At 43.1% G+C, this 227,598-nt stretch overlaps 7 protein-coding genes and 2 long non-coding RNA genes across 13 annotated transcripts in view; 6 read left to right on the forward strand and 3 right to left on the reverse strand.

Annotated features, from left to right (window-relative positions):
* Positions 1 to 41,751, forward strand: part of LOC115113619 (CUGBP Elav-like family member 3-B) — a 239,356-nt gene extending 197,605 nt beyond the window's left edge. The window contains exons 5-13 of the mRNA XM_065013070.1: positions 2,216 to 2,295; positions 11,048 to 11,191; positions 11,742 to 11,889; positions 16,228 to 16,410; positions 17,047 to 17,109; positions 17,647 to 17,727; positions 19,012 to 19,155; positions 25,384 to 25,533; positions 35,895 to 41,751. Of these exons, the coding sequence (XP_064869142.1) occupies positions 2,216 to 2,295; positions 11,048 to 11,191; positions 11,742 to 11,889; positions 16,228 to 16,410; positions 17,047 to 17,109; positions 17,647 to 17,727; positions 19,012 to 19,155; positions 25,384 to 25,511 (971 nt within the window). The 3' untranslated portion in view covers positions 25,512 to 25,533; positions 35,895 to 41,751. The remainder of the gene's footprint in view (positions 1 to 2,215; positions 2,296 to 11,047; positions 11,192 to 11,741; positions 11,890 to 16,227; positions 16,411 to 17,046; positions 17,110 to 17,646; positions 17,728 to 19,011; positions 19,156 to 25,383; positions 25,534 to 35,894) is intronic.
* A 39,463-nt stretch (positions 41,752 to 81,214) lies between these two features.
* Positions 81,215 to 83,616, forward strand: LOC115112813 (ribonuclease P protein subunit p25-like). The gene has a single exon (XM_029639812.2). It carries the CDS (start codon positions 81,918 to 81,920, stop codon positions 82,773 to 82,775), a length of 858 nt encoding a protein of 285 aa, XP_029495672.1. The 5' UTR covers positions 81,215 to 81,917; the 3' UTR covers positions 82,776 to 83,616.
* Positions 83,617 to 91,702: 8,086 nt separating this feature from the next.
* Positions 91,703 to 96,608, reverse strand: LOC115112814 (uncharacterized). Of its 2 annotated transcripts, XR_003861034.2 has the most exons (6): positions 93,235 to 96,601; positions 92,953 to 93,055; positions 92,732 to 92,844; positions 92,506 to 92,589; positions 92,217 to 92,324; positions 91,703 to 92,072 (listed from the first exon to the last, which is right to left on the reverse strand). It is a non-coding gene; the product is annotated as an uncharacterized LOC115112814 (long non-coding RNA). The 2 variants fall into 2 exon arrangements; XR_003861033.2 differs by having other exon boundaries at positions 92,217 to 92,589; positions 93,235 to 96,608.
* Positions 96,609 to 102,287: 5,679 nt separating this feature from the next.
* LOC115113623 (cytochrome c oxidase subunit 5A, mitochondrial-like) lies at positions 102,288 to 108,235 on the forward strand. Its single transcript, XM_029641478.2, has 5 exons — positions 102,288 to 102,433; positions 103,417 to 103,533; positions 103,690 to 103,811; positions 106,924 to 107,048; positions 108,102 to 108,235. The coding sequence occupies exons 1-4, from the start codon at positions 102,361 to 102,363 to the stop codon at positions 107,035 to 107,037; spliced, it is 426 nt and encodes a 141-aa protein (XP_029497338.2). The 5' UTR covers positions 102,288 to 102,360; the 3' UTR covers positions 107,038 to 107,048; positions 108,102 to 108,235.
* Positions 107,441 to 109,232, reverse strand: LOC115113624 (uncharacterized). The gene is made up of 2 exons (XR_003861122.2): positions 109,145 to 109,232; positions 107,441 to 108,189 (listed from the first exon to the last, which is right to left on the reverse strand). It is a non-coding gene; the product is annotated as an uncharacterized LOC115113624 (long non-coding RNA).
* Positions 109,233 to 109,336: 104 nt separating this feature from the next.
* Positions 109,337 to 117,569, forward strand: fam219b (family with sequence similarity 219 member B). The gene is made up of 6 exons (XM_029641477.2): positions 109,337 to 109,421; positions 114,187 to 114,301; positions 114,432 to 114,525; positions 114,630 to 114,707; positions 115,335 to 115,386; positions 115,691 to 117,569. Exons 1-6 carry the CDS (start codon positions 109,347 to 109,349, stop codon positions 115,838 to 115,840), a joined length of 564 nt encoding a protein of 187 aa, XP_029497337.1. The 5' UTR covers positions 109,337 to 109,346; the 3' UTR covers positions 115,841 to 117,569.
* Positions 117,570 to 117,641: 72 nt separating this feature from the next.
* LOC115113620 (AT-rich interactive domain-containing protein 3B-like) lies at positions 117,642 to 183,734 on the forward strand. Of its 3 annotated transcripts, none has more exons than XM_029641473.2 (10): positions 117,642 to 118,866; positions 120,128 to 120,766; positions 154,503 to 154,580; positions 154,905 to 154,977; positions 173,897 to 174,080; positions 176,941 to 177,194; positions 178,672 to 178,944; positions 179,609 to 179,650; positions 179,752 to 179,844; positions 179,940 to 183,734. In XM_029641473.2, exons 1-10 carry the CDS (start codon positions 118,831 to 118,833, stop codon positions 180,122 to 180,124), a joined length of 1,857 nt encoding a protein of 618 aa, XP_029497333.1. In that variant the 5' UTR covers positions 117,642 to 118,830; the 3' UTR covers positions 180,125 to 183,734. The 3 variants fall into 3 exon arrangements, with proteins under 3 accessions (XP_029497333.1, XP_029497334.1, XP_029497335.1); XM_029641474.2 differs by having other exon boundaries at positions 178,675 to 178,944; XM_029641475.2 differs by lacking the exon at positions 179,609 to 179,650.
* Positions 183,735 to 185,902: 2,168 nt separating this feature from the next.
* LOC115113625 (semaphorin-7A-like) lies at positions 185,903 to 203,365 on the reverse strand. 2 transcript variants are annotated; one of them, XM_029641482.2, is made up of 14 exons: positions 203,180 to 203,365; positions 198,514 to 198,659; positions 197,947 to 197,994; positions 197,736 to 197,837; positions 197,549 to 197,642; positions 197,352 to 197,459; positions 197,097 to 197,239; positions 196,505 to 196,683; positions 195,999 to 196,107; positions 195,700 to 195,871; positions 194,706 to 194,821; positions 194,281 to 194,426; positions 193,466 to 193,542; positions 185,903 to 190,255 (listed from the first exon to the last, which is right to left on the reverse strand). In XM_029641482.2, the coding sequence occupies exons 1-14, from the start codon at positions 203,280 to 203,282 to the stop codon at positions 190,191 to 190,193; spliced, it is 1,608 nt and encodes a 535-aa protein (XP_029497342.1). In that variant the 5' UTR covers positions 203,283 to 203,365; the 3' UTR covers positions 185,903 to 190,190. The 2 variants fall into 2 exon arrangements, with proteins under 2 accessions (XP_029497342.1, XP_064869136.1); XM_065013064.1 differs by lacking the exon at positions 185,903 to 190,255 and adding an exon at positions 192,806 to 193,334 and having other exon boundaries at positions 203,180 to 203,353.
* Positions 203,366 to 215,794: 12,429 nt separating this feature from the next.
* On the forward strand, positions 215,795 to 222,416 carry LOC115112815 (synaptotagmin-5-like). Its single transcript, XM_029639813.2, has 5 exons — positions 215,795 to 215,891; positions 217,540 to 218,558; positions 219,860 to 220,034; positions 220,365 to 220,531; positions 220,785 to 222,416. The coding sequence occupies exons 1-5, from the start codon at positions 215,870 to 215,872 to the stop codon at positions 220,932 to 220,934; spliced, it is 1,533 nt and encodes a 510-aa protein (XP_029495673.1). The 5' UTR covers positions 215,795 to 215,869; the 3' UTR covers positions 220,935 to 222,416.
* Positions 222,417 to 227,598: the final 5,182 nt, after the last annotated feature.

Raw genomic sequence — 227,598 nt, forward strand, 5'->3', positions numbered from 1 at the left:
CTAACTTACCCACGCAGCCGAGTTCCCATTTACGTTTAGAAAACGTTATATTACATTAGAATCACATTTTCACATGTCTACATACAACATTGATCATGTTGATGGAGCACAGATTGCCAAGGTGACAGGGGGAAATTGTTTAGGGGGAAACTCCATTCATGGCCACATTTGATTTGGTTGAGGAAATGATCCATTTGTCTACACAGGGATGCTGGATGGCTGTTTTAGAATGCCTAAGTGAATGGGCCAGTGTTTCTCTTGGGTGTAGCTATCAGCCATTGTAATTTAAATGAATCATCTGTGCCCCTGCGGGGAATTGATGATGAATAAATGTATATAAACACTTCTAATTGGATTGTTGAAAGCTTTCTAAACGGGTATCAGCTGTTTTTTAAAAGCTTGAAAAACGCTGTCTGTCTTACACACTGGTCCTGCTCCGGTAAGAAAGGTCCACATGAATCCAGATGAGTTAATTACCTATGTAGTTAATTAGCTATCTAGTAACCAGACACGAGCTGCCTCCAGAAGACAGTGATAAGAAGGAGTCTAAACTAGAAGAAATCGTTTTGCAAAATATGACTGGGATGAAGCATGCAGTAAAATGCACCTATGGAATTTAAAGTGCTCAATTTAAATATACAGTACAACGCTTTTATACAGTACAACACTTTTTTACAGTATACCGCTTTTATGCAGTATAACACTTTCAAAGAGTACAACACTTTATACAGTACAACACTTTTAAACAGTACAACACTTTTATACAGTACAACACTTTTAAACAGTACAACACTTTCAAACAGTACAACACTTTCAAAGAGTACAACACTTTATACAGTACAACACTTTTAAACAGTACAACACTTTCAAACAGTACAACACTTTCAAAGAGTACAACACTTTATACAGTACAACACTTTTAAACAGTACAACACTTTCAAACACTACAACACTTTCAAAGAGTACAACACTTTATACAATACAACACTTTTAAACGGTACAACACTTTCAAACAGTACAACACTTAAACAGTACAACACTTTATACAGTACAACACTTTTATACAGTACAACACTTTTATACAGTACAACACTTTTATACAGTACAACACTTTCAAACAGTACAACACTTATACAGTACAACACTTTTATACAGTACAACACTTTTATACAGTATAACACTTTTATACAGTACAACACTTTTATACAGTATAACACTTTTATACAGTACAACACTTTTATACAGTACAACACTTTTAGACAGTACAACACCTTTATACAGTTCAACACTTTTATACAGTTCAACACTTTTATACAGTATAACACTTAAACAGTACAACACTTTATACAGTTCAACACTTTTAAACAGTACAGCACTTTTATACAGTTCAACACTTTTATACAGTATAACACTTAAACAGTACAACACATTTATACAGTACACCACTTAAACAGTACAGCACTTTCTTTATTGTGCATAGTCTTTCTCTGTTTTATTATCTCTCCCTCAATAAACATGTATATTCTGATAGATCAGAATATGTTAAGACAATTTATTCCTTGGAATAGCTACACATTTGTGTGTTTCTTTTTAACCATGTGCATACATTTTTATACGTTAAATCTTGTTTAACATATTATGGTGATCGAAATCAGAAGATAATTATTTGAAACCCCAAGAATGTTACCTTCAGTTTTTTTTGTCTGTTCCTGTAGATTTTTGCATAAACCAGGCAACAGATTTAAGATGATTTGAATGCCTCTTGAGCAAAGCCCTTAGTAGAAAAATATACACAAGCAAAGATACTGGCAGATAGGCAGATTATAATACTCTGCCTTTGTCATCATAATCTGTTTTATGATAGACTGCACACAGATCACAATGTGTAAATATTAAACAGATGAATAATCACAACCAAGGCTCGGTGGTAGATGCTGTTGCTCCTGTGCTCTGGCGTAGAGGGGTGGAATTAGAAATGGGCGAGGGACAGGATGTTCCATGCAGCTAATACCTTCACTACAATTAGAATGATTTATTCAGAGTTATGCACTGAAAACACAAATGGCAGAATACATTAACAAACTAGATAACATGAAAATAATGGTAATGAATGTTTTTGCCTTACTCAAGGCCAGCTCTCTGATGCTGCATCTCTCTCTCTCTCTCTCTCTCTCTCCCTCCCCCTGTCTATCGGTGTGGGCGCGTGTGTGTGCAGGCTGTGCCTTTGTCAAGTTCTCCAGCCACGCAGAAGCACAGGCGGCCATCAACAGCCTGCACGGCGGACAGACCATGCCAGTGAGTATAACCGTGTTACACACACACACACACACACGCACACAGCTTCGATAAGATTCTAGTACTCATATAGTATACAGAATGGGAATTCACACATGCTGTATAGAACAATGACGGCATAGCCCTTCCTAAAGCATTCAGATAACACATTCACACATACATTCACACATAAAACATTCACCTAGACTTTCTTAGCATTTATTAACGTTCACAAAATAATCACACAGTCAGCATCCAACGTTTCACATTGCACAACTGTATGTATGTGCAGCAAAGATGTCTTGTCATTGAATATACTGTATATATTATTGGATCAGATGTCGGATAGTAATCTGCTCATCCTGTTGCAGGAAATGTCATGCACAGCAGGAAATGTCATGCACAGCAGGAAATGTCATGCACAGCAGGAAATGTCATGCACAGCAGGAAATGTCATGCACAGCAGGAAATGTCATGCACAGCAGGAAATGCAAACTTGCTGTGTGTTCAAGGTTTAAAAAGTGTCTGACTTGATTTGTCCTAACTAACAATTTATGAACCCCTACAAAACTGTCAGTTTGTTATAATCCACACAATAATTCACATTTCCTGTTGCTGCAGGATTACTCCTGCTGTGAGAAACTGGTCAAATTAAGATCCTACACCTGTATATCTCCTCTCATATCTATTATTCCTTTTAACCAGTCTGTATCTATGGAAATCATTTTGTAATGATATATGAATACTATACATTGTGTGTCCTAGAATATATATGCAATAGAAATGATTCAGCTTTGCAAGATCAATATTATTTCACGTTCAAATATGGAAATCGTCCCTGAAAAATATCTGAAATCAAAAATGTAATAATCGATTTAGTGCACACTCATTGGGAGGTACTTTTCCGTAGAGGAAAATAATCAATCATGGAAATAATGAATTCTCCTTCAGTCTAAAAACACAACATTCACACAGAGCTTATCTTTCAGCGTATTTAATTGGAAAATGCAATATACTAGCACAACTTACGAGTCTTAGGAGACTAGTTATTACATTTATAGTCGTAGGTTTTGTAGCAATCCTGCTTGGACGATTCATTTGAGACCACGATAGTAGAGAATAAACCGTGGAACCAAAGTGTTTTACAGTAGCATGCTGTATTTCTCTAAACACAAACATCTCCTCCTACCCAACATGCTGGGAATCATCCTAACTATTGGATATCCTGCAACTCCTGTCAAACTGCAGTAATTACAAATTGGGGTTGTTATGCTTGTTATCTGGCATGTAACGGCCATCATTAAACATGTTTTACTAAGGGAAGATGATGAATAACACAGAATCTCCATGCATATTTTAGATTCACAGTCCCTGGCAGACACCTTAAGTTCATACACTCCATTGATGTTTTGCTGTAAATATTTACTTCAGCTCTCTGGCAACAGGATAGTGTCCTGGAAGCCAGATGTCATTGACACATATTTCCCTTACTGATGCTGTCTGACACGTTTTGCAATAGCATTAGAAGTCACAAGCTTAAGGAGGGGTAAAAAAACAACTTTGAGTTTGTATGTCTGTTGCTGCGCTGAGCCCCCTGCCCTGCCCAGCCTGCAGTAACACAGGGTCAGTACCAAAGCCAGCTAAACCACTTGAGAGCTGCAGATGAACTGTCCAAGGCGACATATGGAGCCCCAAACAGACCCGGAGTTGTATCCAGAGCCATCCAAAAGCTCAATAATAATCTATATTATCCATATCTCGCCCTCAACCCCCTGCACCTGTTACTTCTATATCCTACGTCCAAGTCCCAGTCAGATTAATAGGCAAGGTGGCCTTTAGTACCGAGCTAAGGCTTTGATACCGAGGGGGATGCAGTTCATTTGGATAATATCAGTGCCACATCTCGTCAACAACCGACTAACAGGAGGCAGGATCCAGAGAGGCTCTCTAACCTACTGCCAGCTGTGGGGTCTGGACCAGTCTCGCACAAAGAGCTCTCTCTTAATGTTCAACTCTAGAGCATCTGTGTTAGCTGGCAGCCACACCCGGCCGTAAATAATACCTGCACAGACCAAAATACATTGGCGAAGGGCAGCGGCTGATAGATCAGGTCTTTAATTGATGCAGATTGCAGGTGCCCCTAATTGAACTTAAAAGGTAATCAGGCTCCAAACAGGCCGACGCTCTCTTGGTTCAGCTGTTGAATTAAGGCCATGGAGAGGGATGGAGGGAGGGCGGGAGGGAGGGAGGGAGGGAGGGAGGGAGGGAAGGAGGGAGGGAGGGGGAGAGAGAGAGAAAAGTGGGAGACACAGGTGGCAGGGCTTCAAATGGCAGAGCCGGGGGCAGACAGCACCCAGCAAATTGCAGACATGGCCGTGTTCTGTGTCGCACCGGCGGTGACAGGGTCTGCTGAGCTCACTAGTGTTGGCAGGAGTGAGACAGTGTGTGAGAGGAGGGAAGGGAGAGAAAGAGAGGTAGTGGGTAGCCAGATTAATGAGAGATAACACAAAGCTAAAGAGCATGACACATAATACTCTCTCTCTCTCTCTCTCTCTCTCTCTCTCTCTCTCTCTCTCTCTCTCTCTCTGTCTCTCTCACTCAACACAATTCAGTTCAAGGGGTTTTATTGTCATGGGAAACATGTGTTAACATTGCCAAAGCAAGTGAGGTAGATAATATACAAAAGTGAAATAAACAATAAACATTAACCGTAAACATTACACATACAGAAGTTTCAAAACAATAAAGACATTACAAATGTCATATTACGTATATACAGTGCCTTGCGAAAGTATTCGGCCCCCTTGAACTTTGCGACCTTTTGCCACATTTCAGGCTTCAAACATAAAGATATAAAACTGTATTTTTTTGTGAAGAATCAACAACAAGTGGGACACAATCATGAAGTGGAACGACATTTATTGGATATTTCAAACTTTTTTAACAAATCAAAAACTGAAAAATTGGGCGTGCAAAATTATTCAGCCCCTTTACTTTCAGTGCAGCAAACTCTCTCCAGAAGTTCAGTGAGGATCTCTGAATGATCCAATGTTGACCTAAATGACTAATGATGATAAATACAATCCACCTGTGTGTAATCAAGTCTCCGTATAAATGCACCTGCACTGTGATAGTCTCAGAGGTCCGTTAAAAGCGCAGAGAGCATCATGAAGAACAAGGAACACACCAGGCAGGTCCGAGATACTGTTGTGAAGAAGTTTAAAGCCGGATTTGGATACAAAAAGATTTCCCAAGCTTTAAACATCCCAAGGAGCACTGTGCAAGCGATAATATTGAAATGGAAGGAGTATCAGACCACTGCAAATCTACCAAGACCTGGCCGTCCCTCTAAACTTTCAGCTCATACAAGGAGAAGACTGATCAGAGATGCAGCCAAGAGGCCCATGATCACTCTGGATGAACTGCAGAGATCTACAGCTGAGGTGGGAGACTCTGTCCATAGGGCAACAATCAGTCATATATTGCACAAATCTGGCCTTTATGGAAGAGTGGCAAGAAGAAAGCCATTTCTTAAAGATATCCATAAAAAGTGTTGTTTAAAGTTTGCCACAAGCCACCTGGGAGACACACCAAACATGTGGAAGAAGGTGCTCTGATCAGATGAAACCAAAATTTAACTTTTTGGCAACAATGCAAAACGTTATGTTTGGCGTAAAAGCAACACAGCGTATCACCCTGAACACACCATCCCCACTGTCAAACATGGTGGTGGCAGCATCATGGTTTGGGCCTGCTTTTCTTCAGCAGGGACAGGGAAGGGTTAAAATTGATGGGAAGATGGATGGAGCCAAATACAGGACCATTCTGGAAGAAAACCTGATGGAGTCTGCAAAAGACCTGAGACTGGGACGGAGATTTGTCTTCCAACAAGACAATGATCCAAAAGATAAAGCAAAATCTACAATTGAATGGTTCAAAAATAAACATATCCAGGTGTTAGAATGGCCAAGTCAAAGTCCAGACCTGAATCCAATCGAGAATCTGTGGAAAGAACTGAAAACTGCTGTTCACAAATGCTCTCCATCCAACCTCACTGAGCTCGAGCTGTTTTGCAAGGAGGAATGGGAAAATATTTCAGTCTCTCGATGTGCAAAACTGATAGAGACATACCCCAAGCGACTTACAGCTGTAATCGCAGCAAAAGGTGGCGCTACAAAGTATTAACTTAAGGGGGCTGAATAATTTTGCACGCCCAATTTTTCAGTTTTTGATTTGTTAAAAATCCAATAAATGTCGTTCCACTTCATGATTGTGTCCCACTTGTTGTTGATTCTTCACAAAAAAATACAGTTTTATATCTTTATGTTTGAAGCCTGAAATGTGGCAAAAGGTCGCAAAGTTCAAGGGGGCCGAATACTTTCGCAAGGCACTGTATATACAGTGTCACTCTCTGTCTCTCTCTCCTACGCTGGATGAAAGAATGATCGAATTTCTAACACAGATACTAGTATGAGAAGAAAAACTTGTATTGCTTGAGATTGCTTACACTGTGTGTGTATTTGGCTAGGTATTTACTTCATGTAAATAGTGTTGATATGTTGTGTATTTTAATGGTGTGTTTGTGTGCATTGTTAAAGTGGGTGAGTGTAGTGGGTAGGTCATGTTGCCAGGCCACTGGGTAACAGTATGGACCAATGCAGACAAAAAGACAGACAGACAGACGGAGACACATACCTCCCATCAGGCCCACGGGGATATGTGGAGAGACCGGTTCAACTGGAGTTGAACTGGAGGCCCACATGGAGGCCTCATCCAATTACTGGACAAACTTGTTATCTTCAATTTGATTATCTCATTTATGGCTTTGGGTTTAACCCTTTCAGCAAGGATGGAGCCCAATAATGTCACTGAACCAGGGTTTAGTGCAACAGCTTACAAAGCATTCCCTGTTTTTACGTCATATTGAGGAGACTGGAATTTCTGCTATGTCCATGAAGTATAGAAGTTGAATGATTACAGAACCATTCTACATGGTTGCCATTATGTTAGTAAAGTAGTGGTTTGTCATTAGTATTCTGTTAAGACAGGCTTCCACACATTATTTCCTGTATTGTGTCGTCATAAGCTTCTGCTGAGGATAAAGTCTGAGTGTGTGTTTACATGTCTGTATAGTACCCACTTCACACCAGTGTCTTCATATCAGGGCTATGAGCAGATAAAAACCTAATGCCGTTTCACTCTTGTAGCTTATTTCTAATCCCTCAATTACATTTCCTATTTTTTTCTCTTCACGTTTTGGCCTGTACACAAAATCCAATGTGAGTTTTTCACAAGTCAAGTGTGTTGTTCTCAAAATTAGATTAGTTATTGAACCTGTGACAAATTCCTCAGCTGTAACCATCAAAAGTGAAGGCTCCCTGTTGCCCCTTATCAAATTCACTGAATTAATTTTCTTTCGAGACAGGAGTCAGGCCGTTGGAGGTTATTATTTTTGTTTGTTTGTCAGGTTCTGATTTTCTGCAGGGAGAGAGACAGAGAATAGAGAGAGACAGAGAATAGAGAGAGAGAGAATAGAGAGAGACAGAGAATAGAGAGAGAAAGGAGAGAGAGAGACAGAGAATAGAGAGAGACAGGAGAGAGTGAAAGAAGAGAGAGCGAGAGAGAGAGAGAGAGAGAGAGAGAGAGAGAGAGAGAGAGAGAGAGAGAGATAGAGAGAGAGAGTGAGAGAGAGTGAGAGAGAGAGAGAGAGATAGAGAGAGAGAGTGAGAGAGAGTGAGAGAGAGTGGCTGAATTATTCCCAGTTTTTTTTCAGATGGATGAAGTCCTCTGATCCCCTCCAGTGAATTCTCCCTCTGACGTCCCCTCTCTCTCCTAGAGATTGGGCTGGAGATCCAGTGTATCAGGTAGAATAACAGTAGTAGAAGTAGAAGGTATGAAATCCTTTGTTCTGACACTAGATATGTTTCGATAGGGTGAAGAGGCTCTGACTGAGTCAATTCTGTTTTAGGGAATTCTTTGAGAGTATGAGATGCTAAGCCCAGCACAGTTTGTTCTCTCTCCAGTACCATAGTGAATAGGAGCTGTGGTAGTGTTTCAGTTTTAGTGCTACTTTAGGCTGGCTCTGCAGACTGCTTCTTGCTCCCTGATACTCTACTCTGCTCTGCACTATGCAGGCGGGGAGACACCAGTGAGTCCTGAGTCACAGTGCTTTGAGTAGAGGCTGCCCGGAGCTCTCCCCCTCCCAAGCCTTCTTCTTGCTGCTCACAGTGTGTTCTTCATGAATAAATGAAGAATGGTTAATGAAAAATGGTTATAAATAGATAAAGGAATACACAGCTACATAAAGCAGAAAATGAATGTGATCTAAGTGCCAGCCCCTCGCTCTGTTAAAGGAATGGCAAGTGGGTGCAGAGGCGCTGTGCGGCCGGTCGGAGATGCGCTGGAGGGATGTTTGCTCAGCGCAGACCTCATTAAAACCGACAGCCCCGTCCCTCCACCAGCCCCAGCAGAAGAAAGGGAAAGAACAGTGAAAGGTCAGGAGGTGGGAAGGAAATGAAATTAGAAAGGACAAAACAGTGTACCATTAGAGCGGTACTCCGCCATATTGATTCAGCTAATTGAAATGGCATCTTGGGAACAGAACCAGATGGGTCCCCCTTGGGCTGAGGTGAGGCGCTGGCTGGCAGGTGCAGGACTGAAGAGGGCTGGCTCCTCTGACAGGAAGAATCCAATATGACACACACTGTCCCCCAGGGTGCAGGCTGACACCCCTCCCGACACCCACCCAGCCTCTACAGCACAGTGCAAGAGACACACACACCGCTATTGGTGGACAGGCTCAACACTCACTATTCACATTCACCACGTGAGGGACTTTGTTTGTTTCTTTGTTTGTTGGGGGACTTTGTGTTTGTTCTGTTTTGCTTCCAGCGCCAGAAGTGCCACTGGAACCCACCATAAGCCCTTTTGCTTTTGGGACCCAGTAGCGGTTACATTCTGGCTGTTGAGACACACACACACACACACACACACACACACACACACACACACACACACACACACACACACACACACACACACACACACACACACACACACACACACACACACACACACACACACACACAGGAAGTATTGAAATCAAAATACAAATCAAAGGACACACACACACACACAAAGTCCTGTAGTTTCCATTTCCATTTCTTTTCGATTTATACCGTGCAAGAAAATATTGAAATCAAAATACAAATCAAAGGAGGCATTTGTTTTGACCCTGTCAAGATGACACATTATATGAAAGATACAAGTCATGATAATGGAGTCCTTTTCTCTCCCTGTGTCTTTGCTTTTCTGATCTGACTAATCACATCCTGACTTCCCCCTGGCTGTGTCCTTCTGACCTTTCCTGGGTGCAACCGCAGTAGCAGTTCCTGGGTATCTCTCTCTCTCAGCACAGCGTGCACTGGCTGGAAATAAATAGGATCTGGGCCTCTTGACAATGTCTGAGGCTTTCTGTGTCTATCTCTCTGCCTGTCTGGCAGCCTCCTTCTCCTCTCCTCTCCTCTCCTTTCCTTTCCTTTCCTTTCCTTTCCTCTCCTCTCCTCTCCTCTCCTCTCCTCTCCTCTCCTCTCCCTGGACGTCATATGAAGAACTGACTCTGGTCTCTGTCTCTCAAATGATTTAATTGGATCTAAACTCAGAAGCACAGACATCAATACAGCACTATATCTGCCATAAGGCAGTGTCATTAGTCAATACTTCTCCCTGTGCACGCCAAAGGCTCCAGTCAGACCTCATTATGGAGTATCGTATTCAGTTGAGCGGCAGGAGGGGGACTGGGACTACTCTGGGACCACACTAAGGATCACAGTTCACTCCAATGTACACTGAGTATACCAAACATTAGGAATGCCTTCCTAATGTTGAGTTGCACCCCCTTTGCACTCAGAACAGCCTCAATTCATCGGGGCGTGGACTCTACAAGGTGTATAAAGCGTTCCACAGGGATGCTGGCCCATGTTGACTCCAATGCTTCCCACAGTTGTGTCAAGTTGGCTGGATGTCCTTTGGGTGGTGGACCATTCTTGATACACACAGGAAACTGTTGTGTAAAAAAACCATCAGTGTTGCAGTTTGTGACACAAACCGTTACGCCTGACACTTACTACCATGCCCTTTTTAAAGGCACTTCAATATTTCGTTTTTCCCATTCAACCTCTGAATGACACACATACACAATCCATGTCTCAATTGTCTCAAGACTTTAAAATACTGTTTTAACCTGTCTCCTCCCCTTCATCTACACTGGTTGAAGTGGATTTAACAAGTGACATCAATAAGGGATCATAGCTTTCACCTGGATTCACCTGGTCAGTCTAACTTATGGAAAGAGCAGGTGTTCTTAATGTTTTGTATACTCAGTGTGTACACTAGTAGTCTAAAGTTCACTAAACCCACAGATCACCCACTATTCCCACTGTCTCTACACAGCTCAGATTGGAGTCACTGGTGTTGTGTAGTGTGTGTCTGGTGTTGTGTGTCTGGTGTTGTGTGGTATGTGGCTGGTGTTGTGTGGTCATTGAAGTATGTGTATCACTGAGAGTGGTGTGTGTCTGTCCATTGCTGAGATGAGTGTTGTCTTGACTGAGTGTGGTGTGTGTCTGTCCATTGCTGAGATGAGTGTTGTCTTGACTGAGTGTGGTGTGTGTCTGTCCATTGCTGAGATGAGTGTTGTCTTGACTGATTGTGGTGTGTGTCTGTCCATTGCTGAGATGAGTGTTGTCTTGACTGATTGCAGTGTGCGTATCCCCAGGGGGCGTCCTCCAGCCTGGTGGTGAAGTTTGCTGACACGGACAAGGAGCGGACCCTGCGTAGGATGCATCAGATGGCGGGCCAGCTCGGCATCTTCAGCCCCATGACCATCCAGTTTGGGGCCTATGGCGCCTACTCTCACGCTGTAAGTCTCGGCTCCACGGGGGAGGAGACGGTGAGCTTTTACACTCTGCGCATGCGAGTCACGGCTCCTCCTGATAGCTTGCCATACACACTCTGTCTATCTACGTTCACACCTGAAGTTAACATCTCCTCAAGTTTGGAAACTGTAGAGTTTGCACTCACACTGTAACTAACAGCTCGCCCTGCCAGGTGAGCATCACCCACTCACGCACAGTAAAGCAGGCTGACTGTCTGACTGTCTGCTCTCTAGCTTCATCTGATTATATTGCGTTATCTGTTGTTTGTAATGAGCAGCAGCCCTGTAAAGCAGCAGTGCTGTTAAGTAGCAGGGCTCCGGGGCAACAGAGACCTGTCTATTCAACAACATGGCCAAGCAAACATTGATGTGAGAGTAAACATGCCCCTCGTCCTGCGGCGATTTCACCCTGCCTCTCTCTCTCCCCGTCTCCCTTTCCCCCCTCTCACGGTCTCCCCACCTCTCTCTCCTGCTGCCTCCCTCTCCGTCCTCTTTCCCTCGCCCCCCCTTCCTCTCTCTCTCTTCAATGCCACAGCAGATGATGCAACAGCAAGCAGCGCTAATGGCGGCGACCCAGAACTCGTATCTGAACCCCATGGCAGCCATCGCTGCGGCACAAATGCAGCAAATGGCAGCTTTCAACGTCAACGGTCTGGTGGCTGCCCCAATGACACCCTCCTCAGGTACAAATACACAGCCAGGACTGGACTCCCCATCCTTCCCCAACCCTCCCTCCTACGTGCCTGTAATACTTCACTATATTCATTAGTGAGCTGTGTACAAGCCGTGCTAATATAATGTATTCTGCCCTGGCTGTTAGTACAGTTCTTTAGACATTATCAGGTTTCTTTTCATCTCTGTCTCTTTTAAAAGGGACAAAAATACAGACTGCCTTTTGGTAGTGGAGAAGTCTAGAGAACAAAATAGTGTGCCCTTTTGGTAGTGGTGAAGTTAGAGATGGCATTGCCAGAGTGACAGAGGGCCCTAAAGTAAGATAGAGAAGACATGTCGTGAGTGAGGCATGATGGGTTATGATGTATGACATCCCCCGGCCCTCATTGGCCGCCAATGTCTCTCTCCCTCAATTCAATTTCCATTTCAATTTCAATTTAAGGGGCTTTATTGGTATGGGAAACATATGTTTACATTGGCAAAGCAAGGGAAATAGATAATAAACAAATGTGAAATAAACAATCAAAATTATACTCACAGAAGTTCCAAAAGAATAAAGACATTTCAAATGTCATATTATGTCTATATACAGTGTTGTAATGATGTGCAAATAGTTAAAGTACAAAAGGGAAAATAAATCAACATAAATATGGGTTGTGTTTACAATGGCGTTTGTTTTTCACTGGTTGCTCTTTTCTTGTGGCAACAGGTCACAAATCATGCTGCTGTAATTGCACACTGTGGTATTTTACTGTGTATCTGTGTAATCTGAGGGAAATATGTGTCTCTGATATGGTCATACATTTGACAGGAGGTTAGGAAGTGCAGCTCAGTTTCCACCTAATTTTGTGGGCAGTGTGCACATAACCTGTCTTCTCTTGAGAGCCAGGTCTTCCTTCAGTGGCCTTTCTCAATAGCAAGGCTATGCTCACTGAGTCTGTACATAGTCAAATCTTTCCTTAGTTTTGGTCAGTCACATTGGTCAGGTATTCTGCCGCTGTGTACTCTCTGTGTAGGGCCAAATAGCATTCTAGTTTGCTCTGTTTTTTTGTAAATTCTTTCCAATGTGTCAAGTAATTATATTTTAGATTTCTCATGATTTGGTTGGGTTTAATTGTGTTGCTGTTGCTGTCCTGGGGCTCTGTGGGGTCTTTTTGTGTTTGTGAACAGAGCCCCAGGACCAGCTTGCTTAGGGGACTCTTCTCCAGGTTAATTTCTCTGTAGGTGATGGCTTTGTTATGGAAGGTTTGGGAATCTCTTCCTTTTAGGTGGTTGTAGAATTTAACGGCTCTTTTCTGGATTTGGATCATTTTCGGGTATTGGCCTAATTCTGCACTACATGCATTATTTGGTATTTTACGTTGTACACAGAGTATATTTTTGCAGAATTCTGCATGCAGAGTCTCTCAATTTGGTGTTTGTCCCATTTTGGGAATTCTTGGTTGGTGAGTGGACCACAGACCTCACAACCATGAAGGGCAATGGGTTCTATAACTGCTTCTAATTTGTAGGTCAGATTTTTTTGTTCCTTTTGAATGCATAGAAGGCCCTTCTTGCATTGTCTCTCAGATCATTCATAGCTTTGTGGAAGTTACCTTAGGCCGAGGTATGTATCGTTTTTGTGTACCCCAGGGCTACGGTATCTAGATGGAATTTCTATTCATTGTCCTGGCAACTGGACATTTTTTTGCAGCACCATTATTTTTGTCTTACTGAGATTTACTGTCAGGTCTGACAGAATCTGTGCAGAAGATCTAGGTGCTGCTGTAGAACCTTGGTGGTTGGGGATAGAAGCACCAGATCATCAGCAAATAGTAGACATTTGACTTCAGATTCTAGTAGGGTGAGGCCGGGTGCTGCAAACTGTTCAAATTCCCATTGCCAATTTGTTGATACAGTATATATGTTGAAGAGGGTGGGGCTTAAGCTGCATCCCTGTCTCACTCCCCGACCCTGTGGAAAGAAATGTTTGTGTTTTTTTGCCAATTTTAACCGCACACTTGTTGTTTGTGTACATTAATTTTATAATGTTGTATGTTTTTCCCCCAATACCACTTTCCATCAATTTGTATAGTAGAACCTCATGCCAAATTAAGTCAAAGGGTTTTTCGAAATCAACAAAGCATGAGAAGACTTCGCCTTTGTTTTGGTTTGTTTGTTTGTCAATTAGGATGTACAGGGTGAATACGTGGTCTGTCGTACGGTAATTTGGTAAAATGCCAATTTGACATTTGCTCAGCGCATTGTTTTCACTGAGGAAATGTACGAGTCTGCTGTTAATGATAATGCAGAGGATTTCCCCAAGGTTGCTGTTGACTCATATCCCACAGTAGTTATTGGGGTCAAATTTGTCTACACTTTTGTGGATTGGGGTGATCAGTCCTTGATTCCAAATATTGGGTAAGATGCCAGAGCTGAGGATGATGTTAAAGAGTTTTAGTATAGCCAATTGGAATTTGTGGTCTGTATATTTTATCATTTAATTTGGGTTGGGGGGTTTGTATTTTTTCCTGTAGTTCATTCAGTGTAATTGGATAATCCAGTGGGTTCTGGTAGTATTTAATAGTTTATTCTAAGGTTTGTATTTGATCATGTATATGTTTTTGCTGTTTGTTCTTTGTTATAGAGACAAAAAGATTGGGGAAGTGGTTTATCCACACATCTCCGTTTTGGATAGATAACTCTTTGTGTTGTTTCAAATTTTCCTGGAAGTGGTTAGACTTTATGGATTCTTCAATTACATTGAGTTGATTTCTGTTCCTTCTTTTCACATAGTGTATTTGTGTATTGTTTTAGTGATTCACCATAGTGAAGGAGAGACTTAGGTTTTCTGGGACTCTATGTTTTTGATTGGACAGGTTTCTCAATTTCTTTCTTAGGTTTTTGCATTCTTCATCAAATCATTGTCATTGTTGTTAACTTTCTTAGGTTGTCTGCTTGAATTTTTTAGATTTGATAGGTAAGCTGAGAGGTCAAATATACTGTTTAGGTTTTCTACTGCCCAGTTTACACCTTCACTATTACAGTGAAACATTTTGTCCTGGAAATTGTCTAGAAGGGATTGAATTTGTTGTTGCCTAATTGTTTTTTTTTTTGTAGATTTCCACACTACTTTCCTTCCATCTATAGCATTTCTTAATATTATTCAGTTCCTTTGGCTTTGATGCCTCATGATTGAACATAGCTCTGTTCAAGTAGTGTGATTTTGCTGGGATCTGATAGGGGTGTCAGTGGGACTGACTGTGAAAGCTCAAAGAGATTTTGGGTTGAGGTCAGTGATAAAGTAGTCTACAGTACAACTGCCAAGAGATTACCTATACGTGTACCTACCGTAGGAGTCCCCTCGAAGCCTACCGTTGACTATGTACATACCCAGCGTCCGACAGAGCTGCAGAACTTTTTGTTGGTTATGTTGGTTATGTCGTCATAGTTGTGTCTAAATACTGTCACCTGTAGGTAGGTGTTTGCCCCCCTGTGTGCTGAGAGTGTCAGATTCTTGTCCAGTTCTGACATTTAGGTCACCATAAACTACTACATGTACCTGGGCCTGGAAATGGTTGATCTCATCCCTCTAGGATGGAGAAGATGTCATCGTTAAAGTATGTGGATTCTATTGGGGGGATGTAGGTAGCACACACAAGGAAATGTTTCTCTGTTGAGACCATTTCCTTATTCATTTCTGTAAAATGTTCCTGCTTTGACTAATTTAATAGAGTGGGTTAGGTCTATCTCGCTCTATCTCTCTCCTTCTCTCTCTCTCCCTCCCTCCCTCTCTCTCTATCATGGGCCACTGTTTGTGTGTTTCCGGGAACACGGCCAATCTGATGACTTTGGATGCAAAGTCCTTGACTATACAATATACGAGCAAAGATTTGTGGGAGATAATCCTGGACCTGAGTTTGACCTGTCTCCCTGGCCCTTGTTGTGAAGAGCTTTGATGGCTCGACACTAAGTAGGCAGACTGGCCCAAGACAGGAGCTCCACGCGTCTCTCGAATGAATTAAATAAAGTGGCTCAGTCACCTCTGCATCCATCCGCCATCTGTAATCCATAAAGCCTACATACACCCAGGTAATGCCTTTCAAATTTAATCCTACATTACTTAAATGCCCTTCACCGGGATTAGGGAGAAGAATAATAATCTATCTGGCACCAGACGAGAGAGCATGGACAAGGTGACAAACCTGAAATGTGACCAGGGGGAGAGGCTGAGGCCACAAACAGACAGAGGCCCCAGCCCCAGTGTCCAATTAGACGCTGGTCAGAGAGAGGCTGCATACTGTGGAGTGTGAACCATGTCCACCATGGCCTGTGGTCCCAGTAATGAAACAGGGTTGCTCTATTTACAGGCACCAGCACGCCGCCGGGTATCAATGCCACGGCCTTGCCCAGCCTAGCAGCACCCATGGGTGTCAATGGGTTCGCATCCCTCCCGCCCCAGACCAACGGTCAGCCTAACAATGAGCCAATCTACACCAATGGGATCCACCCCTACCCAGGTGAGACAGCCAATGGGATTCACCTCTACTCAGGTGAGCCAATTTAACAGCAGTTTCATTCATTTGACATGTAACCTTTTCTTAACTAGGATTAAACCATTATATAGCATATTGGGTGACTGCCATACTGCAATCAGAATAGGAGTGTGACAGTGGTTCTGAGAGTCAGTGCATCAAGGGGACTCCTACATCAGTGCATTATGGTTAATATGATGAGCCTCAGAAGCTCTTTCTCAGCTTCTTAATGCTGTATGCTCCTGATGATTCCTGAACAACTAACACATCATCATGCACTTGACTCCTTGATGCATTATGTAAGGCAGTTGCAGTGATAATGAACCACAAAGCAGTTTGTTTGGCATGTTGTTAATATTTGATGCAAACATCTGGGGGGCGAACAGGAATTTTGAAGAACTGTGAAATATGACAACTCGAATCTTTGTATGACTCCATCCTCTCTCTCTCTCTCCCACTCTCCCTCTCTTTCTCTCTCTGCATCTCTCTTTTCTTTCTTTTTCTTTCCCTCTCTCGCTTTATCTCCCTCTCTCTCTCTCTCTCTCTCTCTCTCTCTCTCTCTCTCTCTCTCTCTCTCTCTCTCTCTCTCTCTCTCTCTCTCTCTCTCTCTCTCTCTCTCTCTCTCTCTCTCGCTCTCTCTTTCTCTCTCTGCAGCACAGAGTCCTACAGTGACTGACCCTCTCCAGCAGGCTTACGCCGGTGTGCAGCACTACGCAGGTGACCTGCCTCTCCTCACTCCTCCCCTCTCTCTTCCATCTCTTTCTCTATCGCTCTCACGCTCTCCCTCTCTCCCTCTCTGTCACTCTAGCAGACACTATGGCTGCTACAGATAGCCCAGAGGACTGGAGAATTTTCTCCAGGATTAGGAAACTTTACATTAGGATTTGAACGGATTTCAATTGGACTTGATTATAGACCCACCCAAAAATCTTAATTCCAAAAGTACACGGAGAACTGTGTTCCAGACACCCCTCTACATGATCGTGATATAGATGGACAGACACTAAGACCTCTCCTCTTTAACCATGTATCAGGATAGGAATAGACTCTCCTTCCTGTATTGTATGTGTCCCTGTTTAGACAGTGCATTCCCTTTGTGTAGTGATCCACAATGAAAATGAGCTCGGGCTCCAAGCCGTAATGCAATTTATTTATTCAGTGTCTGTAGGACGTGAACAATAGAATAATGATTTAAGTTGTCGCAAATGGAGATGTAACATCCCACTCTGGCTCTTCTCCTTCTCTTTGCAACAGCAGCCTACCCTGCCGCCTATGCACCAATCAGTCAAGCGTTCCCCCAGCAACCCACCATCATCCCCCAGCAACAGAGAGAAGGTAAGAGCTAGCGGGCGCGCCCACCCAAGATAAAAGGTGATAATTACCATGTTCCATTCTAATGTACGGCTGCGTTGAATTAGCCAGGGAGAGGAAACACTGGGCTGGAAAATGGGAGAAAAAGAGAGCTTCATTTAAAGTAGTTTTAACATTAGCAGGCAGCAAGATGGAAAAGTTACTCTGTCATTATTCAAAAACTGCACTAATTCAAACTCGCAGTGTTCGACTGGTTAATCAGTCCATTACAATGTGTTTAAGTGGTTATGAATATTCATTAGATTAATTAGCTGCATGCATAATCATTTATTAACATTCCTAGTTTAGTGTTAGTACCACAGCATTAAATGTAATAAAGCATAGGATATGCTGTAATGGTAAATCACTCTTCCTGAGACTGTTTGCCAGATATAATTATTCATTTATGTTATTGTACAGTATATGATGGTTATAAATATGATTATTAGTCAACGTGGAAAATCTGAAATGACTCTAAGTGTTCTAACATCGCATAAGGGGGATAATTTTATTGCAGTGTGTTTTGCTAAGCTTTGTGGTCTACCTGCCCCCATCCTTGAGTTAAATGAAGCTTGCATTAGGGTTATGTGACTGCTATACTTTGTGTCTGCTGTGTACATTAAGCCACAGAGCTGCTCCTCCTCCAGACAGTGTGTCAGCTCCACTGGCCTGTCTCTGACTGAGATCTGGATCCTTCCCTCTCTGGCCTGGCTGTTGGCTGGTCTCCCAGTCTGCAGCCTCCAAGAGACTGCAGCCGCAGCAGCCCCCATTTCATGAGACACACCTAAACTAACAAACAGGCAGAATAAAGCCATAAGCTCAGACTGTAAAACCACAGCTCTCTATCATACTGTGTGTGTCCTCTATCTGGGCCAGGGAGAGTCAGTCAGCAGCAGCCCCTTATCAGCCTTCTCACCAGCCACAGACCCATCTCGTCATGCTATCATCCCCGAGCAATGAGACAGGGAACAATCCATGCAGCCACTAGCACAGCCTACCAAGCAGCAAACATCTCTCTCTCTCTCTCTCTCTCTCTCTCTCTCTCTCTCTCTCTCTCTCTCTCTCTCTCTCTAGTCTATTCCTCTCCTCATCAGAAGGCCATGTACTGTATGTGGCACCTGGGTTTGTGTGGAGACTGAAGCGAGATTGGACAGGACAGTCAGCTAGTAATTGGGGCAGACACTGGGCTTATGTCATCATGCTCTGCCTGTCCTCTCCTTCTATTTCCCCATGTAACCTCTATAGTTTGTTGTTGTTATTTCCCACCAGGGCCGGAAGGCTGCAACCTGTTTATTTACCATCTGCCCCAGGAGTTTGGAGACGCAGAATTAATGCAAATGTTCCTGCCTTTCGGCAACGTCATCTCCGCCAAAGTCTTCGTGGACCGGGCGACCAATCAAAGCAAGTGTTTTGGTGAGTCAGTGAGTCAAATCTGTCATCTCTGCTGAGAGAAAAAAAAAAATCGGATGAGAAGTCGACTGTGATGTTCGGCAATCTTCTCATGTCCCACTTTGGATTCTGCATTGAGTTGTGTTTTTCTTTATTCCCTGTGTCTATCCTAATCAAGTTGCAATTAACATTTTAAAAGTGGCGTTACATGCGAGTGAGCAGGGAGGAGAAGAGAGGGGGATGCATGCTTCGCTCCTTAAGTTCAACTCAGCAGCAAATGCTTATGAGATCCTGGGAGCGAGGGAGAGGGGGATGGAGTGGAGGAGGGGCGATATGTTTCTAACTACCCCCAGCTTAAGCCCACAGCTCCCCAAGTTCAAGTACATGCCTATTACCATGTAGCTAGACATGCAGTATAGGGGAATATAGTCCTTCTGGCTATTAGCGTTTCACCTTCAACAAACATACTATAAAACTATGGTTCCCCAGCTTCCATACATAGCCCCTAGAGACCCAGCCTCCAAGCCTCCTTTCCAACACCTTCCTCCCACACAGCCTGTAGGGATGAGACTGGGTGGTGGTGGAGGATGTGCAGGTGGACTGTGTGATCTTCAGGAGATAATAATAGACCTGTTAGAGCCCTAGACAGCAGCACCCACGAGATGAGGAGCTGGACTGCAGAAACGGACCACTGGCCTCCTATATGGGTTGTCTAGGATGAGAATAGCATGTCTATCATTACTCTATGAGGAAGGACAAAGAGGCTGTGACCTCACACATCTCACCATTATTTTCCCATGCAGCTATTAATTAAGATCTTGGCTGAAAAACAATCATTTAACCTCTCATTTTTTCTCCTTCCTTTTTATAGTCTGAGCCCCGGGGCTCTTGTGAGAGACATTAACAAATTAGACAGAAGATGCTATGCATTATGTGAACTAAATCATTACTCTCCTGCAGCAACAGGGGAAGCAATTTGATCCCTCTTCAGTTCAAAATGGGAGATTGAATTCTTCCTATGCACATTAGATGCAACACACACATACACACAATACATGTACACACACATATACACGCATAATACGTGTGGGTGTGTATATGAGTGTGTGCGCACACGCCTTATAATTCTCAGTGATTGACAATAGGCAATGTGCCAATGTCATCATTATGGAATCCAAGGTAGTCATTGACTTACTGAGATGAGGCAAAGTCACAGTTTTAAAAAGTACATTGGCAAAGTGAAAAAGAATGTTTCAACCTTCCAAAACCATTATTACTGTTTCCATGGCAATTGAGGATACCTTGACATCCACTCTAGCAATTGTTAGTTGTTGGTGTTAATTATCAGCTTCAGAATATCAGATGTGCTGCTGAAGAAGGTGGTGGATCCGTCACTGAACTCGGTAGGATGTTGAGTTTCTGGCTGTTTCAAGGTCTTAGTCTGGGGTCTGTTGGGATTCACTCTTATTTTAATCCTCCATGTTTGTTACTCAATATTGACATTTAAGGATGATCAAAGCTCACCTCTCTAAGTGGAAGCAAAATGTGACTTTAAAAGGTCCTCTGAAAACACTGCGTACACACTCGCTTACTAACACCTACCATAGAAATAGATGATCCTCTGTTTTTAGAACAGCAAGCAGCACTCTATTGTTGTGGTTGGCTTAAAGCGGGAGCAGTCTCCTTCACAACGTCCGTCAGCATCTAGCTGTGCAGATCCCTACAGCTTCGACACTAAGTCACCGCACCAGGAGTCATGCAGAGCTGTGGAATGGTGAGGCTGTGGCCTTTGTCAGTACTCCACTCTCACCTGCAAATCAAAACCTTGTCCGTAATACCCGACAATGATTTTACAGAGGAGTGAACATCGTTTTCTCAACTGAAGAGCTGCGAGGGAACCATGAAAGGATGATTCATATATGATAGTATTCAATCTCCTCTCACAAAGGCTGTTTAGGGTGTTTTACATTGTGCTGTGCACTGAATGTGTCCCATTCAAGTGCTGCTTGTCCTTCTGAAGCGTACAGTGCTGTATAAAACATCCTAATAAACCTGGCAGCTGACTGATTTACATGGTGTAAAGGGGGCCAGGATTTAATAACGCTTATAGTCTGCTCTTTTCTTTGTCCTCTCTTTCTTCACCCTCTTCTTCTTCCCCTTTTCCCCCTCCCTGACAATCACCTTTTGGGGTTGGGATGTAAATGCAAGGTTGAGATTGATGAGAGCGGGATGTGAGGGGGATCGCTGCTGTCTGACAGGCCCTTCCCTGCTCAGTTTGTTTAAAGGGTTTGTAAAAGCAGGAGCCTTATCTCTCCCCACCTGACAAAAGCCTGCCCTCTCCCCCCAAATTAAATTGGACCCATAGCGACGTGATCAAATCAACTGGCAAGCGGAAAAATCCGTCCGTCAATCACGGAGGTGTCTGATAAGAGCAGGCAGGAGTCCCAGTGTGGAAAGCTCCGGGCTCATTCCGCCCCAACACCCAGGTGATAACTCAGAGCACATGCAGGGCAGGGGAGAGGAGAGGCTGGCACCTCTATTCACAGGCAGAGGAGAGGAGAGGAGAGGAGAGGAGAGGAGAGGAGAGGAGAGGAGAGGAGAGGAGAGGAGAGGAGAGGAGAGGAGAGGAGAGGAGAGGAGAGGAGAGGAGAGGAGAGGAGAGGAGAGGCAGACACCTCTACTCACAGGCAGGGAAGTGGACAGGAGAGGCAGGCACCTCTACTCACTGGCAGGGGAGAGGAGAGGCAGGCACCTCTACTCACAGACAGGGGAGAGACACCTCTACTCACAGGCAGGGGAGAGACACCTCTACTCACAGGCAGGGGGAGGAGGAGAGGAGGAGAGGAGAGGAGAGGAGAGGAGAGGAGAGGAGAGGAGAGGAGAGGAGAGGGAGAGGAGAGGAGAGGAGAGGAGAGGAGGAGGAGAGGAGAGGAGAGGAGAGGAGAGGAGAGGAGAGGAGAGGAGGCTGACACCTCTACTCACAGGCAGGGGAGAGGAGAGGAGAGGCAGGCACCTCTACTCATAGGCAGAGGAGAGGAGAGGAGAGGAGGAGGGAGAGGAGAGGAGAGGAGAGGAGGAGAGAAGAGGAGAGAGAGAGGAGCGGAGAGGAGAGGAGAGGAGAGGAGAGGGGGGAGAGGAGAGGAGAGGAGAGGAGAGGAGAGACTAACGCCTCTACTCACAGGCAGGGGAGAGGAGAGGCAGGCACCTCTACTCACAGACAGTGGAGAGACTCCTCTACTTACGGCCCCCTCCACCTTCCCACACCTACACCCAGCACGCTCCGCTCCAAGCCTGGCAACATGCTCCAACCCTGCTCTTCTTACTTTACACACACACACACACACACACACACATACACTTTCACCTTGCATTTACATTTACAAATGACTTAAATGTAAATGTAAATGTAAATGCTTTGCTCAGAGACATATAGATAGATGTAGGATCTTCATTTTAGCCAGTTTGCTACAGCAGGAAAATAATCCTGCAGGAAATGTGAATTATTATGTGGATTACAATTAATGAACATTTTTGTAGGGGTTGATATATTTTTCGTAAGGGAATATAATTTCTGAAATTTCAATGTGGAAACTTCAGAAGCCTTTTTAATTAAACCTTAAATACAATTACAAGTTTTAAAATTCCTGCTTCGCACGCTCATACACACAGATATTCTCTGTCAGTTTCTCAAACACGCATGCACAGAAAACAAAATCTCACTCAGTGTGTGACAGTCCTTTTTAAAATCTCATCTTGCTTCTCCTTTGTTCAAATTACACCCTCTGACTTCTAACACTTTTCAATTAGAAGCTTTTTGAAATCTATGTCATGAACCATTTTGTTATTTCGTGTAATCATCTTTTTATTTCAGAGAATTTCAATTTACCTCCTGAGCAGAGAAAATTAAAGCACATTGTTGTTGCATTGTGGAAAGCTAAAAAGGAGGTCTCTCTCTTTCCTCCTCTTTTCATTCTCTCTTTCTCTGCCTCTCCCCATCTCTCCTTCACTCTGTCTCTCTCTCTTTCCTCCTCTTTTCATTCTCTCTTTCTCTGCCTCTCCCCATCTCTCCTTCACTCTCTCTCTCTCTCTCTTTCCTCCTCTTTTCATTCTCTCTTTCTCTGCCTCTCCCCATCTCTCCTTCACTCTGTCTCTCTCTCTCTTTCCTCCTCTTTTCATTCTCTCTTTCTCTGCCTCTCCCCATCTCTCCTTCACTCTCTCTCTCTCTCTCTCTCTCTCTCCTCCTCTTTTCATTCTCTCTTTCTTTGCCTCTCCCCATCTCTCCTTCACTCTGTCTCTCTCTCTTTCCTCCTCTTTTCATTCTGTCTTTCTCTGCCTCTCCCCATCTCTCCTTCACTCTGTCTCTCTCTCTCCTCCTCTTTTCATTCTCTTTCTCTGCCTCTCCCCATCTCTCCTTCACTCTGTCTCTCTCTCTCTCTCTTTCCTCCTCTTTTCATTCTCTCTTTCTCTGCCTCTCCCCATCTCTCCTTCACTCTGTCTCTCTCTCTCTTTCCTCCTCTTTTCATTCCCTCTTTCTCTGCCTCTCCCCATCTCTCCTTCACTCTGTCTCTCTCTCTCTCTCTTTCCTCCTCTTTTCATTCTCTCTTTCTCTGTCTCTCCCCATCTCTCCTTCACTCTCTCTCTCTCTCTCTCTCTCTTTCCTCCTCTTTTCATTCTCTCTTTCTCTGCCTCTCCCCATCTCCCCTTCACTCTGTCTCTCTCTCTCTCTCTCTCTCTCTCTCTCTCTCTTTCCTCCTCTTTTCATTCTCTCTTTCTCTGCCTCTCCCCATCTCTCCTTCTCTCTCTCTCTCTCTCTCTCTCTCTCTCTTTCCTCCTCTTTTCATTCTCTCTTTCTCTGCCTCTCCCCATCTCTCCTTCACTCTGTCTCTCTCTTTCCTCCTCTTTTCATTCTCTCTTTCTCTGCCTCTCCCCATCTCTCCTTCACTCTGTCTCTCTCTCTCCTCCTCTTTTCATTCTCTCTTTCTCTGCCTCTCCCCATCTCTCCTTCACTCTCTCTCTCTCTCTCTTTCCTCCTCTTTTCATTCTCTCTTTCTCTGCCTCTCCCCATCTCTCCTTCACTCTCTCTCTCTCTCTCTCTCTCTCTTTCCTCCTCTTTTCATTGTCTCTTTCTCTGCCTCTCCCCATCTCTCCTTCACTCTCTCTCTCTCTCTCTCTCTCTCTCTCTCTCTCCTCTTTTCATTCTCTCTTTTTCTGCCTCTCCCCATCTCTCCTTCACTCTGTCTCTCTCTCTCTCTCTTTCCTCCTCTTTTCATTCTCTCTTTCTCTGCCTCTCCCCATCTCTCCTTCCTCTCACTCTCTCTCTCTCTCTCTCTCTCTCTCTCTCTCTCTCTCTCTCTCTCTCTCTCTTTCCTCCTCTTTTCATTCTCTCTTTCTCTGCCTCTCCCCATCTCTCCTTCACTCTGTCTCTCTCTCTCTCTTTTTCCTCCTCTTTTCATTCTCTCTTTCTCTGCCTCTCCCCATCTCTCCTTCACTCTGTCTCTCTCTCTCTCTCTTTCCTCCTCTTTTCATTCTCTCTTTCTCTGCCTCTCCCATCTCTCCTTCACTCTGTCTCTCTCTCTCTCTCTTTCCTCCTCTTTTCATTCTCTCTTTCTCTGCCTCTCCCCATCTCTCCTTCACTCTGTCTCTCTCTCTCTCTCCTCCTCTTTTCATTCTCTCTTTTTCTGCCTCTCCCCATCTCTCCTTCACTCTGTCTCTCTCTCTTTCCTCCTCTTTTCATTCTCTCTTTCTCTGCCTCTCCCATCTCTCCTTCACTCTGTCTCTCTCTCTCTCTCTTTCCTCCTCTTTTCATTCTCTCTTTCTCTGCCTCTCCCCATCTCTCCTTCACTCTGTCTCTCTCTCTCTCTCCTCCTCTTTTCATTCTCTCTTTTTCTGCCTCTCCCCATCTCTCCTTCACTCTGTCTCTCTCTCTTTCCTCCTCTTTTCATTCTCTCTTTCTCTGCCTCTCCCCATCTCTCCTTCACTCTGTCTCTCTCTCTCTCTTTTTCCTCCTCTTTTCATTCTCTCTTTCTCTGCCTCTCCCCATCTCTCCTTCACTCTGTCTCTCTCTCTCTTTCCTCCTCTTTTCATTCTCTCTTTCTCTGCCTCTCCCATCTCTCCTTCACTCTGTCTCTCTCTCTCTCTCTTTCCTCCTCTTTTCATTCTCTCTTTCTCTGCCTCTCCCCATCTCTCCGTCACTCTGTGTCTCTCTCTGTCTCCCTCTCTCTCTTTCACTCTCCCTCCTACTTTGTGTCCCAGGCTTTGTGAGCTTCGATAACCCATCCAGTGCCCAGGCGGCTATCCAGGCCATGAATGGTTTTCAGATAGGCATGAAGCGGCTGAAGGTGCAGCTGAAGCGGCCAAAGGATGCCAACCGACCTTACTGACCCCTTTGCCGTCCACATCCAGGTAAGAGCAGACGCCATGCCATGCTCACATTCATGCCCAGAGCCAGGGTTAAATGGCAGACAGCCCCTCAGGGTGCTGGCCAATGAGGAGGGAGTAGGACGGGCAGTGGGCTGACATGACTGACTCCCCCCAGCTAAACTCCACTGGCTACTGCATACCTGAAACATGTTATTTTGGTTGTATACGTGAGACTACACATAATTGCAGCATAAGACCAGTACATGTGCTTCCATTGTATATTTCTATGAACAATTTGCTTGTAAATAATATGTGGACGTTTTACAATGGCCTCATCAAAGTGAAGGGATTGTAATAATGACATATACAGTATAATGTGTAATGGAAATGATAAATGCTACCTTCATTTCTTGTCAGATAGCATTTGAATAAAGGCATGTAGCACTAATTGAATGTCTGAGCAGACTGCCTGAGGAGAGGAGAGGAGCGGAGGAATGACTTTGATGTAACACATGGATGAGGGACAAGTGGAGGATGTCCTGGACAATGATGAGGACAGGCTCGTCATTATGACATCCTCAGTGTGTCTCTAACAACAGCCGTGTGTGTGTGTGTGTGTGTGTGTGTGTGTGTGTGTGTGTGTGTGTGTGTGTGTGTGTGTGTGTGTGTGTGTGTGTGTGTGTGTGTGTGTGTGTGTGTGTGTGCGTGTGATGGTGGGGGGTAAGTCTGTCTGGGTTTGGTCTCCTGCCGTTCTGACTTAAAGCATTTGAAAATGGCTACGGTACTCAATGTACATACCAACATCATTGCATACAATGCAAGGACAAAATCCAATTATTTAGAGTGTGACTGTGTTAGTTTGAGATGTATAACATGCCATTTGGCCTGGTCTTATCTTTGTGAGTACAGTGCAGCACTCTAGTCTTTTACCCTATAAACGTTCTCTCAGAACTGCTTCAAAAAGAAAAAATAAAGGCCATTATTTTAGTTATTTTTGAAGGTTCCATTTTTATCACCATATTTCCAATTGTATTTGTTGATTTGTTGACTTTTTCGTTTTGACAGTAATAACCTCCCTTCATTTGGTTTGTCAGCCAGAGACGTTGAGAGAGAGAGAGAGAGAGAGAGAGAGAGAGAGAGAGAGAGAGAGGCTGGAATAAATGGGAAAGTAAAGTCTACATCATATTTACCACTTGAGAAAAAAATTGGAACTCCACCACTTCTCTTCTTCTTTTGTTTTGCACCCAACCCAACCTGCCAACCGGCCAATCATAACATGAGATGGCCTCTCCATGGTCGTTGTGTAGCCAACCAGTAGCCACCAGTCACGGGGACACATTCCCAGTTCCCACACCTGTAAGTTGAACCCATGGTGTCATTTGATTTCTGATGACGTCATGTTGCAGGACTGTGACTGCGTGAGTTGCATGACGTGGCGTCGAGTCCTTTCTATATCTCTATCTCTATTTTGTATATTTTTGGCAGCTTGTGAAGTGCAGTAAATGGATTAATTTTGATTGCTGCTAGCTGTTAGGTAAATCTGATGTGCTGATTGACTGGTTTGATCATGATCGATAATGACTTGACTTTTGACCCTTTTTGCTGTTCTGACGTGACCTTTTAGTGTTTCCTTTTTTTCTTGTGAACTTCAATGTGTATGGATATTCTGTACCTTTCTCTCTCTCTCTCTCTCTCTCTCTCTCTCTCTCTCTCTCTCTCTCTCTCTCTCAATTCAATTCAATTCAAGGGGCTTTATTTGCATGTGAAACATATGTTAACATTGCCAAAGCAAGTGAAGTAGATAATAAATAAAAGTGAAATAAACAATAAAAATGACCAGTAAACATTACACTCACAGAAGATCCAAAAGAATAAAGACATTTCAAATGTCATATTATGTATATACAGCGGGGAGAATAAGTATCTGATACACTGCCAATTTTGCAGGTTTTCCTACTTACAAAGCATGTAGAGGTCTGTAATTTTTTATCATAGGTACACTTCAACTGTGAGAGACGGAATCTAAAATAAAATCCAGAAAATCAGATTGTATGATTTTTAAGTAATTAATTGGCATTTTATTGCATGACATAAGTATTTGATCACCTACCAACCAGTAAGAATTCCGTCTCTCACAGACCTGTTAGTTTTTCTTTAAGAAGCCCTCCTGTTCTCCACTCATTACCTGTATTAACTGCACCTGTTTGAACTCGTTACCTGTATAAAAGACACCTGTCTACACACTCAATCAAACAGACTCCAACCTCTCCACAATGGCCAAGACCAGAGAGCTGTTTAAGGACATCAGGGATACAATTATAGACCTGCACAAGGCTGGGATGGGCTACAGGACAATAGGCAAGCAGCTTGGTGAGAAGGCAACAACTGTTGGCGCAATTATTAGAAAATGGAAGAAGTTCAAGATGACGGTCAATCACCATTGGTCTGGGGCTCCATGCAAGATATCACCTCGTGGGTCATCAATGATCACGAGGAAGGTGAGGGATCAGCCCAGAAATACACGGCAGGACCTGGTCAATGACCTGAAGAGAGCTGGGACCACAGTCTCAAAGAAAACCATTAGTAACACACTACGCCGTCATGGATTAAAATCCTGCAGCGCACGCAAGGTCCCCCTGCTCAAGCCAGCGCATGTCCAGGCCCGTCTGAAGTTTGTCAATGACCATCTGGATGATCCAGAGGAGGAATGGGAGAAGGTCATGTGGTCTGATGAGACAAAAATAGAGCTTTTTGGTCTAAACTCCACTTGTCGTGTTTGGAGGAAGAATAAGGATGAGTACAACCCAAAGAACACCATCCCAATCGTGAAGCATGGAGGTGGAAACATCATTCTTTGGGGATGTTTTTCTGCAAAGGGGACAGGACGACTGCACCGTATTGAGGGGAGGATGGATGGGGCCATGTATCGCGAGATCTTGGCCAACAACCTCCTTCCCTCAGTAAGAGCATTGAAGATGGGTCGTGGCTGGGTCTTCCAGCATGACAATGACCCGAAACACACAGCCAGGGCAACTAAGGAGTGGCTCCGTAAGAATCATCTCAAGGTCCTGGAGTGGCCTAGCCAGTCTCCAGACCTGAACCCAATAGAAAATCTTTGGAGGGAGCTGTATTGCCCAGCGACAGCCCCGAAACCTGAAGGATCTGGAGAAGGTCTGTATGGAGGAGTGGGCCAAAATCCCTGCTGCAGTGTGTGCAAACCTGGTCAAGAACTACAAGAAACGTATGATCTCTGTAATTGCAAACAAAGTTTCTGTACCAAATATTAAGTTCTGCTTTTCTGATGTATCAAACACTTATGTCATGCAATAAAATGCATATTAATTACTTAAAAATCATACAATGTGATTTTCTGAATTTTTGTTTTACCTTTGTTTGACCTTTTGTGTACCTATGATAAAAATGACAGACCTCTACATGCTTTGTAAGTAGGAAAACCTGCAAAATCGGCAGTGTATCAAATACTTGTTCTCCCCACTGTATACAGTGTTGTAACGATGTGCAAATGATTAAAGTACAAAAGGGAAAATAAATAAACATAAATATGGGTTGTATTTACAATGGTGTGTGTTCTTCACTGGTTGCCCTTTTCTCGTGGCAACAGGTCACAAATATTGCTGTTGTGATGGCACACTGTGGAATTTCATCCAGTAGATATGGGAGTTTATCAAAATTGGATTTGTTTTTTGAATTCTTTGTGGATCTGTGTATTCTGAGGGAAGTGTGTCTCTTTAATATGGTCATACATTTGGCAGGAGGTTAGGAAGTGCAGCTCAGTTTTCACCTCATTTTGTGGGCAGTGTGCACATAGCCTGTCTTCTTTCAAAAGCCAGGTCTGCCTAAAGTGGCCTTTCTCAATAGCAAGGCTGTGCTCACTGAGTCTGTAAATAGTCAAAGCTTTCCTTAAGTTTGGGTCATTCACAGTGGTCTGTTTAGGGCCAAATAGAATAATAGTTTACTCAGTTTTTTTGTGAACAGAGCCCCAGGACCAGCTTGCTTAGGGGCTCTTCTCCAGGTTCATCTCTCTGTAGGTGATGGCTTTGTTATGGAAAGTTTGGGAATCGCTTCCTTTTAGGTGGTTGTTGAATTTAACGTAACTTTTCTGGATTTGGATCATTTTCAGGTATCTGCCTAATTCTGCTCTGCATGCATTATTTGGTGTTTTACATTGTACAGGGGGGATATTTTTGCAGAATTCTACATGCAGAGTCTCAATTTGGTGTTTGATAAATTATGTGAATTCTTGGTTGGTGAGCGGACCCCAGACCTCACAACCATAAAGGGCAATGGGTTCTATAACTGAATCAAGTATTTTTAGCCAAATCCTAATTGGTATGTTGAATTTTATGTTCCTTTTGATGGCATAGAAGACCCTTCTTGCCTTGTCTCTCAGATCGTTCACAGCTTTGTGGAAGTTACCTGTGGCGCTGATGTTTAGGCCAAGGTATGTATCCTTTTTTGTGTGCTCTAGGGCAACAGTGTCTAGATGACATTTGTATTTGTGGTCCTGGCGACTGGAACTTATTTGGAACAATATTATTTTGGTCTTACTGAGATTTACTGTCAGGACCCAGGTCTGACAGAATATGTGCAGAATATCTCCTTGGTTTGTGACAGAAGCACCAGATCATCAGCAAACAGTAGACATTTGACTTCAGATTCTGGTAGGGTCAGGCCGGATGCTGGTATACATGTTGAAGAGGGTGGGGCTTAAGCTGCATCCCTGTCTCACCCGACGGCCCTGTGGAAAGAAATGTGTGTGTTTTTTGCCAATTTTAACCGCGGACTTGTTGTTTGTGTACATGGATTTTATAATGTTGTACGTTTTTCCCCCAACACCACTTTCCATCAATTTGTATAGTAGAACCTCATGCCAAATTGAGTCAAAGGGTTTTTCGAAATCAAAAAAGCACGAAAAGACTTTGCCTTCGTTTTGGATCATTTGTTTTGGTTTGTTTATTTGTCAATTAAGGTGTGCAGGGTGTATATGTGGTCTGTGATATGATAATTTGGTAAAAAGCCAATTTGACATTTGCTCAGTACATTGTTTTCACTGAGGAAATGTACGAGTCTGCTGTTAATGATAATGCAGAGGATTTTCCCAAGGTTGCTGTTGATGCATATCCCACAGTAGTTATTAGGGTCAAATGTGTCTCCACTTTTGTGGATTAGACCAATTCCAAATATTGGGGAAGATGCCAGAGCTAAGGACGATGTTAAAGAGTTTAAGTATAGCCAATTGGAATTTGTTGTCTTGTGTATTTTATAATTTCATTGAGGATACCATCTCTCTCTCTATCTATCTTTCTTTCTTTATTTCTTTATCTCTCTTTCTCTCTCTCTCTCTCTCTCTCTCTAAAACTAAAATGTCTTGAGTCAATAAGTATTCAACCCCTTTGTTATGGCCTAAATATGTTCAGGAGTAAAAAAAAAGTGCTTACAAGTAAAACAAAGTGCTTACAAGTCACATAATACTATGCATGGACTAACTCTGTGTGCAATAATAGTGTTTAACATGAGTTTTGAATGACTACCTTATCTCTGTACCTCACACGTACAATTATCTATGTAAGGTCCCTCAGTCGAGCAGTGAATTTCAAACACAGATTCAACCACAAACACCAGAGAGGTTTTCCAATGTCTCGCAAAGAAGATCTATTGGTAGATGGGTCAAAATTTAAAAAAGCAGAGATTGAATATCTTGTTCAGCATGGTGAAGTTATTAATTACACTTTGACCCAGTCACTACAAAGATACAGGCTTCCTTCCTAGGTCAGTTTCCAGAAAGGAAGGAAACTGCTAAGGGATTTCACCATGAGGCCAATGGTGACTTTAAAACAGTTACGGAGTTTCATGTGATAGGAGAAAACTGAGGACGGATCATTGTTGTTACTCCACAATACTAACATACAGTGCATTCGGAAAGTATTCAGACCCCTTGACTTGTTCCACATGCTGTTACATTACAACCTTTATTCTAAAATGGATTAAATATATTTTCCCTCATCAATCTACACACAATGCCCCATAATGACAAAGCCAAAACATGTTGTTTTGCAAATTTAGTGGAAATAAAAAACAGCAGTACCTTATTTACATAAGTATTCAGACTCTTTGCTATGATATTCTAAATTGAGCTCAGGTACATCCTGTTTCCATTGATCATCCTTGAGATGTTTCTACAATTGATTGAAGTCCACCTGTGGTAAATTCAATTGATTGGACATGATTTGGAAAGGGACACACCTGTCTATATAAGGTCCCACTGTTGACTGTGCATGTCAGAGCAAAAACCAAACAAACAAGTTTCTCTGGTCTGATGAAACCAAGATTGAACTCTTTGGCCTGAATGCCAAGCATCACGTCTGGAGGAAACCAGGCACCATCCCTACAGTGTAGAATGGTGGTGGCAGCATCATGCTGTGGGGATATTTTTCAGTGGCAGGGACTGGGAGAGTAGTCAGGATCGAGGGAAAGATGAATGGAGCAAAGTACAGAGACATCCTTGATGAAAACCTGCTCCAGAGAGCTCAGGACCTCAGACTGGGGCAAAGGTTCACCTTCCAACAGGACAACGACCCTAAGCACACAACCACGACAATGCAGGTGGCCCAGCCAGAGCCCGGACTTGAACCCAATCGAACATCTCTGGAGAGACCTGAAAATGGAGAGACCTGAAAATAGCTGTGCAGCAATGCTCCCCATCCAACCTGACAGAGCTTGAGAGGACCTGCAGAGAAGAATGGCAGAAACTCTCCAAATACAGGTGTGCCAAGCTTGTAGCGTCATAACCAAGAAGACTCGAGGCTGTAGTCGTTACCAAAGGTGCTTCAACAAAGTACTGAGTAAAGGGTCTGAATAGGGTTTGGCAGGTAGGGATGTCCTTGTCTCATCGCGCACCAGCGACTCCTCCAGACGTGATGCTTTTGCCTGTATTTAGCTCTATTCCGCGGGCCGGGCGCAGTGCGTGCTAACCAAGGTTGCCAGGTGCACGGTGTTTCCTCCGACACATTGGTGCGGCTGGCTTCCGGGTTGGATGCGCGCTGTGTTAAGAAGCAGTGTGGCTTGGTTGGGTTGTGTATCGGAGGACGCATGACTTTCAACCTTTGTCTCTCCCGAGCCCGTACGGGAGTTGTAGCGATGAGACAAGATAGTAGCTACTAAAAAACAATTGGATACCACGAAATTGGGGAGAAAAAGGGGTCAAATTCACACAAAAAAATGAAAAAATAAAAATACATGCAAAATCCTAGAGGAAACCCTGGTTCACCTTTCAGCAGGTCAATAACCTAAAACACAAGGCCAAATATACACTGGAGTTGCTTACCAAGATGACATTGAATGTTCCTGAGTGGACTAGTTACAGTTTTGATTTAAATCGTCTTTAAAATCTATTGAATAACTTGAAAATGTCTGTCTAGCAATGATCAACAACCAACTTGACAGAGCTTGAAGAATAAAATTAAAATAAAATAAAAAAAAGTGCAAATATTGTACAATCCAGGTGTGCAAAGTTCTTAGAGACTTACCCAGAAAGACTCACAGCTGTAATCACTACCAACGGTGATTCTAACATATATTGATTCAGGGTTGTGAATACCTACTGTATGCAAATGAGATATTTCTGTATTTCATCTTCAATAAATTTACTAACATGTCTAAAAACATGTTTTCACTTTGTCATTCTGGGTTATTGTGTGAGAGAAAAAAATATTTTCAATCAATTTTGAATTCAGACTAACACGAGAAAATATGGAATAAGTCAAGGGGTATGAATACTTTCTGAAGGCACTGTGTATGCCAACAGTGTTTTTGTAATTATTTATCATTTGTACAAACATTTCTTCACACTGATGCCCACTTTCGTTGTCATAAGACAGATTCTTTGCTTAAATAACCTTTTTTTAAGTCAATCCCCAGCTCTTTAGTTGAGTGATAGACAAGATGACCCTGTGTTTGTGCAGCCAATTAAATCTCCTCCATCCATCTATTCATCCACAAACTGTAAAGAAGCGCAGGAAAATGTTGACTCTCCTCCACTCCTCCCTGCATTTCATCTGCACTTGGAGTACTTGGTGTGATTGTTTTGTTTGCCTAACATGAAGATAACTTCCCATATATTTATTTATGAGGGGGCTAACCAATTACGTTGTGACTGCAGAGCTGCAGGCAGTGGTGTAGCCCCACACACCCCAGCCAAACTCCACCCACATTCACACACAAACACCATAAAAAATAAATCAAAGAAACTAATACCATGAATGGTGCATCCTCTGCTTGTGTTGTTTTAGTCTGGTCTTTTCAGTATTATCATGCCCAACAATTAACTCAATGTGTTTGTAATTATTTTAGCACTGAATAGATTACTGGTGCATGCCATGTATGAGTTACTATTGTCTCATGATTAATCATCTACAAATATTTTTACTCTCTCCAAAATCTGCCAAAAATAAGCCCCATGCGTTTCTATGGGCTTATTTTGGTCCGAAGCTTGTCACCTGCCTTCCTGCCTTTGGGACAACAACTCCCATTGTTAGTGCAGAGACATGAACATCGTGTCATTATATACAGATCTCTGACTTAACTAAGTGCAGCCTGTCAGGACAACCAGCCAGCAGGGCACTGGGTCTCTCTGGGTTCGCCTGTCTCCCCTGTGGATCAGGTTTCTCTGGGTTCGCCTGTCTCCCCTGTGGATCAAGTTTCTCTGGGTTCGCCTGTCTCCCCTGTGGATCAGGTTTCTCTGGGTTCGTCTGTCTCCCCTGTGGATCAGGTTTCTCTGGGTTCGCCTGTCTCCCCTGTGGATCAGGTTTCTCTGGGTTCACCTGTCTCCCATGTGGATCAAGTTTCTCTGGGTTTGCCTGTCTCCCCTGTGGATCAGGTTTCTCTGGGTTCGCCTGTCTCCCCTGTGGATCAGGTTTCTCTGGGTTCGCATGTCTCCCCTGTGGATCAGGTTTCTCTGGGTTCGCCTGTCTCCTCTGTGGATCAGGTTTCTCTGGGTTCGCCTATCTCCCCTGTGGATCAAGTTTCTCTGGGTTCGCCTGTCTCCTCTGTAGATCAGGTCTCTCTGGGTTCGCCAATCTCTCCTGTAACTCAGGTCTCTCTGGGTTCGCCTGTCTCGCCTGTGGCTGTGTCTCTCTTGTGAATCTCTAATTGAGAGCCACTTTAGGGTGTGCGCATTTGTGTGAAAGTAGTAGTTATCCATGTAGATATAAAGATGTTTTTCCAGTAGTTTGGTCTTCATCAGTTGCTTCCACTTAAAACTCCCCTCTGGAAATACAAGCTGTTATGTTTTAAATAGAATGTTTTTTCTTCTTCTATACTGTAACTTCTATGGTAGATGCTTACTTTGAATTACTGGTGTTTTTGTATAAAAGCTGGAACATCTATAATCAGGTATCTTTGTGCAAAGCCTTACCTCTAATGGTCCTGCTTGCCTCCGCAGATATGAAATACGTTACCAGCATCTCATCTCCCACAGTTAAGTAGCTGATCTATTATAAAATGGTAACAAGCTCATTTCTCAGGAGAAAATAACAGAACAAAGACTTGCGCAGCATATGTTCGCTCCACAAAGTCAGGTATTTTTCATGTGGGCTCTGTGAGAGTGATTAGCTGTGATTTGGCTGTCTTTTTGTACCAGGATTCAGGGCCAGTACACATTAAGGATGATTGCATCCAACTGTAACTCCAGCTTATTCAACCATTGCCAAAAAGCACACAAATCCATAAAAAGTATTTATTTCATATCTACTGTTATGGCAATGAAAACATTACAGCTCTGGGTGTATTTTCCAATAGTTTTGAGTATTATTTTTTAATTTGTTCACTACACAAAAAAAGCATGAAAAGATGATCATAAACTTTTCCTCCCCCTGGAGTTTTGTAATAATAATTTTTAACATGATAATATTGTTATTAATGGGCTACTATTTGACTTTCAGTGCATCCCTTCGTCTTTAGCGTCCCCCTTCCCTCACTTGTCATTGGGATTTTTACAATTATTATCACAAATGATCAGCAAATACTATTAACAGAGGAATTAACAGAGATGACAGGCTAACGTTGAGGAAAATCATTTTTTCTGAGTCGAGAGTAAAGTTGTTTTAAATACCTACCGCCTTTGGATTAGAGCTGTCACATCATACATGACTGTTCCTTATGGTAAAACACAACCCCTCCACCTTCAGCCCACTTCTTTCTAGATCTGATTGACATCCTCCTTCTTTTCCTTTGTCTGTTTTCCATTCTGTTAGCTGTGCCTGTCAGTGTGCTAAACAAGGCAGGAGCCAGCACCCTGAACAAGACCCCTGTGCCCTCACCTCACTGAATCTGCTCTCTCTCTCTCTCTCACTCTCTCTCTCTCTCTCTCTCTCTCTCTCTTACAGGATGAAGGGCCACAACACCTTATTTCCACAAGTGCAGTATAAAGTACAAAGACTTCTTGCTCTGCTACATATCATGAAAGAAGGGTGGTCCCTTGATTCTGCTGGAAGAATAGCTGGAGAAGATTGGGTGACTGAGGAGGAGAAGGAACCCGGAGATTCTTTTTTTATTTTTTTTTAGCAAATGCCTCTTTTCCCTGTTTTGCTTTGGCGTCTGTGGAAGAGGATTTTTTGCAGAGACCAACTTTTTGCTGCTGTTTTTTAAACAAGATGGAAAACCTTTATAGACACATTATGCTCAAAGCATGCACACTGACACCGATATATATAGACATGAACACACTCTTACCAAACAAACGTGCATACATACAAGCCAACACACACACACACACACACACACACACACACACACACACACACACACACACACACACACACACACACACACACACATATACACACACATACACACACACACACACACACACACAAATATTCTCTCAGACATCCTACAGTGTACATACCTGTATGTGCATTTGCCAACTTAAACATACACGCGGACAGACAGACACACACATAAACACACACACACACACACACACACACACACACACACCAGCCTGCTGCCATTTTGGTTTTCGTGCCTACACAGGTGATGTGCTCTGTGACAGGGCGAGCTCTTAGAAAAGAAGAAGAGAAATGGAGAATCCAGGAGAATTTACATGCATCATTCCTTAGGAAATAGGGACCAAAGGACTTAACGCTTTTTAAAAGAATATAAATATATATACATATATATATATATATATATTTAAAAAACTCTTACCTTGTAGCTGCAAGTATTACAATTTAATAGTAGTCAAAATAAATCATTAAATCAATATCCAGTGGCCTAAGTAAGAATAAAAAGATAAAGGAAATAATGTATACATTGAAAAAAAGACAAGGAAACGTAGTAAAGGGGCTGATTATTATGTTCTGGTTGCTGTTTTGCCACCAGGTAGTAGATTAGAAAATGTAGAATACTAGAAAAGTAGATTTGCTCTTTTTTGCTGTTGTTTTTTTTAAAGAAAAAAATACTTGAACTTGTAAAGTAAGGGGGGAGGGATGAAAAAGAAAAAAATATTCATTTTGTCTGTCCCGTCCCAGTGGGCTTTTGGGGCATTGGGGTCTCTCTCTTGGATGTTACGGTCGGGCCGCTGGACCTCATCATGGTGTACAACCCACTCACAGCACTATCTGACAGCTATAAAGGAACTGTTTTTGAGAAGAGGGGGAAGAAGAAGAGAAAAGACAGATGAACCTTCCTAGTGTCTGTGCTGGACAGGGTGCAGATATGAGAGGCTTATTTCCCACAAGCCTTTGTGTTCAAGCGACAATCCACTGTAAAAAACCAAGCAAATCGGACATGGTGTGATCTTTTCTTTTGAGCTCTATTATTACGACAGGGAGTGTGCTATTATAAAAGTTATTAAAGAAATGCATAAAGAGAAGCTTCTGAAAATGAGATGGACTAATGGACAAAAATTAAGGCAAGCAGAGAAGAAAATGATTGAGTTGATAGCTACTGAAACTGCCAAAAGAGTGAACTCAACAGTATAACAATGAATTGGCTCTCGTGGCGTTTGAGTAAACGAAAAAAATAGACCCATTAAAAATAACCATGTTTTAGGTAAGAGGGAGAAAGAGAGAGAGGGATAGGGATATTTATGTCCGCTGAAGCCGCTCTAAAGCTCTGGTGAGATTGAGAAACATCGCCTCATCTCCCCGGCTGTAGAACAGACACAAGCAGAACTTGCTCTGAAAGACACACTAGATTTATCGATGGCAAAACAGTGGAAGCTTTTAGAGCTCATTTAACTTTGTCGTATATAATGTACATGTCACTGTTAACATGTCCCATCCCTGACCTGCTTTTTTCCCCAAATATTATATAATGAGACTGTGGAAAAACCTACCTATCCGACTCAACCTAACCTAACACAGTCTGAATTACAGCCATACCACAGCCATCATTCAGCTCCTCCCTGCCAATCCATGCCTAGCAGAACACAGCTCTGAACTCTTAACTTGTCAGGCTTTGACTTAGTGTCCACGAGACCCTTTATTTGGACTATTTTACAGTGGTGGATGCAGCTGGCCCCTCTATGAAAACCAGATCAATATGTTTGCTATGAGTCTCGAGGAAGGATAAGATGGCAAGTCATTCACTGTCCACACTTCCTCAAGTTCTCTCAGTAGAACACCAGCTCTCCCCCCTCCCTCACAACTCCCTGAGAGTTGACTGAAGGCATATGGAGGGGGAGGTAGAGCTGGACATGGAAGAGAAGGGGAGAGGAAAGGAAAGTGGGAGAAGTCAACAGCCAAACCCTGATCTCTGAGCTCTACTCCACGCCAACATGTCCAACCTCGTCTTACTTTATCCTTTAAAGTGATGCTTCTTGGAGTTTTCCCCCAGGGACCGAAGCCACAGCAAGCGCAGCCTCCATGTATCTGTGCTGGCTTGCTCTTGGGGAATGGGATTGAAGGGTTGATAAGGAATCACTTGGCATGTATTAGGTACCTGCTGCCTTCTGTCCAGCCTGTGTCTGTTTACCTCTGGGACTTGCTCTCCAAAGCAGAGCGGACGCATTCCAAGTCACTGACTGAAAGCCCTGCCTGCCTGCCTGCCTGCATCACACAAGAGACATCGAGACACATGACTTTCATTCTCTTTCTCCCGGCTGCTTAAATACAACACAATGCCAATCTTTTCTGTGAGCGAAAAGCTCTTGGATTTGTCTTGATTTGTATCCTTGTTTTTATCATACCACATTACTGTAATGAATGTTAGCTTCTGACTTTGTGTTTGTGTTCCTCTGCTATGAATAGACACTGTTCTGTTCCATCATGCCTTCCAGAACCCCAACCTAGCTGTTCATAGCTGTTCAGCTGTTCCCCTGGAACAATGTTTCAAACCAACCTGCAGTTCAGTGTTTGGCTTCAGTCGCCTTCGATTATCTCTTCCTCCGTATTAGACATGCTATTTCACCTTTCCCTCTAATCACGTTGTAATAGTGAGGCTCTATACATTAACACCAACCAAGTGAAAAGTCATCTGCATAATCACCTGGACCAAATTACAGTGGGGATGGTCCCTTGAATGCTCTGTGATGACAGAAGGTAGATTAGAGAGAATTATGTTTGTAGCGGCTCCCTGGCAAGGATGCCGACAGCTGACCTGGCACCGATATCACCGCAGCCGTATTTATGATGGAGATGAGATGCAGGAAGCATGATGAAACACTCCATGTCAAAGCTACTCTGGGTATTAATGTTGGATATTTGATTGGCGTGGGTATAGATTATGTTGAAGATAAGGCAAAAGAGACCCGGTTTGAAATATTGCTCCAGGCACAAAAGGTACTGAACAATAGCAGGTTGAAATGGTTAGCAGACAACCAACTCTTCCGTTTAAAAACCCTCAGTTCCTCTGTTGCAGCTGCCTGCCGGGTGGCATGTGCTATTGCACTTAATTGTGTCTCAACAATCGCCTCAGAGGCCGCTATTTTCCACAAAACAACCAGCTCTAAAAGTGTTGTCTTTTTCACGGCAGTATTGCAGTCGGGACACCTGCAAAGCACAGAATATTGTTCAGAACTGGAGGAGCACAGTAGTTATTTTGAATCAAAACGATGCCCGTTGAAAAAACTGTGCCAGCTTTGGTCATGGGTTGTCGCGACTTGCCTTCGAAAACAGTAAAAACACTCAACCTTTAGTTGTTATGAAGTCAGCCAAACATGTAGGAACTAGGAAGCCACATGAATTAATGTGAAGTAGGTCAATATGAATGCATGTTCTTCACAGCAGCCCTTTTGTGCTCATTATTTATGTAATGCTGAATTAATCAATAGGAAACCTAATGTTCCGTGAGCGATGAAATCTCCTATGCTTGTCTCTCTGCCGCTTCAAAAGCACCTCCTGCAAGACTAGTCCCATTAGCCTCACCATGAGCCCTCTGATGGCACCTACACCAGATAAATGCTGCATACCCCTACCTTCAACTTAGAGCAAGGTTAGGTTCAGCCTAGGTCCAATCCCCTGCCCAGTCTTATATTCCCTGCTTGGCTAACGTGCTACGCTTGTATAGCCTTTCTGTTGCACCAGGGAGCTGCAGAAACATGCTTGGGAAGGCTAGATTAGACAATGTTAAATCAGGGAGCTGTTTGAACGAGGGTACTCTTATTGCTCTTCTACACAGGGGAGCAAGGTTATTAGTGTGACATGCAGTGAAAACAGAAATAGCTGTAGTGAAGCCAGGCATCAGAAATGAGAAGTGGGTTTTATATCCTTCTTTTACTGACTGCAGAAGGCTGCCAGCTCAGCCCATCTCAGCTCAGATCTGGCCCTGTGACTCGCCTTACGCAGGACTGAAATCCACCCACTCATGTTCAGATGAGAATATTTAGATTGACATTATAGGTTATTGATGTTGTTCGTTCAACTCACTTTATGTCTGTTTGGAAACATAGTACCCGTCAAAAGTTTGGACACGCCTGCTCATTCAAGGGTTTTTCTTTATTTTTACTATATTCTACATTGTAGAATAATAGTGAAGGCATCAAAACTATAAAATAACACATATGGAATCATGTAGTGACCAAAAAAGTATTAAACAAATCAAAATATATTTTAGATTTTAGGTTCTTCAAAGTAGCCACCTATTGCCTTGATGACAGCTTTGCACACTCTTGGCATTCTCTCAACCAGCTTCACCTGGAATGCTTTTCCAACAGTCTTGGAGGAGTTCCCACATATTCTGAGCACTTGTGGGCTGCTTTTCCTTAACTCTGCGGTCCAACTCATCCCAAACCATCTTAATTGGGTTGAGGTTGGGTGATTGTGGAGGCCAGGTCATCTGATGCAGCACCATCACTCTCCTTCTTGGTCAAATAGCCCTTACACAGCCTGGAGGCGTGTTGGGTCATTGTCCTGTTGAAAAACAAATGATAGTCCCAATTAGTGCAAACAAGATGGGGATGGCGTATCGCTGTAGAATACTGTGATAGCCATGCTGGTTAAGTGTGCCTTGAATTCTAAATAAATCCCAGACAGTGTCACCAGTAAAGCACCCCCACACCATCCCACCTCCTCCTCCATGCTTCACGGTGGGAACTACACATGTGGAGATTATCCGTTCACCTACTCTGTGTCTCACAAAGACACGGCGGTTTGAACAAAATCTAAAATTTGGACTCATCAGACCAAACACAGATTTCCACCGGTCTAATGATGATTGCACGTGTTTCTTGGCCCAAGCAAGTCTCTTCTTCTTATTTATGTCCTTTAGTGGTTTCTTTGCAGCAAGGCCTGATTCACACAGTCTCCTCTGAACAGTTGATGTTGAGTTGTGTCTGTTACTTGAACTCTGTGAAGCATTTAATTGGGCTGCAATTTCTGATGCTGGAACTCTAATGAACTTATCCTCTGCAGCAGACGTAACTCTGGGTCTTCATTTTCCTGTGTCTGTCCTCATGAGAGCCAGTTTCATCATAGTGCTTGATGGTTTTTGTAACTGCACTTGAATAAACTTTCAACGCTCTTGAAATGTTCCATGATGACTGACCTTCATGTCTTAAAGTAATGATGGAATCATTTCTCTTTGCTTATTTGAGCTGTTCTTGCCATAAAATGGACTTGGTATTTTACCAAATAGGGCTATCTTCTGTTTACCACCCCTACCTTGTCACAACACAACTGATTGGTTCAAACGCATTAAGAAGGAAAGAAATTCCACAAATTAACTTTTAACAAGGCCCACCTGTTAATTGAAAGGCATTCCAGGTGACTACCTCATGAAGCTGGTTAAGAGAATGCCAAGCACGTGCAAAGCTGTCATCAAGGCAAAAGGTGGCTACTTTGAAGAATCTCAAATATAAATATATTTTGATTTGTTTATCACTTTTTTGGTTACTTAATGATTCCATATGTGTTATTTCATAGTTTTGATGTCTTCACTATTATTCTACATTTTAGATAAAAGTAAAACATAAAGAAAAACCCTTGAATGAGCAGGTGTGTCCAAACTTTTGACTGGTACTGTATGTAAAATATAATATAACAAAAACATATTTCTGGTCATGTCAACGGTCACTGTAATGTCTGACCTTCTCATGGAACATTAGCACCTGTGAGGCAGTTATTCACATTTCTTAACCTCTGGTTATTCTGCCTCCTCTACTGGCTCTAGTTATAATACCTTCCTAGTTTGCATTCCATAAAGTCTGTCCTCATGAGGAGTTAGAAACCTCAGAGCTCCGAGGCTGACAGAGGGGCAGGGTAACCAATCCTAAGAGCCGAATAGGTTGACTAAGAGGCTAGTTAACCAATCATCTGAGCTCTGAAGCTGGATGGGTTGAATAACCAATCCTAGTGAGCAAAGAGAGATCTGCCTAGCATGTCTAGCAGACCCCAGCCCCTGGGTGTAGAGAACACTCACCCTAAAATAGCAGTGATTGTCAAGGAAAGGAAGTGAAATGTAATTGACTGAAAGTGGAGAGATAATTAAAGGAACCTGTTGGACAGAAGGGAGAAATTAATGGCTCTCATTTAATAGCTGCTTTGGGAGAAGAGGAGAGCTTTTCCGTCATCTCGCTTAGGTAACGCAAAAAGGGGTTTTCGCCGTGGAAATGGGATTTTAGCTGAGAGGGGAAGTGAAGTGGGTTTGGAGGGGGGGGTGCGTGCTAAACTGAAACTCCACAAAGTCACTTCGATACTCAGGGCATCAGGCGCTATGATGTCATGATTAGTGGAAACTTTCAGAGCCTTGCCTTCCCCATGGGCCCTGCCTGCCTTGTCAGGCTGGGGAGGAATAAGAGCTGCGTATTTACCCAGAGGCGTAGAGAGTATGGTGGGAGCTGGGGGAGCATGTTGGACCTCTGCCAGGGCAGCTGGAGGAGCCAGAGACAGAATCACACTGTCAGTCAGTCAGGGGGAGTGTTGTCTGTCATTGAAACATTAATGCCTTGGATCCATCAGGTCATCGTGCAATTTTAAAAGACACTAAAAGGAAGACTTTATCATAAACAGCATAAAGAGCAGTCAATCACAGAAAAGTGTGGGATCATGTTTGACAACAAAGCTGGAGATTCGAATCAAAGTGATGGAGACAGAATTTTTTATTCCTTCATGTAAATAATTGAACACAAACAAATGAGTCAGGAAGTAAGAACTGTACAGTAGAGAGATCTGTCTATGGTAGTCACCTGGCTGTGTGGACATTGATGTCACTATAAAACGTATCCACAGCAGTGCAGGGAATCTTTGGAGAGGGTGGGATATTTTAACCTTTTGGCCTTTTGGTTACTGAGAAAATATGAATGAATGTGCACTATACACTCAGCTGAACACCACCCTACATAACAGGGAGAAGATAGTAGAGATCTGATTCTAGATGATTTAGTAGGGCTTCAATTCCAGCCTGGAGCAATCCATTAATTAGGTTTACACTGACACATCATGATATTTCTGACAGTTGAAAGATTGCCTGCGCACTAGCTAATTGGATTAGTCCAATCGGAGCTGATGAGACTGATATATGTGACCTCAAAGACGTGAAGAGTAGGCCCGCCCCTCAGTCTGCTCCGTGCCATGCAGAGGAGCAGGTGATAGTGACAGCAGCCGTTAGTTCGCTAGTTGCTAGCTAGCTAGCTTGCCACCTGGGGCTGGGCGGCGCCCGCCAGTCACCGCTATATTCCACAACTCCACGGGTATGGGCAGAAGGGGGTGAGGGGTTGCCAGATTGGAGCTGAAAACATATTTACACATTATCCAAACACAGAACACAGGTGTATGATGAGAAAAAGAGAGGGCCAGGTGAGCCGGATGCACTGCTACTAGAATGAATGACTACCCTGCAGATCTCCCTGTCTCTGTGGCCTGCCCCTGCCTCTGCTCTCCTTCGGCCCGAGTACACAGCTGCCTGCGGTACTCCTGTACATATTACATAGCTTATTTTTTAATTCTGTTAAGGCTTCTTTATAGACGACCGTACAATAAATCATGTTGAAAAAAAAGAAAGAAATAGTTAATATATTTCACTGACTACGAGAAGGAAACTATGAAATAATTTATCAAAAACAGTAGGGATTTTTTTTTTCTTGTATATTGAAGCGCTGATGTTAAAATGGATTTTATATTAATGTTGGTAAATGGTTCTTTTTTTCCATTCTCTTGTGTTTTCTGTTTTGTTATCTGCTGAAGCTGGGATGGACCCATTGTCTCAAGGTTTATTCTGAAATGCTTTGAAGATACATGTTTAAGGGACTTTTTGCTACACAATCCCGTATGGAATTACTTGTAAATGGGCAAGTTTAAAGACATGCTGTTGACAGAAAGCTCTTACATTCAGTACAAGACTTAGAAACTGGACTGTAAAGATTATAAAAGGTCATGGGGATTCATAAAGATGAATCCATTGCACAACACAATTTCGAGAGGACGCATCGGCTGTAAGTAACGTTCAAAAGGATTTCATTGTCGACCTTCTGTTCTTTTGGAAAACCTCAGAACATTTGTTGTCAGATTTGTTTTGAAAAATAAGCTGTCATTTACCGTGATCATTGTATTTTAGCCATACATTTCTCTTTTGTTTGATCATTTCTTTCATCATCTTGAATTCTTTTTTTTTCTAGAAAAAGAATCAGAGACATCTCTTTTATTGTCATCTTTTCTGTATGCGGGAAGTTTCTCTCAGACATCATTTCTTAAGAGCTATTTCAACATTACTGGACAAACTTGTATATAACAACTGTGGTTGACTCCAACACCACTGAAGAAAATGTGCCACTAACAGATTAAAAGTTCCACAACACTGTTTTGGTCTAGTCAGGTCAACCCGTGGCCTTGACACCAAACTGATCAAAAGAGGGAAGTCTGCCTTAAAACACATTCATTCTCTCTGGCAGTATTACCTTCAAAAACGTATCACATACATTGTATTCTGGGGATGCCAATGCTAGTTCTTTTCCATTGTTCGTAAATATGCTCTGGTTTTTCCTTGCTGAGATGATGAGTTTCTGTTTAATTGAAATGCAGCTGTCAGTTGTAAAGATTGCCTTGTGTCAGTTTTGCCTCAATCCCACTTCTGACACCAATAAGGACGGGGTCATACAGTACAGTTACATTTCCATCGGTTACATGGACCAAATTTTACCACATGAAACCAACAGAGCAGAGTTGCCCTAATCAAACATGAAATGAGAGCCTTTGTGCAACCATTAAGATATAAAGGAAAGCGAAAATCATCCACTGTACTTTGCTTCATGAGACATTACATTCCCAGCTTCTCTCTCGCATTTCATCCACTTGATTTGACTTCTGTCAGACATATAAAACATGTCATTTTATGTATTTTATCATCATTTATTTTAGGTACATATTAGCTGATTTATTTATATTTTAGATATAATTGTATATCTTTTTCATTTTTACTTGAACAAAGTTAGTTGATTATCCCTATTTTCTCAAAACAGAACTGTAATTTGACTTAGTGTTGGCACGGGTCTGTTTTCCCTAATTCGGGGTGGTTTCTCCCATAGTGCTCCTGAACTGTAGTTCTCTAGTTCATTATATTCTGCTTAGACTAAAATAAAGCACAGTCCTGTAGAAGATTGAGCCTGCGTTGTCCTCCTTTTATTGATTCAATCATTTACAGTCAACTAAAGTCTGCTGAACTTGGAAGAGCATGTCATGACATGGCCTTGGTTGGTATAGCTGTAAAACATCTTGTGGTGCCTGCCTTCTGTCATTTGATATATACACAGAATGCATTTAGAATGTGTCATTGTATTAATTGAGATAATAGTGCTAACCATATCTGAATAACAAATTAGATGAGAAGGTTAGTAGAAAATCGTTTAAAAAGGACGAATAATGCATAATAAATGGGACGGAGATTGGGAGTGGGAGGGGAATCATTTGTGAATTGATGAACCTGAAATGGATATTCCATCGACCTCTGAGGTGTAACAGTTGAAACAAACCAAGGTGCACGAGGGATTTTTGTGAGTTGGCATCTGACTAATAAGAAGTAAAAGATCAATAGACGAATCAATGAATTTGATCTCGTAGACCATAATAACAAAGGAAAAGGAAGGAAGGAAATATTTGTAGTGCAGACAGAGGCTTCAGTAACGTTGAGCCTGTCTGTGGTTAACTAGGTGACCTTCTTATGGACCAACTCACCTCCGCTTTCGTTAACCCTAAACAGTGAGGACACCAGCCATGACACATCACACGTCACAGCCCAGTTCAAAGGTTACACTCAGTTGGGCCAAATACGATTTTACTCTTTATTTTGAGTATCTCTGGTTGGACAGCACAACATCCCAGAATAGAGTATGACACCCAAGGGATTTCAATGACCACATAGTCCCCACAGACACTAAAGATGTATCTTCTTTATTTGTCCCCCGGTACAAAGAGAATAGTATCGGTGTGGAAACAGATTTATAGTGGTTAAATCTGCAGACGATAAAAAAGCACAAGGCCCAGTTGGAACAGTAACTCGTAGCCATCACATGGTGACTCCTGGTCTGTGTCCCTGGAGACTTCCTCATTGTGCTGCCGACAGTCCATGATTCCTCATGACAAACTGGATAGGTCCTCGATGTGAGTCTTTGCAGAATTATTTCTGCCTTTTTGATTGTGTCTCTCTCCTACCCCTGAGATTTCACAGTGTTGCCTCTGAGCTATAAGCTTCTGCAGCTAGCTACCACTGTCGATACTCAATCTGTCCTGTTTCCCCTAAAGCCAATGAAACACAGCTAACAGGCTTTTGGTTGTTTGTTTTCGGGGAAGGAGGGGTGTGGGTAAAAGAAGATAGAATACTACAAGAACACTTCCATCTGTACTCTTCAGAGTGTAGAATACCAATTAAAGACTGGTTGAAGATTTTTTTAAATACATTTAAAAAGCTGTTATGGGGGAGATAATAAAAGAGATGGATGTTTTTATGTTTGGTTGTGTACTATTATGAGAAAGGGTCAGATTGTTTCAACAATGTTAATTCGAAATTCCTCTGAATGGTTACCCTCAATTAAGAGATCCCCACTTTTTCAAGCAGGAGAGGTGTGGTGAGTTCTCCAAGTTCTCTCAACCTTACAGCTCTTCAGTTCCCTCTTTTGCATGAGGGTGACACACACCTACTTCTCTGATAAGTGAGAAGTTCACACTTGTTAGGTGCTGTGTGTTGATACAGTCTGGAGTCCCAATTAGAGGTGAGAGAAAAAAAATAGGTAATTGCTCAAATAGTTTAAAAAAAACAACCAGTTGATCCTGCATCCCGCTTACACAGGTATGCTAATAAGGATTTCATACGCTGTAAAAAAAAAAAAAAAAAAGAAATCCTGTTGTTTTTACGATAACTTACAGCCAGGTACCTGTAAGTTACTGTAGAAAAAAAGTACAGTATGTTACCGTACATTCCATAGAAACTACAGTAATGTACTGCTAAACTAAAGTTTATTTGGAACTTACAGTAGCAAACCTTTTTGTACAGTAACTTACAAGTAACTGGCTGACAGTAAGTTACCGTAAAAACAACACTACTTTTTTTTTTTTTACAGTGTAACTACATTGTTTTGGCTACGCCGTAGTATGTTGTAATATTCACCATAATAATATTATTATTGAATAATATTGACATATTATTGGTCATTTCGCATGCATTTAGCATATGATGTTAATGGTCCATCAATGTATCGTTTTCTCCATTAGGGCTCCCAAGCATGCCACCCTGGCAACTTCAACCAGGCCTATTATCATGTCCTTGTAATGGGTAACATGTCGGAAACACTAAGCATAGGCTATGCCACTCAAAAGCCTCTATTTGTTCACAATAGTCTATTCAAGGCTGAGATCCATCTAGAATAACTCCCAGCCCTCTGTAATCCCCTGTAAAGTACTAGTTGCTTTGTGCATCTTCCTGTCCCTGGAGGGGTCTCTAAAATGACAGGAGAAAAGGCTATGCGTTTTCGATTCCATCCCCCTTAACATGTAGATTCTGAAATAACAAAGGCTTATAACTAAATGGAAGTCTAGAGTGGACCCGGGGTAAGCATAGCTGCCCAATCATTTTAATCCTATTTTGTTTTACAAAAGCTTAATCAATATCTAATCAAGGAGAACACAGCGTTGCCGTCTCTTACAGAGCTCTTTGTTGTTAGAGGTGAGGTTTCCATGGTGACTGGCCAGGTGTGGAGAGCTTAGGCCTGTGCTGGTATTGACAAAAAATGAAGAAGCATTGATGAGACTTGACGATGTTGGGATTGAAAGGGGGAGATAATTAAAGAGAAGGATGCAGCAACAGCCAGCGAGGGGCTCGGTATAGATCTAGACGGACAGGTGGACATGCATGCTTAAACCATTATGTCCACTCTGCTTTTCAATAGGATAGAAATAACAACAGACATGAATATGAAAGTACAGGTTTTATACAGAGGAGCTGTTAATTTATGTACAGTAATATCAGGCCAGTCTAGACGATTCTCATTTATTTCGGCATATTCTAAATGGTGAAATTATGGCATGAGTTGTTATTTTATTTCCATAGTAATTTCCTACCGTCCACTACGGGCAACACCACCACCAATTACCATCTTCTCTAGCTAGGGATGGGTTAAACTACAAGCTATAGCTCTGCGGATCGCGGGTTCTATCCCAGTGTTCAATCCCTCTTGTTTCCCTCTTGTTTTTAAATGTTCTGTTTTAACCCTATCCCAAACCTTAACCCTTACCTTAACCACGCCAAATTAATACCTACATTTAACTGTTGAGGTTAACAATATCCCAAACCTTAACCCTTACCTTAACCACTCCGAATTAATACCTACATTTAACTGTTGAGGTTAACAATATCCCAAACCTTAACCCTTACCTTAACCACGCCAAATTAATACCTACATTTAACCGTTGAGGTTAACAATATCCCAAACCTTAACCCTTACCTTAACCACGCCAAATTAATACCTACATTTAACTGTTGAGGTTAACCCTATCCCTATCCCAAACCTTAACCCTTACCTTAACCACGCCAAATTAATACCTACATTTAACCGTTGAGGTTAACGATATCCCAAACCTTAACCCTTACCTTAACCACTCCGAATGAATACCTACATTTAACTGTTGAGGTTAACCCTATCCCTATCCCAAACCTTAACCCTTACCTTAACCACGCCAAATTAATACCTACATTTAACCGTTGAGGTTAACGATATCCCAAACCTTAACCCTTACCTTAACCGCTCTGAATTAATACCTACATTTAACAGTTGAGGTTAACAATGTCCCAAACCTTAACCCTTACCTTATCCACTCCGAATTAATACCTAAGCTTAACCGTCGAGGTTAGTTTGACTGACAGCTTATACTATATGCCATAATTAAAAAGGCAACATATGACATAATCTACAGGCGGCACCACAGGAGGCCCCACATGCCATAATTAAAACGGCCAGCCATGCCATATCTCTGTTGCTGCAGTTATGGAGAAGTATGGTGTTTTCTTTGTATTTCTTAATATGCTTTTATTGTTGCTGAAATTATGTTCACCAAGCAGTCATCAAGATGTAAAACAACTTCTCTCTATCTCCACCTCAATTTGCATTAGATCTCCACCCAATCCTTTTGTGTCAAAGTTTACAGTCTTCTGCAGTGGCAGCCCTCGTCACCTCCTCCAAATGTCACCAATGGCAGTCAGAGCCACTCTGTGTCAAAACTAATTTCTCTATTGTCTCAGGTAATAAAGATGGGGGGGGGGGAGCATGTACTGTATGCATACACACACCCACAGACTCACTATGCCTCTAAGTACCTGTCACTTTCCTTCTCCGTCACTCTCTTTTCATCTCTTTCTTTCTTTGCAACAGGGCTTCAAAAGGAAAACTGTGACTAAATGGGGGTAATACAAATTAGAAATTGATATCCAAGCCCATTTAGTGCTTTTCATCTAGCACTTTTTTCAATTGAAATAATTATACATTAGGGGTCATTTGTCATTTTGGATGAAGAAAATTGTTTGAGCAAATCTGTAAGGTCTGGGGTTTGGATGATCACTAATGACACCATTATTTTTTCACTGCGTTAGCCATACAGCTGAACACATTACGCTTGCTGGTCCATTCCAAATCTTGGTCACTAACTCAGTTTTACACCAGTGGACCTTATTCATAAAATCCCCCCGTCTCTATCCCCTAGGTAATATTTTACAAGGTTCTACATTTCTTTATAATTTATGTGATTTGCAATTGCAGAGTTTCCATAAATACAAGATGAAATGTGCATACAGAGAGACCATGCACCAAACCCCATTTTTATATCTCAATCTTTCTCTCATTTCAGGGTAACTCACAGGGTGGTAAAAACATAACCATGAAATATAAAACAGAGTGAGTGCAAAAGGTTTGAGCACAACCAACCAAGTACATCCGACTCATTAAACCCCCCCCTGACGATGATGTCACTCTCAAGCACAGTGGCGCTCCAGAGGGATGTGGCCATCGTGAACGTCCATGGTCCACGTGCTTCCTGCTTTTATAGCCCTTGAATCATTCAGCCCCAGTAAGTCCAGTGAACATCGGTCCTCTCCTCTCTGGCCGACCGTCTCAGCGAGCCCCGCTGGTCCCAGAGAGAACTGTCTGTCAACAACTGATTAACACTTGAGACAATAGGTCATTAAAGTGCCTCTCCAATCAATGAGTCCAATCGAGTAATCAAGCCGGAGATTGAATGAACCCAGACTAGCCTGAAGCCCGGTGGGAGAACAGGGCCTTTAATCAGTATTGGAGAGGTAAAGCTGCTTTTCTTTCTTCTCTAGATGTAAGCAGAATAAACCAAAACCCAACCACCTGGCCGCATTGGTCCTCTGGCTCGCTACGAAGCCAACACATCCCACTACCCCTCCCTCAGGCCCACCCTGGCCCAGTCCAGTCCCCAACCTCTCACTTGTATTCAGGATAGTCTTTGTTCAAATCTCTCTTGGTATTTGGTGGGTCAGTGTCATTTAACCGGCCACTATTCAGCTGTGACATTGAATCTATTTTCATAAATCACACTGAGGCTTCATTATTCTCTAATTATCCTGCTTTAATCACACAGACTGATTTATACACACACACACACACGCTCATAAACAGTCATACGCTGGGGGAAATTGCAAACGCACACACACAATAGTCCACATGAGGGACAGTGTGTCTTAGGGACTGACAGGACATTTCCACGGCAGGCGGTAGAGTTACTCTGTCTGTCCTCTTGTCTGCCTGTTGCTGGCTGAGCTGAGAGGCCAGAGACGTTACAATGACACAGGACAGAGGGATCAGGCGTTATCATCCAAAACAACCCAAACGCTCCCCCACCGTTGCTTCACAGCTTCCAGCTGCTTGTTTGTTTGTTTGCGGTGTCAGTATGGATGCCGTTTGTCTTTTCAATCAATGCACGTTTTCCTCTGAAAAAAGGCCTCCGCCGTTTGAAGGGCAAGGAGATGGGTAGGGAAGGAAGACCTCGGTGTCAAGTGCGGGGCTATGCGGTCTTAGTCATATATGTCTTTTACAGGGATTATTTTGGAAGTAAGTACACAGATCAGATATCTTTATGTGATTAATCATATCTTTAATATTATCTGCCAAAAAATCTAGGTAGGATCATTGACTATTAATATTATACTTCTAAATTCTGTCTTTCTACTGTGTTACAGTAATTCAAAAGGAATAAAGATATACCAACTACAGTAATACCCCAGTACAGCTCAGACGTGGTCATTTCTCCTTGGATTAGAACTCATGATACAGCGGTTCACAAAGGTCACAGCACTAGAGGAAGTGTGTCTAATTCTGCTTTCTGAGTGGGTCTCATAAGGAGCTAGGCAGACTATGCCTGCTAATAGACCTGCGAAGAGAATGATGCAACTCCGAGGCAATGCTTTACTTTGCCCTTGTATCCACCGTGTGTATCCAGGAACAGGCTTGACTACAGACTACCAAATCATCTGATTGGCCGGTTTACCTTTAGAAACGATCTTACTGGTCTACTGTAGTGCGAGACGGTTGTTAGCCAAAGTAGAAGATTATTAAAGTGTATTTTATATTCATATATCTTTCTAGACCAATGAGAACTAGGAATAATGCACAACACATTATTAATGATGGTCTTAGTTTAACTATTGTTTATTTTCTTGTTGCTGTTACATTTGGTTCAATTCAACCATTTCTTTGTAAATCGGATAGTTCTAATAGGATAGCTCTGCTCTAATGTTTTTGTATTTGTAAATATTTTTTACAGTGTTTAAAGTTCATTCTTCTTCTTATTTGAACATGTTTGCACCTCTGAATGCAATCTGTATCTTAGCAACCTGCACAAAGCAACAGAAGAAGATCAGAGAAGCTACTTATTAACTTGTTGCTATGACTACAGTGGAAGGCAATAACTCACAAGATGCTTTAACCCTTTCTTTCAGGCCTGCCACCCTCTATCATCAGGCCTGACAGATAATGCTCAGAACATTTGGTGAAAGGCAAAATCAAAGCTATCAGAGAGAGAGAGAGAGAGAGAGAGAGAGAGAGAGAGAGTATGTGCATGCTTTGTGTGTGTGTGTGTGTGTGTTCTACATTCATACAAGTGCTTTTGAATTCCCTACAGACTATGTTTGTTCTATATAAAGTACTCATAACTAATAATGAGAAACATGTACAAACAAAAACATTATTTATTTTCTTCCCTTACAATTTCTACTACAAAAGGTCATCTGAATGGATATAGTACATAGGATATAAAAGCTTACCATTCAAATCAATCTGATGTACCCCCATTGTGAACGGGTGCAAGTGTTTTCATTTCTATTTAGATCAGCCTGCTAGGAAAAGGAAACTGAGCGGTGACAAAAGCTTTCCACAGGTTGAAGCAACAGAGTGAACTGATTTGAATTGATGTTATTCCAGTAGAAATCAATGCATTTTTTAACAGCTGCAATTACGCCCCACACGTCAATTCATCAGGAGATTTGCATGAGGTAATTGTGGCAGCACATGTACTGATGCATTTTTATGACATTTCAATTAATAATTGAAACCAATTAGAGAAGCCATTCCATCCCATCCAACAGGGGATCCAATAGAACAGGGGCATCTTCTTCTCCTCCCAACCAAGTCCATGATCAGCCTCATGGGCTGGGAACAACAGGGGGGGACACAGTTACTGTCTCCTGAATAGGAGAGAAATATGCCCATATTCCCTGATTCATATTTTTTAAATGTGTATTTACCCATCGTTGGGTAAATTGTTGGGTAGATTTACAGCAAGTATAATGTAGCATGAGTATTCTATGTACATAATAATTAAATATTTTTACCATGTTTGTTTTTTGGACACAATTGATTGCATGATTCACTAATGTACTTTCTGTAATTGATCCATCTTTACAACTCAACCCACACAAATATTGGTTTGATTTGAAATATTTTGTAACATTTTTTTTTTCATTTATTCTGAGATATACAGTATCTTATTCCATGTTTTCATTATATAGTGGGTGTTCTCTGTTCAGGTTAGCAATGAAAAAAATCAGTTCATTCACACGAGTCACTGCTTATTTCGTCTTTTAAAGAGTAAAATTATTACACTGTTTACTCAATTTTCTCAAGGTTTAGAGAAGTAATTCATCATCTCAACCAACCAAGACTAATATCACGTTCAGTTTTTACATGAAAACTGTACTAAGACAGAAAAACTGCATGCATAATGATGTTCCCCCCCACATCCAGTAAAATAAAGATGCAATTAAAAAATGTTGAACCCAAAATGTACACAAACGTGCCATGTTGTCTATGCTTCTGTTTTTTAAAGGCCCATTGCAGTCAAAAACGTTTGAATCTTAAATAAACATGCCCCATTCAAGAAAATTAGAACCAGGAACAGATATAGCCCTTGGTTCTCCCCAGACCTGACTGCCCTTAACCAACACAAAAACATCCTATGGCGTTCTGCATTAGCATCGAACAGCCCCCGTGATATGCAGCTGTTCAGGGAAGCTAGAAACCGTTATACACAGGCAGTTAGAAAAGCCAAGGCTAGCTTTTTCAAGCAGAAATTTGCTTCCTGCAACACTAACTCTAAAAAGTTCTGGGACACTGTAAAGTCCATGGAGAATAAGAACACCTCCTCCCAGCTGCCCACTGCACTGAAGATAGGAAACACTGTCACCACTGATAAATCCACCATAATTGAGAATTTCAATAAGCATTTTTCTACGGCTGGCCATGCTTTCCACCTGGCAACTCCTACCCCGGTCAACAGCACTGCACCCCCAACAGCAACTCGCCCAAGCCTTCCCCATTTCTCCTTCTCCCAAATCCATTCAGCTGAAGTTCTGAAAGAGCTATCTGGACCCCTACAAATCAGCCGGGCTAGACAATCTGGACCCTTTCTTTCTAAAATTATCTGCCGAAATTGTTGCCACCCCTATTACTAGCCTGTTCAACCTCTCTTTCTTGTCATCTGAGATTCCCAAAGATTGAAAGCAGCTGCGGTCATCCCCCTCTTCAAAGGGGGGACACTCTTGACCCAAACTGCTACAGACCTATATCTATCCTACCATGCCTTTCTAAGGTCTTCGAAAGCCAAGTCAACAAACAGATTACCGACCATTTCGAATCTCACCATACCTTCTCTGCTATGCAATCTGGTTTCAGAGCTGGTCATGGGTGCACCTCAGCCACGCTCAAGGTCCTAAACGATATCTTAACCGCCATCGATAAGAAACATTACTGTGCAGCCGTATTCATTGATCTGGCCAAGGCTTTCGACTCTGTCAACCACCACATCCTTATCGGCAGACTCGACAGCCTTGGTTTCTCAAATGATTGCCTCGCCTGGTTCACCAACTACTTCTGATAGAGTTCAGTGTGTCAAATCGGAGGGTCTGCTGTCCGACCTCTGGCAGTCTCTATGGGGGTGCCACAGGGTTCAATTCTTGGACCGACTCTCTTCTCTGTATACATCAATGATGTTGCTCTTGCTGCTGGTGAGTCTCTGATCCACCTCTACGCAGACGACACCATTCTGTATACTTCCGGCCCTTCTTTGGACACTGTGTTAACAACCCTCCAGGCAAGCTTCAATGCCATACAACTCTCCTTCCGTGGCCTCCAATTGCTCTTAAATACAAGTAAAACTAAATGCATGCTCTTCAACCGATCGCTACCTGCACCTACCCGCCTGTCCAACATCACTACTCTGGACGGCTCTGACTTAGAATACGTGGACAACTACAAATACTTAGGTGTCTGGTTAGACTGTAAACTCTCCTTCCAGACCCATATCAAACATCTCCAATCCAAAGTTAAATCTAGAATTGGCTTCCTATTTCGCAACAAAGCATCCTTCACTCATGCTGCCAAACATACCCTTGTAAAATTGACCATCCTACCAATCCTCGACTTTGGCGATGTCATTTACAAAATAGCCTCCAATACCCTACTCAACAAATTGATGCAGTCTATCACAGTGCTATCCGTTTTGTCACCAAAGCCCCATATACTACCCACCATTGCGACCTGTACGCTCTCGTTGGCTGGCCCTCGCTTCATACTCGTCGCCAAACCCACTGGCTCCATGTCATCTACAAGACCCTGCTAGGTAAAGTCCCCCTTATCTCAGCTCGCTGGTCACCATAGCATCTCCCACCTGTAGCACACGCTCCAGCAGGTATATCTCTAGTCACCCCAAAACCAATTCTTTCTTTGGCCGCCTCTCCTTCCAGTTCTCTGCTGCCAATGACTGGAACGAACTACAAAAATCTCTTAAATTGGAAACACTTATCTCCCTCACTAGCTTTAAACACCAACTGTCAGAGCATCTTACAGATTACTGCACCTGTACATAGCCCACCTATAATTTAGCCCAAACAACTACCTCTTTCCTAACTGTATTTAATTTATTTATTTATTTTGCTCCTTTGCACCCCATTATTTTTATTTCTACTTTGCACATTCTTCCATTGCAATACTACCATTCCAGTGTTTTACTTGCTATATTGTATTTACTTTGCCACCATGGCCTTTTTTGCCTTTACCTCCCTTCTCACCTAATTTGCTCACATTGTATATAGACTTGTTTTTTTTTTTTTTACTGTATTATTGACTGTATGTTTGTTTTACTCCATGTGTAACTCTGTGTCGTTGTATGTGTCGAACTGCTTTGCTTTATCTTGGCCAGGTCGCAATTGTAAATGAGAACTTGTTCTCAACTTGCTTACCTGGTTAAATAAAGGTGAAATAAAAGTCAAAAACGTGATATATATATTTACACACGATGTGGTTGGAATAATACTACGACATTTAAAAAATGACGCTAATACTATTTTTTTGTCGGAGTTATTTGAAAAGACTGCCTGAAATGTAGAGCGTTTTGTTGGTATGGAGTTTTGGCCTGCCTTGTGACATCACCATGTGGTCAATTTGTTAATAGACCAATAACAAAGAGAGTGCCAAACCTCTTTGCCAATAACAGATAGTTTTCAGTTTCCCTCTCCACTCAGACCACTCCCTGACAGTCCAAGCAAAATTTTTGCTTGATAAATTGCTCTTTGCTAAGAAGCTATTTTTGTTTCTTTTTGACCATTTTAATTGAAAACAATTCCAATAAGGTACTTAATTGTTACCTAGGAATGATCTGATATTGAGATAAAACCGCTGCATTGGACCTTTAAGACATAACATATTTGAGTAGAGTTGAAGACTCATTCAGAGTGTTACCTTAGGTTGGCTTTTCATCTTGTGCCATCATATTAACATCCCTTAACATGTCTAAACCCTGTCCTAAAGAGAATAAGGGAGTGTGGTGGTTATGCAGTTTGTGTAAGGCTTAGCTTTGTGGCTTTCATCTCAGCAGGAGCAGAGGCCGGGCGGCCCTGGTGTGAGCATAGTGCTACTGCCCCCTAGAGGGAAGTATAGGGAGGGATGGAGCGAAATACTGGAGCTCCGACTGCAACTTTAATATGCCCTATCAGGGAAAAAGGGAATACCTAGTCAGTTGTACAGCTGAATGCCTTCAACTGAAATGTGTCTTCCGCATTTAACCCAACCCCTCTGAATCAGAGAGGTGCAGGGGACCGCCTTAATCGACATCCACATCTTCGGCGCCCGGGGAACAATGAGCTAACTGCCTTGCAGCTCAGGAATTCAATCAAGCAACCTTTTGGTTACTGGCCCCACGCTCTAACAAAGACTACTAGAGTAACTCCAGGTGTCTTTGTCATGACCGGAGTAACTGGCGCTTCTTCCACAAAGATAATGCAAGACAAATGAAGACACTCACTATCTTGCTTGCCCATCCACATCAAATGCACACGCACACTGTTTTTTCGTGGTTGGATAACTGACTCCACTGTTGCCTCTGGTTCATGTGTATGCAACAAGTATCATAGATATTACTAATAATACAGAGGGTATAACAGTAGGCACACATGTTTTGCATGCTTTTTAAAACTCCCCTGAGTAATGGTGAGACCAATGTCACATCAGTGTTTGTGCAGTTACACTTTAGAAAAACACACATTTATCTTTATACATTTTCTGAAGTGCTGGAGTCTGGATCACTTTCTGAGACTTTGTGTTCCTCGGGTGAAGAAATTAGAGGAAATATCCTTTTAGCAGTACCTGTGGCACACACACACAAACACACACAGACAGAAATAGCAGCGGAGGTTTCTTTCAGTAAATCAAGGTCAGCAGATTGTCCATTTTGATGTTTGACTTTATCCTTTGTGTTTTTCTACAATTCTGTTCTCACACTATCTGGGTTTTCATTGGCAACGGATTTTCATGCGAATTTTCTAAAATCTGCATAAAGAATATATGCGCTTTTTCGCAACAGTGGTGTTTCCACCAAACGTTCATGTTGCGTTAAATAGCAAATCCGCCTGCTCTGGCCTTGGCACCTGCGCTCTAGCCAACAGCTCACAGATACAGTGCGGGCAGGCTGTGCGGGTTGGCTAGCCTACATGATGAGATCATTATGGATAAGATGCAAGAATATTTGTATTTGTCAAAGGGCAGTCAACCGTCGATCATGCCACCATAATAATACCCTCGACATGTATTGTAAAGGAGCATCAACATCACCATGCACTTTCACCACCCTGTGAAGTTCATCATGATTTATTTCCAGCCAGGTCACCCGTGATACAAGTCAGTAATCAAAGTCCAGCCATGTCTGAGGACATCGGTAGATAACGTAGAAAGTGCTATTACCTTCACGTAGACTTCGGTTTTGCTGGGGCGTTGTGGACAGGGATTGCGAATGAGCGTTAGCATCTGCCTTTGATTCCAAAGGTTGCAAGTTTGAATCCAGCTAAAGAAAGTTGTTTTTAATATTTTTGTTTTAAGCCTATCCCAAACCTTAACCATTACCTTAACAATTCGGAGTTAATGCCTGAACTTAACCCTAGCCTTAAACGTTTCAGAATTAATACCTTAACTCAACGTTAAACACTTCGAAATTTTGGCGTTTGAATAACATGGATGAATGTCTTATTCTGATGTAAGACTGTGAGAGCTGGTCGCCCATTCATTTGTAGCCTAAATAACGGCATGACTTCTCCAGTCATAGTGGGAGGACCACAGACCATATCATCTTATGACTCCAGGTTAATTTCAATATGATGGTTATTAGATCAATATTTGCGCTTAAAGGCGTTTCCACTGCCATTTCTCGCATAATTAATATTACAGACATAAAAAGATCCCACCATTATTGTCATGTCTCTTGTCACCAGTCCCTGGTCTCTCTGCCATCATCAAGGACCCTGTGGCCTCCCACGTAGCAGTGATGGTCTGTATCTCGGCAACGCGCCTAGCAACCGCCTCTCGTAACTATGGATTATAACCTGTTGCTAAGGGAGACAGAGCTGGAGAATTGATTTTCAGGGATGAAATTCAAAAATAACTAAATAGATCAAATATGCTTGGAGACAGGATACACTTTAATTTATGAATGATATGTTTATTCATTCATACACTGTTATGCATCTGAAGTATATTTTTGTTCTCTAGTGCCATATCGTTGCAATAGCCTACTTCTTCCTTTGTCTGCTTGCCATTATATTCACTTCGTTTACTGGCGATGTTCTGGTATGTATTTTGGCAAGAACGACTTCCTTTCTCAACTCACATTTTTGATTTGATAAGAAAACATGATAATGTAACACAGATTCCCATTGCCAAGCTCTGTACTAAATAAAACGATGAATGTGTCTGCATTTTGTACATACTAGCAATAAATAACACACCAGACAAATGTCCATACGATTGGTCTTGATAGTGTGTTTATTTGTTATTGGTGAAGATCAACAGATCATTAAGCAGGTCTAATATGATGTTCATTGAATGTAGGAGGAGAATAATAATCAACGATAATCAAAGAACAAACCATTATCAAGCGGTTCTATAATTCAATTACAGGGATCCATGGGGCTTTTCATTCCTTTTCTTGACATGTATGCAGAGAAAACAACAATGTTTTACATCTGGTACTTTAGTCCTGGGTATGAGAGTGAACACCTACAACAAAAAAAGTCTAAACCCCTTTGTCATTCTGTATTTTCTAAATGAACCTGTTTGGTGGCACGGTAATTCAAATATACATTATAATCTTGCGGTAACCGTCTTTGTTTATTCTGTTTTTAGATGTTTTATATGGTGTTTTTGTAGTATTACGTGTTCACAGGGGACTTTTTACAATACTCATTCAAATAAATATATGTAGTGTATATATACATTTACATTTACATTTAAGTCATTTAGCAGACGCTCTTATCCAGAGCGACTTACAAATTGGTGCTTTCACCTTATGACATCCAGTGGAACAGCCACTTTACAATAGTGCATCTAGGTCTTTTAAGGGGGGGGGGTGAGAAGGATTACTTTATCCTATCCTAGGTATAATAGTATATATATATATATATATAATAGTGTTTTATATCATGTTAAACATAATTCATTAAAAAACTCAATTGTACACTTTGTTTCAGTGAGAACAAGGAAATACAAGGCAACATTTTGATAATAAATGTAAATGCGTGGACACACACTGTCTTTTCTCTCTCATCTTCTGTTCCCTCCATCCCCTCGCTCTCTGATGAATGCTTTTCCATGGGCACACAAACACAAACTTACCCCACTATTTTCCATCCTCTGAGCTAAATTACAGCACAAACAGGCTGGCATCCTGTGGACCAGCCCGTGGATATGAAAGCCTGATATTCCCCTGCTGTCACCTCACAAGCACATTAATGATAACCTGCCACTAGAGAGCCAGAGGAATGGGGCTGTAATGTCTTTGGAAAGTGCCGGTTGGTGATCGAACGGCGGTGGAGCACTCTGTTCCATGTCACTTTCTCCCCCAACGCTGCTACCAAACTGGATGTTAGTGGGCTGGGTTCTGGGTATAAGGGCTGGGATTGGAGACTTTGGTGGATTGGGGAGACAGCTGACAGACCAGAGGCCCTGGACTGGTCGTACCCCAGTGCTGTTATCCACATAGAACTGACAACACATGACCTGGCTGCTGGCTCCTATTGTGCTGGCTGGCCAGCAGGGCTGCTGCTACAACAGAATGGATTCACCAAAACTGGAATCTGGAATCTGGACTGTGGTATTAATGATGAGCAAATCTGCTCTTCTTTTTTGGGGTCAAACAAAGATGGGGATATTGAAATTCTTACACCTCTAGCTACTGAGTCAAAGGATGGAGCTGAATTGAAGTCATAAAACACTGATCTGGTGTTTAAACATGTGTAATCAATGAAGAACATTTCTTCTCCATAATTAAATAGTATAAGGATTGTGTAGACAAAGTTGTATCTGCTTTGGAATATTTGCCACACCCCTGAGTAGGCAGTTCTGGTCTGACCTGCATCGACAATGGTTCAAATAAACCAAAGAAGTTCCAACAAGCACAGAAATTGGAGTTCCAAGATGCAGTGTTGTCCACCAGCCTGTGTCATGTACAAGAAGAGCCTAGTGGAAAGCCTGGAAGTCTGTCACAAAAGACTGGTAGACACAAGCAAACCCTGATACAGCAGCACCACCCTGTGGATGTTGAGGGGGCAAAAGTTCATGTCACAGTTTGTATGGAAATTCAACAGAAAAAAGTATTGTCTCGATAAATTGACTTACCTGATTGTTGATTATGCTAAAAACGAGATAATCTAATCCTTCCAATATGGTCTGACTGCGACCCGAGTCCTTCGGGCAAGACAAGGAAAAAAACACTCAGGGAGAGCACCGCCCAGGGAGCACCGCCCAGGGAAACCCCGCCCGCTCCTGGCTACACCCTTGTTCTAGCAGGTTAGGATATTTAACGTGGCTGGTTAGGAGAACTAACATAGCAAGTTAGGATAATTCACGTGGCAGATTAGGATAATGAATGTGGCAGGTAAGGAGAGCTAACGTTACAGGTTAGGAGAATGAGGAAATGGTCAGGGAAAGGGTTATGGTTAGCCAAGAGCCAATAGAAGGGGGGGGGGGGGTTCCCTGGGACGCGGATCGCAGTCAGACCATTCTCGACCCTTCTGAATTCAGGCCTCTACTGTAACTGTATTTCTGATTGCACCAGTAACTTCAAACAATTAATCTAACACTGAAAAATTGACATTTCAGTATCAAATCTACCCTCCATAAGTTAAAAGGAACCAAGTTGAATTGACAAGAAATTGATGATAGACTATTTAAAATAGCTCATTTAGAATTTCTAATTTGATTGTCACTTATTTTGTAACCTCTTAAGATGATAGTCCCTGATTCTGGATAATCACTGACTATATGTTAACATGACATATTTGATTCATTTCCTACCTTTTTATAAGTCAAAACACAAGAAACTAGACAGACAGTAGAACCAAGAAAAAGTGCCCTTTTCACAGCGCATCTCTCCCATTGTTGATACACACTGTTTAAAAATGGCAAAAATGATGATTTAGACCATAACAAATTTCACAGATTTTGACTATCACAAATTTTTGGATAAAGTAATAAAGAAGGTGAAATATTTTGGGTAGACGTTCCTAAAACGGATTGTAACTATATATGGACATATTATATTATTAAGTATGAAAAGGCTTCCCATGTCATGAATTCACTGTGATGTCATCATTTTTGTATATGTTTCATTATACTTTATTGTAACGTAGCCTTCTTTCTAGATTGATGAATACAGCCATAGAAAAACAGTACGAAACGTCTGTCAGCTCAATGGAAATGTCAAGTCATTTGATCCTGTACTTTTATGATTTAAACAGATCTCCATTTTGTCTTCAATGCAACATCATACTTTGTTTTTGAACAATTCCTTGACAGTTTTCCACCAGAGGGCAGTAAAAGCCTTCTAAATCATCCCAGGTTGTGTATGTGTTGAGCTGGGAGCTGTGTACAGCTGAAGTCCTCTCTCTTGGGAACAAAGGTAGTAGTTGGAGGTCCATCAGAGTGAAAAGGATATCCTGTGTAAATCCACTAAATCCAGAATGGGAACGGAAAGCCATGTCACTTTGATTCCACACCCTGGTAGCAGGATAGAACACTACAGATAGTAGGTCAACTGGGTATGCATGACAACCACTAGAACAACATATTAGAAAACGTGTGACCTATTGACACTAAATCAATCAACAGGTAAGAGTGTATTATGGAGAACGATGGATTTGGTTATTACACTGAACAAAAATATAAACGCAACATGTAAAGTGTTGGTCCCATGTTTCATGAGCTGAAATAAAAGATCACTCAAAATGTTCAAGTGCACAAAAAAAGCTTATTTCTCTCAAATATTGAGCACAAATTTGTTTCAAATCAAATCATCCCTGTTATTGAGCCTTTTCTCCTTTGCCAAGATAATCCATCCACCTGACAGGTGTGGTATATCAAGAACCTGATTAAACAGCATGATCATCACACAGGTGCGATGTGTGCTGGGTACAATAAAATAAACAAATCAAATCAAGGTTTATTCGTCACGTGCGACGAATACAACAGTGAAATGCTTACTTACAGGCTCTAACCAATAGTGCAAAAAGGTATTAGGTGAACAAAAGGTAAGTAAAGAAATAAAACAACAGTAAAAAGACAGGCTTTATACAGTAGCGAGGCTATAAAAGTAGCGAGGCTACATAGAGACACCAGTTAGTCACGCTGATTGAGGTAGTATGTACATGTAGATGTGGTTAAAGTGACTATGCGTATATGATGAACAGAGAGTAGCAGTAGCGTAAAAGAGGGGTTGGCGGGTGGCGGGACACAATGCAGATAGCCCGGTTAGCCAATGTGCGGGAGCACTGGTTGATCGGCCCAATTGAGGTAGTATGTACATGAATGTATAGCTAAAGTGACTATGCATATATGACAAACAGAGAGAAGCAGCAACGTGAAAAGAGGGGTTGGGGGGGCACACAATGCACATAGTCCTGGTAGCCATTTGATTACCTGCTCAGGAGTACTCCGGTACCACTTGCCATGTGGTAGTAGAGAGAACAGTCTATGACTGGGGTGGCTGGGGTCTTTGACCATTTTTAAGGCCTTCCTCTGACACCGCCTTGTGTAGAGGTCCTGGATGGCAGGCAGCTTAGCCCCAGTGATGTACTGGGCCGTACGCACTACCCTCTGTAGTACCTTGCGGTCAAAGGCCAAGCAATTGCAGTACCAGGCAGTGATGCAACCTGTCAGGAAACCTATAAAATGTGCAGTTTAGTCAAACAACACAATGCTTCAGAGTTTTGAGGACGTTTTGAGGAAGCGTGCAATTGGCATGCTGACTGCAGGAATGTCCACCAGAGATCCGTACACAATACCTGGAAGCTGAATATGTCCCCGTTCTTCCATGGCCTGCGTACTCACCAGACATGTCACCCATTGAGCATTTTTAGGATGCTCCGGATTTACGTGTACGACAGTGTGTTCCAGTTCCCGTGGGACAATATTCCACAGGCCACAATCAACAGCCTGATCAACTCTATGCGAAGGAACCTTTTTGTTAAGGTATCTGTGACCAACAGATGCACATCTGTATTCCAGTCATGTGAAATCCATAGATTAGAGCCTAATTTATTTATTTCAAATGACTGATTTCCTTGTATGAACTGCAACACAGTAAAATCTTAGATTGTTTGTTGCATGTTGCATTCATATTTTTATTCAGTGTCGAATGTAACAATAGAATTTAACAGTTTATATACCTGGTTACGACCATGTCTATTGTATTCAACAGAACTCCTATTGAAGAGCGAATCTACAGCAGGACCCACAACAACATAGCCACTCGACACATTCCAATTCCAGTCAGGTAGAGCCCATCAGTCAGCTGGGGACAATGAAAGCTATGGCGAGTGAGTTGGTAAATATTTTGAGAGGAGACAGAAACACAATTAAAGAGGCAGTATGTAAATGCTGGATAAATGGAACGTGTGGTGAAGAGGGAGTCTCTTCTGAAGCAGCTAATTGATCAATTAGGTAAACAGAAAGTGCAGTGGGAGACTGAGGGGTGGGTGGGGAGATAGATAAGCCTCAGCAGTAATGACTCAGCTGTGGTTATGGAAGGCTGGAGATCTGGAGATCCTAATCGAGGACAATGGCTTTTGGGAACAGGAACACCTTGTGGACAATCCGTGGAGAACCGTGCCAGGATGAGTATGGAGTAGAGTGTGTGCGTGTGTGGATAATACATATAAGTGTATTTCCCTATGCTCGTGTGTGTGTGTGTGTGTGTGTGTGTGTCTGTGTGCGTGCGTGTGTGTGTGTGTGTATAGAGGCTTGTCTCAAGACTGCATTGTGGAGTGGAGAGCCGTGGGCCATGGGGCTGAACGAGACGGGCCCCAGTGCTGACAGCCCGGCGGACAGGTCTCCACCCTCATTCCCTCCATCTTTCATTTGAATAATTAATGCTAATTACCTACTTACCGTGAGCAGAACTGTCAGGCCGCAGGCCCCAGCAGACAACGTCAAAACACACACACACACACACCTCACAGATCAGCACACTCCCAATGGAAAGTTCAGCGCTGCTGTTGTCACACTAAAGGGAATTTCTTTAACAAAAGCTAGCTGTCAGGTAACAGTGTAAGTTAATGATGGAGTAGACCCCTGCTTCACTAGAATAGCTGAGGATGGTATTTCTATTCTAGACTGAACTGAACTGCAGTGTTTAGTGACATGAAGTCACAGCAAAGAAACTGGGGACAGAATTCAATCATAAAACATTGCATAACACAGAACAGAAATGACCCAGGGTTGTGATAAGAAGCAGTTGAGTTAATGCAGTTGGCACCTCCAATACTACATAATCAACCCGTGAGAAATCACATTGCAGAAAAATTCACGACAATTGAATTTTGGCCTGGATATCCTCTATCGAGTGTGCTATGTACACACTCTCTCTCTCTTGTACACACAGTATTTTTCCATCTGCCTAATAAAGCACTGCAATGAGCACCTTTTCAGACCTCCCCCCCACACACACACTGTTTTCTGCCACTCTGTTTCCGGGAGCTCAGAAGTTTTCATTTAAGGGTTCGTTACACAAAGAAATCCTCACTTGGCCAAACCTGCAATTCCACTGATGAGCTTCCTGGCTGGGTACCCAGCTACCCACTAACTGCTACCCAGGTGATTCTGGACAGCATTGAGTCAGTAAGTAGAGCTGCTCGCCGTGCCGTGCACGATCCTCCAGCTCTAATACCCACAACAAAACCGCTGCAATTTTGGGGCTCATTCTGCCCCGCTTGTCTGTCATTCTCTATATGAAAGCTCCCGTTGGTATGCATGGGACTACTCCCTACTACCAATAACGTCAGACTAAAACCAATGGCTTGCCAGTTGAACAGCCCCTGGGTGGAAACAGGGTTCACCAAATGAGGCAGAGTATTATTGCCAGACAGACAGGACTGCATTTTGGTAAGTTCCCTGCACTAAAAGCACACGTGCGCACACACCAGCACACACACACACACACCAGCACACACACACACTCAAGTTTGACAGATCCTCAGCAGCTGTGGCGGAGGACGCCCATGTGTGTGGGGATGAGGCTGTTGATAGGGACGTCCATTAGCCGCTGAATGACTCATGGACAGCCATAATGGCAGCAGTCTGTCCCTCCAGTCGTCATCACCAGTATAGAGGGTTGCTTCACTTCGCCCTGCTAATGTGTTCTATTCTTTTTGACTGATTCCGCATCATCATTTCTCAGTTGAATCCTCATTAAGATGTCAAATCAGTGGTTAATGTATTTTAGCGTTTCCCTCGTCCGCTAAACTGTTATTTATGACACTTATTAGACAGCGTAACCCAGCCATCAATTAATGTCCTACAGGCATTGCAGGCAATTGGGGCATAGCGACGTTGAATCAAATGTACTGGAACGTCCATTAATACTGCAATTCCCATACAAGTGCTGAGACAGAAATTAACACACGTACGTGGTGAACACTCTCTTTGTGTGTGTGTGTGTGTGTGTGTGTGTGTGTGTGTGTGTGTATCTTGCACACACGCAAACACACTGCATGCCAGTAAGACAAAAGTATATTTTTTCAGGCATAAAGCAAAAACAAGTAATAAGAGTAGGACTAGCCATATCTCATTTTGTGTCGACCATTATTCATTTACTGTGTGCTGCTGTCATTTGCAAATGTTTACTGTCAGTGTAGCTAGAGAGAGAGAGAGAGAGAGAGAGAGAGAGAGAGAGAGAGAGAGAGAGAGAGAGAGAGAGAGAGAGAGAGAGAGAGAGAGTGTGTGTGTGTCTGGGCCCATGGCCTGTAGAGCAGGAGCCTCTGTCAGGCCCATGAGTGAGTGATGAATGTGTGCAGGATGGGGAACCGGGTGCCCACTGCATCAACACTGCTCCGCGGCAGAATGTGTGTGCGTGTGTGTGTGTGTGCGTGCCTGAAAGCACAAGGAGATAATGCTTCTCTCTTTCTCATCTCCCTCATCCTCGCTCATCCTGACACCACCCATGCCCTCTTCGTCACACTCCTGCCTCTCATCACAAACCTAATCGTCTCGCCCCCTCGGCAAGTACGTGCTGCGCAAATTAAAGCGCCTCTTCCCCTTTTCTTTATTCATCTTTGTCCTCGTCCTCCTCCTCTTCTTCCTAGTTTATTTTTTATTTATTTTTACATATACAACTCTCAACAGACAGCAAGTGGCCATGACTGTCTCCATAATGTGTCTACTTGTCAACATTTAGCTGTTGAACTGACATTTTAAATGTATGTTTACAAATGGAAGATATTACTATGTAGATGTGAGGGTGTGTATTCATTGAAATGGGCCATAAAATACTGTAGAAGGAATGACAATGTCCTAGCCTGCCACAACTACACAGTGTGCTGATCATAACAGAAAACACTGAGCATATAGGATGCCATACAGAAAGGCTTGTACAACCACTTTTACATTAGCAGTCTTTGGTCATAAAAAAGACAACTAGTATTTGGATTTTCTCAAATGTTCACATTTAGAATAGTTTCCATTATTTATAGACAAAATAATATATTTTTTCAGTTTGCTGATGCTATTTCATGTTACAGGCACACCGTGCCATTTTATGAGAATACAATAAGACTCAAAGTGAAAGAGTGTGTCATAAATTTGCCATAAGCAAACAACTAGCAGTCCTCTCAGAAGGCTTTTCAATCAGCCAGAAGATTTGATTTAACGGTCATCAAAGAGCAAGAACAGACATACAGCTGAAATCGGAAGTTTACATACACTTAGGTTGAAATCATTCAAACTCGTTTTTCAGCCACAGACTATGGTTTGCAACTGAACATAGGGACAAAGATCATACTTCATGGAGAAATGTCCTCTGGTCTGAGGAAACAAAACATAGAACTGTTTGGCCATAATGACCATCGTTATTTTGGAGGGAAAAGGGGGAGGCTTGCAAGCCGAAGAACACCATCCCAACCTGTGGAGCACGGGGGTGGCAGCATCATGTTGTGGGGGTGCTTTGCTGCAGGAGGGACTGGTGCACTTCACAATATAGATGGCATCATGAGGTAGGAAAATTATGTGGATATATTGAAGCAACATCTCAAGACATCAGTCAGGAAGTAAAAGCTTGGTCGCAAATTGGTGTTCCAAATGGACAATGACCCCAAGCATACTTCCAAAGTTGTGGCAAAGTGGCTTAAGGACATCAAAGTCAAGGTATTGGAGTGGCCATCACCAAAGTCCTGACCTCAATCCTATAGATAATTTGTGGGCAGAACTGAAAAAGCGTGTGCGAGCAAGGAGGCCTATAAACCTGACTCAGTTACACCAGCTCTGTCAGGAGGAATGGGCCAAAATTCACCCAACTTATTGTCGGAAGCTTGTGGAAGGCTACCCGAAACGTTTGAACCAAGTTAAACAATTTAAAGGCAATGCTACCAAATACTAAATGAGTGTATGTAAACGTCTGACCCACTGGGAATGTGATGAAAGAAATAAAATCTGAAATAATTCTCTCTACTATTATTCTGACATTTCACATTCTTAAAAATAAAGTGGTGAACCTAACTGACCTAAGACAGGGAATTTTTTACTAGGATTAAATGTCTGGAATTGTGAAAAACTGAGTTTAAATATATTTGGCTAAGGTGTAAACTTGTAAACGATGTAAACTTCCGACTTCAACTGTATATATTCAGTACATGAAAGAGAAACTTCCAGTTGGTAGGCTGTAATAGCGTGAAGAGTGATCCAGCCTGCCTTTGGACTGGAGAGAGAGAGATCCAGCATGCCTTTGGACTGGAGAGAGAGAGATCCAGCCTGCCTTTGGACTGGAGAGAGAGAGATCCAGCCTGCCTTTGGACTGGAGAGAGAGAGATCCAGCCTGCCTTTAGACTGGAGAGAGAGAGATCCAGCCTGCCTTTGGACTGGAGAGAGAGAGAACCAGCCTGCCTTTGGACTGGAGAGAGAATGGGAGAGAGTGCGAAAGAGAGAGAGAGAGAGAGAGAGAGAGAGAGAGAGAGAAAGAAAGAAAGAAAAAAAACAGAGGTATAATCTATAACTGTAAGGTTGGTAATGTGAAAGGTGGGGGTACAGCAGTCTGTTCACTGTGATAAGATGGGGAACTTCCCTCAGGACTTAAACATCTCTGACCCAACAACAACAAAGGCAACAAATAGCTTTTTACCCCATCCATCTTTCTGTGCTCTGTCCTTCCCTTCCACGCTCTCTCTCTTTGTCTTGTCCCTTATTCTTTCCTAAATTCAGATCCACACACAGCACCGCTGCCATGTAATCGGTTTCATCAGTGTTTCTATTAGCCAAAGAAGAATACATGGTAATTAAAAAGAGAGCAGCCAAGCGTAGCAGAGAGAGGTTTTACGGAGGCGCTCGTGTGGAAAAAGATAGAGAACGAGAGAGAGAGAGAAAGGGGGAAGTGGGGAGAGAGTGAGCGAGAGAGAGAGAGAGAGAGAGAGACAGTGAAAGGGGGTCTTGAAGGAAGTCAGGAAATAAAGGGAAGAGCGTGAGGGTCACAGTGGTTTGGTCCTGCTCTCCAGTGTTCCGAGACAGAACGCTCAGTGAATAGAAATTAGACTAAATGTCCTGTTTATGTGGTCAGTCACACAGCGCCACAATAAGGCCACATTTAACCATGACCAGACCCCAGTGTCCACTCCGTTTATTTAACTAGGAAAGTCAGTTAAGAACAAATTCTTATTTACAACGACAGCCTACCCCGGCCAAACCCGGATGACGCTGGGCCAATTGTGCGCCGCCCTATGGGACTCCCAATCACGGCCGGATGTGATACAGCCTGGAACCAGCCTCTTCCACTGAGATGCAGTGCCTTAGACCGCTGCATGTACTGTGGTGATTTTTCAGAATGGGTACCTCAACACTGCTGGACCACGGCTATTGTTTCCCTGGACATGTCATGTGTTATAGAATCAGAATGGCGACATCAGAGATGTGGAACTCTTGAATAATGCTCCCCCACCACCCCCATTCCCAGCACCTTGGGACTGATTTGCATGATACTTCCCATTCAATGCATTATAAAGTCTTTCGATGTACAAGCAGGGTTCACATTTCAGTCATGGTGTGATCCCCTATAATACGACTGGGCACTACTAACGACGTTACCATGTGCACCCTCATAAGTGTTCAAAAATATCATTGTTGGTCCTGTCCATCATTTTTTATAACATATTCAGAAATGTATATTTATTTCAAACCCTTTCACAAGTGCCACCACCATAACACATTGGTGCTAAATCTGAGGGCAGCTCCATGAATCATCTATTTTCTGTTTATCTCCTCTCTACACAATGTTCATTTCATTCAGCTGTAGTTGCACTAGTCAGTGGACCAGAGACTGAACTCCAATATATTTCCCGAAACACGCCGGCCGTACGTTCCGCTGCCAAGCTGTGCTAACATTCATTTCCTGCTGAAACAGCCACTGGCCTGCGAGAGCAAGTTTGCCCTGAGCCGAAATATCAATTATACTGTTCTCTCCCTAGCGGACAGAGTGTCTTTAATCTTCACACAACCAATCAAAATGTCTTCTGACTGGGTGGGAGAAATGTGGGGCTGAAGTAATGGGAGGGGAAGGAGAGTTTCAGCCACACAGTTAATATTGACACAGGGGGGTTGTGGATTGGTCTCCTGCTGCTGGAATGGGCTCGCTCTCTTTCTCTCTCTTTCTGCTCCCCCCTATTGCTCCGACCGTGGCATGGTAGCTGGCTGGCTGGCTGGTGGGCTGGCTGGCTGGTCGGCTGGTCGGCTGGCTGGCTGGTCGGCTGGCTGGCATGTGAAGAGGCTGTAATTTTCCGCCACAGTTCCCCTGCTGTTTGCTGCCTTTTTCTTGGCCGGGCGCAGAGACAGAGACAGAGACAGAGACAGAGACAGAGACAAAGACAGAGACAGAGGAGACAGAGATAGAGACAGAGACAGAGGGGACAGAGACAGAGACATAGACAGAGACATAGATAGAGACATAGACAGAGACAGAGACAGAGATAGAGACATAGATGGAGACAGAGATAGAGACAGAGACAGAGACAGAGATAGAGATAGAGATAGAGACATAGACAGAGATAGAGATAGAGACATAGATGGAGACAGAGACAGAGACAGAGACAGAGGAGAAAGAGATAGAGACAGAGACAGAGGGGACAGAGACAGAGGGGACAGAGACAGAGACATAGATAGAGACATAGATGGAGACAGAGATAGTGTTGAACAAGGCAAAGGCCCCGCCAGCACTCCTGCCTTCCCGCGATTATTAATGCAGCAGCAGCCACCGTGGCTGCCAGGTTAAACCAGCAATCAGCACTCTCTAAATAACATCATTCACAGCCTCTTTAAAGGGAGGCACTCAGACAGACACAGTCCCAGAGCTCCACACACAGTATATGTACCGGGAATGGAGGTACAGGGAGTAGCGCACATCTACTGACCCTGCTCAATATGCATCTCACTACCTCAAAACACCTCAATATGGATCTTTCAACCACTAGATCAGAGTCCCGGTCTTCTCACTGACCTGTTGACATGGTGTTAGGAGAGGCCCCTCACTCCTCCCTTCATACACACTACCTATCATCACAACAGGACACCTCTCGCAACCTTTCTCATGCAGATATTGATCTTAGAATACCCAAGAACACCTTCATTTCATTATCGACTCAATACTCAATTATCGACTCAATCAATACTATTATAATAACCCCTCCACATACACATGGTCTCATGTATGCACACACACCTGATTTTGCCCACTCTCTAAAACCAACTGAAACCTATTGGGAATGTGTATTTCAGTGGTAAGATTGAAAATCAATGAAAAGGGGCTTGGAGTGTAAACAGATTATTAACTCTGTGTATTGGGGCAAGATCACTGCATTACATACCTCTGTGATTCCCAATAGATGACCTGAAGCACAATAGATTTTCGTGCACTTGCTTCGCAGAAATCCTATCGTAATTTCAACCTGATCAATGATTTGCTCAAGCTGATCATGCTCTCAACCGACAGACATTGTGTTTGATGTGCTGTTCACAATAAACAAAGAGGGACAGAGATGAAGAGAGAAAAATAGAAATTGAGAGAAGAGATTGTGGCAGAGAGAGAAAGAAAGGGGAAGAGTGAAAAGACAAGAAGGGTGATTGCTTTCAGCTTTCAGGGTGAGAGAGTGTGTTTTCCTGGTTGGAGGGGGAGAGAATAGTCTCTCTAGATGGGAGGAAGAGGCCCTGCTCTGGCACTGATAAAGTGACTGAAGCCCACTACTGCCACATTTTGACAATTCCAGCCGCAATCTTCTACTCTCTTTTCTTCTCTGTCCTCCTCTCTCTGCCAGACCCTGCTCTTTGCAGGCATAATAATGGTTGTCTCGGCACCCTTCCTGCCTGCTCCACACACTCCCCTGTAGTGCCAGGGCTCCACAATAGAAGTACATTTGAGGGGTACTTTCATTGTGGTGTAGCCCTGACAGCCTCTCATTAGACCAGGATAGAATTAAAAGGGCTCCTCATTCTTCTTCATCTTCCTCCTCTCCCCTCATTCTAATTTCCTCCTCATCTTCCTCCACCTTCTACTCCCCCTCCCTGCTCAGGTCTGACACAAGGAGGTGTCCCTGGAGTATGTATGGCAGAACCACTCTCCGATCGGCACCAGTCCATTATCACGGAGATCACGGAAATGCCTTCAAAATGTCCTCAGTACGTAGACCAGAAGCTCACACTGCATGTGCCGAGTTTCATTTGAACGTGTCAATATGTTCTGTTGGTTGTAAGAAAGCGGGCCAGGGCATAGTTGATATTGAATAGGCATGTTATGCATGATGTGGCTCCTGGACTACTGCTCCCTATCAAGGCTTTGACAGATTAGAACGTGTGTGTACAGTATATGGATTCAAGGCAAATCATGAGAAATTACTTTTAAATTGTAGCTTAGCCCGTTGACAACAAAAAGGCCCTGTCAATGTTGCTGGGTGGTGCAGAGAGAAAAGCGAGAGATTCAGGGATGACTTTGTTTTGGTTTATTGCTTATTACCATCATAATCATCTGTCCTCTTCCACTCTGCAGTCTGGGCACACCTCTCCGCCTGCCTCGTCTCTGTGTTAGACGGTGATTGCCTTGTATTTAAGGATGCTTCTGCGAGGCTCTGTTCCGACAAATGCTTTTCCAATACCACTCACAGCAGAGCACACCTCATTTAAATCTGTGAAAGGGATTTTGATTCCATCAGCAGAATGCTTTGAGGCGAGAGAAGGTGCAGGCCATTCAATAATGAGTCAGGGATGAGAAAAAGCACAAGAATATTCTTTCTCACCTACTATATACATACAGTATGCTGAAAGAGCTGCCTCTCTTCTCAGACAGTGTTGTTCATTTAATCCTTCTTTTATTCTTAACACAGACCCTCATTTAGCATTACGGCATCACGGCAGCATGAGGAAGTGTAAGCCATGTGCCGAGCAGCTTTCAAACACACTGTGAAACAAAAACATTGGACTGATCATAAGCTTTGATCTGAGAGTTATAGTAGAGACTCACTGTAGGATCTGTGTGTAGACTGTCATGTAACGTATGAAGTCTGCGGTTTATATTTTGTGGCTGTGTGTGTGTGTGTGTGTGTGTGTGTGTGTGTGTGTGTGTAGCTACGTGTTTCTGTTGTGGACCAACTGCTGATATCTTCACTTTTGCAGCTTGTTGACCTTCAACACTTATCAGTGCATATCTTTTGTCTAAGCAATTGCCAGCTTTTCAGTCCGAGAGGGATTGGATAATGCATCCAAATTAAAATCTTGTGTAAATCCCCACGCTTGATTGCTTGAGAGCCGCTGAGAGTTGTTCCAACCTTAATGCTGAAGGACTTCCTGTATCCCAAAGTCATTTTCTTTTTCATTCGTTTATGAACCATTCTTGTTTTCTGCCCAGGGACATCTAGCTTAACAATGAAATGAATTCCCCATCCTCTCAGTTGTGCTGCTATTTATAATAGTAAAATAATATTGTCTGTATATACACTGAGTATACAAAACATTAAGAACACCTGCTCTTTCCATGACATACAGTAGACTGACCAGGTGAATCCAGGTGGAAGCTATGATCCCTTATCAATGTCACTTGTTAAATCCACTTCAATCAGTGTAGATGAAAGGGAGGAGAGGTTAAAGAAGGATGTTTAAGCCTTGAGACAATTGAGACATGGATTGTGTCTGTGTGCCATTCAGAGGGTGAATGGGCAAGACAAAATATTTAAGTGCCTTTGAACGCGGTATGATAGTAGGTGCCAAATGCAACATTGCTGGGCTTGTCACGCTCAACAGTTTCCTGTGTGTATCAAAAATAGTCAACATGGACCAGCATCCCTGTGGAATGCTTTCGAAACCTTGTAGAGTCCATGCCCCAATGAATTGAGGCTGTTCTGAGGGCAAAAAGGAGGCTCCAACTCAATATTAGGAAGGTGTTCTTGATGTTTTGTACAATCAGTGTATCTCAGTTGAGGTAGAACTCATACATTTGGTTAAACTCTCAAATGAGTGAACACTTCATTGTTTACCTATATGGAAACAAGGGTCTAATGCTGTAATCATCCTCATAGCTGAGGCAGTTTGCTAAACACCAAATCAGTGATGGCGGGGGTGCAAAGGCTACAGGGAAATCAAGAGTTGACTCCAGCAGCTGAGAGGGGTACAGGACAAGTGTCACGGGACGCCATACCGCAGAACTAACAATACTAATGGCACTTCTTTTACATTATGATAATTGCCAACACAAAATTGCCACCTAATTTTTCCCTGTTTCTAATTATTGAGCTCTCCAATGCTAGCAGGCACTGAGAGTAGCAGAACATTGGCAGCCAATTCAACTCCTGCAATTATGGTTCCATTGTAACGTGCTGCGGCTTTACAGAGGATTTGTGGGGCAGAGAATGATTGCTCTCCGATGCAATTAAAAACGGGACAAATCTGGTCTGGCCCTGTAAATGTGTCTGCACACGACGGGTCTTTTGAAGCTTACCGCAGTTACACTCTGTAGTCTTTCTAGGGGTTGTGAAACATGTCCCAGAATATTTGGAAGAGGTCACACTGACAGACTCACCAAAGAACCTACTGAAGCAAATCCATTTTAGGATACACACTTGGAACATAGTCGACACGCACGCACACACACCGTTTTCCATCCACAGACACACATTTGCATTTAGAGTTTCCAGAGTGTGGCATGCTGGGTAGGATTAGCCACCCTCCTCTCCTCTGCAGTGCGTAGCGTGTCGGAGGAAGCAGTGACCTGGTGCGAATGTGCTCGGTAGGAAGTGGCAAAGCACCGGACTCGGGCACTATCGGGCCGTGGCCATCTGGAAACAGTGGCAGGAGAGTGTTTATGACTGAGGCAGCCCTCTGGGGAGACTAACGACACCCACAACCTGGGCCGCTACCTTGTCCTGTGCTGCTGCTGTAGACCAGCCATCAAAAGGATAACAACAAACAAGTCATTTTAATGGGAGATTATCTGTAGGGCTCTAATCAGTATCTCTGATGGTGCTCAGTGTTGTGTTAGGACATGCTGTTCTCTGTGACACTACTGCTCTTCATCTGGTTTTAGTTGTGTTGTTGTTTTTTAGCACCGGTACGTCTCTAAATGGAACTCCTGGTATTAGCTCGTAGTCGCTAGGAGCCATTCATTAGCTATTAACATTTGTTATACATGGCATGTTCATTTCCCTTCATTTAATTGATCAAACATTTCCAATAAAATCCATTAGTTGTAGCCTAGGGCTGGAGAGAACAGCATGTGTTTGTGCCTGTGTGTGTTTGCCATTAACAGGTAGACTCTGCCAATTACAGTTAGAGTCCGTGGAGTTAATCAAACACAGTACACAAACGTACCTCAGAGCAGAGAAAAACAGCTCTCAACTCTTCACTCATCTCTTTAAATGTCACATTCAAAATGTCATGGATTAGGAAATGTTTTCTGGGATGACATGCTTGTTAGGAAATAACCTACAATGGCTTCAGAGAATGCATTTATGGAGAAGAAAAAAAACGTTTCCTCATAGCTCCACAGAGATGGTACACTATATGGCCAAAAGTATGTGGACACCTACTCGTCAAACATCTCATTCCAAAATCATGGGCATTAACATTGACTTGGTCTCCCCTTTGCTGCTATAAACAGCCTCCACTCTTTTGGGAAAGCTTTCCACTAGATGTTGGAACATTGCTGAGGGGACTGGCTTCCATTCAACCACAAGAGCATTAGTGAGGTCGGTCACTGATTTTGGGGGATCAGACCTATATAGTGGCTTGCAAAAGTATTCACCCCCCTTAGCATTTTTCCTATTTTGTTGCCTTACAACCTGGAATTAAAATAGATTTTTTGGGGGGTTGTATCATTTGATTTACACAACATGCCTACCACTTTGAAGATGCAAAATATTTTTTCTTGTGAAAAAATAATAATAAGACAAAAAAAAACAGAAAACTTGAGCATGCATAACTATCCCCCCCCAAGTCAATACTTTGTAGAGCCATATTTTGAAGCAATTACAGTTGCAAGTCTCTTCTCTATAAGCTTGGCACATCTAGCCACTGGATTGGTTTGAGGTCTGGGCTTTGACTAGGCCATTCCAAGACATTTAAATGTTTCCCCTTAAACCACTCAAGTGTTGCTTTAGCAGTATGCTTAGGGTCATTGTCCTGCTGGAAGGTGAACCTCTGTCCCAGTCTCAAATCTCTGGAAGACTGAAACAGGTTTCCCTCAATAATTTCCCGGTATTTAGCGTCATCCATCATTCCTTCAATTCTGACCAGTTTCCCAGTCTCTGCCAATTAAAAACATCCCCACAGCATGATGCTGCCATCACCATGCTTCATTGTGGGGATGGGCTTCTCGGGGTGATGTGAGGTGTTGGGTTTGCACCAGACATAGAGTTTTCCTTGATGGCCAAATAGTTCAATTTTAGTCTTGTCTGACCAGAGTACCTTCTTCCATATGTTTGGGGAGTCTTGGTTTTTTGGTGGGCAGAGTTTTGGTGGGCGGCCCTCTCCTGGCAGGTTTGTTGTGGTGCCATATTCGTTCCTTTTTTAAATAATTTAATGGTGCTCCGTGGGATGTTCAAAGTTTCTGATATTTTTTTATAACCCAACCCTGATCTGTACTTCTCCACAACTTTGTCTCTGACCTGTTTGGCACGCTCATTGGTTTTCATAGTGCCACTTGCTTGGTGGTGCCCCTTGCATAGTGGTGTTGCAGACTCTGGGGCCTTTCAGAACAGGTGAATATATACTGAGATCATGTGACAGATCATGTGACACTTAAATAAAGTCCACCCGTGTGCAATCTAACTAATTATGTGACTTCTGAAGGTAATTGGTTGCACCAGATCGTATTTAGGGGCTTCATTTCAAAGTGGGTGAATACATATTCACGCACCATTTTTTATTTTTTTAAACCTGTCATTTTTTTCATTTCCCTTCACCAATTTGGACTTATTAAATCCAAATAAAAATCCATTTAAATTACAGGTTGTAATGCAACAAAATAGGAAAAACACCAAGGGGGATGAATACTTTTGCAAGGCACTGTATATGTATATTATTATTTATTTATTTATTCGGGCAGGTAGCGTTCTCTTGGCAGCCGCCAAACATCAGATTCGCTAGATGGTGAAGTGTGAGTCATCACTCCAGAGAACGCATTTCCACTGCTCCAGAGTCCAATGGTCGGCAAGCTTTACACCACTCTAGCTGACTCTTGGCATTGTGCATGCTGATGTTAGGCTTGATTGCGGCTGATCAGCCATGGAAACCCATTTCATTAACCTCCTGGCGAACAGTTGCTGTGCTGATGTTGCTTCCAGAGGCAGTTTGTACTCAGTAGTGAGTGTTGCAACCGAGAACAGACAATTTTTACCTGCTTCAGTACTTGTGTGGACTACCACTTTGTGGCTGAGCTGGTGTTGATAGTTTCCACTTCACAATAACAGCACTTACAGTTGACAGGGGCAGCTGTAGAACGGCAGAAATTTGACAAACTGACTTGTTGGAAAGGTGGCATCCTATGACAGTGCCACGCTGAAAGTTACTGAGCTCTTCAGTACGGGCCTTTCTACTGCCAATGTTTGTCTATGGAGATTGCATGGCTGGGTGCTCGATTTTAAACACCTGTCAGGAACGGGTGTGGCTGAAATAGCTAAATCAACTAATTTGAAGGGGTGTTTTGGCCATGTAGTGTATAACAGAGGACTTTCAAAGTCCATTTTCATAAATCAAGAGTTTCCCCATCTGTTTTTCTGTGCTATGGTGTTTGTTCACTTTCTCGCCTTCCTTTGTTCTAAGTACTGAAACTTTCTTAATCCTTGCCTACACCCTCTTGGTGGCACTAGATCACCTTCCCTCTGTCAATTCTCTCTCTCTCTCTCTCTCTCTCATACTCTCTCTCTCTCTCTCTCGATCTCTCTCTCTCTCTGAAAGTTTCCTGCCATCATGTGAGGCTCACATCTGCATTGCAGTGCCGAGGAGAAAGCAGTGGCTGCATGAGAGGAGTCGTTGTGCATGTAGAGAGAGAGAGGAAGAGGGAGAGAAGAGGAGAGATGGCCGTGAAGCCACATCATGGAGTCATGGGTGACACCTTGGTATTATTGCCATTTGACACACACTAACACATAGACCAATCAATCTCATCCTGAAGTGATGACAATACTGAGAGGGTCATGTACCCCTCCACCCCCACCTCCCTCAAAGTCTCTTATTAATGGCATCAGCATTTTTCCTGGTCTCTCTCTATTTCCCTCCTGATGGCGGGACCCTGCTTCATTGTGTTCTGCCATGTTCCTGTAATTGCTGAAACGGCCTGCCTTATGCTGAGCATGCACGTGTGTGTGTGTGTGTGTGTGTGTGTGTGTGTGTGTGTGTGTGTGTGTGTGTGTGTGTGTGTGTGTGAGAGAACAACTCTGTGCCCCACCGGGGCCGGCTGGGAGTTTGTGGGGCAGAACGTCAGCAGAGCCGCGGGCGAGCTCCACACTGAGGGAAATGACAGCCTCCAGGCCAGCATTGGTTGATGACCGTGAAACTCTTGCGGTTAACGTAAAGCGAGCGAGAGGCTGCCACAGCGAGAACTGTGAGGCTGTGTGCAGTTCTGCCAGCAACACAAGCCCCTCTCCAACTGCTCTGCAGTACAGAAACAAAACAACAGAGTCCGTGTTACAATTCCTAACACCAGCAGCTATGCCATCCAAGGTAAGCAGAGAGGAGCTAGACAGAACGACTGCTATTTGTCACAGTCTTTAAGAATAAATTGGTTTTGTGCGTGAATAAATGCTGGTATACATGCAGGAGAGAATGAGAAACTATAGGTGGAGTAAAGAGAACAATATTTGGGAGAGATAGAGTGCCTGCCTGCAGTCAGAGCAGAGGTGTCAGGAGAACAGATAAAGGTGTGAGTGTTTGGAGAGGTGTGGGAGCAGAGGGCAGCCGTGGAGGAGGTGTGAGAGGGTGAGTGACCAAGTGTGAGCTGCTACTGCTCTCTCTGTCATTAAACACCACCACCGTTCTAAAAGCTCCCCTCTCTCGAAAAGGTACAAGTCTGATGGAAATGTACCATGTTTTCATGTAGTTATTTACAAAATAGAGGATAGATAATTATTTTTCAAATGCACAGTGAAATGTGCTAAAAACAGGTTGTGAAGTGGGAGTGATTACTGGCAGCTTTTTATCATGTAGTTTAACCTCTGTGCACTTAAATCAGCCCTTTTCTCTCTACCTCTTTCTCTCTCTCTCTCTCTTTCTCTCTCTCTCTCTCTCTCTCTCTCAGTTTATTATGCAGTAACATCACCAGATCTCCTTAGGCAGCTGTGCATCTCCTTATGACTGATGAGGGTAATTTCTCCCAAACAGCAGAATGATCACTTTGGTTTGGTCCCCCAACTCCCTCCTCCTTCTTTATATCCGAGTAGAAAGAAGACAGAGACGTTTGCTGCTATGTCTCCAGCAGTGGGTAGAATGGGTTCAGATGATGAATAGATCTCCAGTCCCATGCATTTGAGATACGCACACATTGGCTATAATAAAGTGGTTGGTGAGAAAATAAACATAATTGTGCACAAACAAAATAAATTGGCAAATGTGTTCTCAGTTTTCATTGGTGAAGAAATGTTGCTTCTCAATCATAGCAACTTGGACTCGAATACAACATTTAATACGGATTTAAATAACACCATGGCATGTGAAAACAGCAAACCTCCTTATTTTCTTTGATTTTCCTTTGGGGATCCAAAATAATACCCACACCAATGTGAATTACCTTCATGGACTAGTCCCAGATATAGCGTGGTTCTTATTCCCGGTGTGTGCCCTCAGAAGAGTGATTGGAGAACAGTTAGGAGTTCTGTGCCTCTCTCCTAGCCTCATAGGTTCAGCCTCAGTGGGCTGTCTTTACCAATTTTCCCATCTGTCAGTCACAGGCCAAAACAAATCCACCTGTCTTCCAGGAGGCTGGGCTCAGAGACGCTGCAGCTGTCTGGGCCGGGACAGGAGAGTGTGACAGCGCCCTCCTCTGGTGATGGAGGGTCCATTAGTCTGCTTATTAGCCCACCTGTCACCACTACGACACCATCTCACCTGGAGGTGCCTCCAGCACACTAATGTGCAGACCTACCCTTGCCCCTTCACAACAATACTTTGGTAATAGAAGTAATGGCTCTATGCTTCTGTGATCCACACGTCCTTGATCATCATGAGGTTGTTTCCAACCTGGTAACAACATAACAACTCATCCATGAGAGACATGCACCTCAGTGGACTCATGATTGCTTGAACAATGAAGCCATTAACACCACATTATGTAAATGGTAATGGACAAAAACATCTAATAGGATAAAGGCTTAAGTACAGTGCAATATAATGCCGCTGACTTTAACTGGCTCTTTGAATGATGTTTTCAATTATAACCTTGCTAATGTAATTCATTGTTTCACAGCCGAAAATACATTTTTAAAGCTTCATTGAGTCTCCATTTCAGAAATCAGGTTTAATCAGTCATGTACATTGAACACATGCACTGGAACGTCCTCTAAAGAGATTGACAAAGTTGCCCGGGATCTGTGCTCGCTACGGCTCTTAAAAGGGACATAACCCCCCTCCCCTCCATGGCAGGTTTCTATTGTGGAGAGAAAGTGTTCATCTGATATTTGAAAGGCCTGTGCCTTTAAGAGGGCTGTCCCCCCCCTTTTCCTAATGCTCCCCCCCCCCCCCAACCACACAGAGTAGACACTCCTCCTGCGAGCATTTGTGAGGCAGCTCCTGTCCCTTACGTCTCTTTGTGGGGAAACAGAGGGCACACTTTCTAGAGCATAACTGGAGACAGAGACACAGAGTTCCAGGCAGGACGCCCCAGGGTTCCAGCCTACAGCCACCCCTGGCCCAGCCCTGCAGGGGACAGCTCCCCCAGAGCACCTTGGCCAAGAGGTCCACGAAAGGAGAAGAGATGCTAATCAACTGGACCGTCCCAGAAAGTGAGATGACATGAATGATATGAATCCAACTGATAAATGCTGGATCTGAACCCTAAGTGAGAGGTGTATTGAGTGTGTTGTCTAAAGTAAACGTTTTCTCTTGAAAAGTTAGACTGAAGCATCGAAGTCTCCAGGTTACAAGGATAAAGGCTCATCGAGAGAAAACAAGAGAAAGGACACTTCAGCTTAGAATTTATGCATTTTCAAGTATTTTTAATTTTTTTACATCTTGAATTGCCCCATTTGTATTCTCAATTCACCACCCAGCGTTTATCTTATTTTTTCAGCTGTCTGTAAAGCAGCATGAAAGACTCCATTGAAAGCACTTTCTGCGAGCCGGGTAATATTCCTGTCTGAAGCCTTGTAACTTTCGCAGACGTCTACAGAAAAAACCTCTAACAAGAATAAGAAAACAATGCTGTGCTGGATCCCATATGAGTAAGGGTCTCTGACTGGACTTTTATGATTGGAGAAGATACAGGAACGAAGAGATGTATTCCGGCTGTGGAGTTGGAGTGGCCAGCATTCAAAGACAGCATCAGGTCAGGGAGTCTGTCAGACCATACACCGGACCTGGAGAGAATACACAGGTCCCAATGGAAACCGGTGTGACCTCAGCTAGGTGCCCAATATATCAGGTTCAGCCTTACAGTGGGCAGCCCTCCTGCACTGTCAACAGTGTTTCCAACACACAGCCCACCCCAGTGCCTACACCTCTAACTCCACCTCCCGCCGCACTCAAACCGGGCCAGGGTGGGTTCAAGAAGGTGTGTCGCACAGAGGAGGACTGCCCGTGCCCCTTCCCAGGATTGGCCTCAGGAGTGCTGGAGATGCGTGTCAAGGAGGGCAGTAAGATCCGTAACCTCATGGGTTTTGCCATGGCTCGCATGCAGGGGGATGTCAGTGGTGTTGGGGTTAGTGGAGGAGGTGGCCTAAGGCAGGTTGTTTTCTCTGGGTCAGGTCGTGCCGTCACCAAGACCATCACATGCGCTGAGATCATGAAGAGAAAAGTGGGGTCTCTGCACCAGCTGACCAAGCTGCGCTACAAGGGTGTAAGGGAGGTGTGGGAGAGCCACGAAGGGGGGGCATCGGAGATGACCGTTCACAGGACCGTCCCCTCCATCAGCATCCTTTTGTCCAAAGACCACCTGGACCCCCAGGAGCCCGGCTACCAGCCCCCTGAGACTCTCAGTGCTCTCTGGGAGGACAGAGACAGTGTGGATGCCCCACAGACAGCCAGCAAGAGACCTCTTGGTCTGTCCCCATACAGCAGTTCCCCTGAATCTAAGAGAGTGTGTCTGGGTCTGGACGAGGGGACTCTGGCTCTGTCCACCCCCCTGGCTAACTGACTGACTGAACTGGTATCAAACAGTCGAGTGGGAAGGATCAGAGGAGTTCATTCTGCACTGCCCTCCACTGAAGCACGGTGCTGAAACAATCAGAACATTCACTCAGACAGAACCGTGCTTTCTGAGGAGAACTGAGCACCCTGCCCACCCCATCCTCCAGAGGTCAGTCAAAATAGGACCTGAACGCTTGTCTCTGTAGATACAGCATTTATTGAACCCATTTCTCAGCACAATCAATCGTTGGCCTTTGTGCCCAGAGATACTTAATATCATCACACTGTATGTCACACTGTAAGAGCTTAGACATGACAGCACACTTATCACATTTTAAAACATCAACACAACACAGAGAGACCAATCACCCAAGATCCCAGATTTCTGCTTTCAGTAGACTGACAATACATTTTGAACATTGTTGTTCTGTTTTCCTAATTATGTCCTACATCTGCAAATCTGTTCAAATGCACAAGGTAGGTCCACGATATTATAATGAATACACAGAATATCTACACTCCCCTATGTATTTATTTGGACAGGGAAGCTAAAATGTTTAATTTGGCTCTATACGCCAGCATTTCGGATTTGAGATCAAATCCAAAATGCGACAGTAGAGAATGTCACCTTTGATTTGAGGGTATTTTCATGCATATCTGTTTACCTGTTTAGAAATGAAAGTACTTTATGTATCTAGTCCCCCATTTGAAGGCACTTATAGTGTATAAAATGTAGACTATTATTACACTATGAGTGAATTTGTCCAAATACTTATGGCACCGTCAAATGGGGGGACAATATACATTAAGCGCATTCATTTCTAAACTATCCATAATATGGCAAATGTATCATGTTTTCAAATATCCAAACATTCAAATAAACTATATGCAGGAAAAGCCTTTTTGTGTATTTTTATCCCTCAGCCTATAGTACTGTACAAAGTCCTGATTGAAAAGGAAATCACAGCATGCTGATGTGTTGATAAGAGTAACGGGAGTGAAATTTGTCTAAGAGACTGATTTAATGACATGGCCCCTGATAAGACGCAGCTCCAGAACCAAGCAGCCTGACAGATGCTGGGGGCTGAAATACAGGGACAGATTATCATTAAGATTACAACACTACATTGTAGCACACTAGAGAAAAGGATCAAAACTAAGGTTGATATAAATTCACACAGTCAGTGTCCCTCCAGAATATGAAACCATAGCAGCAGACTCAACTCCATAGCATTACTACAGTGCTCGGGTTCAAGTAGAGCAGTGGTTCCCTAACCTTTTTTAGTCCGGTACAGTTTCAAACATTCAACCTCCAGCTGCGTACCCCCTCTAGCACCAGGGTCAGCGCACTCTCAAATGTTGTTTTTTTGCCGTCAATGTAAGCCTGCCACACACACACTATACAATACATTTATTAAACATAATAATGAGTGTGAGTTTTTGTAGGACCAGGACCAGGGCACAAATAATAATATAATAATAATCAATCATTTTGCTCTTTATTTAACCATCTTACATATAAAACTTTATTTGTTCATCAAAAATTGTGAATAACACATTAACCACAGGTAAATGAGAAGTGTAACATAACTCTGCAATGCTGGGTTGCATTGGAGAGAGTCTCAGTCTTAAATAATTTTCCACACACAGTCTGTGCCTGTATTTAGTTGTCATGCTAGTGGGGGCTGAGAATCCACTCTCACAAAGGTACATGGTTGCAAAGGGCATCAGTGTCTTAACAGCGTGATTTGCCAAGGCAGGATACTCTGAGCGCAGCCCAATCCAGAAATCTGGCAGTGGCTTCTGATTAAATTAAATTCTCACAGAACCGCTTGTTGCAATTTCAATGGGGCTCTCTTGTTCAGATATCTGTAAGTGGACTGGAGGCAGGACATGAAAGGGATAACAAATCCAGTTGTTTGTGTCATCTGTATTGGGAAAGAGTCCCTGTAATCCTAGATTCAGATCGTTCAGGCGAGAAAAAACGTCACCCAGATAGGCCAGTCATGTGAGAAACTCGTCATCATGCAAGTGGTCAGACGAGTGAAAATGATGGTCAGTAAAGAAAACTTTAAACTCGTCTCTCAATTCAAACAAATGTGTCAATACTTTGCTCCTTGATAACCAGCACACTTCTGTTTGTTGTAAAAGCATTACATGGTCGCTGCCCATATCATTGCATAGTGCAGAAAATACACGAGGGGCCTTACTTTAACAAAGTTAACAATTTTCACTGTATTGTCCAAAACGTCTTTCAAGCTGTCAGGCATTCCTTTGGCAGCAAGAGCCTCTCGGTGGATGCATCAGTGTACCCAAGTGGCATCGGGAGCAACTGCTTGCACGCGCGTAACCACTCCACTATGTCTCCCTGTCATGGCTTTTGCATCATCAGTACAGATACCAACGCATCACCAAAGTCCATTTGATGTAACAAAGCTGTCCAGTACTTTAAAAATATTCTCTCCTGTTGTCCTTGTTTACAGTGGTTTACAGAAGAGGATGTCTTCCTTAATTGACCCCCCCATAAACGTAACGGACATATACCAGGAGCTGTGCCAGGCCCGCCATGTCTGTTGACTCATCCAGCGAAGCAGTAATTGTTTCAAAACATCTCACTGATGCGTCGTGAAACAGTGTTGTTTGATGAAGACATTGTCTGTATCATTTTTTGGGGCCTTTTCCCCCAGCATTGTCCCAGCCATATCCGCAGCAGCAGGAAGAATTAAGTCCTCCACAATTGTATGGGGCTTGCCTGTCCTAGCCACTCGGTAGCTCACCATTTAAGACTCTTCTAGCCCCTTCTTATTAATGGTATCTGTTGCTTTTATTCATGTCTTACTACTTGAAAGTCGTCTTAATTCTCGATCAAAAAACTCCTGTGGCTTATTTTTCAAATTGCCATTTTTTGTTTCTCAATGTCTGCGCAAGAGTGAAGGTTTCATCGAGTTGTGAGATAGTACTTTTGCACATATAGCACACTGTGGCTGAGGAAAGGTACTACTCCCAATATAAGTGAATCCCAAATCAATGTAGTTCTCATCGTGTTTGCGCCTCTTCGATGGTCCAACGTCCCTGTCTGTTGTTCGGTGCTTTCCCGGGTAAGGAGGCAGTAGCTCTTCGGCTGCGTCAGATTCACAACTGTCAGTGTCCATGCTAGCTGGGCTAACAACAAATGTAGAATTACTGATGCTAGCATTGGATGTGCTCGTGGAAGCAGAACAACTTGTGTCGTCGACAGGTGCAGTTGTAGTACTGCTGGTAGTAGCAGTGCTACCAGTAGAGCTGGTATGTGTGTCTATGGACATGGTTAAAATAAGTTAGGTTTCTGCACTATTTATCAATTTTAGAGCAAACGGAATGAGCAGCAGCTACGTTTGGCTACATACGGACCGTTAGTGGAATTCCTGCGAGAAAGTAACGGTTAATGTGATTGGATGTTAATTATTTGACTAGGCTACCTGTATTTGACATTGTGTTGTTATTTTGCTGAACACTAGATGATTTTATTTTATTTTTGGCAGTGAAACAAGGCTACTCAGGCAAGAAAACAACCTCACCCAAATGTATAGAACCGTTCGAAAATATAAATGGACTGTTTTAAAATGTGAATAATTTTTTACATTTAAAAAAAATAAATCAATAAATTAATCACATTTTTATTTGGCGTACCCCCGACTGCATTGCAGGTACCCCTGGGGGGTCATTTAATTTGTAATTTAATTACATTTGTTAGTTGAACTCAATTAAAATCTTGGTAGTGTTTTCAGTAGTTAATTACTTTTTAGATGTGTGGCTAACTGGAACTACACACAAAGAACATATTGGTGAAGTAGGCAAGAATTTCCTTTCTTTCACAGCATCAGACTTGTCTAATTCTAACTTGAAACAGTTTTTGTGTTGAATAGGCTAAATTACACATTCTGTTTAAGGAAACATTTTGCTAAACATTTTGGGACTGTATCAACAGTGGGCTAAGAGAGGTATTTTCCTTTAAATCTGACTCCAGAGTGATATGTTATTGCAATTTGTAGTATATGACATTTCAGATTTAGACATGATAATTTATCATGAAGTAGATTGGATGTTTTTTAAAGTAACTTTAGAGTCATTCCAGCTTTAAAAAGCACAAGAAACACGATTGACAATTCATTTTCATCATGAGCAAAAGTTATTGGTTTTCTACCCAAAGTTCCAAAGAAAATGGTGATATATTTAATAAATACAAGAGACAAGCAAAATGGATTAAAGGGTGTGGTGACAGTAGCAGGAACAGTGGCACCTAGTGGGCAAAATGTGGTACTTTCACACTAACTTACGGTAAATAATGCAAGCGACTTCAATGGCTAATTTCTCTTAACAGGGGGAAAAGACCATCACCAGATTCACATGGAATACATTAATAAGGATGAAGAAGCAATACTCCAAGCAGCAGCTCCATACTACCTGTCAGACAGAGAACTGATATTATATACTGGTTGTTGAGTTGCGGTGTGTGGGTCCGTGGGTGGCTTTTGATCGTTTTATTGGATTCCTCATGTCTAAAAACTATGTTTCTTAAGGGTAGCTTTAGTGTGGCTAAACTTCTTCTAGTGTGAAGTAATTGGTAGCTTGGTAAACTATATTTTCAGAGTACCTTCCACTTCCCTATATTTTAAGGGATATTGTACATCTGACTCAAAAAGGAGTCAAGTAGTCCTTGCTCGATCCGATTTGGACAACTCATTAAAATACTGATAAGTGTAAGAAGGTTTTCCTTTATCAAAAACGATTAGATACTGTCCCAAACCAAGATCACACTTCCCCAGAGGTATTAGTTCTAAATCAGCCATGCCTGCTGAGTATGATAACCTTTTACAAATGGAATTAAGTGTCCTTTCTCTTCATCATAATGAAAATCTGCAAGGACAACAATTGGCCTAATTTACAATCCATTTATCGAAATGGCTTTAGAGCTCTGGAAATAGATTTGTACAATTACGATCATAGTGCAATTTGTCATGAAGTGTGATCCCATGCACTCCTAATATTTTGGCTGAGATGACATCTTTCAAAATATATATATTTTTTAAATCATGAAATACCAAACAGTGCTTTTGTAGCAAATGTCTGCCTGTGTTTCACTGTCTAGAGCGGACACAGTCATTAACCTCCTTCTCAAACCCATTAAATCAATCTGAGCAAAGCCGAGAACCCAAGGTTGAATAAAAAAAATGCTGCGACTGCAATAAAGCCCAAATGGAACAAACCGTGTGTCCTCAAGACTGGAGAAAGGTTATCACTTCAGGTCGCTGTTATCATACAGTTAACAGCTTTCAGTGAGGTGCCTGAGGGACGGCCAGTCAGTGATGCTGGTCACATAGATAGAGGCTCTATAAGTAAATCTCCTATCGACCTGCTGAATCCGTTATCAAGCATGACAAATTCTGGGCCAAGTGTAAAATCCAGAGAGGGTAATTAGGGAGAACTGGATAGTGTATACCTGAGTGAGAGGACAGATAAAAAACTGTGACAAAAGCATTACCCTAGAGCCAAATCACATGTGGCTGGTGAGAAATAGCATATCAGACGAGACAACAAGGTACCATATGAGTGTGTGGTGGACAAAAATACACAAGCTGGAAGTCTATTTCCCCAATGACATTGGTTTTCTATGAAGTACCACAGCTTTTTGTATGGAACACGTCAAGTAGTATTCTCCTAAAACATATAGGCCTACAATTACACTGAACCAAAGTATAAACGCAACATGTAAAGTGTCCCATGTTTCATGAGCTGAAATAAAAGATCCCAGAAATGTTCCATATGCACAAAAAGCTTATTTCTCTCAAATGTTGTGCACAAATGTGTTTACATCCCTGTTAGTGAGCATTTATCCTTTGACAAGATAACCCATCCACCTGACAGGTGTGGAATATCAAGAAGCTGATTAAACAGCATGATCATTACACAGGTACACCTTGTGCTGGGGAAAATAAAACGCCACTTTAAAAGGTGCAGTTTAGTCACACAACACAATGCCACAGATGTCTCAAGTTTTTAGGGAGTGTGCAATTGGCATGCTGACTGTTTCAGCATGATAATGCACGGCCCCATGAAGCAAGGATCTGCACACAATTCCTGGAAGATGACAATGTCCCAGTTCTTCCATGGCCTGCATACTCACCAGACATGTCACCCATTGAGCATGTTAGGGATGCTCTGGATCGACAGCATCATCCAGTTCCCGCCAATATGCAGCAACTTCGCCATTGAAGAGGAGTGGGACAACATTCCACAGGCCACAATCAACAGCCTGATCAACTCTATGTGAAGGAGATGTGTCGTGCTGCACGAGGGAAATGGTGGTCACACCAGATACTCACTGAATTTTCGGATCCAAGACCATTTTTTATGGTATCTGTGACCAACAGATGCATATCTGTATTCCCAGTCATGTGAAATCCATTGATCAGGGCCTAATTTATTTATTTCAATTGACTGATTTCCTTATATGAACTGTAACTCAGTAAAACTTTGAAATTGTTGCATGTTGCGTTTATATTTTTGTTCAGTATACTACTACTACTACTAATAATAATAAATACATTTTAATATTGATTAATAATAACCCTTTTCTGTTTGCCAAAACTTACCAATGACGTGGATGAAGGCAGCCCCCCGCACCTCTCTGATTCAGAGCGGTTGGATTAAATGCTGAAGACACATTTCAGTTGAATGCGCATTTCAGTTGAACTGACCAGGTATACCCGTTTCCTCTTCCTTTCCCACTGCATAAAGAATGAGAATAAATTCATTTTCAACTTGTGATAAAAGTGTGCACTCTATTTCTCCCCCCCCAGATGAGAGCGAGGTCTCTCGGATGGCGTGGGAGTTTGCTATCACCCTGCCTCCAGATGGTTCCATCTTTTCTTATCTAGAAGAATGGGTGCTGCCTCCATTCCCTTATCTGGGAATCCTTTCAATTGAATATTTACTGGGCCTATGTTGCTTTCTGCCTGTGTTAGCCCGACTGAACACACTATTCCTCTTGCTTGGGAAGACAGGCCGAAGGGTTTTTCTCCCCCCCCCCCTCCTCATGCACATTCTCACTCTCCATCTCCCTAGTTAGGGAATGGGACAGTGATTGATTATGTGATTATGCCAGAAAAGAACGTAAGGTTAAGCTGGGAGCAGCACGGAGGTATTAATGAATGACCATACAGGGAATATGTTCAACAATAGAGAGAAGTATGGATTATGACAGGGGGGAATACCTCCTCCATCTTGTGTCAAGAATAGAATAGATGGAGTTAATCACTTTTCCCCCCCCACACTCTTATTTCCTTCTTCACTTTGTACACCACGGATTGAGGCACACTCAAACAGCAATTGAAAGTGTCTTATTGCAATATAACTGGCTGGCTGGGGTCTATCTGCATAAACAAACCAGGGCACAGCTCCTCCCTGGTAAGTGTCTCGAAATGTCTTTGCAAAAAAACACTTTTCTGAAATTCCTCCATGTTGGATTAATCAGTGCAGTTGAGGATGTAATTGCAGTGCTGAAGTCAAAGCTGTAAGTGCAGATAATGAAAACTGAATAAATGACTTCCAGAATTCAAAGTTAAAAAATTATGAGAATTGCAGCGACCATTGTGCCCCTGATATATATGCTCTAAAATCGTAGAGGGCCACAATACAAAATTATGGGATTTTAGTTTGTTTTATATTGATGCAAGAGTAGCAAGGGTTCACGGAATTGGTATAGAACAAATGAATCTATACCGCAAAATTCCATTTCTGATGTGCAAGCTGATGATTGAATGATAAAATTGACAATTGAGAAGAAAAAAATAATTTGGCCTAAATGGTGGTTTTAATTATTTGCCTGTCTTCTGAAGCTTTCTCAAAATTCTCAGAGAATCTCCAATGAAATACTTAGTCCAGGACTAAATTAATCTGTGTCCAGGAAACAGCCCTTCACTGTGTTACATGGGTTATTGTAAAATTGTGAAAGCTGTCCATTTGGATACTTGATCTGGCTGTTGCTGCCCTCTGGTGGAGGTGAAATATTATAGAGGCCTACATTTTGAGAGGACATCAGTAAATAACAGTTATATATGCTTCATGTTCAGGCCGTAAAGGGACTAGATGATGGAAAGAAATGTTTGTTTTGGCACATTTTTTAAAAATGGTTCTGTACATTTATTGATTGATGATCCTCAAGTTATCGTCTAATTTATAGGGCTTGTCATGCCAAATAATGTCCCCCAGTCAAATAGTGTCCCCCTCTAAGCCACAATGGAATTCGACAAACTATTAGCGTCCGTTGCTATATCAACAGTGTGTTGACCTAATGATTAGAATTTTGGAGATCGTTACAGACTAAATTACTTTATTTTCATAATCGCTATGCAAACAAGGCTTATTTCCGCAACAATTTCGCTGTTTAATTAAACAAGTTTTGTTTAGCTAATAAAATGAAAACATTCATTTGAACTACTTTTGGGTACCTTGTTAACATTATAACATGAAATCCATGTCTTAAACGTTAATACGTTTCGGAAATGGCAAAGAAAACGTGTCATCTGCTTGACACATGAAAGTACTTACCTTGCAGATCACGAAGTCAGCTAATTTCCACTCCATTCATATGCAAATCTGTTTGATTCATTCACTGGCTTGTCTGGCTGTCATGTTTTATTTTAACCTGCACTTCCTCTATCTACGCTGAAATAATATCATTTCCGTAGTCCTCTATTATGATCCTTTTCTTCTATCTATCTATTGTAATGTCCTAGGATACAACAATGAATCAGGTAGAACAAATAAATAACATCAAAGGATACCTTACAGCTTACAATAATGAACACCTTGTGAAACAGCGGTGAAAACCAACCTGGCAATATTTAAGATTTGAATACAAACTTTGATCGTTTTTGGTACAGTTGTCTCATTCATTTATTTTCACAGATTATCTGTACACTTACATGGCAATCATAGACTAAAATACTGAATTCTGGTGTGTGGAATTGTCTGTCAGTCACTTGTTCTCAACAGGCAGCCAGTCTCAGAAGGGGGACTTGAAGAGGGAGACGGCAAAGTCCAGGCACTGCTGCTCTCTTTGTTCTGTGTGTTTACAGTGCTAGTGTTTTTAGTTCATCTGTGTATCTCACCTATTATGTGTCCAGTATGATAGAGCAAGGAAACTTTCTTAGCAGATAATGACAACAACAGTGTAGACGATGTAAAGAAAAGTTGGAGGATGGTTGGTAATGGGGGACATCAGGTTGGTCCACGTCTGGGTGTTGGGCAGAACCTCTAGCTGCTGGAGAACAGGAGCAGAGTTAAAAGGAAAAAGGTAGGAGACAGACGTAAACAAGCAAACACATAGGTTACACTTCACTGTGAGAAAATTTGATGGATTAGTGCAGTGTTCAAAACTAAATGAACAGCGGGTAATCATATTTACCTGGTCAAAAACCTCCACTTCCTTCTCAGTCCGTGCCTGAAGGTGGTCCTCGAAGGCCTTCTGATCTGGTTCGACAACTTCCCCCACTTCAGGTGGGGTTTCAGTGGTCTGAAAGATCGTTATACAAAAATAGCAATAGACAAACAACAACACTAAGTCAATCACAAATTTGAAATACTACAGTATATGCAATAATTGTATATACAATTGCATTGTTTACCTCAGTCAACAACTGCGGCTCCCGTCCGTACTCGGCGTAGATGCTGCTGTTGTGTGCAAAGAGAATTACCTTCAGGTTGTTCTCCCACCCTTCCTGGTATCAAGGGGCTTTCCCATGGCAGTCTTGAGGGTCTGGTTGGTCCATTTACCAAACCTGGAGGAGGGGGTAAGAAAGCGATATCTATTGACAATATAAGATATTGAAATATGTCTGATTATGTACCATGGAAAAACAAATTGTAAAAAATAAATAAAACAAACCATTGGTGGCAGAACATAACCTATAACATCCGTACCTTGTTCCACCGTTCATGACCTCAGTCAGGAGACCGAAGTCATGACCTCAGGAGAACCGTGGGTGTTGAAGATAGTCCACCATCGCCTTGGAGGTGGCCTCGCTAGTCTCGTCCTTGATGGGTATCATACAAAACAAACATTTATTTTTGGTTCCAAGCACCATTTTTAATGGGTTACATTAGGGAATGTAGAGTTAAGCACGTACTCTTCCTTTACTGACCTTAATGGGTATCGCCTCCACCCACTTGGTAAAGTGATCGGTCACCGTCAGACACCAGCTGATGCCATTCCTGGATTTCGTGAAGGGTCTGATGAGGTCCACCCTTAACATTTAAAATGTTAGAGAGAAGATGACCTTATTCTTACCCATATCTGTCATACAGTGTGCAGATTTTTGTAACTGTAAGGATACTGACACACACATTCTATGATATTGAACTGCCAAATAAAGTAACCATTACAAAACAACTTATCAGGGCAAATTTTCAATTGGAACACTTACCGATCATGTGCCATGTTGAAACAACTTTGATGGGCTTCAACTCCGGTGCCAGTCTTTGCCTTCTCAAACTTCTGGCATGCTAGACAGGATACTGACCTTTAGGCAAAAAGGGATATATTGAAACATTGTGTGCTCTCTGATGACAATTTTTTAAATGTTTTCGTATACAATCTACAATAACAATCTAAATGGACCAAAAAGAGACTATATAAAAAACTGTCAATGGCAATGTGAGAAAATTATGGTAACTAGTCTGGCCCTAATTCAGTTTCTTTTCTTCTCCATACCCCCTCCATACACAGGCTGTGCTGGCTCACAGAAAGAGTGGGCCATCGTCATTTGTCAGGGCTTTCTATGGCAGGTTCAGCAACTGAGGGAGCTGACTTAAATGAGTAAGCAGCTGATGTGCCAAAAAACTGCAAAACATTATCAGGCAGCTGGTGCTCATAGCAAGCCTCACCAGACAGCTTCTGTCCATATCGAATGTACAGGATGGAGTTAAGGGTCTGCAAGGACATCCGATTTCTAAGTTTGCTTTTTACCACTCATCTGGCTGAATACTCTCTCGACTTCAGCATTCGACTGTGGCAATGACAACACAGACACAGCAGCCATGGCAAGTTCTTGAAACGGGTTGATATCAGCTGCATCCCTGAACTTCCAAATCTCACTCCAGAAGCCCAGTGTGTTTTTGTCTCATTCCATTTACTAAGATGGATGGCACGCCATTGCTGGACAATCTTGTCTATCTCTGTAGGGGAGTAGCTAAGGAGCTTGGCTATTTTTTTCTATTTCTCCAGGGCTCTTATTGTGCTTTAGAGTTTCCTCCACATTGAAAACTGACATGTACTGCAATGCTTCGATATTGTCCGGCAGTCTACTCGCCGCTTTTGGACATTGTTTCATCCTCAGGCGCAAGGTGGAGTTCAGCTGCCTCAGACTCAAAAAGGTAACCAAGGTACGGTTTGGGACTGATGTATCCATCTATTGGCCCTTTGAGTACATCAACATTTGTCAGTGGATTCAGCACCCTGCTGCTCACAGACTTGATCAGGCTAACCAAGCTGTCAAGTTGCTTAAGAGGATCTACTAGCTCTCCCTCAAAAGCCTTGATGGCCAACTGTACCTCACCCAGCACGGACTTCAAAAAAGTCAGATCCAATATGTTTTGAGGATCACTGTACATGGAGTATAAAACCTCAGCCATGTTGCAGTGCTTACTGGACTTGGTGACTGCGAAATGCAGCCTAAGCTCCTCCCACTGGTCCAAAATGCGTGAAACCGCGGGTTCAATGGAGAGCCAACGTGTGGCACACACCTTGGCTATCTGTAAAGGTTTCCCCCAACAGTTGATGGTCTCATATATGGCCTTGTAAGCCTCCCTGCGCTTTGGAGACACTGAAAACCAGTTATAAGTCTCTTGTACCAAGTACTCCACACTACAGGGGATGGTGTCATTGGAAGCATGACTTACAGCAAGCTGCAGAGAGTGGCACACACAGCGAATAAGAACCAGATATTTGAGGCCATACTCCTTTAGCACTTTATGGACCGCATTGTTAATCCCCATCATAACAGAGACATTGTCAGTCCCTATCCCCAGGAGTTTCTCTTTTTTAAGACAACACTTCTCGAGGAAAGCACGGGCATAGTTTTAGGCCACAACAGCACGGGCATAGATTTAGCATCTCCTCCCTCCAACTCAACAAGCCCCAGAAATGTTGATACAATTGTCTGCTTGATGTCACTAAAGTACCTTATCACAACCCCCAGGTACTTAGAAACACTTACTTCCGTGGAGTCATCGAGAAGGAGGCTGAAACGCTGGTCACCCACATCTGCGACCAACTTTTTCAGAAAGTATGGTGCTAGAACACCATTAATCATTTCTGTGCACTTTGTCCTGTGCATTTTGAAGTGGGTAGCAGCAGTGGAGTCTGAGAAAGCAGCTCTACATGCTTCTCCAATGTGATCACATGCCAGCATGGAAGTGTTCAGTGATAGCTAATGTCATGGTGGCCTCAGCCTTTTTTGCAGAGTAATGTTTTTAACCATAAATGGCAGCTTGTTTTGGGTGGAACTGTTATAAGGCTTTGCCTTTATTTGAGTATGTTTTTGAGTTGTCATGTGTTTTTTTTCTTTACATACAAGTTTACAGGCAGTATGCCCGTGTATCATCTCCAATAAACGGCTTCAACCAGCCTTTGAATTCAGGGTTTGATTCCCACTCCTTTCTGTATTTTTGAGTGTACAGTTTAGACTGAGACATGATGAGCTAGCCAGCTAGATGTTTAGAATATGTCACAGAGAGACACACACATAGTAGACAAGGTAAGTGACTGAGGCTGTGTGAGTCAAATGCAGTGATTTATTTTAGACAAAGAACATTTTACATTTACATCAGCCAGCACCGGCTTCCCGCATGCGCGATTCATTTGCAGTCTGGACGTGGAGGGGTGAACATCTCCTGCTCTGACTGCAGCTGGGAGGGACTGCTGTGCGAGGACTGGGCCACCTGTGAGTGCTTTGGGACAGGGGTTGGGCCCACGGCAGCACTCGCTGCTCGTTGAGAAGAGTAAGAACGATGCGTGTGTAACAGTATAACTTTAGACCGTCCCCTCGCCCATACCCGGGCGCGAACCAGGGACCCTCTGCACACATCAACAACAGTCACCCCACGAAGCATCGTTACCCATCGCTCCACAAAAGCCACGGCCCTTGCAGAGCAAGGGGAACTACTACTTCAAGGTCTCAGAGCAAGTGATACGGCCTGGAATTGAACCAGGGTCTATAGTGACGCCTCTAGCACTGAGATGCAGAGCTTTAGATCGTTGCGCCACTCGGGAGTCCCATAGGGGTTTCCTTGTTAAAAAGAGAACTCCACCCAAAAACTGTATCATTAGTCCATTGTTGACAAGCAAAGCATGTTGGGACTCAACAATGGACTAATTATGCATACCAAAATAGTTTTGGGTGGAATTTTCCTTTAATGTTCAGACCTAGCTTCACAACTCCCCCTTGCTTCATCCAATGATTTGTGTGCAATGTAATTTAACCAAGTCATGATTAAGAGCTAACAGGGCCCCATGAACAATCTACCGGTTTTTGGCATGGCAACCATTTGTTTTCTGCCGCTAGTTTCACTCTATTAATCATTCTTTTTGTGTATTAAAGTTACACAGTGCACATGTTTTGGCAATAAGATCTATATTTATATGATAAGTAATGGGTTAAAGCGTACTGTAGTTTAAGGGGTGAAATGGTTATTCTGTCTGTTCAAGCTTTATTTGGTCTCTGTTCAGGCAGGCGGTGTGTCAACCTGGGCTGTTTCCCAAAAGCATCGTAGCCCTAAAATAATCTTTCGTCCATTTGGTTTCTATAGAATTAAGATAAGTGCTACGATGCTTTAGGCAAACCCAGCCTAGAGCTGCGTTCGAATGCCCCAATTATCAGTGGGTAATGTAGCCTAGCTAAAAAGAGAAGTGTTCCCCAGTTTATTTACTGCGTTAGGCAGGTTAACACCACCATAGTAGTGTGTGATTATATGAATGCATTACCTTAAGGTATATGTGCATTGTGGTGGGTGATTGTTCCTGTCTCTGTGTTAGTTTGCACCAGATAGGCTCAGTCACTTTGGTTTTTCTTTTTTCCTTGTTTTGGAAGAGAAGAGAACGTGAGCCGGGTGCGCCATTCTCCTTGCGGAGATGGTGCAAAATCCATCAACACGGTCGGTCCCTGGGATTCAAATCAAATCAAATCAAATTTATTTATATAGCCCTTCGTACATCAGCTGATATCTCAAAGTGCTGTACAGAAACCCAGCCTAAAACCCCAAACAGCAAACAATGCAGGTGTAAAATTGGGCTGGCCAACACGATTCGGTTTGCTTGGAAGGAAAAGGATTTGGAGCCTTTAGGACGGGAAACTTTTGGAAGGACAATCTTGATGGGGATTCTAAAGCTGACGGTGAAGGACGTGTTTTGCTTCCAAGGCAACTCGTTGGAGGGAGCATACGACGTGGCACTAAATACAGAGGAGAAACATGATGATATCCTGAGAAGGGCAAGAGCAGTGGGAGGTGAGAGGCCGATGAGCCACTATGAAATAACAAGCCTGGTGAGGAACAACTTTAGGGTTGTAAACTATCAACATTTACAACCCATACGTTAAGGACGAAGAGGTGAGGGCCTTTCTGGGGAGATACATGGATAACATCTCCTCAGCAAGGCACCTCAAAGACTCCCTTGGGTTTTGGAGTGGGAGGAGAGGCTTCCAGGCCCTCCTCAGGGAGGACCCAAAGGGACATGGTGGCTACCTCCTTCCTCCTGCTATGTTCTCCCTAGGGGCTGACAGGGGGACGTTGTTTTATGCACGTCAGCCCCCATTTTGCAGGCGCTGTATGGCCTACGGCCACATCTTCGCCCCGTGCAGCACAAGAAAATGCAGATTTTGTGGATCTGGGGAGCATGAGGCGAAGGATTGTGACAAGCCTAAGGCGTGCCACGGGTGTGGCTCATCAGCACACCTGTGGCGAGGGTGCCCGGCTCGTCAGAGGTCATACGCGTCTGCGGCTGGGGGGGAGCAGGAGCGGGGGGATGGGGGAAGAAGAGGAGGGGAAGGAAGCACGCCTCATGACCAGAGTACAGGTCCAGAGGGGAAGGCCGCAAGGAAGGAGGAGGAGCAAGAAGTGGCGGATGGAAGAGAGAAGGAAATGGAAGGCACGGGAGTAGGAGAACCAGGAAAAGCGGCGGAAGAAGGCAACCGAGTGGAGGAGCATGAGAGAGAAGAAAGCGAGGGAGGAGTGGTGGAGAAGGAGACGGTGGAAGAGCAAGTGGAGTGGGGGGAAAGTGCCCTGGTGGAAGAGATGAGGGGTATGGTGGAGGAGCTGGCGGGGGGGGAGGGTGGTATCTCTCCACTGCCGCCATCACCAAAGAAGAGAGTGAAGAGGAGGGTGCGATTGGCTGACAGTGAGAGAGAGGGGATGGCCAAGAGAGCGATGGGGGTGGGAGAAACCTCTGGGTTGCTGCTGGTTTCCCCAGGCCCTCAACTTCTGTTGGGTGGGGACCCACCTAACAAGACCCAGGACTGGGTACAGGTGGAGTTGGGGAGTTTTTTGTTTGGGGACTCAGCCTCCCCTATTTTTTTCCAAACCAGCTGCAGCGCTGGGGAGGAGTGTGGAAGTAGACCCAGGGTGCAGGGCACCCCGGAGCCAAACACTATTCCTGCATCCTGGGTTGGCGAGATGGAGGAAGAGACGTCGGGAGTACGGATGGTGTTATCACCGGTAGATATGGAGCAGGGGAGCATCGGGTGAGTCTCCTGTTTTTGTTTTTTTCTGTCTGGGTTTAGTATTTGAGTGTATTACATGTTTTTATTGTATTCTTTCATGGGGTCTAATTTGACTTTTGTTAGTTTAAATGTAAGGGGTTTAAGGGATTTTGTTAAGAGGAGGGCGGTTTTTAGTTATTTGGAGGGTGTGGGGTTTGATTTTTGTTTTTTACAGGAGGTTCACCTGAGGGATGGAGGGGATGTTAGTAGGTTTAAGAAGGAGTGGGACAAGGGGGAGTCGGTTTGGGGTATTGGGGGGTGCACTCATCGGGGTAGGGATTTTGTGTGGGCACAGGGAGGTAAAAGTGGAGGGTTCTTTTGTGGTGATGCAGGGGAGGGTTATAGGGGTGGATGTCACGATAAGGCATTGTAAATTTAGATTAGTGGTGGTGTATGGACCACAGGTGGTGGCAGACAGGAGGGAGATGGTGGACTGTCTGACGCCCCTGTGTGTCACAAATAGGAAATTAGTGATAGGGGGGATTTTAATACAGATTTAGGAATAGGGGGGATAGCAGTGCAGGCGCCATCACCGGGCTAATGGCTTGCCATGGTCTGGTTGATAGTGGCCTGCACACTACTCCGAAAATGGCCGGTCCTACATGGCGCAACTCCAGGGGGGTTGCGCGGAGGCTCGACTATATTTTTGTACCCAGGTCTTTGGGTAAGTTGTCTGGGCGGCTGTTGCCTGTTTTCTTTTCGGATCACGATGGGGTGCTCCTGCAGGTGGGGTCGCCAGTCTGCCTCTTTGGTAGGGGGTACTGGAAGTTAGATCGGGATGTGCTGGAGGAGCAGGCTTTTGTTGACAGGTTTTTTGGTTTCTTTTGGAGGCTTGAAGGCCTCCGGTCCATGTGCGAGGGGGTGTTAGAGTGGTGGGAATTAGTTAAGGTGAGGATTAGGGCTTTTATAATAGGGCATTGCAAGAGGAAAAAAAGGGAGGAGAGGAGGGAGGTGGATCGTATCCAAAGGTTAATTGAACTCTAGTACGAGGCAGGCAACCTCGGCGGGTCGTTTGACTGGGAGAGATCCGCAACCCTAAAGGGAACCTCAGGGAGTTGCAGGAGCAGAAGGCTCGAGCTTTCCTGGAGCGTGCGCATAGTGACTTTCTAGAACACAATGAGACTTGTTCTGCTATGTTCTTTAAGTCGGTTAGGGCCAGACAGAGTAGGAAGGTAATGCATGGCGTTAGGGAAGAAAAAGGTAGTATAGTTAGAGAACCAGAGGATATGGTCAGGGTGACAACTGATCATTTCCAAGGTTTATTTAAGAAAAGGGAAATAGATGTAGAGCAGGGAAATGTGTTTTTAGAACACTTGTCCAGGCGGTTGCCGGAGGACATTAGAGAAGTGATGGAGGCCCAGATCTCACTGGAAGAGGTTGAGAGCGCTCTTAGGAGGATGGGAAAAGGGAAGGTGCCTGGGATGGATGGGCTGCCGGCTGAGTTTTATCTCAAGTTTTGGGGTATACTTGGACCAGTGGTCCTCGAAGTCTTGAAGGCCATCCTTGAGACGGGGGTCCCGGGGGGGATCAATGGATGTTGGTGTGCTGTCACTTTTATATAAGAAGGGGGAAGTAACAGACCTTGGCAACTGGAGGCCGTTGACCATGCTGTGTGTAGATTACAAGCTACTTGCAAAGGTTTTAGCAGACCGGTTGCGCACAGCCCTTCCCTACGTCGTCCATGAGGATCAGACGTGCGGGGTAGAGGGCCGCTCTATTAGATGGAACCTACAGTTAATCAGGGACTCCATCGCTTGGGTTGAAGATAGAGGACTGCCTTTAATGGTAGCAGCGCTAGATCAGGCGAAAGCCTTTGATCGCGTGAATAGATCCTTTTTATTCAGAGTGTTAGGTCGATCAGGATTTGGGGAGAAGTTCATAGGATGGATTCGTACATTATATGTCGGAGCGGGGTGCCGAGTTAGTGTAAATAGTCACTTGGGTGACGTTTTTGACCTCTCGTCTGGGGTCAGGCTGGGGTGCCCACTCTCGGCTCTCCTCTTCGTTCTGTACATGGAGCCTCTGGGGGCTGCCATTAGGGCAGACACAGGGGTGGAAGGCTTGTTGATCCCTGGAAGAGGTGGGCTGCGTGTTAAGATGACGCAGTACGCCGACGACACTTCCTTGCTGCTGTGCAAGGACTCGTGCCTGACAAGGTCCCTTGCCATCTTTGGGGATTTCACCCGAGCGTCGGGAGCGGTTCTGAACCATGCAAAGTCTTCCGTCAAGTTTTTCGGAAGATGGTGCGGTAGAACGGATGTGCCCGGGGGGTTCTCTCTCTGTGAGGGGACCCTGAGGATTCTCGGGGTCCATTTTGAGACCTCCGGCTCAGCGACGCTAAACTGGAACATGCGTATCGCAGTGGTACAGAGGAAGCTAGCAATGTGGAAGGTATTTGTCTTTTATGGGCAAAGTCCTGGTCCTAAAGGTGGATGTGTTGCCGTCTCTTTTGTATTTGGCGTACATCTACCCATTGCCGGCTTGTCTGAGGAGGCCTCTAGTGAGGCTTGTGTTTCAGTTCATGTGGAGTGGCAGGTGCGAGTGGGTCGCCAGGGCACGCATGCTCTGTCCCATCGGGGAGGAAGGTAGGGGGGTACCACATTTCCCCCTCAAGCTGGACGTAATTTTTGTTTCTTGTTAATGGAGCTTGCTCATCCAGTGATACACCTTTCCGGTTACCTCCTGTGGGTGTTCTTCTCGTATCAGGCGAGAAGCGTAATGGTGTGGTCTAACACGGGTCCTCGGGCGGAACAGCTGCCGTGGCACTTGGTTTAGATCACAGGCACCTGTACGAGGAGGTCAGAAAGGCAGGGAGTCCGGCGCCTGTAGTGGGCATCTCGGAAGTGGTCTGGGAGGGAGTGCAGGCGCGGGGTCTGGACAACAGGCTCAAGGACCTGAATTGGTTGAGCCTCCATAAGTGCTTGCCGGTACGTTCCATCATGTACCGGTATAGTTTGGTGCAATACCCCACCTGTCCAAGATCCTCTTGTGGCAGGGAGGAGACTGTACGCCATGTCTTTTGGGACTGTGCCCTTGCCGGAGTAGTATGGGCTATAGGGCACAGGTGTTGTTAGGTTTGGTAAGGGGGGATTTTGTATTGACGTGGGCCAGGTTAGAGAGAGGTGTAGGGAGAGTGAGAGGGACGGATAGGGACAGGTTTCTGCTCTGGCTTCTCATGAGTCTCTTTAAACGGGGGCTGTGGGAAGCCAGGCAGAACATGGTGAAGACAGGGAGAGATTGTGGGGTGGAAGGGATAGTGAGGAGGGTGGAAGGAGATTTGAGGGGGAGGATGAAGAGGGAGGAGATGAAGTGGGGGCAGCATGCTGCTCCGGAGAGGTGGAAGGGGGGTTTAGGGCTGGGTGTCATTTAGATTTGTAAGGGGATAGATTAGGGACGGGGAGATAGGGAAAGGTAATTTGTAGGGTGACGGGGAGGGAAGATGCTCCCCTGAGATTTTGTTTGGGGTTTTTGTTTAGTTAAATTAAAAATACCATTATTGGAGTATGTATGAAAATTATGAGTTGTAAAGAATGAATGGTATTGAAGGTAATAAATTATTTTTTATTAAAAAAATTAAAAAATAAAAAGTGCATTGTATGCATATATTTCCAACTGGCAGTTGTTGATAGATAGACCTTCAAGGTGAGGCTAACAGCCTACCTCACTCGCGTGGTTGTCTCCTAGCACGTAGGCCCTGCGGTTTTGCGCAGACGCAATTGCTTCCCTTTTCGATGTCCCTCTGAATCTGTTCCTTAGCATAACGACACCGCTAGCCACTGATTCTCACCGGTCGGCAAGATGTTCAGAGCCGCTGTTCGACTTTCAACCTCTGGGGTACGGAGTTTAGCGCGGATACGACCATGTTACTCGGGTAAGACTGACGGCAAAGCCTATTAAATTGTCTATTTATTCAATTTGTCTATGTATTCACAATTTATACAATTGTTTGCCTTTCGTGTTAGCCAGTTGTCCATCGCAAATAGCCATAAAGCTAGCTAACGTTAGTCGTAAATTATATGTAACGTTAAGGGAGTCTCACACAACTCGACATAGTTTACACTATTAGGCTAATTCAATGCATTGCGGTAAGTATATTAAGTCACAAACTGTTAAATTGTGTATTGCGGTCCTACACACAGATGGTATTCGCTGTATGTAGCTAGCTTAAAGCTAAGTCAATGGGACTGTTTGCGTCAGGGTGACATTGATTTTCAGTTGATCTAAAGTAACATTTATTGGTGCCCTTAGTGTAGTGTCATCACGTTCATAAATTTGTCATATCCAGTGTAAATGTATAGATTCCATGAGACCGCTAGTAAACTTTAGCATGTGTCCTTGTGATGACCCACGCTTCAGTTTTTCGAGGGAATCACAAGTGCACAACAATGCGCAGCAATTCTAGACCTTGCGGTCAAACCAGTGTATGGTCATGTCCTACACCATCGACTGCTCTTGAGATCTGTACACTCAGTTATGGCTAGATTTGGGCTGTGAAAATAAACTGAGTGTCTTGTCATTGACCTCCTGGCCCAGTTAACCAGATTGCTGTAAATATACATTCCTTCCCTGCAAGCTAAGGGGATATTGCAATTAAGCATTTATATGTCAAAGGTCAGTTTCCCCTAGAATAGATCTTAGTGTAGTACACAGGCAAAGTACTCAAAACATACTGGGCTGCAAAAATCTTATTTGAAATCAGCTGGTAGTGAGATGACATGTCTGACAGAAGGTGTAGGTTATGGCTCACCTGCTTTGTCATGAGAATGGAAGGGTGTGTATTTTTTTTTCAGTCAAGCATCTACGAATAGTCCTTGACCTATAGAAAATAAACTAATTCTAGATTATATGTTGCAGCTCCTTTGGCCTCCCGATGCTACTCCCATGCCAAGGTGGAGACAGATGAGGAGTTCGATGCCCGTTGGGTCACTTATTTCAGCAAGCCAGACATTGATGCCTGGGAGCTGAAGAAAGGTGATCTTCTAAAGATGATTGAAAATAAGTTTGCACTTTTGCCGACCGGTCTGTCATTTTTTTTCTTCAGTCCTTGAGTTGGAGACTAACAGATAGCCGGATAAAAAAGAAAGAAAATGTTAACAGTATGCTTGAATCCCATTCCACATCCCATAGGCATGAACACATTAATTGGCTACGACCTGGTACCTGAACCCAAAATCCTCGACTCAGCTCTTCGTGCTTGCCGAAGGTTGAATGACTTGGCCAGTGCCATCCGCATCCTCGAGGCAGTCAAGGTGAGCTACACAGCTTCCCCTACTGACTTTTAGTGAAGTCATATCTCAATAAAATAAACTATGTATTTTACAGTGCAGTCGGGAAGTGTTCAGACCCCTTGACTTTTCCCACATTGTAATGTTGGACTTATTCTAAAATTGATTAAAATATTTCCCCCCTCAATCTACACACAATAATGACAAAGCAAAAACAGGTTTAAACGTTTCTACAAATGTACTAATAAAACATACCCATTCAGACCCTTTGCTATGAGACTTGAAATTGAGCTCATGTTTCCTTCCAATGATCATCCTTGATGTTTCTATAACTTGATTGGAGTCCACCTGTGGTAAATTCAATTGATTGGACATGATTTGGAAAAGCACACACACCGGCCTATGTAAGGTCCCATAGTTGACAGTGCATGTCAAACCAAGCCATGAGGTCGAAGGAATTGTACTTGGCTTCGGGACAAGTCTCTGAATGTCCTTGAGTGGCCCAGCCAGCGCCCAGACTTGAACCTGTTCGAACATCTCTGTAGAGACCTGAAAGTAGCTGTGCAGCGACGCTCCCCATCCAACCTGACAGAACTCGAGAGGATCTGCAAAGAGGAATGGGAGAAACACCCCAAATACAGGTGTGCCAAGCTTGTCGCTTCATACCCAAGAAGACTCGAGGCTGTAATCACTGCCAAAGGTTTTTCAACAAAGTACTGAGTAAAGGGTCTGAATACTTATGTAAATGTGTGTGTGTGTACACACACACACTTTATATATATATATATATATACACACACACACAGATAAACCCAAACATTTGTAAAAACCTGTTTTTGCTTTGCCATTATGGGGTATTGCATGTAGATTAGGGGGGGTCTTAGAATAAGACTAATGTAATTGAAAAATGTAAAGGGTTCTGAATACTTTCCAACTGCACTGTATTAGGATCCCCATTAGCTGTAGCAGCAGCTACTCTACCTAGGGTCCACACAACATGACACAATACAGAACATTAGTAGTCAAGAACCGCTCAAGGACAGAACTACATAAGTGTGGATATACTCGCTGCTTTTATATCGTATGTCAAAATGGAAAAACTCTTTACATTTCAATTTATGCCATTTGGTTAAAGGAGCTACATGTAGAATTTTTCCATTGTAATTTCTGAAAATGTCAATATACTGAACAAAAATATAAAACGCAACATTCCCTTTGTGGGGGAGAACTCATTCTGATTAGGTGGGCCTATTGCAATTCACCTAGCTTCCACATGGGTGAGACATTCTACATGTTACAGCACCTTTATCTTATTCAGTAGGTGTTTTTGTTCCAGATGGTTAAATTAGACAAATGTACAGATGGCTGAGCATAAATTTAAATGACTTCCATTCAGACAAATCCACCAAAAGCATATATTCCAGTAGCTTTGAAAACTGGTTCCTCTGAAATATGCATACTATTGACTTTTAGGGTTTGGGCTATTTCTTGTATTTGGTGGAAGCAGACTTTAATCTTCACATGAGCCACCTTGCTGTACAAAAAGAACAGTCAAACTCCTTAATTAGTAGGTGTACCAATTCCTCACCCTTTCAACGTAGCCAACTAACCCTAACCCTTTTATTTAACTAGACTAGCTGGAAGACTCACAGCATAATCTATTTTTATGCTATACTTAACGCAACATTTAACGAGTTACAGTTCATATAAGGAAATTAGACCCTAATCTATGGATTTCACATGACTTGGCATGGGCACAATATGGGTGGGCATAGGCCCAGCAAATCAGACTTATTTTATTTTTTTCATACAAAAGGGCTTTATTACAGACAGAAATACTCATCAGGTGGCTGGTCTCAGACAATCCCACAGGTGAAGAAGCTAGATATGCAGGTCCTGGGCTGACGTGGTTACGTGGTTGTGAGGCCGGTTGGACGTACTGCCAAACTCTGAAATGATGTTGGAGGCAGCTTATGGTAGAGAAATTAACATTTGTAAATAAGAAAGCCGCACACTCTAGGAGCTCAGATGCAAAAATGTAATTACCATTACTTCTTCAGGGTATACAGTGGGGCAATAAAAGTATTTAGTCAGCCACCAATTGTACAAGTTCTCTCACTTAAAAAGATGAGGCCTGTAATTTATCAGAGGTACACTTCAACTATGACAGACAAAATGAGAAGAAAAAAAATCCAGAGTGGAGTGGCTTTGTAAGAAGCATTAAGGTCCTGGAGTGGCCTAGCCAGTCTCCAGATCTCAACCCCATAAAATCTTTGGAGGGAGTTGAAAGTCCGTGTTGCCCAGCAACAGCCCCAAAACATCACTGCTCTAGAGGAGATCTGCATGGAGGAATGGGCCAAAATACCAGCAACAGTGTGTGAAGACTTACAGAAAATGTTTGACATCTTATATACCCTTTGTTGGCAATGACAAAGTATTGAGAAACTTTTATTGACCAAATACTTATTTTCCACCATAATTTGCAAATAAATTCATTAAAAATCCTACAATGTGATTTTCTGGATTTTTTTTCTCATTTTGTCTGTCATAGTTGAAGTGTACCTATGATAAATTACAGGCCTCATCCTTTTAAGTGGGAGAACTTGCACAATTGGTGGCCGACTAAATACTTTTTTGCCCCACTGTATATAGAGAAATTAACATGACATTTTCTGGCAACAGCTCTGGTTGACATTCCTGCATTCAGCATGCCAATATCATGCTCCCTCAACTTGACAGTGGCATTGTGTTGTGACAAAACAGCACATTTGAGTGGCCCTTTGTCCCCAGCACAAGGTGCACCTGTGTAACGATCATCTTGGCAAAGGAGAAATGCTCACTAACAAAATGTAAACATTTGAGAAAAATACACTTTGTGCATATGGAACATTTCTGGGATCTTATTTCAGCTCATGGGACCAACACTTCACATAGTGTTTATTTTTGTTCTGTATATGTCACTTTTTTGTGAAATTGGGTTTAACATGTAAAATAATTTTGATTTAATTTCCTTTGAATTTATTCACATAAATATTAGTATTTTAGGAAATGTATAGAATGGTAGACAATATTCAACCTGTATGCCTTTTTTGTAATATTCCCTATGGTGAACTTCATCATCCTCTCTCTGTAACAGGACAAATCTGGCCCCCACAAAGATATCTACCCATACCTGATTCAAGAACTGCAGCCCACTCTGGTTGAGCTGGGTATCTCCACACCTGAGGATCTGGGCATGGACAAATTATAGACATCCTCTGGGTGAGTGCTTACACATTGAAAAGTGAATGCTCTGGGCCCAGTTTCTCAAAAGCATCTTAAGGCTAAGTTCATTGTTACAACCTTTGTAGGAGCATTGTTAAATCTCTGAGCCGTGTCCCAAAACCTTTGTTCCTAAAGTTGCACTTAAACGCATGTTATTTACCAACTGCCTCAGACCATTTGTAGAACAGCGAAGTGCATCGTTAAATATGTTATACAGATCCCCACTAAACATAGAATCAAGATGTTTCAGTCTGTGCCCCCATAACTTCACAACGAAGTTGAATACAAATAAAGTTGTCAATGTCTCTGCAAATATTAAACAAGCAAAGGATGATGACTGCATTAAAAGACAAATAGTCTATCCAAAGTATAGGCTACATAGGCCTATATTTAAATTAGTTATGTTTATTCAATTGAGTTTTATTTAGTCCATTATAGGGTAAGCTGCCTCAATATTAGCAGCCATAGGTGATAATCTCTAGGAGTTTATACAGCATCAGTATTGTGGAATAATTCTAATGTTAAAGGTGCAATGTGCAGAAAAATCGCTCCTCCATTTCCTGGTTCCTAAATTTCTAGTTTGCCTAATTTCAGTTGGATAAAACAAGCAGTCATTGTGTAGAGAATCATTGTACTGCTCTGAAATAACTATTCCATATCAATGTGAAGCTGGTGTACAAAACCAAGACACTAAAACTGAACTTGAGAACTGGAAGCATAGATATAGCGCACATAACAGATCTACCGCATCTTAGGCTTGCTTTCAATGAGTGACAGATCTATAACCCATTTCTATGTGAACTTGGTCTGGTTGCCCAGAAAGTTACATACTGCAGCTTTAAGGTAAGATGACAATGGAGAAAGCTGGCCTGAGAGCAGCGCTGCCTTTCTTTTGATCCGATCAGTATTGACACATGCCTCAACGACACGATAAGCGAATGTTCTCTCTGCATGGTCTTTTGGGAAACGCATGTTGCATCTTCGGGCCCTTCACAGTTCTCTTCATTTTTAAATCAACTAATTAAATGTGTCCTTTTCATTTCCCCTCAGGTCATCTGGTGGCCAATGAGATGAACCACTTCTCTTCAAGTCTCTGCCTTGTCCTGGTGTCTGTATGATGTTGATTTAATCCACTCTCCTGTTGTGTACAAAATTATGGATTTAATAAAGCAATATCTATTGACGCTGCTGTCTCAATGGTAAGCTTGATTTACTGGCGTGTAGTAACCCATTCATTCAAAAGGTGTCAATGTTCAATTTCCAAACAAACTTTTGCTCAATTAAATCAATTATGGTCTTTTCAGACCACTGACATATACAACATAATCTTATGTTTACATGAACATATGGCAGACCCAAACATTTAACCTAACTAGTAGTATGTACTTTGATGCATCTCATAACACTGCTGGGTCGAAACTGATGTAAGATGGTAGTTCAAGAAAGTTGAGGACAAAGGGATTAATTCCAACAATGGGTTTGGTCAGCATTCACTTTGATTCAATGCAGAGGGGTCTTGTAATTCTGTCAGGTTTTGCACAACCTCTCAAACCCTTCTTCCCGTAGTGTAGGGTGTTCAGCGGTTAACTTCGCCCACGGCTGGCTGTTAAACGTCAATGATTGCTTGTGGACCGGTTTTCGAAATATGGCCCTTCTCTCATTTTAGCGAGAAATAATCTTAAAACACTAACATCAACTAGCAGATTTGCAAATAGCCATATGTTGCGTACTTCCTCCGTTAACGTTACACATGCTAGATTGCTAATTAGCACTGGTGGTCGTCTTCCTGAAGTGCTGTGATACGGCCGTTTGGGGACACACCCTAAAGGTGTGTGGTAATTTAACATTTTGTTTTCTCAAAATTCCAAAACTTTACCGCAAGCGATCCGTGTTAACGTTAAGAGCAAGCGTCGGGGCTCTTAACAAAATGGTCCCCGGGAAGAAGTTACCTTCATCAATAGGCGCTAGCCAAAATGTAATTTTGCACTAGCCCTGTTAGGTGGCCCCTTTTGTTGAATATTGCAATAATCAGACAGTATTACCAATATCAAATTCTATCACCAGAAAGTTTGTTACCACTGAAGTTCTCCCACCTTGTGGTTTCTGATGCCATGGGGTAGGGATGAAGGAAGGACGGTGAAAGTAGTCCAAGGCTTCTGTTGACAGGAAGCGGAAGTGGTCCTTAGACTAGCTAGCAGGAGGAAAAGACAGCAGCGATAAGACATCCTTTCATGGATGGTTGGAAATAGTCAACATGCCTGTTTTAGCGTATAAAGCGTGAACATTCCTACCAACATGAACAACATTATGGAGGAACAGGAGAGGGATACTCTCCTTGCTGCTGTGCCCGAATCCCAAGTTTTGACGCCGGTAACTATGTTTTGGCTAGCTAGCTAACCAATAACACGCAATCTGATTTCTGGCAACTCTGTTTTCAAATGACAACCAACCTTGCTACCATTCTATCAGCGTATAACGTTACTTGGCTTGTTATTTACTGTTTACTGCTAACGTTAGCAAAGTTTGTAAGTTAACCATGTTAGCTACAGATTGTACACCAGATATTGAGAACGTTATTTAAATCTGTCATTTAGAAGACGTTTTTAACCATAATTGCTCTGGATAAGTGCCTTGCTCAAGGGCACATCGACATATTTTCCACCTAGTCGCCTCGGGCATTCGAACCAGCGACCTTTTTGTTACTGGCCCAACGCTCTTATCAGCTTGGCTACTTGCCCTATCCAGCAACTTGTTTAGGTTCACTGACAAATATTTTAAAAAAGAGGGTATGTTCAACTGCGTAGAATACACACCAATATGTTTTTTTTTTTTTTTTCAAAACGTCTTGTATAATCTTAACTCTTCCGTTAACCCGTTACACTCGTGGGAATATGCCTATATTGCAACCGAGGTAAAGCAGATTCAGGTTGAATATTCGTCTGTAGTTTTCCTTACCTCCACCAACAGCAGTTAGCAGTCAACAGTGACAAATCTAATTTTCCAAATTTCAATAGCTCTTTAACCATTACTCCTAAAACTTTAAAAACTGGTTCTAGCTAACCCGATGGCATAGACACACATTTTACACGCTTTTGTATTTTTTAATATATATATATATTTTTTCAATAGCTCCTTGGTCATGTGACCAAGTGACTTCAAACAAGGTTCAAAATGTACACTCAGCAGACCTACACATTGCACACACTTTAGTTTGTCCATTTTCATCTCACATGTTTTTACATTCGTTTTTCAAACTTTAAAATTTCAATAGCTCAATAGTAATGTGACACACTGACCGCAAACTACTTGTCCACGGACTGGCGGAGACGGGTGCCGGTAATGGGACCGGTCCCGGAGAAACTGGCGGCATCCCTGGTGAGAGTTCTTTTTTTTTTTGTGAAGGGCAGAGCGCCTGGAATGCGTTCGCCCCGGGAGAGGGACCCACGCCCTGGAAAGCGTTGCGGCGTCTGGTGAGCTCTCCCTGGCCCTTGAAAATCTGGGGGCGAGGGTGTAAATCTCAAAGGTGGGCCCGTACCCATATCCACAGCAGGTCTCAAAGGTGAACATCCTCTGGCATGTTATAACAATGTAGGTAAGGAAAGTTTGCAAAAAAGATCTGTAATTTCGGGGTAAGGATTGGCTCTTAGGGCTGGGTCGGTTGGGCTGGGGTGCGAAGCGGGGCTGGGGTGCGAAGCGGGGCTGGGCTCGAGCCGTGGCTGGGGGAGCAGTCGCTCTGTCGCCCTTTTTTATTTGTATATTTTTATTCCACCTTTATTTAACCAGGTAGGCCAGTTGAGAACAAGTTCTCATTTCCAACTGCGACCTGGCCAAGATAAAGCAAAGCAGTGCGACTAAAACAACAACACAGAGTTACACATAAACAAACATACAGTCAATGACACAATAGAAAAATCTATATACAGTGACTGCAAATGTAGAAGATTAGGGAGGCCCTCCTCTCGCCATCATTGGAAGTTAGTTGTGCAACCCATCTCATGGTTTCTCGTGCGTGGTCTCGCAAGGGGCTGTATGTGGGTGGTGTCCGTTGGCTGGCCGAAGGCGGACCGGTGGGGAGGTTGGGTCCGGCGGTTGGCGGTGGCAACTCTGGACACGATCCGGGACCTTCTCGCAGATCTCGCCAGCTATGGCGCTTGCCGGCCCCATACATTGTAGGTGGGGAGGTCTCCTCTACACTCACTAGACTTGAGGCGGAGACTAAACCCATTGGCCCTGCAGTGATAGGGCATTGCATGGATCTGGCTCATGCCCTACGAAGTGGGGAAAGGTATCTCCAGCTTGTCTGGGGAGGGAGGCCTACATTTGATGTGGGTAGTACCATCCACGGCCATTGATTTGCTGCGGAACAATAAAACAGATGGAAGAAGCTTAGGTTCCCACTGGTGACGGATCACTGAATGGCAACTTGATGAAATTCAAAGGAGCGTACCCAAATGTCGCAGTCGCACTCAAATCACCCATGGAGTGACTGTGACCCCCTCATGTCAAAGTGAGGAATATCGATGAAGCGCTGGTAAAGGTGGTCGATGGTGCCGCTAGATACTGCGAGGGTTATTTGGTTCTCGATTGAGTGTAAAAACCCTATTAAAGTCCGCAGAAGGTTAGTAGCGGCAACTGATGTCCAGTTTGTAAGACAGAAAAGCCTCTGATGATACCACCGGGTTTTACTCGAATGGATGTCATTTTGACGATATCTGACCGTAGCATGCTAGCCTTCGCGGTCGCTCTCAATCCACCTTCAGGGTGGCTGTGACCCCCTCATGTCAAAGTGAGGAAATTCGATGAAGCAGGGACAAAAGGTGGGACATAATTGATATTCTCTTGAGGTAGCCAAATGCATTGTCATCTAATTAGTGACGCGCATGAATGTAGGAACGAGATTCCCACTGTCCCTCCCTATTGTCTAGCAAAACCACAGTCAAGGGAACGGGCTTGGCGGAATCAGCGGGGAAAGAAGACCATGTTGAGCTTGACTCTAGTCTGGCACTGTGAAGAGACATGAGAGGTGTAGAATAAGTGGGAGGCCTTTGCCGCCGGTGAAATACCACTACTCTAGTCGTTTTTTCACTTACTTGGGGAGGCAAGCCCTGGGTGCGACCCGCTCCAGGGACAGTGGCAGGTGGGGAGTTTGACTGGGGCGGTACACCTGTCAAACGGTAACGCAGGTGAGCTTAGGGAGGGCAAAAGCTCGCTTGATCTTGATTTTCAGTATGAAAAGTTCATAGCGATGTCGCTTTTTGATCCTTCGATGTCGGCTCTTCCTATCATTGTGAAGCAGAATTCACCAAGCGTTGGATTGTTCACCCACTAATAGGGAACATGAGCAGAGTTTGGACCATCGTGAGACAGTTTAGTTTTACCCTACTGATGATATGTTGTTGAAATAGTAATCCTGCTCAATACGAGAGGAACCGCAGGTTCAGACATTTGGTGTACGTGCTTTGCTGAGGAGCCAGTGATGCGAAGCTACCATCTGTGGGATTATGACTGAACGCCTCTAAGTCAGAATCCCCCCTAAACGTAACGATACCGTAGCGCCGCAGATCTTCGGTTGGCCCAGGTTAGCCTTCCTCTTTTGACAGGTGAGTAGAGCCGTTCGTCACGAGGTTGGGGTGCAGCCGGATAAGTTGCTGCCCCTCTCCTGATGCGCACCGCATGTTTGTGGGGAACCTGGTGCTAAATCACTCGTAGACGACCTGATTCTGGGTCAGGGTTTCATACGTAGCAGAGCAGCTCACTTACTCAGCACCCGATCCAAGCTTTTGTTCTGGGCCAGAGGCCAGACATAGAGTGTGAGAGAGAACAGGCAGGTGGGTAGAAGGCATAAGACATTGACATTGGGCTCTGGATAGGTAGGGGGCTAGGTGGTGGTCGCCCATCCGCCAGGCCCGTCTTCTGGTGGGATTGTCAGTCAGGTTGGGACTCGCTGTAGAAGTCAAAAGGTCACCAGGTGCACGATGAGGCCTCCCCCAAGGCTGGGGGCACTCAGAGTCCAAGCAGGGACAGCCGGACTCGGGCTGGGGGCATCACTCAGGATGTGGAAGTTGGGTTGGGGACTTTACATTTACATTTAAGTCATTTAGCAGACGCTCTTATCCAGAGCGACTTACAAATTGGTGCGTTCACCTTAAGACATCCAGTGGAACAGCCACTTTACAATAGTGCATCTAAATCTTTTAAGGGGGGGTGAGAAGGATTACTTTATCCTATCCTAGGTATTCCTGAAAGAGGTGGGGTTTCAGGTGTCTCCGGAAGGTGGTGATTGACTCCGCTGTCCTGGCGTCGTGAGGGAGTTATCCACTTTGAGTGGATAAAAGCGGGCAGATTCCAAGCGTTATTATGAGCCGTCCTCTACTCAGCAGCCTCCATTGCTATATGGAAATGGCTAAATTGAAATGTTTCTTGCAGAAGAAATATGAAAAGCATAGCTATGGTAGCAATTGAAACGGAAGAGTTTCACAAAGTTAATGACATGACTGAATCCAAACAGAACACTGGTAATTTTATGATATAACCAAATATTTTGGGTGTCCTTTACTGGACAGCCCTATACAAACCGCCAGCAAACCGCCAGATTTGAACTAACCTGTATTTGATAACACTTTTTATGGTCTTGATTCGGGTGTGACCAGTTGCAGGTGATTCGTTTGAATTTTGAAAATGCTCAGTTATTAAAATAAATGTTTTTCTCCATGAAGTAATCCAACAATGTTTATGCCACCATCTTGTCAATTAAAAACCTTCTCTCATTGAGCGACACTGGTGAGTCCCATCATGACATGCAGCACTTTGGGAAGTGTCATGATCATGATGGCACTCACCTGTGACAAACAATGTGAGAAGATTTTAAATAGACAAAATGGCGGCGTAAACATTGTTGGATTACCTCATAGGAGCAAAACATTTATAAAAAAAATTGATAATTTTCTAAATTGGTAGCAATATACTTGGCTAGTTATCTTTTTGAGTCAAATGAGAGGCTAATGGCAGGGCTAATTTGTAGTTGTGTAGCAGCATTAAGGGCAAGGTTGTTTTCTGTAGTTGTCTTCTAGGGATCCTCTATTTGTAACAGAATCCTCCATGACATTTCATACATTCCTGATTTTCACATGTCAAGGGTCCGGGCAATGGCAGCAGCTCAAGACCAAGGGCTACAGATGGGGGCAACAGACCTTTGGAGAAGAGGGGACCCTACATCATGTCCAAAGCCCCAGCCATTCACATGAAACTACGTAAGCACATCCCTGGCCCTAGATTGACACAATTCCTGTTTAAAGCCTTGTGATGATTCAGTGTTTCAGTGTCATAGCCTATGTTTTTATTTAAAGTGTTCTTCTGCATGTGACTGAATCCTGGCTTTAGAGAAACACCGTGAGATGGCCCGTAAAGCAATGAAGAAAAAAGGCCTTACCTCAGGGGGTCCAGTGATGCAACAGCCCAGGCAAGGAGGAAAGAGGTAAGAGATGTATGTTTGTAGGTGTGTATCATTGGACGCCTACAAACATGGAATTTGAGGTATTCGAGCTGTTACAATTCAAGTTTCTCTTGTTCCTCTTGTAGAAGTGTGAAGTTCAACAAAGGCTATGCTGCTTTGAGTCAGCATGCTGAAGAGACACTGGTAGCATTGGATTCAGACAGGTAAAGGACTACACACATATGGCGCCGAATGTTGATCTGCCAATCGTTCGGCGCGCTGGGATTTAGGGACCACACCCTGGTGGATGTCTGACAGTGTGCAAATTATGGCCTCTGTTCAGAGGTGCTAAGTACTCTCTCTGGCAAACACTATTGGCAAGGCACTACTGACTGCAGACAGGGTCTTTAGAGATTGATTGTTTTTTATTTAACCAGGCAAGTCAGAACAAATTCTTATTAACAATGACGGCCTACCCCGGCCAAACCTGGACGACGCTGGGCCAATTGTGTGCCGCCCTATGGGACTCCCAATCACAGCTGGATGTGATTCAGCCTGGAATCGAATCAGGGTCTGTGGTGATGCCTCTCCACTCAGATGCAGTGCCTTAGACCGCTGTGCCACTCGGGAGCCCGTATAGGGCTGGAATTCACTCCAAGTGCGCCTGGTCAGCAATGCACATTTTAAAAGGCAATTTTCCCACGTTTGCATAGACCACATTTATGGTAAACGCTGCATATGTTGACTCAATCGTAAATGACCTTTAAGTGGCACATTGTCCAAATCTGAGATTGGATTGAATCCCAGCCTAAGAGTTTTCCTAATGACATTATCTTGTCTTGACCTTGCAGTGATGATGAGCTAGATGTCGAGCAGTATTCCTCGGGATATTCTTCAGCTGAGGTGAGTGTGCCCAGTGTGAAAGAGTATACTATACTCAGACCATGCTTCTACATAGAAAGGCTTGTTCGTTGAGCAGCAGTGCTCTCTATCAGGAACAGGGTTCAGTTTTTATATAAAATAGTTGCCCTTATAGTCAACTGCACATCTATTCATATTTAAACAAGATTCAATACAAGTATACACAATGTAAAAAAGAAAATCTGAAATCCACCTACAATTTATATTCTCCTCACACATTTTTCTTACACCTCCTGTCCGCATACCTTTTTTGAATTGTCATTCCACGGCTGACCTCTCTGTGCAGGTACACCCAGACCTGAGCAGGCAGCTGCTGCAGGATGGATACCGGCTGGATGAGATCCCTGACGACGAGGACCTGGACCTCATTCCCCCGAAAGCCATGGGTTCCTCAGCCTGCTGCTGCGCTGAGGCCCCGTCGTGCTCCATGCAGTGAGGAGGGCACTTAGTGCTGTGACCTGGCTGACCCTGCAGCTCTGTGTTTAAAGACTGGACCTCTGTTACCCTGACCTTAGCCACTGTTTAAGTCAAGGAAAGGCCTCCTGTTCCCCAAACCCTACCACTGTCTAAGCATGGAACCCCCTTAACACTTTAAACGCCTAGCCACTGTTTATGCAGTGCTCTCTACACCCTAACTAACCTTAAGCATGGACTGAAGTCATGGGGGCCTTAGCCACTGTCCAAGCGGGCTCTCTGTCACCCCAAAGGTTGACCTCTGTGTTATTTTGGATCTAGATGAAATGCTAACCATGCTGCAGCCCCTCTGAATAGACAGGTGCAGGGTGATTCATCTCTGGACATGCACTATACTCATTCACCTGATGGAGAAGGTCACTGTCTTGTTGTCCTCTTTGGCATATCTCTCCCAGGTCTATTTAAACATAGAAAATTGATATGCATACAGCAAATGTCCTAGAGCGGTTTGAACGCAAAAGTTTTTCCGCAAGCTTGTCTTGCTCCAATTCCCTTTCAAAGTAAGCCCTTTGAAAACAAACCTGAACATTCCCTAACTTTAGATATATTGATTGGCATTTTTAATACATCTTCCTAAAATTCCCTGTTTCTGTTGCAAATCCTTGGTATTAATCTTGGGTCTAACCTCAAACCCTTGTCTGTGGCTTTGACACTACATGGTTTACTTGTATGTGAATTAATGCTTTAAATTGTATAGGGAAACTAGCACTTACTCATGTCAGGCTGCCTTTCAATGTTTTTTCCAAAGAAAAGTGTTATATGTTAAAGGGTTACAAAATGGCACTGTTTTTACTGTAATGTTACAGCAATGAGAACTGGTCAATCTTGTCCTGTGTGTTAGAGGTAACATTACATCCCATGGTGTCACTGAGGTTAACCACTACCTCCTGACAATGCTGTACACAATAACCTACTTGATCCTCTGCCTACTACATATAGTAGTTACTAGAACCTCACAGGGACATGCATGCGATAGGCGATCTGAACAGACAAGTCACCTACCTGTTGTTACATTTTGATCACTCTCACTCGCATGTCACTCAGCAAATTGTCAATTTACCCACCCGTATGTTAGTATTTTGGTATCTTCTGATTTTTAAAGCAAGCAGTACATTGTCAGTACACTAAACATTTTGAAGAATTCTGTCTGTGTTGTCAGGCATTAGAATGGGTGATTCTCATCACTCGAGCCCTTACATGTGTGGCTAAAGATAAGTGTGTTTGCTAGTTGCTGTTTATCAGTGCAGACTTAATGTGGAAGTGTGTGTCAGTCTGGCGGTGTTTACACAAGCGACCCAATTCTGATATTCTTTTCACTAATTGGTCTTTTGACCAATCACATCAGCTTTGAAAAAGAGCTGTGGTGGAAAGTTCTGGCATGATTGGTCCAAAGACCAATTTAGCAGAAAGAATATCAGAATTGGGCTGCCTGTTTAAACGCAGCCATTGAGTGCTTGACCTGTGTGCTAGATAGATAAATATTGCACTCAACACCAACTGGTGCAGTTAGTACACTGCACTCGCCTGTACTATGCAACTAATGGGACAATCTGCTTCTGTATCCTAGTTAAAACAATATACCAAGTGTTACTGAGTGCTAAATGTTTAAAAAAAAAACATATACCTATAGGAAACTATTTTTATTTGATTATAACGATTGTTTTGCTATTTTCAATATAATTCAAAATATGCACACGTCCTGTTGTAATTTTCTTCTGGTTTGCTGGAGGGGATGTTACACCATTGAAAGTTATTTTCACAGAATTCAGAGTACTATCAATCTAATCTCTGTCAAATATTTGTTATGTAGAAGAGCTTGAATGTACAGCATTGAGGATGCAGAATATGTTTATGATGAGTATTCTGGTATATTGGAAAGACATCTTGATAAAAGCAGGTTGGTTATGTTAGATCAGGGGTGTCAAACTGGGCTGTTGGTTTTTGTTTTAACCTTTCAGTTAAGACCTAGACAACCAGGTGAGGGGAGTTCCTTACTAATCAGTGACCTTAATTCCACAATCAAGTACAAGGGAGGAGCGAAAACCAACAGACATTCCGCGCTCCGTGGAATGAGTTTGACACGTGGAATAAATAGATCGTTAACTGAACATGGAGACCACACATACAGTGGGGCCATAATACCAGACCATTTCTTTTTCCATCCATTTGGGGGCAGAATTGAGTTGTCACAATATTATTTCATGGCGAGGGAAGTAGCTAACCGGCTGTCATTACTTGCGTTACGTACATGCATCACTGTATAAATGTGTCTTTGTAGGCTATTTTATAGTTCACCGCTCAGCAGAGTAGTTTTTATCTGGGATTATAAATTGCATTAGTACTGTACCTCAATAGTTATGTAATTATAGCTTTGCATTATCAATGTTTGTCAAAAATGTAGGGCCGGCTAATTATTCAATAGGCAAGTTATCCACATGTTAAATGGAATTGTATTGAGGGAAAACGCCTGTCAGCATAACGGCCACACGCGATCTATTATGTACTATTTAATAGGCTCTAGTTTGCATGGACTGACAATGTTGCCATTCTCATAAAATTGCCATTCTCATGAGATTTGCATACGCATAGTAACTATTCAGCCAACGCTGCGCTGGAACTCTGGAACTTGTTGCTGTCACTGGGCGGGCCCTAATGATGTTGTACGCCTAGACGGGGGGTGTAATTCAAGTGAAGGAAAATCGAGTCAAGGGAGTTACCTCAACGGCTAGTTTTTCGAGATATGAGATCGGGCCATATTTCATGTTCGTCTTTCTCCAAATAAAAAAAAAAAGAAGTGGAGAAAGATACAATTGAGAGTTACACAGCCAACATTCTGCCTATCTGCTGGTGGACAAATTTAACCCCCCCCCCGTGCATGCACAATTCCTCTGTGTTTACAAGTGATTGAAACCGTGCCAGCGAAGAGGGAAAAGGATAACCTAGGAAGGAGGGATGGTGGACAATTCCGGTAGCAGCAAGGCACAAATGGTGAGTTGTTTCCCCCTGTTTGGCGCTGTGCCCTGGCTGGGTCTCGGCTGTGTCATAGCCTATAGGAGCGAGGTAGCGAACATTTATTTGCAGAGCAATATAGTCTCGTGCTTTTAGCCTATCAAAAGTAACGCTTTAAAAAAATGGAAATCCTTATTAATATTTGGTTTTGATAGTTCAGCGTACGTCATTGCCAATGTCCTGTTTTAATTACAGTTAAAAATCCTACTGCAAATAAATAATGTATAGTGCGTAACCCAATAAAATAGATCAAATGCATGCATATTTTTATGCACTTTAATCTGCTTCCCTAATATGATTTAGATAGGGGGGGGAGAGTATATGTGCGTAGCAAGCTACGATACTATACGCTGTTTACTCATGTACGTTTTCTGGAGCCCCGCCATATACATCCGGAAGGCAAATTTTGACTGACTGCACGAATAGAAGAGGCTGCAGGCCTATGTGTTTTGGATAAAATTATATTCGAACTTTAACAATCATCTAACGTTAATTTTGAATGTAGGATACATCTGGGTTGATTTAGTGTTTCGGATTTAAGCTAAATTGACATTTTTTGATGATAAAAAACAACTGTACGAGGCTACATGGTTCACAATTATTTCAAAGTTGTTATTGTTACTGATGTTTATGTTAAAATCCAATGGTTTACATTGTTTTAGCTCATTCTTAAAGTGGTGCATATCTATTTCAATTGAGTGTTATGCGTTAACTCGAATTCATTTTTTTCAAATAAGAAGCATAAATACAATATGCTGTAGATCTCTACAGGACAAAACGTGGTCTTGTAAGAAGAACATAAATACACCTACGTATAAATATGTCCTGCATTTTACTACTGTACTTTTAAATACAATCACGTGTAGCACCAGATATTGCATACCATACAATCCTTTCCATGCAGTACATTTCTTTGTACTTTTTGTTGTTGTTGTTGTTTGTTTATTAACAGTATTTTGCAGTGTCTTCTCCCCTTTCCTCAATGTCAATTAGCCTTTCCCTCATCTATTGTGCTCATGTTGAAACTTACCCATGTTATCCTCATGAAGTGGACGGTTTGTTGTAGCCTACTGTACTAAGTCTAATCCTGACATATGGGACTTCCCTGTTTTTTATGTCTAAATAGTCCACTTTGTGTTATGCGTGTTTTTATTAGAACCTGTAAAGCCAGACATCCAGTGGTAATTTGAGTTGTTGGTTTATGGTTGGCTATTGATGTCTTCCTCACTTCCTCTCCCAGCCCAGCATGTCACAGGAGAGTGGTCTGGGGGGTGTCTATCCTCAGGCAGGCACTGCAGGAGGAATGAAGCTGGAGGCTGTCATGGAGCAGCTGCAGCGCCAGCAGCAGGCCAGGCTGGAGATGGAGTGCAAAGAGAGGCGGCTCCGCGAGGCCCACATCATGTACGCCCAGCAGGTAGCAGCGCAGCAGGCCATCCTGGCCGCGGCCCGGGCCTCTGGAGCTGGCTTCATGGGCAAGGCCCTGGTTGGAGGTGCAGGGATACCCAGAGGAGGCCCACTGTCCCGGGTCTCCAACCAGAGCAGTGTGGACTCAGAGAGAGAGGATGAGGAGGACAGAGGCCGGGATTCAGGGGATGATGAGGAGATGATGGATGGAGACGAGGGGAGCGAGGAGGAAGAGGGAGGGGCTAGTGGTCTTGAGTACCTCCGCAAGCAGACACTGGCTCTACAACAGGGTGCCTCCCGCCTACCAGCGCATCCATTTGGCAGTTACTCTACCTCGGGCCCCCAGCAGGTGCCATTGCCACCTGTCAGGGTGAAGCAGGAGCCTGACGAGAGCCGCTCTCCTGCAGGGCCCCATTCTGCCACCTCCCCCAACGGGCAGGCTGACTGGAATAGCTTTGAGGATCAGTTCAAACAGGTAAGGCCACCTTGGCTTACCGCCATTCTACTCTCCTTATAAATGTATGTCAGTTCTCCTTTCTTAGCTATATTCTCAAAATCCAATCCCAATGTAATTTTATGTCTGCCCTTGACATTAAAGAATAGATTTGTCCACATGAAGAAAGAAGCCACATTTATTTGAATATTTCTCCTCTGCAGCTAATCTGGTATCCAAAGTTGTACTATCTCTTCCCCAAACACAGTGAGTCAACACAAAGCTGTATAATGAACATACAAATGTCCCCCTTGGTAAGTAAGCGTCATATAGGGGGAAAGCCTTTCGCTATTTTCCAGTCTCCTGTTGTGTCTGATTTGTTTCTGCCCTCTCCTGCTGTGAGCGGGTGGGTTAATCTTAGCTTCGACACAGACCTCTCAGCCAGTATCTTTGTGAGACACTTACAATCACTGGGGAGGGCTGAGCCGCTCTATGGCTTTTGTGGCCAAAAATCCTAGAAGTGTGCACTGGCAGAGGGCCAGGCACGTGTGTCGCTCTCACTCACTGCGCTCTCTCTCTCTCTCGCGCGCACTCAGTGATTTCTCTCTTGCGCTCTCCTGGCAGACATGCAGCACACGGGGTGAGAAGGTAGAGGTATCCTAAGGCACAGTAGTGGTGCTACCCATCTGAAGGGTTTCAGCACTGTGCCAAGTGTACTTTTTCCATTGAAGGTAAATATTTCCTCACCGCTTTGTCACGGCGCGACAGAATGCAGAGTGGAATCCAAGCTATCCTTCATGGTTGAGTCAGCACTAGGGAAGTAGCATGTGTTGTGTAACAGCCCACCAGTGGTTGATATAAAAAGCCATGTTGCAGTGGAGTTGACAGATGTAGGAGGCAGAACAGATCTATTGCTGTGACTGACCGTTGCATTGCGTGTGCTGCACTATCATTTTCCAAGGATGTCATTACTGTCTATTTAAAGGGGAAATGGCTTTGGGACTGTCACTCCGTCTATTTCCAAATTTAGCTCCACAGGAGTGATGGTGGAAGGGGAAGTAAATAAATGACAGCAGATTGAGCCCTGGATTACAGGCAGGCAGCAGCAGTGCTATGGTTAGAGTAGGCTACAGTTATCACAAAGAACAGACGGACAGGATAGAGGGTGTAGTAGACTTCTAGCTACCACATTATTAGATCACAGTGGAAACAACCTGAATGAAAAAAAGTTTGACCACATTGTTATGCGACTGTGAACAAAAAAAATGCGTCATTGGCGGCAGTAGGTTAGAGGTGGTCGACATGTCTCTGTTTAGGCCAGTTGTCAGACAGCCACCAGTGATCAGAGCAGGAGAGGTGTCGCAGAGCCCTGGCCTGGCTATCTGTGGCGTGGTTCTTTTATTAGGAGAGGGGATTGAGCCTGGGGGGTTGGAGAGGCATTGTCAAACGAGAATTGGTCTGCGCTTTTTTTGTTTCCTCTCTTTTATCTTTCCTGTCATTATGTCAGCTCTGCAGTATTTAACGACTGCTCATCTCTTGTGGCAGTTTTAGGTTGCACTGCTGAAGGGGGACTTTTTTGATGGTATTGTCTTCAAGAGGCTGGAGAGAAGCCCCAGCAAATGCCACAAATACCATTCTCTGGAGGGAGTGTTGATTAATATTTTCAAAAGCAATGGCACACCATAATCTGGGTGTCACAATAGTTTGAACTAGCCTATTATATTAATTTATATTAAGGTTATAAAAAACAAATAGAACAACCTACCACTGATTTGATATTATGCAATTGTTATATTAGCCAAGAATGGGAAAAGGGGATACCTAGTTAGTTTTACAACCTAATGCATTCAACTGAATGTCCTCTAAGTGTTTCCCAACTCCAGTTCTCCAGAACCCCCAACAGCACACATTTTTATTGTAGCCCTGGACAAGCACACCTGGTTCAACTTGTCAATTAATCATCAAGCCCTCAATGAGTTGAATTAGGTGAGTTTGTCTGGGGCTACAACAAAAATGTGTGCCGTTGGGGGTACAGGAGTTGGGAAACACTGCTCTACGACAGCACTCTGTGTCAAAGGTGCATGGTGTAAAGATCGGGGGTGGAGAGTTTGTGTTTTCTGTCATTGACGCATGTGTCGTGACCTCGCCCTTGCCCTAAACAGCAGAGCAAATAATTGTCAAACGAGAGGATGGACAAAAGCATTGTGTGGAGTGTTGGCCGGGGTGTTATTGGGCCTGGGCAGATCACTCTCTTTCCCCCCGGTCTGGGCTCCGCTGTAGGCCCACTAATTGACCTCTCGTATCCCTCTCCTCATGATAATCTCCCAGTGATTAATAGAGTAATAATCACGCCTGTGGACCGTGCCCTGGTGTGTCGGGCAGTGATAGCTAACTCCCTCCCTAGCAGCTCCATACTGGAGGGGTTGAGCTGAGCATTTTCTAATGATACAACTTGTGGTAGTGGTAGACTAGAGGTAGTTTTGGTTTCGCTGGTTTATCTGCCGTTTCTTCATGTTTACATCTTTGATGTTCCTTTTTTTTCTGGTGTCAAGGGAGACCTAATCAACAAAAGTTAGACTGGGGCTTCATTTGCATTGTAGTGATGACCGAGTCACTGAGCGCTAAGCTGGGTCTAGGAGGGAGTGCTGGGAAGACCACTGGAAATGTGAGAAATGGTTTCTTTGCACTGTGAAATGGTTTCTCAGAGCCTCTCTCTCATCGCATCATTAAACTCCAAGCACTGCTGGTTTCTACTGCTGGCTGCTGCTAGTTACTAGCCAGGCATTAAAACATGTTTGTATTCAACAAATGCTGTTGCATAATTCAGCTGTCGCCCCAGCAACGCATCAGTCAGGAAATGGGGAGCTGGCTGCACAGCTGCAGCTGCCTGCGATGCATTCGATGGAGGTTGTGGGAGCTGCTTTTAGAGCAGGGAGGAGGGGGTGAATGTTAAGCCTCGTTTATGGCGGACATATTTAGCAGATGTATTCCACTATGCATTTTGACAATGAAATGTGGATCAAATGCAGCCTGATGCATCTGCCCAGCAGAGTGCTGGGAAGACCACTGGAAATGTGTGAGAAATTGTTTTTTTTTGCACGGTGACATGGCTTCAGTTCTCAGAGATCGAGGCTGTGGTTGGAATCATGGGGCCTCTCTCCCTCCTTGCCTAGTCTGTGATACAGTACAGGTGTACGGCATCAGTATGACCTTGTTAAAGGCTTCACAATGTTGCCTTGTTTGTATTCACTATCCAATGCCACTTACTACCTGTTTTTCAATTATGTTGTATACTTGTTCAGTTTGAACCCTCCCATCTCCTTTGTCTAGCAACATCCTGTTTGTTTTCTCCTACTGACAGCTACTACTGGGGATCTGTAGCTATTATAAGCCAGATTCTTGCCGTGTTTAGTTAAGTGAACACAGTCTGTTTTTAGTTTATTTTCCTACCTGCCACAGGCTAGAGTTCTTCTCACACAGCCTTTTTTAACCAACAGAATTTCCCGGCCTAGATAATTCTTCACATCTATTTATAGAACCATTGTGCAACACCTATTTGTTGTACAGTTGAAAGCATTAAAAAAACACACACACACAACGGTGTCTCATTAGTTCTACACAGGTTTTCTAATGGTTGTGTTTAAAGACTGGTTGAATAAGTATAACCTAGTCCTGTTGTAGAATGTTTGTACAGTCTTTTGTCCACTCAGATGGATGTCTCTTGTGGAGCTGGCAATACAGTAACTAACTTTACATTTTTCATTTCTGGTGTTCTATTGAGACTGAATCGTTGGTTACATAAGATCCATTACTTTTTTTGTGGACCATCGAGATCGCCAATGTGCTGGAGTTTCTTTTCAATTCAGAATACAGGAACTAACAGAATAAGAACCGATCAAGAACACACATCCTATGATCTGGGCTTTCTTGATGTGTCCTAATGTGATTCATGTGATTGATAGGCTGAGCGCTAAGGAGTTAACATTGCCTAATTTGGCCTGTTAATTTCAGAGCTTGTCTTAAAACAGATTAGACTGCTCAGGGCCTCCATGATTCCAGCTTTAGTTTTAGTTTGTGGTGGACAACTACCCGGTGAGATTGTGGCTGGAGCCAGGATTTATGATAATACAGTTTGAGAAGTTTATGATTATATAAATTAGGATATCCGTAGTTTATGTTGCTCTTGTGTTAGGCTGATTTAAGATGTGGCTTTAACAGTGTGTTTGAACTAAGTGTCCTTGTATACATTTCTATTTTCATGCTTCAGGCAGTCCACATTAATGAATTATGTATGTTGATGTTTTTCTTGTGTATTTTAATCCAGTCTTTATTTTCATAACCTGGGTTTCAATGATGGAGCATTTCTAACTCTTTAAACAGACTCGGCGCTGTGTTTGTACGTTTGCTTCACATGGTGCCTTGCGTCTGTACTGGGATTTTCTGTCTGTTTGTGGCCCAGTGCTTTGTGGGCCTTCGTTGTGCCTCATTAACAAAGGGCCCTGGCTGGGTGGTTTGGGTGTAGGAGGCAACACGCGATTAGCACCGACTCCACCATTCTAATAGCATTCTTTCCATCAGAGAGTAGTCTGTACTAAATGTAACTGTGCTAGTTTGACTTGGTATAGAAACCAATACCGAACCTGTTTAGGTGTCAGATTTACAGAGATTTAGAAGGGAGACGTGAGCCTGAGTAATCTCGTGAGATGATGGAACCATGGGGCTATGGGAAGGCTCCTTTGTGGGAGTTTGCTTGCGGTATCCTGCTCCTAACAGTCAAGTGTGGAATATTCCGCTAACCTAGAAATAGAGGTAGAGAGATGAAGGGGGAGACGTTGTGGGGTCAGGGGGATATTGGTCTGTCTCAACATTGCACTGCCCCACCCAAAGGAAACATTCCAGACGGAATTAAAGAGTTAACTGTTCAAACAGTGAGCATTCTCATTGTGGCTCCTACAAGAGGCTGGGGGGGGTGGGGTAGCGTATCTGTGCTGTTCTGTCAGGGCCGTGATTGGTGATCTTTTAATTTATTTTAGTCATTGTCACAGGGGCTGTAAAAGAAAAAGGAGCGGGAGGGGAGGGCTGGTGCAGGGAAAGACACTTATTTTATTTATCTCCGTCTCAAAGGGCACACCTGCTGCTGCTGGGAGAGAGCCCTCCCGGGGAGGCTGGTCTGGTCTGGTCTGGTCTGGTCTGGGGGAACCCTTATGGCTCCTCTCCACTTCTCTCTCAGACAGACAGACTGACAATGCTGTGCTAAAGATGTGCACCAGCTGACCTGACCAGAGCTTGGCCCACTCAACCTCAGCTTTATTGGCAGTGATGAGTCTACCGACCATGGATTGGCATAGTGATTTTTGTCTGAGGCTACAGGGAAGAAAGGAGTTGTTGAATTTCAAGATCCGTGCTCTTGATTGCAGCTCCAGCACTATGGCCACATGAACCAAAAAGAGGCCAAATATTATTAAAGATGGTGTTTTCTGCCACCATATGTAATAATAATAATTTGGTGGGTGTTTCTATATTTGTCCTATTTTATACATCTACAAGTAGGGCGGGGCGATATGGCCTTAAAATCATACACATGGCCAAAATGATTTGTTGAACGTCTCATTCCAAAATCATGGGCATTAATATGGGAAGGCTTTCCACTAGGTTTTTGAACATTGCTGCGGGGACTTACTTCCATTCAGTCATGAGCATTAGTGAGGTTGGACACTGATGTTCGGCAATTAGGTCTGGCTCGCAGTCCGCTTTCCAATTCATCCCAAAGGTGTTTTGATGGGGTTGAGGTCAGAGCTCTGTACAGGCCAGTCAAGTTCTTCCACACTGATCTCGAAACCATTTCTGTGTGAACCTTGCTTTGTGCATGGGGGCATTGTCATGCTGAAACAGGAAAGGGCCTTCCCCAAACTAGCCCGAACCATTAAAAAAATAGCCCCAGCATTACTCCTCCTCCACCAAACATTACAGTTGGCACTATGCATTGGGGCAGGTAGCATTCTTCTGGCATCTGCCAAACCCAGATTAGTCCGTCAGACTGCCAGCTTTTGTGGCCTACCACATCACGGCTGAGCTCTTGTTGCTCCTAGACGTTTCCACTTCACAATAACAGCATTTACAGTTGACCAGGGCAGGTCAAGCAGGGCAGAAATTTGACCAACTGGAAAGATGGCATCCTATAACGGTGCCATGTTGAAGTCACTGAGCTCTTCAGTGCGGGCCATTCTACTGCCAATGTCTGTCTATGGAGATTGCATGGCTGTGTGCCCGATCTTATACACCTGTCACCAATGTGTGTTGCTGAAATAACCGAATCCACTAGTTGGAAGGGTCCACATACATGTAGTGTATCCCAATTTAATTTTTTTAAATTTATGGGTGATTTAATTATATATCTCGATTAATACAATACATCTCGATTAATAAAAAAAATTCTCTAAAGAAACTTTATTGTACAATTTAAAGGTAAAATACGCTGCATTTCAAACAGTCAGCAATAAGCTATTGAATTCACCGCTTGTGAAATTATACCTAGGCTTTCCACAACCACAAGACCCACTAATAATTTAATTATTGTTCATTTAAGATATGAACACACCCTTCTGTCTGTCTCTGTTTGAACAGCCTGTCCATTTTGTTCAGATGTCAAGCAGCCTACCTTTTTTTTTTTTTTCTCAGAATGAGAACAAGTTGCACATATGTAAAACAGCAACTAGACAGCTAGTATAAGTCTTTGGCTGAAATGCTCCTAGCGGTACGTGGTAGCGCAATGCCACACGTGACAAACTGAGCATTACATTTCCAGAGTCAATGTTCATTGATACAACAACAATGTGAGGAGTTGCGACATGAAAAAGGGTATATTTTAGAAAAGGTTAACTTCCCCTTTTATTACGGTAAAATATTGTCGCAATGTGTTTCGGTGTCCGTATGAGTGATTCTGTTGGACCAAACCTCAAATGCAAATAGCGTGTTGAAACTGCTTGTCAGAGAGGAAGAAGTGATCTCTCATCTTTGTTGTTAGTGGCAGGGGGAGGAGCTTGGTGTGTATGTGTGTAAATGGGAAGACAACGTGAGAACAAGTGGCCATAAACACGCATAATAAATAAATGACCTAGATCTTAATTCGATATATTGCCCAGCCCTATTTACAAGTGTGTATTAATATTCATGTGTGAATTGGAAATGTGTTTTTTGCATATCCCAACTGAGTCACCCTCAGAGTTGGGTCACAGCCCCCCCCCTCCTGTCAGGGATTCAAACTAGCAACCTTTCGGTTAGTGGCCTATCGCTCAAACCACTAGACTACCTGCCACCCTAACCTCAGTGATGTTTCAAATGTACGTTCTTGATAATGACAATAAGAGTATGGCTTGCTTAAATCTGATCTCTATTTCGTATTGGCTGCAATGCTGAGCACAACGTTTACCAAGGCAAAAGTTCTCACATTTTAAATGCAAATGGCACATGCCCTTAGGGCTATCACCCCCCCCGGAGGGAAGGGTGGTCCGGGTCGGGTCTGAGTTTAATCCTGGCGTGTCGAAACCGGGCTGCACTCCCTATTGAAAGCACAGTGTGGAGGTGAGGAGTGAAAGGCGTTTCGCTATTGTTAGTGGCCGTCTCCGAACCCTGGCGGTGGTTTGGCTCAGGTCCAGGCCAGTGGCAGGCGGGCCCTGAGTTGCTAAATGACCCGCTGTGTCAGAGGCCCTGGGTAAACAACACTGCAGCAGCAGCGCAGCTGACTGGAGCCTGGCACCCAGCCAGGCAGAGGAGCAGGAGGTGTGTAGGAGGGAGGCTTTCCTTTCACTGCTGCCTTTCTCTCCGCCCACCTCACCGCAGTCCACCCCCTGCTCTAACAGCATGTGCAGACGACCTGCCTGCCAACCTCCTGTGTAGCGTACAGTATATTACAGCGCAAGTGTGTGGCCAGGTTGTTAATCTGCCAAGTCTTCACAATACAGGCCTCCGTGTAATCGCCCCCGCTTGTCAGCACCAGTCTCTTGCAGAGGAGGGAGAGAGAGAGAATTTGCCACTCGTTTATAGTGGTAAACGAACCAATGTCTGCTTTGCTGTGCCAGCTGATGTTTTCACACATTCGGAAATCTGAGAATTTTCACCATGTTGTGTTTCACCCTATTTCTGAACTAAAAGACAGTGTTGTTGTGAAGCAGTGAAACTTGTATTTTAGAGACATTTCACTTGCAAATCAGGCACATGGGATAGATTGGACTTGCGAAGGTCTTTCTTGAGGCTTGTCTTTCTAGGCTCATTTGAAATCAAAGCAAACTACTTTTGTCTGATGTCCATATCAGTCAGAATATGGTGGACAGTTCCTGGCTCTAGAGATTCAGATTATATTAGATGTGAGATATAGAAATGGGGGTTTGATAGATTAGGAAATACAACCTGTGATTATTTTTTGCTGATCTAGTTAGTAGACAATCACATTCTCAATAGAACTATGAACCATGTCAACTTGAGTCGATCATTTCAAAAGCCGTGTTGGTAAATGATTTAAAAGGTTGGTCCAAAAATGTTAATTATTAACCTCAAGCCTTTGAAGAGAGAGTTGGGACTGCATTGAATGGTAAAGATTATTGTTCAGTATAAAATGGAGGATACTGTGGTATACCTGATAAGGTATGGAATTGAGTAGGAAGATAAGAACATCAACTGAAAAAAAGAGCCTTTGCAAGTTTTGGATCCATGCAGATTTCAGAAATCAGACATTTGCATGGATCTAAATGTGAGGACTGTGGAGGCTGTTGTCTTTCCTCACCTGAATTAGCCTAGATTGGTCCACCATCTGGTCAAACAAAAGACATCCAGTCAGACCTGCCTGACTCAAATAAATGTGTTTTAATCCTCCACGAACAATTAACCTAGAATGGTTGACGCGACTAACGTGACTCACAGTGCAGGGAGAACTGTGACCACACTGGTCTGGAAAGGAGGAGAATTTACATGACACGAATGGAATTCAATGGAAAAGGCTTTGAGAATGTAAAGGTTGCGGTACACTCAGTGCACCGTTGACATTTTAGAGATGCGCTTGTTTTTGAAAAATAACAGGAATTTCACATGAACAGTGGATACCAAAATGTATCTCTATCTTACCTCAATTTTTTTAATGTCCTCTGGATTCGAAAAGAAAAATGACGAGTTCAACAACGGTGGGCCTGACAGTTAGCCTTAATTATCGCACAGCATCTAGCCTAGTTTACACAATGCTTTTTTCCAGAATTTTCTCTGGCCTACATTGATTTTGTCACCCTAATTTTGGCCATCCTACAAGGGTAAAAACCAATAATGAATTATGATAGAGAGATTGGGTTTGGACGATTGGTTTTTATTTGCTTAATATGAAGAAAGTACAACATTTCAGGAGCATTTTTGTCAAACTTGTTTAACTGCATTACTCAAATGTTGAAAGTGTCAGTTTATCGTTCTGTACGCTTTATAGCATCAATATAGTAAATGTCAGTGGGTTGTTTACTCTTATGATTTAACTGCTAAATAAATAGTTATTTCCTTATTTAGCAGGAACTCTATTTTTGAACCACCCAGTAGAGTATGTGAAAGGAAGGCCCGGAAAATGATTCCTGCCACCAAAGCCATAGACTGTTCTTTGCTTCTTCACGGCAAGCGGTACCGAAGCAACAAGTCTGACACCAACGGCTCCTGAACAGCATCTATATCCTCAAGCCTTAAGACTGCTAAATAGCTAACAAAGTGGCGTCACCGGCTTTCTGCTTTGACCCTCTATGGACACTCTACACACACTCTACACACTCATTCACACGGACACTCCAACACACTCCAATGCTTACTTACAAGCCCAAGAATCTAGAGAAATATTTAGTTTTAAATAGAGAAAAATAATAACAAGGAATAAATAGACAGTGGAACACGGGATACCAGTGCAGTCGATTTGCAGGGGTACTAGGTAATTGAGGTTGGTAGATGTATACAGTGCCTTTGGAAAGTATTCAGACCCCTTGGCTTTTCCCACATTTTGTAGTTTGTCTTATTCTAAAATTGATTACGTAGTTTCCCCCCTCAATCTACAAACAATACCGCATAATGACAAAGCTTTTTTAAATAAATTAACACATTTATAAAAATAACACGTCACATTTACGTAAGTATTCAGACCTTTTACTTAGTGCTTTGTAGAAGAACCTTTGGCAGCGATTACAGCAGGGGTGGGCAACTCCAGTCCTCGAGTGCCTGATTGGTGTAACTTTTTCTCCATCCTTAGCAAATAAAGCTGATTATTCAAATTGCATTCTAAACTGAAGATCACGATTTGGTGATTATTGGAGTCGGGTGTGTTAGCTGGAGCAAAACTGTGACACCAATCAGGCTCTCGAGGACTGGAATTGCCCACACCTGGATTACAGCCTCGAGTCTTCTTGGGTATAAACCAGCCCAGTCACGGACCAGGATACCTTGACCCTGGGTCTCGACCCCGCCCTGTGCAACTGGGTACTGGACTTCCTGACGGGCAGCCCCCAGGTGGTGAGGGTAGGTAACAACATCTCCACCCCACTGATCCTCAACACTGGGGCCCCACAAGGGTGCGTTCTGAGCCCTCTCCTGTACTCCCTGTTCACCCACGACTGCGTGGCCATGCACGCCTCCAACTCAATCATCAAGTTTGCGGACGACACAACAGTGGTAGGCTTGATTACCAACAACGACGAGACAGCCTACAGGGAGGAGGTGAGGGCCCTCGGAGTGTGGTGTCAGGAAAATAACCTCACACTCAACGTCAACAAAACTAAGGAGATGATTGTGGACTTCAGGAAACAGCAGAGGGAACACCCCCCTATCCACATCGATGGAACAGTAGTGGAGAGGGTAGTAAGTTTTAAGTTCCTCGGCGTACACATCACAGACAAACTGAATTGGTCCACCCACACAGACAGCATCGTGAAGAAGGCGCAGCAGCGCCTCTTCAACCTCAGGAGGCTGAAGAAATTCGGCTTGTCACCAAAAGCACTCACAAACTTCTACAGATGCACAATCGAGAGCATCCTGTCGGGCTGTATCACCGCCTACTACGGCAACTGCTCCGCCCACAATCGTAAGGCTCTCCAGAGGGTAGTGAGGTCTGCACAACGCATCACCGGGGGCAAACTACCTGCCCTCCAGGACATCTACACCACCCGATGTCACAGGAAGGCCATAAAGATCATCAAGGACAACAACCACCCGAGCCACTGCCTGTTCACCCCGCTATCGTCCAGAAGGCGAGGTCAGTACAGGTGCTTCAAAGCTGGGACCGAGAGACTGAAAAACAGCTTCTATCTCAAGGCCATCAGACTGTTAAACAGCCACCACTAACATTGAGTGGCTGCTGCCAACACACTGAATCAACTCTAGCCACTTTAATAATGGGAATTGATGGGAATTGATGTAAAATGTATCACTAGCCACTTTAAACAATGCTACTTAATATAATGTTTACATACCCTACATTATTTATCTCATATGTATACGTATATACTGTACTCTATATCATCTACTGCATCTTTATGTAATACATGTATCACTAGCCACTTTAAACTATGCCACTTTAAACTATGCCACTTTGTTTACATACTCATCTCATATGTATATACTGTATTCGATACCATCTACTGCATCTTGCCTATGCCGTTCTGTACCATCACTCATTCATATATCTTTATGTACATATTCTTTATCCCTCTACACTTATGTGTATAAGGTAGTAGTTTTGGAATTGTTAGCTAGATTACTCGCTGGTTATTACTGCATTGTCGGAACTAGAAGCACAAGCATTTCGCTACACTCGCATTAACATCTGCTAACCATGTGTATGTGACAAATAAAATTTGATTTGATTTGTATAATGCTACAAGCTTGGCACACCTGTATTTGGGGAGTTTCTCGCAATCTTCTCTGCAGATCCTCTCAAGCTCTGTCAGGTTGGATGGGGAGCATTGCTGCACAGCTATTTTCAGGTCTCTCCAGAGATGTTCAAGTCCGGGCTCTGGCTGGGCCACTCAAGGACATTCAGAGACTTGTCCCGAAGCCACTCCTGCGTTGTCTTGGCTGTGTGCTTAGGATCGTTGTCCTGTTGGAAGGTGAACCTTCGCCCCAGTCTGGTACTGAGCGCTCTGGAGCAGGTTTTCATCAAGGATCTCTATGTACTTTGCTCCATTCATCTTTGCCTCAATCCTGACAAGCCTCCCAGTCCCTAAAAAATATCCCCACAGCAAGATGCTGCCACCACCATGCTTCACCGTAGGGATGGTGGCAGGTTTCCTCCAGACGTGACGCTTGGCATTCATACCAAAGAGTTCAATCTTGGTTTCATCAGACCAGAGAATCTTGTTTCTCATGGTCTGAGAGTCTTTAGGTGCCGTTTGGCAAACTCATAGTGGGCTGTCATGCCTTTTTACTAAGGAGTGGCTTCTGTCTGGCCACTCTACCGTAAAGGCCTAATTGGTGGTGTTCTGCAGAGATGATTGTCCTTCTGGAAGGTTCTCTGATCTCCACAGAGGAACTCTAGAGCTCTGTCAGAGTTACCATCGGGTTCTTGGTCACCTCCCCGACCAAGGCCCTTCTCCCCCGATTGCTCAGTTTTGGCCAGACGACCAGTTCTAGGAAGAGTCTTGGGGTTTCCAAACTTCTTTTCATTTTCAGTATGATGGAGGCCACTGTGCTCTTGGGGACCTTCAATGCTGCAGAAATGTTTTGGTCCTGTCTCGGAGCTCTACGGACTATTCCTTCGACCTCATGGCTTGGTTTTGTGCTCTGATAGGCACTGGCAACCTGTGGGACCTTATATAGATAGGTGTGTCCCTTTCAAAATCATGTCCAATCAGTTGAATTCACCAATCAAGTTGTAGAAACATCTCAAGGATGATCAATGGAAATAGGATGCACCTGAGCTCAATTTCGAGGCTCATAGCAAAGGGTCTGAATGCTTATGTAAGTAACGTATTTCTTTTTTTGTTTTTAATACATTTGCAAATGTCCAGAAACCTGTTTTCACTTTGTCATTATGGGGTATTGTGTGTAGATTGCTGAGGAAATTGTTTTATTTAATACATTTTAGAATAAAATTAACAAAAATGTGGAAAAACTCAAAGGGGTCTGAATAGTTTCCGAAGGCACTGTATTTAGGAATAAAGTGACTAGGCAATAAACAGTTCCAGCAGCGTATGTGATTTATTTAACAAGGCAAGTCAGTTAAGAACAAATTTACAATGACTGCTTACCGGGGAACAGTGGGCTAACTGCCTTGTTCAGGGGCAGAATGACAGATTTCTACCTTGTCAGCTCTGGGATTCAATCCAGCAACCTTTTGGTTACTGGCCCAATGCTCTAACCACTAGGCTACCTGCCGCCCCGATAAGTCAACAGTTGATGTAAAAAGGGTCAATATAGATAGATGCCTGTATTGCAAGAATCAAGTTTTTTTGTGATACCCTTATGTCTCAACTCCTGAAATTGTGTGAAGAGCAGACTACCAAAACGGGAGAGTCAATGAACATTGATTCTGGAAAATAAATGCTCAGTTTCTGTTTTGAGCTGCATTGGGGTACCACTAGCAGCATTTTAGCCAAAGACTGTTATACTAGCTGTCTAATCTGTGTTTTATAAATGTGAAATGAGCATAAAAATCTATTATACAAGGAATTGGCAACTTTTCTCATTCTGAGAAATAAGGTAGGCCACTTCATTTTCATCATCTGAACCAAGTGGACAGGCTAGCATGCTGTTCAAACAGTTAGAGATGGACTAAAGATTATGTCCATAACAATTACACTGTTCTACCTTGTTAGCTAGCAAATAGATTACAAGTTGGCAAAACTTGAAGTATAAAAATTAGCTTGTGTCCTCACTAGCATGTGGGTTTGTGCTTGAGAGAGTGAGACCTACCTGTGTTAATATTCTATGCCTGCTTCCAGAATTTCTCATTGTTAGTGAATGTGCGTTATGTGTGTTTTGTGGTTAAATTTGTTACAAAAATTGTGTTTTATAGATGGACCTGAAAGCCTGATCAGTGATTATTGCAAAAAAAGCATGTTAAACTATTTTGAGTCAATAAATAATGATTTGGTCTTATAATTGTGGAAGTCTAGTATTTAGCCTATGCTATGTATCATTTCACAACCCCTGAATTCATTCGATTATTGCTGACTGTTTTGTAATGCAGTGTATTTTACAACAAAGCTTATTTCGAGAACAGGTTACGAAATCAAGATCTATATTGTGAATCGCCCATAACTTTTAGAAAACAATGGAGACATGATTTTTATTTCCATATCGCCCAGCCTTACTTGGGTGGCTGCAGTCTTTGACAATTTGTACGGCTTTCCTCTGACACGGCCTGGTACAGAGGTCCTGGATGACCGGGAGCTTGGCCTAAGTAATTTACTTGGCCGTACATACTACTCTCTGTATCGCCTTGCCGTTAAATGCCAAGCAGTTACCGTACCAAGCGGTGATGCAGCCAGTCAAGATGCTCTCAATGGTGCAGCTGTAGAACGTTTTTGAGGATCTGAGGGCACATATCCATGCCACAGCTGTGGTTGAACAGAGAGTACAGGAGGAGACTGAGCATGCACCCCTGAGGGGCCCCCGTGTTGAGGGTCAGTGTGGCGTATGTGTTGTTGCCTACCCTTACCACCTGGGGGTGGCCCATCAGGAAGTCCAGGAACCAGTTGCAGCTGTTGTTCAGTACCAGGGTCCTCAGCTTAGTGATGAGCTTGGAGGGCACTATGGTGTTGAATTCTGATCTGTAGTCTTTAAACAGCATTCTCACATAGGTGTTCCTCTTGTCCAGGTGGGAGAGGCTAATGTGGATGCAATAGAGATTGCATCATATGTGGATCTGTTGGGGCGGTAGGTAGGGTGCACACACACATGCACACACATTCATACTGACTCGTGTGTGTGTGTGTATGTATGTATATATATATAATCACCAAATATGCTGCTGCTACTCTGTTTATCATATATCCTGATGCCTAGTCATCTTACCCCTAATCATATCTACCTCTATCACTCCAGTATCCCTGCACATTGTAAATATGGTACTGGAACTGACCCTGTATATAGCTTACTTATTTTCTTGTGGTCTTATTTATATTTATTGTGTTTTTTGTTCTACTTGACTTTTTCATAAAATGTATGATATTGATATTGATCACTGCATTGTTGGGAAAGCGCGAGAATGGCATTTAACTGTACTTGTGCATGTGACAATAAAACTTGAAACATGAAACCTAAAGGGCATGTACAAGTTAAATGCTTCACTTTGGACCTAAATAAATCTTTAGAAATTTGTTTTCAAAGTGACTTCAGTGACTTCTGTTACTCAGTGTTGTAACTAATATTAAACCTCAGGCTATAGGAAAGTAGGACATTTCACTTGACATCCTGATGCCTAGTCATCCAAGTGAATTATTATGTGAGACTTGATGTAACACACTTCCCTTTGCGTACTGTATTAGCCCGCCACATGAAGTGACTTTGTGAGAATGTACAATAGAGCTGCAGCAGCCAGTGAGCAGCAGCTGGACTCCTCTCTGCTGCCTCCCTGGGGCCTGGAGATGAGCTCCAGATGCGTGACGGCTGAGGTCGAGGCCTGGGTGGACGATGCAGGAGCCACGGGGCCGCAGCTCCTCTCAACGCAACACCGGCAGCGGGCCCACAGTAGAACACCAGCCTGGGTCCTCTAGGGAGCCGACCAGACTGTCAGAGGTGGAACACCCCCACACACTTAACACTAGCTGAGACAAAACCGATACCCACAGCCACTGAAAAGGGAAATCAGTCCCTATTGATTAGACCTTGCCACGTTCTGCTCTGCAAAAGGGCTGTGTTTGAATTGGGAAAATTACTTGCGCCATCTGATACTTCAGAATGGGGGAAATTCTTCCTGCTAGCTGCTATGTGACGTTAGGAGTTAAGAAGGAAAGCCTCTGCTCTGAATGAGGCACTCTGTTTTTTTTTTATATCCCCACCAGACAAAGAAGTAATTTTCTCATTTAACAGCCGGGTTTGTGGCCCTGGCCCCATTTCATATGTAATTAGATGTGATGTGGCTTAATAGCAGAAAGGCCTTTGTTTATTTCTGAATGTATTGAATTCCTTTGGCTCTGCAGTATAATGAGAATGGCTATAAAAGCCGACCAGTGACATGTGATGTCTACAGCTACCATTAGCACTGGGGTGAGGTGGATGATTGATGTGAGATATGCAACATATTTTTAGCCAAAGCTTTTAACCCAAGAAAAAAGGCTAATTAATGGCTCTTTTGACCTGAGTAGAGCAGTGTTTGCTTGGAGCAGTCTTGACTTTAATGGTATCAAATAAATGTAGTTTTATTGTACGTATAATGTACTTAGATTCTAGTCTTAAAAGCTCCCACTTGTTTGTTCACTGGATCTGCTTTAGCACGATCTTCTCGCTCCCCCACCTCTGAGAGCACTTCCAATAAAATGGTCACTACACTTCAGAGAACAAAGGTAGCTCCAAATCCAATTATATTAAAGGGGTGTTTTAATTATTTTTTTAATTTGACCTTTATTTAACCAGGCAAGTCAGTTAAGAACACATTCTTATTTTCAATGACTGCCTGGGAACAGTGGGTTAACTGCCTGTTCAGGGGCAGAACGACAGATTTGTACCTTGTCAGCTCGGGGGTTTGAACTCGCAACCTTCCGGTTACTAGTCCAACGCTCTAACCACTAGGCTACCCTTCCGCAAATCTGTGCGTACAGTATTTAGATTTGGAAAAGTCAACCCATTTACAGCTCAGTTCTCAAGGTTCTCAGACATTCACTCCTAAAGCGGCAGTGGTATGGTGCATGTTGAGCCACAGATGGAATTTTATAAGTTTACTCTGGCTCTGAAGGGGTCTTTCAACCAATGAGTGTGAACTTCTGGCCATGCCAGCCTGTAAACTTTTTGCATTTGTGTGAGGCGGGGGAAGGGGGCAGCGGGTGAGAGAGAGTGAGGCAGTGGGGGAGGGGATCTCTCTGCCTGAGGAATGTGGTGTCTAGGTGAAAGGGCTGGAGCTGAACAAATGCAGACAGTTTATTTGATGAACCAGACTTACTGGTCACCAGCAGTAGAAATGTTTACCCAGAATGTTGATACATCCTGGCTTTCTCTAAGACCCTGCTGCCTTTGTCCTCTGAGTTTTAAACCCTTACTTCTAGTGACTTGGAGAGTCTGAAGAAGCCAAGTAGGACAAGGTGAAAAAGTTGGTCAGTCAGTGTCTGGTTTGTCCTCTCTGTCTCTCTCTTTGCTCTGTAATTGGAGTGATTTAATGGAGGATGGTGGTCTGTCCTGGGGCCTACCTGCCTTTCACATGCCTCTTCTCTTTAGAGGTGCAAGACAAAGCGCAGGATGGGCAGGTAGCGACATGCTCTCCCCTCTGGACGTTTGGCCCCTTGTCCTTGGCTCCCCGCCATTCTGTCTGCTGCTCCCCAAAGAAATACATCTCCCTCCAACATGACTGGACATCCAGAGGCAGGCAGGCTCTGATCTGATTCAGAACCCTGCTGCGTTTCATGTGGTGATGTATGAGCTTTTGAATGCGTTGTGGTAGTTCTAAATGTGAACAGAGAGAATCCGGTCGTATGTGTATGGTGGAATTCCTCCACACACATATGTTCCAGCATTGGCAGTGAGATTTACTCCCTGTGCACATGGAATTGTGATTAGTGAGAACCTTTGTGCTAGCATAGCGTATGGCTGGCTCACCATGAGATCCTTTACAGCCCTATCCACTCAGCACCCCCTCCCCCACCACAGCAAGAGGCTCTATAAAGGATTATATGAGTCCCGCAGAGGGATAAAACCCAATTATTTGATTTGGATTAAAGATGGCAGCCCACTGCAATGCCAGTATATTTTTTATTTTTTTTAAGTGTGCTGAAAGGGCAGTATCACTGTCCGACATAGGGAAGTGGATTTGCAGCTGTAGGGAATACCAAGGAGAGTGACAACACAGTATGAGTTCAGTAACACAGAAGGTGCTTGCTGTACACATAATCTGCTTTAATCCAAGGTTTCACTTCCCAACCAGTTTTTTTTTTTCTCACAATGGTGGAATTATAGAAAGACTGGGAAACATTCTATTTGACTAGCTGTAATTTCATTTTGATAACTTACTTTTATAGGCATTTACTTTACTGTGAGACACAACATAAGGAACATTTAACCACTGCATGTTTATTTTAGCACAGGGTCTTTGGACCTCATAGAAAGAACCAGACTTTTAGCATAATTCTATAATTATGATGTAGAGAATTCACTGTATGGAGATGCACATTTGCATGTTTCTTGTCATTTATCTCCAGCGTTTTGGCTGGGTTCCAGAACGGTCTCAGAAGTCTTGTGGTATGCTTAGCCCAGAGACAACCTTGAATATGATTCAATTACCTCCCCTTCCCATGTCTGTTTTAGAGATTTCCCTCAATCTTCCAGTTTGACAGCTAGTCATTTTAGGGAAAAAGATTAGTAAGAGGAGTGTGACCTAGAGAAGGCTGTGAGATGGTGACTGCTCTGCTCCCCCAGTGTTGTGAGATCCCATGACTGTCTGTAGATTTACAGTGGGATGTGAACTGTTGCTCTATTTTAGTAAAGTCTGCCTGCCATTGTTGACTAGGTCAAGCTGGGAGTACAATGGCATTTCTCTAGCCATGATTTACAACCTGCGGTTACCATAGCGATATTGTTTGAACACCTAATCAAATGGCCTCCCAGACTATTTGCTTTGCTCCCCTCCTCCCCCTCTTTTACACCACTGCTACTCTCTGTTGTTATCATCTATGCATAGTCACCTTAACTCTACATATACATACTACCTCAACTAACCGGTGCCCCTGCACATTGACTCTGTACCCCCCTGTATATAGTCTCGCTATTGTTGTTTTACTGCTGCTCTGTAATTACTTGTTACTTTTATCACCTTATTCTTATCTGTATTTTTTTTTTAAAGCTGCAGTGTTGGTTGTTGGTAAGCATTTCACTGTTGTATTCGGCACATGTGACTAACACATTTTGGTGTGTGTGTGTGTGTGTTTTTTTTTTAAAGGATGGTTGTGACTCTTTGCTCCAGCTTGTAGGTGATTATGGGTTTTTATTATTAATTCAGCCAGCTAGGGGACATGAGTTTTTCCAATGGAAATCCCCCTGTCCCAAACTTGAGGCTCTTGCGCAAGGTGATCGGTTGAAGTCACACCAGAGTCGTCACAATGATATTTTCCCCAATCTCAATTTCCCTGGTCATAGCAGTAGTATGAGGATGATGAGTATTGACCCGTGCTGTGAGATTGTGTCCGGGGGGGGGGTTGGGAAGTTCACCATGTTTGCACATCCAGAGCTATTGATCGGGCTTCAGTTCGATCGCTGGCCAGGCCCCCGGGGAAAGAGCCAAGGCCTGTAGCATGAAGCTGTGGGCGGGACTGTGGCATCTAGGTCCAGTGGAGTGGAGAGGTTAGGGGGCTGCAGCAGCTCCGACCTGCCTCCGGTTAAATATGACTCTGATATGTCAGGGACACGCGTGCCTTCGTTGATTAACCCTAGCCTAGCTCCATATGAGCATAATGTAACTCTGGAAACCAGAACTGCAAGCCAGCCAGACACGTGTTTAAACCAGCCAATGAGAAAATGATCTTCCCTGCTCTCCACCCTGTCCCACAAGCATGTTCAGTGTTTATCTGCTAAGTTATCTACAACATGACAATGACCTAGTTCAGTAGGATGTTCTCTTGCAGTATGTGCTGCAGGTTGACCTGCTTTAGTGTGCTTGTGTAGTGTTGCTGTAGAGAGGATTTGTCCAGAGCCAAGGTTTCTCTTTTTCATGTATTTCCCCTTGTAAGCATCACACAGAGCCACACCACATCATGTTGTGAACTAGCTCTGTCCCTCAAAGCCCCTCTGGAGAAATGAAGGAAAATCACAAAGTGATTTTATTGCAAACTAGCCTCTTCATCTAATAACAGCTGCTTATCAAATTGGAGAACTGCTGTCAACATCCTGAGCAATCAATTCTGTCCCCTCCCCCCTTTAAAGCTGCCCAGCGCCTGCCATTAACCCCTCCTGTTCCAACTCGCCTGGCTTCCTCCACCAAAATGGAGGCGTGACTCCAAACATTTGTTTTTAATGGCTGTTTTGTGTTCCCCCTCAGGTATGTGTCGACATTCAACTAGGAGGAGGGATTGTAAACCTGTTTGTGTGTGTGAGATGTTGATTGAAGCATATATGTAAAGAATAGAAACACATTACACACTGCGATACACAATGCTTATTTCCCAGACATGGATTATCCATTTACAGTCAAGTCCATTTCAAGTATTATGTTTACCACTCAAAATAAAACACACTGCATTTGTTTTGCCAGAAATTGGCCTTTTTTTCTCCAAATGATTTGCATTTCTGGCATGGTTCCTCCATCTCAACATAAGTGTGGCTCTTTGAGCTGCTCATCAAGTGTCCTTATGTATGTGTTGTGTATGTATGTATATATGTATGTGTGTGTATGTATGTATATATGTGTGTGTATGTATATATGTATATGTGTGTATTTGTGTGTGTGTGTGTAATCGTCCCCAGGCGTAGTCAGTCCAGTTCTCTTCTCTCTGAGATGTCGTTCTAGCTGTGGCAGACGGACTGCTTGTTTGTTCCCTCCTGGTGACTCACTAACACATGGATGTTCATCTGGATGATTCTCATCCCTTATTTGGTGCTGGGCCAGTCAGACACGTATGGCCATAATGTGATTATCCCTTCCACCGCCTGGCCAGTAAACCTGCTAACAGCATTACGCTGGAAGACTAGAGAGGGAGAGGGAAAGAGAAAAAAGTTTTCAGCCTCAGCAACACACACTCATGTCTCATACATGCGCGTACACCCACACATACACCAGACCCCATCAGAGGTAGTAAGTACCCTGTTATATGTTTTTAGGATGTGGGAGCCTCATGATAAATGTGGAACTTGGGGTGGAGTGTGTACATGTTGATGAAGGGGCAGAGATGGGCAATTTATACAAAGTGGTCCAAAAGGCTGTGCTCCACACTAAACACTAACAACATAGTTTTAACATTCCTGGGCTGACCATTTCCCTACAAGAGCCAACATGTCTGCCCATGAGTAGGAGGTTCCTTTTGTATTGGCCCATATCTGATGTCTATCTGGGATAAAGCCCTACAACTGGGGTGACCAACCCTCCTTCTGGAAAGCTGCCCTTGTGCAGGCTTTTGTTCCAGCCTCAATCTGATTTATACTAATTAATTTTGAATAGTTTACTGAATCAGGTGTGTTTGTAGGCCCGGAGCATAATCACAATTTGACTTGGTGAAGTGGTGCTGTTAGCAATAGACAATATACAGACAGAATATAGACCGAGGAATTTACAGGCCTGTATACCCATTAGCTGTCCATTAGGAGGGGAAGTCCATGGAAGGGGAAATCCTCTGGCCCCTGGAGCAGACAGTTGGTCAGACAGGTAGGCAGTACCCTAGACAGGGGCGTGGGTCAGTGGACAGGTGGGCTGGCCCAGACGCTGGAAGTCTGTCATTTAGCAGTGACATTCTATCACACAGATCGTTGTTCCCTGTGATGCCACACACCTTGACCCCCGCTCTCACAGCGCAGTGCAGCACGGAGTGATGCTTGGGGAGATGTGTACTCTAACAAATGGCGGCCGATAACCCAACTGTCACTGCTCACTGTCAATAGTTACATTATATATTCACCCTATGGAGAGGGAAGGGGCTACTGGTAGTTAAATCTTCAGTGATGAGTCACTCACACATTCAGATTTGGTTCTCTCAAATGTAATTTTTTCCCCCTCGGGTTGAGACCTCGCTCTGTTTGGATTTGAAAATCCAGCCGTTGTAATGGAAGGGGGCGGCTCTAGGAGGGGCTGGGTGTTTGAGTGAGAAAGACAGGAGAGACAACCAGTAAAAGCACAGCCTCCTTCATTATCAAAGCATTGTGCCGATAACATCAAAGAGCCATTCCAGACTCTGAAGTCAGAAGGACTTTGAGAGTTCAGTGTATTCAGTGCCAGACTAGTGAAATGATTGAGTGTGACAGATATAGGTTTATGGCTTTTTACATCACAATGACCTCTGGGCCATGGAAAAGATAACAACAATGTTGTTTATGAGATACAGATCGCAACATTTTGAATGAAAAAGTAAACACAAGTATGTGGGATTCTGCATGGTCATAATATGAATTATCTTATGTTATCATTTCTAATGGTCCAACTTGAACAAAAGCAACCAAATAGTGTGCAAGGGGGGTCAATAAAGATTTCTAAATGTACTATTTTTGCATGTGTACTTTCTTGATGGTCCTGTTGTAATCTTTGTTACTTAAGGCTCGCACACATTGCACCGAATGTGGGTCTAGCGTTCATCTGCCGATTTGTTACGCGCGCTGTGTTTTATGGACCACCCGTTGGTGGGTGTCTGACTGCTGACATTGTCACAGATTCTAAATGTTAAATTGGTGTGCAAATCACAGCCGTCGCTCTGTTCAGAGGTGCAACGTCCAGCCAATGCTATTGGTGTGTCTGAGCCCTTAGTGGAAATTTACACCTAAAGTGTTTGCTAAGGAAAACTATACAAGATTTTTATTGTAAAAAGATATTTGTTTGACCTGTTACTTAGAAACACAAAGAGGGATATTTGGATCAGAACTGGATTGAAATCTATATGTTTTGTAAGCTGATATCAATATCTATTTAAACTGCATGACCATTGGCAACCATTAAAGATATAGATGTTCACATGTCCAGTGAGTGAGCGGGTGAAAATAACTTACTCTCTGGAGCCTTGACAACCTTTGGCCTCCTGCCTCTCGTTTTCAGGAGTTTTCTTCCATACTGACCAATGGGCTTGGGGCTATTAACAGCCCCTCTTCTCTCTCCTGTCCGGATCTTGTTTTGATTCCTGATACTTTTATTGGGTTTGTCTTAAAGGAGAAATTCCTGTTCTGCACATCCTGTTTTACCTTCTACCCCTATGTTCCTTTATCTTCCGTCCTGTGGGGCCACTGAGTGACCCCCCCTCCCCCTTATGACCAGTCCGCCTCTGGTTAGGTCTACTGACCAGCCTGTCTGTCAGCCCTGCTACACCCCATTAACCTGGCCGCCTGCTGCAGCTGCTTTTGGGTTGAGGGATGGGGGGGGCCCCAAGGTATCCAGCTGGGTTGGAAGGCCTGGTGGGGGCAGGTCTGGGTCCGGGCCCAGATGTAGATGGTTTAGGTGAAATTGAGATGTTAGCTAATGGGGGAAGGGCACAGGAGCTTCTGAGGAACACACTAACTCCTCAGGCTTCACTCACAGATCCAAATAAATGCTTTGTGAGTGTTTGTAGGGCTGTCGCGATGACCGTATTACCGCCACACTGGCAGTCATGAGTCATGACCGCAGTCAAATTCCACGTGGCAGTTGAGTCACTGTAATCTCCTCTTATGCACTCTGGGCATGTATTGGTAGTACCTAACTCGCTAACGACCATCAGGTCCTAATGGCTGGTACTCAGGGCTCTATTGTCCCTCTAATCACATTGACATAAATGCAATCAAACATCCATCACTGTATATTACCCACGGAAGAAAAACATTAAAAATAAAAAGATTTAAGATGTCTTTGGTACATAATTGGTCTATCCTATGCTCCAAAATGTAAACAAATTTTAGTAAATGCATTTGAGTGTGGACTGTATTGTTATGCATCGCCTACTGGATGGACTAGTTACCTTATGAAACGCTCCAAACGTTGTATGAGTCTGGGAGAGAACGTATAGGCCTAGGCGATGCTGTTGGTTCACTGAGTTGTGCAGGGCGGCTTACAGAGTTTGCCTACAATTATAGTGAATTTGTATTTTATTTTAAATAGCCTATTAATAGGTGTAGTACTGCACCGCTTTACATTTTTGGCTAATACCGATATACAATATTTTTCTTGCCAAAAAAATCGATACCGATAACCAATATTAAAAATTTTAGCAGCATATTAAAGCATTCTAGTACAGTTAAATAGTTAACACACACATGGACGCAGCGGTCTAAGGCACTGCATCTCAGTGCAAGAGGCGTCACAACAGTCCCTGGTTCATATCCAGGCTGTATCACATCCGGCCGTGATTGGGAGTCCCATAGGGCAGCGCACAATTGGCCCGGCGTCGTCTGGGCCGTCATTGTAAATCAGAATTTGTCTTAACATTTACATTACATTACATTTAAGTCATTTAGCAGACGCTCTTATCCAGAGCGACTTACAAATTGGTGCTTTCACCTTATAGGACTTGCCTAGTAAAATAAAGGCTACACATATACACACCACACTGACCAAAAATATATTTTGTTGGCATTTACGCATGTCCCCCTTACCAGTAAAACAATCAAAACCTATTCAAAACCTATACCGACTTGCTGTACTGTTTCGTTGTTTCATTCTCAACCAGGATTTCTATGGAACACCGTTTGCGTGTCAAAAAAGATACACGTCAAATAACACACTTTGACCAATCAGGACCTGAATGTGACTGCGCGTCAAATAATAATTTAACGCGTTCATACATTTTTACACATAGTGTGTGTGTTAACTATTTCATATGTCACAATGATACGTATGCTATTTGTATTTTTTATTTTACCTTTATTTAACTAGGCAAGTCAGTTAAGAACAAATTCTTATTTTCAATGACGGCCTAGGAACAGTGGGTTAACTGCCTGTTCAGGGGCAGAACGACAGATTTGTACCTTGTCAGCTCGGGGATTACTAGTCCAATGCTCTGCCGCCCCAGCTATAATGCTGGTAAAGTTGTCTCGCGCACCTACAGTGCTGGTCGTAAAAAAGCTAGCTAGCTGATGGATGCAAACAATGTTCTTCCCCAAAAACAAAGCAAAACGACATCTGTTTCAGTAGCTATAGTTAGTGTGACACTTAGTTAGCTAACTAGGTGTCATCGTCTAAAATAACCCTAATTTATAAAACAGTTCTTATTTGATTAATGGTGGTGGGACCATCTATGTGAAGCTAGCCACAATAAGGATTAGCCATAATAGTGGACTTTGCAATTAGCCCTCAAAATAAAATTATGGCATAATTCTACTATTTGTATTAATTTGCGTCAATGACAATTTTAATTTGAAGGCAAACCGCAAATTCCACTATTGTGCCTAATCCTTATTGTGGCTAGCTTCACAACACATAACCCGGTCCGATCAAGCCTCATTAGCCAGATGAAAATTGCTGGCTGCTTAGCTTTGGGTAACAGGGTTAAGTATCTGGCTAGCCATTCAGTTCAATTTCAATAGGCGAACAACAAGTGGCACCCTTAGCTAATGCTTACTCACAAGGATTCCTAAATCATTGTTAAGAATAATGAAAATGACTGCAGTTTCTACTGGTCATTGTTTCCAGGCTGGTTGTATTGGTGCTAGCTAGGTACCAAGCTAAAGCTAGCTACCCCAGAAGTTGCAGTCGAACAAATTATGCTTTATTATCAACACGGTATTGTAGACACATCATTCATGGCAGGTCTTTGCTTGTTTGCAGACTTTTTTGTACAGCTTTGACAGTGCTGTATCTTTTTTGACGCGCAGACTCAAACGGTGTTCCATATAATCTATGTCGTGAAGCTAATAGCAGTGATGGTATTACTGTGTAACTCCGGTAGGGTAGCATCTGAAAAATAGCGCACTTGGTAGTGTGTCCCGGTGCTCGACCAGTCGGCGAAAGCAAACATCACGCACGACAGAGAACTGTTAATTGTCAAGGGTAATGAATTCCGTTATCTTGGCTTCAATGGATTTCGCCTTTTGAATTGTCTCGCTGAAATGTTCTTACTCTTTCAAATGACTGCTTGACTTGTTGACTGCTCGATCCACACAGCAGCCATTGTGAGCTAGGTTAGGAAATCTGTGTTGCACTTGTAGCGCTACATTTTGTGTGGCCTCATTCAGTCCTGTACCTACATTATTATATAAACTCAGCAAAAAAAGAAACGTCCCTTTTTCAGGAACCTGTCTTTCAACGATAATTCGTAAAAATCCAAATAGCTTCACAGATCTTCATTAAACATTAAAAGAAAGATGCCCAAGGATCCCTGCTCATCTGCGTGAACGTGCCTTAGGTATGCTGCAAGGAGGCAGGAGGACTGCAGAAGTGGCCAGGGCAATAAATTGCAATGTCCGTACTGTGAGATGCCTAAGATAGCGCTACAGGGAGCCAGGACAGACTGCTGATCGTCCTCGCAGTGGCAGACCACGTGTAACAACACAGGATCGGTACATCCAAACATCACACCTGCGGGACAGGTACAGTATGGCAACAACAACTGCCCGAGTTACACCAGGAACGCACAATCCCTCCATCAGTGCTCAGACTGTCCGCAATAGGCTGAGAGAGGCTGGACTGAGGGCTTGTAGGCCTGTTGTAAGTCAGGGCCTCACCAGACATCACCGGCAACAACGTCGCCCATGGGCACAAACCCACTGTCGCTGGACCAGACAGGGCTGTCAAAAAGTGCTCTTTACTGACGAGTCGCGGTTTTGTCTCACCAGGGGTGATGGTCGGATTCGTGTTTATCGTCAAAGGAATGAGCGTTACACCGAGGCCTGTACTCTGGAGCGGGATCGATTTGGAGGTGGAGGGTCCATCATGGCCTGGGGCGGTGGGTCACAGCATCATCGGACTGAGCTTGTTGTCATTGCAGGCAATCTCAACACTGTGCGTAACAGGGAAGACATCCTCCTCCCTCATGTGGTACCCTTCCTGCAGGCTCATCCTGACATGACCCTCCAGCATGACAATGCCACCAGCCATACTGCTTGTTCTGTGCGTGATTTACTGCAAGACAGGAATGTCAGTGTTCTGACATGGCCAGCGAGTTTAGGTATGAATGGTAGTTTTGACATCGGTTTTTAACATTGGCGTTAAATTAGACATCAGGCCGATACCGATGTTTGCATTTTTAGTTCATATCAGCCGATTACGATATGTTCACCAATATATCGTGCATCCCTAGTAATAGGCCATTTTGATATTTCCTTAAAGAATATGCTGACACATTACCTTTTTAGCTACAAAATATCTCACCACCGTGCATTTCCTTCTTATCCTCTCGTACTCAGTCCTTTCTGGAGCAGAGATAGAGGCTGTCAACAGTTTATTTAAATTAGTTTCGTTGTGGAAACATGTTGCTATGATGAGAGAACATGGTGTGCAGCCTGAGGCAAGGAACAGAGTGCAATATTGTATTTGCAATATGTTTTCATTTCTAAGGTTTGTATCATTCACAACTAAATTTGCCAAATCTAGCGTATAGGACCTGTTTCAAATGAACACTTTTACGCATTGCCACTGAATATGCACACTCACTCCGGAATGTGAAAAATATCCTTTCTATTTTATTCAGCTAAGTTCGGTTATGTTATTCTTACAATAAAATCATATAAAATAATTGCACGGAGCTTATCAGCATATCTTGTCAGCTAAATTCTTCTATTGTGTTATTGACTGTACGCTTGTTTATGTGTAACTCTGTGTTGTTGTCGCACTGCTTTGCTTTATCTTGGCCAGGTCGCAGTTGGAAATGAGAACTTGTTCTCAACTGGCCTACCTGGTTAAATAAAGGTGAAATCAAATAAAAATGAACTAGCCTATAGCATGGCGCATAGCCAGATAACATACAGTAGGCCAAAATACATTTTCTTCATATCAGGTTTCTTTGCACCTGCCTAAAATGTAAAAAATGGTTTATTGTGAGGGTGTGTATTTAAGCATTAAGGCCCGAGGGGGTGTGGTATATGGCCAATATACTACCGGTAAGGGCTGTTCTTATGCCTGATGCAACGTGGAGTGCCTGGATACAGCCCTTAGCCATGGTATATTGGCCATATGCCACAAACTCCCGAGCTGCCTTATTGCTATTATAAACTGGTTACCAATGTAATTTAAAGCAGTAAAAACAAGTATTCTGTCATACCTAAGGTATACAATATAAACCACCTAGTTTATAATAACCATTTAGACCCCAATAGAATTCTAGGCTGCTGCTGAGATTACTGAGAATTTAAGATGAAGCTAATTTTCTCAAACATAAATAGCTCTAAAACAAAGAACAAATGACAATTAGAAGTTAACTTAGTTTTAAAGATCACATTCATGTCAGTAGGAATAACTCATTTTTGTCTACAATCACTATCAATAAAACACTCAACAAACCCTGGAGTTTAAATTGTAGTTCGTTACTCACTAAATGTACCAAGTATAGCATTATACTTATAAATATTATTTACATATAAATATTTAAAAAATAATCAGAAATGTGACCAGAGAACAATATTCAGAAAGTATTTCAAAATCCACACAAAGTAAGCTATTTGATTAACTACGATTCTTTCTTCTGTAAAAATGTCAAAATGCAAACGACTATTCGGAGACTATTTCAATAAGATTTAGTACAGACTAATAAGCCTGACACAAAATGTAGAAATAGTAGCCTACTTTGACAACAATTCAGTGAATTGGATGTGGTGGCAGACAGGTTGGTGTTAAACAGCAGATGTGAAGAAAAAAGAACAGTCTCCTACAACTCAAAACCCCCCGCCACTGTCACTTTAGTCCCTGGTGGTGTGGTACAAGGGTGAATGGTGGGACTTGGGGCAGAAACACTCCATGGAAATGTAGGCTCCCCTCTTGGGTGTGCTCTCCCTCTGCTTCCTCTTCTCCATATTCCTCTACCTTCCCTCTCCTCTGCCTTCCCTCATCACTCTCCACTCTCTCCCTCATCACTCTCCACTAACTCCCTCCCTCTCCCTCATCACTCTCCTCTCCCTCATCACGCTCCTCTCTCTCCCTCCCTCATCACTCTCCTCACCTTCCTCCCTCATCACTCTCCTCTTCCTCCTCGCTCCACATCTCAATCTCTCCAATCATCTCTTCCTCCCTGCCTTCTGCTGCAGAGCCCTGACTCTCCACATCACTTCCCTCACTTTCACTGACCTGGGAGGGAGGGAAGCAACAAATAGGAAACCATTGTGGTCAGGAACATAATCTCTCTCCCACTCACACTGTCTCTCTCTTCCTTCCTCTCTTTCTCAACCATACACATACTGTCTTCCTAATAATCACCTCTTAGGGGGTTCCATAATAAATTGTGTGGTAGTTACATGCCTCCCATTTGACTTCTACACACTCACACCGTGAACAGTATCATCATGATGCTGTACAGCACTTTAAATCAATCAAAATTATTTTATGTAGCCCTTAGTGGCCAGATTGTTTCTCAGTTCATGGTGTGCATATGTACAGTACCAGTCAAACGTTTTGGACACATCTACTCATTGCAAGGTTTTTCTTTTTGTACTATTTTCTACATTGTAGACTAATAGTGAAGACATCAAAACTTTGAAATAACACATATGGAATCATGTAGGACCCAACATTTTTTTTTTTATCAAAATATATTTTTATTTTTAAGCTGTCATCAAGGCAAAAGGTAGCGATTTGAAGAACCTGAAATATTAAATAATTATGAAATATATATGGATTTGTTTAACACTTTTTTTGGTTACTACATTATTCCGTATGTGTTATTTCATAGTTTTAATGGCTTCACTCTTTATCTACAATGTAGAAATAGTAAAAAAATAAATATATATTTAAAACAATGAGTAGGTTTGAATGAGTAGGTGTGTCCAAACTGTAGACTGGAGCTGTATGTCAGGCTGATAGATAAGCAGACAGGAGTACAGAGACGTTCATGAATATGAATACACAAAGACATTGACGACTATGTTTATAGATAGGTTAGATTATAACAATGAAGACTATATAGGGCACTTCAAGACCCATGGTCAGATTACTTTTCATAGATGGTAAGAAGTCAAAGTACAGTTGAAGTCAGAAGTTTACATACACCTTCGCCAAATATATTTAAACTCAGTTTTTTTTTACAATTTCTGACATTTAAATCTAGTAAAAATTCCCTGTTTTAGGTCAGTTAGGATCATCACTTTATTTTAAGAATATGAAATGTCAGAATAATAGTAGAGAATGATTTCAGCTTTTCTTGCTTTCATCACATTCCCAGTGGGTCAGAAGTTTACATACACTCTATTAGTATTTGGTAGCATTGCCTTTAAATTGCTTAACTTGGGTCAAATGTTTTGGGTAGCCTTCCACAAGCTTCCCACAATAAGTTGGGTGAATTTTGGCCCATTCCTCCTGACAGAGCTGGTGTAAACTGAGTCAGGTTTGTAGGCCTCCTTGCTCGCACACGCTTTTTCAGTTCTGCCCACAAATTATCTATAGGATTGAGGTCAGAGCTTTGTGATGGCCACTCCAATACCTTGACTTTGTTGTCTTTAAGCCATTTTGCCACAACTTTGGAAGTATGCTTGGGGTCATTGTCCATTTGGAAGACCCATTTGCGACCAAGCTTTAGCTTCCTGACGGATGTCTATAGATGTTTCTTCAATATTGTCACATAATATATCCACATTTTCCTTCTTCATGATGCCATCTGTTTTGTGAATTGCACCAGTCCCTCCTGCAGCAAAGCACCCCCACAACATGATGCTGCCACCCCCGTGCTTCACGGTGTTCTTCAGCTTGCAAGCATCCCCCTTTTTCCTCCAAACATAACAATGGTCATTATGGCCAAACAGTTCTATTTTTGTTTCATCAGACCAGAGGACATTTCTCCAAGTAGTACGATCTTTGTCCCCATGTGCAGTTGCAAACCGTAGTTTGGCTTTTTTTATGGTGGTTTTGGAGCGGTGGCTTTTTCCTTGCTGAGCGGCCTTTCAGGTTATGTCGATATACAACTCGTTTTACTGTGGATATAGATGCTTTTGTACCTGTTTCCTCCAGCATCTTCACAAAGTCCTTTGCTGCTGTTCTGGGATTGATTTGCACTTTTCACAACAAAGGATGTTCATCTCTAGGAGACAGAACGCGTCTCCTTCCTGAGCGGTATGACGTCTGCGTGGTCCCATGGTGTTTATTCTTGCGTACTATTGTTTTTACAGATGAACTTGATATCTTCAGGCATTTGGAAATTGCTCCCAAGGATGAGCCAGACTTGTGGAGGTCTCCAATGTTTATTGTGAGGTCTTGGCTGATTTCTTTTGATTTTCCAATGATGTCAAGCAAGGAGGCACTGAGTTTGATGGTAGGCCTTGAAATACAGTGGGGCAAAAAAGTATTTAGTCAGCCACCAATTGTGCAAGTTCTCCCACTTAAAAAAGATGAGAGGCCTGTAACTTTCATCATAGGTATACTTCAACTATGACAGACAAAATGAGAAAAAAAATCCAGAAAATCACATTGTAGGATTTTTTATGAATTTATTTGCAAATTATGGTGGAAAATAAGTATGTGGTCAATAACAAAAGTTTATCTCAATACTTTGTTATATACCCTTTGTTGGCAATGACACCGGTCAAACGTTTTCTGTAAGTCTCCACAAGGTTTTCACACACTGTTGCTGGTATTCTGGCCCATTCCTCCATGCAGATCTCCTCTAGAGCAGTGATGTTTTGGGGCTGTTGCTGGGCAATACGGACTTTCAACTCCCTCCAAAGATTTTCTATGGGGTTGAGATCTGGAGACTGGCTAGGCCACTCCAGGAACTTGAAATGTTTCTTACGAAGCCACTCCTTCGTTGCCCGGGCGGTGTGTTTGGGATCATTGTCATGCTGAAAGACCCAGCCACGTTTAATCTTCAATGCCCTTGCTGATGGAAGGAGGTTTTCACTCAAAATCTCACAATACATGGCCCCATTCATTCTTTCCTTTACACGGATCAGTCGTCCAGGTCCCTTTGCAGAAAAACAGCCCCAAAGCATGATGTTTCCACCCCCATGCTTCACAGTAGGTATGGTGTTCTTTGGATGCAACTCAGCATTCTTTGTCCTCCAAACACGACGAGTTGAGTTTTTACCAAAAAGTTCTATTTTGGTTTCATCTGACCATATGACATTCTCCCAATCTTCTTCTGGATCATCCAAATGCTCTCTAGCAAACTTCAGACGGGCCTGAACATGTACTGGCTTAAGCAGGGGGACACGTCTGGCACTGCAGGATTTGAGTCCCTGGCGGCGTAGTGTGTTACTGATGGTAGGCTTTGTTACTTTGGTCCCAGCTCTCTGCAGGTCATTCACTAGGTCCCCTCGTGTGGTTCTGGGATTTTTGCTCACCGTTCTTGTGATCCTTTTGACCCCACGGGGTGAGATCTTGCGTGGAGCCCCAGATCGAGGGAGATTATCAGTGGTCTTGTATGTCTTCCATTTCCTAATAATTGCTCCCCCAGCTGATTTCTTCAAACCAAGCTGCTTACCTATTGCAGATTCAGTCTTCCCAGCCTGGTGCAGGTCTACAATTTTGTTTCTGGTGTCCTTTGACAGCTCTTTGGTCTTGGCCATAGTGGAGTTTGTAGTGTGACTGTTTGAGGTTGTGGACAGGTGTCTTTTATACTGATAACAAGTTCAAACAGGTGCCGTTAATACAGGTAATGTGTGGAGGACAGAGTAGCCTCTTAAAGAAGAAGTTACAGGTCTGTGAGAGCCAGAAATCTTGCTTGTTTGTAGGTGACCCAATACTTATTTTCCACCATAATTTGCAAATAAATTCATAAAAAATCCTACAATGTGATTTTCTGGATTTCTTTCTTCTAATTTTGTCTGTCATAGTTGAAGTGTACCTATGATGAAAATTACAGGCCTCTCTCATCTTTTTAAGTGGGAGAACTTGCACAATTGGTGGCTGACTAAATACTTTTTTGCCCCGCTGTACATCCATAGGTACACCGCCAATTGACTCAAATGGTGTCCTTTAGCCTATCAGAAGCTTCTAAAGCCATGACATCCTTTTCTGGAATTTTCCAAGCTGTTTAAAAGCACAGTCAACTTAGTGTATGTAAACTTCTGACCCACTGGAATTGTGATACAGTGAATTGTAAGTGAAATAATAGTCTGTTAACAATTGTTAGAAAATTGACTTGTGTCATGCACAAAGTAGATGTCCTAACCTACTTGCCAAAACTATAGTTTGTTAACAATAAATTTGTGGATGGTTGAAAACTGAGTTTTTTAATGACTCTAACCTAAGTGTCTGTAAAATTCTGACCTCAATTGTATGTGGCACAATGGTTTACAGATTCAACACTTCAACTTATTGTTTATTTATTTAGAATGTTGAAAGTAAAAGATTGCAAAGATGACCTTCTGCAATTTAGCCTAACAGGTTTAAAGCAATTTTTTATTTATTTCTATGGGCGTAGTTAGCTGGTTGTCTTTGTAGGGAGGGAGTGAGATGACCAAGTGACAGCGTCGCAAGCAAAGCACAAGGTTGACACAGCCCAAATTTACTGACACACACAACTTTTCTTGCCTAACAGGCTAGCTAGCGAGACACAGATATTTTTGCGGGGGAAAAAGGCAGTTCGCGGGCGCAATAGTAATATAAAGAAAGGTCGTTGACAGCCACTATGGGTTCTAAAAGGGTTAAATAGATTTATTATCCTTTTTTTCAATGTAGATGTTCCATAGGCGCGCATCAGTGGCTTGTATGTGTGGAGTCTTTGAAATGCTAAACCTGTTTTTTAATTTTTAATTTTCAGTAATTTACTGTGACACTGGCAGTCATTTGCATGAAAGAAAATGGTGGACAAAATTTCATGACCGCCACAGCCCTAAGCGTGTGTATGTTTGGGTGTACTGGATGCTAATTCTCTGCGTCATCTCTCTGCAGAATGGGAGTGGTGCTTGGGCAGATGAGAATGACAATGGAAGAGGAGGAAGAGGAGAGGCCTCCAGAGACTTTGCTAAGGTACGTATCTGGTCTGGAGCACATTATGGCTGAACCAGGCTTTGGTTAGCACTCAGAACACAGCTCCAACAGGTCATCAAATACCTATCTAGCCGTAAAGAAAGAATGTTATTAATCTAGTAGAGAAGGTCACAGGTCAGATTTTATATAATGAACCCTTACTATTTATTAGTAGTGATTGCTTGATGATACATCCTGCTTTCCTTTAGTTAGCCAATTGATTAGAAGCAATTCAATAAATACAAATGCATGTTGGACTTAAATGCTTTATTTAAAAGTATCAAAAGATAAGACTGACTGTAACTCGATGGCTTTCACCTTCAGCTGTATGAGCTTGACAGTGACCCCAACAGAAAGGAGTTCCTGGATGACCTGTTCACCTACATGCAGAAACGAGGTAAGAAGGCTGACTTTTAGAAGGCAACTTTCCCCTACTACTTCCATTTAGACAACATTCATTTCCTCTTCTATGTACTATGGTTCACTTGTAGAGATACTGAAATTCTCACAGATTGTGTCTTGCCTGTATGATTCACAACACCATAGTTTTTCTTCCACTTTCAGTCGCATGCAAGCACATGCATGCAAGCACACGCATGCAAGCGCACACACGCACGCACACACACAAAACAAGCCCTTTCTCAGAGAAAGTAGTCAACTAGAAAATAGACTTAAACTATAGAACACTGTAAATCCTGTTTCGCTGTGTTAAAGGTGAGATCAGCCTCTTGGTGTCCCCTCTGGCACACACACACACACACACACACACACACACACACACACACACAAAACAAGCTTTTCCTCTCCTCAGAGGAAAGAGTAGTCAACTAGAAAATAGACTTAAACTATAGAACACTGTAAATCCTGTTTCGCTGTGTTAAAGGTGTTCGAGGGCTTGTCAGGTGAGATCAGTCTCCTGCTGTCCCCTCTGACCCCCCCCCCACCACCACACACACACACACACAAACAAGTCTCAGACCTGAGAGGACCTGTTTAGGCTGTGACTAATTCACTAAGCAAACAGCCTGGAAGGCTCCACAATCTACTTTCTAAACATGGTCACTCAAATGAGAGAGACCACCTCAGACTACAGAACTGCTAAGGGATAAAAGGCTCAGTTCAATCCAACCTGTAATTTGCAGTATTTTCCCAGTATCTTATATGCATAGCTTTTTCCCTGTGGTCATATCACATTTTCAGAATGCTTTTAGGTCATGTTCAATTGCCAGGTCCACCCCTCTCTATATGTATTTGGACAGTGAATCTATATTTTTTTAATTTGTCTCCATACTCCACCATTTTGGATTTGAGATAAAGTGTTTCATATAAGGCAACAGTACAGAATGTCACCTTTTATTAGAGGGCATTTTCATAAATATCTGTTTTACAGTTTAGAAATTAAAGCACTTCATGTAATCTAGTCCCCCTATTTGAGGAAGTCACGTATTTAAACAAATTCACTAAAAGTGTATTAAAGTAGTCAAAACTGTAGTATTTGGTCCCATATTCCTTGCACTCAATGACAACATCAAGCTTGTGACTCTACAAACTCAGATGCATTTGTAGTTTGTTTTGGTTGTTTCTGGTTATATTCTGCCCAATAGGAACTGAATGGTGACCAATGTATTGTCATTTTGGAGCCACTTTTATTGTGAGTGAGAATATGTTTCTGAACACTTCTGCATTCATGTGGATATTACCATGATTATGGATAATCGTGAATTAATTGTGGAAAAGGTTCAGTGAGAAATTTAGAGGCACAAAGAACGTTACTTCCTCCTTTTCACTCTTTAATTTATGTTAGTATTGTGGAGTAATTACAATGTTGTTGACCCATCCACAGTTATCTCCTATCACAGCCATTCAACTCTGTAATGGTTTTAAAATCACCATTGGCCTCATGGTGAAATCCCTGAGCGCTTTCCTTCTTCTCCGGCAACTGAGTTAGGAAGGGAGCCTGTATCTGTGTAGTGACTGGGTGTATACTTTCTCAAGGCACTGCACCATGGTGAATTTAATGAATTGTAAATTATTTAAATAAATAAAACAAATGTAAACACGAATAAGAATTGTATATAAAATTCAATTTTTCAAATGGAAAAGTTTGTATTGCGAAGTGACATGATGAGCATCTCGCATGTGAGTGTTATTTTTCAAAGCCCATGATAATTGGTAATGGTTATATTGGGCTCATTTTTGCGAGTTCAAAGGCAGGCTGCTTGTCTCATAGACTCTGACCAGTAGCAGCAACCTATCCTCCTTATTTATGTTCGGAAAAACCATTTTGAAGGCCAACATGATGTTCACCCAAGATGAAAGGGAGCCATGACTGAAAAAGTTTTTGAAGCCCTGCTCTAGCTATCTAGCTAATGATTAGTACAAATACATATGGGCAACCCCATGTTTCTGCCTATTTATTTATAGCCACTATGCTGCATAATTTGGGCTACAGGTGATAATGCTTATTGCTAAATAACACACCAGCCTGTTAATATGGACCAATATTTTGTTAGGCACATTTTTTCAAGGGGAAATTATATTTTAAAGGTGTCACCATTTTACTTTCATTAATTTTGTTGTAGAAAATTCACCAGGGCTGCGTTTAGTAAAAAAAAAAAAAAAACATAATACAACATTCAATTACATGGAAACGGGGGTGTTCTGAACGACCGGTTGAAAACAGGGAGGGTTTCTGTTGTGGATTCAAAATGCACCGCTTCACTTCAAATATGTCACTCATTGCTTCAAGCCACCCCTCAGCACACCTACCAAACGGAGCAAATGTAGGCTACCTTAGTCTGTTCAAGAAAGTTGAAGAACATTTTGGGGAAGCGTCATTCAGTACAAGCCGTTACGCAACGTAGCAAACATTCAATCAAACCCCAGAACTGACTTTCACAGTCATTCTACCAAGAAATGGTCAAGCATGGTTTCTTTCTTAATTGTTGGAGTTAGACCAACAGTTTAAAGTAATACAGAAATGATTGGTATTTCAGTTGTGGTTGGGATATATTGACCAAATTATCAGGAAAGTTTTGGATGTATTTTCCCTTAAAAATACTCCAGAAACATTTCAAGGCAATTTCTTCTTGTTTTATTATCCTGCCCCATGAAGGGTGTTGAACCCAGAACCCATTGACCCTGACCACCCATAATATGCAACACAAAGTTACGCACTTAGCAAAACCTAACACAAACTGCAAATAAATCTGAGTTTGTAGAGTCAAATGCTTGATGTAATCATTGTGTACTAGGAATATGGGCCAAAATACTCAACTTTTGACTACTTTAACACACTAAGTGAATTTTGTCCAAATACTTCACTTCCTCAAATGGGTGGACTAGATACATAAAGTACTTGCATTTCTAAACGGTAAAACAGATATGTATGAAAATACCCTAAAATAAAAGTTGACATTCTGTACTATCACCTCATGAAACATTTGATCTCAAATTCAAAATGCTGGAGTATAGAGCCAAATGTAAAATGTTAGTTTCATTGTGTGTGTGAACTAAAATACTGTCAAAACATTGTCACGGCGGATGCCATAGACTCCGATCCAGTCAAATGACTTGAGTCCCTGTAGAGAGAGCCTTATGCGTGTCCTCACACGGCCAGTGAAATCAGCGGTAGCTAGTGACTCCCCACCCTGGTCCCTGGGCCTGGCTGGCCTGGCCTAGCACGTGTGTTTTAGATGTCTTGTTGGGGGATAATGTATTAGTTAGAGAGGGAGAGTATCTGTCATTGGCCAATTAGCATGTCACTGCTCTGACAGTGGGGAGTGGAAGGCTGACCCTTGTACTGTGTTGGTCAGATGGGAATCTTCATCAAGCTGACTAAAACTGGATAGATGATGATTTAATCAGTTGTTTTTTGTGGTTTCCTTTTTTATCTTACATATTGCAAGCGTGTTGTTTTCACAACCAGTCAAGTTCAATCTGGTTTCATTCATGATGCATCATTTTGTTCAGAACATGGTGCCAGGATGAGTTTCAAAATCAAATTTGTTGTGTCACATGCTTCGTAAACAACAGGTGTGGACTAACAGTGAAATGCTTACTTACAGGCTCTGCAGCGAGAAAGAAATGGAGAAATAATAGAAAAGTTAAACACATAATAATATTTGTTTTATTTGTTTTATTTCACCTTTATTTAACCAGGTAGGCTAGTTGAGAACAAGTTCTCATTTGCAACTGCGACCTGGCCAAGATAAAGCAAAGCAGTGTGAACAGACAACAACACAGAGTTACACATGGAGTAAACAATAAACAATAAACAAGTCAATAACATAGTAGGGGAAAAAAGAATCTATATACATTGTGTGCAAAAGGCATGAGGTAGGCAATAAATAGGCCATAGGAGTGAATAATTACAATTTAGCAGATTAACACTGGAGTGATAAATGATCAGATGAACATGTGCAGGTAGAGATACTGGTGTGCAAAAGAGCAGAAAAGTAAATCAAATAAAAACAGTATGGGGATGAGGTAGGTAAGTTGGGTGGGCTATATAACGATGAACTATGTACAGCTGCAGCGATCGGTTAGCTGCTCAGATAGCAGATGTTTAAAGTTGGTGAGGGAGATAAGAGTCTCCAACTTCAGAGATTTTTGCAATTCGTTCCAGTCGCAGGCAGCAGAGAACTGGAAGGAAAGGCGGCCAAATGATGTTTTGGCTTTAGGGATGATCAATGAGATACACATGCTGGAGCGCGTGCTACGGGTGGGTGTTGCCATCGTGACCAGTGAAGTGAGATAAGGCAGAGCTTTACCTAGCATAGACTTGTAGATGACCTGGAGCCAGTGGGTCTGGCGACGAACATGTAGCGAGGGCCAGCCGACTAGAGCATACAGGTCGCAGTGGTGGGGGGTATAAGGTGCTTTAGTAACAAAACGGATGGCACTGTGATAAACTGCATCCAGTTTGCTGAGTAGAGTATTGGAAGCTATTTTGTAGATGACATTGCCGAAGTCGAGGATCGGTAGGATAGTCAGTTTTACTAGGGTAAGTTTGGCGGTGTGAGTGAAGGAGACTTTGTTGCGAAATGGAAAGCCGACTCTAGATTTGATTTTGGATTTGAGATGTTTGATATGAGTCTGGAAGGAGGGTTTGCAGTCTAGCCACACACCTAGGTACTTATAGATGTCCACATATTCTAGGTCGGAACCATCCAGGGTGGTGATGCTAGTCGGGCGTGCGGGTGCAGGCAGCGAATGGTTGAAAAGCATGCATTTGGTTTTTACTAGCGTTTAAGAGCAGTTGGAGGCCACGGAAGGAGTGTTGTATGGCATATATACACAATGAGTAAATAACTTGGCTATATACAAGTGGTACCAGTACCAATTTGATATGCAGGGCTACAAGGTAAATGAGTTAGCTAAAGGTGTACAGTACCAGTCAATGTTTTGGACACACCAACTCATTCAAGGGTTTTTATTTTTTACTATTTTCTACATTGTAAAGTAATAGTGAAGACATCAAAACTATGAAAAATCATTTTGAGATGGTTTGGGATAAGTTGGACCGCAGAGTGAAGGAAAAGCAGCCAACAAGTGCTCAGCATATGTGGGAACTCCTTCAAGACTATTGGAAAAGCATTCCTCATGAAGCTGGTTGAGAGAATGCCAAGAGTGTGCAAATCTGTCATCAAGGCAAAGGGTGGCTACTTTGAAGAGTCAAATACAAAATCTATTTTGATTTAACTCTTCTTTTTTTTGGGGGGGGGGGTTACTACATGATTCCATAGTTTTGATGTCTTCACTATTATTCTACAATGTAGAAAATAGTAAGATTAAAGAGTAGGTGTGTCCAAACCTTTGACTGGTACTGTACATATAACTAGGAATAAAGTGACAGATAATACACAGTAGCAGCAGTGATGAGTCAAAGAAGTTATTCAAAAGTAATTCAAGATAATTGTGATGGGTGAGTCCTGATTTATAGCTGTGTTGTGTTTCCAATAAGATTCACTGAGAGAGTGATAACCCCCAGGCTTCTTTATTGATGATATCACAGGATCATTCTAGAACCAGAAGGTCAATGCTTTTAGCGGAGATGTTCTCTATCCTGTCATTACCATGGTGCAGCAAAGAATTTCACCTACGTGGCTACCCTGTCAATACCTCTTTTGTGGCCTGAGAGAGAAAGAACCCCCCTCTCCTTTTTTCTACTTCAATAAGCGGCACTTGGCTGACCTCCGCTGTCTCCTAAATCGGGGCCTTAATCATGGCGAACAAATTGCTTGGCTGTCTTCCCACTCGGCTGTGAGAACAGGGCCGCAGCACAGCACACATTCCCCAGGACTACCGTGAGATGCAGCCCTCAGCCGCTTGCCTCGCAGGCCAGGCCGGTGATCTCTCTGACAAAATGATGTCCGGCCCTGTTATGAGGCACTGTACTCCATTTTTTTGGTTTGTTTTTGTGGCTTCTGCTGCACCATCAAATGAAAATACAGATTTATACTTGGATACTGCATTTCATTTTCAGTTGTTCTTTGAGTGTCAAACATTCTTCTCATTATTACCTTGTTTTGAAGTAGGAGAAAACACTCTAAGCTTATGATATAGAATATATTTGGACAGCTGACGGCTGATCAAAGATGTTAGTTGGAGAAGAGAGTGTGAGTTTCTGAGGAGTGAAAGAAAGAAAAGAGGAAATGGGAAGGTTGAGAGGCCCAAATGGAGGAGCAATTACCCACTTCATGCCCCCCCAAGTCCTTGGGAAGTGGGAAATAACTGAAAGGAAGCTTACGAGAGAATCCCATTTGGCCTTGTGTGCCTAAAAACAGGCGTGTTTGTGTGTTCATTGTTGAGGAATTTCACCAGCTGTCATACACCCAATGAGCCTATGAAGAGGCCCATTGACACGCCCCACATTAGAGTAGCAGCAACAGCAGCAGTGTTTCCTCTTCAATTGGTGGCTGAGGACTTAGGAGTGTTTAGCTGCAGTGTTTTCCTGTAGCCTGATTGTTTGTCATATCCGTTTCACGTCCTGCGTTCTCTCTCATTGGGAACGTGGAGAAAAACTTTGACACTGTTGTGTTGCTATTAACTGTCTTAAAGGCTTCGATTTAAGCAGATGGGTGATTGTTTGTTTTGGTTTGACACCCCTCCCTCACCTCTTGCTCTGAGATGGGCTGGGAGGGAGCAGTAAGGGAGACTTGGAGAAACGGGCACTTAAATTTTTTTTTTTTAAACCGTGCAAAGCAGCCAAATGTCTGTCACCGCTGTCCACTTGAGATGATTAATGGTGCCTAGGTCTGATGGACAGAACGAGTGTGAGAGACTTCTGTTTAGGGAATCACGGGACAGAGAGAGTGGGGTTAAGACAAGTGTTTAACCCCCCCCCACACACACCTCTCCAACAAAAAGATAGACCCCTCCAAACTAGAGAATGGTTTGATCCACCCCAGTTGTCCCTGCTGCCTGTGAAGCAGTGTCCTGTCTTGTCGTATAGTTTAAAAAAAAAAGAAGATATTCATTAACTTTTATTTATTCAGTGGAGACCAGAATCTCATTTTCAATGGTGCCCTGATGACATAAAGATAAACTACAAGATAGAATAACAAGTGCATTACATTAGAACATTACAAACATCACAGCCATTATAAATAAGTTATTAAAGTCAATATATCATAACAGTTGCATACCTTGGTGAACTATTTTCATTTTTATTTCTACTTTGCACATTCTTCCATTGCAAATCTACCATTCCAGTGTTTTACTTGCTGCATTGTATTTACTTTGCCACCATGGCCTTTTTTGTTGTTGTTGCCTTTACCTCCCTTATCTCACCTCATTTGCTCACTTCTACTGTATTATTGACTGTATGTTTGTTTTACTCCATGTGTAACTCTGTGTCGTTGTATCTGTTGAACTGCTTTGCTTTATCTTGGCCAGGTTGCAATTGTAAATGAGAACTTGTTCTCAACTGGCCTACCTGGTTAAATAAAGGTGAAATACAATTTAAAAAATTCTCATCGGGGGTTTAAACTGCTCTAAGGGAACCAGGGAATCCAAATGTAATGTAATGCATGTTCCAAAACATGTGGAACGTTAAAACTAAAAGCGTATTTACTTTGTTCGGAGGAGACCCGAGGAATGTCAAGAGTTAAGCAACCGTGGTAACGGGTTTGGGATCTCATGTTTTTATACTTTAACAACAAAGTTTAGTAATTGGGAAGCTTATATAGTAGAGCTTCTAGTGTAGGGTTGGGCAGTATCCAGACTTTCATACTGTACCACACCGGGGTGGGTGTACGCTATTACCAAAATGTGGCAACAAAAAAAAATATATATGTATGTATATCATATAAAAAAAATATTTTTAAATACACACAAAACAGTTTTGACAAGACCAATCTTGATCCATGAGGTGATTTAATGTCTTTGCTGTAACCATGAAGCTTGATCTTGACATCTAGCCACTTAGCTAGCAGACCAAATGAATAGCTGGAGCCCAGAGCAGGATATCATTCATTTGACACATCTTAGATTTCTTCTATTTATAAGCAGTGGGTGGTGTAGCGTGCAGCCTTGCAGCTGTGCCCCGAATTCCCTATAATTGTATTGAAAATCATACCGTTGGTATTATGAAATACCCTAGTATACGGTGGCGGTGTCAGAAGAAGTCCTGAAAAATGGTCAGACTCCTGTCACTCAAGTCATAAACTGTTGTCTCTGCTACCTTATGGCAAGTGGTACCGGAGGGCCACGTCAAGGTTCAAAAGGCTCCTTAACAGCTTCTACTTCCAAGCCATAAGACTGCTGAACAATTAATCAAATGGCCACCCAGACGATTTGCATAGACCCACCCCTGCCCCCCTCTCGGTTTTACACTGCTGCTACTCACTGTTTATTTTCTATGCATAGTCACTTTACCCCTACCTGCATGTAAAAATGACCTCAACTAGCCTGTACCCCCGCCCATTGACTTGGTAGCCCCTGTATATAGCCTTATTGTTATTTTTTTGTTATAATTTTGTTTTTTACTTTAGTTTATTTAGTAAATAATTTCTTAACTCAATTTTCTTAACTGCATTGATGGTCAAGGGCTTGTAAGTAAGCATTTCACGGTTGTATTCGGTGACAAATAAAATGTGATTTGATTTGATACAGTATAAATGGTAGTCGTCTTCCAGCAGGACAATGACCCCAAACACACTTCAAAAAGCACCCAGGAAAGACTCAAGACAAAACGCTGGACTCTTCTGAAGTGGCCAGCAACGAGTCTAGATCGAAGTCCCATTGAAGACTTGTGGAGAGATCTGAAAACAGCAGTTGGGAGAAGGCACCCTTCTAATCTGGGAGAACTGGAGCAGTTTGACCAAGAGGAGTGGGCCAAACTACCAGTACAGAGGTGCAGGAAGCTCATCGATGGCTATAGGATGCGCTTGATTGCAGTTATTTTGACCAAAGGCTGTGCTACCAAATATAAAGTCTAGTGTCAATAATTTTGTCAACGTCATTTCTGTTGAATGGATATATTAGGTTCTGAATTAAAAACAAAGGTTCTGTAATATTAACAGTGAAATAAAGAATTGTGGAGACCAAATACTTTGTTCAATTTCAACTTATTTTTAGGGGAAATTGTGAGTTACTTGAAAAAAGTGTGAGGGTGCTAATATTTTTGGGCCACGGCTGTATATCGCCCAAACATGGTTTAGTGTCGAGTGTACTGTAGTAAGTTGATGCGTCAAAAAACCTGATGCTGGGGGTTTGTTTGGCTATTGGAGTAAGAGGTTATTATAGGGAAGTCCTCCGTAGTAAAGATTTAGATTGTAATGCTGTAAGCTGGCCTTGTCTGTGCCATTTAACCAGAACAGTCAGGACTGGACTGGAGAGAGGGACAGAAACTGATCTGAGGGTGGTTTTGCATCATGAGTAGCCACCACCAGTCAGCTACTTGTTTCCCCCACTCAACCCAAATGGACACGTATTCTTGTTACTCACTCGTCATTCTATGGACACGTATCCTTGTTACTCACTCGTCATTCTATGGACACGTATTCTTGTTACTCACTCGTCATTCTATGGACACGTATTCTTGTTACTCACTAGTCATTCTATGGACACGTATTCTTGTTACTCACTCGTCATTCTATGGACACGTATTCTTGTTACTCACTCGTCATTCTATGGACACGTATTCTTGTTACTCACTCGTCATTCTATGGACACGTATCCTTGTTACTCACTCGTCATTCTATGGACACGTATTCTTGTTACTCACTCGTCATTCTATGGACACGTATCCTTGTTACTCACTCGTCATTCTATGGACACGTATTCTTGTTACTCACTCGTCATTCTATGGACACGTATCCTTGTTACTCACTCGTCATTCTATGGACACGTATTCTTGTTACTCACTCGTCATTCTATGGACACGTATCCTTGTTACTCACTCGTCATTCTATGGACACGTATTCTTGTTACTCACTCGTCATTCTATGGACACGTATCCTTGTTACTCACTCGTCATTCTATGGACATGTATTCTTGTTACTCACTCGTCATTCTATGGACACGTATCCTTGTTACTCACTCGTCATTCTATGGACACGTATCCTTGTTACTCACTCGTCATTCTATGGACACGTATCCTTGTTACTCACTCGTCATTCTATGGACACGTATCCTTGTTTACGCACATCACCACTTTTAACTGCAGCAGCTGTATAGAATTTAAAACTAGTTGTAAATATACACTGAGTACACCAAATATAAAAGTCACCTTCCTGAAACCGGTGCGCCCGGTACCTACTACCATACTCTGTTCAAAGGCACTTCAATCTTGTGTCTATTCACCCTCATTCACCCCCATTCACCCTCTGAATGACACGCATCCATGTTTTAATTGTCTCAAGACTTAAACATCCTTCTTTAACCTGTCTCCTCCCTTTCATCTACACTGATTTGAAGTGGATTTAACAAGTGACATCAATAAGGGGTCCTAGCTTTCACCAGGATTCAGCTGGTCAGTCTGTCATGGAAATGTTTTGTACACTATATATGTCGTCTTGTGATCTTTTTCTATTCTGTTATTTTACTTAGTATTATTTTATTGTTTCCTTCACTTTTTAACCTGTGTTGTTGGAACTCTGAGCTTAAGAATTTCACTGTACCCTGCAATTACATCTGCGACCCTGTGCATGTGACTAATAAACTCTGAATTGATTTGGATTTGTTGAAGGCAGGCTTCTCTTTGAACTACAGTAGCTCCGCCAGCCGGCTCAGCACAGCCAGGCCTATTAGCTAGTGACTGAATCTCGAGGCTGACAGTAGTTGTGCCCTAATCGTCTTAATGTTACCAGGCTGTCGGTCAGTCAGCTGTGTTTACTGAGGGCCGGGCCACGTTGGCTTGGCGATGTGTTGGCGGCCAGGGCTACGTAGTGTAGCGGCGTGGGAACAGTGGACGCAACGAAGTCCCTAACAGTAACCCAGAGACTGAGTGCTCTGTCCACACCAATTACACCACGAATGGGCTCCAGGGGATCCATGTATGCATTACATTACCACTCTGAGCAGGGCTAACGCTCACGCTACAGAGTCCCCCTCCTCCCCCCCCCCCCCCCCCCCCCCCTCCCCCCATACAGGACAGGGAGGTGCGCTGTGCTGTACGTACACACACACTATAGCAGAGCTACAATGGGAACATTCTGTGGCCTGTTTAATAGGGCTTTATTTTCATTTAACAGTTTCTGGAAATGACTTGCCTGAGAGTTTTACCAGCTCTTTCATATGAGCACATCTGTCCATACTATTATAGTAGGTGTTGTGTGAGCAAAATGGTTTCCAACTGAATCCAAACCTGTTGAATCTAACCTCCCCCGCTGGTCTGAGAGGTGGTAAAACGTCAGGCTACTCATATGGGGCACTGATTTAGAAACCATTTATTTGAATTTCATTCTGGTTTCACTACGCTACTAACTCAAAACCATGAGTGTAGCAACCGTGAGTGTAGCAACACGTTATATAGATGACTAGCTCACAGATTCAGCTCCTTGTGAGAAGTGTGTGAAACATGGCTGTAAAGAACAGTGACTGGGGCCAGAATAGAAATGTGATGGTACTGGAAAATCTCTCCTCTGTCCTCCTCCCTAGTCTCCCCTCACCCCATTTTCCCTCCCTTCTCCCCTCACCCCCTTTTCCCTCTGTTTATTGTGCTACAGTTACAGCCACTGAAACTTGATAAGACCGTGGGGGATAGGGGCTGAGGGTAGTGCGCAGGGCAGGCGGTAGGGGGAGGGGCTGGATTAAGGGGCCTCCTGTCCCGAAGAGAATGATTAATGAGCCCCTAAAACTGGGGTGCCCCGCCTTTTTGATAGGGGGAACACTGACGGACAGCAGACTAGGGAAAGGCCGCCACGTGTCTGGACTGCAAGAGGGATGAAGGTAACCAACAGACAGAGGAGGAACAGGGAAAGGAGAGAGGGGAGAGAGGGTGCCACAACTACAGAGGCATCAGAGGGGAAGTGGAGCGAAGGGAGGCATCAGGCCTGCGTGTTTGGAAACAAGGCCACAGTCTTTCATTTCCCCTGGAAATGGGCGATCCGTCACTGGAGCAGACACTGGGGGTGTGTCCCAAACAGCACCATATTCCCTATATAGTTTACTGCTTTTGACCCGAGCCCTATGAGCACTACTTTTGACCTGTGCCCTGGTTAAATGTTCTGCAATATATGGGGAATATGGTGCTATTTGAGACGCAGTTTGGGTCTGGGGCTGGTCCAGACAGGCAGGAGCTGGGGATGGGCTGGCAGAGTAGAGTGGGCCCCTGAGGGAGGAAAGGGTGGGAACCGCAGGGCCAACCCCAGGCCAGCGCAGTCAGAGCCACTGCTTTATAATAAATGCCTTATAGAATCTTGACAGATGCCAAAAAGGACAAGTATTCTTAGCTGCAGACATTTCTCTCTTTTTTTGATCAAAGCTGTGGTCAGCGTGTTGATATGTTAGAGGTCTGAGATTGTCTTGGGTAATTTTAAAACCCCGCCGGCCCAAATTACAAAGCTGTATTTAGATGCAGGCTCATCCACAGGCAGACCCGTCTGTCCTCTGTTTTTCCCCACTTCAAAACCAAAGGAAATTGGGGTTTTCCTGATGTTAGCTCAATGGGAATCTACTCCATCCTATTTGTTTTTAGTTTCGGTACCATCAGGGGCCCGCCCTTCTTTTATGTTTTAGTGTCTTTCTTTCTTTCTTCCTCTCCCCACCCCCACCTCTTCCTGTCCTTTCCTGAATCAATCTACTTGGTTGTGGGGTGTATTCAGTGATGTAAATGTTGCAGACAGAAACAAAATTAATAGAGCTGTGACGATTCCTTACTCTATTTGACACGGTTTCAATCTGACCGTTGTAACGTTAATGTAACATTTATATTTCTCTCTCTGTATTTCTCTCTCTATAGTTCTCTCTTTGTCCATTTCTACATATGTGTCCTGTTCTGTGTGCACTGGAGTTGGGATTCCTCTCCATCGCAATCCAGTGATGGATGGACTGAAATAGTTAACGGCCCCTGAAGGAGATTTTCACCAGCACAATAGCCCTGCACTGACATACAGTATGGTGTATATAGTACCGTTACATACGACTCAGTAATGTACTGGTACACGTTGGGTTTTCAAGAGAAACAAGGAATGACAGATGTCTGTACTGTCGGGGGATAAAGGATGTCTCAAAAGAGCCTTAGTGCGCGTTGTACTCATTTACGCACACAGTCAGTGGTACAGTATCGATCCTACACCTTTTTATTGCTTTCTCTAGGTTACAATGTCAGCCCACGCTACTACGGTCCACGTATATAGACTGTTCCATTCCAGCTCAATGTTCCAATCAGCAGTTACCATAGAGAGGGTTTTGTATTGAGTTGTGAGGGGTGCCTGGTTTCCTCTCCTCCAGACCCTATGCTATCCCCAGTCCACAGCAGCTGATGCTCCTGTATTAATCATCTCTTGCTGGGCTCCAAATGAGGCTCGCCAGCTGATGGCTTTATCTGTCAATCTGGGTGTCCATTGATTGGGAGCAGTTATCTATGAAATAAAGTGAGGAGTGGGGGGAGCAGAGGTCCACTGAGACCCTGTCAATGGTCCACCTGCCGGGGGAGAGGTTTCTGTCCCCTACCTGCCCTCTAAACCAGCCCTGTTTTAGTTGACCACCTCTGTGCCTCTGTGGTCACTGCTCTATTGTTATTTGAGGAGCAGCTGATTTCAGACCTGTCTCACTTGATTACCTCAGACGAGAATGATGACGTTTCATATTTTGATGGGGAGAGTAAAGGTAGAAGCACAGTGGAGATCAAAAAGCCGTCTAGTAATGTGCTCATCATGTCAAATTTCATCAAGCCAATTTTTGCTTTAAAAAAATAAATAAATTGACAGAGATTTACCCGCCAGTGCAATTTGGTTATTAGACTACTGAAACTGAATACAAATGTAAAAGTGTAGGCTATGGTTGGATCTCCGGTTGAGGTTGAGGGATTTGAGATCAGGGCTAGATCTCTTCTGTCTACCGGGCCATGTTTACCTGCAGGGTGAAATGAAGGTGTAAACACCCCCCCATCACCTCTTTATCTGATGCACTCTTGATTATAGTCCAGTCAGCCAGTAGTCCAAGCCAGACCCCGCTTGGCCTCGAGGGACCAAAGGGATTCGGGTTACAGTCTCACTTTTCACGCTATCCACATTCCGCCCTTTCAATCCCCCTCCCCCAATTCACCAGGTGACCCATCTTTGTGACCCATCTTTATGACCCGAGAGGAGGGAGTCAGGTTTCTCTCTCTCTTGCTCCTTCTCTCACCCCTTTATCGCTGATCTTCTTACTGAACTAATTGTTCCCAAGGAGAGAGAGATTACTGTCCCCATTTTGGACTGCAGCCAGATCACGGTCTACTCTGTGAGTTGTTACTGTTGTTCTTTTATCATTGACGAGACTTGATGTATCAAAGGATTTGTCCTATAAATAAAAAAAGGCTCTCGCTCCCAGGCCTCAATCTAGTGATTTACATGTTGTGTACTGAGTTTAACATATAATGGAAGGTCTCTTTGTAATTTACTCCTCAAATGTTTGTTGTGGGGTTTATTTTTCATGGTTTGTCATGAGACACTACCCCCCCCCAGCTGTGCTTTTATATCCTCGCCTGCCTGGTGTTATTGGCCTCCTACATATATAGGGGGTCATCTTAACTCTCGCTATAGATAGGAGGGCTGGTTGGCTGCTGTGTGTCCACGTACGTGTGCCGTACCACTTGATCTGAATTGGTCAGTCATGTGATGCATATGAATGGCTCTCCCCAGACTAAAGATAGCTGAAGAATTCCATACCGTCGTTGGACTTTACCTTCTATGTCCCTCGGCCCGGCATTAAAAATCAAACAAACACAGCTCCAGCAGCAGCATAGCAGGCCCTGACAATACCAGGCTCGACCATATGAACATGTAAACCAAATGGCCTTGGGTCCCTGGGTAAACTAAACATCCAGCAGGAGCAGTAAGGGCTGCTTGTGGACTGTAGTGGGTCTGAGGCAGAACAAAACAGTGGTGGGGAGCTGCAGGCCCTTGTTTGGTCTAATCTTGGATATTGCTGGTGGTGGGTTGGGATTCAAAGGGGTTTGGGGGGGAGGGTGATCATCTGAAAGGACTCAGACACTGACATGAGGCAGAGGCCATTTGTGGCTGACACCTTTTTTTATAGCAGTAATCCAGGCTTTATCCAGCTGGCTGTCCCATCCACCTCATCCGCTCCTTCCCTCTCTGAGCTTGGGGGGGCGTGTGTATATAGAGAAAGGGGGGGGGGGGGTCCACAGAAAGCAATATATCCTTTAGATAATGATGGGCTTATAAATGCGCTCCTGCCTGTCCTTGTCTCTCTCTCACCTCTCTCCATCCTCTCTTTCCTTCCTCTTTTCCTCCTCCCTCACTTCCGAAGAGGTGGAGCAGGATGGTAGTGAAACCCCACACCTCGTGGCAGCACATTCTGTAAAAAATGCATTTCCTGTCTCTTCTCTGCCCCTGTCAGCTGGAGTGCCAGTAATGTGAAATCAGCTATATATAATTTATTTATTATAGAACTCTTTAATGCAGACAGCTGTTTTACACCATAATTGGTCAGGGATCATCGTGTAATGACGTCGTTTTTTGTCTCACGGAGATGGAACGCATCCTTGGAACTGTAGGGAGCAGTGTGGATGGTCAAGGGGGTTAAACCTATCATGTGACGAGGGGATGCTTCAACACCAGTCTCATTGGTGTGTTTTTTCAATCCTGGAACTGTGACTCACTGATTTGACTGGTTCAGACTGCAGTAGGCTGGTCTCAGTCTCTCTTTCGGTCTTGTTCTCTATCCAGCATAATGTCTTCTAAGCTGCACTGTGCTCACTACAGAAAATAATACCTCAATTACTGTACTTTAACTCCCTCCCAGTGGGGTGCCTCCTGGGGGCCTTTCTCTGTTGGGCCCTGGCCCTGTCTGAACACTGGAAGTACCGCGACTGGAGGAAGGAGTTAGGGAGTGGCTCAGGGAGCCTTCACCACCACAGCACTTCCCACCACCATGACCCCTGACCTCCACAGCCATTAATCACTTGCCTCCTGATGGCCTTGTCCCAGGGGGAAAATCAGTCCAGGGCAAAGGACGATGGGAGGTGAAGCCTGTAGCCAATTACAAATTGTTTCGGTGCTGCTGTGGACAAATCCCTGCTGCCCTTTGAGGGAAAGCAGCCAATAGTGGCCAACATTAACCCTAGCTTGAGCTAATGCCTCAGCTGTTCTGTGGCCTGCTATCATGGCTACTCTGCTCTGCTACTCATTTCTGCATCAACTGACTCGGGGGTTGGGTTTCCCAGATTAAACATGAGGTGTTTAAAGTGATTGTGCCCACAGGCCTAAAAGAGCTGGAGCAGATGTTTCTCACCAAAGACTGGTGGGTTGTTAGTTCTCACTAATGCTTCTCTATCTCCTCCAGTCCAGCTGAAGGGGCTTTGGTTAATTACGTCATTTAATCATATTCGTAAATGGGTTGTTGCAGTTTGCTCACATTTCAGCAGATCCTGTTGAAACGTGTTCATTTGATTCTGTACCGTTAGGTTTATTGTACCGTCAGGTTTATTGTAGTGTTTGTATTTATAACAAATTCAGAGTATAAATCTATTGTCTAAATTTAAAATACTGATTCGCTTCTTGCTATACATCGCTTCCTGATGGTCCTCTTCCTGACATTGATATTACTCTCCTGGAATGGAATAGAGGCATTGGTGTGAATTAAAGCATAAATGCTGGGTTGTCAGTGCAGGTCAGGTCTATTGTGCTTATCTGTTCTGGCCTCATTGTCCAGGGGGACATACGGCTGGCTGTGTATGAAAACGGCTTCCTGCTGACCTGCACTTTAATTCAGACATCAATAACCCCTGGCCAACCTTTGACCCCTGCAGTTGTACTAATTGTTTGATGCAGGATTGATGTCCTTGCAGCGCTGCATTAAATAACTGTGGCCTGACCAGGGCTCAGGCTGGCCTTTTTACACCACATTCCTGCTGCTTTTGATAGGCTGTATGTTCTGGAAGCGCAGGGCTACTGGCTCCTGATCTATCTACCCTCTACCCGGCCTCTCTCTCTGTCTGTGTCTCTCTGTGTCTGTCTCTGTGTCTCTCTGTCTCTCTGTCTGTCTCTCTCTCTGTTCTCTCTTTGTGCTGGGCTGTGTGGTGGCTGGTGGTAGTGACACTATGCTCTCTGTGCTAATCAAACATCCTGCCTGATGTCATCTCATCCACCACACAGAGAGACAGGACTCCGGACACATTACTGGGCTGTTGGCACTTCCTTAATCTTACAGGAAACTGATATTATGTCATAGCGGCCATGTACAATCTGTAGTTAATTTTAAGTTATGTGTATATTGTACCCTAGTTTTGTGAAATGTCTTTCTCCTTTCAGATTTGTTTTTATTTATTATTACTACTACTACTACTTCAACTACTACTACTGTACTATAGAACGTGGCTATTTTGGCAAAAGTACTTTCTGTTTCGGAGTCTGTTAATTGTCTCTTGAAATCAGAATGTGGAATTCCGGGAAAAGCTGAGACTTCCCACTGTCTTGTAGGAATAGGGGATTTTGATTTCCTAGCTTAGCTAGCTGTAGTTACCACTGGCTTTGTTGATGGTCTACTGTATATAGGCTTTAGTCGTAAGGGTCTGCAGTGTTTTCTAACACACGTTCCTCTCTGACATGAGATGAGAGGTAATGCCTCTACAGCTACACCCCGCTTCAGAGTTAGCTAGCAACACTTACACAAGCTAGCCCATGTGTCCTCCAGTCAGAGCCAATGATTCTAATGGTTTAATTAAAGACAACCTGTGCCTCGGAGGACTGGACTGACTGTCTGCTGCTAACTTGAGACATTGAATCAGGACCAGGGCTTATCTCCTCTCCTGGCCTGATCACATTGCTATTTAAAAAAAACATTAATGGGTCTTATTCCAGGTTAGAACTGCTAGCAGCCTGCGGAGGCTGGGAGGATTGGCTGCTATTAACCACCGTGCCACAAAGCTGGCCTGGCTTCAGGCTGTCTGTCCTCTCTGCCCAGCAGCCACTCAGCACCAGGCCCCAGGCAGCACTGGCACAACAGCTAACAGCTAACAGACGAGGGGTGTAGATTTACTCTCCACAATCCTCTAAATAAGCTTCATCATACCGGGCTAACCATGCCCACCACCCCACCCCGCCCAAGGATTAGCAGACCTACAACCCCTATCGGGGCTGGAGAGTAGCACTTTTTTGATGCTGGTGCACACTAGGCCAGGGCTAGGCTGCACCGCCCCTCCCTCTCTCCCTCCCCCCCGACACACACACTTTCTACACGCTTTACTGCAGATAAGCTGTTAACCAGATTAATGCATCTGTATCAAAAGTCTGGAGCAGGTTCACTTTGTTGTTTGCAAATCCCTCTTTCCAGGTCAAGCTGTTTTTGCCTTAACTTGGCTAATATGTTCTCTCTGTCATTTTATACCGATGTGTTTACGTTTCCTAGTCGAATTCAACCGGCTCTCTGAGTTATGGGCCTCTGTCACCGAGGGCAGTAACGATATCACCTGTGTATTTGTTTCAGCAAACCATGGGGGGTGAAAATGTACTTTCATTAACTGTTCGAAGCATGTTACAGTGCTATGACACTATTGAGTTAAAAAAACAAACAGTTTAGGTTGTTTTCAGGTTGTTAAAACGTGCAACAAGCCTCCTCACCCACACCATTCCAGCTCCTTCAGCAACGTAACGTCAACAGGATATTTGGATCCATATTGATGTGTGTGGTTCTACCTTCAGGGACTCCAGTGAACCGCATCCCCATCATGGCCAAGCAGGTTCTGGACCTGTACATGCTTTACAAGCTGGTGACAGAGAAGGGCGGCCTGGTGGAGGTCATCAACAAGAAGATCTGGAGAGAGATCACCAAGGGCCTCAGCCTGCCCACCTCTATCACCTCTGCTGCCTTCACCCTCCGCACACAGTAAGTCTCTCTCTCTACCCCATTCTGCTTAGTCGTGTGCCCCTATGATGTGTGTCTCTTTCTATGACGTCTATGTGTGTGTCTGTTTGCATGTGTCCATTCATCCTGACCGCGTGTGTGTGTGTGTGTGTGTGTGTGTGTGTGTGTGTGTGTGTGTGTGTGTGTGTGTACATCCCTCTTAACTACTCACCTTCTCACTCGCTGCATTCCATCCTCCAGCCATTACATCACACGTGTGAGGAGCCCATTGATCCAGTAGATTTTGTGATGTGATTTGGGTCAGAGTTCACAGCAATTGAGGTGGGCTTTCACTGAGGGGCGAGAGTTCTGCGTTCTGTAAGCCCCTGTGTAGAGCTTTAGCTCTCTATACTACTGACTGTATACCAGAGAGCCTTAATGAACCTTTTATGTATTTTTAATGCTAGCCTACTCAGCCTGCCTGTTCTCTCCAGCAGCAACGGTCCACTGGTCTTATCTAATGGATAGTGCTCTTCACTCTGTATTGATCCTCAGTGTTCTCTCTCTCTCTATTATGCTCTTCGCTTTTATATATTTTTATGGGGTGGAAAAATACCCATGCTGCTGCTGCTACTGCACGCTCACAGGCTGTTACATACCATGGTGTCTGTTAGGTAACACTTTGACCTCTCTGCCACTGCATCTACACTACCTGAACAAAAGTATGTGGACACCTGCTCGTCGAACATCTCATTCCAAAGTCATGAGCATTAACATGGAGATGGTCCCCGCCCTCCACTCTTCTGGGAAGGCTTTCCAGTAGATGTTGGAACACCCTGGATGGTTCCGACCTTGAATATGTGGACATCTATAAGTACCTAGGTGTCTGGCTAGACTGCAAACTCTCCTTCCAGACTCACATCAAACATCTCCAATCGAAAATCAAATCAAGAGTCGGCTTTCTATTCCGCAACAAAGCCTCCTTCACTCACGCCGCCAAGCTTACCCTAGTAAAACTGACTATCCTACCGATCCTCGATTTCGGCGATGTCATCTACAAAATGGCTTCCAACACTCTACTCAGCAAACTGGATGCAGTCTATCATAGTGCCATCCGTTTTGTCACCAAAGCACCTTATACCACCCACCACTGCGACTTGTATGCTCTAGTCGGCTGGCCCTCGCTACATATTCGTCGCCAGACCCACTGGCTCCAGGTCATCTACAAGTCCATGCTAGGTAAAGCTCCGCCTTATCTCAGTTCACTGGTCACGATGGCAACACCCATCCGTTGCACGCGCTCCAGAAGGTGTATCTCACTGATCATCCCTAAAGCCAACACCTCATTTGGCCGCCTTTCGTTCCAGTACTCTGCTGCCTGTGACTGGAACGAACTGCAAAAATCGCTGAAGTTGGAGACTTTTATCTCCCTCACCAACTTCAAACATCAGCTATCCGAGCAGCTAACCGATCGCTGCAGCTGTACATAGTCTATTGGTAAATAGCCCACCCATTTTCACCTACCTCATTCCCATACTGTTTTTATACTGTTTTTTTATTTATTTATTTATTTACTTTTCTGCTCTTTTGCACACCAATATCTCTACCTGTACATGACCATCTGATCATTTATCACCCCAGTGTTAATCTGCAAAATTGTATTATTCGCCTACCTCCTCATGCCTTTTGCACACATTGTATATAGACTGCCCATTTTTTTTTCTACTGTGTTATTGACTTGTTAATTGTTTACTCCATGTGTAACTCTGTGTTGTCTGTTCACACTGCTATGCTTTATCTTGGCCAGGTCGCAGTTGCAAATGAGAACTTGTTCTCAACTAGCCTACCTGGTTAAATAAAGGTGAAATAAAAAAATAAAATAAAAAAATTGCTGCGGGTACTTGCTTCCATTCAGCCACGAGCATTAGTGAGTTCGGGCACTGATGTTGGACGATTAGGCCTGGCTTGCTGTCGGCGTTCGAATTCATCCCAGACGTGTTCAATGGAGTTGAGGTCAGGTCTCTGTGCAGGCCAGTCAAGATCTTCCACACTGATCTTGACAAACCATGTATGTTTTGTGCACAGGGGGATTGTCATGTTGGAACAGGAAAGGGCCTTCCCCAACTGTTACCATAAAGTTGGAAGCACAGAATTGTCTAGATTGTCATTGTATGCTGTAGCGTTAAGATTTCAGACTGCCAGATGGTGAAGCGTGATTCATCACACCAGAGAACACGTTTCCACTGCTCCAGAGTCCATTGGCGGCGAGCTTTACACCACTCCAGCCAATTCTTGGCTTTGCTCATGGTGATCTTAGGCTTGGGTGCGGCTGCTTGGCTATGGAAATCGGTTTAATGAAGCTCCCAACGTTCTTGTGATGACGTTGCTTCCAAAGGCATTTTGCAACTTGGTAGTGAATGTTGCAACCCCACTACGTGCTTCAGCACTCAGCGGACTCTTTCTGTGAGCTTGTGTGGCCTGCCACTTCACGGCTGAGCCGTTGTTGCTCCTAGACGTTTCCGCTTCACAATAACAGCACTTAAAGTTGACTGGGGCAGTTCTAACAGGGCAAAAATTTGACGAACTGACTTGTTGGAAAGGTGGCATCCTATGACGGTGCCACGTTGAAAGTCACTAAGCTCTTCAGTAAGGCCTTTCTACTGCCAATGTTTGTCTATAGAGATTGTGTGGCTGTGTGCTAGATTTTATAGACCTGTCAGCCACGGTTGTGGCTGAAATGGCCAAATCCACTAACTTGAAGGGGTGTCCACATACGTTTGCATATATAATGTGTGTGTGTGTACTCTGATCTGAAGACCCATGTATTCACGCATGACTGTAAGTCGCGTTGGTGTGCTAAATTGCATATCTTATCTTATATCTTAATGTTTGTCTCATTCAGGTACATGAAGTACCTGTATCCCTTTGAGTGTGAGAGGAAAGGTCTAAGTTCACCAGGCGAGCTTCAGGCGGCCATCGACAGTAACCGCCGGGAGGGCCGTCGCCCCAGCTACAGCAGCAGCCTCTTCCGCTTCTCCCCCAGCACAGCCCCTCACATCCTCTCCCCTCCCAAGATGCACCTGTCTGCACTGGGTGCCGGAGCCGCTGGGAGCCTCAACGGCCTGCTGGCCTCACCCGTCCACTCTCTCAAAAAAGGTGAGTATTAAAGGATCAGCAACTTCTCAATAAAAAAACTGGAAATAAAGGATTAAGATTGGAAAATAATTAATTAATTCAAATAAATACTGGAATTAAGATATAGCCTAAACACACAGTAGGCATCTTGACAAAAGGAAAAGAAAGACCATGCTCTCTATTGGGTTCAAATAAGATAGAAGTGAGAGTTGGGCTCCGGGTTTGCGCATCGGACTGATCGGAGCGCAACCCTCAACAAATATCCATAGTGCCTTAGCGCTCTCTGTCGCAATGGTTAGGAACTACAGGATCATTTTCTTTCATTGTCTGGATAGGATTAGACACCACAGCCTACAGACTGTAGAGAGTCAGACATTATGTACAGTACAAGTATTACAAGAAGAAATGCTCTGATTTCTTAATGGCCATTTACAGAAGTATTTTGTACTTTACACACTTTACACTCATTGGCAGGCCTTGTGTTATGTAATATCTGCAGCACAGGAGGTTGGTGACCCCTTAATTGGGGAGGACGGGCTCTTGGAAATGGCTGTAGCGGAATAAGTGAAATGGTATGAAATACATCAAACACATGGTTTCCACCACCCGAGTGATGCAGCGGTCTAAGGCACTGCATTGCGGTGCTTGAGGCGTCACTACAGACCTGGGTTCGATCCCAGGCTGTGTCACAGCCGGCAGTGACTGGGAGACCCATGAGCCGGCATATTGGTGCGCCTGGCAGTCAAGAAGCAGTGCGGCTTGGCAGGGTTGTGTTTCGGAGGACGCATGGCTCTCGGCCTTCGCCTCTCCTGAGTCCATACGGGAGTTGCAGCGATGGGACAAGACTGTAGTTACCAATTGGAGACCACGATATTGGGAATAAAAAGGGGTAAATGTACAGAACATGTGGTTTCCATGTGTTTGATGCCATTCCATTCATTCCAGCCATTATTATGAGCCGTCCTCCCCTCAGCAGCCTCCACTGTTCTCCAGTGTGTATTGTACTGTAGATTGTGTGACGATCAATGTGCTATGCACTCCCTTTGTGATCAAAGCGTCTGAGTGTGACTGAGGGTTTGACCCTGAGCTGTTCACTGTCTCTTAACCATTTACTACTGATTAATACCATGTTTCCCACAGACAGCAGGACACTTTACGGCCAGCCTGGATTACAGCTGTCTGTCCTCATCAATAGGATCTGGCTGGATCACTACCATTACCTGTTTTTCTTATCTGATCTTACCTTTGATGTTATTGGAATGCTGCTCAGTTACAGAAAATACTGCCCACATAATTGCTGTTTTTTTGTGTTTTTTTTTCTCTAAAAGAGGTAGTTATTGTTTCAACAGATCTCCCTCCCTTTCTTTGGCCTCATTTTACCATGTTAAATTGTCATTTTATCAAATATTTTCTTCATATTTGACAATACTGAAATTATTCTCATTTTTGTTTCCATGAAAGTAACATATCCTACCTCTTCTACCCTGCCTCTCTTTAGAAGAGGTCACCCCCTCCGTGATGGCAGCGGCTCGTGGTACCTCCATGTCCCTGTCGCTGGGGCAGCAGCAGGTGGCAGGGCTGGCGCGGGCTGCCACTCTGGAGCAGCTGAGGGAGAAGCTGGAGACTGGCGAGGGCCCTGAGAGGAAGATGGCACGCCTGGCAGAGGAGCAGCAGCAGCGTCTGATGCAGCAGGCCTTCCAACACAACCTGCTTGCCATGGCCTCCCAGGTCCCCATGAACCTGCGCCTGGGCAACAGCACCACCGCTAGAGGTACGTGCCCAGGCTGACTCCCCCTGGGCACTCTATACAGTTACAACATATCATAGTCAGTTTGTATCCGACACATACAGTACATTCCATACGTTTTCGAGATTGGAGTAATTGCCTGATATGCACTAGAAATCATTTTCTCAAGGAAACGCGTACATTTAAGTAGACTAGTGATGTACACTGAAGCTCCCTCAATGCCTGACTCTCTGAGCACCATGAAAAAACGCACAGCCTACACCAGATTCCCTCCGCTCCCCCGTGAGATAGAGGAGGATGACATTTAGAAGCCATTATAAAGGCAACGCAGCGGTCACTGCACAACAGAGATAAAGGCTTTCAGCCCACTCTGCTAGCTGACTCACTGACCTGTGCCTCTTCAGCTCAGCCTCTGGCTGTTTGTATATATGTCATAACACATGTTTGGTGCCTTAATGTTATCACATGCTGGTTATTCCCCATGTCTCTCTCTCTCTCTCACATACACACACACACACACACACACAGTAGAGGTTCAGCCTGTATGGGTGTTGGATGTGTGTGTGCGAGTACAACAATCAATGCATTATGACTGCTACACAAGAAATGCTTTGAGAGGGGAAGTGCAGAATGTTTTCCTGGGTTTTCCTGGGGTCACTGTGACATGATTGTGTTTCTCTCTCCTCAGTGGGTTATGCAGATGTATGCTGCAAGACACCCACAAGGAAATGTTCGTGACACCCAATTCTCACTTACTGCATGCTATTGTACAGTACCTGATTCTGCTTTCTGCCCACACTGTTTACACTTCCTCTTTCTCTTTCTTTCCAGATGAGAAGCAGCAGGACATGGCTCTGAGCATCTCCACCAACGGATCTGCTAGCATCAGTGTGTCTGTGGAGGTCAACGGCACACTCTATTCAGGTGTGTGTGTGTGCGTGCGTGCGTGTAAGAAATAAACGGATTTGGTTGTGTTGTTTATCTTGCTGTAATATTCTGTTTGTCCTTCTGTCCTGTAGGAACCCTGTTTGCACAAAAGTCAGGCGCACCAGGGACTAGCGTGTCCACTGCAGCAACAGTGCCCTCTGCTGGACCCAGCGCTGGGTTTGGGTTCGTCACCTCTGCCCACAGCCACAGTCCCAGCTCTTCCTCTTCTTCCAAGGGGCCTTGCTCAGCCGAGCCCTCCACCAGTGGCTCCCCTTAGCTCAGGCTGCCCTACAACCCACTCTCTAGGCTTTTCATCAACACCGAGGCCTAGCATGAATACAGTACATTGATAAATCGATAAGAAAAAAAGAAACTGGTGCACAACAAATACCTCATTGCTCCTGTCAACCTTGGCTACGCGTTTATGAATACACAATTCACACACACAATTACATCTCAAGAGAACATGAACACACACACACACCTATGCATTTTACACACATGTACACATACACACATGCATTTCACAGACACCCAGCACACAGACACTCTTATCCCAAACACATGCTAAACACAATCGGAGCTCAGCCAAAACCCACTGACAGGTGTTCACAACTGAACTTGAAGAGTTTTATTTTGTTTGTTTGTTGGCTTTTTGTTTTTTTGATTTTAGTTTTTTCGAATTAATATTATTATTATTATTAATACTATTTTTTTAGTTATCTTTTTACATACCTAAAATCAAGTAACCTGCAGTGGTATCTTTACCTCAGGAGCTGTAGTATACTTCACCTGAATTAACTTTATTTTTGTATCCTTTTTGATCTTGTTGAAATCGGGGGAATTTCTGGGAATTTCACAACGGAACCTCACTCACCTCAGCACACCACCTACGCATTCATACAGTAACCCTATCACACCGCTCGAGTTGCCATGACGACGGGTCGTAGCCTTTTTGCTTCTGAGTGCACTACTTTATTGATCCTACAGATCGCCATGTAATACCTCATATACAGTAGTCACTCCCACAATCAATACCAGGGAGTCACCCCCTCATTCAGCCTATTTGGAATGATGTACTTAATCTTCAATCTAACACAAGAAACTGATGGGCAATGTGTCTAAAGGGCTTTGAGGATCAGAATTATCTTTGGATATTTTTTCACACACGGTATGAGGTCATAAGAACTGACTGATCCGTCTATCTGTTTAGGACTAGCAAGCCCCAAGCTCACCACCCCGGATCTATCTAATAATCAGAAAGGTAGTGAAGGTGTTCTAGTCCCTGCTCTGGGATCAGTGTGTGTCCCTAGTTCAATTCAACAGAGAGGAGAGACAAATCACCCATCAATGGTTTTCCTCCAACACTGGCAGACCAGACCTGAAGTGTTCTAACCACATACCTTTTCAAACCTCATATTCACCTCTCCGTGTGGGAGAGGGCCCTTTCTCAGGAAGCACAGTGAAGTCTCTTATTATGGACTCGCTTTGTCATTTAAAAAAGGATTCCACCGAAAGAATGCGCAAGTCTAACAGACTGTCTTCAAAGAATACCTCAGACTCTCTAGAAGGAGACGTACACTACATACCTCATTGCTGCAAAGCCAGCGTGACTTGACCTGGTGGTTTGAGTCCCTGCGACGAGCAACGGTCCACAGGAGTGGACCCCTCCCGAATGCTGGACTACATACGTAGACTTGACTACTGGGTTTTCTTGGGGACACATTATTATACCAAGCTGAACTGGGATGGGCTTGCTCTCCTCCGGTTTTCTCTGTATTTGTTTGGTTTACGTCATACTGCATTTTATGAGACAAAACCTATTTAAGAGTATTGCTCTGCATGTGTACAATCAGGTGGCCAGTATTTTACACCGTAATCCTCTGCTGTGTGGTAGCCTCTGCCCGTTGCACAGCTGAATACCAAAGACTAGCCCTGTCTCCTGCCCAGGCTGTTATGGGCTAGCTGCTGTGGGTTAGCTGAACCACTAGGTAGGATACAGTGGAGTAAAGAATGGGTTCTATGCCCATCTTCTATAGTCCATACTGTTAAAGTTGTCAGCTCTGGTCATGTTGCTTTCCTTAGCTTCTTAATCAGACATTTGCCTACCTGTGATTGAGTCTTGGGCCCGGTATGGTTCTGCCTGGCATGGGCACCCATCACCTGACATACCAGGGATATACCTCAGTGAGTTATGCTGCAGTGAACAGTGCATGACACACAAGGCCCTTTGGCCTAATCTCTACATTGAATAAGACAGAAAGGGTAGCTGTTTTGACAACTGGTTTCTGTCTCAATTCAAAGTTCAGGCCTCCCAAATTTCTTAGACACATCCACAGTTACAGTATTTCCATTCTCAAACTGTTCAGGTAATTACTCTGCATTTTTAATAGAACATGATTTGAATGAAATTAATTTCTAGCATTATCTGTGAGGCATTTAACTGTTTCTAAACCTTTCACCCCTGATCTCCTGTAATCTCTGAGGTGGGCAGCCTTGTTGCTTTTAGTAAGCTGTGTTTTAGCTGTTATTTGTTGGCTTTTGTGGACTTTTTGGATTACAGGACCACCACAACATATATACAATGACTAAAGAGACACCTGCAATCGTGATGAAATATTATGTCCACGTTTAATAAAGGTGAAAGATGTAGTTGCTGCCTTAAAATCAGCTGTGAGAGAACAGTGAACCTTTCAGGACTCTCTGCTAGGAATGACTGTTTTATCTTCAAGCTTAATCCTTTGAAGAGTAAATTATCTTTATGAATTCAGTCAGGCATTAAGGCATTCATAAATCATGTTATTGGTTTCAAAACCAAGGTATGCTATTTATTTGTGTCGATTTTTCTTCTTCTGATGGACCGAATTAGCTTGATCACTTAGGTGGTGTCACAAAAACCCTTTTTTGTTTCTCTCGTTTTGGAAACGGACATTTCTGTTTTCTCCAATCAGTCTAGTCAATGACTGTCTGACAGTGTATCCTTACAGCCTTTGCATGAGAGAGGGGGAGTGTGTGTATGAGTGTGAGAGCAAGTTCAGAATATGCTAGAGGAGGGTGTGTAACAACCATGTAATGCCACGTAGGAGACTGCATGTGGTGCTGTTCTCTAAAACCACACCATGACAAGGGTGGGAAACAAGTTAGAACCACATTTACTGGGAATTCAGTTTACAGCTCAGGCTTATGTGGGCTACAATTGTTGGTGTGTGTGTGAGAGAGCTCTTGAAGACCCCCTACCTCTTACCTCGGGACATTGGGCTGCTGTCATTGTTGCATTTGATATTGAAGTTATGCAATTGGCATGTATACTGAGGGACACATCCAAATCTTGGACGACCCAAAATCTGTCTCTACTGACTTGCTGAATGCTATTTTAGACTGGTTCGGTTCTTGTCGCTTTTTGATTTTTGTCATCAGTTGCAGGCAAGGTCACATCTCTCAAGAAACTGTGAAGTTGAAAGTCTGCAGAACCTTGTCCCTGGATGGTTTGGATTTTATTCGATTTTTTATTATTTAAATCTAACCTGATCTGTGTAATACAAGTGCATATGCAAGTGGTTATTGAATACCTCATTTATCAATTCTATGTTGTTTTTGGCTTGTACAATGCTCCATATATAAATCTGTGAGGTTTGTGCATATTTTTGTACTGTTATTATTATTATTATTATGGACATGGTAATGATATTATAGTTTTCTCTTTTGATTAAAACAAAATTGGGACAACGTAAATACTTGTAAAACTGGTTTGTGCTGATTGTATTTAAAAGAGGAGCACTTTTCCAAAGTGATTTTGACATTCAGTTTTGTTCACATTAGTAATATAAAGATATGGTTCTCAGGGCTTTAAACTTGTATGTCATGATAAAGTTTTACTTTATATCTTATCTGTGTGTGTGGTTTTTGTTAAGTGTGGCTTGAATTTCCTTCCACTTGCCAGTTGGTCAGCGCATGCTCGCAGTACACGTACTGGTAATCCGTCTGGCCCTGTGGCCTTGTGAATGTTGATCTGTTTAAAGGTCTTACTCACATCGGCTGCGGAGAGTGTGATCACACAGTCTTCCGGAACAGCTGGTACTCTCATGCATGTTTCAGAGTTATTTTCCTCGAAGCGAGCATATAAGTCGTTTAGCTCGTCTGGTAGGCTCGTGTCACTCAGCAGCTCTCGGCTGTGCTTCCCTTTGTAGTCTGTAATGGTTTGTAAATCCTGCCACATCTGACAAGCGTTCAATCTTAGTCCTGTATTGATGCTTTGCCTGTTTGATGGTTTGTCGGAGTGCATAGCGGGATTTCTTATAAGCTTCCGGGTTAGAGTCCCGCTCCTTGAAAGAGGCAGCTCTAGCCTTTAGCTCAGTGCGGATGTTGCCTGTAATCCATGGCTTCTGGTTGGGGTATGTATGTACTGTGCTATTGCCTGTGTGAGAGATGATAAAATTCCTAAGAAATCTCCACGTGTCATTACGAAAAGAAACTGGAAGCGGTTTGATATTCAAGGTTTTTTACATGATGTATCTAGCATTGCATTGAATAGACTGGAATTAATCCCTGATGTTCAACTAGCATTTTCTTACTTCCACAACACATTCCAGGATGTATGCAATAGGCATGGCCCTTTTTTTAATATTCATGATTAAGGGCAGAGAGAACCCTTGGTTTACTAAGGAACTTACAAAAATCACAAGGGAACGAAATGCTATGTGGGCTAAAGCAAGAGGGACTGATTTGGCAGATGATAGGATGGCTTTTAAACGTCTTCAAAATATGGGTGTGGCTATGATCCGTAAATTGAAAGCAGACCACTACCTGAAATCTACTTCACATAATTTAAATAATCCATCCAAATTCTGGCAAGTAGTGAAAGGTTTGGAGTGCAAAAAAGATACACAGCTTCCCAAACAATTCTTGTTAGACACACAGATTGTAACTGAGAGAACCTCTGTTCTGAAAGCCTTAAATCAGCATTTTTTAGATGCAGGCAGTTTATTTGAAAAGGTCAAAGGTATAATTGAGCCCCCTATGAATTTACCTGACACCCATCTGCACTCCTTCACCAGGTTCTCCTTTTCATCCTTCTTTGTTTCAGAAGTGTGTCGAGCCCTGAAAGAAATTGATGGAAAGAAATCCCTTGGCCCTGATGAACTAGACCCCCGCTTCCTGCACCTAGCTGCAGACATCATTGCTCCCCCTTAACATGTATTTTTAACCTCATGCTTGATGTTAAGGAAATCCCCAAGTTATGGAAATATATGCTTTTGTACTGCCTCTCCTGAAAGGTGGAGATCCTTCGCTACTGGACAACTATCGACTCATATCAAAATTGTCTGTACTGCCTAAGGTACTGGAGTCCTTAGTAGGCAGCTAAAGGCCTACTTCCAAGAAAACAACATATTAAATGGAATGCAATCAGGCTTTAGGTCTGGACACAGCACTTTCAGCAACATTGAAGGTTTTAAATGACATCCATTGTGCTCTTGTTACATTGTGTATCTGTCTTTATTGATTTGTTGAAGGCTTTTGACACCGTGGACCATGCTGTGTTAGTGCAAAGGTTAAAATATTGTGGAGTTACTGGTCATGCTCTAGATTGGTTTATAAATTACCTATCAAATCGTACACAATGTGTAATGGCAGATGGTTGTAAATCTGAGTCCATAGACGTGTGCTCAGGTGTTCCGCAAGGTTCTGCTATGGGTCCACTGTTGTTAATTTTGTATATCAACAACATTGGGGGATCTTATTGAAACAGCAGATGTTCATTTTTATGCAGATGATACTGTTCTTTATTCAAGTGGTAGTAGTTTATCTTTAGCTTTTGAAAATGCCCAAAGAGCATTTAACATCATACCACATAATCTGAATGATTTATAGATGGTTCTAAATTCGTGTAAAACAAAATGCATGGTATATTCAAATGTCAGGCATGTTACTAATCTAATCATTGCTACGTTGGCTGGACATACTATAGAGTAAGTTAGTGTACAAATGTTTGGGTGTGTGGTTTGATGATAAGCTGAGCTTGACTGTGCATGTAGAGAACTTTATAAGGAAGCTCAGACTGAGAATAGGTTTTTATTACTGGCATAAGGCTTATTTTTCTTTTGAGGCCAGGAAGGAGCTGGTACGATGTACATTACTGGCGGTTTTAGTGATGTTATATATACTGCTCAAAAAAATAAAGGGAACACTAAAATAACACATCCTAGATCTGAATGAATGAAATATTCTTATTAAATACTTTTTTCTTTACATAGTTGAATGTGCTGACAACAAAATCACACAAAAATGATCAATGGAAATCAAATTTATCAACCCATGGAGGTATGGATTTGGAGTCACACTCAAAATTAAAGTGGAAAACCACACTACAGGCTGATCCAACTTTGATGTAATGTCCTTAAAACAAGTCCAAATGAGGCTCAGTAGTGTGTGTGGCCTCCACGTGCCTGTATGACCTCCCTACAATGCCTGGGCATGCTCCTGATGAGGTGGCGGATGGTCTCCTGCGGGATCTCCTCCCAGACCTGGACTAACTCCTGGACAGTCTGTGGTGCAACGTGGCGTTGGTGGATGGAGCGAGACATGATGTCCCAGATGTGCTCAATTGGATTCAGGTCTGGGGAACGGGCGGGCGAGTCCATAGCATCAATGCTTTCCTCTTGCAGGAACTGCTGACACAGCATATGGTCTCACAAGGGATCTGAGGATCTCATCTCGGTACCTAATGGCAGTCAGGCTACCTCTGGCGAGCACATGGAGGGCTGTGCGACCCCCCCAAAGAAATGCCACCCCACACCATGACTGACCCACCGCCAAACCGGTCATGCTGGAGGATGTTGCAGGCAGCAGAACGTTCTCCACGGCGTCTCCAGACTCTGTCACGCCTGTCACATGTGCTCAGTGTGAACCTGCTTTCATCTGTGAAGAGCACAGGGCACCAGTGGCGAATTCGCCAACCTTGGTGTTCTCTGGAAAATGCCAAACGTCCTGCACGATGTTGGGCTGTAAGAACCTCCACCTGTGGACGTCGGGCCCTCATACCACCCTCATGGAGTCTGTTTCTGACCGTTTGAGTAGACACATGCACATTTGTGGCCTGCTGGAGGTCATTTTGCAGGGCTCTGGCAGTGCTCCTCCTTGCACAAAGGCGGAGGTAGCGGTCCTGCAGCTGGGTTGTTGCCCTCCTACGGCCTCCTCCACGTCTCCTGATGTACTGGCCTGTCTCCTGGTAGCGCCTCCATGCTCTGGACACTACGCTGACAGACACAGCAAACCTTCTTGCCACAGCTCGCATTGATGTTCCATCCTGGATGAGCTGCACTACCTGAGCCACTTGTGTGGGTTGTAGACTCCGTCTCATGCTACCACGAGTGAAAGCACCGCCAGCATTCAAAAGTGACCAAAACATCAGCCAGGAAGCATAGGAACTGAGAAGTGGTCTGTGGTCACCACCTGCAGAACCACTCCTTTATTGGGGGTGTCTTGCTAATTTGCCTATAATTTCCACCTGTTGTCTATTCCATTTGCACAACAGCATGTGAAATTTATTGTCAATCAGTGTTGCTTCCTAAGTGGACAGTTTGATTTCACAGAAGTGTGATTGACTTGGAGTTACATTGTGTTGTTTAAGTGTTCCCTTTATTTTTTTGAGCAGTGTATATGCAGGTCTCAACCACTACACGGAGAGCACTTGATTCAGTGTATCATGCAGTCAGTCTTCAGGTTCATTACAAATCAATAACATCTAGCACATCATTGTGATCTCTACAGCGCTGTTGGCTGGTCATCATTGACCTTGCGTAGGCTTAAACACTGGTATACATAGGCAAAATTGGGTAAAATGCCATTTTATCTCTGTTCTTTTTTAGTTAGGTTGGTAAATAAATATCAATTACGGTCCCATGCTCATTTGCTTCTAACAGTACCAAAAAAGTAGAACAGGTCATGGTAGAAATAGTTTTAGATACTTAGCTCCGTGGTCCTGGAATTCTCTCCTGAACATTTTAAAATTTGATGATCTAGTTTTGTTGGTGGAGTTTCAACACTTGATCGATGTATATATCATAGAAGAGTGTAATTGTCTTTAGGACAGTTGTTTTTAGTAAATACTTTCGTGGTTTTTAGGTAAAATGTTTTTGTTGTACCGTTTGTGTGTTTTTAGTTTTGTTTAATGTTGTTAGTGTATGTAAGTTGTTTTGTCTGAAACATTGTTCCCCCTGATGCTATTGGAACAGGTCTCTCTTGGAAAAGAGATGTTATCTCAATGAGAAAAACCTGTATAAATAAAGGTTTAAAGAAAATCAAAATAAATGTACAGTCACTGTGGGGACGACATCATCGATGCACTTATTGATGAAGCCAATGACTGATGTGGTGTACTCCTCAATGCCGTTGGAGGAATCCCGGAACATATTCCAGTCTGTGCTAGTAAAACAGTCCTGTAGCTTAGCATCTGCTTCATCTGACCACTTTGTTATTGATCTAGTCACTGGTGCTTCCTGTTTACATTTTTCAGGAGGATATAATTATGGTCAGATTTGCCAAATGGAGGGCGAGGGAAAGCTTTGTATGCGAGTCTGTGTGTGGAGTAGAGTTTGTTTTCTTCTGGTTGCACATTTAACATGCTGATAGAAATTTAGTATAACGAAGGTTTCCCTGCATTAAAGTTCCTGGCTACTAGGAGCTTAGGATGGAATACAGCTCATTCAATGCTGTCTGGGTGCCAGCCTGTGACTGTGTTGGTATGTAAACAGCTATGACAAATCCAGATAACTCTCTATATAGATAGTGTGGTCTACAGTTTATCATGAGAGACTCTACCTTAGGCGAGCAATAGCTTGAGACTTCCTTAGATATCGTGAAGCATAAGATATCACAGTTTTGAATGTCCCTTTGGTAGTTAAATCTTCCGTGTAGGTAATCTATTTTATTCTCCAAAGATTGCACGTTTGTTAGCAGAATGGAAGGAAGTGGGGGTTTATTCGATCGCCTACGAATTCTCAGAAGGCAGCCCGCCCTCAGGCCCCTTTTCCCCCACCTCCTCTTCACACAAATCAGGGGGATCTGGGCCTGTTCCCGAGAAAGCAGTATATCATTCGTGTCAGGCTCGTCAGACACGTTATAGGAAAAAAAGGATTCTGCCAGTCTGTAATCGCAGTCCTGATGTCCAGAAGTTATTTTCATTCATAAGAGACGGTAACGGCAACATTTTGTACAAAATACGTTTAAAAAATGAGTTACAAACAACGCAAATAGACAAACAAAAAACACAATCAGTTGGGGGCACGTAAAACGTCTGCCTTCTTCTCCAGCTCCATTTAACATGATTTTCATTGGCACATCATTTTCATTTGCACATGAATGATACAGGACTTGGAGCCATGTCTCAGCAGCTGCACCATAGAGATTAGAGTGGGAAAGTGACTCAGGCGCAGGAATGAGGCATGAAAATACTTGATAACATTCTGTCACAGTTTTAAAAAGTTCATGATTACAAACCGCTTCCTCTTCATATGACAGCTGTCACAAGGTCTTTATGGGAAGTTGAGGCCTATTTTTGCTACAGTGGCCTAAGCCTCCTGTTACTCAAGCATGGATTAGGCATACTAATAAGGGGCTCTCACAATGAGGTGTCAGATTTTTTGTATCGTGGATAACCCTAAAACATTTTATGGTATTTTGTAGGTTTCGGAAATGATTCAGCATGCAAAAGCCCCCCACCTCCGGAAGAGCTGACTTTCCATTGTGTGGGGTTCCTGTTAACTACCCACACCTCTCGACTACTCACTCTTCACTCATTGACTCATGTTCACACTTACTCAAACTCAACACAAACTTTCCATCTGATACACAACAGGTCTAAGCATTAGGACCCAATTCCGACCCGAGTTAATACACTTTTCTCAGAGTATTCTGTTTAGCATGATAATAGCATGCTATTCATCCACTATTTGTTTGGAGTGTAGACCGAATAAATGAAGATGTGATCTCGACTTAATTTCCTCATTTTACCACCTTTACTTGTGACGAAACCATAAATAAGGTCTAGTGAACCGACCGGTTCCAGGAATATAAAGCATTACATTTTTCCCCGATAGAATTAACACCGTTCTCCAAGGACTGTAATTTACAACTTGATAAGAGCCATTAATAAGAGATAGGTAAATAAGAAATCCGTTTGGATAAGTTAATTGTAAATATAAATGGCATTTAAAAATATATATTTTACCTTAGAGACAAATGTGAAACCAGTCATATGGCAGCAAACTGAAGCATACAGTATCACATTTCCCACGGTGAAGTTGACGAAATGCTGTGCCGTTATGCAGAATTTAAATTGCAGTCTTTTAACTTGCAGGGATGGGAGCTCTTGAATGTCTTAATTCTTGGCAACCTTGACTTTCTCTGCTTCCTGTTAAATAAAAAAATTAAAAATCTTATTTCTATTGTATAGCCTACATTATCCTGGGGGGCTCTGGTACTGGAACACATTGAGAAAAAAGTGTCAAACACAACGTAGCAGCCAAGTAGCCTACTATCTATGGTGGTGAAACAGCACTCTTCAAGTAGCCTACTATCTATGGTGGTGAAACAGCACTTGCCAAGTAGCCTACTATCTATGGTGGTGAAACAGCACTCTTCAAGTAGCCTACTATCTATGGTGGTGAAACAGCACTCTCCAAGTAGCCTACTATCTATGGTGGTGAAACAGCACTCTTCAAGTAGCCTACTATCTATGGTTTTGAAACAGCACTCTCCAAGTAGCCTACTATCTATGGTGGTGAAACGGACAGCACTCTCCAAGGTGCTAATTATTCAAAGCATTTTAGAATTCACTGATGTGAGTGTAGATGCGGGGCTTACACAAGTCTGAATTTCTTATAGCCTCATCAATGTACAGTAACATTTTTAGACGACACTGGAGAACACCAGACATATGCACACATACTCAGCTGTGGGGCTTTCAAGACCCGAATTTCATATCATTTTCAAGACAATGTAGAAGTAAAACAAATGTCAAAATATCATAATATAACTTTAAATAAATTTAGGCAACAGCAGAACACACATTTGAGAATTTATATGTGATAATATGAGGCTCATATTCAGATTACAAACTTGAAACTATTTTTTTCCCTACCATGTCAACTTCTTGCTCGAAGCCATGAGCAGGCATGTGGCTGTGATGTTTAGCATCCTCCTAAGGCTGTTCTGATGACTCTGGCAGTAGTGTCTACTTTTTATTACATTTTGGAGTGTTAACCTGGGTGTCCTCTACAAGGCTTGCTGTTGTTGTTTTTTTTTTTTTTTTTTTTTTTTTACATCTGATGCATAGGATGTTAATTTACCGTACATTCCACCCACTCTTTTGCTAGTTTAATCCCTCCAGTTATTTCTAGACCGAAGCTCCCTACCTTTTTGCATGTTGTAAAGCCCAACTTTGAATTCTGCTACGTTTGCTTGATCTTGAACTGCAAATTGCACCTGCTCCCGGAATATTTACATTTTGGAGAATCTCTTATAAAATGGGTTAAAGTTATGTATAGTAACCCTAGGTGTAAAATAGTCAATAATGGCTACATCTCAGAAAGAACATCTCAGAACTGGCAAATCTGGTGCAGTCCATGAGGAGATGCACTGCAGTACTTAATGCAGCTGGTGGCCACACCAGATACTGACTGTTACTTTTGATTTTAACCCCCCCTTTGTTCAGGGACACATTATTCAATTTCTGTTAGTCACATGTCTGTGGAACTTGTTCAGGTTATGTGTTCTTGTTGAATGTTATGTTCATACCAATATTTACACATGTTAAGTTTGCTGAAAATAAATGCAGTTGACAGTGAGAGGATGTTTCTTTTTTTGCTGAGTTTATTTGTTTTACACTTTTTAGGTTACTACATAATTCAAAATGTGTCATTTCATAGTTTTGATGTTTTCACTATTATTGTACAATGTAGAAAATAGTGAAAATAAAGAAAAACCCTTGAATGAGTAGGTGTGTCCTAACTTTTGACTGGTACTGTATATATTTACAACCATCATGCTGTTAGCAAGAAAGTTAGGAGTTAATTAAAACATTGATTTCTAAAATGTAACACATTTAAGTCTGTTTTTGCTATATATACTGTACATTCAGATTTTCACATTAAATATTTTAAACCCCTGAAAAGTTCCATATTGGATAACGTAGCATGATTATAAAATGCATAAAGCCAATAAATCCTTAACTCCGCAAAAGTGCAGTAGCTTTAACTTCTACAGCGTTCTGTTTTTTACCAATTGATTGTGCAAGTAACAAAGGAAACGGCTCAGCGAAATGGCTCGGACATTGACTGTCATGAACTATTCTTGAGGTAGCGTGGGTGTAAGGAAGACCAAAGTACAAGTGCAGGGATGTCCAAGTCAAGTCAGCTTGGTCATAGGGCAGGCGGTGAGAGGCCATAGAGCTGATGCTAGCAGAGCAAAGTCAGGACCAGTGTTAGTACCAGACCCAGACCAAGACAGGGCAGACGGTGAGAGGCCATAGAGCTGATGCTAGCAGAGCAAAGTCAGGACCAGTGTTAGTACCAGACCCAGACCAAGACAGGGCAGGCGGTGAGAGTCCATAGAGCTGATGCTAGCAGAGCAAAGTCAGGACCAGTGTTAGTACCAGACCCAGACCAAGACAGGGCAGGCGGTGAGAGTCCATAGAGCTGATGCTAGCAGAGCAAAGTCAGGAAAGTCAGGACCAGTGTTCAGGACCAGTACCAGACCCAGACCAAGACAGGGCAGGCGGTGAGAGGCCATAGAGCTGATGCTAGCAGAGCAAAGTCAGGACCAGTGTTAGTACCAGACCCAGACCAAGACAGGGCAGACGGTGAGAGGCCATAGAGCTGATGCTAGCAGAGCAAAGTCAGGACCAGTGTTAGTACCAGACCCAGACCAAGACAGGGCAGACGGTGAGAGGCCATAGAGCTGATGCTAGCAGAGCAAAGTCAGGACCAGTGTTAGTACCAGACCCAGACCAAGACAGGGCAGACGGTGAGAGGCCATAGAGCTGATGCTAGCAGAGCAAAGTCAGGACCCGTGTTAGTACCAGACCCAGACCAAGACAGGGCAGACGGTGAGAGGCCATAGAGCTGATGCTAGCAGAGCAAAGTCAGGACCAGTGTTAGTACCAGACCCAGACCAAGACAGGACAGGCGGTGAGGCCAGGCCTGAGGCCCCACTGTCCAGCTGTAACTGGTACTGCACCAGGGTCCTGTGGTAGCCCCTCTCCTCAGACACACAGCTGTATGTTCCCTGCTGCTCAGGGCCCATGCTCTCTATTAGCAGGAGACACTGGTGCTCTGACCCTGTGGAGATGCACGGTGTTGCTGTGGTGTTGCCATGGTGCCTCCAGCTGTACTCAGCGTGGCTGGACAAGGTTGGGCAACGGAGGAAGTACTTTGAAGATTGAGAAACTCTGATTCCATCTGCAGCGCCACCTGATGACCTTAGAACGTAAACTAAGAGCAAAACATAGCTTTTTAGACTTCCATAGCTAACCATTGTGGGTGGTTTCCATCCTTTATTATAGTACATGGTCATAATAAATGGTTTTGTATTTATACAAGGGTGGCTGTAACACACTACACACCTTTACTTGCAGTAACTCCTCTGGATATGTTGCTGCATACCTGATGGTTCCCGTTCTCCACATCCTGAATTGTCTTACTGTAAAAAGACAAGCACATATGAGTTAAGGAGTCTCAACAAGCAACTCAACAAGAAAATAGTGAATGTCTATTTTCACTCAGAGGTTGCTTATTCCTGTTTATGGGCCAGTAGTGTCTACCTTGTGGTTGGCAGTGAGTTATTTGAAAATGCAAAGATGAACTGAAAACACATGGTATCACACCAACAGAGCATAGAGCATTTGACGACACAACAGGTAGTGTGTAGCATGTGTTGGGGGAGTGTAGAGGAGGAAGTGTAGTATACTTTTTACAGAAGGTCAGAGTGAGGAAGTGAGAACTAACACTTCCCACTGACACACACTGCAGACAGACTTGTATGTTATGTTTAATCAAATGAAGTATATTTTGTTTTCTTTTATGGCCTCTATCTGACACCACACTTGTTTTAAGTATATTTTGTTTGTTTTCAAGGCCTCATCTGACACCACATTTGTTTGAACAAGGGCCATGTGTCTTTACATAATTCTGGAAAAACTGGCTCTGGCCATGTTGAACTGAACTGATGGAAAATAAGGTCTAGTATAATGGCCAAAATAATGCACCACTCTATATTAGCATTTTTGACAAACACTATGAAGTGTTCCAAATAAACTGTAAGGCTGACAGGAAACCACAGAGAGGAAACCATTCATGAAAAATCTGTTTTTGAATCACTACCATTAAATATCTATATAGCGGATGCTATAAGCTGCAAGCGGGCTGTGTTTGGTCTTACTTTGTTGCTGTGGTGCAGTGATGGCCATCCCAGCCACAGTAAGGGTCTCTGGCCAGGACACAGTCTTCACACTGGGCTCCATACTGCTCACAGCTGCCCAGGTCAATCTGAACCAGCTCTCTGCTGGAGCCCACATACAGCTTCCCCTGGAACACAACACCACAAAAACATTAGTACACTCTTTGGAAAAAAGGTGCTATCTAGAACCTAATATTGTAGGAAGTACTCAAACAATGACTGTTGACTGCAGAAGAAAGTTGCTGATTTACAATAAGAACACTACTTATTTTACAATATTATTATAGAGATATAAACATGGTTTGAAAGAGATCTCTTTGACTATTGTCTATTCCACTCCATGTTTCCTTATTACCACTGTTAGATCTGTGGGGAGGTTTCGGTGTGGGCTGTGTTCCTTGACTAACCGTGGAGGAGTGCAACATCATACTGAGGATGTGTGCTCTGTAGTTAAAAGGTTGTAACTCAGCGATGACGAAGGCATGACCATCCCTCTCCAGAACCTTATGAATCCCTCCATTCCCTAGTGTAGACACGCACACACACACACACACACGCACACACACACACGCGCGCACGCACACACACACACACACACAGTGTGTCAAACAGCAGTTATCGATCATTGAGGTTATGAGTGAGAGTCAAACATTACAAAAGAAAGTTGTGTAAGAAATGTCAACAGTCATTTAAGCATAACACACACACAATAGTTCATGTTTCAACATAATGTTGAGACATCCTCCAGTCATATTACACCACTCACAGTACAGATGCATGGTGAGGCATAGACTCGCCCTAAGGACACATATCTATGAGTATCTATGACTATTGCTCCAGTAATGCTTCTGAGACTGTACTTCAATTACATTCATCAGTCTCATGTTTGGATTGTACTTCGCTGATGCTAACCACAACCTACAAAATGTTGTGCAAACGTGAATCTCAAGTTAGGGTTGTTTGAATAAGTCTATGTGTGCCAATGATGGGAAATGAACTGCATCTCTGGTTTCCCAGCACAGTGTGATAAGAGTATACTTCCGCTTAGTTATCTTTTTAAACTAAAAAATAAACCGCTCTGACAGGCCTTTTTTACACCTTACAAAAGATCAGTGTCAGGTAGTCAGCATGAAAAAAAGTATCACTTTACACCCATGTACGGTCAATAGTATTTCAACCTTCTGAAAGCCTCTGTCTCTTAAAACTGATGTGAGTATAAGATGGAAATGTTCTCACCTCATCCACATTCCTATAAATATGCTGTACGTATACACAATACGGCTCCCTATCATCACTTGCTGCAGGGTCATAAGGGGTCTATGTTAAAGGTCATAAGGTTTCCCGTCATTCCTTTCAGACTGATCATTTCTGATTCATCGTCTAGAGATCAAAACTTCTCACCTAGAGACAGAAACAGGACATTCCCTTTGCCTTGGACTCTGTCCACGCGGATGTGGTGGTAATAGTGGTGAGTGACCAGGAGAGGCTTACTGGTGACACACTCCTCCATCTCTGAAACCTTGTCCACCATCTTGAGGACTTCCATGGGGAGTCTAGTACTGTCTTCAACACACTACAAGAGGATGGACACTTGTATGTATACTTCAACATACGAAGACATACACAGAATACAGTCCAATATAGTAAACATACAGAGTAAAGGAGTAGAGCTGACTAGAAAGTCATATTGTTGAGCATACCTTCCCAGGTCGTGGGATTGGGATGGACCCCGTGTGTCCCTTGAAGTTGGAGGTTTTAAAGATGTGGTCAATATCTTCTACGGTGTAGACACATACAGCACTCATACCCCTAGGGGTAGACACAGAGCTCAGCTAGTTTCAACTAACCCCTTACTAAAGGTCTCTTTCGCAATGTTTCACGACTTCTGCTTTCAGTGAAGGTCAGAGAAACAGCTGACTCTCGAGATCAGAAAAGGGGAGAGGGGAAGCACAACCCAAACTTCCATGGTGATAAGAACAAAACAAAGACTATGATATTTTGGTTTCTATTTCTTAATCGTTGTGTCACTTTCAGTTTAATTTTTTTTCTCTTTCAAATTTGATTTATTTTCTTAACGGCACTGCAACTTCATGTCATAAACTGTACTATGAGTCCCTGTTACCAGCGCCTGTTGTGATGTTATTGATGATTTGTGTATGTTACTAAGGTCCATTATGATCTATCTACATACAGTATGTCGTCCTACCAGCCATTCCTGAAGAGTGCATAGACCCTGGTATCCTGCCACCTCTCTGCCAGAACAGTGTTCACGTCCACTAGCTGGGTGAAGGACAGCCTGCTGTCTTGGTATCCACAGAAGAGCCTGGCACTCAACTTGGAGGTCCACCTGAACTGAAGATAACCCTTAGGTCCTCCACGATCGGCCTGGAACACACATGCAACCACAGACATGTTAAGATAATCACAGTGGGCAGTGCACACACCACTCAAGGAGCCCCCCGATGGAATTAGTCTTAATTACTGGCTTAAATGGGCAGAAATTTGAGTGGTACCGCATATGAAAGAGCTACAAAAATGTTCTGAACTAAACTGCAACACTGATGATTACATACAGTGCAGGCATGATACATGCTCTACAGTTATGTAGTGCTTACCAGTGGAGGCTGCTGGGGAGAACGGCTCATAATAATGGCCGGAACGGAGCAAATGGAATGGCATTAAAACACCTGGAAACCATGTGTTTGATGTATTTAATACCATTCCACTGATTCCTCCCAGTCATTACCACAAGCCTGTCCTCTCCAATTAAGGTGCCACCAACCTCCTGTGGTGCTTACCATGCAGACTTGAGCAACCCGGGGAACCCAGAGATCAGAGTCCAAACGCGGGTGTCGGTTCTTCTCTATGTAGAAAGCATATAGTCTGTCCTGCAGACGATCCTCTCTCTGCCCGCTAGCCACCAAACTCACATATCTCTGTTCTAAGGAAAAGAACAGGAGAAATAATGACAGTCCATGGACAGTCTGATCAGATATACAGTACTACGCAAAACCATGTCAGGCCATGTCTTGTTCTCTCGCCCTGTTCCATACCTGTTCCACTGTTGTCTGTCCATAGTCTGTTCTTCCCGAACCTGTTGATCCCCACGGAACCCTCTGTGCCTGAGTGAGTGGTGTAGAACTCCTCTACCCCAGAAGAACCTGGAGACACAACACATTAGCTCAATAACCACTCAAGAACATTAGGTCATATTATAGGGTAATGTTTTCCAATTAGACATTTTCCTCACCAATGAGGAGTGATGGCTCTGTTTCATTTATGTGTTGTTGAATGTTTTGGATGGCCTTGGATCGAGTGCAGTTAAACGGGTCGTCTGATGGGTTCTACAGTGGAATCGTTTTGTGTTAACATGCCTATGGCAAAATGGTATCATGAAAAGTCCTGTATACTTATATAATGAAAAGTATTTCCCATACCATGTAACAGCACAATGTGTGTTGTTGTCCATTGGTTCCACACAGGAACAGTTGGTTTGGATCGTTAGTCTTGTGTAAAACAGTGATGTTATAGTGACAGTCCTGAAGGAGAAAACAGAACTGTGTTGCATGGTTGTAAACCAAATATGTGCAACTTTAGTAATGAACTATGCTATAAAACCAACATCCTCTCATCTTTTCAGAAACTCACTGGTGATGTGGAATCATTACTTCTACATTCCTCTCGAAACACAGGACTCTGCAAAGGCAAAAAGTTAAAATCATTAAAAAGATTGTACAGGTACAGATGTACAGATGTAGGACCTTCAATTTGAGTGAGTTTAATACAACAGGACATGTGGATTATAATTAATGGACATTTTTTGTAGGCATTGATACATTTTCGTTAGGGTAAATCAAGTGACATTTTAAAGTGGATATTACAAAGTTTAAAAGCCTTTTTAAACATTGAATATACTACAAGTTTGCATTTCTTGCTGTGCAGCAACAAAATAGTGATCTGTACATGTAGAGTACAATGTTCAATACATCCATTTCAACATAATCTAGTCCACAGCATGTAAGAGGGGAAGGACTGTTTAGCTAAATATTTAATGTAAAATATCAATAACCCTCCCTCTGTTATTACCATCATTTACATTACAGCAACTGTATTGGACAATCCTACTTAGAGCACAACCTGAATAGAGCTAAATCAATATAAAGCAACACAATACACAAGTAAGGTTTACAGTAAGGGTATGTAACTCAGTCATACTAGCATTCTAGAGGTCTTAGAACTGTTGAAGTTTGTCTGGAACAGGTTTATGTGGTCTGTAGCATATACTATGTTGTCCTGAGGGCCCTGCAGGAGCTCTATACGGCTGTTATTCCCAGACAGGTGGATTCTTAGGAAGCTCACATCTGAGGACACAGAGATATAAATCATTAAGCAAACATATGACCGGACTGGATATGTGTTCATGCAAAAACTGTGTTCATTGAGATTAGAAACCACGGTTCTTAGAAACCACGATTGATCCTTATGACGGACCAGGTGAAAGCTATGTCATGGAAAGAGCAGGTGTTCCTAATGTTTTGTTCACACAGTATATACTGACATTGCCAGAGTTAAATAAAAGAAGGTACCCAGTGACTGAATTTGAATAGGGTTAATGCTTCACGTTGTGCCAGATGAGTTTATCCTTCTAACTTTACCGTAGCATAGCATATTTCCATATTATATTAAGGATAGGCCTACTGTCCTTGTATCTCACCACTGTGATAGGCTGTATGATGGACATTCCTCATTAAATATGTTCAAGCTCAGTATTAATGTAGGCTTGTATAAATAGTTTGTGTTCCTTACCAGAGTTGGCTAATGACAAAGGTATGAAATATGGTTCATATTCTTGTACTTTTGGAGAAGCGCAAAAAGGATCCTACTCTCTTTCATTGCTCTCCCTTGAGTTGGAACGGTACTATGTCAGAATGTGGACAGCCAGAGCCCGTCACAGTATACCTCAATCCAGGGATGGAATATATCGTTGTACTTCTAATCATCACGAAATGATGAAAGGTGAATCGAGAAGATTGAAATACTGTTAATTATTTTATTAAACTGCCATTTTTGTCAGCAAGCTAATGCTAAAGCAACCTATTGGATTCAATAACACTTCCGGTAGCTACTCACCCCAACTCTAGGCGTTGCACTTTCAATGGGTTGCTATTGCATTAGCTAGCCTAGCATGCTGGTGAAAACGTCAGTTTAATTAAAAACAAGCAGTATTTAAATATTCTCGATTCGGGATGAGTATGAGTAGAATGACATATTCCATCCCTGGATTGAGGTATGTTTTCACATTCCGGCATAGCACCACAGAGTTTCTAAACCCAGAGACCCAACATTGCGAGACTTCCGGGAACATTTGGGAAACAGACCAAGCAGACCAGGCCGGGGTTTGAGAAGTCAATGAGAGAAGTGAAATGTCTTTAAGTATTTGAATATCTTATTATTCCAACCTTGTGAAAGTGACAGAATTACATATTTTAATTTCAGTCAAAAACAACTTTATATCGAAGGAGTGCCTTTGATTTGATGGCCTGCATGAGCTTAGCTAGCCAACGTCGCCATGACATCGCCTACAAGTGGCTCCGGGCAGCCGAGCGGAAATGGAGGAAAACTCGCCTCCCTGCGGACCTGACATCCTTTCACTCCCTCCTCTCTACATTTTCCTCTTCTCTCTCTGCTGCTAAAGCCACTTTCTACCACTCTAAATTCCAAGCATCTGCCTCTAACCCTAGGAAGCTCTTTGCAACCTTCTCCTCCCTCCTGAATCCTCCTCCTCCCCCCCCTCCTCCCTCTCTGCAGATGACTTCGTCAACCATTTTGAAAAGAAGGTCGACGACATCCGATCCTCGTTTGCTAAGTCAAACGACACCGCTGGTTCTGCTCACACTGCCCTACCCTGTGCTCTGACCTCTTTCTCCCTCTCTCTCCAGATGAAATCTCGCGTCTTGTGACGGCCGGCCGCCCAACAACCTGCCCGCTTGACCCTATCCCCTCCTCTCTTCTCCAGACCATTTCCGGAGACCTTCTCCCTTACCTCACCTCGCTCATCAACTCATCCCTGACCGCTGGCTACGTCCCTTCCATCTTCAAGAGAGCGAGAGTTGCACCCCTTCTGAAAAAACCTACACTCGATCCCTCCGATGTCAACAACTACAGACCAGTATCCCTTCTTTCTTTTCTCTCCAAAACTCTTGAACGTGCCGTCCTTGGCCAGCTCTCCCGCTATCTCTCTCAGAATGACCTTCTTGATCCAAATCAGTCAGGTTTCAAGACTAGTCATTCAACTGAGACTGCTCTTCTCTGTATCACGGAGGCGCTCCGCACTGCTAAAGCTAACTCTCTCTCCTCTGCTCTCATCCTTCTAGACCTATCGGCTGCCTTCGATACTGTGAACCATCAGATCCTCCTCTCCACCCTCTCCGAGTTGGGCATCTCCAGCGCGGCCCACGCTTGGATTGCGTCCTACCTGACAGGTCGCTCCTACCAGGTGGCGTGGCGAGAATCTGTCTCCTCACCACGCGCTCTCACCACTGGCGTCCCCCAGGGCTCTGTTCTAGGCCCTCTCCTATTCTCGCTATACACCAAGTCACTTGGCTCTGTCATAACCTCACATGGTCTCTCCTATCATTGCTATGCAGACGACACACAATTAATCTTCTCCTTTCCCCCTTCTGATGACCAGGTGGCGAATCGCATCTCTGCATGTCTGGCAGACATATCAGTGTGGATGACGGATCACCACCTCAAGCTGAACCTCGGCAAGACGGAGCTGCTCTTCCTCCCGGGGAAGGACTGCCCGTTCCATGATCTCGCCATCACGGTTGACAACTCCATTGTGTCCTCCTCCCAGAGCGCTAAGAACCTTGGCGTGATCCTGGACAACACCCTGTCGTTCTCAACTAACATCAAGGCAGTCAAAACTGTTCGCTGCTCTGGCCCCCCAATGGTGGAACAAACTCCCTCACGACGCCAGGACAGCGGAGTCAATCACCACCTTCCGGAGACACCTGAAACCCCACCTCTTTAAGGAATACCTAGGATAGGATAAAGTAATCCCTCTCACCCCCCTTAAAAGATTTAGATGCACTACTGTTCCACTGGATGTCATAAGGTGAATGCACCAATTTGTAAGTCGCTCTGGATAAGAGCGTCTGCTAAATGACTTAAATGTAAATGTAAATGTAAGCGTGATCTGGGATTTCTATTTCAGACAGTACTATCACAGATAGAACAATGAGATATTTCACTGGATGTATAAATGTGAAGCTTCCGCTTGGCATTTCAACTCACTACCGAAGCCCAGTTGCCTGCCGTGTGAGAAGATGGAACAAGATGGATTTTGGCCGACATTCTGTTAATTTTCAATATAATTTTCTGTTCCCAAAACTATAATATGTTACGAACAGAGTGGACTAAGTTTTGTATTTTTTTTCTCCAAATGTAACCTTTATTTAACTAGGCAAGCCAGTTAAGAACACATTCTTATTTACAAAGATGCCTATGGACGACACTGGGCCAATTGGGCGCAGCCCTATGGGACTCCCAAACATGGCTGTTTGTGATAACTTTAAAAGCAGCCAATAAGTGCTCAGCATATGTGGGAGCTCCTTCAAGACTATTGGAAACTCATTCCTCATGAAGCTGGTTGAAAGAATGCCAAGAGTGTGCAAAGCTGTCAACAAGGCAAAGGGTGGCTACTTGGAAGAATCTCAAATATAAAATATATTTAGATTTGTTTAACACTTTTTTGGTTACTACATAATTCCATATGTGTTATTTCATAGTTTTGATGTCTTCACTATTATTCTACAATGTAGCAAATAGTAAAAATAAAGAAAAACCCTGCAATGGGCAGGTGTATCTGTAACAGTATAACTTTAGACCGTTCCCTCGCCCCTACCCGGGAGCGAACCAGGGACCCTCTGCACACATCAACAACAGTCACCCACGAAGCATCGTTATCCAAACGCTATTTAGTGCGCACCACCGCTAACTAGCTATCCGTTTCACATCAGTTACATATCCAAACTTTTAACGGGCACTGTACCTAAGTATCAAAAGTACATGTAGTTGCTAAAATATACTTAACTATCAAAAGGAAAGGGAAAAGTATAAATAAAATAAAAAATACTTATATTAATCAAACCAGGCGGCACAATTTTGAAATGTATTTGTATTTATGGATAGCCAGGGTCACACTCCAACACATAGATATAATTTAAAAACAAAGCATTTGTGTTTAGTGAGTTCGCCAGATCAGAGGCAGTAGGGATGACCAGGGATGTTCTCTTGATAAGTGTGTGAACTTTACTATTTTCTTTCCTGCAAAGCATTCAAAATGTAACGAGTGCTTTTGGGTGTCAGGGAAAATGTATGGAGTAAAAAGTACACACTTTTCTTTATGAATGTAGTGAAGTTAAATTCGTCAAAAATATCAATAGTAAAGTACAGATACCCAAAAGTAGTAGTAGTACTTTAAAGTGTTTTTACATCACTGCAAAAATCGACATTGGTCTTGTGTAATCATACCAAACATAACATATATAACGTACTAATTTGAGTGTCCCGGATTTACATTTACTATGCTACGTCTAGTCTATGAGAACAGTCGGGTCTTTGATAGCAGTTCCAAATCAAGAGAGAGAAAGAGAACTCAAAGAGAGTCGAGTCCTTTTGGCTATTGTGGACTCAATACACTTTTCCTCCAAATGGTTTAGTATTGAATATAAATCGACCCCTTTGGCTATTGTGGACTCAATACACTTTTAGTAGCTATTGAATATAAATCGACTCCTAATAGCCCTGATCATTCAACCCTGCTGTCGTCATTCAATACTTGTACTATTGATTTAAAAGAAAAAGCTTACTTTACCTTTGTCTGTCAATGTCACTCTCGGTTTGTGGGTAAGGGTCGAAGCTTTCACCGAAAAAATGAATTGTCCTAAAAAGACCGCAAAGAGCGCGAACGGACACATACTTTTCTGAGTCTCTTCGCAATGAATTACTTGAAACGGTAGGCACGTTGATTTAGCATACACCACAGGGGTGGGGACTGTATAGTCGGGTCTTCCATCTAGTCTTACTTTTACTATGTGACGTCTAGTCTATGAGAACAGTCTGGACTTTTCTGTATAGATACAGTCTGGTCTTCCATCTAGTCTTGTCTTCAATTTTCAATCAAGTACAGTAGCCTCAAAGTAGCTTAATTGTTCTGTAGTGAAACATACTTCACTCAGTAATATTTTTGATTGACTACCCATATTAGCCTATTTAGCCCATATTAGCCCATATTAGCCTATTCAGAGAAGGCTAGACTAGTCTAGACCAGGGGTTCTTAAACTTTTTCAGCCTGGGACCCAAATGAGAAATTCTGTGTTTTCCTGGGACCCAAACTTAGGAAAATATGCAACTATACATAAATATCAGTACATTTTATTGCTCTTATGTCTAAAACAAATGCAATATAGACAAAAAATAAATAAGAATGAAATTAAATAACTATTCATGTTTATTTTCCCCCATTAAAAACAATCTTACATATCTGTCTAGGTTGGAACTGTTGCTGTTAAAATACAATAAATCATTTTCATTCTGAATTGGAATAAACAGATTGATCACATCACACAGATGAGTAACAGCACCCACACACAGGCTTTTTGATAGTGCAACTCTAAGTAACAGTACAGATGAAAATGATCAGGTCTACTGTACATCTTACTGTAGAAATGATTGTTAAAAGAAAGTCTAGGTTGGAACTGTTGCTGTTAAAATACAATACATATTTTTTTATTCTGAACAAGAATAAAATGAACAACCCAGAACTGTGTGAGTGTGTTTGCCTCAAAAGCATCTTGCTTCAATCAAGTTTATTCCAGTTAAGAATAACAATTATTATTGTATTTTAGCAGCAACAATTCCAACCTAGACTCGTTTTCAACAATCATTTCTACAGTAAGAGGTGCAGTAGGCCTGATCATGTTTCATCTTCGTCTTCTACAGATGCACAATCGAGAGCATCCTGGCGGGCTGTATCACCGCCTGGTACGGCAACTGCTCCGCCCTCAACCGTAAGGCTCTCCAGAGGGTAGTGAGGTCTGCACAACGCATCACCGGGGGCAAACTATCTGCCCTCCAGGACACCTACACCACCCGATGTTACAGGAAGGCCATAAAGATCATCAAGGACATCAACCACCCGAGCCACTGCCTGTTCACCCCACTATCATCCAGAAGGCGAGGTCAGTACAGGTGTATCAAAGCTGGGACCGAGAGACTGAAAAACAGCTTCTATCTCAAGGCCATCAGACTGTTAAACAACAACCACTAACATTGAGTGGCTGCTGCCAACACACTGACACTGACACTGACTCAACTCCAACCACTTTAATAATGGGAATTGATGGGAAATGATGTAAATATATCACTAGCCACTTTAAACAATGCTACCTTATATAATGTTACTTACCCTACATTATTCATCTCATATGCATACGTATATACTGTACTCTATATCATCGACTGCATCCTTATGTAATACATGTATCACTAGCCACTTTAACTATGCCACTTTGTTTACATACTCATCTCATATGTATATACTGTACTCGATACCATCTACTGTATCTTGCCTATGCTGCTCTGTACCATCACTCATTCATATATCCTTATGTTGTTGATGATGGGATATGTAGATAGGGCGAGTCGGTCAAGGATCGATTCGGACAAGGTGGTCAATTGTATGACAAGCGACAGTTTATTCAGAGTAAAGATATCTGGTACAACGTATACGGGCCCATTCATTCGGCCCAAAAGGAACCATCAGAAAGAGCCCCGATAACAGATTGTAAGCATGTTAAGTACAGTACAAAAAGTGGGTTGAGTCTGAAAGTCTGGCTTTTGATTGGCCACAGTTGAGGTGTTGTCTTCTTGGATTGGTCCTGTTGAGCCGTCCGTCGTTCCTCCGGGTCTCGTCCTCAGTCACACAATGTTCGGCTAGAAAGGAGATTAGGTGTGTGCGCTGTCCTCAGTCACACAATGTTCGGCTAGAAAGGAGATTAGGTGTGTGCGCTGGTTTCTGCAAGTCAAGGCTGTCTCTTCCTCCCAATGTGTGGGTGTATGTCTTATCTGTGTGTTCTCGGCAGTTAGTGTGTGTAATGTGTGTGTGCTGTGTGTGTGGGTGTGGGAGCTATCCTGTATGGGACCTAACATGTTTTACTGTGAAAATACGTTGTCTCAGTTATAGCAATGTAATAGCAGTAGGCTGGTCACCTGCATAAGAAATAGCACTTCCTTACAATGTACATATTATTTATCCCCTTACACTGTGTATAAGACAGTAGTTTTGGAATTGTTAGTTAGATTACTTGTTGGTTATTACTGCATTGTCGGAACTAGAAGCACAAGCATTTCGCTACACTCGCATTAACATCTGCTAACCATGTGTATGTGACAAATAAAATTTGATTTGATTTTTACTAGGGTCAGTAGCTAGCTAGTTTTGGAGAATGTTAGCGATTAGCTGTGTACAAGGCCAGGGGATTGTTTGAAAGAGGAACTCACATCTACTACTATGAGAGGTAGGTAGCTAGTACTCCATTATTTCTACTTATCATCACCTGTTATAACATGACAACAATGCCTTGCTTGTTGACTTACTTCTCCACTGTCGAAGCACTGTTTCCTGAAGCATTATGCCCCGTTCTGAAATAACTCCCTGGGTTTAATATCACGCTGTGGATGTTTGGTCAGGACGTGTCGTTTTATTAATTTGTTCGTTATGAGAGACTCATTACTAAGCACAAAACACATTGTGGGCGTTCCTCGTTATAGGTCTGTATGAAAGAGAGAGAAACTCATCGCTGTATATGCGTTTCCAAAAGCTTAATTTCCAAAGGTTTTAAGCGGTCAAAACCATCCATTTGGTAACACTACCTTTTAAGCTGTCCTTATTACAGTGTAATTACTCTGTAACAAGTATTGAAGTTGTGTAACAAGTAGTTACAGTGTAATAACAACATGTACCTGGTAGTAATTGCGCTCTGTAATGAATGCTTGTTACCATGCTTGTTACAAATGGGCATGTTTCCACTAAATTCACTGATTTATTGTTTCGCTTCTTCTCAGCTGCAATCGATTCATTAACAGCTGTGACAAAGGTTGGGATCCCTTGTGGATGTGCTGGGTGTCTGAGAGATTTGCATAGATCCACACTGCCCTATCCCATCTGGACAAGAGGGATGTAAGAATGCTGTTCATTGACTATAGCTCAGCCTTCAACACCATAGTACCCTCATCCCTAAGCTTAGGGCCACTGGGTCTGAACCCCATCCTGTGCAACAGGGTCCTGGACAGGCCGCCCCAAGGTGGTGAAGGTAGGAAACAACACCTTCACTATGCTGATCCTCAACACAGGGGCCCCACAAGGGTGCGTGCTTGTCATGGATCCCCCTGGTACTGCTGCTCATTCTGTTCACCAGTTCCGGAGGTCTACGTCACCGGCTTTCTAGGCTTCACTGAACAGGATTCATTATCATCAACCCCGGACTGTCTTGTCTGATTACACACACCTGGTTCCCATTTCCCCTGATTAGTATATGATATATGTGCCCTCTGTTCCCATGTCCGTTGGTTGTGTGAGTACCCATGCATTGGTGCAGCTGTTATTTATTTATTTTATTTTACCTTTATTTAACCAGGCAAGTCAGTTAAGAACAAATTCTTATTTTCAATGACGGCCTGGGAACAGTGGGTTAACTGCCTGTTCAGGGGCTGAACGACAGATTTGTACCTTGTCAGCTCGGGGGTTTGAACTTGAAACCTTCCGGTTACTAGTCCAACGCTCTAACCACTAGGCTACCCTGCCGCCCCAATGCTGCGTGCTTTATTACGGGTATCGTCCCGTGTCATTTAACAAGGCTCGCTCTTTTGTTTGGGTACAACCCAGTGTTTTTGTATACTTGATTGTTTTGGGTGTATTAAAAACCCCTATTGTGTATTCCTGCGCCTGTCTCCAAATCCTTTATACCAGCGTGACAGTGCTCTCCCTCTTGTACTCCCTGTTCACCCATGACTGCGTGGTCACGCACACCTCCAAGCATCAAGTTTGCAGACGACATAACAGCAGTAGACCTGATAAACAATAATGATGAGACAGCCTACAGGGAGGAGGTGAGGGCCCTGGTGGAATGGTGCCAGGAAAATAACCTCTCCCTCAATGCCAACAAAACAAATGAGCTGATCGTGGACTTCAGGAGACAGCAGAGGGAGCACGACTCTATCCACATCGATGGGACCGCAGTAGAGAAGGTGAAAGGCTTCAAGTTCCTTGGCGTACACATCACTGACAATCTGAAATGGTCCACCCAAACAGACAGTGTGGTGAAGAAGGCACGACAGCGCCTCTTCAACCTCAGGAGGCTGAAGAAATTCGGCTTGACCCCTAAGACTCTCACAAACTTTTACAGATGCACAATTGAGAGCATGCTTTCGGGCTGTATCACCGCCTGGTACGGCAACTGCACCGCCCACAACCGCAGGGATCTCCAGAGGGAGGTGCGATCTGCTCAACGCATCACCCGGGGCTACACTGCCTGCCCTCCAGGACACCTACAGCACCTGATGTCACAGGAAGGCCAAAAAGATCATCAAGGACATCAATCACTTGAGCCACTGCTTATTCACCCCACTATTATCCAGAAGGCAAGATCAGTGCAGTTTCATCAAAGCTGGGACTGAGAGAATGAAAAACAGCTTCTATCTCAAGGCCATCAGACTATTAAATAGCTATCACTAGCCAGCTACATAATGATAAATGCTCTTTAAATTGTCAAAATTAGCATATTATTTTGTACAGTTAGCAATGAAAACAATTACATCAAAAATACTGTTTGAGTTAAGGGGGTGTGTCACTATCTATTTAATTGAACCACTTTTGCAGTAAAATGTTTTTATACAACCATCCATTTCATATAGGGGATACCTTAGAGATATGGATAAACATGGTTGTGCTTTGTTATACTTCGGGTAGGGGTACCTCAAAAATTTGGGGGACTTGCCACTAGCCTCCACAGTCTCTAAAACTCACATTTAGCTTATTACTTCCAATGAGACATTGGCACCAGTCATTACTATGACAATTCTCTACATCACTAGCTCTACGTCACTACTCATACCTAATAAACGTTGTTCAAGATCAAAATACAAAAAATAAAGATGTTTCTATGTTAAATGCACATGCTTAATATTAGTGGATTGAATACATCTCTTTGCTTAGCTTTACTTCCTAAAGTGTTTCCATTCCCCTTTAAACAACAATGAGCCTTTTAGTGGGTCAAAGGAGTAAGTGAACCAGTATTTCCTCAGAGGGAAACATCCATGTTTTTATTTGTTTGTGGGGTAAAATAGTTTTTAATTCATTTTTACTGCTGACCAATAGATGGCAGCATTATCCCAGCTTAGTGAAGACCCTGCATCTCTCAGTTTGATGTTACAGTACTTGGATAACATGATATAGGTTTGAGGGTTTTCCCCAACTGTAAACATGTTTTTTTTTAAACTGACTGTGGACACAATCATTAGAATATTCTATCACTCAGTGTATCTCCATTTAAAATATTGTGCCATTTGGATCTGGATAGAATGTGGAGTGGAATGGAACAGCAGCCAGCATTGCAGCGTTGTTAATAAAGTAGTCCTACAAGATATGAAAGACTTGATATTCTGGATCATATTATCACATTCCTATATGTGGACAATACAGAAGACATTGAACTGCTATACCCCCTCTTTTTTACACACACACACACTCACACACACACACACACACACACACACACACACACACACACACACACACACACACACACACACACACACACACACACACACACACACACACACACACACACACACACACACACACACACACACACACACAAATTGTGTTCCATAGAAGTAATTGAGGTGAACACTGAATGCAATCTAAATGCTGGCCATGGGCCAGTGAAGAGTCCACTGGTTCTCTGAATGGCAGTGAGAAAGTGTGTGCAGGTGGTTTGCAGCAGAGTGAGTAAGGGTACATCTCTTCAGTCCGCAGACCGGAACTTGCTCATGGAAGTGACAGCTTGCAGGTCACAAAAGAAAGGGAGGGGGAATTGTGCTGACCGTGTGTGTGTGTGTATTGGGCATGGAGTGGGGAGAGTTGGGAGCTGGGACAAGACTGCAGTTATGAGAGAAACCTGACCAGAGATAAAAACTGCAGGACGAACAAGTCTCTCTTCACTGACACTTGGCTCATTGGTATTGTGCCTACACCACCCCACCAGCCTCCCCCTCTCTGCAAGGGAGAAGGGATTACAGTCCTGGGGAGGTTACAGAATAGAAAGAGGGTATTGTTGAGAAGTCATCGGGATATCCACATCACATCGCCATAATGGCCTGGAGCACCTGCCACTTCACTGAATGAGCGATTATTTCAGCTGAGGAATGGAGCAACTCAGCATGGGTCAGCCAAAACAACTACTTTGTGGACTTTGAAAAGAGTCAAACAAGAAAATGCACATTCAGAGGCAACGTTTGTTGTGGCTGGTGATTTTAATGCAAGGAAACTGAAATCCGTTATCCTCTACAGGATTGGTGGGTCCCACGCGGGACTGTTGAGCTAACGTAGGCTAATGCGATTACCATGAGGTTGTAAGTAACAAGAACATTTCTCAGGACACGGAAATATCTGATATTGGCAGAAAGCTTAAATGATTGTTAATCTAACAGCACTGTCCAATTTACAGTAGCTATTACAGTGAAAGAATACCATGCTATTGTTTGAGGAGAGTTCACAGTTATGAACATGAACATGTATTAATAATCCAATTGGGCACATTTGGGCAGTCTTGATACAACATTTTGAACAGAAATACAATGGTTCATTGGATCAGTTTAAAACATTGCACATACACTAGTGGCCAAAATCTAAATTGCGCCTGGGCTGGAATAATACATTCTCTTGCATTTCAAAGATGATGGTACAGAAAACACTGCTGCTACAGCTCAGGCTATTATCTATCCTGTTGTACATCCTATATGTATATAGCTAGCTCAATTGCCTCGAGCCCATGCACATCAATTTGGTGCTGGTGCTCCCTGTATGTAGCCATGTTATTTTTACCCGTTGTTGTTGTTTACTACATGCAGTGGGGCAAAAAAGTATTTAGTCAGCCACCAATTGTGCAAGTTCTCCCACTTAAAAAGATGAGAGAGGCCTGTAATGTTCATCATAGGTACACTTCAACTATGACAGACAAAATGAGGGAAAAAAATCCAGAAAATCACATTGTAGGATTTTTAATTAATTAATTTGCAAATTATGGTGGAAAATAAGTATTTGGTCAATAACAAAAGTTTATCTCAATACTTTGTTATATACCCTTTGTTGGCAATGACAGAGGTCAAACGTTTTCTGTAAATCTTCACAAGGTTTTCACACACTGTTGCTTCTATTTTGGCCCTTTCCTCCATGCAGATCTCCTCTAGAGCAGTGATGTTTTGGGGCTGTTGCTGGGCAACACGGACTTTCAACTCCCTCCAAAGATTTCTATGGGGTTGAGACCTGGAGACTGGCTAGGCCACTCCAGGACCTTGAAATGTGAGTTCAAGACAATTGGAAACTCAGAACTGGGAAATCTCAGTCTTCAGTGAGTTCAAGACAACTGGAAACTCTGAAAAAAACAAAGACGAATTATGAGGTCAGTGATCTTCAGGTCGGAGCTCTAAAAAGAGGCCTGAGTTCCCGACTTGGAAGTCCAAGTTGGATTACCGTTCAAAACGTATTTTCTCAGTCAGAGCTCATTTTTTTCAGAGTTCCCAGTTGTCTTAAACTTACTGAAGTCTGAGAGTTCCCAGTTTCCAGTTGTTTTGAACACTATAAATCATGCTGGATTGACAGCATGGCCAATGTTGAATGTTTATTCTTTTAAGCTTGGGAAAGAGACCCTTAAACACAAACTTGGACCACACACCCACTCCACTGAATAGCAGGCTAGTGATTGCTTTGCAATGCTTGCAGATACCCACTGATTCCTTCCAAACCACTCATTGTGGAATTTGCGATTTCCAACTTGTGTAATGTTTATGTCCAATGGCCGATGAGCATCGATAGGTTTTATCTATAATTTCTCTTCGTAATTTTCTTCATATGACAAGGATTTAAAAGGATTTGTCAGTAGATTGCTGACTTGATTCATGATGATGACTACTAGCTTGCTAGCTAAGATTTTGAAAGTCAGTCCAATCAAAGCTAATGTAGACATAACAAGATTTTACGTAATATTATCTGTGGCCAATGAACTTGAGCACCCAAGGGGCTTGAATATCCGAGCTCTCCCCGTAGATTTTGTGGTGACGTAATGTCCCAATCAATGACAGAACACTGAGCCAATCACGGCCTAACTAGAGAATATTACCAACCCATAAACTCTGTATTTTCTGCTGGCTGCCCCACCACCACAGAAAGCACTGAGCTAGGCTGAAACACCTGCATTTTGGGCTGCCTTACTCAAGAAAGCAAAAAACGGACCATGTAGAATAATAGTGAAGACATCAAAACTATGAAATTACACATATGGAATCATGTTGTAACCAAATTGTTTTTGAATCCAAAATATATTTAATATTTGAGATTCTTCAAAGTAGCCACACTTTGCCTTGATGACAGCTTTGTACATTCTGGCATTCTCTCAAGCAGCTTCATGAGGTAGTCACCTGGAATGCATTTCAAATAACAGGTGTGCCTTGATAAAACTTCATTTGTGGAATTTCTTACCTTCTTAATGTGTTTGAGCCAATCAGTTGTGTTGTGACAAGGTAGGGGTGGTATACAGAAGATAGCCCTATTTGGTAAAAGACCCAGTCCATATTATGTTGAGAACAACTCAAATAAGCAAAGAGAAACAACAGTCCATCATTACTTTAAGAGATGAAGGTCAGACAATTCAGAAAATGTCAAGAACATTTAAAGGTTCTTCAAGTGCAGTCGCAAAAACCATCAAGCACTATGAGGAAACTGGCTCTCATGAGGACCACCACAGTAAAGGAAGACCCAGAGTTACCTCTACTGCAGATGATACATTTATTAGAGTTACCAGCCTCAGAAATTCCAGCCCAAATAAATGCTTCACAGAGTTCTCAACATCAACTGTTCAGAGGAGACTGCGTGAATCAGGTCTTCATGGTCAAATAAACCACTACTAAAGGACTCAAATAATAAGAAGAGACAAGCTTGGGCCAGGAAACACGAGCAATGGACATTAGACCAGAGGAAATCTGTCCTTTGGTCAGAGAGTCCAAATTTGAGATTTTTGGTTCCAACCTCGGTGTCCTTGTGAGATGCAGAATAGGTGAATGGATGATCTCCGCATGTGTGGTTCCCACCATGAAGCTTGGAGGAGGAGGTGTGATGGTGTGGCGGTGCTTTGCTGATGACACTGTCTATGATTTATTTAGAATTCAAGGCACACTTAACCAGCATGGCTATCACAGCATTCTGCAGCGATACACCATCCCATCTGGTTTGCGCTTAGTGGGACTATCATTTTGTTTTTCAATAGGACAATGACCCAACATATCTCCAGGCTGTGTAAGGGCTATATGACCAAGAAGGAGAGTGATGGAGTGCTGCGTCAGATGATTTGGCCTCCACAATCACCAGACCTCAACCCAATTGTGATGGTTTGGGATGAGTTGGACTGCAGAGTTAAGGAAAAGCAGCCAACAAGTGCTCAGCATATGTGGGAACTCCTTCAAGACTGTTGGAAAATCATTCCAGGTGAAGCTGGTTGAGAGAATGCCAAGAGTGTGCAAAGCTGTCATCAAGGGAAAGGGTTACTACTTTGAAGACTCTTCAATATAAAATATATTTTGATTTGTTTAACACTTCCTTGATTACTACATGATTCCATATGTGTTATTTCAAAGTTTTGATGTCTTCACTATTATTCTACAATGTAGAAAATACTAAAAATAAAGAATGAGTAGGTGTGTCCAAACTTTTGACTGGTACATCTTTTTTTGTAGCTAAACAGGTGGGGCTTGAGTGGTGGTGTAAAGTACTTCAGTAAAAATACTTTTAAGTACTATCTATTAAGTCGTTTTTTGGGGTATCTGTGTTTTACTTTACTATTGATATTTTTGACAACTTTTACATTTACTCCATTACATTCATAACGAAAATAATGTACTTTTCACGCAATACATTTTCCCCTGACACCTAAAAGTACTCGTTACATTTAGAATGCTCAAGCAGGACAGAATTATGGCACCTATCAATATAAAGTTTTGTCATCCCTACAGCCTAGAGTTCTGGCAGACTCACGAATACAAATACTGTGTTTGTAAATGATGTCTGAGTGTAGGATTGTGCCCCTGTCTGTCCATAATTAAAAATAATATGAAAATCGTGAAGTCTGGTTTGGTTAATATAAGGAATTTGATGTAGAGCATTTACTTTTACTTTGTACTTTTACTAAAGTATGACACATGAGTACTTTTTCTACCACTATACTTAAGTACATTTAAAACCAGATACTTTTAGATTTTTAATCAAGTAGTATTAGTATCAGCAAAACTCAAAATTATGGAATTTCTGGTGGAATAATCGTGCCAAGGCACTGTTCTGGTGGCTCATGGTCGCCCAAAGCCCTAATAAGAAACTTTATATTGGTGTTTCCTTTATTTTGGCAGTTAACTGTAGATTCAAATAAAGTTCCTATCTATTAAATTAGGCAGAATTCTATTTTTTTGGCTGGTGTCAAAATTACCCCAAAGGACTTGTTTTTTTTTGGGGGCATATTTTTGATTCAGAAACACTAAACAATGATTTAGATGTATTATTAACAAGTTAATTGACAAAGTCAAGAAATTTTGAAGAATTTGGACTATGATCAAAAACGTGCCTCTGGGATCAAAATTACCCCAGTTGGTAGTATGAGTGTTAAATTAACTAGGCTCCTGGATATTTATAACACCTGAAATATTGTTGATATTGCTCTAATGTGCATGATGTACCTTTCACACAACAGTGACTGCTTGTCTGGAAGCTCTGCTGATTGTGCAACAAGAACAAACATTTTACTCACACTGTTAAACATAGCTGAAATGGTTAGAATTAGATTTATGCCTGCCTATTCATCTGTACTCACTGAACAGATTATCTAACTCCCACGCAAACACTTTTCAAAAAGTTCACAAAATACTTTAGGCAAGGCAGTGTTCTTCTGTTGATCTATTCTGATTGAGTGTTTTTACTATATGGCCGTGATCATATTCAAGGGATTATATCCATAGCACAACACACATGCTTCATAGACAATCAAACTCTTGACTTTAAACCATATGATGTGTGCCGCCATCAGCAGGCAGGCTTGTGCATTCTTTCCACTGAGGTCATTAGAGATAAGGAAATATTGACCTATTCATCCTCATAAAGGTTTACAAAGCATGAAAGTGGATGTGGTTGGAAGGAATCTTCTTATGAAATTAAAATAACCGTACACTAGTTGCTTGGTGCAGTCTAGAAGGCTGGACAGTGGTGATGGCATATGAAGATGACATGATGGATTGTCTTCATGTGAGTACATGATAACTAATTGGATTTGCTGTGTCTTACATTGAGAAATAAAGAGATCTGAAAGGGACTGACAACACACGCAAGCATACACACGCACACGCAGGCAGACTGTTACAATGATTACTCATCCACCTCTCAAAGAGTCAGGGAAGCTTCTTCACAAAGAGGAGTAGGAGGCATTTTCTGCCCAATGCCAAGAGCCTGCATACTTTAAATAGATATTCATCACTGTCTTTCCCTATACAAGGGGGAGATACATTAGGAAGGGGATCATACTGCGTGTGTGTGTGTGTGTGTGTGTGTGTGTGTGTGTGTGTGTGTGTGTGTGTGTGTGTCCATGTTGAATGTGAGAGGGAAATGAGGAGGGGGTTGACACAGGACAGAGAGTGGGAGAGGTAGTTGCAGATGATGGGTGATGACAATCTCTAAGTAATGGGTACCATGTAGGCAAAATGCCTGTACCATTTAATAAAGGATAAGTGAGATCTGAGGAAAGACAGCTTTCTTGGCGCAGCCTTTGGTCTTTCTCTGTGAGTCATACACAGAGTGTGTGTGTGTGTATTCTCTAATGAGGCTACACTATTTAATGATTATGATTATTGAATTGATGTCTTAAAATGTCAGATGATGCTTCATTAATAACTTTATCTTGCTTTTTGTATCAAGCTACGTTTGTATTAGATAATATTTTCAACAAGATATACGATGCTAATTAGCAGCAATGGTTTACTTTTAGTCCAACATATCCTCCCACGGACTCCCACGTATAGAATAGGAATAAAAGCTTAGTCACCGACTCCTCTGATTGGCTTAAAGGGCCGGTCTGTCATGTCAATGCAGTGACCCACTGTGCTAAGGAAATTCCCAGGATAAAGCGGGAATAGATCTCACGCACAAACCGCGTTCACATTGATGTCGGTGGAATATAAAAATAACATCTAAAAAATGACGCAATATGTTCTTGGAGGTAAGAAACGTAATTTTAATTTTGGTCGGTTCTGTTGTACTTTGAAATTCAAGTTAAATTGATACGAGTTATGACTTATTGTGAATTTGCTTGTCTTCATCTAAAGATGGAAAAAAAATGACAAGCTTAATACTTTATGAAAACCAGATCTCAATTTATTAATTTATAATTCAACTTCTGTTAAGGTGGTGCATAGTTTGCATACTAATAGATACACAATTTTACGTGGCTTTGTAAATATTATTTGATGAAGACATCGAGGACCAACAGGTTGCAAACAGCAGGAAATACAAACAGCATGAAGATGACGTCTAATACAGTAACAATGTGGTACACCTTTTAATGGATTTAATTTAAATTCGATTGTGTAAGCTAAAAATGACTAGTGGAAATGTTCTGGTGTAGTTTATATACATCTGGTTATAAATGCATACATGGTGCTATATAAAATAATGTATTAAATAGTATTCATTTTATTTGGGCTTTTTCTGCCTCTTTTTGATATGTAGTGGTTTAGCAGGCCATGTAATGCAAAGAGACACAGGAAATCTGTTGCTCTCTGTTATAGAATTTATAGAGACCAACAGATTTCCTTGTAGTCATATTAGCATAGGAATTAGCTGGCGCAGTTCTTTATAAGAGGCATTGCCTTCACTTTAGAGATGTATGTAAACTGGCTAACAACATCATCCCTGAACCTGCAATGTCTAATAACACTAGCTTGAAGCATACTGTATTTCAGTTGTGGTAACAGACTGCATAACAATTTTTATATTAGGCTAGTAGCTGTCTTATCAATGGCTGTGTTTCAGCAATGACTATAATGGACCCGTGCAATAAATTACACCAGGTAATAATATTTTTCCTGATAAGGATCATCGGCTCACTGTCCACAGTAGAGAGCCTTCATCTTTTCCATCCACCATCTGGCCATGATAATGTCTCTGAATGGCTCATGCCCTGGTGAGTCTTGATCAGAGTGATCTCTGGTTCACATTCTCCTTGAATATATATATATATATATATTTTTAGAGCTTCTCATTCTCAATCAAACAGATTGGGCCTGATAGATGAGTCATAGTCAGAGACTGTCTGTCACAAAGTGTTTATGTTACAGGACAAGTTACTTTTTGGTGTCTGAAATGGCACCCTATTCTCTTTATAGTGCATTGATTCTGACTAGGGCCCTGATCAAAAGTAGTGCACTAAAGAAGTAATAGGGTACCATCCCTTGGTGTCCCAATTACATTGCTTATAAATCTGTAGTCAAGTGAGATGAGATGAGAGCTGATATCGCCTCCTACACATGTACTAAGCCTCAGGAAAGCAGGAAATGTGACTCCACCGCATTCAGTTCAGTCTGCTGCTCTGGTTTAAATCAAAGCCCATAATTTCCATTTCCAATAGAGGACAATTAGTTAGGATTAGGACCCAAAACATTTCCTGTTTAATCTCATAATGGATGACGGGTGTAGAAACATAATAAATTAAGGGCTGTATTGGCAAATAAATAAGGTAAATAGAATTATGTTCAATGATTCATAATGAATAGGAGAAAATTGATGGTGGCCTCTCTCTCGCTCTCTTTTTCACTCTCTGTGTTTTTCAGTCACTAATGTAATTGAAATGTAACCCCTCCTGTGTCCAGTCCACCTGCAGATTCTGCTGGCAGTGGGTCTGGCAGTCTTCTGCTTCTGCCTGGTGCTGGGCTGTCTACTGTGTTGGCGGAGAGGGAAGTATCATCCACCAGAGGACAAAGAGGCTGCACTGTCCCCTTCCTCAGCCACTTGTGAACGGGTTACCGTGTCCCTGACCCCCTCCTCTGGCACCTTACCCATCAAGCAGCAGTATGAGGAGCTAGACGGGGATGTCCTGGACCTCCCCTCCCCCAATAGCAGCTCCTCCCCCTCTGAGGATGACCTCACCGCCCTGCCCTTTGAACCTCGCCCCCGGTCGTCCTCCTCCCAGCTGAGGTCCTCCCCCAGGTCCTGCTTTCCCATGCGTCGCCTCAGCACCCCGAGTGTGTCCTCCTCCTCCCACTACAAGCCTTCAGGCCATGGCCGTTCCTCCCTGCCCTCTATCTCCAAACTGGGCCTAGTCTCCAAGACCCGTCGGGCGCTGGAACGCCGCTGCACCGTGACCGGTGACAACTTCCTGTACAGCGAACAGAGCCACCTGACCAGCCCTGGCAATGCCATGCAGTCTCCTGGCCTTCAGGGGGAGCTGTCCCAGCCACAGTACGGCTCCAGCTCCCTATCCATCCCCACCAAGCCTGCTCCTCTCCTGCACTTCTCCCTGCTCTTCTCCCCGGCACGGGGCACTCTGACCACCAACATCATGGGCCTGTCCGGGGCGGCACGGCGGCGCAGTGGGGTGTTCGTACGAGCCAGCCTGCCCCCGCTCTGCCCCTCACCCCAGCAGGGGGCGTCTCGGCGGCTTAGCCTCAGCCCAGAGATACAGTGCCAGAGCCTTGTGCTACAGGTGGGCTCTGTGGAGGAGCTCCGTGCCTGCACCCTCCGGCTGGCTGTGTTCAGCAGGGACTTCTCAGGCCTGAGAGAGACAGCGCTGGGGGAGCTGGAGATGCCTTGTGGCGAGATGGACTGGGAGCCAGACACAACTGTCCCCTACACCAGGGAGCTCACCCCCACCAGGAGTAGGCTGAAAAAGGTAATAGGTCATTTTACAAGCCTAGGGGACTATCATAGAAATAGAACCACAAGATAGATATACTGTATAGTCATTCTATTTCTACGGGCACTATAGCCTCACAATCACTATCTATCTCCCCACCATCTTAGACCACTTTTTTCAGTTATCTTTAAGCACAGAAAAACTACACACACTGGGGCTATGAATAGTCCATATCGTGTTTTATCTATGAGGGAATGTGTCAGGCTAGTCTAATCAGAACAAGGTCTGGGCCATTAGCAGCTTTTCCACTGTTGTTGGACATGGTGACATTGTAGTTTGTGACTGGAGAGCAAACATGTGGAGTGCAGTGAGCAGTGGGCCGTGTCCTCTGTGGTGCTGTGCCAGAAGGCATTACTGACAGCCTGAGCTGGCGAGGGTGTGGGTGAGAGGGACAGAGCTAGGCCTCAGGCACTGGGCTGAGCGAGCATGGTGATGTATGAATGGACATTATGTAGACACCATGTCTTATCAGTGGATCTCTGCGTGAGGCTGGGTGGCAGCATGCAGGCACCTCTGATCTCAGCTGCAAGGCACAGAGAGATGTCATGCATGCTGTACATGTATGAAGCTCAATGAGTTATCACCCAATGAGAAAACGAATAGAAGTAGAGAGATGGTAGCTGATAGGTGGTGTGAGGATGTAGTTGTGATCTCTAATGGTACTGTAGTGGTGCAATGAGATCAGATGAAAGTTGCCATATTACTGTAACGCGTTAGCATTATAACACTATTGTTGACATGATGTGGGAGGCCAGGGACTGATGTGACAGGGTTTGGAGCTGGTGCAGAATACAGACAGGATGGTCACTTTAGTTTGTGACGTCCGGAATCAATGGGTTCGTCAGCCCACTTACAGGTTACTCAGCATTTGACTCTGCAATGTCATGCTTTAGCCTGATGGGACATACTGACTGAGAGACAGATCAAGTGATGTCTCCCTTGTTGGGGGATCTCCCATTAGACTCCACTGGTCTCACAAACACAGGCAGGCTTACAGCTGCATGCTCACTAGGTCTGGGCCCACGGTGCTGTCGGCTCTAAATAAGCAACTAATGAGATTCGTTGTGCTTTTTATGTCATGAATCTCATGGACACCTCATGGGGTAAAAGACGAGATTCTTAAGGATGATAATTTAGCGGCAACAACATGTCGTTATTTTTACGCTGTGTTTTCTACTTTAGTTACCTCAGGACACAAAGAAGAACATGTGTTTAATAAAACAACAACACACTGTGCTCGTCTCTTCTTCTTATTAACTCAGCCTCTCCCCTCCCAGAGTACGAGTTCCCAGGAGACGTTAGGTCGTAGGAAGAGTTCGCTCTGTGCTGCTCCACGAGCCCTGGGTCAGCTCTTCATTCTGCTGCAGTACCAGACACTGGCCCACCGCATCAAGGTGATGGTCCGCAAGGCTGAGAACCTGGCCAAACTCTCCCGGATGCCAGGAGCAGCAGGTATGATAGGTCCATTTAGCTTTCATCCCAAGCAACATACAGAACTGTCGACATTGACAGTGATACACATGCAGGAATCAATACACAACTCTGGTGTTGCCGGCACTATGCTTTAAGCCACTGAGCCATTATTTAGAACCACCCCAGTCAAGCCCTCAACCTCACAATCCCATATCCAGTCTCAGCCTTAGTCACAGTCATATTCCCAGGCCCCTGCAGCCCTGATTGAGCTCCTAATGAGATTACAGATACTGATGGGCCTCCTGTCATTTCCCCTCTCGCTCTCTCTCTCCATTTTTCATATTGATTGTTGCTCTCATGTCCCTACAGATCACTACGTAGTCATCAACCTGCGTCAGGATGGGAAGGTGATCAGTACGAAGGAGACCAAAGGGGCGGGAGGACACAACGCTGTGTGGAACGCTCCCTTTCTCTTTGACCTGCCTGTTGGTGACATCACTCAGCTGCCTCTTGCTCTGGAGTTCATCATCATGCAGGTAGGAATGACTCAGTGGTGAAGAATTAGGAGAGTGCAACCACGGATAATGTAATAACAGATAATGTAATTACTTGTTTGTCCAGTTTTTTATTACATCCTCAATTATGTTACAAGTCTTCCATCAAATGTATCTTCTGTGCATTTGTGTCTTACAACTATCTGTATGTTATTTTTCTACAAAAGACATGTCTCAGACTACTTCACTGTATATGGTCAGAGAGCAACCAACAAAACATCTATCTTTTCAACAGGGGCGGCTCTACACGAAGAGCAGCATGCTGGGCCGTGTGTTGATTGGCTGCGAGGCCCCGGAGGCAGGACAGGGACACTGGAGGGACATGTGCAGGCAGGGACAGGTGGAGACAGCGCACTGGCACCCCATCACACCAGCAGTCTTTTAGGACTTTATAGCTGACCTCTACCTGTGTCAGGAGGGTCAGGGCGTTGCTGGAGAGAGGACAGGTGATAGAGGGCTTGCCAGACTAATGGGACACGCACAAAGGACGAACAGCAAATGGACTATCAGTGGTGGCACCTGTAAACCTATTGTGACGTCATTGCTTTTAGACTTGTAGTATCTGATACTTACTGTTCCACACTGCCCTAACAGTGAGATACAGGCCACAGGACTGACTGCCACTACGGCTGTATGATACCAGTTGCATGGATTTGTGTTATGTGTTGGTGATGTTGTATCATAGAGGACAATCTGTCAGTCCCACACATCTTTAAAGCTGGAATCCTTAACTGAAACAACAGCAAAGCGGACACCCCATCTGTGTTTTGGTAAAAGGCTGAGGGATGAGCCTGGAGAAAGATAACCGCTCACAAATTCATAGTCACGACTGAACATCCATGATATCAAAATGATAGTTTTAACCATGTTTTGAGGCTATACAGTGTTTGTCTACATTTACATTGTTTACAAACACTGACGTAAAATAAGCTTGTATTTTGGGTTCTGATGGAGTAGGACAGTTGAAATAAGCTCATTGAGGCATTACCAAGTTAGATTTGTCAAGAATCAATGGGTATATACTGTATCATTAATTTACAAGTCCAAAAATGGGTGTAGCAACTAAGGATTCCAGCTTTAAAGACCATTGTCTGAATTTGCTCTACTGTCAATGATTATTAAGTCATGGCCAAAACACTTCTAGTTGTGGTTTACTGTGACGTTCTGTGTCAGTATTTGTCCCCAGCATTGATCTCTGATCTTTGCCAGACATTAGCGTGATTGAAAAAGTGATATTGATCGTCATGCGCTATACTCTGTCATGGACTACTCATCCACTATCCACTGTGGCAGGATGATAACAGACATATGTGCAGTACTAGGTGTTGGCCTGAATCATTACATACCATATATCTTTACCTGGACATAATCAAGCCTGTACCAGAGAAGCCCTCCAAACACCTTCATGAAGACAGGAGTCTGAAAAGTCATTTGCGTACATCAATCAGCCATCAATTGATTACTGTAACTGTGTAGACATGCTTTTAAGGGACTTATACTGTACACATTCTGTCATGGGACTTAATTCTTTTAATCAGCATTGACAAATGGAATGCCTGTCTTGTCTTGCTAAAACTGCATATTTCTGCTTTTTAACAGAGAAAGCTCTCACAGTTGACATGCGTCTCTGAATGAAAGTGATGTGATGAAGATACCATAGGTTCTGTCATATTTATAGATAGTATATGTCCCATGCACTAGAATATTACATGTACCTAACATTACAAAAAAAATACCACCGTTGACTAGTGGAGTAAAATGCCTGATATGGAAACACTTGTAGAACTCAACCTTCAGTCGTTGCCGTTGTTTCTTATGTATTTCTGATGGCCCTTTTGATGGTTATAAATATTCATATGTAACAGTGTTGCTGCCGTCCCTCTACTTGCTCCAACCTGGGCTCGAACCAGGGACCCTCTGAACACATCAACTGCTTCGCAAGAACCATTGTTAGCTATCGCTCCACAAAAGCCACGATGTTTGCAGAGCAAGGGAAACAAGTACTTCAAGGTCTCAGAGTGAGTGACGTCACCGATTGAAATGCTACTAGCGTGCACCGCTAACTAGCTAGCCATTTCACACTGGTTTCACACGTTGTGTAACTGCTGCCCTTTCTACTACTGTATGTGTCACTGAAATCATGGTCCCAGATATCAATTTATAGCTCAATCACTTATACAGCACTTATATTGAATGTGACAGACAGGACATCTTTACTGTTGAATGGTCTATGATGGAGTAGGAGTTCGAGAGTTAGAAGAAAATATACATTCTATATGGGTTTAATCTAGTAGAACTAAAACATGCCAATGTAAACAGTGGGATAAGGTTTGATCTGTGATTTCTATGAAAGCCCTTCACCTGATACCACAATGGCATTGTTTCATTTTTTACATTTCTCTAATCTGCCACTTTCCCAGACAAGGTATCTTTAATGGGTGTTTGATCATCTGTTCTCATTCCCTTAAATCTGTGTGAACCCTTGCTGATCCTGCGCAGTAGAAACATACTGTTGCCTGCACTACATCTAAACAGGAGTACAGGTTTCAGGATTATGGTCAAATTAGAGAGATTCACAGGATTGGAGAAAGTAGCATGGAATGCACATACCTCCAAAAGGTTTTGGATATCTCTGCTTATTTGTCAAGCCAGTATCAACTATTGCTGAAGGCTAAGTCACCCTCAAGAGGGTTTACCCATTAAAACAGACAGCAAAGAAGGAAATGTCTTCAAATGTAGCTCATAAAACGTGTTATTCATGTGCTCTAAGAGTCAACACACTCATATAACATACAGTACGTCATGCCCACCTTTCAGTACTCTCACACTGCGAACATCACCCATATCTATCCATAGCAACACACCAATTATCATCATTTTGAGTTCTAGAGTGACCATAATAGGCTGTGGATCCAGTCCCTGGTAGCTGTCTGTCCATTAGCCAGACTCATACAGGCAATACAGACCGGCTGGAGCAAACATTATATTTACACTCTATTCATATATACGTATTCATATTATTATATACAGTACAGTTAAATTAGATCTTTAGAAAGAGGTGCTATGATATGTTTTAAAAATATTTTTTTAAAGCCAAAATAAATTTGGTCGCTCTGGATAAGAGCGTCTGCTAAATGACTTAAATGTAAATGTTAAATGTAAAAAAACTGCCACCTCTGATGGTTGAGCATTCCATGAGGACATGGCGACGCATTAAATACGTTTTTGGTTTATGTACCGTAAAGAATCCTATAGTTGTGTGTCTGGTTGGGTATGTATGTGTTACTGGCCTCCGTCTGTAGCTGAGGTGGTCTGTAACAGTAAAAAGAACTGACACAAGTTTACGTCTGCAAAGTTCTGGCGCTTAATTTATTCTGAAGAATGATGCGCGCGCTTGGCCAGAATTTGCTGTTCTGAACTACACAGCGCAACAGCGCCATCTATTGGCCTGATGTACTACTAACGCTAAAGCATGTAGAATATACCATTTAGATTCATTAAGACAAATACATAAAGAAATTGGTTTAAAAAGATAAAAAATAATAAAGGGGTGTCTGTTTTTAGTGACTTTGTTTTCAGCTCATTACACATGTCTGTTTGAAGTATATGCAGATAGATTATACAAGCGGTTAGGCATTTTCAACACACAAATGTTTCTTAAAAAAACTAGAAGAGAAGTAGTCAATTTCTCCTCAAACCTCAACCATGAAATACTATCATCCATGCTGTTGATGTTAGTTCTGTGTGTGCAGTTCAGGGCAGTAGCGGTGCATGGGTAAAATCACTGGGGAAGCCAACCTAGAAAGAAATGCCATATTAAAACGTGTGTTGTGATAATTGCGTTGTTTGATCTATAACCTGTTAGTTCATATGCTTTGCGACTGTGATATATAGGCCAAAGGCCGAGACAATGAGATGCAACAGAGGCAGAATCAATTCAACCACATCTTTGTTTAATCACAAAACCAGAGAGCAACCGTTGTCCAGTGAAGTCCACAAAGCATATTGCGTGTAACAAACAGTTACACAACCTATGGTCAAGCAAGTTAGTATTTCCGACATTTTCGGACTACTAAACAACTATTGATTTACAACCCTGGAGAGTTACAGCAAGTCGCAAAGAAAACAGGAGCTGCCTCCACTTTTCCAGCACCATTTCAATTTCAACATTTCAACATCATCAAGTCACCTAGGCTTAGCTTAATACAGTGACAACTAAAAGATACCAAAAACAATTGAGCCCAATCAATGTAAGCTAAATATGATGTGGCTGTCCATGGTTCTGATTTCTGTGGGTGTATGCGCGTGCGTGTGTGCAAGTAGAAAAACATGTTGACTCACCCTACTTGTAGAGAAACGCCAATGCCATCCTCCTCTCTTTCACAAGTACACACTTTTATTTTTTGTTGTCCTAGGCTACCTGGTTAAAATGCTTGCTTGCTAGCCTAACTTCCTTTAAGGGCAACGTTAGTTAGCTAACATCAGCCTTCTACATATAGCTACATATTTAACTTACCTCTCAGACCAGGGGCACAATGTATGAATTAATGGTTGGATCAGAATTGCTGTTATAATGATTAGCCAGTACAGAGAATTGAGTAAAACCACAAATCCAAATCCCTATCTCCATCCATGGCAAATTTAGCAAAGGGACCATTTAGCTAGCTAGCTACCCACTGGAGGACAACAACACAAAGAGATGCAACAATTCAAGTTCTTTCTGTTAATGACGTACACTCTCGATGTGATGTGATTGGTGTGAAGCCAAATCCAAACTGGCTTCCCTTGACACTTTATTTGGTATGCCAGGACCATTCACAGTTGAGCTCAATGCTGATTGTCTATTATTTTATACTATTTTATATCAAGGGAGGCCAAATGCTCGCTGGCTTCCCTTTCATTCGATACTACAGGAGGCAACGTCATTCTCTTTTTGACCAGACAGCATGATGAAAGATGGCCTACACATACAGAGACAGAGGGGTGCTGTTTCACTCACTCGGAAGCTTTCTCCAGTGAGATATATTCAGCCTCTTGTGAATTGAAGGACAATTCTGAAACACAGAGTGACGAAAGATAATAATAATTTTTCTTAGTGAATTTATTGGGGAAGCCTGACTTCCACTGGCATCCATGAATACACACCACTGGTTAAGGGCAAGGCATGCTGCTTGGTCTTGAGCCTGCTGGGGAAGCCTGACTTCCACTGGCATCCATGAATACACACCACTGGTTAAGGGCAAGGCATGCTGCTTGGTCTTGAGCCAGCTGGGGAAGCCTGGCTTCCCTTGGCATCCATGAATACACACCACTGGTTAAGAGCAAGGCATGCTGCTTGGTCTTGAGCCAGCTGCAGCTTTGCTAGGTCTTTGCTGCATCTGACAATATGACTGGACAGGAATCAAGATTGGACAAAATCAAAGCCTGAAGAACTAGCGCAGTTGATCTTTGTGTCAAAAACACAGATCATCTTGTTATAACAGACATACCTCTCCCCAGCTTCACAAAAATTGTCAATATGACTTGACCATGATAACTAACCATCCAATGGTACTCATAGCAGTTCAGCTTCTTCAACTTGAATGGTCACACCATTTATGCACAACACCATTTGAGGTTTAGGTCTAAGAGAATGCTTTGAACCAAATACAATGCTTTTGGTTTTAGGTTTATTTAGGACCAGTTTATTGTTAATTACCCATTCTGACACTGACTGTAACTCTTTGGTAACAGTCTCTGTGAGCTCACTGGCTGTATGTGCTAATGTGTACATTGTGCAATCATCCGAATACATAGTAATTTTAGCTTTATGTGCCAGATCATTTGCACAAATAGAGAAGAGTAATGGCCAAAGGCAACTGCCCTGAGTGATACCGCACTGTAAATATCTGATGTAAGAGAAGAACTCTCTGAGTTCTATTGGATAATTAACTCTCCAACCATGTGATGGCAAGTGTTGTAAAGCCATAGCAAGCAAGTGTTTTCAATAACAAATGATAATCAATAACATCAAAGGCTTCACTGCAATCTAGCAGTACACCTCCAACTACCATATTACCGTCCATTTATTTGAGCCAATCATCAGTCATCTGAGTCAGTGCAGTACAAGTTGAGTGCCCTTCCATACATGCATGCTGAAAGTCAGTAGTTAACCTTTAAAAAAAAGTAGCATTGTATTTGTTCAAACACAATTCTCTCCATCAGTTTACTAAGACCAAGCAGCCAACTGATTGGACGGCTGTTAGAGCCAGCAAAGGGTGCTTTACTATTTATATATATATTTTTGCAACATCATGGATGGATGCTGCTTGCTTTGTTCTTACTGCAAAGTGGGGACAGTCTTTACAACCCTAATATGCTTATTTGACAATCACTACATCCCACAAAGTTCCACAACCTCGGCACAAACACGCATAGGGGACATAAAACATCTACTGTGTCTTTGGTGTGATACGAGTCTAATTGGCAACTTCTCCATACACATTTATTGCACTGTGTTATCTGTGTCACATTCATAGGGCATGCAAACAGTTTTCAGTCATGCCCTTTTTGGGATGCATTCAATTTCTCTGGAGTCGAGCAGTGGATAGATGTTTAGTAGTCTGTTTAATGTCTAAAACACACAAGTTTAGTCTCATAGACATACTGTATGACTGGCAGCCCCTCTGTCTCAATGATGTTCTTGTATATGGAATGACTCTGCCAGACAGTATAAAGAGTGATTATGACTAATACATGATGACATATAGCCTGAGGAGGTCAAAGACAGGTTGGGCGACAGGTAGACAGGTAGCCTCTCCCTGTAGATCGAAGGCAGGACTCTGATGACAGCCAGAGGATTGAGGGAGAACTGATCAGAGTATATCAGCCAGTAAAAGTGTTCTTTAAAGAACAAAGCCATCTACAAAGAGAAAATGAGGTTCCAGCTGCCATCACTTACAGCAGGAGTGGGCAAAGTTTTTGGCTTGAGGGCCACATCAGGATTTCGAAATTGTCTGGAGTTTTTTAAACCCCAAATAATCATTTCTAAATAACAACCACAAAAAAAA

Source organism: Oncorhynchus nerka, linkage group LG28, assembly GCF_034236695.1.
Source record: "Oncorhynchus nerka isolate Pitt River linkage group LG28, Oner_Uvic_2.0, whole genome shotgun sequence".
Taxonomy (NCBI): Eukaryota; Metazoa; Chordata; class Actinopteri; order Salmoniformes; family Salmonidae; genus Oncorhynchus; species Oncorhynchus nerka.

Excerpts from the sequence above, each read along its gene's own strand:
- LOC115113620 (XM_029641473.2), top strand. The coding sequence starts at position 118,831 with ATGGTGGACAATTCCGGTAGCAGCAAGGCACAAATG. Across the intron at positions 118,867-120,127 it reads GTAGCAGCAAGGCACAAATG|CCCAGCATGTCACAGGAGAG; the intron begins GTGAGTTGTTTC and ends TTCCTCTCCCAG. Across the intron at positions 178,945-179,608 it reads CAACAGCACCACCGCTAGAG|TGGGTTATGCAGATGTATGC; the intron begins GTACGTGCCCAG and ends CTCTCTCCTCAG.
- fam219b (XM_029641477.2), top strand. The coding sequence starts at position 109,347 with ATGAACAACATTATGGAGGAACAGGAGAGGGATACTCTCCTTGCTGCT. Across the intron at positions 114,302-114,431 it reads AGCCATTCACATGAAACTAC|AGAAACACCGTGAGATGGCC; the intron begins GTAAGCACATCC and ends TCCTGGCTTTAG. Across the intron at positions 114,708-115,334 it reads GTAGCATTGGATTCAGACAG|TGATGATGAGCTAGATGTCG; the intron begins GTAAAGGACTAC and ends TTGACCTTGCAG.
- LOC115113623 (XM_029641478.2), top strand. The coding sequence starts at position 102,361 with ATGTTCAGAGCCGCTGTTCGACTTTCAACCTCTGGGGTACGGAGTTTA. Across the intron at positions 102,434-103,416 it reads GATACGACCATGTTACTCGG|CTCCTTTGGCCTCCCGATGC; the intron begins GTAAGACTGACG and ends TATATGTTGCAG. Across the intron at positions 103,812-106,923 it reads GCATCCTCGAGGCAGTCAAG|GACAAATCTGGCCCCCACAA; the intron begins GTGAGCTACACA and ends TCTCTGTAACAG.
- LOC115112813 (XM_029639812.2), top strand. The coding sequence starts at position 81,918 with ATGTATTCCGGCTGTGGAGTTGGAGTGGCCAGCATTCAAAGACAGCAT.
- LOC115113625 (XM_065013064.1), bottom strand. The coding sequence starts at position 203,282 with ATGTGTCCGTTCGCGCTCTTTGCGGTCTTTTTAGGACAATTCATTTTT. Across the intron at positions 197,838-197,946 it reads GTAATGATTCCACATCACCA|GACTGTCACTATAACATCAC; the intron begins GTGAGTTTCTGA and ends TTTCTCCTTCAG. Across the intron at positions 193,335-193,465 it reads AGGAGTTACTGCAAGTAAAG|TTTACGTTCTAAGGTCATCA; the intron begins GTGTGTAGTGTG and ends TTTTGCTCTTAG.
- LOC115112815 (XM_029639813.2), top strand. The coding sequence starts at position 215,870 with ATGACGCAATATGTTCTTGGAG. Across the intron at positions 220,035-220,364 it reads CCGGATGCCAGGAGCAGCAG|ATCACTACGTAGTCATCAAC; the intron begins GTATGATAGGTC and ends ATGTCCCTACAG. Across the intron at positions 220,532-220,784 it reads TGGAGTTCATCATCATGCAG|GGGCGGCTCTACACGAAGAG; the intron begins GTAGGAATGACT and ends TCTTTTCAACAG.